The sequence below is a fragment of the Stenella coeruleoalba genome (assembly GCF_951394435.1).
Source record: "Stenella coeruleoalba genome assembly, chromosome: 7".
In the NCBI taxonomy this organism is placed as follows: Eukaryota; Metazoa; Chordata; class Mammalia; order Artiodactyla; family Delphinidae; genus Stenella; species Stenella coeruleoalba.
In genome coordinates, this window is record NC_137153.1 from 39,001,426 (window position 1) to 39,236,022 (window position 234,597).

Here is a 234,597-nt window from a genome sequence, read left to right on the forward strand (position 1 = left end):
TCAGGGGATCAATCCAACAAGATATAACGATTATAAATATATATGCATCCAAAACATAGGAAAACCTCAATACATAAGGCAACTGGTAACAGCTATAAAAGAGGAAATCGACAGTAACACAATAATAGTGGGGGACTTTAACACCTCACATACACCAATGGACAGATCATCCAAAATGAAAGTAAATAAGGAAACAGAAGCTTTAAATGACACAATAGACCAGAGAGATTTAATTGATATTTATAGGACATTCCATCGAAAAACAAAGGATTACACTTTCTTCTCAAGTGTGCACAAAACATTCTCCAGGATAGATCACATCTTGGGTCACAAATCAAGCCACAGTAAATTTAAGAAAACTGAAATCATATCAAGTATCTTTTCTGACCACAAAGCTATGAGATTAGAAATGAATCACAGGAAATAAAAAACACAAACACATGGAGGCTAAATAATACATTATTAAAAAAACAAGAGATCACTGAAGAAATCAAAGAGGAAATCAAAAAATATCTAGAGACAAATGACAATGAAAACATGACGATCCAAAACCTATGGGATGCAGCAAAAGCAGTTCTAAGAGGGAAGTTTATAGCTATACAAGCCTACCTCAAGAAACAAGAAAAATCTCAAATAAACAATCTAACCTTACACCTAAAGGAACTAGAGAAAGAAGAACAAACAAATTCCAAAGTTAGCAGAAGGAAAGAAATCATAAAGATCTTAGCAGAAATCAGTGAAATAGAAACAAAGAAAACAATAGCAAGGATCAATAAAACTAAAAGCTGGTTCTTTGAGAAGATAAACAAAATTAATAAACCATTAACCAGACTCATCAAGAAAAAGAGGGAGAGGACTCAAATCAATAAAATTAGAAATGAAAAAGGAGAAGTTACAACAGACACCACAGAAATACAAAGTATCCTAAGACACTGCTATAGGCAACTCTATGCCAATAAAATGGACAACCTGGAAGAAATAGACAAATCCTTAGAAAGCTATAACCTTCCAAGACTGAACCATGAAGAAACAGAAAATATGAACAGACCAATCACAAGTAATGAAATTGAAACTGTGATTAAAAATCTTCCAATAAACAAAAGTCCAGGACCAGACGGCTTCACAGGTGAATTCTATCAAATATTTAGAGAAGAGCTAACACCCATCCTTCTCAAACTCTTCCAAAAAATTGCAGAGGAAGGAACACTCCCAAACTCATTCTATGAGGCCACCATCAGCCTGATACTAAAACCAGACAAAGATACTACAAAAAAAGAAAATTACAGACCAATATCACTGATGAATATAGATGCAAAAATACTCAACAAAATACTAGCAAACTGAAGCCAACGACATACTAAAAGGATCATACACCATGATCAAGTGGGATTAATCCCAGGGATGCAAGGATTCTTCAATATTCGCAAATCAATCAATGTGATACACCATATTAACAAACTGAAGAATAAAAACCATATGATCATCTCAATAGATACAAAAAAAGCTTTTGACAAAATTCAACACCCATTTATGATAAAAACTCTCCAGAAAGTGGGCATAGAAGGAACCTACCTCAATATAATAAAGGCCATATATGACAAACCCACAGCAAACATCATTCTCAATGGTGAAAAACTGAAAGCATTTCCTCTAAGATCAGGAACAAGGATGTTGTTGAACTCTCACCAGTATTATTCAACATACTTTTGGAAGTCCTAGCCATGGCAATCAGAAAAGAAAAAGAAATAAAAGGAATATAAATTGGAAAAGAAGAAGTAAAACTGTCACTGTTTGCAGATGACATGATACTATACATAGAGAATCCTAAAGATGCCACCAGAAAACGTCTAGAGCTAATCAATGAATTTGGTAAAGTTGCAGGATACAAAATTAATGCACAGAAATCTCTTCCATTCCTATACACTAATGATGAAAAACCTGAAAGAGAAATTAAGGAAACACTCCCATTTACTACTGCAACAAAAAGAATAAAATACCTAAGGATAGACCTACCTAGGGAGACAAAAGACCTGTATGCAAAAAACTATAAGACACTGATGAAAGAAATTAAAGATTATATCAACAGATGTAGAGATATACCATGTTCTTGGATTGGAAGAATATATATTGTGAAAATGACTATACTACCCAAAGCAATCTACAGATTCAATGCAATCCTTATCAAATTACCAATGGCATTTTTTACAGAACTAGAACAAAAAGTCTTAAAATTTGTATGGAGTCACAAAAGACCCCGAATAGCCAAAGCAGTGTTGAGGGAAAAAAACGGAGCTGGAGGATTCAGACTCCCTGACTTCAGATTATACTACAAAGCTTCATTAATCAAGACAATATGGTATTGGCACAGAAACAGAAACACAGATCAATGGAACAAGATAGAAAGCCCAGAGATAAACCCACACACCTAGGGTCAACTAATCTATGACAAAGGAGGCAAGGGTATGCAACGGAGAAAAGACAGCCTCTTCAATAAGTGGTTCTGGGAAAACTGGACAGCTACATGTAAAAGAATGAAATTAGAACACTCCATAACACCATACACAAAAATAAACTCAAAATGCATTAGAGACCTAAATGTAAGACCGGACACTATAAAACTCTTAGAGGAAAACATAGGAAGAACACTCTTTGACATAAATCACAGCAAGATCTTTTTTGATCCACCTCCTAGAGTAATGGAAACAAAAATAAACAAATGGGACCCAATGAAACTTCAAAACTTTTGCACAGCAAAGGAAACCATAAACAAGACGAAAAGACAACCCTCAGAATGGGAGAAAATATTTGCAAACAAATCAATGGACAAAGGATTAATCTCCCAAATATATAAACAGCTCATGCAGCTCAATATTAAAAAAACAAACAACCCAATCCAAAAATGGGCAGAAGACCAAAATAGACATTTCTCCAACGAAGACATACAGATGGCCAAGAAGTACATGAAAAGCTGTTCAACATCACTAATTATTAGAGAAATGCAAATCAAAACTACAATGAGGTATCACCTCACACCAGTTAGAATGGGCATCATCAGAAAATCCACAAACAACAAATGCTGGAGAGGGTTGGAGAAAAGGGAATCCTCCTGCACTGTTGGTGGGAATGTAACTTGATACAGCCACTATGGAGAACAGTATGGAGGTTCCTTAAAAAACTAAAAATTGAACTACCATATGATCCAGCAATCCCACTACTGGGTATATACCCAGAAAAAAACATAATTCAAAAAGACACATGCACCCCAATGTTCATTGAAGCACTATTTACAATAGCCAGGTCATGGAAGCAACCTAAATGCCCATCGACAGACGAATGGATAAAGAAGATGTGGTACATATATACAATGGAATAATACTCAGTCATAAAAAGAAACAAAATTGGGTCATTTGTTGAGACGTGGATGGATCTAGAGACTGTCATACAGAGTAAGTCAGAAAGAGAAAAATAAATATCATATATTAACGCATATATGTGGAACCTATAAAAATGGTACAGATGAACTGCTTTGCAGGGCAGAAATTGAGACATAGATGTAGAGAACAAACATATGGACACCAAGGTGGGGGAAGCGGCGGGGGGTGGCGGTGGTGGTGTGATGAATTGGGAGATCGGAATTAACATGTGTACACTGATGTGTATAAAATTGATGACTAATAAGGACCTGCTGTATAAAAAAAAAAATTAAATTAAATTTAAAAATAAATAAATAAAATAAAATGAATAACCAGCAAGGACCTACTGTATAGCACAGGAACTCTGCTTAATATTATGTAACAACCTAAATGTGAAAAGAATTTGAAAAAGAATAGATACATGTATATGTATAACTAAATCACTTTGCTGTACACCTGAAATTATCACAGCATTGTTAATCAACTATACTCCAATATAAAATAAAAAGTTAAAGAAAAAAGAAATATACTTTTGTTGTGCTAAGCTGCTGAGATTTCAGAGTTCTTTGTTACGATAGCATAACCTATCCTCTCCTGACTAAATGTATTAATGGTCGTGGCATTCCTTCATATAACAAATACATACTGAATGCCTACTATGTGTCCAGCATGATATTTGAGGCATCCTATAATAAGCATATTACAAAACTGCCAAAAGAGAAAAAATAAAAATATATAGACTGAGGGTTGAACAGCCTCATTCCTTTGAAGGAAAAGTGCTGAAGCTGGGTGATTTTTGTCTTGGCAAGCCTAGGAGTTTCTTCAGAAGAGGCTGTCCAAAAGCAAGCTTAAATACAAAGAATGCAAATCTGCCCTAATTAACTAGTGTTTTACTTTGTCTGAATTATTCCATACTTTCCTAAAGACTAGGTGTTCTCTAAGTAAGATTGGGAAGCAGTATGTCCAGACATTTTTCTGCTGTCCTGTCATATCTGTACAGAATTCTTGGCTTTAGAAAAATAAAAAACAACTACAAATCGAAAGGGAACACTGCAAGTGGCCTAACATATCAGAAATTGTCACCAGTCCTTGTCAGTCAGCATTCCTGTGTCTTTGTCATAATTAGCCAGTGTGTCTATGAATTTTCTGGATTAGGGCTGCTTAATGTCAGGCCTCTTAAGAGCTTCATAAATCTCCAATGAAATATTCACATGAGATAAAATTCCACTGCTCTTATGTACTCTGATTCAACATCTATAACTGCCTTGCGATATGACAGCGAATCGAAGAGGAGGAAAAATGTGGGGGGACATTGAGGCAGAATGCAGAAGAGGCCTTTTAGTCCACTGTTCATCATTTTGTGTGGCAGAAAGTCCGGATAAAGGGAGCTAATCGGTGTCCACTTCTCTGAATCTCAAGCATATCTTCTTAAAGTTGAGAGTCTGCCTGCCGATGCAGGGGACAGGGGTTCGTGCCCCGGTCCGCGAAAATCCCACATGCCGTGGAGTGGCTGGGTCCGTGAACCATGGCCGGCTGAGCCTGCGCGTCCGGAGCCTGTGCTCCGCAACGGGAGAGGCCACAGCGGTGAGAGGCCCGCGTACCGCAAAAAAAAAAAAAAAAAAAAAAAAAAAAATCAGCAGGATTTCAGCAATCACAGTGATCCAAAAGAGTTTGGAATTTCAACACAGACTGTGAGACAAACCTCAAGTCATGGGAAAACAAAACTATCGTTAATTTTCTGTCTCTAACCAGCTTCACGACTTTGCATGATGGAATATCCACAGCCACTTAATGCTGCCTGTCCCTCCCTTCCTCCTGCTGCTGCTCCTCCGACTGAGGCAAAAAGCATTTTTAAATGGCTCTGAAGAACCTAGGGGCAGGACAGGAATAAAGACTCAGACGTAGAGGATGGACTTGGGTACACGGGGAGGGGGAAGGGTAAGCTGGGACGAAGTGAGAGAGTGGCATGGACATATATACACTAACAAATGTAAAATAGATAGCTAGTGGGAAGCAGCCACATAGCACAGGTAGACCAGCTCGGTGCTTTGTGACCACCCAGAGAGGTGGGATAGGGAGGGTGGGAGGGAGACGCAAGAGGGAGGGGATATGGGGATATATGTATATGTATAGCTGATTCACTTTGTAAAAAGCAGAAACTAACACACCATTGTAAAGCAATTATACTCCAATAAAGATGTTTTTTTTAATTTTTTAAAAAGTGTTTTTAAAGGATTGTTTTGGAAAGGTTGTTCCCAGGTCTCTGTGTACTGGCCAGGGCCTAACCTCGAGTTTATAGAACTCCTGGGACTCTTCATGGAAGCTATAATGACAGTCCAATTTGAAATCTGGTGTGTTGGGCAAGAAAACCACAAATGCTGTCTAGGCACTTTATCAACCAGGCCCTGCCTTTGAAAGATAAGCCCCTCCAAGGCAGAGGTCACGGTTAGAACGAGCTATTGCAGCTTAGCCTTCTGGCCAAAACTCTCAAGAATTAGGAGGGGCCCTGCCCAATGCGAGCTCTGAATACACTCATTCCCTCTTATTATTATTTTCATTTTTAGCTCACTAATAACTTATTTAATATTGAGTTAGTGCCCACTGAGGTAACTAACCAGATTCTCTTCGAACAGAATTGTAAAGTGCCTCTGAGCCGTTGATAACCAATAGCTTGCCTTGGGTTTTTTTTTTTTCTTTGAAAAAATCTCTTATTATCTTGAAATGTTTTCCTTTATTAGACATTTTTTCAAATTACAAAAATAATAAAATTTTTTTAAATAAATATTTTTTTCAACTTTCCACAAGATGCATGAAGAAAAAGCTGTCTAACACGTCCATGTGCATCTTCCATAACATTCTCTAGGCACATATACAAGCGTTACCGAGTCCAAGCTTATTCTGCTTGCCACAGGACAGGCCAATAAATAGGGAGATGAGGTTTTGGGGCAAGGAATAATGACTTTACTCAGAAAGCCAGGAGTGCAAGAAGATGGCGGCCTAATGTCCTAGAGAACCATCTTATCCAAGTTACAATTCAGGCTTTTTTTATACCAAAAGGGGAGGGGGTGTTTTTGGCTGTTGAAGACTTCTTGGTGTCAGAATCCTTTGTTCTTGCAGCTGTTACCATAGGTCAGGTCACAATGTTCCTGTAAACCTCCTACAAGACAAATATTATTCTCTGTTCTACAACATTTTATCTCTATATGAATAGAAAAATAGAAAAATATTATACCCTTAAAGTATAACAGAGCCTTGAGAATGGGCTATCCTGTACATTTCAGGCTATAGGCAACATTCTTAACTGGAAGCAAAAGCAATAGAATACAAAGGTTAAAGTAAAAGAAACAGACCCAATGTGGAGTCAGATTTGTTCTTCCCTATTACGGAAGTACATGCAAATACAAAAGTACACACACATATACATATAGATGGGTTCATTGACAATTGATTGGATAGCTTTTGTTTTACAATCTAAAATAGTGCTATCTCCATTACTTTGATATTTTCTTTTTCAATCTACAGCAGTTGTGTCTATAATTTGGTTGTTCAAACTCTAATCCTTTATTTCTACTTTTTTATACATATATGCATACACACATTAATTTTACATAAATGGAATTATATCATATTTGACAAAGATCTGCTTAGTGCAGTCTTTTTTTTCTTTTCTTTTTCTCTTGACCTCATTTTTTCCTATCCCCACAATTCCTCAGTATCCCATGTTAGTAGACTAAAGTTATTGTCTTTATTTTTCTCTATGCTCATATCATCATAAACACACACCTGGAATTTTGTTGGTCCATGTTTAATTTACAAATTGGATCACTTCATACAGATTCCTCCACATCCTTTATTTTCTCATTCCATACTACTCTCTCTACTATATCTCTAATTCTTTGTTTTCAGTACTTAAAAATATACCTTGGTGAGGTGATCCCCTTTAGCTCTTTGCTTCCAGCTTGCATTTGTTTGTTTTTGCTTTTCCTTTACTAACAATGCTTCAGTAAATGTGCTTGTAAATATAACTTTCCATATTGATGCTTTAATTTCTAAGGAATACAGTCACAACAATGGACTGCTAGGTTGGAAACCATGTGATTTTTAAAATTTTAATAGATCGTTTTAATGGCTAAATTCATTAGCAGTTGCCTGGTTATTTTCATAAACACAGTGTTAATTCACCTTGCTATTAGCCATGTGTAGGTATTACAGTCTTTTAAATTTTTGCCAGTGGTACTTCATTGTTACTTTATTTGTGTGTGTATGATTTTATTGGTGTGTGTATGATTTTTTTATTTTTTCTTGAAATATAGTTGATTTACAATATTATATTAGTTTCAGGTATGCAACAGAGTGATTCAATTTTTTATTGATTACACTTTAAAGTTATTATAACATATTGGCTATATTCCCTGTGCTGTACAATACATCCTTGTAGCTTATTTTCTTTGTTACTTTAATCTGTATTTTCCTAATTACCAGTGTGTTTGAGTACCTCTTCATAACTATTTTAATTATGTTGATTCACTCATCTATAAATTACCAATAATTGTATTGGGTTGGTTCTCTTTTCCTAGGTTGCCTCTTAAGTGACACACCTACAAGGTGAACAGAAGACAGATGGAATTCACAGCCAAGGTCTAGAATAACTGGGAGGTGACTATAGTTAATAATACTGTATTGTATATTTGAAACTTGCTGAAAGAGATCTTAAAAGTTCTCATCACAAGAAAAAAAATTTTTTTTGTAACTAAGTGTGGTGATGGATGTTAACTAAACTTATTGTGGTGATAATTTCACAATATATACATATATCACATCATTATGTATACCCAAAATTAATATAATGTTAAATGTCAATTATATTGCATTTAAAAGAAGAATAACTGGCAAGAACATGTGCAAGGAAAAGAGGGGATGGGAACTGCAGTTAATTTTGCCAAAAGGCCAGTGATAACTGGAAGGTAGCTCTACTTTGAACACAGATCTGAGGATGGGCATTAGGACACTCTCTCCTTTCTCAGTCATGAATTAAGCAGACTCTCCCAAGAGTTCAAGTGCTGAACTGGCCTAAATTGTGGAGGAGCAAGTTTGGTGGAAGGAAAGGGGACAGAAAATGAAGAGGAAAGGAGAAGGAAAGTAGCATGTGGAGAATGCCTGCCTTGGGCCAGTTACTGGAGTAAGCATTTTGCAGATATATTCCCATTTTTTCCTTGCAATGAACCTATAGATACTTAGGTTCTCTTCTCTACAGAGTCTCAGAGATACCAGGTAACTTGGTCCTTCATCATTCAGTTGATGAGGGATGGACCTAGGAGTATAAGCCAGGTCTGTCTCACTCCCACATCTATGCTCTTTCCCAGCCAAAGTGAAAATACCAGTGGAAACTTGAGTAATAACACTGTGGCCTGCATAGAAAAGTCAGGTACATACAAGGTTCAATGCCCACCATCCTGGAAGCCTTGTTCATAGCTTTGGGTTCTACTCCCCTAATACCTCCATTCCCATAGTCAACATCACCCTCATATGACCAGCCAACCCGAATTTGGCAATTTGGTTTCACAGTGTTTTTGATCTTCAACACTTATTAAGACTCTCTTGTGGGCATTTCACTAAGTGAGATAAGTCAGCTAGATGATTTCAGTCATCTAGCTGTCAGCTGTATTTCAGTCATCTAGCTGTCAGCTGTATTTCAGTCATCTAGCTGTCAGCTGTATGATGAAGTCAGCTGTATGATTTCACTTAGATATGGAATCTAAAGAAGCCAAACTCATAAAAACAGAGAATGGTGGTTACCAGGGGCTGGGGTGGGGGCGGGGGAGAGATCAGGGAGATGTTGTTTAAGGGAACAAACTGGCCACTAGTAGATAAATAAGTCCTCAAGATCTAATGGGCAGCAAGGTGATTACAGACAACAGTGCTGTATTATAAACTTCAAAGTTGCTAAAAGACTAGATCTTTTTTACTATAATCTCTTCAAATATTTTCTCGGGTCCTTTCTCTCTCTCTTCTCCATCTAGGACCTCTATAATGCGAATGTTGTTGTATTTAATGTTGTCCCAGAGGTCTCTTAGGCTGTCTTTATTTCTTTTCATTCTTTTTTCTTTATTCTGTTTTGCGGCAGTGAATTCCACCAGTCTGTCTTCCAGGTCACTTATCTGTTCTTCTGCCTCAGTTATTCTGCTATTGATTCCTTCTAGTGTAGTTTTCATTTCAGTTATTGTATTGTTCATCTTTGTTCTTTAATTCTTCTAGGTGTTTGTTAAACATTTCTTGCATCTTCTTGATCTTTGCCTCCTTCTTTCTCTGAGGTCCTGGATCATCTTCACTATCATTATTCTGAATTCTTTTTCTGGAAGGTTGCCTATCTCCACTTCATTTAGTTCTTTTTCTGGGGTTTTATCTTGTTCCTTCATCTGGTGCATAACCCTCTGCCTTTTCATCTTGTCTAACTTTCTGTGAATGTGGTTTTTGTTCCACAGGCTGCAGGATTGTAGTTCTTCTTGCTTCTGCTGTCTGCCCTCTGGTGGATGAGGCTATCTAAGAGGCTTGTGCAAGTTTCCTGATGGGAGGGACTTGTGGTGGGTAGAGCTGGGTGTTGCTCTGGAGGGCAGAGCCCAGTAAAACTCTAATCCGTTTGTCTGCTGATGGGTGGGGCTGGGTTCCCTCCCTGTTGGTTTTTTGGCCTTAGGTAACCCAACACTAGAGCCTACCCAGGTTCTTTTGGGGGGCTAATGGCGGACTCTGGGAGGGCTCAAACAAGGAGTACTTCCCAGAACTTCTGCTGCCAGTGTCCTTGTCCTCATGTTGAGCCACAGCCACAAACTGCCTCTGCAGGAGACCCTCCAACACTAGCAGGTAGGTCTGGTTCAGTCTCCCCTGGGGTCACTGCTCCTTCCCCTGGGTCCTAATGCGCACACTACTTTGTGTGTGCCCTCCAAGAGTGGAGACTCTGTTTCCCCCAGTCCTGTCAGAGTCCTGCAATCAAATCCTACTAGCCTTCAAAGTCTGATTCTCTAGGAATTCCTTCTCCTGTTGCCAGACACTCAGGTTGGGAAGCGTGATGTGGGTAGTTGAAAGCTTCCCTAACATAGGAAAGGAAATAGCCACCCAAGTCCAGGAAGCGCAGAGAGTCCCAGGCAGGATAAACCCAAGAAGAAACACGTGAAGACACATAGTAATCAACTTGACAAAAATTAAAGTAAAGAAAAATTATTGAAAGCAACAAGGGAAAAATGACAAATAACATACAAGGGAACTCCCATAAGGTTAACAGCTGATTTCTCAGCAGAAACTCTACAAGACAGAAGGGAGTGTCATGATATATTTAAAGTGATGAAAGGGAAGAACCTACAACCAGGATTACTCTACCCAGCAAGGATCTCATTCAGATTAGATGGAGAAGTCAAAAGCTTTACAGACAAAAAAAAGCTAAGAGAATTTGACACCACCAAACCACTGTACAACAAATGCTAAAGGAACTTCTCTAAGTGGGAAACACAAGAGAAGAAAAGGACCTACAAAAACAAACCCATAACAATTAAGAAAATGGTAACAGGAACATACATATTGATAACTACTTTGAACGTGAATGGATTAAATGATCCAACCAAAAGACCCAGGCTCATTGAATGGATACAAAAACAAGACCCATATATATGCTGTCTACAAGAGACCCACTTCAGACCTAGGGACACATACAGACTGAAAGTGAGGGGATGGAAAAAGATATTCCATGCAAATGGAAATCAAAAGAAAGCTGGAGTAGCAATACTCATATCAGAAAAAATAGACTTTAAAATAAAGAATGTTACAAGACACAAGGAAGGACACTACATAATGATCAAGGGATCAATCCAAGAATAGGATATAACAATTATAAATATATATGCACCCAACATAGGAGGACCTTAATACATAAGGCAACTGGTAACAGCTATAAAAGAGGAAATCGACAATAACACAATAATAGTGGGGGACTTTAACACCTCACTTATACCAATGGACAGAGCATCAAAACAGAAAATTAATAAGGAAACACAAGCTTTAAATGACACAATAGACCAGATAGATTTAATTGATATTTATAGGACATTCCATCCAAAAACAGCAGATTACGCTTTCTTCTCAACTGTGCAGAGAACATTGTCCAGGATAGATCACATCTTGGGTCACAAATCAAGCCTCAGTAAATTTAAGAAAATTGAAATCATATCAAGCATCTTTTCTGACAACAAAGCTATGAGATTAGAAAACAATTACAGGGGGAAAAAAGGTGAAAACCACAAAAACATGGAGGCTAAACAATATGTTACTAAATAACCAAGAGATCATTGAAGAAATCAAAGAGGAAATCAAAAAATACCTAGAGACAAATGACAACAAACCAAAACCTATGGAATGCAGCAAAAGCTGTTCTAAGAGGGAAGTTTATAGCTATACAAGCCTACCTCAAGAAACAAGAAAAACCCCAAAAAAACAATCTAAACTTATATTCAAAGGAATTAGAGAAAGAAGAACAAACGAAACCCAAAGTTAGTAGAAGGAAAGAAAGCATAAAGATCAGAGCAGTAAAAAATGAAATAGAAACAAAGAAAACAATAGCAAAGATCAATAAAACTAAAAACTGGTTCTTTGAGATGATAAACAAAATTGATAAACCATTAGCTAGACTCATCAAGAAAAGAAGGGAGAGGACTCAAATCAATAAAATTAGAAGTGAAAAAGGAGAAGTTACAACAGATACCGCAGAAATACAAAGCATCCTAAGAGACTACTACAAGCAATTCTATGCCAATAAAATGGACAACCTGGAAGAAATGGACAAATTCATAGAAAGGTATAAACTTCCAAGACTGAACCAGGAAGAAATAGAAAATATGAACAGACCAATCACAAGTAGTGAAATTGAAACTGTGATTAAAAATCTTCCAACAAACAAAAGTCCAGGACCAGATGGCTTCACAGGTGAATTCTATCAAACATTTAGAGAAGAGCTAACACCCATCCTTCTCAAACTCTTCCAAAAAATTGCAAAGGAAGGAACACTCCCAAACTCATTCTATGAGGCCACCATCAGCCTGATACCAAAACCAGACAAAGATACTACAAAAAAAGAAAATTACAGACCAATATCACTGATAAATATAGATGCAAAAATACTCAACAAAATACTCGCAAACAGAATCCAAAAGCACATTAAAAAGATCATACACCATGATCAAGTGGGATTTATCCCAGGGATGCAAGGAATCCTCAATATATGCAAATCAATCAATGTGATACACCATACTAACACACTGAAGAATAAAAAACATATGATCATCTCAACAGATAAAGAAAAAGCTTTTGACAAAATTCAACACCCATTTATGATAAAAACTCTCCAGAAAGTGGGCATAGAGGGAACCTACCTCAACATAATAAAGGCCATATATGACAAACCCACAGCAAACATCCTTCTCAATGGTGAAAAACTGAAAGCATTTCCTCTAAGATCAGGAACAAGACAAGGATGTCCACTCTCACCACTATTATTCAACATAGTTTTGGAAGCCCTAGGCATGGCAGTCAGAAAAGAAAAAGAAATAAAAGGAATATAAATTGGAAAAGAAGAAGTAAAACTGTCGCTGTTTGCAGATGACATGATACTATACAAATGGCCAGAGAATCCTGAAGATGACACCAGAAAACTACTAGAGCTAATCAGTGAATTTAGTAAAGTTGCAGGATACAAAATTAATGCAAAGAAATCTCTTCCATTCCTATACACTAACGATAAAATACCTGAAAGACAAATTAAGGAAACACTCCCATTTACCACTGCAACAAAAAGAATAAAATACCTAGGAATAAACCTACCTAAGGAGACAAAAAACCTGTATGCAGAAAATTATAAGACACTGATGAAAGAAATTACAGATGATACAAACAGATGGAGAGGTATACCATGTTCTCGGATTGGAAGAATTAATATTGTGAAAATGACTATACTACCCAAAGCAATCTACAGATTCAATGCAATCCTTATCAAATTACCAATGGCATTTTTTACAGAACTAGAAAAAAAAATCTTAAAATTTGTATGGAGACACAAAAGACCCTAAATAGCCAAGGCAGTCTTGAGGGAAAAAAACAGAGCTGGAGGAATCAGACTCCCTGACTTCAGACTATACTACAAAGCTACAGTAATCAAGACAATATGGTACTGGCACAAAAACTGAAATATAGATCAGTGGAACGGGATAGAAAGCCCAGAGATAAACCCACGCACCTATGGTCAACTAGTCTATGACAAAGGAGGCAAGGATATACAATGAAGAAAAGGCAGTCTCTTCAATAAATGACGCTGGGAAAACTGGACAGCTACGTGTAAAAGAATGAAATTAGAACACTCCCTAACACCATACACAAAAATAAACTCAAAATGCACTAGAGACCTAAATGTAAGACCAGACACTATAAAACTCTTAGAGGAAAACAAAGGAAGAATGCTCTTTGACATAAATCACAGCAAGATCTTTTATATCCACCTCCTAGAGTAATGGAAATAAAAACAAGAATAAACAAATGGGACCTAATGAAACTTAAAAGCTTTTGCAAAGCAAAGAAAACTACAAACAAGGCAAAAAGACAACCCTCAGAATAGGAGAAAATATTTGTAAACAAATCAACGGACAAAGGATTAATCTCCAAATATATAAACAGCTCATGCAGCTCAATATTAAAAAAAAACAAACAAATGGCCACGAGGCACATGAAAAGCTGCCCAACATCACTAATTATTAGACAAATGCAAATCAAAACTACAATGAGGTATCACCTCATACCAGTTAGAATGGGCATCATCAGAAAATCTACTAACAACAAATGCTGGAGAGGATGTGGAGAAAAGGGAACCCTCTCACACTGTTGGCGGGAATGTAAATTGATACAGTCACTAAGGAGAACAGTATGGAGGTTCCTTATAAAACTAAAAATAGAATTACCATGTGACCCAGCAAGCCCACTACTGGGCATATACCCAGTGAAAACCATAATTCAAAAAGAGTCATGTACCACAATGTTCATTGCAGCACTATTTACAATGCCAGGTCATGGAAGAAAGCTAAATGCCCATCAACAGACAAATGGATAAAGAAGATGTGGTACATATATACAATGGAATATTCCTCAGCCATAAAAAGGAACGAAATTAGGTCATTTGTAGAGATGTGGATGGATCTAGAGACTGTCATACAGAGGGAAGTAAGTCAGAAAGAGAAAAACAAATATCGTATATTAACTCATTTATGTGGAACCTAGAAAAATGGTACAGATGAACCAGTTTGCAGGGCAGAAATAGAGACACAGATGTAGAGAACAAACGTATGGACACCAATGGGGGAAAGTGGTGGGGGTGGGTGGGGGTGTGTTGAATTGGGAGATTAGGATTGACATGTATACACTAATATGTATAAAATGGATAACTAATAAGTACCTGTTGTATAAAAAAATAAATAAAATTCTAAAATTTAAAAAAAGGCTAGATCTTAAGTGTTCTCACCCCAGTAGAAAATGAAAACTATGTCATGTGATAGAGGTTTTAGCCAACATGCTCAGTCGTCATCATATTGCAATATATAAATGTATCAAGTCATCACATTGTACACCTTAAACTTACACAATATTGTATTTCAATTATATCTCAGTGTTTAAAAAGACTATCTTTTGTGTCAGTCTTCTTTAGAAAGGGTGGTTTTAAAGTCACCAAGATTAAAAGCAAATATTCATTTTGCCACAGACTGAATGAATATCTCAGTTTCTGAACAGCTGGTGATTACAACCAAATTTATCATTTACCCATTAGCATTACAATCTGTTCTTGTAATGAAAGACAGTTATATAAAAGGACAAATGTTAGGCATCTATCCAAAGGAATGTCCTTGGAGTAATAGCTTCAGATACCAATTTAGATATAACCGATCTATTAAGAGGATTTCAAAGGAATATTGGGAGGGATTTTGGGGTAGTGATTTTTATTTTCTCCATTTGCAACTTAACAGTTACCCCACTAATATGTCCTACTTGTCTTGTCTTCTTTTTAACTACTCTGACTTTTCCCATCAGAGAAATCCACAAATATCTCATTCTGGAATGAAATCCAATCATTCAAGATCAAATCTCCATTTAGGACTTGAGAAAATAACCTTAATATATAAAGCATCCTTGGATTTTTCCATGAAGTAATTGACTGTGCAAAACAGAAAATATTACTCATAACATGAAGTTATCAGCACTGTACTAGAGAAGACACAAAACAGCCGGTCCAGCTGTCTCAAAGGCTCTAAGGGGCAGACACTCAGTTGAAACATTTGCTTTGACTTCTCATTTGACTGTCAAGTCTAATTACATAAGGGTGATTTGTGGTCCACACTAATTAGCTAAGAGGTTTGGACATTAATCCACTACTCAATGAGCAGCTCTCTGCGATGAGGTGATTTTCAAAAAAGACCAGTTCTGGCTTTATTGGTCTAGGATCTATTAGGATGAGGATATATACACACATGCTCCCGAATGCCAGCTGAAGACATGCAGACTGTACACTTTTACACAGAGAGCCCTTTCTTCCTGGTTCCCTCTATATGTCTTGTGGGCACATCACCCAGGAGCAAGTAGGGTGAGTTGAAGAAAGTGGGGAATACCACAAGGAGAACTTCAGTAAAAAGGAACCTGTGTATACCTGATAAAGGACTAGTATCCAGAATATATAAAGAATCCTTACAACTCAAGAATAAAAAGACTAATAACCCAGGTAAAATAGGGTTAATTCATGTTTTTCCAAGGTAGATATACGAATAACCAAGAAGCACATAAAAATGTGCTCAACATTATTAGTCACTAAGGAAATGAGAATCAAAATCAAAATTAGCTATCACTTCACACCTACTAGGATGGCTAGAATAAAACGTCAGATAACAATAAATGTTGGCAAAGATGTGGAGAAATTGACTTTATAGATGAGGAAACTGAGACACAATGAGGATACATACCTTCCCAAAGTCTCAAAGCTAGATTCAAACAAGGTTTTTGTCTTTAGAGTCCATACCACTATGCTATTTTGCATCCTCTATGTTCTGGAGCTTTCAGAAAGCTACTATGAAAATATCATAATCAAGCTAGCTTGGACAGTAATGGGATGGGCCAGAAGAGGAAAAAAAACATGTGGAGGAATTGGAACCCTCATACACTTGTGGTGAGAATATAAAATGGTGTTTTAGAAAATAGTCTAGCAGTTCCTCTAAAACTTAAACATGGAGTTACCATATAACCCTGAAATTTCATTCCCAGGTATATACCCAAAAGAAAAAAACATACATCCACACAAAAGCATGTACATGAGTGCTTATAACATTATTCATAATGGCCAAAAGTAGAAACAACTCAAACATCCATCAACTGATAAATGGATGAATAAAATGAGGTATATCCATACAATGGAATATTATTCAGCATAGAAAGAAAAAAAGCAATGATACACACTGCAACATAGATGAGCCTTGAAAACATTATGCTAAGTGAAAGAAACCAACCACAAAAGATCACATGTGATATGACAATTCATAAAACATGTCCAGAATGGGGATATCTGTAGAGACAAAATAGAGACAGAGAATAGACTAGTGGTTTCTTAGGGCTGGGTGGATGGAAGGGGAGGAGGGATAGAGTAGAGATAGATAAAAGCTATGAACTTTCTTTTTGAGGTGATGAAAATGTTCTAAAATTGTGCTAATTGTGGCAAATATCTGTGAATATGCTAAAAACCCACAGAATCATTCACTTCAAATGGGTGAATTGTATGGTATGTGGATTATATCTCAACAAAGATTTTTTTTAAGGAAATAAAAAGGAAGCTGTGAGTATGATAAAAAAAAAAAACTCTCGCTGGCTGTCACCGGTAGAAGTGAATGGCAGGAGGACAGAAGAAGAAAAAGAAGGGCTGTGGAGAACCCATGGTCCCATCCAATGGCAAGTTAGTAAATCAGATGAGTGGCCTAAGAGTCACACAGCTGGCATGACAGCATCAGAGCCCCTTCATTCATTCAGTCATTTAACAAATGTTTATTGAGCACCTTCCATGTGCCAAGTTATGTTCTAAGAAAGTGAGATATAGCTGTAAACAATTGTTTGAAAAAGAGAGAGACAGTGAAGGATGTTTACGTAGTATTGCTGTGCTCTCAAAAACTGGGAACAACCTGACTCTCCATGAGGTATGGTTAAATAACCATGATGGAATTTTGTGCATCTATGCATTTATTTTAAATTATTATTGCAATCTATATCAACGGACCTGCTAGTATATTGAACCGTATGAAATTACCAATCTTATAGGTCAAAATGGTCAAATATTGGCAAATATTGTTATGTTAAAAAATACATTGCATGTAGGCTCATCAGTTGTAACAAAGGGACCACTCTGGTGGGGGATGTTGATAATGGAGGAGGCTATGCGTGTGTGGAGACAGGGGATATATGGTGAATCTCTGTACCTTCCAATCAATTTTGTTATGAACCTAAAACTGCTCTAAAAAATGAAGTCTATTAAACTGTAAAAAAAAAATGCACACTGTGTTTAATAATATATGTATCTATATTTGTATATGTTTTCACTAGGATAGGGGAAAATGTGAAAGATAAATACTTGGCTGTTACTATTGTGTATGCTAGGAGGGAGAGAAATGCCCGTGTGTGTGTGTGTGTGTGTGTGTGTGTGTGTGCACCTGTGTTGAGGAAGTATTAACTTTTTCTTTATATATCTTCACATTCTTTCATTTGTGACAATTATGTATTACTTTCATAATTAATAAGCATAATCAAAAATTACAAATAAAAAAGAGAACACAGGAGGTGCTTATGGAACTGAATCCACGATCCAGATTCATCGTCCTTTATCTTCAAGTTTAGTTTTAGGGGCAGACTGTCTAGACGTGAACACCCACCATATGCTGAGGAAGTTTCATAGAAATGGGAATTGGCTGTGGATCTGGACTGTCTCGATAGCTACTCGAAAGGAAACACAATAAAAATAGTTTTGTAACATTTGTGATAAGACTACAGTACAAAGATTGATCAATTGACGTCATTAAATCAATTGCCCTTTGTGAGAGTTTCTGAGGACAAAGAAGTCCAGAGGTATTTTATGTGCAACATGAAATACGAGGTAGGAAATCAGCAGAGATAAGATTTCAGTACATTGATGTGTACCTTGATGGATTCCAATTTCCCTCCCTAACTCCTAAACGAAATCACAAACATTTGCTTCAAGTCCGGAATAAACTTGGAGCAAAGAGCTTATCTCTTCTTTTTTTAATGAATTGCACTTTATATCATGCTCCTCCTGGGCACCTAAGAACATTGGCAGCATCACAACTCGAGAGGCATGGTGAGATCGTGGTTACAGGCACAATCTATGGGCACAGGATGCCTGGGTCCAAACCTCAGTTCTGCCACACTGATTTGCACAACCTCCTCCACCTTCACGTGTGTCCAGTTTCCCTATGTGGTCATTTATAAGGTGGGGATGACCATGAAGAAGCTCCTCTAGGGACTGTTATGAGGATTAAATGTGCTAATATAGGTGAAGCATTTAAAATTGTGCCTGGCATTAAACCTTATATGTTTTGTGCATTAAAAACTTCTCACACCTAAATAGACATTTCTCCGAAGAAGATCTACAGATTGCCAACAAACACATGAAATGATGCTCAACATCACTAATCATTGGAGAAATACAAATCAAAACTACAATGAGGTATCATCTCACATGGGTCAGAATGGCCATCATCAAAAAATCTACAAACAATAAATGCTGGAGAGGGTGTGAAGAAAAGGGTACCCTCTTGCACTGTTGGTGGGAATGTAAATTGATACAGCCACTGTGGAGAACAGTATGGAGGTTCCTTAAAAAACTGAAAATAGAACTACCATATGACCCAGCAATCCCACTACTGGGCATATACCCTGAGAAAACCATAAATCGAAAAGAGTCATGTACCACAATGTTCATTGCAGCTCTATTTACAATAGCCAGGACAAGGAAGCAACCTAAGTGTCCATCAACAGATGAATGGATAAAGAAGATGTGGCCCATATATACAATGGAATATTACTCAGCCATAGAAAGAAACGAAATTGAGTTATTTGTAGTGAGGTGGATGGACCTAGAGTCTGTCATACAGAGTGAAGTCAGAAAGAGAAAAACAAACAGCATATGCTAACACATATATATGGAATCTTTAAAAAAAAAATGGTTCTGAAGAACCTAGGGGCAGGACAGGAATAAAGACGCAGATGTAGAGAATGGACTTGAGGACACGGGGAGGGGAAAGGGTAAGCTGTGACAAAGTGAGAGACTGGCATGGACTTATATATACTACCAAATGTAAAATAGATAGCTAGTGGGAAGCAGCTGCATAGCACAGGGAGATCAGCTCAGTGCTTTGTGAGGGGTGGGATAGGGAGGGTGGGAGGGAGATGCAAGAGGGAGGAGATATGGGGATATATGTATATGTATAACTGATTCACTTTGTTATAAAGCAGAAACTAACACACCATTGTAAAGCAATTATACTCCAATAAAAATGTTAAAAATAAATAAATAAAAACTTCTCACAAAAGGTAACCCTCCTACACTGTTGGTGGGAATATAAATTGGTGGAGCCACTATGGAAAACAGTATGGAGGTTCCTTTAAAAACTAAAAACAAAGTTACCATATGATCCACCAAACCCACTCCTGGGCATATAGCCAGAGAGAACTCTAATTCGAAAAGATACATGCACCCCAGTGTTCGCAGCAGCACTATTTATAATAGCCAAGACATGGAAACAACCTAAATGTCCATCAACAGATGAATGCATAAGATGTGGTACACATATACAATGGAATATTACTCAGCCATAAAAAGAATGAAATAATGCCATTTGCAGCTACACGGATGGACCTAGAGATTATTATACTAAGTGAAGTAAGTCAGACCGAGAAAGACAAATATTTTATGATATCACATATATGTGGAATCTAAAAAATGATACAAATGAGCTCCTTTACAAAACAGAAACAGACTCACAGACATAGAAAACAAATTTACGGTTACCAGAGGGGAAGGAGAGAGGGAAGGGATAAATTAGGAGTTTGGGATTAGCAGATACAGACTATTATATATAAAATAGATAGCAACAAGGTCCTATTGTATATTCAATATCTTGTAATCAACTATAAAGGAAAAGAATCTGAAAAAGAATGTATATATACGCATATATATGTATATATATGCATATACATGTATATACATATATATAATCACCTTGCTGTAGAAACAGAAACTGACATTGTAAATCAACTATATTTCAATAAAAAACAAAACAAAAAAACTTCTCACAGCTTTGGCATGTCTTTCAAAAACTGGATATTACATGCTATTTTCTCTCATTCACTCACACATATGTATTGATTGACTCCTGCCTTCCAGGCACTGTGCTAGGTGTTCAGAATAGTAAATGAATGAATGAATGAGTCTCACAATTTCTCTGTTGAATGGTCCATTGCACATTTCAAAGTGTGCGTATAATAACCTATATTATAAATCACTATATTTTTTCAAAGCAGGGAACAAACAAGTTGTTGGGGTTATATAATTAGTGGTGAAAGAATACACAAGTTTGAAATAGGACAGCACACACTAGATCCTCAAGGAAGGGATGCCACTAACATGAGTGTGGCCACAGGACTTGACACCCCAACTGGGCATTTGTGGTGTGACTATAAATTACTGAGGCTAAATCTACAATCCAGAAATTTGACCTTGTTACCTCATGAGTTTGGTGAGTAACATCAATGCTTGGCCAAGTTTAGAGCACTACGTCTGCAGGTAACCATGCAAATTCACACTGGCCCACATGCACAGGCCTGAGAGAAAGCAGAGAACCAAAAAAGGGGTCTAACCAAAAAATGCTGAACTATGTGCCCCTCTTTTTAAATCTTTCTCCCTGGGTTTCATGGGACAAGAGGAGAACACTTCAGTGTACTGGTTTGTGATTTCTATGTGTTTGGATGTGTAAACAAAGGAAGAGATGACTATGGAAACACCAGTGATCACTGGAAACTTAGGTCACCAGCAGCGTTTTCGTGGCTCAATGATTTCTCCAAATCAGTGAGGCTATGGTTTTGAGGAGACTTGACAATAATGCAGCAGACCCTGTTTGATACCCACCCAGGTCCTCGGACTCTTTAATCAGTAGAAATTGATAAGAGGCCAGATGAGGAATTCAGGCAAGGCTTTACTAGGACTCATGCTGCAGCAGGGTGGGGCGGGGAGGATGATGGGGAAGCTAATCTGGTCCCTTAAATGGGGTGAGGGCAGATCGGTGGGTGGCTCAGGAGGCATGGCTTAAGTGGCCTGCCACCCCCTTGGTGGTGCTGTGTGCAGGGATCATGTGCTGGACCCTGCTTTCGCTCTTGGCGCCTCAGAAGTGGCAGCTGGGTTTTGGCCTTTTTGTATCTTGCTGTTCATAATTTGCCCCAACTGCGCATGCGTGCGGTTATTTTTTGGTCCCTTATAATTTCTTCGTACTCTGATGCTGGAGGAGACGTCTGTCCAGGTGCAAGCACTCTGGTAAAGGATCCCAGGTCCAAGCCTATCTCACATGCAAGAAAATGCTTAGTGTACCCTGAAAGCACTGGCCGCTATTCCATTCACTCATTTGTTTATTCGTTCTGCAGTTATAGCTCTTTCTATGTGCCTAATGGTATGCTAAAAACTGAAATTACAAAGAGTTTTTAAAATTCAGAGCAAAAAAACAGGTACTCTCCTCTAAAATGTATAAAGGTTCACTCAGAAAAGAGTCAAAGTTCCTAGCAAAATAAATACACAATTTGGTATTGCTTTCATGTGGGCAACCATCAGACTAATATGTCATTATATCAACTGACCACAATTCAGGTACTGATTTCTCCGGAGCTGGGACAAAGCTTAGGAAGTCTCGAGAAACTAGAAGATAAGTAAGTGATCTTTCCCAGCATTGCTCCTGAAGGAACACTAGTCAAAATCATGCTTAGAAATGTCATTCCTATTGAGGATAAAGAAACAATACCTACTTGGAAACATTGCCATAACAATAGGCATCTTTCTGTTTTTCACGAGGCAAAGTTCAGCTTTAAGTGACATTCCCCAGCAGACACCCCCCTCAGCTGGTTGGGGGTTGCCTCCCTGAGTACACCTCCTCATCTGGAGACATTCTTTAATGCCCATGCTTCTCTGCAGGCCTCAGCATCGTATTGTCACTGGGCAGCTGTAAAATCTTTATAGCAGCAGGAATCTATTGACAGGTGGGTAAACCGTACATGCAGTAAAAATTCTGTGTGTCAGAATTCAGAAGTCAGGGCAGAGTCAGGCATCTTGTTGCATGCCTGCTAATGTAGAGTTTCTTGAAAGTCAGAGAACCGTTTTATTAGGGCATTCCCACCTGTTCACTCACCTTGCCCCACCTAAAAGACTAATACACAAACAACCAAGCAATTAAATAAGGCAACCAGTTGAAAAATTTGTTCAAAAATATGGAAATTTAAAACACAGAGAAATCATATTTGTTTGAGGACCTGAAGGATCCAGATAAAACACTTGAGCTGCCCAAGAGGTCGGGGTGGGTCTCTTTTTCAACGCGGGAAAATTTCACTTTCACTGTTGCATTGTGGAAATAACTTACAATGCAAAAGGTGCCCTAATTCTGCCATTTGCACAGAGGAGTTCTCTGAGGGTTATCTGCTACCTGACCTGTCCCAGGCTCACACCCTGTCTAGACCAAGCTGGCCATTATCAGCAACCTTTAGGTATTAATCAAGAACCTACTCTGACCTGCCTAGCCTAACAAGCAGGGTGTGATAGAAGATGCAAGAGGAAGAGGGAACTCTGTTGCTCCAATGATTATAACTCTAACTAAGGAAGCTTCAGGCTTGATACTCTCCATTCCATCTGAGAGATGGCTGAGATGACAGGGTGCTTTTCAAGCCCTTGAACAAAAGAAGCCATTTTTTTCTAACTGCTTACTGAACAATCTCTCTGACCCCTGATGGAAGGGAAGAAGCATTTGAAGCCCTATCGCTCTGAGGGCTCCCATCAGTAGGTCCAGGTCCATTCATAAATTTCAGTCTGTCTAATAGAACCCTAAGATGACCTTCCACCACATCTTCTTGCCTAAGACTCCTGTGGGCATGGAAGGAGGAGGGCCGTTGGTGGTCTCCTCTTCCCAGCCCCCCATGCAGGGTGCCCCACCTACTTATAGATACGTGGTCAGCTCCAAGGAAATGACAAGTGGTTTTGGTGATTTTATTCCTCTTATTCCTCTTTTGCAGAAGGATTAGGAGCAAGTACTTCCAAAGGAATATAACATTCTTAGGAAGAAAAGGCACCCAGTTGAGAACCATGCCTAACCCTGAACTCTACCTCTGCTCTAAACATGCCCTTGTAGGGAGCTCCATGGCCATGGTGATACAATGGTACCAGGTGACCAGGCCCACATGATGGAATGCCTGACTTAATCCATTCATTGAACAAATACTCATTTACACATCTGCCATGTTCCCGGATTTTCCAATGCTAAATTTTCTGGCCAAATCACTGAAGAGTCTAATTCCCAAGTATGAAGTGGTAACAGGGACAGGAATGGCACAGAGATGTACAAGTTATGTACTGCACAAAGGTACTCAACCAAGGAGGTGAGTAGGAATTGAAATCTAGCCCATGCTCCTTTTACCAAGCCAGATACCCATGGGGCTACATCTGCCCAGGGGAGTACACCTTTCCCTAAGGTACAAGAAAAACATTTTCTAGTCAGAGGCCGTATGCTATACAACATACCACAGTATCCCATTATGAACTTTATCCCCAACAGATGAGGTAATTTCCTATTGCCTCAGTCTCCCCATCTGTAAAATGGGGACAATAGCACTTCTTTGTGTTTTATGCCTTGAGATAGTCATTATAAGAAGCAGACTGAGCTCACTAGAAAGAAGGTCTTCAAAGAATGTAAAGCTCATATTAAATATTAGACTTTATTTCCTCACTTTGTCCCAAGAAAGTACTACTTACTAGCTATTATTGGTCATCCTATGATCAGAGAGGAAAATAAAACTATTTTGTAGCCCTTGCCAAGGAAAGTTAATGAAAACTCTTATTCCACTAGCTATGTAACGGCCAGGAGAAAGACCCACCTAGGACTAGCTGCACAGCTAAATGCCTATTCAGGAACCCAACGGAAACTTCAGATCAATTCCTAATCAACTGTGCTCTCAAGTTTTATATGAAAACAAAGGTCATGAACAGGACTACTAACCAATTTTTGCAAAGAGATGGAGAAGAAGGGGACTTTCTTTCCTTGAAAGCAGATAGTGTGCCTCTCTCATCCTTGAGTTTCAGGGCCTGAATTGAACAGTGGTTGTTCAATGTTTGTTGACATTTGTGCTGAGTAGCCCAACATGTGCTTCCAAGTGGCCTATCCTTCCCTTCAGCCGAGAGATAGGGATCCAGATAAAGGATTAGGAGGGTCCTAAATAATTCATATGGAATCATCTAATTTGGTTAAACCTACAGAAAAGGGACTTAAATTTCCATGTTTAGAAACTTCCTGTATCTAATCTAAATCTTGCATGTTCTTATTCCAGCGTTAGTAGCATCAGAAAGCATGGCTTTGAAGCAATCATTCTGATTCTACTGATCCAGACTAAAAGGTTGACACTTTAAGGAGTACAAACTTAACTATATGAATACACTCCTTTCAACTTCTAAACGGATTTATCTTTCCAGGTAAAAATCTAAACGAACTCATGTTAGTGTCATTCGGTCATTCTATGACCGCTTGCTCTAAGGACAGTGCTTCTGAATTTCTTTTTGCCCAATTCATCATTCAGTTATAGACTGTATCTTCAGCCTTGAAGGCCAACAGATGGCTTGCTAATTATCTAACTTGAGGAAAACGTCACGACAATAGTAAAGAGAAAGCAAGTCCTGTGGTCCCCATCTTGGTGGCTGGCAGAACCTCACTATCTGAAGTCAGGCTGCTCTTTTCTTCCTCTGATTCACTTCTCTCCTGAGAGTTAAGGAGGCAGTTTGCAGAGGTAGATTCTCGTGAACAACACTCACCCAGGCTTTAAACGCGTTTCCTCTGGTTTCAACAGCATCAATTCCTGCAGCACACACAGTAACTACTCAGCCACTGAGTGGCTTCATTTTCCTCCCAAGCATCTGGCTACTTAGGAACGTATTGACCGCCACCTTGTGGAACCAAAGCAAACACACTTGTAAAAAGTCTGTTCTATTCAATTTTTTGTCACTCGAAATTTTTTTCTCATTTTTTATCACTTTTTCTTCTCGGGGAAGGAGTTTCCATGCTGCTCTTGTCACAGGAAGCATCTCGCACCTGGCAGGGAAAAAAACAATCCTGCTTGCTTCACGGACTGTCATTCTTGGTCAAAATGGAGCTATGACACACGGAGAGCAAAAACTGCCATTCCCTGGAAAGCTCCTAAACCTCACCGACAATGCCAGGAATTGAACCACAATCCCAGATAATTATATTTACAAGAAAGGGCCTGCCCATAATCTCTCCAAAAAATAATGTTATTCACATGTGTTTCGTATAGAGATCCACATACATTGGTGTAGCCATGTTTGGATTCTAATCTTAGGCTAGAAAATTAGCCTGACCTAACAGAAGTGTTTTAAATTGCCTGCCCTACAATATATCACATCACTTGCTTTCAATGCAAGACTTGGTCTGGTTTATTTTCCATTGCATTTTTCTGTTGCAAAGACATTTCTATAGCTGTATATATCTCTATAGATGGCTCTAAGGGAAGTAAGGCTATACCCATGTTTGGATAAACATATCTATCTGTTTTACCTCAGACTGAACTATCTCATCATGGGAAAGTTTAAGTCTGTTAAATATACACCAAAGTTTTTAAAGTGTTTGATTATAAGCAATGTGTCTGTTTTTAAAAAAATACAAAACCTTTTCACTTTGGAAGAAGCTAGTTTTGTACAGTTCTTCTTAGCAGCTACGATTTTTTTTTTTTTTTTTTTTTTTTTTTGCGGTACGTGGGCCTCTCACTGTTGCGGCCTCTCCCGCCGCGGAGCACAGGCTCTGGACGTGCAGGCTCAGCGGCCATGGCTCACAGGCCCAGCCGCTCCGCGGCATGTGGGATCCTCCCGGACCGGGGCACGAACCCGCATCCCCTGCATCGGCAGGCGGACTCTCAACCACTGCGCCACCAGGGAAGCCCAGCAGCTACGATTTTTAATATCTGAGTAGATAACTTATATTACTGCAGCTTTGGCCTGAACCAACATAATGGTTACTAAAACTATACACCATGGGCATTAAATCTGAACAGATACAATGTAGGAGGCAGCTACAACCGTCTTTCAGCAAAGCTCCTTCTTTCATGAAACATACTATTTTTACTGGAAGAGAGAACTGACTCTAACCAGGGTTGTGATTTTCTCAGCACAAATACCTTTACAAGGCCTAAGAGATTCTGGAGTTGAAAGTTCAGTAGAGGAGCGGGGGAAGAATGTGGGGCTCTCTCAGAAAAGCTCAGGAATCTCATAATACTAATGTAAGAACATCTGGGAGGGAAAAAAGTGTGACACAAGGCAGGCCCTAGAAAGGGAGCCAAGCAAATGCTTTTTCCCATGTTGGTCAGGAGCCCTGTAAGTTTCAGTCTCAGGTTTTCAGAGTATGGTCAAAGCTAGGAGGGAACATAACAGGTCGAAAGTCCCAGGAGTGGAATAAGTAATGCAAGGAAAATAAACAACAGATTGAAAAATAAAATGCATTCTTGATACTATGTGATAGGCCCTATTTTTTATCTCTAAGTCCTCAAGAAGAGAAATAAAAGAGAATCCAACTGGAAGTAAGAAAGATCCATGAGCTCTTTCTGAGGAAAGGAAGTAAATTAGTCACCAAATATTTATTCAGAATGTTGTGGTGGCCATTGGTGCTGTTCATCAGAGTGATCAGTCTCCCAGGTTCAGGGGAGAATTGTACTTCCTAGCTCCCAGGTGATTGGGTGAGGCCATGGGATTGATTTTGGTCAATGAGTAGAGAGCAGAAATGACATGGGTCACTTCCAGGACAGAATACTGACTTGCTACAAGACTCAAGTACTCTATTCCATGTGGCACAGTGGCCTGTAATTCAAGGTGGTAGCTGCTTAGCCACCCTGGGTCTCTGAGAGAATGCGCACAACCCCTTGGCTATCTGCACTGAAGTGTAATGTAAGTGAGAAACAAACCTTTGTGGTTTAAGGCATTAACATTTGGGAGATGTTTGTTACTGCAACATGATGAAGCCAATCCTGACTGATACATACCCCCAATAGAGGCAATATGCTTGTCTTTTTGAAGTGAACAAAGGTGTGTGACACATCCTTATATTCAGGCAAAGAGTACCTGAAGCTTGTAGTGGAAAGGCAGGGAGGGCATTGTTTAGTGTGAGAAAAATCTTACATTTAAAAGCAGCTTTCTGTCTTCTCAAAGGAAGACTGAATTTACCTACCAGGCTATTGTTACCTTATTTTAAGAAAAACACCAAGATGTGCCCTTTGGTTACATTAGTGCAAATCAAGAACACTCCCAATGGTTGTTAGAAAAAAAAAACAAAACTCTAATTTAATTCAGCTCTTTTAGGGAAAGGAGTTAAGCCTAGATTTGGAAATGTCAATTGTTCCACAGAGTTGAGTCAATGCTTATTACAGATAAAATACACATTCATAAAATGTCACTAAATTTGCTGTACTTTTTTGCCATTTTGTATCTTCTCAAGCAACAGATATTGAAAGTACAAACCACAGCGTGGGGGCAGGGGTCCATTAAATCCTCTGACTATAAAAGGAACTGTTGCTCTACAAGCACTGAGGAACCGCCAGTTTTAAGCAACAGATTCTTACTTCATTTCTAAGAAGGCTGGAACTGACAGTACAGTCAGTGCCCTGGATGCAAGGTGGGGATGAAATCTCCACAGAACACCATTCCTTCTTCATGCACCACTGCAGTTCTGCTACCTGGTGTATATGAGACCCACTATCTTTGAATTTCCTGCCCTCAGACTGATTAATATTGACATACACATATATGCATGTCCCTACATATAGGTTCATTCTAAAGGCAGATCTTGAGAAGGTCAGAAACGAGACAAACTTGAAAGACCATAGACAAGGTCACCCATAGACAGACCTGGCCAAGATAGTTAAGATGCCACTTCAGTCTGACTCTTTTATCTATGGAATTCAACACCAAGAGGCAAGGCTTTCAGTCCTAGCTCCAGCTGGCCACGTGTAAGTAAATGAAAGCAAGATGCTGTCTGCCACACTGCATGAATGTGTTTAGAGCTTGGCACCAGCAAATTTATGTTCTATTTTTGTAAACCTGTTTGTAAAATATACCCTCTACTTGACCAAGAGTATAATGATGTCTACAGCTAAAACTACCAACAAGAGGAAGGTCTAAGGATTTCAGAACTAAACAAACTGTTGTTCTGTTGGTTTTCTTAATCTACAGCTTATTGTATTTAGTGTCTTCCTCATAACAGGCACCATATTAAATGCTTTTTATTGTTTATTGTCTTTATTATACACAACATCACCTATATAGCATAAAGTGCCATTGTCCCCATTTTAAGGAGGAGAAAAATGAGGCTTAGAGAAGTTAATTAAACTGCCAAGGTAATTAGCACCTTAACTGAGATTCACAAACAGGTCTGTCTGTTTTCAAAGCCCGGGTATGTATTTCATAACACCATTCTACCTGACTACTTTCCAGAAACTGCAGCCATCTGGTTTGGGGCATCGTGGACACTCTTTGATCTTTTTTTTTTTTTTTTTCTTCGGTACGCGGGCCTCTCACTGCTGTGGCCTCTCCCGCTGCGGAGCACAAGCTCCAGACGCGCAGGCTCAGCGGCCATGGCTCACGGTCCCAGCCGCTCCGCGGCACGTGGGATCTTCCCGGACCGGGGCGCAAACCCACGTCCCCTGCATCAGCGGGCGGACTCCCAACCACTGCGCCATCAGGGAAGCCTACTCTTTGATCTTTTATAAACATTTCACATTTGGAAATGGTGACTATTCGTGTCACCTTCAAATAAAGGAGCATCAAGGAAGTCAGAATTATAAGATCATAGACCTGGAAAAGGCCTGAAAGCTGAACAGTGATGTGGTGGACTCCATCATGCACTAACAAAAGGTGGACAAGTCAGTGACTATAACTCAGTGTAACCATCTCAACAGCCAACTGGACTGTAGACTCCGAAATGCGTGTTATTTATCGAAGTGAACATATGCTGTAATGTATCAGTTTTCGGGTGTTTATTTTTAAAATCAACCACTTTACTGAATCATCACACCTTGTATGTGCATCGTAAACAATAAATCCAAACACCAGTTAAGGACAACACTACATTACTAATTGTATCGTAACCAAGATAAACCATTCTTCATCTGAAAAAACTTTCCCATCTTCATCATATATATTTTTTCAATGACTACAACATTAAGTCTTTCATTGTGGACCTGTATATTTATATATATTTATTTTATGTATATTTGGTAGAGTGTGTGTGTGTGTGTGTGTGTGTGTTTTTACTGGTCAAGTTATTTTAAAAATCACTAGTCAGTTCTCTGTGTTTATGATAAAGAGAAGTCATTATTTGGAAGCTTTTCAATTTTCTCATCAGTAGAAGTCATTATTTGGAAGCTTTTCAATTTTAAATAAATGTTGATATTTTCTCCCTCTTTTTAAATAATTATTTGCTTTGAATTCATCATTAATCCATTGATATTATTCTTACCCAAGTAATTTTTTAAAAACAGAATTCACTTGATATTTGTGATCAAATCTGATAATCATTGTTTCATGCAATCCCCACTGAGTAAAAAATTTAGTATATGAACAAATAATTAAAGCCAAATTATTAGTTTTTATGCATTCGAAGTATTTTTTAGGAACAAATAATCATACTAAACATAACCTTTTATCTTAAATAGATATCTTAATTTCACAGAATATTCATATATAGAAATAAATGCAAACTATATGAATATTTGTCATTTTTTATTTTCTCAAATTTCTCTCTGGAAACTTTTTAAATTTAAAAAATTTGTTAAAGTAGGTTAAAGCACGCTACTTTTCTCTTTTCTTGTAAATTGTTTTCAGAAATAACATACATGAAGAAAAGTTCAGAGACCATAACACCCAATGAATTTTCATAAAATGAAGAGACACATGTAACTTGCACCCAGATCATGAAACAGAACATGACCAGCACCCCAGGGCCTCCTCCCAGTCACAACCTTCTGAGAGTAACCACTAAGCTGACCTAACCCCATGGCTTCGTTTTGTCTCTTTTCATATTTCATATAAATGGGATAATCCAGTATGCACTCTTTGTGACTGTTGCCTTCCTTCAATATTGTGCTTCTGAAATTCATCTCCATCGTTGCATACAGTTGCAGTTTGTCTATCCTCATTGCTGTATAGTACTGTATCGTAGCATATACTACAATTTATTTCTCCATTACACTGCTGCATGGCACATGCATACACCAAAACTTTATGCCTATTTATCTAAAATTCAAATTTAACAGAACCTCCTGCATTTTGCCAGGTAACCCTAATCCTTGCCAACACTTACCATTCTCAGTAGAAGTGCCTACTTTCTTTAAAAAACAAACAACTAAAGCCACTTGCTACCGTTGTAGAATTGCACCTACAAAATAAAAGTGAACAGTTAACAGTTGTTCAGTTCATTTGAATGGACAGGGAAACTGGTTTGTTCAGGAGTATCTCTTTCTCCAGAAAAAAAAAAAGTCCATTTTCTGTAATGAAGTATGTCTTTTAGCTATCTACATTTATTAAATCAACTGGAACATGGCCAAGTCTTTATTTTTGATGTGTAAACAGCCTTAATTGTGTTAACAGTTTGCTTACAAATATAGATGTTGTAGTTATAACAACGTTTATTATTTCAATGAAGTCCTTTTATTCTTCAAAGCATTTTACAAATTACAAATTAAGCCCTACAACAGCCCTTCACCACCACCCCAGGGAAAAAGGGAATACAGTCCCAAAGTCAAGATATGAACCAACTGGTCACAGAGTAAATTTCAAACCTAAATCCAAAGATCTGGTCTCCATGTTCCAAATACCAAGCTCACATCAAGGGGGAGCATTAACATTCCACCTAACAAAAACTATTGCCATTCTGCTTTTCCATCTAAAAATGGGAAAGAGAGTTAGGGGTCAGGGAATGCTGAACTTTCAACAGTGCTTATTTTCTTTCTTAGATATAAGCCTCATCAGCAAGGTTTCAGCCTCAGTAAAGTTCCAATTTGTTTTTTGATTCTAAAAATGTGTACGTATCAAGACCACCAGGTTCAGACAAATGATAGCCACAGAAAGCCAGAATAATATAGATTTGTGAAAATTTAGGGGGTGTCCAGAGGAAATTCTAATATTAAATTCCAAATGATCATTGGCTGAGGAATTCTGAATTAGAAATATTCTGCTGTTATCTTCCAGTGTGATTACTAAACTAGTACTGAAAATTACGGAACTAGTACAATAAGACTGGTCTAAATTTCTCTCTTGACTTTCCCAGCCACAAAAATCTTGGCATGGGGGAACACTGTCCTAAAATGACTATTGTTCAATCCAGATCCTGAATGAAAGTGAGACTCTGAGGTTGTGTTAGGAACAGTTGGGATATTTCTGGGGAAAGCATCTCTAATTCCATATTTGTCTTCAAATATTAACCAATGATTTATGAAACTTTCCTTGACAACTAATATTTTAAAAAATAGAAATTGTGTATTTTCCAGAGTAGTTTTCACCCTGAATTATCCCCTTAGCTCCTCTGGAAATATCTTCATCAAATTGCTTACACTAAAGACATTTGTCTCTTTCTTTGCACTTCTTTTCTATTGAATGAAGGAAAATGGCCATTTAAAATGGAAAAATGTAAGTCTAAGTATGATTGGTGGCTATGTACTGAAAAATAAAAGCATGAGATCTAGAGGATATACAATTGGGGGTGACAAAACATAAAGTTTTGTTCACAAGTGCAGAAAGCTAGACAAAGTATATTCTTTAAATTAAATGAGCCAAAGATACACTATTGGGTAGGAAGGAAAAGTTGGCAAAGAGTCACAAAATTAAAAAGGGAGAGATTTTTTAATGACTATCTTTACACAGTCAACTATGATCCAGTATGGGCAAAGAAAAATACGTTTATTTTATTAAGTAGACAACTGTTTAGCTGAAAAGGGGATTTTTAAGAGGTGAATTAGTGATGTGCCTTCAAGTCCATGAAAGGTTTGAAAGGTTCCTATTTACCCCACAAAACTGGTCATCATCCCATGACCCCTACCCCTGCCATCTTCCTCATCTCCATAAATGACCCATCCATTTCCTCATGTCACACACCCAGGAGTCATTGTTAATTCTCTTTTCCTCATTCTTCTCCTCATTCAATCCATAGCCAAACATTGTTTTTTCTATCTCCAAATTATGTCATAAATTGGTCCACCCGTCCCCGTCCTGACCTACACCTCCCCCTGTTCAGGCCCCTGTGATAGCATCAGGGCAGCAGCCTCCTACATGCCCTCCCTGCTTCCATGCTGCCCATCAACAGACCGCTCCCCATGTAGCAGGCAGGGCACGTTTTAAACTCTTATTATTAGGTCATATGACTTCCTGACCTTTTTTTTTTTTTAATTAAAAAGAAAACTGAGGGCTTCCCTGGTGGCGCAGTGGTTGAGAGTCTGCCTGCCGATGCAGGGAACACGGGTTCGTGCCCCGGTCCGGGAGGATCCCACATGCTGCGGAGCGGCTGGGCCCGTGAGCCATGGCCGCTGAGCCTGCGCGTCCGGAGCCTGTGCTCCGCAGCGGGAGAGGCCCCAGCGGTGAGAGGCCCGCGTACCGCAAAAAAAAAAAAAAAAAAAAAACCCTACTGTTCCATCAAACTTCTTAGTACAGCCCACAAGGAACTGCACTAGCACCATCAAGATACATTTGCTGAATAAATAATACATACAATAAAGGAGGATTTTTAAGGGAGACTCCCAAGGAAAGAAGTAAGCCTCGGAGAGTAATAGCAAAAGATGGGTAGGGAGGCAGGAGAGATGATCCATAAGTGTGTATGTTCTAAGCAGTTCATTGCCTGGTCTTTGTGATCAACTCCCAGAGAGGCCCCTGAAACTCTTCTATCTTCAGATATCGTCTCTGCTTGCCCTCCCATCCCACTTCCCAGACTCCACACTCTGGTTCCATTACTTCAAGGCAGTGACTGAGGAAGCCAGAGTCTTTTGGGGGTCTTATCAGCCAGTTCTCTGGGTACCAGGGTCTCTCCCTGCTGGTTGGCACCCTGCATGGGGCTCCTTGGTCTGTGGGGATGGTGACTGCTGGGCTGGACCAGTTTCCTAGACACCAGTGATGTCACGAGCCTTCATGGGGCTTCAAGTGGCTGAGATAAGACCAGGCAGATCTCAAGAATAACAGAACATTGAGTAGAATTCCCTGCGCTATACAGTAGAGGTCCTTGTCAATTATCTATTTTGTATATAGTAGTGTGTATATGTTAATCCCAAACTATATGAGAAAAGAATCTGAAAAAGAATGGATATATGTATATGTATAACTGAATCACTTTGCTGTACATTTGAAACTAACATAACATTGTAAATCAACCATACTCCAATATAACATAAAAATTAAATGAAAAACCAAAAAAAGAAAAGAATCCAGAGATTATCGAGAAGTCTTTTCTCTTAGCCACACCTTCACTAATTCACACTGAGATGAGATTAGACACTAACCCCAGAAACATGTCATCATCTACTATCTGCCATCTGTTGTTTATAATACACTTCCCATTCCTAACATTCCTGTGTGTTCAGTTATTCTCAATTATTTGCTTACCGTTTTTGCTTACCGTTGTATAACTTGAGTTAGGGAATCCCTCCAAGTATGTCACTACAGTTGGATATCTGAATTGGGAAAACACCAATTTCAGTTAAATTTTGGTGTGTATCACGTCAACAGTAAGCCTCACAAAATGCTGCCCTGACAAGTTTAATTCCTATCTGAGTGTACTGTGCCTTTTTAATGCCATCCATCCAGCAACAGAAACTTGACATATAAATGTCAGGACTAACAAATATAATTTGTGCAGGCGTGTGTGACAATTATATGATTTATTTGTCGACAACTACAGGAAGGCCTATTTCAGTTAAAAAAACAATAGCATATCATTAGCACTAATGTAAAATTACAAAACTAAAGAAAGCAATGCAGGAAGGACTAATTAATAATCATTAGTGTCAATTTGAAAATGTGTTTTCAATTCTTGGACTGTCTCATAAGAACAACAACAACAAAGCAAACATATTTAAAGGTGACACTAATAAATTGTGACCTGGCCAGATATATTTTAAGTATTGTTAGAAAACAAGGACAATCTAAATATATTTATTTAAAATCAAAGGTTGCAACTTGAGAGAACAGTGTAAACATTACATGGAAATAAAAGAAATAAGACAGGAACTTCATTTTTATTCCCTACTGTCCTTTTAGATGTGCTCTGTGGGGCTATTTCTTCCCATGACCCTAGAAGAAAACTTGATCAGTTCCCTTTATTATTCTGGTCCCTTTTATACAACATGAACAGCTTGTACTCCAAGTCACATAGCAGTGTCAGTTTCAGATTTAAAATGCCCCATGACATGTAATAGGTAAAGCTTTCATCTTGTTTTAAATTTTAAAGAATGTTTCATGACCTCCAAATCTGGTCCACTGCAGAGAGGAAGGCTGCAGTTGGAGGAGGAGATGCTGCGGGCACATTCTCTCTTTCCCCATCTATATCTTCCATTCCTCTGCCCGCATCCGGTAGCCCTCCAGGGTCGGAGCAAGGAAAGGAGAAGAGAAAAGGAGGCAGGGAAGTTCTTGGATGCTACTGTCTGAGAACAGGACCATGGTGCTCTCTGGACTTGACATTTGTTTAAAGCTGACTTTCTTCCTCTTGAATATTTCCGTGCGTTTTTCAGATACCTTTTCCCCCTATTGGTAGGGATTTTGTACTTGCAGTTCCTTCCATCTGGGCAAATGATTCTCTAGTCCAACTGGTTGCTGGAGCCTTTTCCTGCAGCGAATAGACTTCAAGTGGCAGGCCTCTAGTGTCTTTCTGTTGAAGAAGCCATGCCCCTCCAGATGGAATCCTGGGGAGGAAGTGAGACAACCCTGCTCTGGTTTTCTGTCGTGAGAAAGCCTGGTCCATAAGAAACACTCATGGGTCCTGTGCTCCTACAAACTCTGAATGCAGGTTGATTCCAGAGATGCGGGAAGCTCTCCCGTGGTTCACCATCACAGCAGCGGGGCAGTCGGTCAGTCATCCTATAGACTTCTAAATTTGAGTCCAACACCGGCTCACTCTACCTACCAAACTGCAGGGGCCGCATATTAAGCTGTCCAAATTTTCCCATTAAAATCAATCTCCCTGGGCTTTAGGTAAGAGACAACCATAGCTCTTCCTGAAGGCTGGGGAGGACTTGCAGCACATAGACAGATGGTTTTAAAAATCCTCTCCTCTAATCTCCAAAATCTGTCTGTTTTAACCTTAATGTGGGTGAGAAGGATACAGGATTAATGAGACTGGGCTACAATGAGATATCATCTCACACCAGTCAGAATGGCCATCATCAAAAAATCTAGAAACAATAAATGCTGGAGAGGGTGTGGAGAAAAGAGAAGCCTCTTGCACTGTTGGTGGGAATGTAAATTGATACAGCCACTATGGAGAACAGTAGGGAGGTTCCTTAAAAAACTACAAATAGAACTACCATATGACCCAGCAATCCCACTACTGGGCATATACCCTGAGAAAACCGTAATTCAAAAAGAGTCATGTACCAAAATGTTCATTGCAGCTCATATCCAACCTGTTCTTCACCCTCATTTTGGAATTATATACATGGATATACATATATATGTATATGTATATCCATGTGTATATATATAAACACACACACACAGTTCTCCCTCCTCCCTAGGCATTCGAGGGGGATTGGTTCCAGAACTTCCCCTGGATAACATAGTCCACTGATGCTCAAGTCACTTTTGTAAAATGGCATAATATTTGCATATAACCTACAAACATCTTTAAATCAGCTCTAGATTACTTTTATTTTTTAAATTTAGATTACTTTTAATACCTAAATACAATGTAAATGCTATGCAAATAGTTGTAAGTACACAGTAAATGCTGTGTAATTAGTTTCCGAGTGCAGCAAGTTCAGGTTTTGCTTTTGGGAACTTTCTGGAATTTTTTTTTCCAAATATTTTTGATCCGCAATTGGTTGAATCCATGGATGGAAGGAATGCAGATATGAGGGGCTGACTGTACCTTAATTATGAGGAGTGGGCCTTAGCCAGTATTTCCATTTTAGTAACCTGCTGCACTAATTTTTTTGAAACATTCACTGCTGAGGCTGGTTAGACTCTCCAGGTGAATCAGTTGCTAAATATGCCTGGGGGGAAACCGGCTGCCATAACATACTAGAACATGCTTCCACAGGCTATCAAAATGTCAGCATAGGTCTACTGGAGGCAAAAGGAGAAATGAGATTAACTTCTTAGACCACTCCCAACTCCAGTGCTATGATCACGACCAGGTGATTCAACAGAACACCGATGGAAGAGCCTACAGGCTTTTCTGTAACTCAGCCCCACGTCCATCCCAAGACCACCACCAACTCCATCTTTACTGCTCCTCTCCTCTAACACTGGCAGGCTCCCTGTTTCCCAGGGAGCTAGGAAACATACCAGCTGACTCCAAGGACACGTTCACAAGTTGAAGACAAGACCAGGCTACCAAACACCTTGGGCAAACAAGAGGATAACACCAGCAGCAACCACAAAAACTGGGCAACAGTGAACGTTCTTATAGCCCTGGTACCCTCCTGAGGAGGCAGATGGAAGTTCTGGTATATTCAAGCCCCTACCTTATATTCCTGAGAGTAAAACTCTCTGAACCTTTGGTGGCCATATAATTTATCACCCATAATGAGGCAGTTCTGAACAACTTGTATGTGGAATCCAAAAAAAAAACCAAATGGTACAAATGAACTTATTTACAAAACAGAAATAGAGTCAGATGTAAAAAACAAACTTATGGTTACCAGGGGGAAAGGAAGGGAGAGGAATAAATTGGGAGATTGGGAATGACATATACACACTGCTATTTATAAAATAAATAATTAATAAAGACTTATTGTATAGCACAGGGAACTCTCCTCAGTACTCTGTGTAATGACCTATATGGGAAAAGAATCTTAAAAAGAGTGGGTATACATATATATATAACTGATTCACTTTGCTGTACAGCAGAAACTAACACAACATTGTAAATCAACTATACTCCAATAAATTTTTTTTTAAAAAGTCAAGTCCTTTATGAAGTGTCTTTATTGGTGAAAGTACAAATGGGTTAACAGTCTGCATAACTCACTGCCAAACCCAAGACCAGAAACTCAGGTCTGAGAATTTCAATGTGAATATACCCTCATTTGATTTTTACATGAAACCACATAATTACAGGATTCCTGCATCTTTGGAAAATACTAGCTCTTCCTAATTGATCTTTTTCTCTTAATGCAGAAAATTTGCCCTTTTAAATCTTCCACTTTCAACTGTTACAATCATTTTTAAAGGATTTAAGCCTAAGCTATTCACTATGGCTTCAGAACATCAGTCTGAAAGATGGGAAGCAGAAATATGATTTATGTATAACACATCTCAACTAGATAAGAAGAAAACATTATCAAGTGTAATACCCACCACTGTTGGCCAGTTTATTTCCTAAGCCTTACTGAACCTAATCACCTAAAGAAAATTCTGGTGTTACATTTCTTGTTATTTTCTTAAAATAAATATTATATGGATCATTTATTTCAGATGACCTTTAACATCAAGTTACTTTTCCTTTATGCAATGTGTGAATATCATCCAAATGACCTCATTAATCCTATTAAATTGGAGGGTTTTGATTGAGAGGCTTGAATAGGGAATGTTTTGTCCTTTGAAAAGGATAATGGTTTATTAATATCAGTGGCTCAGTTTCTGAATTAACATGGAGTGGTGTGAATATTTCACATATATACAGCTCATTAAATGGATAAACATAATCACCAATCCATACTAAAGTAGCAAAATGTTGCCCAAAGAATAAAAATTCACTTTCTTATTTATCATTATCTTCCTCAGCCTTTCTCCTTAAATTCTACACATACCTTCCGGTAACATTGGTTCTCCAGTTGTTAGGAAAGTTCCACTTCTCCCTCATAAATGAGGAGAAAAAGTACCTTTTTACTTTAACTAAATTTTACATGGTATTGTACAATTTTCAAAACATTGCTTATATGAGTTTGCCCATTTAAAATAGCACTTTGTGAAGGTCAGAAAACATTAATTTTCAATGGTTCAATGTAATATATCTCATTGGATCCTTACAACCATCTTGTGAGAAAGATATTATTATTGTTGTTTTACTTATTAGGCTGATTTTTTTAAAAAAAATCTTTATTGGAGTATAATTGCTTTACAATGGTGTGTTAGTTTCTGCTTTATAACAAAGTGAATCAGCTATACATATACATATATCCCCATATCTCCTCCCTCTTGCGTCTCCCTCCCACCCTCCCTATCCCACCCCTCTGGGTGGTCACAAAGCACCGAGCTGATCTCACTGTGCTATGCAGCTGCTTCCCACTAGCTATTTTACATTTGGTAGTATATATAAGTCCATGCCACTCTCTCACTTCGTCCCAGCTTACCCTTCCCCCTCCCCGTATCCTCAAGTCCATTCTCTACGTCTGCGTCTTTATTCCTGTCCTGCCCCTAGGTTCTTCAGAACCGTTTTTTTTTTGTTTTTTGTTTTAGATTCCATATAAATGTGTTCGTATATGGTATTTGTTTTTCTCTTTCTGACTTACTTCACTCTGTATGGCAGTCTCTAGGTCCATCCACCTCACTACAAATAACTCAATTTCGTTTCTCTTTATGGCTGAGTAATATTCCATTGTATATATGTGCCACATCTTCTTTATCCATTCATCTGTCGATGGACACTTAGGTTGCTTCCATATCCTGGCTACTGTAAACAGAGCTGCAATGAACATTGTGGTACATGACTCTTTTTGAATTATGGGTATATGCCATCAGCAAAAAATCTAGAAACAATAAATGCTGGAGAGGGTGTGGAGAAAAGGGAACCCTCTTGCACTGCTGGTGGGAATGTAAATTGATACAGCCACTATGGAGAACAGTATGGAGGTTCCTTAAAAAACTAAAACTAGAACTACCATACGACCCAGCAATCCCACTACTGGGCATATTAGACTGATTTAGAAAGGTTAAGAAATTGACACAAAACCATTCAGTAAAGTGCATGCCCAATATTTAGGTCCCAAATCTTCTAATTCCAAATTCTTTTTTTTTTCCTACTATGATGTGTTAAATGCAATACATAGCTCAGGGCTTTCAAGGTGTCTTGTGCAGAAAGTTCAGGGTCGAAACAAGCGCAAGAACCACTGAGATTACCTTTATTTAAGTGCTGGAAAACAAATTATAAGGACAAGGAAAAGAGAAGCAGAAGGAATATACAGAGTCCTATTGTATTCTTGATCAGCTGGGACTATCAAACCCCCCTTTATGGGTGGAATCAATGTACAGAACTACATGGCCTCTCAGACCATCCGCTTTCCCTTTAATTTGTGTTTTCCTTTTTCAAAAATGGATTTTTTTTTCCTAACTGATGTAATGATGAGGGTTACATCTAACTGCTGAGGGTCAGCTCTTCATAGAAAAAAGCCAGAATCATCTAATTCATCTTTTGAATGATCTTGATTCACACATGTCACTGGTCCTATCAACACACCAATGGTCACCAAGTAGAACCAGTGTCGATAACCTGCAAGGCAGACCTGCCAGCATTTTTAGGCTGCTTCCCAAGAATTCAGACTCACAGGTAGCAACAAGCACATAAAACCTGAGTGTTCAAGAATTGGAAAATAATAGATCTGAATCAATCTGACATCTTCAAACCTTCTCCAAATTCTCAGTCCCTTCTCTATCACATCCCCCGTAACAGAAATCCAGGGCTGCACAGGAAAAGAAATGAAAGTTCAGATGCATCTTGTCTACTCAAACAGAAGACACCCTTTGCTAACTTGTCATTGTATAAATAACATACTCTCTTCCACTAAGAGACCCCTGCTCTGAAGAAATGTTAAGAGTGACCTAGCCTTTCACATCTGGACAGCACATCTTGGCAATGCAATGTGAGAGAATGGTCTTCAGAAGATGGAAACATATTTAGAACCCGCACATTACAGGTAAGTTAAGCACGAAGGGAAGACCTAAATTCGCTTTGTAAACTAAATTGGTAAAATATGTTCTATCGGGGTGGGAGGGAGGGGTGTGGGCATAGTATATATTGATACCCACCTACTCAAGAAACCTCGAAAATTCCAGAGTTGTTAAAGTGACAGACTCAAGATGCAGAGAAAGCTGATAATTCTGAGCACAATGCATTTTACTTCCGATTTTCATTTTTAAAGATGTGCTTGCCTGACTTTTTTCAGACGTGTCTAAATTTCTCTGCTCCTGGACCCTGAGGATGAGTACCAAATGTTTATGGCAGGCTAAAGTGACTGCACCTTTGGAGGATATTTCCCTGTTTCTTATTTAAGGCACTAGTAATTAATCTGAACTGTCTTTTTTCAGACATAGAAGAACCAGATTCTCCTTTCCTTCCTGTCCCCTCCCCACCCTTGCAGGAGAAACGCGGAATGCTTTTCCTGTCATCATAACCTTCTTGGATTTTTGAATTGTATTTTCTGATGAATCTGTTAAAGCTTCAGGCAGTTTGAGATCTGAGGTATCTGAATGGCAGGAAGTGATTTACTAAGATATATCCCCAGAGAACAAAGATTGGAACCAATAGTGATTTTATTAATAATATGAACACAGATTTTCTACATATAAATCACATCAGCATATGTTTCTAGGCTCAATGCCCATAAGCTTCCAATTTAGACTAGAAAGTAAAAAAAATCACATTCAACAATCTTATATTGTAGATTTGATATGGAACTAGTGAATTTTGTTCAACAAAACCATTCACCTCTAGGGAAAAAACCTAGTACAATAAATTGACTAAACCCAGAATATTCTTATGGCAAATTGTTAAAATAGTTTCAAAGAAAAATCATGAAAAAAATAACATAAGAATGCTCCCATAAAACACAAGTCTTAGATTCATGCTAATCTGTGGTGGGTTTGACATTTAATAATACATTTCTAGTTAATTGCTTTACCGAAATCTCCCTCCGGCCAACTGTCCGGATAATGCATTCCTTGCTTTTTAGTCAAAGAAGGGAGAAAGGGGGGGGAAAAAGCCTTACATCTAGGCTTCTTCAAATTATTTACTAAAAAAATTTTAAGCAGCTCTGAGGTTAAGGATCTGAGCTCATTATTTATTTATTTAGAAACATGCATCTGGATCCTACTAGGTGTCAGAGACCAATAAAGCCCTGCCTGTCTTTAAGGAATTCACAGTCTAGTGGGAGAAAATGGCATGTAAACACTTAAGAATACGATGTGTGAGTGCTAGCTCCAGTACCAAACACTCCACAAACAACTCCGTTCAGGACGGTTCTCATCACCTCCAGAGATGAGGCAATTAATAATAGTGTCTCTGTACACAGGAAGCACAGGACTCTCTCATAAACACTTTACAGCGTCATGTTAAGGCTAGAGTTAACAATTCAGATAGATATTATTTGCTCCATTTCACAGATAAGAAACACAGCTTTACCTTGTACACTATTGGTGGGAATATAAATTGGTGCAGCCACTATGGAGAACAGTATGGAGGTTCCTCAAAAAACTAAAAAGAGCACTACCATATGATCCAGCAATCCCACTCCTGGGTGGATATCCAAAGGAAATGAAATCATTCTCTTGAAGCAATATCTGCTCCCCATGTTCACTGCAGCATTATTCACAATAGCCAAAACATGGAAACAACCTAAGTGTCCACGAACAGATGAAGGGATAAAGCAGTGCGGTTTGTAAATATAATGAAATATTATTTGGTCAGTAAAAAGAAGGAAAGCTTGCCTTTTATGACAACATGGATGGACCTTGAGGGTGATATGCTAAGTGGAATAAGTCAGAGAAAGACAAATACTATTTGGTCTCACTTATATGTGGAATTTTAAAAAGTGAAACTCACCAAAGCAGAGAGTAGAATGACGGTTGTCAGGGGCTTAGAGGTGGAGCAAATAGGGAGATGTTGACAAAAACTGCAAACTTTCGGTTATAAGATGAATATGTTCCAGAGATCTAAGATGGAAGTGTTAACTAACCTTATTGTGGTAATTATTTCACAATTGTATACATATATCAAATCATTACGTTGTACACCTTAACCTTACACAGTGTTATATGTCAGTTATACCTCAATAAAGCTGGGTGAAAAAAACTTGCATTTCAATTCAAAAGCAGCCATAAATGATACATAAATTAATGTGCATAGCTTTTTTCCAATAAAACTTTATAGACACTGGAAGAAAAAAGAAACACAAGTTTGGAATGTTTAGATCTTTGCTGTTCAATGGGTACAGTTTCAGTTATGCAAGATGAATAAGTTCAAGAGATCTGGTGTACAGCATTGTTCATATAGCTAACAATGTTGTATTGTGCACTTAAAAATTTAAGAGAGTACATATCATGCTTAACATTCTCACAATGATAAAAAAAAATTTTAAGGAAAAAGGAAAAAAAGAGATCTGCAGTACCATGGGGGGTGGACAGAAATGGAAATGAACTCAGTATCTCATGTCTCGATGACAATGAAGGGAGAAAACAAATAGCAAAGTACAATGTCAATACCCCAAATTCAGTGTATTTTCTCTACACCAACAGTGAACTATCAGAATTGACATTTTTTGACTAATGAATTTTTTATTGAAATATATTTGACATACAATACTATGTTGGTTTCAGATATTCAGAACTGAAATTTTAAAAATACCATTTACAGTAGCACACAAAAATGGAATAATTATAAATCTAGGAAAATATGTACAAATCTATGACCAGAAAACTATGAAACAGTGTGGAAAGAATTCAAATAAAATCTAAGTAAATGGAGAGATATTCTTTAAAAGAAAAAAGAAGATATTTAAATCAACTGTCTAAAGCCACATAGCTAATTGTCAGGAAAGCCAATACCTGAAGCTCCTCTGGCTTGACATTCGTGCTGACTTAACTAAGCTCTGTGCAAATGTCTCATTGTGGATAAACCAACCTTCAGTCGCCCTTTTGTTGTATTACTGCAAACTGTAAAATATTGTTTCACCAAGGGAGACTCTTACTGAATTCTCAAGACAATTTGCTTTTGGAAAATTATAACTCTATTCCACCAGAGCATAAATTATAATACATTACATAGTCTTAGGACCTAAGGCTCCATTTTAATGTGAGAGCTAGAAGTGAAGAACTTCTAAACACCTGGAAGTGCCTTTTTACCTTATTCTAGAGTCGCTCCCTTATGTATCCCAAGATATCTGAAATCTCTTGCAGCTATTTGAGCTCATGTAAAACTAACCCTGCAGAGAACCATCAGGGTTTGTAGCAGATGTTTAGAAGCAGGTTGGTTAGATATTTAACTAGTTGAATTAGATGTTCAATTAGTTAAACTGTTAATTCACAGGTTCAGATGAGACAAGGCTTCCCTCAGTGGGTCCAGCCATGACTCAGTTCCACACTAAACCAAGCTTACAGATGGGATGGAGCCCATCATGTGACCCTTGGTCTCCAGTCACAGAAAAACTTAAGAGTCCATCTGACTGGGAGGCCTCCTTTGCCCTGCCCAGGACCCCAGGGCATCCAGGATGTCTTGGAGGCCTCCCTTCAACAGACCTAGACAGCCATCAGCAAACAGATCCACCTTCTATCTTGACTGGTTTCTTGAGAGGCATTTACAGATGGGTCACCTGTTCTCTTTAAATCCTATAAAATGTTTCTGAGTATACAGTGCAGGATACAGCCACCATTTTCTAAATAATTACACATAGTGATTTCCTTACCTTGCCCTAAAGGGGAAAACGTACACACCTGCAGCAAATTCACTAAATGTGTGTTCCCCAATTATGCTTATATTTAGGACAATATATTTTTTTTCATGTCTTAAATATGGCCAAGTTAAAGCCTACATTGTTTTGGCTATTGAAGATACTAATAAGTGAGAGAAAAAGAATTTTGATTGGTTTCATCCCATAATACTTTTAAGGGAAAAGTTTTCCTCCTATTAAGACAGGAGTATTACTTCAGTGTTTCAATTATTAGAGTATTATTTTCCAGTACTTTTTTCCTAAAGAAAAAACAGGTCTCATAGACCTCACCCTTCTGTCCCTTTCCACTAATAGTAGAATTATCAGAGGTTTAGTGTTTAATTTGGTAATTGAGTTTTTGGTTGTGCAGGTGTTGGAGGATGTAAGGATGATTCTAGCACAAAAACTGGTTGGTCCATTGATGGAAACAGGGATCATAGGAGGTGAATCATTCTGAGGTGAAGAGAATCAGAAGCAGAGAAAGATCTAGACTGGAATCACAGATTTGGGAGTTATTATACAAAAGTTGCTGAAGTGGGCTCTAGAATTTCTACCTCCCCCTGCCACACACACATACAGAAAACACAGGCCTGTCCTTGCCTATGTAGGTGAGGCAGAGACCTCATTCTGATCAGTGTGTTGGACAGATCTTGCAAAACGCTACATTCCTAGTTCATATATTTGCACCCTACATGGGATGGAGTCAAATGCATGTAGTCGTGCTAATTCAATTGTTCTCACCCTAAGACTAAGGCATACCCAAGCACATCTGAGAACAGGCTATGTGCACAAGGGCCAAAGGAGTCACAGGGGAAATTACCAAGGTTAACTGATGCTAGGTCCATTTCACGATAAGAAGCCAAATAAGAGAGGAAGATTTCTGAATAAAATATGTGCCTGTTGTGCAGATTACCCTGCCAGTCTTAGGGACACATGCCTCATGTCCTAAGTTGAGACAGGTTTCTTAAAAGCAAAGAAACACCCACGGATACTCCATGGTGCTTTGAGAGCACAGATGAAGCCACACTGGGGCAATGGCTTTCTCAGAACAACCTCTGTGCAGAGGTGAGCACCATGAACAAGAGCCACCAGCAGTCTTGGCATGAGCTTTGCCAAGCCTCACCCCTGCAGTAGGCATCCCAACTGGCAGTGGTGTCTTTTCTTTTTAAGATTTATTTTATTATTTATTTTTTTATTTTATTTATTTTTGGCTGCATCAGGTCTTAGTTGCGGCACGCAGGATCTTCACTGAGGCGTACGGGATCTTTTGTTGCGGAGCGCAGGTTTCTCTCTAGTTGTGGCATACGGGTTTTCTCTCTCTAGCTGCAGCGCACAGGCTTAGTTACCCTGCGGTATGTGGGATCTTAGTCCCCTGACCAGGGATCGAATCCGCGTTCCCTACATTGTAAGGCAGATTCTTTACCACCAGACCACCAAGAAAGTCCCAGCAGTGGTGTCTTAACAGGTGAGAATTAACGATGATGCTCCCAACACAGACCCTAAAACCTTAATACCAGGTATCAGGGTCATCAGGAAAAACAATATGGCAGTCTGTTCTTTCCAGTGTGAACCACACCTGAAAAGGCGGGAAACGGCAGATGCCACGCAACACCCAGGAAGCACATGAGAAATTACTCCATGTGGACTCCTAACACTGTGTAAGAGGAATTTGGGAATCTGGAATTTTCCGAATTTGTAGAGGCAGAGCCTATTTGTTACTTATTTTCATCTTAATCTTACCCTTAAGACAGTGTGACTTCAGAAGGACAAGTCAAACTGAAAAACAGGGCTACACAAGTAAAGAAAAATAAACAAATTTTATAACTCCCACCATTTCCCCATGCATGAAGAAGTATCTATATCCAGTCACCCCTCATAATGCAGAAGTTTCTGATGTTTTTCCCTAAGAAAATATTAAAAATGACATCACAGTTTCCTTTTCACCCCCTGGCAATGAAATGCTTACAGCAATTGCTTGTCTCTTAACCTCTCTTGTAGTCATACGGGCCCCCTTTTGCTTGAAGACAAGAAAGAAGAATCTTGTAGGATCCTGCTTTCTAATATTCATGGTTATCAGAAAAGAACATGTCCTTGGAGAATTCAAGGTAAACCTGAGACACAATAGCAGGCACTGTTCTCACAGCTAATTGGGGGAATCTGGATGGTGCCCAGGTTTGAACCACACAGAAGTAATTATTCCTTGCCCTTCACAGATAACTTTAGAAAAGCATTCCCTTACATTTATGAACTTTTCCCTCTGCAGCATGAGAAATGCAGGAATGTAGCTCAGCCTGCCTTGCTTAGAGGAGATCTGTTTCCCAAAATTGAGTGCATTTGTTTAACCTCGTTTCCAAAAAAAAAGTTGAAAGTTTAGCTCAAGATTTGCTTTTGGGGAGTGGAGGGATGGAATTTTATCAGATTAGTGGGAAAGTGATGGTGAGTGTCTGCCAAAGAATCATACTGCTTTCTTTTTCTTTAAAAAAAAAAAAAATACAAAAAAACCCCATGCTGATTTTGCAGTGGGAAGTCTGCCCATATGACAAATTAGTCAAGATGAAATGCAGTGGTTTGGCCTTTCTGGAAATTTAATTCTCAGGTTTTGAAAAATCTGGGGAAAACAAGAAATCTGATTGTTAAAGGACAGTAAATTAGCATAGTGGCAGCAACCCTGGTAAGAAAAGCTCGTCTGCAAACAGGAAAGAAAGTTTGGAGACATTCTGAAGTGGAAAGGTTGCTTATAAAACAGCCATTTAAAATAACTACATGGAGATAATCTAAAACACGGAGAGAAAGAAGCACAGGAGTAAAGGGAAGAATGAGGAAATTATGTCCAAGGAACTGAAAGTCCTGTACGGTTTTTATCCTTTGCTTCATTTTGCCCAAATGTCAGGACCCAGGTGCCTTTGGCTAAGATTTTAAACAGAGTTTAGACCAGAGTTAAAAACTTAAAGGTAAAAAATCTGAACCAGGGAATTCCTTGGCGGTCAGTCCGGTGATTAGGGACTCTGTGCTCTCACTGCCTAGGGCGCAGGTCAGGGAGCTAAAATTTCATAAGCCACCCGGTGCAGCCAAAAAAAAAAAAAAAAAAACCTGAACCAGAGGAGAGAATCAGAAAAGAAGAAGCAAGGTCAAGAACATAAGAAGTGAGAGCCAGGTGGCCAAGCCAAGGTCAGGAACACTCAAAGTCAAAGGAAAGGGACAGAAAATCACCAAGTTCAAGCTCACTTACTAAAAGAGGCCAAGGCCAAAGAGGCCAAGGAGTGCTTTAACACTGCCCTTTTCAGACTTTTCCAGGGAAATCCTAATGATAGAGGAGAGTAGATTCACAACCCCTAGAGATTCTGAGACATTTAGGCAGCATTTGTAAATATTATATAGCTTAAAAATGAATGGAAAATTTGCATTTTCCCCATACAGTAGATTTGTTGTTTCCAATATAAAGTTAATATAAGATCAGTTTCTTCCACTGAGCAAAATAGAGTGCTCAGGAGGACACACCATATGCCAAAGCGCAGGAGAAACCCCACCCTCATGCACCTGGGAGATGAGAAGCCATGCTTGAGAAGCTCTGGGCTCCACCGTTATCCTTGGCTGCACTTCCACATGATGTTGGACCCTCACCATCCCTAGGACTCAGGATGAAGCCTGCTTCATCCACAGCCATCAAGGTAGCCAGGGACTGCAACTGTGTTTGCTACTTGGCACAAGGGGCGCCAAGTAGCAAGCTCAGTTGTCTCAGAGACTTGTCTCAAGGCCACAATAATGTCTATCTGTGACAAAATATTTTTCCAAATGCCATGGAAGCCATATAAATGGGTCAAACAAAGGAAAATGTGGAGACATATGCAGCTGTAGGAGCACAGGGTACCAGCTTCTAGCTGTCCATGTCCCTGACCCACATCAAGAACTCAACTTCTGAGTTCTTCGATATATGAGTGAAAAAAAAGATGTAGAATCTAAGAGCTAAATGGAAAATTTTTTAAAGGAGAAGAAACCAAGTCCAACAAAGAAATAAACAAAAATTATCATTCACATCCTGACATATCAAAGCTATTTTTCGCAGATTCTCTATTTTAATAAAGGACAGGACTTCCCTGGTGGCACAGTGGTTAAGAATCCGCCTGCCAATGCAGGGGACATGGGTTTGATCCCTCGTCCAGGAAGATCCTACGTGCTTACACAGCAGCTAAACCCGTGCACCACAACTACTGAGCCTGCACTCTAGAGCCCACAAGCCACAACTACTGAGCCCATGCGTGGCAACTACCAAAGCCCGCGCGCTCTAGGGCCCATGCTCCACAACAAGAGAAGCCACTGCAATGAGAAGCCCACGCACCGCTACAAAGAGCAGCCCCCGCTCACCGCGACTAGAGAAAGCCCCCGCGCAGCAACCAAGACCCAACGCAGCCAAAAATAAATAAAAAATAAGTTTTTTTAAAAAAGAAAAGAACAAAGACAGGCTGGGTGTGGAATTAAGTTTGGGTGTAGGTTGCCCAGAAGGTAGTAACCCAGGCAAAGTCAATGAACAAAACTTTATTGGGGCAGGGGTGGGGGTTGAGATGAAGAGTTATTATTTAATGGAAATAGGGATTTAGTTGTGTAAAATGAAGAGTTCTGAAGATGGATGGTGGCGATGATTGCATAACAATATAAATGTATTAATACTTAATACCACTGAACTGTACGCTTAAAAATGGTTTAAAATGTAATACACACACACACACACACACACACACACACACACAAAATGCAATATTATTCAGCCATAAAAAAAGAAGAAAGTCCTGCCATTTAAAATAACATGATGGATCTTGAGGGCATTATGCTAAGTGAAATAAGTCAGACAGAGGAAGACAAATAGTGTGTGATCTCACTTATATGTGAAACTAAAAAAAAAAAAACTGAACTCATAGATACAGAGAACAGATTGGTGTTGCAAGGCGGGAAGTGAGGGGTGGGGAAATGGGTGAAAGTGGTCAAAAGGTACAAACTTCCAACATGTACAATGTGGTGACTATAATTAAAAATACTGTATTATATATTTTAAAGTTGCTAAGAGAGCAGATCTTAAAAGTTCTCATTACAAGAAGAAAAATTTGTAACTACGTGAGGTGATGGATGTTAACTAGACTTACTGCTGTGATCATTTTGCAATATATACAAATATCAAATTAGTATGCTGTACACCTGAAACTAATATGAAGTTACGTGTCAATTATATCTCAATTAGGATGGTAAATTTTTTATTATGTGTAGTTTACCACAATTGAAAAAAAAATCTTTATGGGAGAGTGCAGTCCCAGGGAGCAGGAATAAGGGAAAGGGGAGGCAAAACCAGAAGGGAGAGAGAGACAGAAGAAAGAGGCCAGCGATACAGGGGGCTAGCTGCTCCATCCTGCAGGATTGTCTCAGGAACTTCATGAGGGGAAGGGAAAAGCAATTAACTCCAGGCTCCACCCTGCAGGTTGGACACAGTTTGCCTCACAAAGTAATCTCTTGTATGCATCTGGAGTACACATCAGTGAGAATCAAGTGGTTTCATTGCCTGAGGCAAGACACAGTTGAGTTGCACACGCATGTAACTGGTTGGAGCCCTATGAAATTGATTATAGCAGTGATGGCTGGAGGAAGAGACAGATGAGGCCATAGGGACGTGAAATGATGTTCAGTCCACAGATGAAATACAGAAACAAAGGGAGACAAAAATACTCTAAGTAATGCTCTGATGCAATGCTAAGCAATGCTCCAGTTTTGAAATTATCATTAAATACACTATTTTACAACTTCTGATCATTTGCCTACCACCTTTTACCATAGCTACATACCACATTTATAATTAACTGGATTTTTTTAACATCTTTATTAGAGTATAATTGCTTTACAATGGTGTGTCAGTTTCTGCTTTATAACAAAGTGAATCAGTTATACGTATACATATGTCCCCATATCTCTTCCCTCTTGCATCTCCCTCCCTCCCACCCTCCCTATTCCAACCCTCTAGCTGGTCACAAAGCACTGAGCTCATCTCCCTGTGCTATGTGGCTGCTTCGCACTAGCTATCTATTATACGTGTGGTAGTGTATATATATCAATGCCACTCTCTCACTTTGTCCCAGCTTACCCTTCCCCCTCCCCATATCCTCAAGTCCATTCTCTAGTAGGTCTGCATCTTTATTCCGGTCTTGCCCTCAGGTTCTTCTGACCATTTTCTTTTCTTTTCTTTTCTTTTTTTTTAGATTCCATATATATGTGTTAGCATACAGTATTTGTTTTTCTCTTTCTGACTTACTTCACTCGGTATGAAAGATTCTAGGTCCATCCACCTCACTACAAAAAACTCAATTTCATTTCTTTTTATGGCTGAGTAATAGTCCATTGTATATATGTGCAACATCTTTATCCATTCATCTGTCGATGGACACTTAGGTTGCTTCCACGTCCTGGCTATTGTAAATAGAACTGCAATGAACATTTTGGTACATGACTCTTTTTGAATTATGGTTTTCTCAGGGTATATGCCCAATAGTGGGATTGCTGGGTTGTATGGTAGTTCTATTTTTAGTTTTTTAAGGAACCTCCATACTGTTCTCCATAGTGGCTGTATCAAGTTACATTCCCACCAACAGTGCAAGAGTGTTCCCTTTTCTCCACAGCCTCTCCAGCATTTATTATTTGTAGATTTTTGGATGATGGCCATTCTGACCGGTGTGAGATAATATCTCATTGTAGTTTTGATTTGCATTTCTCTAATGATTAATGATGTTGAGCATTCTTTCATGTGTTTGTTGGCAATCTGTATATCTTCTTTGGAGAAATGTCTGTTTAGGTCTTCTGCACATTTTTGGATTGGGTTGTATGTTTTTGTGATACTGAGCTGCATGAGTTGCTTGTATGTTTTGGAGATTAATCCTTTGTCAGTTGCTTCTTTTGCAAATATTTTCTCCCATTCTGAGGGTTGTCTTTTCATCTTGTTCATGGTTTCCTTTGCTGTGCAAAAGCTTTTAAGTTTCATTAGGTCCCATTTGTTTATTTTTGTTTTTATCTCCATTTCTCTAGGAGGTGGGTCAAAAAGGATCTTGCTGTGATTTATGTCATAGAGTGTTCTGCCTATGTTTTCCTCTAAGAGTTTGATGGTGTCTGGCCTTACATTTAGGTCTTTAATCCATTTTGAGTTTATTTTTGTGTACGGTGTTAGGGAGTGTTCTAATTTCATTCTTTTCCATGTAGCTGTCCAGTTTACCCAGCACCACATATTGAAGAGGCTGTCTTTTCTCCACTGTATATTCTTGCCTCCTTTATCAAAGATAAGGTGACCATATGTGCGTGGGTTTACCTCTGGGCTTTCTATCCTGTTCCATTGATCTATATTTCTGTTTTTGTGCCAGTACCATACTGTCTTGATGACTGTAACTTTGTAGTATAGTCTGAAGTCAGGAAGCCTGATTCCTCCAGCTCCATTTTTCCTTCTCAAGATTGCTTTGGCTAGTCGGGGTCTTCTGTGTTTCCATACAAACTGTGAATTTTTTTGTTCTGTGAAAAATGCCAGTGGTAGTTTGATAGGGATTGCACTGAATCTGTAGATTGCTTTGGATAGTAGGGTCATTTTCACAATGTTGATTCTTCCAATCCAAGAACATGGTGTATCTCTCCATCTGTTTGTATCATCATTAATTTCTTTAATCAGTGTGTTATAATTTTCTGCATACAGGTCTTTTGTCTCCTTAGGTAGGTTTATTCCTAGATATTTTATTCTTTTTGTTGCAAAGGTAAATTTTGCAAAGGTAAAAAAGGTAATTTCACTTTCAGATTTTTCATCATTAAAACTGGATTTTTTTAAAACTAACTCATTCTTTTGATTTAATTTTTAGCAGGTTATTGAGGTATAGTCTACATACAGTAAAATTCACTCTTTTAAGGTGTGCAGTTTGATAAATTTTGATAAACACAGTTGTGTAACCACCACCACAATCAAGATACATATTTCTATCATCCCATAATTTCCCTTGGGCCCCTTTATTGTCCAAATCCACCCCTACCCCCAGGCCTTGGCAATCACAGATTTCTGTCCCTATAAATCTGCCTCTTCCAGACTGTCTTTTAAAAAAGAATCATACACTATGTTACTTATACAATGGAATATTACTCAGCTATAAAAAGAATGAAATAATGCCATTTGCAGCAACATGGATGGACCTAGAGATTATCATACTAAGTGATGTAAGCCAAAGACAAATAACATATGATATCACTTATATGTGGAACATAAAAAAATGATACAAATGAACTTATATACAGAATAGAAATAGACCCACAGACATAACAAACATGGTTACCAAAGGGGAAAGGGTGGGGGGATAAATTAGGAGTTTAGAATTATCATAAACACATTACTGTATATAAAATAGATAACCAAGAAGGACCTACTGTATAGCACAGGGAACTATGCTCAACATTTTGCAATAACATATAAAGAATCTGCATATATATATATATGTATGTGTGTGTGTGTATATATATATATATACACATATTCCTCAATCGATTTGCTGTACACCTAAACTAACACAACACTGTAAATCAACTATACTTCAATATAATAAATAAATAGAATAAAGCCAACATTACACACAAAAAAACATACAGTATGTGATCTTTCTACTTAAATTTGTTTTCTGTTTATTATAAAGCATGGGTGTGATATGAGAGTCATATTGTAATACACATCAAAGCACATATACCATTACAAAAATTAAAATATATCACCTATACCATATCTTCTACCATCATTTGAAAAACACCAAATGGATCTGACTGGGCCGGGTTGGGAGTGAGTATAAACTAGCATGAGACCAAAAGGTGCGTGTGAAGAACACAGGTAAACATCAGCTGCTAGAAGGTATACAGTGCAGACAAAGGACATTTGAGCATATAGGTGGGCAATGGGAACAGAGGATCCATGAAGAATTGACCCCTGGAATTTCAGGCAAGTGTTCCTTGATTCAGACCCAGGGTTTATGGGCTATTTACAACCTCTGTGTGAACACCGGCCAGAACAGAGGAGCACTCTGTATTCAGAGCTTCTGGAACACGAGGTTGGTGTCCAAGAGAAGGACTCAAACTTGGGAAATAAGTCTGGTCTCCAATTAGTTCATTCACTCATTCAAGAAATATTTATTGAGCGCTTACTATGTGCCAGGCACTGTTTGTGTTTCTGAGGGATACAACAGTGAAGAGAAAAAACAAGTCTTCAATGGAGTTTACATTCTAGACTTAGAGACAGATAATCAATCCATGAATATATAATATGATGTCAAACAGTGATAAATCCTAGGAAGAAAAATAAAGCTGGCTGAGGGGCTACAAGTGGTCCTCTCTTAGATAAGGTGGTCAGAGGAGACCTTTCTCAGAAAATGCTTTTAAACAGAGACCTGAATGAAGAAAAGCAGCTGCTAAGGGCCACTTCTAGGATGAGGGTCAGTCTATGAGAACTTTCCACCGAACTCCCAATTCAGACTAAAACTCATTGTAAATTAAGTGTAATTAAGACAATTCAAAACATGCACAGAGAAAAATAAATGCAGGTATTTCCCTACTCTTCATAAACCTAAATGACCATTTTGTTTAAGACAATATGACCCAGAAATTTGCCACTTTTGGCTATTGGGTTTACTGTTGCATTGTTTAATCATGATGTGACAAAACAATAAAAAATATAACTGGTTATTGGCTTAAGGACAAGACTACTTAGGCACTCATGAGGAGAAAGTCATAGGCTTTTAAGACAACCTGTATGGGATGAAACAACACAAAGACAAACCTGGTCTTCTGATAATGAGGCTCTGGGTGAGGTTGCCCTGAGAAGATTATGATGGCTTTTATCTTCCTGGTGAGTGGTGAGGGTGTGGGATAGTCTAGGACACAGGTTGGCCAATTACAACCTGAAGGCCAAATTCTGCCCTAAGCCCCTTCACTGGAGCACAGCCATAACCATTCACCCTTTCATTTATGTATCATCTGTGGCTGCTTCTGCCCTACAACCACAAAATACCACATACTGGGTGGCTTAGACAATAGAAATTTATTTTCTCACAGTTTTGGAGGCTAGAAGTCCAAGATCAAGGTACCAGCAGGGTCAGTTTCTGGCAAGAGCTCTCTTCCTTACTCATAGACAGCTGCCTGCTTGCTGTTTTTCCACATGGCCTTTGCTCACTACATGTGTGTGGGGAGAGAGAGAGAGAGAGAGAGAGAGAGAGAGAGAGAGAGAGAGAGAGAGAGAGAGAGAGACGGAGAGAGAGAGCGCGCGAGCAGTCTCTGGTATCTACTTAAAAGAGTACTAATCTCATTGGACCAAGACCCCACCCTCATGACCTCATCTAATCCTAATTATTTCCCCAAGGCCCAGTTTCCAAATACACATCACATTGGGGGTCCGAGCTTCAACATATTAATTTGAGGGGACACAAGCATTTGATATATAACAGGCCATAATTTTTTAAATGAAAACCAATGTTTTAACCAAGTCTCATTTTATCAGTTAGGATTTTTTTTTTCAATCCATCCTCTGAAGAATCACAACAAACCACTTTCCAGAGTCAGCACAGAAAGTATTGAGTATAACTTCATCTCTCAGTTAAAAGTAGGTCTTCTATTAAATGTAGGAGCAAAGGAGGTCTTTTATTGCCTCTGAAAATTCAGTAAGTACTCATTTAGATCCCACAGAGCACATGGCACTTGGGAGATTACCACTTGGAATTCTAACTAACCTTTACTTTGCTGGTTTTTCTCCTTCCATCTCACTCTAGGCCCACAGTATAGTTCTCCTTATTCTTCAACAACTGGTAAATCGCAAGAGATAGAAAACCTAATGAAAAAACACAACATAATCAAGAGCCCCGATGAAAGGTAATGTGGGGTGTTTTCCTCCTTGTGATCCAGATAGAGAAACAGCTAATCTTGCAATTGTGTTCATCTGCCTGTCTTCTAGACCTGCAAGTCCCATTCATCTCTAATAGCAATTTGGAGAAAATGGGTAAAAAATCTAAGTAGGAGGTAAGGTGGACTTGTGTTTGGACTGTATACCATTTCTTTCTTTCTTTTTTTTTTTTTTGGCTGCTTTGGGTCTTTGTTGCTGTGTGCGGACTGCAGCTAGCGGGGGCTACTCTTCATTGCAGTGCACGGGCTTCTCGTTGCAGTGGCTTCTCTTGTTGCAGAGCACGGGCTCTAAGCACGCAGGCTTCAAGAGCTGCAGCGCATGGGCTCAGTAGTTGTGGCTCGTGGGCTTTGTTGCTCCGCAGCATGTGGGATCTTCCTGGACCAGGGATCAAACCCATGCCCCCTGCACTGGCAGGCAGATTCTTAACCACTGTGCCACCAGGGAAGCCCCTGGACTGTATACCATTTCTAAATTCTCATCTCAACAGCAAATTAAGACCAGAGAGGAATAATTTAAACTATTTATTTATATCATACTTTAAAATAAGAAGCCAGCTGGAAAGATGGCAGCTTGAAGCCAGTGTGTCTCCTAATGTCCCTTTCTAAAGTAGTATAACAACCTGATCAGACAAGGCAATATGAATTGCTTTATCTCTTAGGGAAGGTAATCTGCCACTCTCTATTAAAAAGTAAAAAATGCCTACCCTCTCTAACTCAGGAAGCCCACTTTGAGTAAAGTGGCAATACATAAAGATCTATGTAGTAGTGCTTTGATTGCTGGTTATTTGTAATGGTTTAAGTATTGTGGAAGAAAATGCTAACCAAAGACACAATGCGTTGTGTTTGGGTTGACAGACAAAAATTGCTTTCTTTTAAATCTACTACAGTAAGAGATATCTAAGTGCATTGTTCATCTAACACCCCCAAGACAAAATGATTTGGAGTACAATGGACCTTAGGAAAGGTTTAATAAGCTTCCTGATGAATCATTTACATTAGCTGTTACATTTTTAAATCATCATCAATTTTCACAATAACCACTGTTTTATGACCACCTATGTAATTATCTAAACAATGTTCCTAAAATGTTTGAAAGAACTAAGCTTTATAAAGAGTCTATACATGTCTACAAAATAAAGTTTATAGGAAAATTCTTGCCTTTTTCTCCTCATGTGTCAGGAACTTAAGAACAAATCTTAAAAGCACTTACTTTTCAGCTTCTCCTTAGCCCTGAGAATGGAGCTAGCAAGAACCTGATGGTTTAGTGCTCAACTTTCATTCTTAAAAGGAAAATTCATATTTCCCTTTTAAGAATGATTTCATATTTTTGAACTTATATTTCCCCTAAGAAAGAAGTGGATATACATTTCTTGTATGATGTCTATCAATTGGCTGAATAAATTGTGAGACCTAAATAATATGAAATAATTACACAGCTTTATTTTTCAAAGTGAGTTTGCATCTACATTTATCACACCACAGGGAATTCTACATTGTGTAAAGTGAAAAAAGAAATTTGCTGAATTTCTTCAGCAAAGAAAAATGAGAGCATAGGCCAAAAAAATCCAGTTTAATACATAGAGTATATGTATGCTGTAATCCTAGTTTTAAAAAACAACCAAAAACAACCTCTATGTAGGTATATTAGGTATATGAATATATGTGTTCCATCTCTGTGTGTGTGTGTGTGTGTGTGTGTGTGTGTGTGTGTGTGTGTATCTTTGTATGAACAAAAAAAGGACTGGAAAGAAAGCATTAATTCTAGGCTATTAACATTTGGTTAAAGCAGATGCAGCTAGGGGGAGGGAATACCGTAAAATTTTTCATTTTACATCTAGGCACTGGGCACTGGGGGGGAGGCACTAGGGGGAGGGAATACCGTAAAATTTTTCATTTTACATCTAGGCACAGTGCAGCTAGGCACTGGTGGGGAAGGCTGGGGCCGCTCTTTGAATAAGTCCCAGATGGGCCCTCTGCAGGAAAGGCAGCCTTGCACGCACTCACATCCCACTTCATGCCCCTAATCTCTCCTCAGAGGCAGGGGCTGCAGAAAAATCCTGACATTTACTGAGCATCTACTATGTGCCAAGCCCTATCATAGGCGGTTAACACGTTTGGGCTCATGTAATCCTTACAAGAATCCTCTGAGTTAGATTCTATATTATTCCCTTTTGACAGACCAGGCACGAAGTGGTTCAGTAACCTGCAGCAGGTCACACATCCAGTTAGTGGCAAACCTGGATTCACACGCAGCTATTCTGGCCCTAAGTCCCGGGGTCTCAACCACTATGCCCTAAGACCTCCTCCTTTGGGACCCAGCTCCCCAAGACTCAAAGAAGGCAAGCGCCTCGTCCCCAACATGCCTTGCAGCCCAGTCCAGCTGTGACCAACCATCCTGGCTGCAACCCCCTCTGTGCGTTCAAGGCACGAGGGCCCTTCCATTTTAAAACCCGGAGCGATTGGTCATCCCAAGTCCGGGACTCCTTCCACTTCCCCAGAGTACGAATGGGACCTGAATGCATTTCCTCCTTCCATGCATATACGCCAAAGGAGAGATTCTCTACCGGTGGAAACGCAGGCATCGGCCACAGCGCGTCCCCCGCCCCACTCTCTGAGCCCCAGCCTCCTAGGTCGGACCTTGAGCCACCACCTCTCACCTCTGAGCCAGCGCCCGCCAAAGGTTTCAACCGGCCGCGAGAGCACGTGGAAGCGCCACCGCCCGCCCAGCGGAGCCGCCACCTACCTCCACAAACTCCCCCAGCAAAATTCGCTTCTGCGCCTTCCCTGCGCGCCGCGGGCTCACCTTCTGGCGGAAGTGACGCAACCGGAAGCCGGAGGCGGATCATGCTGGCCGAGGGGGCGTTGTCTGGCTGGTTCAGCCGCCGGCGAACCCAGGCGAGCGGCGCTGAAGGCGGAGGCAGCGGCAAGAGAAAAGAGGGCGGCGGCAGCGGCAAGAGAAGAGAAGGCGGCTGGGCGTGGAGCGGCCTCCTAGGGGAAGGTGAGCACCAGGCCAGGAGGCCGGCCTCTCGAGGGCGTGCGGGTTCGGCGCAGTGGGAGCACCCCGGAACCCCGGCTGGGTTCCCGAGGGCCGGGCAGGGCATGGAACCACCGCCGCCCTCACATCCCCGGGCACCACGAGGGTCAGTGGAGCTGCCAGGTCAGGCGTGTTAACCCGCGGCCGCGCGGTGCTCTGGCTCAGAGACTAAGACGGGTCTGGGGCCTCGAGCAGGGCCTTCCCCTTCGTGCAGCTCCCTCGGCATGGAAACCCCACCCGCCTCTTGCAAAGTTTTAAATGTCAATAATTTATTTCCAGTAATCTATATTGTTTCCTTGTTTTACTTAATTTTTTAACTTTAGGTAATTGCTTTAATTAATTCTTTCCACTTGGAATTCTTCCAGGATTTCCTTTTTTTTCTATTTTTTCTTTTTTTTCACATCTTTATTGGAGTATAATTGCTTTACAATGTTGTGTTAACTTCTGCTGTACAACAAAGTGAATGAGCTATATGTATACATATATCCCTATATACCCTCCCCCCTGAGCCTCCCTCCCACCCTCCCTATCCCACCCTTCTGGGTCATCACAAAGCATAGAGTTGGTCTCCCTGTGCTATGCAGCAGTTTCCCAACAGCCATCCATTTTACGCTTGGTACTGTATATATGTCAATGTTACTCTCTCACTTCGTCCCAGCTTACCCTTGCCCCCTGTGTCCTCAAGTCCGTTCTCTGCATCTGCGTCTTTATTCCTGGCCAGCTACTAGGTTCATCAGTACCAGTTTTTTTAGATTCCATATATGTGCATTAGCATATAGTATTTTTCTTTTTCTGACTTACTTCACTCTGTATGACAAACTCCAGGTCCACCCAACTCACTACAAATAACTAAATTTCACTCCTTTTTATGTTTGAGGAATATTCCATTGTATCTATGCACCACATCTTCTTTATCCATTCATCTGTCGATGGACATTTAGGTTGCTTCCATGTCCTAGCTATTGTAAATAGAGCTGCAATGAACATTGTGGAACATGTCTCTTTTTGAATTATGGTTTTCTCAGGGTATATGCCCAGTAGTGGGATTGCTGAGTCATAAGATAGTTCTATTTTTAGTTTTTTAAGGAACCTCCATACTGTTCCCCATAGTGACTGTATCAATTTACATTCCCACCAACAGTGCAGAAGGGTTACCATTTCTCCATACCCTCTCCAACATTTATTGTTTGTAGATTTTTTGATGATGGCCATTCTGACCAGTGTGAGGTGATTACTCAATGTAGTTTTGATTTGCATTTCTCTAATATTAGATTAGTGATGTTGAGCAACTTTTCACATGTTTGTTGGCCATCTGTATGTCTTCTTTGGAGAAATGTCTATTTAGGTCTTCTGCCCATTTTTGGATTGAGCTGTTTGTTCTATTGATATTAAGCTACATGAGCTGTTTCTGTATTTTGGAGATTTCTCCTTTGTCCGTTGCTTCATTTGAAAATATTTTCTCCCATTCTGAGGGTTGTCTTTTCGTCTTGTTTATGGTATCCTTTGCTGTTCAAAACCTTTTAAGTTTCATTAGGTCTCATTTGTTTATTTTTGTTTTTATTTTCATTACTCTACAAGGTGGGTCAAAAAGGATCTTGCTCTGATTCATGTCATAGAGTCTTTTGCCTATGTTTTCCTCTAAGAGTTTTATAGTGTCTGGCCTTACATTTAGTTCTATAATCCATTTTGAGTTTATTTTTGTTTACGGTGTTAGGAAGTGTTATAATCTTATTCTTCTACATGTAGCTGTCCAGTTTCTGCAGCACCATGTATTGAAGAGGCTGTCTCTTCTCCACTGTATATTCTTTCCTCTTTTGTCAAAGATAAGGTGACCATATGTGCGTGGGTTTATCTACATCTATTAAGATGATCATATGGTTTTTATCTTTCTGTTTGTTAATATGGTGTATCACATTGATTGATTTGCTTTTATTGAATAATCCTTGCATTCCTGTGATAAACCCCACCTGATCATGTGGTATGATCCCTTTAATGTGCTGTTGGATTCTGTTTGCTAGTATTTTGTTCAGGATTTTTGCATCTATGTTCATCAATGATATTGGCCTGGAATTTTCTTTATTTTGTGACATTTTTCTCTGGTTTTGGTATCAGGGTGATGGTGACCTTGTAGAATGAGTTTGAGAGTGTTCCTCTGTCTGATATATTTTGGAAGAGTTTGAGAAGGATCGGTGTTGGCTCTTCTCTAAATGTTTGATGGAATTTGCCTGTGAAGCCAACTGGCCCTGGGCTTCTGTTTGTTGGAAGATGTTTAATCACAGTTTCAACTTCAGTGCTTGTGATGGGTCTGTTAATATTTTCAATTTCTTCCTGGTTCAGTCTTGGAAGGTTGTAATTTTCTAAGAATTTGTCCATTTCTTCCAGGTTGTCCATTTTATTGGCATATAGTTGCTTGTAGTAGTCTCTCATGATCCTTTGTATTTCTGCGGTATCAGTTGTTACTTCTTTTTTATTCCTAATTCTGTTGATCTGAGTCTTCTCCCTTTTTATCCTGATGAATCTAGCTAATTGTTTATCAGTTTTGTTTATCGTCTCACAGAACCAGCTTTTAGTCTTACTGATCTTTGCTATTATTTCCTTCATTTCCTTTTCATCTATTTCTGATCTCATCTTTATGATTTCTTTCCTTCTGCTAAGTCTGGGTTTTTTGTTTTGTTGTTGTTGTTCTTCTTCTTTCTCTAATTGCTTTTGGTGTAAGGTTAGGTTGTTTATTTGAGATTTTTCTTGTTTCTTGAGGTAGGATTGTATTGCTATAAACCTCCCTCTTAGAACTGCTTTTGCTGCATCCCATAGGTTTTGGGTCATCGTGTTTTCATTGTCATTTGTTTCTAGGTATTTTTTGGTATCCTCTTTGATTTCTTCAGTGATCTCTTGGTTGTTTAGTAGTGTATAGTTTAGCCTCCATGTGTTTGTATTTTTTACAGTTTTTTTCCTGTAATTGATACCTAGTCTCATAGCATTGTGGTCAGAAAAGATGCTTGATACGATTTCACTTTTCATAAATTTTCCAAGGCTTGATTTGTGACCCAAGATGTGACATATCCTGGAGAATGTTTCATGTGTACTTGAGAAGAAAGTGTACTCTGTTGTTTTTGGATGGAATGTCCTATAAATATTGACTAAGTCCATCTGCTCTAATGTGTCATTTAAAGCTTGTGTTTCCTTATTTATTTTCTGTTTGGATGATCTCTCCTTGGGTGTAAGTGGGGTCTTAAAGTCACCTACAATTATTGTGTTACTGTTGATTTCTCCTTTCATGGTTCTTTTCATTTGCCTTACATATTGAGGTGATCCTCTCTTGGGTGCATAGATATTTACAATTGTTATATCTTCTTCCTGGATTCATCCTTTGATCATTATGTAGTTTCCCTCCTTTTCTCTTGCAATAGTCTTTATTTTAAAGTCTATTTTGTCTGATATGAGTATTGCTACCCCACTTTCGTTTGATTTCCATTTGCATGGAATATTCTTTTCCATCCCCTCACTTTCAGTCTGTATGTTTCCCTAGGTCTGAAGTGGGTCTCTTGTAGACAGCTTATGGGTCTTGTTTTGTATCCATTCAGCCAGTCTGTGTCTTTCAGCTGGAGCATTTAATCCATTTCCATTTAAGGTAATTATCGATATGTATGCTCCTGTTACCATTTTCTTAATTGTTTTGGGTTTGTTTTTGTGGGTCTTTTCCTTCTCTTGTATTTCCTGCCTAGAGAAGTTCCTTTAGCCTCTGTTGTAAAGTTGGTTTGGTGGTGCTGAATTCTCTTAGCTTTTGCTTGTCTGTAAAGCTTTTGATTTCTCCATCGAATCTGGATGAGATCCTTGCTGGGTATAGTTATCTTGGTTGTAGGTTTTTCCCTTTCATTGCTTGAAGTATAACCTGCCACTCTCTTCTGGCCTGCAGAGTTTCTGCTGAAAAATCAGCTGATAACCTTCTGGGGATTCCGTTGTATATTATTTGTTGCTTTTCCCTTGCTGCTTTTAACATTTTTTCTTTGTGTTTAATTTTTGTTAGTTTGATTAATATGTGTCTCAGTGTGTTTCTCCTTGGGTTTATCCTGTATGGGACTCTCTGCACTTCCTGGACTTGACTGACTATTTCCTTCCCCATGTTGGGGAAGTTTTTGACTATAATCTCTCCTAATATTTTCTTAGACCCTTTCTTTTTTTCTTCTTCTTCTGGGCCACATATAATTTGAATGTTGGTTCATTTAGTGTTGTCCCAGAGGTTTCTGAGATTGTATTCAATTCTTTCCATTCTTTTTTCCTTATTCTGCTCCTCTACAGTTATTTCCACCATTTTGTCTTCCAGCTCACTTATTCGTTCTTCTGCCTCAGTTATTCTGTGATTGATTCCTTCTAGAGTATTTTTAATTTCAGTTATTTTGTTGTTCATTACTGCTTGTTTGTGCTTTAGTTCTTCTAGGTCCTTGTTAAACATTTCTTGTATTTTCTCTATTCTATTTCTGAGATTTTGGATCATCTTTACTGTCATTATTCTGAACTCTTTTTCAGCTAGTTTGCCTATTTCTTCTTCATTTATTTGGTCTTGTGGATTTTACCTTGCTCCTTTGCCTGCAAGATATTTCTCTGTCTTCTCATTTTGTCTGATTTACAGTATTTGAGGTCTCCTTTCCCTAGACTGCAGGGTCACAGTTCCTCTTGCTTCTGTTCTCTGCCCCTGGTGGTAGGGTTGTTCCAGTGTCCTGCGTAGGCTTCCTAATGGGAAGCACTGGTGCCTGTATTCTGGTGGGTGAAGCTGCGTCTTTTCCCTCTGATGAGCAGGACTGTGTCAGTTGGTGTGTTTTGGAATGTCTGTGAGCTTAGCATGACTTTAGGTAGTCTGTGTGCTTATAGGTGGGTTTCTGTTCCTGTTTTGTTTGTTGTTTAGTATGAGGCATCCATTGCTGGGAGCTACATGCAGTTGGGTGGAGCTCTTGGCGATTAATCTTCCCTGGGGCCAGGAATTCTCTAGTAGTCCAGCGTCCTGGACTCAGTGCTTTCACCCCAGAGCCTCAGGCCCAACTTCCATTCGAGAAACCAAGACCCCACAAGTTGCTCGTCTCAGCAATAAAGGGGATTAAAAAAATAAAAAAGACTAACAAAACCCCAGGCAAACAGTGAAAAGTAAAATCAGACACACAAAAACAGGGCTTCCCTGGTGGTGCAGCAGTTGAGAGTCCACCTGCCGATGCAGGGGACACGGGTTCGTGCCTCAGTCCAGGAAGATCCCACATGCCGCAGAGAGGCTAGGCCCATGAGCTGTGGCCGCTGAGCCTGTGCATCTGGAGCCTGTGCTCCACAACGGGAGAGGCCACAACAGTGAGAGGGCCGCGTACCGCCAAAAAAAACCCCACAAAAACAGAAACAAGGAAACATGCACACACACAAAAGAAACAAAAACAGAACCAAATAAAACAAAAAAAGCAAGAGAACAACCAAACAACCAAAAGAAACGAAGAATGAAATAAAACTATTAAAAAGAAAACTAGGAGGTGGAGTCAAGGTGGCGGTGTGGCAAGACACGGAGTAAGTGTCTCCCCATAGTGAGGGCACATGCCGGCTGCTCGTTGGGGACTCTGACGACCAAGGAGACAGGAGGAACCCCAAAGTGAACTGGTAGGAAGTAGGGGGACTGAGGGGGGAGGAGAAGTGGAGGCCAGACACAATCGGCAGCCCTGAGGCCAGGGAGATCAGGAGAGGCAGGATGGAGGGACTCTCCAGGAAGAGCGGGAGAGGACCTGAGGGTGATCGTCTGGCCCACACGGGCAGGGGAGCCTGCTGAGCTCCCAAGCCAGTACCCCCTCTCCAAAGCCCCACCCAGGACACATGGGTCCTGGGAGGTATAGGAGAGAGGCCGGGGAGATCAGGAGAGGAAGGGTGGAGGAGCCATCTGGAAGGAGGAGAAGAGGAGTGGAGGGCGATTGCCCTGCCCACTTGGGCCCGGGGAGCCTGCTGAGCTCCCAGGCTGCTCCCCAGTCCTCCAAACACCCCTTCAGGCTGCATGGGTCTTGGGGGTATAGGAGGGAGGCTGGGGAGATCAGGAGAGGCAGGCAGGAGGGTCCCTCCCAGATCTGAGGACCAGGAGAGGAGAGAAGGGTATTTGCTCTGCCCACTCGAGGCCAGGAAGCCTGCTGGGCTCCCAGGAGAGGTCCCCTGCCGTCTGAGACAAAGGGTGGGGGCCACTCCTGGGCCCCTCCTGTTCCTTGAGCCTAAGCCCCACCCTCCACAACCCCCAGGGCCTTTTCCAACCCTGTGGGTCCTGAGCATTGGTGCCGCCCACCACCCAAACCTCGCCCTTGATTAGGTCCCACCATCCACAGCCAAGGCCCTCCCCCCTCTTTTTTTTTTTTTTGGCTGTCCCACGCAGCTTGTGGGATCTTGGTTCATGTGCCCAGCATCAGGTTGAAGCTCCTGTGGTATGATCTCTGAGTCCAAACCACTGGACTAACAGAGAACATCAGACCCCAGGGAATATTCATCGGAGTGAGGTGCCACGGAGTTCCTCATCTCGGCACCAAGATCCGGCTCTACCCAATAGCGTACAAACTCCAGTGTTGGAAGCCTCAGGCCAAACAACCAGTAAGACAGGAATATAATCCCATTCATAAAAAAAATAAAAAATGAGACAGCAAAACAATTGTCACAGATGAAGGACCAAGGTAAAAACCTACAAGACCAAATAAATGAAGAGGAAATAGGTAACCTACCTGAAAAACAATTCAGAGTAATGATAGTAAAGATGATCCAGAATCTTGGAGATAGAATGGAGGCACGGACTGGGAGAATACAAGAAATGTTTAACAAAGATCTAGAAGAACTAAAGAACAAACAAACACAGATGAACAACACAACAACTGAAATGAAAAATACACTAGAAGGAATCAATAACAGAAAAACTGAGGCAGAAGAATGAATAAGTAAGCTGTAAGACAAAATGGTGGAAATAACTGTCGAGGAGCAGAATAAAGAAAAAAGAATGAAAAGAATTGAAGACAGTCTCAGAGACCTCTGGGACAACACTAAATGCACCAATATTCAAATTATACGGGTCCCAGAAGAAGAAGAGAAAAAGAAAGGGTCTGAGAAAAAATTTGAAGAGATTATAGTTGAAAACTTCCCTAATATGGGAAAGGAAATAGTCACCCAAGCCCAGGAAGCACAGAGAGTCCCATGCAGGACAAACCCTAGGAAAAACACACCAAGACACATATTAATCAAACTAACAAAAATTAAATTCAAAGAAAAAATATTAAAAGCAGCAAGAGAAAAACAAAAAATAACATACAAAGGAATCCACAGAAGATTATCAGCTGATTTTTCAGCAGAAACTCCTCAGGCCAAAAGGGAGTGGTAGGATATACTTAAAGTGATGAAAGAGAAAAGGCTACAGTCAAGATTACCCTACCCAGCAAGGATCTCATTCAGATTCAATGAGAAGTCGAAAGCTTTTCAGACAAGCAAAAGCTAAGAGAATTCAGCACCATCAAACCAGCTTCACAACAAATGCTAAAGAAACTTCTCTAAGCGGGAAACACAACAGTAGATAAAGACCCACAAAAACAAACCCAAAACAATTAAGAAAATGGTAATAGGAACATACATATTGATAATAACCTCAAATGGAAATGGATTAAAGGCCCCAACCAAAAGACACAGACTGGCTGAATGGATAAAAAACAAGACCCCTATATATATGCTGTCTACAAGAGACCCACTTCAGACCTAGGGAAACACACAGACTGAAAGTGAGGGGATGGATAAAGATATTCCATGCAAATGGAAATCAAAAGAAAGTTGGAGTAGTAATATTCATCACAGGTAAAATAGACGTTAAAATAAAGACCGTAACAAGAGATAAGGAGGGACACTACATAATGATCAAAGGATCAATCCAAGAAGAAGATATAAGAATTATAAATGTTTATGCACCCAACATAGGAGCACCTCAATAGTAAGGCAAATGCTAACAGACATGAAAGGAGAAATTGACATTAACACAATAATAGTATTTACTATTTACACCAATGGACAGATCATCCACACAGAAAATAAATAAGGAAATACAAGCTTTAAATGACACAATAGACCAGATAGATCTAATTGATATTTATGGAATATTCCACTCAAAGTGGCAGAATACACTTTCTTCTCAAGTGCACTCAGAGCATTCTCCAGGCTACATCACATCTTGGGTCACATATCAAGCCTCAGTAAATTTAAGAAAATTGAAATCATATCAGGCATCTTTTCTGACCACAAATCTATGAGATCAGAAATCAATTACAGGGAAAAAACGTAAAAAACACAAACACATGGAGGCTAGACAATACATTACTAAATAACCAAGAGATCACTGAAGAAATCAAAGAGGAAATCAAAAAATACCTAGAGTCAAATGACAATGAACACACGATGATCCAAAACCTGTGGGATGCGGCAAAAGCATCCCCCAAGAAACAAGAAAAATCCCAAATAAAGAAGCTAACCTTACACCTAAAGGAACTAGAGGAAGAAGACCAAACAAAGCCCAAAGTTAGCAGAAGGAAAGAAATCATAAAGATCAGAGCAGAAATAAATGAAACAGAAACAAAGAAAACAATAGCAAAGTTCAATAAAACTAAAAGCTTGTTCTTTGAGAAGATAAATAAAATTGATAACCATTTAGCCAGACTCATCAAGAATAAAAGGGAAAGACTCAAATCAATAGAACTAGAAATGAAAAATGAGAAGTAACAACTGACACTGCAGAAATACAAAGGATCATGAGAGATTACTACAAGCAACTATATGACAATAAAATGGACAACATGGAAGGAATGGACAAATTCTTAGAAAAGCACAACCTTCCATGACTGAACCAGGAAGAAATAGAAAATATAAACAGACCAAACACAAGCACTGAAATTGAGACTGCAATTAAAAATCTTCCAACAGGGCTTCCCTGGTGGCACAGTGGTTGAGAGTCCACCTGCCGATGCAAGGGACGTGGGTTCGTGCCCCGGTCCGGGAAGATCCCACATGCCATGGAGCAGCTGGGTCCAGGAGCCATGGCGGCTGAGCCTGCGTGTCCAGAGCCTGTGCTCCGCAATGGGAGAGGCCACAACAGTGAGAGGCCCGCGTACCGCAAAAAATAAATAAATAAAACTTCCAACAAACAAAAGTCCAGGACCAGATAGTTTCACAGGTGAATTCTATCAAATATTTAGAGAAGAGCTAACACCTATCCTCTCAAACTCTTCCCAAATTTGGCAGAGGGAGGAACACTCCCAAACTCATTCTATGAGGCCACCATCACCCTGATACCAAAACCAGAAAAAGATGTCACAAAGAAAGAAAACTATAGACCAATAGCACTGATGAACATAGATGCAAAAATCCTCAGCAAAACACTAGCAAACAGAATCCATCAGCACTTTAAAATGATCATACACCATGATCAAGGGGGATTTATCCCAGGGATGCAAGGATTCTTCAATATACACAAATCAATCAATGTGATACACCATATTAACAAATTGAAGAATAAAGACCTTATGATCATCTCAATAGATGCAGAAAAAGCTTTTGACAAAATTCAACACCCATTTATGATGAAAACTCTCCAGAAAGTGGGCATAGAGGGAACCTACCTCAATATAATAAAGGCCATATATGACAAACCCACAGCAAACATCATTCTCAATGGTGAAAAACTGAAAGCATTTCCTCTAAGATAGGAACAAGACAAGGATGTCCACTCCCACCACTATTATTCAACATAGTTTTGGAAGTCCTAGCCACAGCAAAGAGAGAAGAAAAAGAAATGGAATACAAATTGGAAAAGAAGAAGTAAAACTGTCACTGTTTGCAGATAACATGATACTATAAATTGAAAATCCTAAAGATGCCACCAGAAAACGTCTAGAGCTAATCAATGAATTTGGTAAAGTTGCAGGATACAAAATTAATGCACAGAAATCTCTTCTATTCCTATACACTAATGATGAAAAATCTGAAAGAGAAATTAAGGAAACACTCCCATTTACCACTGCAGCAAAAAGAATAAAATACCTAGGAATAAACCTACCTAGGGAGACAAAAGATTTGTATGCAGAAACCTATAAGATACTGATGAAAGAAATTAAAGATGATACCAACAGATGTAGAGATATACCATGTTCTTGGATTGGAAGAATCAATATTGTGAAAATGACTATACTACACAAAGCAATCTACAGATTCAATGCAATCCCCATCAAATTACCAATGGCATTACAGAACTACAACAAAAAATCTTAAAATTTGTATGGGTACACAAAAGACCCCGAATAGCCAAAGCAGTCTTGAGGGAAAAAAATGTAGCTGGAGGTACCAGACTCCCTTCAGTCTATACTACAAAGCTACAGTAATCAACACAACATGGTACTGGCACATAACCAGAAATATAGATCAATGGAACAGGATAGAAAGCCCAGTGATAAATCCACACACCTATGGTCAACTAATCTATGACAAAGGAGGCAAGGATATACAGTGGAGAAAAGACAGTCTTTTCAGTACGTGGTGCTGGAAAACTGGACAGCTACCTGTAAAAGAATGAAATTAGAACACTACCTAACATCATACACAAAAATAAACTCAAAATGGATTAGAGACCTAAGTGTAAGACTGGACACTACAAAACTCTTAGAGGAAAACATAGCAAAAACACTCTTGAGTAATGGAGATACAAACAAAAATAAACAACTGCGACCTAATTAAACTTAAAAGTTTTGCAAAGCAAAGGAAACTACAAACAAGACAAAAAGACAACCCTCAGAATAGGAGAAAATATTTGCAAACGAATCAATGGACAAAGGATTAATCTCCCAAATATGTAAACAGCTCATGCAGCTCAATATTAAAAAAACAAACAACCCAATCCAAAAACGGGCAGAAGACCAAAATAGACATTTCTCCAAAGAAGACATATAGATGGCCAACAAGCCATCTGTGAAAGCTGCTCAACATCACTAATTATTAGAGAAATGCAAATCAAAACTACAGTGAGGTATCACCTCACGCCAGTTAGAATGGGCATCATCAGAAAATCTACAAACAGCAAATGCTGGAGATGGTGTGGAGAAAAGGGAACCCTCTTACACTGTTGGTGGGAATGTAAATTGATACAATCACTATGGAGAACAGAATGGAGGTTTCTTAAAAAACTAAAAATAGAATTACCATATGATCCAACAATCCCACTACTGGGCATATACCCTGAGAAAACCATAATTCAAAAAGACACATGCACCCCAATGTTCATTGAAGCACTATTAACAATAGCCAGATCATGGAAGCAACCTAAATGCCCATCGACAGACGAATGGATAAAGAAGATGTGGTACATATGTACAATGGAATATTACTCAGCCATAAAAAGGAACGAAATTGGGTCATTTGTAGAGACATGGATGAATCTAGAGACTGTCATACAGAGTGAAGTAAGTCAGAAAGAGAAAAACAAATATATTAACGCATATATGTGGAACCTAGAAAATTGGTACAGATGAACCAGTTTGCAGGGCATAAATTGAGTCACAGATGTAGAGAACAAATGTGTGGACACCAAGGGGGAAATGTGGTGGTGGGGTGGAGGTGGGGGGTGTGATGAATTGAGAGATTGGGATTGACATGTATACACTAATAGGTATAAAATGGATAACTAATAAGAACCTGCTGTGTAAAAAAATAAAATAAAAATCTAGAAACAATAAATGCTGGAAAGGATGTGGTGAAAAGGGAACCCTCTTGCACTGTTGGTGGGAATGTAAATTGATACAACAACTATGGAAAGCAGCATGGAGGTTCCTTTAAAAACTAAAAATAGAACTACCGTATGACCCAGAAATCCCACTACTAGGAATATACCCTGAGAAAACCATAATTCAAAAACAAACATGTACCACAATGTTCATTGCAGTACTATTTACAATAGCCAGGACATGGAACCAACCTAAATGTCCATCAACAGATGAATTAATAAAGAAGATGCAGCACATATATACAATGGAATATTACTTAGCCATAAAAAAATAATGAAATTGAGTTTTTTGTAGTGAAGTGGATGGGCCTGGAGTCTGTTATACAGAGTGAGATAAGTCAGAAAGAGAAAAACAAATACTGTACGCTAACTCATATATGTGGACTCTAAAAAAAAAAAAAATGTTACTGATGAACCTAGTTGCAGGGCAGGAATAAAGAGGTAGACACAGAGAATGGACTTGAGGACATGGGGTGGGAGGGCGAAGCGGGGGCAAAGTGAGAGTAGCATCAACATATATACACTACCGAATGCAAAATAGTTGGCTGGTGGGAAGCAGCAGCTTAGCGCAGGGAGATCGGCTTGGTGCTTTGCGATGACCTGGAGGAGTGGGATAGGGAGGATGGAAGGAAGGGTCAAGAGGGAGGCAATATCGGGACATGTGTTTTCATAGGGCTGATTCGCTTTCTTGTGCAACAGAAACTAACACAGTATTGTGAAGCAATTATACTCCAATAAAGATCTGCCAAAAAATAAATAAATAAGAAATAAAATAGAATATCATTTTAAAAATTGTTTTAAAAATAAAAAATTTTAACATTTTAAAAAAGGAACAAAAACACAAAACCAAAAAATAAAAGCAAAGCCAGCTGAAGAATGAAGCAAAGAAACAAAACAAACCAAAAAAAAAGATTTAAAAAAAAAGAAAAAAGTGAAAGGGGAAAGAAGACAACAACAGAAAAGCAACATAGAAATATAAAAAAAATAAATAATTTATTAAGGAAAAGAAAGACAAAACCCCAGAGAAATGGTAAAAACAAAATCAAACAAAAACAGAAACACATGCAAAAGAAACAAAAACAGACCAAATAAAACACAAAGCAAGAGAACAACCAGACAAAGAGAAGAACCCCAAAACGAAATCAGACAATTAGAATCAGAACTAAGAAAAACACAAAACCTAAAATCAAAACCAAAATAGTGTTCCTACTGAAGAATAAAGCAAGGAAACTGAACAAACTGATAAAAATGATTTTTAAAATAATAATAAAAAGGGAAAAAACACAGAACAACAGAAAAGCAAAGTAGAAATGGAAATATAAAAAAAATTAAGATATATTAAAGAAGAAAAAATAAAAGAACACAGAACAACAGAAAAGCAAAGTAAAAATAGAAATATATTAAAAAAATAAAAAATATGTTATAAAACACGAAGTTCCTAAAAGACTAAATTAAAAAAAAAACCTAAAACAACAACAGGACTTCCCTGGTGGTGCAGTGGTTGAGAGTCCGCCTGCCGATGCAGGGGACACAGGTTCATGCCCCGGTCCAGGAGGTTCCCACATGCTGCAGAACAGCTGGGCCCGTGGGCCACGGCCGCTGAGCCTGCGTGTCCGGAGCCTGTGCTCTGTGATGAGAGAGGCCACAGCAGTGAGAGGCCTGCGTACCGCAAAAAAAAAAAAAAAAAAAAAAAAAACAGACAAAAAAACACCAGAAGAAATCCAGAACCAATTATGTTCCCTGGGGTCTCAGCTGTCAGTGTACTTGCACACGCTGTGAGCCACAGCCCATCTCTGCCTCCCCAAGAGGCCCTCCTCTGCCTCTGGGCTGGTCTCTGGACCTGTCGTGGGCCCTGTGAGGACCACTCAGACTCTGATCTGCCCCAATTCCTGCGTGTGCTTCCCCAACATCTACAGCTGCCAGAGCTAGACCGTTTTCATTTGTGGGAACACTCATTGTCTACTCAGATATTCCACAGACGCAGGGTCTACCTAGGTGATTGTGGGGATATAATCTGCAGCTTGTGCAGCTGATGGGAAGATTTTCAGTACTCTTCCTTAGTCGCCCCATCCCTGGTGTTCAGCTTTGGTTTTGTCCCCACCTCTGCGTGTGGTCCACCCATAGTAGTCTGTTCCTGAGGCTGCCTTGGAGCTCTTGGGTCTGCCCCAGTGAGGGTAGGGCACAGAGATAGTATGAGCTCTTGGATCGTGGGAGCCCTGGCAGCACAAAATGTGCAGGGAAGCCGGTGGCCGGTGGCGCAAGAGATATGGCCCTAGTGAGGGCCAGCCCTGGCTGGGCTTTTTCTGGTGCCCGGCAGCCGGTGTGTAAGGGCCAGCCCTGAGAGGGCTTCTTTTATTGTTCATTGGCAGGTGCCGGCATGTGAGGGGAGAGAGGCTACAACAGTGGCTCCTCCCACTGCGTGTCACTCAGCAGTAGCACCTGCTTCCATGGCAGTCCAGTCTTCCTCCATAAGCATTCCCTGCTGTGGATTTCCTCCCTCCCATCCCCTCAGTCTGTCTCCCCACAGCCAACAGCAGTTCTTGCCCCAGGCCAGTTCCCTAATCCCCACACTCCAGCTTCCAGCCCCTTGCACACCTGTGAACACACGTCCCAGTCTGGGGCACACAGGGCCGCCGTACAGACCATCTATTTCTCACTTTGTCCCATCTGCCACAGATCGGCTGCTTCACCCTCTTCCGACAGCTTCAAATGCTTCCCTTCTGTCCCAGTTGATTTCCCCGTCAGAGAGGGGATTTCCCTGAATTCAGGAATCTCTCTTCTGCTTCAGCTCCCCCACCCTGGGGTGCAGGTCCCATCCTGCTTCCTCTTCTCCTCCTTCTCACTTCTTTTTTTTTTTGTCCTACCCAGTTAGGCAAGGATCTTTATAGTCCCTTCCGGTGTCCAAGGTCTTCTGGCTAGTGTTCAGCCAGTGTTCTATGAGAATTGTTGCATCTTATAGATGTATTCCTGATGCATCTATGGAGAGAGGTGAACTCCACGTCTTCCTACTCCTCCGCCATCTTAACTCCACTGTCAGGATTATTTTTGATAAATTAGATTTATCTAATTTAACTAGCAGTTACCAATTTTATTAATAGGATTTATACATATTCAGGAATAATCTAGCATTAAACAATGCTGTGTAGAAACGAAGAACTAAGTTGTAAACAATCAAAGTTTAAATGTTTCTAATGTGAAAGAAAAAACTGGAAAAATCAATAAGGGACCATAGGCCTTTGATTTGAATAAGTTCATCTATAATTTGCCAATGCCTTCAGACCAACTTTATAGGTATATATCAAGCTGCTGAGATTTACCAAGTAAAATCACTCTCCAGGTTTCAAGTAAGTATGTATAAATGTGTCCACTAGTGAAAATATCAAATAACATTTTGATAGGACTGTAGAAAAAGATGACTACTGTCTTAAGTACCCTAGCTTAAAAGAGTGCTGTTTGGGGGCTTCCCTGGTGGCGCAGTGGTTGAGAGTCCGCCTGCCGATGCAGGGGACGCAGGTTTGTGCCCTGGTCCGGGAAGATCCCACATGCCGCGGAGAGGCTGGGCCCGTGAGCCATGGCTGCTGAGCCTGCGCATCTGGAGCCTGTGCTCCGCAACAGGAGAGGCCACGTACCACAAAAAAGTGAGAGGCCCGCGTACCACAAAAAAAAAAAAAAAAAAGTGCTGTTTGGGAGACTGACCTTGACTACTGGAATGAGATGACATAAGAGAGGATAAAGATGCCCCACAACCTTCAGCACCCTACCATTTATACACCCCCGTTGTCTTTAGGCAGGATCAAGCATAATTCTGACACCATGTCTGCTCTGGAAGCCCGAGGCTGGGGGGTGCTGGGAAGGGCAGGGAGAACAATCTTAGTCACAGGTTGTCTGATGACAATGACCTTGGGCGAAAGTACTCAGGACACCTGAGAGGAAATGTCTGCATCTTCCTAGGCCTAAATTCCTTCCTACTGAGGAGAACATGCAAGAAAATGTGAATATGTAACTACATGATTTGACCACAACTACATGACTTGATCAAAGGTGAAGGAGCAATGACAGATCAGCATCCTCAGGAGCTCTGTTGAGCCTACAGCCTCAAGTTGACTCTTTTTATAACTCAAATACATGCCCTTCATGGCCTCCCTCTGCAAGGAACAAATCTTCCCAAACTCCTCCCAAGAACTTTCTTCAAGGTAAGCTAACTAAATCACATGTGATTCTGCCTTTAATTACTGCTTATGACATTTGCATATGGTTTTATGCATTAGAACCCTGTTGCCAAAAAGAATCAAGACAATCGGGGACAGAGAAAGCACAGACAGATCTTTAACTCTACTTGGTCAGATATCTACCAGGTAAATAATTCCAGAGCTCTGCCTAGTTTCTCAATACAATATTAATAGAATAATGATATACCCTTTATTATAGTTCCTTACTCTGATTTATGTAAGATATAATTTACCCCAACCCATCTTCCTAAGGTGACAGACAGCCTCTTAATCAGGCCCAATTGCTGTGTCCAAAAGCATAGTTTTGATTACTGATGATAACTCTGAGATAACTCAAATTGTTCCATTGCTCTGTGTTCCCCACTTTGTAAGGTTTCCATCATCCCCTTACAGAACTGTATGTATTTGTTAACCCCACTCCAACTCCCAGTTGGGGTAGAAGGAGACTTCTCATACTCCCAAAAAGAGACCAAATCACAATCGCACATCTCTGATCGTTGGGTTTCATCTTGCCCTAATACCACTTCAAGACCAGTCCCTTTAAAGTGTTCAGTTCCGGACAACTCAGGACATGTCTCAGGAGATCCAGGAAACATCCCACAGCCCCATCAACCTCCGTTCTATGTAAGTCAACATTAGTTACCTAAGAAGTGCATGATGAGGCGCACCCTGAACCCCCATAGCTGGGTTATAGAAAACATAGAAATAGTTATCACACCACTCAACACATAACTATTATGAAAGGTGATTTGGGATAAATGGTGGCCGGTCCTAGGCTCCATTTACTCATTAAAATAAGCTCTTCCATCTGATGAGCAAGGCTTACATTCTTAACTCACTCTCCCACTCTAATGCCACGAACTGAAATGTGATTGCTAATTTAGTACTTTTTCCCTTTGGTGAGGAGACGCTGGCTTGAGTTTTTGCTTCAACTTTCCATGCTCAGCAAACATCTTGAGCTTTTCTCTGCTGGGAAAAGGGTGATGTTGGCTTTGATTTCCTGCCCCATAATTTGTGTCGTTTTCCAAGAAAATGTGTGAATATTCACAACCGACAAACAAATTCAGGCGTATATAAAATCCTTACTCATGTGTGGTTCATACTTTCCTCTCCTCTGCAAATGGGATCTGTCAAAAACAAATTAAGTAATTACAGAGTGTTGCTGCAGCTGTGTGTATCCTTCATTACATTATGACTGTGGTTAAGGGATGACTCTCTCCTGCCTGGTTTTTAAAATATTTATAATGGAAGGCGGGTTGTCAGGGCATGTTCTACTGTTGCCAGAAAAAACAAAAAGTAAATGAAAATGATGTTGATGGCATGGCATGGCTGTGTGTGTGTGTGTGTGTGCCCATGTGCATGTACAGTAAATGTTCTACTATGTTGTAAAAGTTATTCTAGTTACCTGTTTTTTCTAATTTATTTTCAAAAGCCCATAAAAATAGAACAGTGTCTGTCAATTCTCAAAAGACTCAATAAATAAAATATCCTTAGTACAAACAGTGGGATTTACTAATCCCAATTTATCATTTCTTTTAAAAATCAGCAGTCTCCACTGAAAAATAATATATAATTAAATAACAAGTATTTATCCAAGAAGATAACATCTTTAAGACCTAATGATCCTGCAAGGTGAGTGGTTGGTTACTTTTTGTTGTTTGAAATCTGTAAAAGGAAAAGAATAAAAAGTAAAGAGGAATGAAAACTGGTTGATTATTCTAGAATGTCTTGCTTTAAAAATCCTACATTAGCCTTTGGACACTGATAACCTCAAAATCCTTAATTTCAGCATTCTAAATTAATAAGGATGAGAGAAGCAAACTTATCATTGAAAAGTTTGTGCCTACTTTCTTAGGGAAAGTCCTCCATCTTGAGGTAGGTAACTTTAAACAAACTGGATTTTCACAACTGTAAGAATACATGCATTTAATGTAAATACCAAGCAAAAGGCATCTGGATAAGAGAGGAGTTGTTGCACATGTATTATGGATTAAATTTATATCAACTTTTTTAAGATAATACAGTTTACTTTAAAATATAACACTCAACGTTAGCGCTTCAACTGGAAGAAACAAAAAAAGTTAAAATAGAATTAAAAGACACCAAAGAAACATAAACATAAACCAAGAAACAGGCCATAACTAAATGAATAAAATGTAGAAAAAACAAAAACAAAAAAATTAACACATACCCAAGTTAGAAAAAATTAGAAAATCCCCATTGTGCCAGATAAAGAGAGAAATCAAGGCCAGAGGAAAGTGAGGACCAACAGCAGCTTCAACCTCAATCACAGACCATAGAGGCTCAGGATTAGTGCCTCTATGAGGACAGGAGATAAAATGTCTACACAGAGGGAAGACCTGTAGTTGGACATCCCATGTAAAGCATGGAGCCTTGAAGAACTACCTCCTCCATGAAAAGACTAAAGTCACTCCTCCCACCTAACTGTAAAAGCAGTTCAAAAGCTTACCATCTCTCCAGGGACTTGGGTGAAAAACAAATCAACTGTGAGAAATCAAAACCCCAGGTACCCATTACACACAGATGTAGGGTTTAAATCATGTAGCTGCTACAACAAACCATGCAGTTGATACTGACATAAAAATTGTTGATATATGGGCTTCCCTGGTGGCGCAGTGGTTGAGTCCGCCTGCCAATGCAGGGGACGCGGGTTCATGCCCCGGTCCGGGAAGATCCCACATGCCACGGAGCAGCTGGGCCTGTGAGCCATGGCCGCTGACCCTGCGTGTCCGGAGCCTGTGCTCTGCAATGGAAGAGGCCACAACAGTGAGAGAATGGAGGATAGGAATAAAGAAGCTCAGTCTTTCCAAGACAAGTTAGGAAGGCAGAAAGCAAAAGCAAAAAAAAAAGAAAAAAAGAAAAGGCACGTGAAATAGAAACACAAAATAAGATAATTAAAATAAGTCCAATATGCTAGTAATCAAAGTGACTGTAAATGAAACAAATGTGCCTGTAAAAGCAAAGATTCTCAGACAAGATTTTAAAAAACAAAAAGAATCCAGCTATGTGCTTTCTATAAACATATCTACAATGGCTCAAAAAGGTCAAATGTAAACTAATGAAAGGATGAAAGAGAATATACCAGGCAAATACTAAGAAAGAAGAGGAGACGGAAGGAGGACGAGGAGGAAGGGGAAGAAAGGGAAGGAGGGAGGGAGAGAGGGAAGAAAGGAGAGAGTGAAAGAGGGCAGGAAGAAACCAGTATAGCAATATTAGACCAAGAGATCTTAAGACCAAAAAAAACACTATTTCAAATTAAGAGGGTCATTATTTAATGATAAAAAGAACAATATACCAGGAAAATATACTTGCTTTAAATCTGTATGCACCTAACCCGGTAGCCACAAAACACATTAAATAAATAGTTTTGAAGAAATATTGACTGAAATTAAGACTACATTTGATTTCTTCTGTTTACTAAAATATTTTCCACTATTAATTACTTCCTAATTAAACATTAACTTGTTCATTGTAAAAGATTTTGGTGACAATTATGTCTTAAACTACAAATTAATGGTAAATAAAGCAAAGTCCCTGTCCTCATGGAACTTGTATTCCAGTAGGCAGATACATTTATTTCAAAATAAAATTTGAAAACACACGGCTCATATGTGAGAAATAATACTAATATCTAAAATAATATGCAGCACTCATATGATTCAGTTATATTGTCCAATGTCTAAATGGTTCTCTGATAATAAATTACATATTATTAAGAGATGTGCTACTGTTTTAAGAGCTCCACTTTGTCCGATGGGTTTCATATGTTTGTTCACACATATACTTGTTTCTCACTTTTATTGAACATGATTACAAAGTTGACACCCCACAAGATGAAATAATGAAAGACAATAAGAATGATCTAATGTTAAATATACAAAGCATCAAAAGAATAAGAGGTTACTGCCAAGTGTGCTTGTGGCCAACTAATAATGGTTATAAAAATAATGATTTCATAATCATTGGCTTGTTACATGAGAAATGTAGCTAAAAATCCACCACAGTTCCATGATTTAGGAAGTATAAATAGCAACACAGCACTTTAGGACACTCTTTCATCATTTGCTTTACTCTCCTAATGTAAAAAGCATAGATTCACTTACAATTCTTCTTTGAACATATGTGTGTATTTCCACTGAATCATATATTAAGATGATATAATGATGTAAATACTTAAATCTTCATGAAATGCATCTCTTTTCATTAACTGCCAAAGTACACATAATATACACCAGAAGAACAAACTGCAACATAACTTTTTTAGATATGGTCAAAACACAGTTGGCACAAACTACCAAAAGAAATGTAGTCAAGTAGCAAGTGATATTTAGTTTACAGCCTGAAATATTTACAGAAACTATCAAGCATTGATGATGAATGATAAGACTGTACTTACAAATAATTTCTGCTATAAATAACATGCATAGTTTTAGCCAGTATAAACACAATTCTAACAATTAGAATGAAAAAAAAAGTCCTGAGATTACATCTGGTCCCCCCAAAAAAGTCAACTTGATACCAAAAGAAAAAAAAAAGTTTCTAAATGCTTAGAAAGCTTACCTAGAATGAAAACAAAAGTTTCAAATTAACCTTATATTTATGGAGCCCCATTTTGCTGTATGGATGATTTGTCATCTCTGGATTAGTGAGAACTTCTAAAAGTTATGTCTTCCCCATAAATGGGTCAGGTAACTGAGAGTTTTATCTGGGAATCTATGTACCCAGATGGTCCAGCATTTGCTTGGAAGAAGCTTTCCTTGGATTTAATTTTCTGATTATCATGCATTGAAATGACTCATGGTGCTTTTGCCCATTTTATCCAGCCAGGTCTACCCAGCATCTCTATGTGTGTGTTACTTAACTTGCACCAACTCTGAGGAAGAGGGAAATTAACCTAAAGTTTTTGTGCATTCCTAGAGTCAATGAGTTTCCACTTTCATGTCTTCAAGGAGGAGGGCGGTGCAGGGAGAGACAGGCAGTGAGAATGTGACAGACTATCCCTGCATAAAGGTGAGACCCCACAGGGTAACACCTGCCCAGTGAGAGTGAAAAAGAGCTAAACTCCACCACACAGGAAGAGGACTGCATGGAAACTTGCTTACCCCATCCTTGAAGCTAAAGGGAAAGGAGAGAAGGGGAAATATCTCCTGGGGGTTAGTACTCATTCAGTGGCCCTCACTAGGGTTTTGGTACCAATTCTGAGTGCTTAGCTAACCCAAAGAATCTGAAGTGGAGAAGTCAGCTTAAAGTAGCTGCAGATGGAATTATTAAGGAGAATAAAGAAGATATTATATTTAAAGGGATAATGGATGAGATTTTTCAGAATTGCTGAAAGATACCAGTCTTCGGAGCATGGCACTCAATGAAACCCAAGCAAACATATGCTAGATGTATCACAGTGAAACTGAAGAATGTCAGAGATGAAAAGAATTTTTAAAAACAGCCAGAGAGAGAAGATAGATTACAGAGAAATGACAAAAAGACCAATGTCTGACTTCTTGATATACATCCACCAGAAGCCAGAAGATAACACATTGAAAGAAAGAAAATAACAAGCAATCTGGAGCTCTAGTTCCAGCAAATATTCTTTTCAAATAATAATGGTAGAATCCAGGTGGTGAGTATATGGGTATTCACTATAACATTCTTTCAACTTTGCTATATGTTTGATAATCTTCATAATAAAATATTGGAAAAATACTTTTCAAGAATGAGGTACAATAAGGACATTTTCAGATAAACGGAAACATTGTAAGGACTGTACTTTAGGCAAGAGTATTGTCTAAGAGCGAAAGGATTTGATGTAAAAAAAAAGGTGAGCAGAGATACTATAGTAGTAAATAGACAAGTAAATCTTTAAAAGTCTCTGTCTAAAACAATGATAATACCCTGGTTTGTGGCAGAAAATATTCTAGAGATAAAATACAACTGCAAAAAAAAAAAAATACAACTGCAATAGTGTATAAGGGGGAAGGAGAGTGAATAGAGTTTAAGCTTTCTGAGGTCTATTTTATCAAAGAACAATAAGGATACTGATTAACTTAAACTTTGACAAGCATATACCTTAAATTAGCTTTCATAGTGACTTAAAGATAGAGAGGACATAAATTCCAAACAAAAACAGCATTAGAAAAAAACTTAAAAACAAACATACATGTTGCTGCAAATGGAATTATTTCCTTCTTTTTTATAGCTGAGAATTATTCCATTATAGTTATGTACCACATGTTCTTGATCCATTTATTTGTTTATAGACATTTAAGATGCATCCATGTCTTGGATATTGTAAATAGTGCTGCTATGAACATTGGGGTGCATGTATCTTTCTTTTTTAAAAAAAATAAATTTATTTATTTATTTTTGGCTGCATTGGGTCTTCGTTGCTACACACAGGCTTTCTCTAGTTGCGGCGAGCAGGAACTACTCTTCGTTGTGGCATGCAGGCTTCTCATTGCAGTGGCTTCTCTTGTTGCAGAGCATGGGCTCTAGGCACATGGTCTTCAGTAGTTGTAGCACACAGGCTCAGTAGTTGTGGCTCACGGGCTTAGCTGCTCCGTGGCATGTGGGATCTTCCCAGACCAGGGCTCGAACCCATGTCACCTGAATTGGCAGGAAAATTCTTAACCACTGCGCCACCAGGAAAGTCCCTGCATGTATCTTTCAAATTATGGTTTTCTCCAGATATATGCCCAGGAGTGGGATTGCTGGATCATATGGTAGCTCTATTTTTAGTCTTTTAAGGAACCTCCATACTGTTCTCCATAGTGGCTGTACCAATTTACTTTCCCACCAACAGTGTAGGAGAGTTCCTTTTTCTCCATACCCTCTCCAGCATTTATTATTTGTAGACCTTTTGATGATGGCCATTTTGAACAGTGTGAGATGATACCTCATTGTAGTTTTGATTTGCATTTTTCTAGTAATTAGTGATATCTAGCATATTTTCATGTGCCTTTTGGTCATCTGTATGTCTTCTTTGGAGAAATGTCCATTTAGATCTTCTGACCGTTTTCTGATTGGGTTGTTTGTTTTTTGGACCTAGAGATTATCATACTAAGAGAAGCAAGCCAAAGACAAATATCATATGATAACGCTTATATGTGGAATCTAAAAAAAATGATACAAATAAACTTATACACAAAACAGAAATAGACCCACAGACATAGAAAATAAACTTATGGTTACTCTAGGGGAAAGGGACAGGGAGAGGGATAAATTAGGAGTTTGGGATTAATGTATACACACTACTATATGTAAAACAGATAACCAACAAGGACCTACTATATAGCACAGAGAACTATACTCAATATTTTGTAATAACGTATAAGAGAAAAGAATCTGAAAAAGAATCTATACATATATTTATAACTGAAACACTTTGCTGTATACCTGAAACTAACACAACATTGTAAATCAACTATATTTCAATTAAAAAAAACAAAGTTAAAAAATTAAAATAAAATAATAAATTCAAAGGATGTGAATAATTTTTTTTAAAAAAAGGAAAGGAGGGAGGACTAGAAAAAAGTGAGACAAAAGGAAAGTCCATAATAAAGCTAAATGGACTAAATGAAAACAAACTTGAGTTTTTTAAAAAAATTCAGAAGGCAGGTTATGCAGTTTGTAAGTGATGCGCCTAAAATCAAAGGACATATAATGGTTGATAAACATGGGAAATATATATACTAAGTATACATACAGCAATCAAAAGCTAAAGTAGCTATATTAGCATCAGACAAAATAGTCACTAAGGCAGTAAGATTTCTATTTCTCAGAGTAGAATGCTGAACTGAACATCCTTCACCAAACTTTGAAACTCCCAAGTCAAGAGTAATGACTCTTAAGACATGGTAACTTTGCTTTTTATCCTCAGTCTCTATAACCCTCTACCTTCATTTCCCTTTGACATAAGACATACCTGGAATCCTCACAAAATCCGGTCCCTCATTCTGAGTTCTCTGTCCCAGTTCTTCCACCTTTATTATAATAGACTTACCCTCTGGGTTTCTGCCTTTCTCCAAACTTATTCCACTTCCCCCAACCCTCAAAACTCAACTTTTCCAGCAATTCCCTGGCAGTCCATTTGTTAGGACTCAGCTTTCACTGCCGGGGCCTAGGTTCAATCCCTGGTCAGGGAACTAAGATCCTGCAAGCCACACAGTGCGGCCAAAACAACAACAACTACAACTCGATTTTTCCATCTCAATCCTGGTGTTGAGGATTAGAGAGATCCAGGTCCCTTCTTGACCTCTGAACCAATTGCAAAATTGGGTAAAACAGATGAGATGCTTTATCTTTAAAAGATAAAGCTGCCTTTCCCAAATTCTTATATTTAAGATCTTTTCTGAATACAGTGGCCAAAGACATTTGTAATGATTTTGTCACCATAGCTATACTTTGAGAATGGCCAACAGTTAGTCTGTCTCACAAAGCATGTCACATGAGAGTGATTAGTGAGTAACCAAGCAATAGACTGGAATTCTCCTTCCAAGCATACTGACCTGAAACAAGCACAGGGCAGATTGTGACTTGTTAGGGAAAAAGTGAGGGAGGGGGCAGTGGCTAAAGGTGACAACGAGAAAGGGCCAAAGAGAACAAGAACAAAACAGAGTTTACTTACTTTTTAACCTGGATTGACACTGAAAATGTTAACATATTATTGGAATTGGACATTTACCAAAACCTGTCAAGAGGAAAGGAGAAAATAAGTTGATCCCATAAAGTACAAATCCGTTTTTCTTTTTACTAAAGGGTGGAGGGCAGAATTATGATTAGTATTGAATTTCTATATTTTTTTCTCTAAAACACTTTTAGCCAAATGAGAAAGGCCTTGACTCATGTAGAAGACCAGGATCTAGGTGAAAAGAGCTTATTTTCAGCCATAAATATCAATATTAATTCACCTTCTAGCTGGAAAGAGAAGGTATAAACAAGAAAAAAGGCTAAACTAAAAGGAGAGATTTAAACACTTGCTCAAGAAGTACAAGAGATATCACAAGACCAAAAGTGAATGTCAAAAGAATTGTATCCCAAAGAAATGCTAAAAAAGATGGGCTGATAATATTACTATAGCATTCATTTCCATGCTGAAAGATAAGCAAAGGCAAAGAAAATAGCCCCACATAAGCCTCTCTGAATAAGTACCTGGAAACACAGGGAGAATCTGAGAGAAAAAGAATGAGCAAAATGTTGCATAAACAGTAGCAGAAGGGGGTGAGAGCTGGTGAGGAGGGGTTGCTGCCTCATTTGCTCAGCCCACCGCCCTGTTGCTAGGGGAGAGTAACACTGTGGGAGTGAGTCAGGCAAGACAGAAGAGAACAGGAGGCGTCCTATCTCTGCTAAGTCAGCTGTGGAGATAATGTAGCGCAGACATTGGAGACCCGCGGAATGGGAGCTGATGAGACAGGGAGGAAGAATGCATCCCAGCTCCCACTCTGCAGCCACATCAAAGATTTCAAGGATCAGCGAAAATGCCCAACCCATTACGCAAGCAATCCTGGATACCCAGAATCTAATCTGGTTGATGAGTTTATTCAGGCCACTTTTTTGTGGACTTGGTACAAAAATGCTCCAATGACTTTTCACCAGGGAAGCAAAACAGAAAAAAACAATCTTCATACACCACCCTCATCAACATTCTCCAATGGTAATAAAACAATTCTATAACTCTGATAATTCCTTAACATAAAATCATGATCCCCAAAGACCAAATCATAGTCTCAGACTCCTTTCTCTCTCTTTTTGAGCCTAGATAACCAGCCTATGCACTTATTTTCAATCCCAGAAATCAAAGGATAGGTACACTGCTCCCTCTACTGGCTTTGCAAGTGCAGTTAAAGATGAATTTAACCTCAGAACTCTTAGCCTTTTAGCAAGATTCCTTTCTCCAGTGACCAAGAAATAGAGGGATGATGCAAGTTTCTTTTTTTTTTTTTTTTAACATCCTTATTGGAGTATAATTGCTTCTCGATGCTGTGCTAGTTTCTGCTGCACAACAAAGCAAATCAGCCATACACATACACATGTCCCCATATCTTCTCCCTCTTGCGTCTCCCTCCCACCCTCCCTATCCCACCCCTCTAGGTGGTCACAAAGCACCGAGCTGATCTCCCTGTGCTATGTGGCTGCTTCCCACTAGCTATCTATTTTACATTTGGTAGTGTATATATAAGTCCATGCCACTCTCTCACCTCATCCCAGCTTACCCTTCTGACTCCCCGTGTCCTCAAGTCCATTCTCTACGTCTGTGTCTTTATTCCTGTCCTGCTCCTAGGTTCTTTAGAACCTTTTTTTTTTTTTTTTTTAGATTCCATATATGTGTGTTAGCATACAGTATTTGTTTTTCTCTTTCTGACTTACTTCACTCTGTATTACAGACTCTAGGTCCATCGACCTCACTACAAATAACTCAATTTCGTTTCTTTTTATGGCTGAGTAATATTCCATTGTATATATGTGCCACACCTTCTTTATACATTCATCTGTCGATGGACACTTAGGTTGCTTAAAGTTAACCTTAACCAAAGATTTACAGAACCTTTACCAAACATCACATTAACAAGTTAATGTAAACGTGTACTCCAATAAAGATGTTAAAAAAATGTTCAAACCCTTAAAGATAAATTCTATTCAGTTATTTTTACTGATATTTGCTGGAACTATTGAAATTTTCTGATGTTGATGACCCTGGAGAGTCAAAGACCAGAAAACGAATTTAAGAAAGGAAAATAATAATACAGCCATTTCAGATGTTTCAAAGCAATGTTCCCACACATTTCCTATTATCTCTCTTCTCAATACTTGCAAAACTTTTGCCACCCCGTTCTTCCATCACTGAAATGTACAAACATATACAGTGTCCACCTTCAATTTTTTCTGAGTTCCCAGAAAAGTGTGTAGATGTACAGATTTTTTTAAGTAAAAGTGAAAATCTTGCAGTGTCCCTGGTAATTGAAAACTAATAGGCATAATGGCAATGGTCTAAAGATGCCAGCAATTGAATTCCCCTTACAGGATGGCTTAATGGCTATTTCCCCCTTATCGATTACGTAGCAAGTAGTCCAAAGTTGATGTTTCAGAATGTATCGTCTCTCTTCCAAGGTTGCAGTTACACCCCTAACTGATGTATTCAACCAAATTCATTTATTTGGTCATCTGGTAAATATTTACTGAGCACCTATAATGTGTTAGGCAATGTTCTAGGTGCTGCGGACTTAAGAGTGAACAAGTGACCTCATCCCCTGTTTCTCATTGAAAAGACAGAAGCCAGCTTAGTGAGTTCCCATTCATTCTCCTTACCTTTCAATGAGTTTGTACACCTCCACATATACTTGGTCAAATTCTAACTCTGTGAAGTCTTCTTTGACCAGCCTGGGCCATGAGTCTCACACCAACTCTGATTTTTCTGAAATGTCCTGTTATTAAGCCACTACACATTTCCTATCTAGACATGGGTTGGTATACAGCTGTATGCCAACAAATTAGATGTCTGTTATTGCCTTGAATTAGTATTTAAAGATTTCATTGCCATCTGACTTTTCACACATATCTGTGGTTTTTCCTCAACTAAACTAAAAGTTCTTTGAAGCAAGAAATACATGACCTGACATAGAATTATATAAGAAATCTTAAAAAGGATACAAAAATAAAATCATATTAACAACCCATCTGTTTTGAAAAGAATAATATTACATTAAATACAGTTCATCAGCAAAGTTTTATATACTGTAAAAATTAAGATGGTTATTCATAAAAATTAGATATTTTTCATGTTAAGACGTTAATTTTAGGGGCTTCTCTGGTGGTCCAGTGGTAAAGAATCCAACTTCAATGCAGGGGACACAGGTTCAATCCCTGGTTGGGGAACTACGAACCCACATGCCACGAGGCAACTAAGCCCGCGCACCACAACTACTGAGCCTACACGCCTCAACTAGAGAGACTGCGTGCCACAAACTACAGAGCCCGTGCGCCTGGAGCCCACATGCCACAACTAGAGAGAGAAAATCCACACGCCACAACTAGAGAGAAGCCTGCATGCCACAACGAAGAGCCCACATGCTGCAACGAAAGATCCTGCATGCCGCAACAAAGAACCCACGTGCTGCAACTAAGACCCGATGCAGCCAAAAAATTAAAAATAAATAAAAATTTTAAAAAGATGTTAATTGTAATCCTCAGGGCAATTTCTAAGAAAATAATTCATAAAACATAGTGAAAGAAACAACAGCAAGAGAATTTAAGTGTCATACTAGAATATATCTAACACGAGAAAAAAGGCAATAAAGAAATTAGAGGAACAAAAAGGATATAAGATATATAGAAAACAAATGACAAGCAAAATCCTAGCTTATCAGTAATTATATTAAATGTAAATGGACTAAACATTCTAATCAAAAGGCAGATATTGGCAGATTAGATTTTTTTAATGATCCGACTATATGGTGTCTATAAGAGAGATTGTTTTGATTCAAAGACACAAATAGATGAAAAGTTTAAAAATGGAAAAATGATATAGCATGCAACCAGTAACCAAAAGAGAGCTGGGGTCCTATATTAATATCAGGTAAAACAGACTTTAGGAAGAAGATTTTATGATGATGAAAGAGTCAATACATCAAGAAGATATAACAGTTATAACATATATGAATCTAATAACAGAGTCACAAAATACATGAAGCAAAAATTTACATAAATGAAGGAAGAAATAGACAATTCAGCAATAATATTTGGAGTTTTCAGTAATCCACTTGCAATAATGGGTAGAACAATTAGGCAGAAGTTCAAAAAGGAAACAGAAGACTTGAAAAATATTATAAACCAACTAGACCTAACAAATGTTGATAGAACACTCCACCCAGCTACAGCACAATACACATTCTTTTTTTTTTCCTTTTTTTTTTTTTTGCGGTACGTAGGCCTCTCACTGTTGTGGCCTCTCCCGTTGCGGAGCACAGGCTCCGGACGTGCAGGCTCAGCGGCCGTGACTCACGGGCCCAGCCGCTCCACGGCACATGGGATCTTCCCGGACCGGGGCACGAACCCGTGTCCCCTTCATCGGCAGGCAGACTCTCAACCACTGTGCCACCAGGGAAGCCCAATACACATTCTTTTTAAGCATGCATGAAACATTCTCCAGAATAGACTGTGTGTTAGGGGAATAAAGGAAGCCTTAATAAGTTTAAAATGATTGAAATCATACAAAGTATGTTCCTTGATCATAATGAAATGAAATTAGAAATCAATAATAGAAGTAAATTTGGGATTTTCACAAACATGAGAAAATTAAACAACACACTTTTAATAACCAGTGTATCAAAGAAGAAATCACAAAGAAAATTAGAAGAAAGTTTGAGATGAATGAAAATTAAGACACAACGTGGCAAATTTGTGGAATGCAGACAAAGCAGTGCTTAGAGGAAAATTTAAAGCTTTAAATGTCTACATTTAAAAGGAAGATCTAAAATCAATAACCAAATCTTCCACCTTAGACTAGAAAAAAGAAGAGCAAACTAAAACCAAAGCAAAAATAAGAAAGGAAACAATAAAGATTAGAGTGGAAATAGATGAAATAGAAACTAGAAAAATAACAAAACAAAAATAAACTAGAAAAATAACAAAATAGATGAAATAGAAACTAGAAAAATAACAAAGTAACAAAAATAACAAAATAGAAACTAGAAAAATAACAAAACTAGAAATAGATGAAATAGAAACTAGAAAAATAACGAAAGAAATACAAAATTGACATGTCTTTAGCTAGACTGTTCAATAAAAAAAAGAGAGAAGATTCAAATTACTAAAACCAGGAATGAAAGAGGGGAACATCACTATCAGCCTTATAGAAATAAAAAGGATCATAAGAAAATACTATGAACAATTATATGCCAACAAATTAGATAACCTAGATGAAATGGAAAAATTCCTAGAAAGACAGAAACTACCAACACTGACTCAAAAAGAAATACAAAATCTGAATACAGATTCTGCTATAAAATTAGTAATTGAAACACTTCCTACAAAGAAAAGACAAGACCCAAATGGCCTTACTAGTAAATTCTACCAAAGAGTTAAAGAGGAATTAACAATGCTTCTCAAATTCTTCCCCCCCAAAAAATAGAAAATATGAAACACTTTTAAATTATACTATAAGGCGAGTATTACCCTGATACCAAAACCAAGGACATCATGAGAAGAAAACTACAGACCAATATACTTCACGAATATAGGCACAAAACCCCTCACCTGATACTAATGAACCAAACCCAGCCATTTATAAAAAGAATTATACACCGCCACTAAGAGTGATTTATCTTAGGAATGCAAGATTGGTTCAAGATATGAAAGTCAACCAGTGTAGTACACCACATTAATAGAATGAAGAGCAAAAACTACATGATCATCTTGAAAGAGATTGACAAGATAACATCTTTTATGATAAAAACACTCAGAAAACTAATACAAGGAAGTGTCATCAATCTGATGAAGGTCCTCTACTAAAATCCCACAGCTAACGTCATATTTAATGAAGAAAAACTAAATACTTTCCCACCAAGATCAAGAACAAGACAAAAATGTCTGCTCTCATCACCTCTGGTGATCATTGTACTAGAGGCTCTAACCAGAGCAATTAAGCAAGGAAAAGAAATAAAAGCATCCAGATTGGAAAGGAAGTGAAATTATCTCTATTCACAGGTGACATGATCTTGTATATAGAAAATCCTAAAGAATCCAAACAAAAAAAAATATTGGAACTACTAACTGAATCAGCAATGTTGCAGAATAGAACATTAATATACAAAAATCAATTGTATTTCTATATACTATCAATGAACAATACAAAAATGAAATTTAAAGAACAATTCAATTTATAATAGCATAAAAGATAATAAAAATACTCAAGAATGAATTTAGTAAAAGAAGAGTAAGAATATACCCTGAAAACTACAAAGCATCATTTAAAAAACTTAAAGAACACCTACATTAATTGAAACACATCCTGCATTCATGAATCAGAAGACTTAATATTATAAGATGGCAATACTCCCCAGATTTATCTACAGATTCAACATAATCCCTTTCATAATCCTAGCTACCTTGTTTTGCAGAAATTTATAAGCTGATGATCCTAAGAGTCAAACGGAAATGCAAAGGACCCAGAACAGCCGAAATAACATTGAAAAAGAAAAAATTAGAAAACTCATGTTTTCCAATTTCAAAACTTACTACAGGGAATTCCCTGGTGGTCCAGTGGTTAGGACTCTGCGCTTCCACTGCAGGGGGCACGGTTCAATCCATGGTTGGGGAACTAAGATCCTGCAAGCCATGCAGCAAGGCCAAAAAAAAAAAAAAAAACTTACTACAAAGATACAGTAATCAAAACAATGTGAGGGCTTCCGTGGTGGCTCAGTGGCTGAGAACCTGCCTGCCAATGCAGGAAACATGGGTTCGAGCCCTGGTCCAGGAAGATCCCACATGCCGCGGGGCAACTAAGCCCGTGTGCCACAACTACTGAGCCTGCACTCTAGAACCCACAAGCCACAACTACCGAAGCCCAGATCCCATGCTCCGCAACAAGAGAAGCCACTGCAATGAGAAGCCCGCACACTGCAAAGAAGAGTAGCCCCTGCTCTCCACAGCTAGAGAAAAGCCCGCACACAGCAACGAAGACCCAACACAGCCAAAAATTAAATAATTAATTAATTTTTTTAGAACCCAACAATGTGAGATTGGCATAAAGCTAAACATATAGATCAATGGGATAAATAGACCCATACATCTATGGCCTGGTTTATATACCAGAAATAAATCCATATATCTATAGCCATTTGATTTTCGACAAGAATGCCAAGGCCATTCATTAGGGAAAGAATAGTCTCTTCAACAATGATCCTGGAACACCGGATATCCATGGGCAAAAGAATAAAGTTGGATCCCTACCACACACAATACACAGAAATCAACTGAAAGAAGATCAATGTCCTAAAGAGCTAAAACCATAAATCTCGTAGAAGAAAATCTTCCAAGAGGGGAACTCTTCATGACCTCAGATTTGACGATGCATTCTCAGATATGACACCAAAAGCATAAGCAACAAAAGAAAAAGTAGATAAGTTGGACTTCATCAAAATTAAAAGCATTTGTGCATAAAGGACATTATTAAGAAAGTAAAAGACAACATGCAGAATGGGAGAAAAAAGTATACATATACACATCAGATAAAGGTTTAGTATGTGGACTAAATGAACTCCTACAACTCAACAGTAAAACAACAAACAACCCAATTATAAATGGGCAAAGGACTTGAATAAACAGATTCCTAAAGAAGCCATATGGCCAAAAGGCACATGAGAAAATGTCAACATCATTAGGCATCAGGGAAACGCAAACTGAAACCACAAAGAGATACCACTTCACACGCACTAGGATCACTATAATCAAAAAGATAGATAATAAGAAGTGTTGGCAAGGATGTGGAGAGATTTGAACTGTCATACATTGCTGGAGGGAATATAACATGGTGTAGCCATTTTGAAAAACAACTTGGAAGTTTCTCAAAAATAAAACACAGGGTTGCCATATGACCCAGGGTTTTCACTCCTAGGTATAAACTTAAGAGAAATCAAAATATATTTCCACACTAAATAAAACTTGTACACAGATGTTCATAGCAACCAAAAAGTAGAAGCAATCCAGTTGTCCTCAACAGATAAATGAATCAACAAAATGTGTATACTATTCATGCAATGGAATATTTTTCAGTCATTAAAAGGAATGTAGTATTGATATATACTACAACACGGATGAAAACATTATGCCAAGTGAAAGAAACCAGACATGAAAGATCACATATTGTTCTTTTTAAAGATATTTTGGCTGTCCTGGGTCCCTTGCATTTCCATGACTCTTAGGATCATCAGCTCGGCCATTTCCACAAATAGAATCGATTTCATAGAAATGAAATCTATTTTGCAAATAGGCAAATCTATAGAGATAGAAAGTAGATTAGTGGTTGTCAGGGGCTCAATGAGTTGTCAGGGGGAAGAGAAAATGACCACTAATGGGTGCAGGATTTCCTTTCGGGGTGATGAAAATGTTCTAAAATTAGCTACTGGTAACGGTTGCAGAACTCTGTAAATCTGCTTAAAACTACTGAATTGCAGACTTTCAGAGTTAATTTTATGGTATATGGATGTATGGTATATTTCAATAAAGCCGTCATTTTAAAAAATCCAGTCCATCCTAGAAAATTGGGATGGCATAGTTATTATATTCATTTTTCTTTCTAGCCCTCACAATTTATAGCAAGATGCCTTGTACATAGAAGTGCCAAAAATACATACATGTATGAATGCATATTATTGTTCACAAAATGCCCCAAATATTAGTTGGAGTTTCTCAAGGGATTCAAACTCCTGAGGCAAAGCCCATGTTTTAAATTTCATGAACATTCACCACTATTAGACCTTGCATAATGATTACACTTAGCCTGGAAATAGTTACAGTGGGTAAAAATGCTCAGCATCTTAATCCACCTGTAACTCATGATTGTTAAGGAGGCCATGCTGTCATGGGAGGACTCTGAAGTCAGACTATCTAGGTTTAAATCCACCTTCTATGATTTAATAATGGTATGACCTTGGATGAATAACTTAACCTCTGTGAGCCTTATTTTCCTCATCAGTAAGGACAGGATTAATGATAATATTGATAGTAACCACGTTCCAGGGCTGTGTGAGGCTTAAATGAGGCAAGGGGTGTAAAGTACTAATATGGCCTTATTATTCATTCATAGAGTTGCTCGACATTCACTGAGCACTGATTTTAATGCTCTGCCCTCAGAAGACAGAAGTAGAAGACAAATCAATGCAGTGAAGTGCTCTCGCTTGGAAAGACATCCAAAGAACATAAGAGGGGTTCCCAAGGGGTGAGAGGCTCTGTGTGTATGTGGATGGTCAGAGGCACAGGGTATGAAGAAAAGTTTTATGGAAGAAGTACCACTCGAACAGAACGTTTATTTAACTTAAAAAAAAAGTATTCATTCCCCAGGTTGAGAGAAACAGGGAAATAGGACATTCCAAATGGATGGAGTGATAAAAGGAAATCATCATTTTTTCAGGGGGCTGTGATTAACTCAACACAAGAACAGATCCAAGGTGAGAGCAGTCACAGAAAAGGCTAGGGAAGCAGGAGCGGGATCGTAGAAGTCCTTGTTTTCCCCCTCACTAGGGCAGACTGAATTTCCTGACAAGCGGGAATCACCCCTCCCCCACTCCAGCAGAGTCATTTTCTTTGGTTGGTTTTCTTTCCAAAGGTCATAGAGCAAAACAGAGGAAAGACTGAACCTTTGAGGCAGCTTGAGTATTTCCAGAGTGTTCTGGTGATGTCAATGCTGACAAAGCCAGTCATTCGTTGGCTGATCATCACTGAGCACCCAGAGGCTGCAGGACAATTATCAGGAGTGACAGTTTTCCTTGATAAATGCATCTGTACTTTGCACAATTCCCAGTTTCCCTTGCGTGCTCCCAGCATGCACTACTCCCACATTGGGCACCGGAGGTTGAAACAAGATGGCAGCTCCCAGAGGAGTGCCTTCAATTACCCACAACAAGCATCTGGGCATAAGCCCCCATCATAGGTGATTATGGCCACAGGTTAATCCAGCAGTTCCTCCTAATTGATAGCTTGGAGTATTGAAGAAGCCAGAAGTGACCACAACTCTCCAAGTTTTTGGAAAAGCCCAGCTGGCTGAGTGTCAGCTTTCCGTTAGACCAAACCTTGGTGTGTTGTTTAACCACATCACCCTTTCCTGGAATCTGGCCCTTTGGCTGACACTCCTCTGTGGAGACAGAGTGTCCCTTTTGTGGTTCAGAAATACCATGTAGGCTTTTCTTCTGCCTCAGCATTCCCAATTCTCATTCTTTCGACTTCTTCCAATCTGTTCTTCGCTTCTCTCAGAAATACGCTCAGTCTTTCCTCCCTCGTTTTTTCAGTTTATTTTCTTCAGACTTGTTTTATTTTTTTCTTTTCCTTCAAAAGACCTGATGTCCCTTTCTTTTCCTGCTCCTTGATTTCTCCATTTCTCTCTCTTTCCCTCTGCCCTCCTCCCTCCTTCTCTCACTTCCTGTCTTTCTATTTTTTTCTAAACTGACCTCAGATGAAAACAATAGATTAATCATATTGTATATTTCATAACACTCTCAGCAGTTTCCATGCATGGCCCTCTTTTATTTGGTTCATGTTTTTTCTAATTTCTTGTTTTTAATAATGTAATAAGCACCAATGAATCTAACAACTATTGAAACAAAAAGGGGGATCTCACAATATCCTACAGCAAAACATTTGGTAGCCTTCTATCGTAAGCCCTGGCTCCCCCACACAGGGTATCCACCATGCCGAATCCTGGCCATCATTCCTTCCTTTATTTTAATACAGTTTTATTGTTTCTACATGTAGTTCTAAAAAATGTCTTACTCTAGTTTTTTAAGTTTATGAAAGGTATGGTGCTTTTATCTACTTCTTTGTTTTAGCCTTACTTTATAGATTTCTTTTTACTTTTTATTTTGAAATAAGTTCAAAGTTACAAAAAAGTTTCAAGGATAGTACATAAACTGCCATAGAGCCTTACTGATATATATTATTTATATTTTACTTATGTATTTGTTTGTTTGTAGAGAGAGAGTTATTACTCTCCAACTCATTTGAAAATAAGTTGCATATATCTTCCTTCTTTAGCCCCTAACACAGGGGTCCCCAACCCCTGGACCATGGACCAGTACCAGTCTGTGGCCTGTTAGGAACCGGGCTGCACAGCAGAAGGTGAGTTGCAGGCAAGTGAACGAAGCTTCATCTGTATTTACAGCCGCTCCCCATCACTCACATTACCACCTGAGCTCCACCTCCTGTCAGATCAGCAGCGGCATTAGATTCTCATAGGAGCACGAACCCTACTGTGAACTGCCCATGTGAGGGATCTAGGTAGCGCACTCCTTATGAGAATCTGATGCCTGATGATCTGCGGTGGAGCTGAGGTGGTGATGCTAGCACTGGGGAGTGGTTGCAAATACAGATTATCATTAGCAGAGAGGTTGAACTGCACAGAGGCCGTGATAAATCAATTGCTTGCAGACTCATATCAAAACCCTATTAGCGAGTGGCAAGTGAAAACAAGCTCAGGGCTCCCACTGATTCTGCATTATGGTGAGTTGTATGATTATTTCATTATATATTACAATGTAATAATAATAGAAATAAAGTGCACAATAAATGTAATGTGCTTGAATCATCCCGAAACCATCTCCCCCCACACACCCCTGACTGATCCATGGAAAATTTGTCTTCCATGAAACCGGTCTCTGGTGTCAAAAAGGTTGGGGATCACTGCCCTAACACATCAGTGTGTATTTCCTGAGAATAAGGAAAATCTCTTACATAACCACAAATGAGGAAATTTAACATTGATACTATGCTTATACTTTAGCAACAGTCCATTTTTAACTATCTCAATACAGTAAGTCCCCCACATGTGAACCTTCAAGTTGCGAACGTTCAAAGATGTGAATGTGCATTTTCATGTCCAATCATGTAACTTACTTCAAGTGTCTGGCATTATCTGTAAAAATTGGGTACCTAGACTAACTTTATTGGACTTACAAACAAACTGGACTTGCGAACGCACTCTCGGAATGGAACTCGATCATATGTAGGGGACTTACTATAACAGCATTTACAGCAGTTTTTTCAAGTACAAAAATCTGATTCAGATTTGCACATGACATTCAGTTGTGTGTCTCTAGTCTTCTTTAACCTCAAACATTTCCTCCACAATTCTTTACTCTTCATGACATTTAATATTTGTCTGGTATCTTGTTAACATCACTCAATTTGGGTTCTCCTGATGTTTCCTTTCTATTGCATTCAGGATACACTTTTTTGGCAGGAATACCACAGAAGTGATGCTATGTGCTATGTAAATCACATCCAAAGGCCCCTCATTAGTGACTTCAGATTTGATTCCTTGATTATGGTGCTACCCTGTTTCTCTAGATGACATATTTGCATATAGTCTTTGGAAAATTACTATTTCACTTAATAGCACACTGTTAAGACTCACCCACATTGATGCATGTCACTTTTCTCTCTCTCTCCCACACCCACCCACAGACACACACACCAACCTACACACACACACACACACACACACACACATTTTCTTATTTTCTTTCTTCCTGTCTTCAATTTTCCAGCCACATTCTTACTCAAAATCAATTTGGAAGTATACAACTCTTAGCTGAAGTATGTACCATCTCTTGTTCAATTACTACAGACTAAATCTCCAAAGATTGGTGTATAACGTGCCAAAGATATGTGTTGTTATGAAAATAGGTGGCTTAGCAAAGAAGCAGATACCAAAGAGATCATAAAGGGACCCTTCGCCTTTTACTCACTCACCCAACTAACCTGTCGACATTCATTAACTGAGTAACTATTATGTTCCCAGCACCAGGCTTGACTAGAAAGGGGCATAAAAGTGCAAAACCACAAAGGGCTTAGAAGCCCAATATATACACACACACCCCACCAGCAGTTCACCGTGGACACCTCTCTCACACTTCAAGGCTCAGCTCAAAAGTCACCTTCTCCTGCCAATGCAGGGGACACGGGTTCGAGCCCTGGTCCGGGAAGATCCCACATGCTGCGGAACAACTAAGCCCGTGCGCCACAACTACTGAGCCTGCTTTCTAGAGCCCGCGAGCCACAATTACTGAGCCTGTGCTCTAGAGCCCGCAAGCCACAACACTGAAGCCCGTGTGCCGCAACTACTGAAGCCCATGAGCCTAGAGCCCGTGCTACGCAGCAGGAGAAGCCACTGCAGTGAGAAGCCCACGCACCGCAATGAAGAGTAGCCCCCACTGGCGCAGCTGGAGGAAGCCCACGTGCAGCAACGATGACCCAACGCAGCCAATAAATTAAAAAAAAAAAAGTTACCTTCTCTGTAAAGCTACCCATCCCTGCACCAACCCTACGTACCTGAGAACCTACTACTTGCCAAGCACAGTATTACATGCTTTCCTCAGAGCAGTTCAAGAAGGCTCTGCCTTCTTATTTCAGCTCTCCTAATACAAACTATGTCCTTTCCGTGGTCTATTTAGTGCCACATTTTTCACAACTTTGTGCTTTTTATTGATGATTTCACTGTTTAAAATGACCCCCAAGCGTAGTGCTGAAGTGCTGTCCAGTATTCCTAAGTGAAAGAAGGCTGTGATGTGCCTTACTGAGAAAGTATGTGTATCAGATAAGCTTCCTTCAGGCATGAGTTTTAGTGCTGTTGGCTGTGAGTTCAATGTTAATAAGTCAACTATATATTAAATAAAGTCTCCTTAAACAAAAACATACATAAAACAAGTTTATGTATTGACCAATTTACAGAAATGTGACCAGAGACTGTTAGGACCCTAATTCTGTATTTTCCCTAAGAGTAATGCTTTAGTATCGGTAGTGACTGGTGACTGTAGAAAATAATAATACTGTGAGTAATAAGAATCAACTGTAGTAGGTGACAAATAAATATATGATGAAAAGATGAAGGAAAGAAGCCATCTGTTGGAAAAATGACATTAACAGAGGAAAAGTTGCTTTATGAACCCACATGAAGCCAAATATACATAAATAGATTTTATATTAATATGATAAAGAAGTGACAGAAAGTAGATTATCCTATAATAAGGAGAACATGCAAAGGGGAAGGGATAATACATGTACATTTCCTACTCAATGGGAAGAAAATGTTCTGTGACAATTTCTTTCCAAAAGAATGAATATTTATTATGCAAATTCAAGCACATCTGGCTGCCGTGAATTTAACACTCCATAATTAATAACTTTATCTCACTGAGCACATTAAAAATCTGTATGTTTTACATTTGCAAAAATATAATAGCACCACATTTTTTAACCACAAAAGTTTTCAAGGGCCCACTGTAACTCTTTTCCAAATTTTTATTAATACTTTTTCCTTACTAAAAAACACAATGTGATTATCTCCATTTTTTAAAAATGCACTAGAATATTTATCTTTGACCTCTTCATAAAGCAAGGAGAAGAGAGCTTTCAATTGACTTTGTAAAGCACATTCTACACTGTTGCATGATGGGAGAGGACCTGACCTGACAGTTCCTTATCCACATGATTGTGGTAAAAGTAGACATAACATTATGGCTCAAACAGAACAAAGATGAGCTTACAAAGTACATGGTTTAAATAATTCCAGAGCTTTGGAACACAGATCTCTTTTTTCAAGACATGAATCTCATGTAACCATAATCATGATTGGTGGTGGGGAAGTTTAAAAACAGAGTGTCCCCCAAACCCTCCAGACTTAGTTATACCACAGCTAAATCAGGTGATTCCAACACATGATTCACATCCCACAAAAAATGAAATGTTTACAAAAACAAGGCTCCCAAAGGATAAAGTAGCCTTTTCTCAAAATCCATTCAAAATTTTAAGCCAATCTTTCTATGTTTTGCTTGCCATAACTACCAGGTTTCCTATTCTAAAATAAAAGGTTCATACAAACACACACACAATTTTCACATCTAAGTTTTAGCATTCTGACATATTTTAAAAGCAACTTTGCCTTAGCAGATTCAGGTCACAAGTCAAGGCTATTACTGTAGTGATTTGTATATACATACATTTTTTATTACGGAAATTTTTAACCATACACAAAATGGTAGAAGAAATAGTACAGCAAACTCCCGTATACCAATCACCCAGCTTCAGAAATTATTAGAGATATTAGAGATATTTTTAAATGCAAAGAAAAAATTACACAGCATCATACCTTTTCCTGCCTACAACTACAGAAACAATAATATGACCACCAACACTGAATGCGTTATAGAATATGAGCTGTTTGACCTGCAAACACATTAAATTTTGACCCTAAAGTGCCCAGGGGAGTAGCTGCATAGAGCAATTTTCCTAAATCCCTTGTATAATAAAATTGATGGTAAAAATTCACGTTGACTGTAACATATGATGTTTTTAAATTTTTTTATTGTTATAAAGCTATGCATTTTCATTTTGTAAAGTTTGCAAACACAGTCACACAAATTTGCATATGGGTGGGTATTTTATGGTATTATGAAATAACTGTTCATTTTTTTGGTGAGATAACAGTATTATGTTTAAGTAAGAGTATTATTTTTAGGAGATGCATTAATGAAGTAATTGAAGGAGAAATGTTATAATGTCTGCAACTTGCTTTTCAAATGATTCAGCAAAAACTGTATATGTGTCTCTGTGTGTGTGTGTGTGTGTGTGTGTGTGTGTGTGTAGATCCAGGGTTGGCAAAATATTTCTGTAAAGGGCCAGACAGTAACAGTTTTAGGCTTTATAGACCAAAAGACAAAATCAAGGATATTTTGTAGATAACTGTATAACTAGTTAAAATGTTGCTGCTTAAAAATGTAAAAACTCTTCTTTAATCTATCAGTGTTGTACAAAGACAGGTGATAAGCAAGATTTGGCCTTGGCCTTAGTTTGCCAACTCCAAATGTAGATAGACAGATACATAGATACATATAGATAGATATAGATAGGGTAAATATGAGAAAACTAACAACTGTTGAGTCTAAGTAGAGGGCACGTGGATGTTCATTGTATTAGTCTTTCAAATTTTCTGAACGTTTGAAGAATTTCATAATAAAAACTTGGGGAAAATACAAACACATAAAAACACAATGAAAATAAATATCATCCACGATACAAGTACCTAGATAGAGATTAACATCTTGGTAAAGTAGATTTTATTTTTAGTTCTTGGAAGGTGTGTTTTTTCTGACTATAATGAGATGCTACTCCGTATCAAGTTTTATAGCCCGCCATTTTCATTCACCATTGATTCATAAGCATTTTCACATGTCATCATCATATGATGGACATATATATTCCACTGAACAAATGTTTTAAGATGTCTTAACTATTTCCCAAGCATTGAACATTCAATGTGTTTCCAGTTCTTCACCCACACAAATAAGAATTTTTTAGCTTTTTTTCCATTTTCTACTTTTTATTTTGAAATTTAAAGCTCTGGAAAAGTTACAAGGGCAATACCATAAACACCACATACCTTCCACCTAGGTTCACCAATTGCTAACAGTTTAACACATTTGTTTTATCTCCCCTCTGTATATTTATTTTTTATTGTTATTTTGAGAATCTTGAGTATATTACTCTTAAATTTCTTACTAAAATATTTGAAGACCACTGAAGAGCTGATTTCCTCAGGGTTTCCAGTTTTCACAGTAAATGTCCTCTGAGACCTAACTGATCTTGAGTGGCAGAAAAAAGACTCAGAAATATACATATATATTAACAAACCTAGTAGCTATTTTTAAGGACAAACTCAAATGAAAATCTTCACTTTGCCAACAGAAAGTTACATCATGTATTAGTAAGAGTTAGATCTCTAATGCTTTACTTACTCTGTAAAGAGACACAGCCCCAAACACATTTTTCCAAAATGAGAATGTGACGTGTTAGTGTCATATCACACCTCTGTTGTAATTTAATTTTCTCTTTATACAGATTTTGCTCTGTCTCCGTCCTCATCCAGCTTTGTGGGAAAACTCACCAAAGCTGCTTTGAATGTTTTTCTTTGACTCCACTGCCACCTAGTGTGGAGAAAAAAGAATTCTGGGCTCTGTAAAAAAAACTTGAATGTGTACTATCAATATTTGCTTACTTATCTGGATTCAAAGCCTGTTTTATTGCAGAATAAACTCTTGGGAACTACACCCACCATGGTCTTCTTGCTTTGCATTAAGTAACAATTCTACGAAAAACAATCATACTTCAAAAATTAGACTGTATTTCACGTTATTGTGAAACAAGGTAGGAGATAAGGCTTGGTTTTCCCAACGTCCCTGTGGCCCACGTGGCCCTTTCACTCCAATCACACACTTAGGTCGTTAAGGTGGTATTTTCCTTCTTTCCAGTGTGATAGGTTGGAAAGAGGGTGGAGAAAAGAGGGAAAGAAGGAGAAATTCAAAGGAAAGAGGAGGAGAATGAGAGAGGGTCATAGATGATGGGAAACATAATAATAAAGACGCTAAAAAGACTAAAGATGGGGTACAGATACAAGAAAGAAAATGGAGAGGGAAAGCAGTGCAATGTTAGAATAAGAGACACAGAGCCTAGAAAGACAGGGAAATATAGGGGAAGATGCAAGGAACCAAGGCAGAAAGAGGAAAGAAAAGAAAAGGGGAAGGTGAGGGGGTGCCAGGGTTAGGTGGTCGTTCATTGATCAGCCTTGGGAGGGACCACTAGGCCAGGACCGCACACCTTGGGCAGTTTAGAGATCTCAGTCCCCCCTGACCCCACATCCCACCCCATTGCACACACACTTCTGCTCCCCAGCCCTGCTTCGTCCTTTCCCTGATGCCCACCGCCTCCTTTCCCACAGGACAACTAGGGTATTTGTTACACAAGCTGTCCACCAGCAGTGGAACGTAAGTTCAAGGAGGGCAGAGATCTTGGCCTTTTTTTTCTTCCTGTTTTGTTCTCTGATGGATCCCGTGTCTAGAGCAATGTCTGGTACATTATGACATGCATTTAATAAACATTTATTGAATAAATGAAGGCATGGGGGGCACTCTAGAAATGGACAAGAAGATGTATTTGTAACGTTTGTTTTGCTTTATGACAGTGATACCTTTTCTCCTGGGCAGATCACATTTTTATTCGCAGGTTACCAGCTGGTTTTCAACACATCCTGCTACAGACTGAATGTTGTGTCCCCCTCAAATTTATATATTGAAACCTAACGCCCAATGTGATGGATGGTATTAGGAGGTGGGGCCTTTGGGAGGTGCTTAGGTCATGAGGGTAGAGGCCTCATGAATGGGATTAGTGCCCATATAAGAGACCCCACAGAGCTCCCTCGGGCCTTCTACCATGTGAGGACACAGGGAGAAGTCTGCGACCCAGAAGAGAGCCCTCGCCCAACCACACTGGCACCCTGATCTTGGACTTCCAGCTCCAGAACAGTGAGAAATAAACTTCTATTTTTCATAAGCCATGCAGTATTTCATTACAGCAGTCTGAATGGACTAGGACACTTCCCTTCCGAGGAGACAAGCACTTGTTAAAAATTACTGGCACTCCACTCAACAGTGGTTCTGAAAGTCAAATTCTGATATCAGAAACAGAGGTACCGATAGGAAACATGTAATAGAATCAAATCACGTTTTAGAGACGACAAAGCAAACTAGAGAAGAGATAGGTCCTCACCTCAGGCTAAATCTTAGAAAGAATGTTCTAGAGCAAGAAAAGCAAGTTATAAAAGGTTGTTTTGTTTCTTGCTATTTAATATGTTTAAAATTTCTCCTTTTCCTACATTTTCCTCCTTGTAAATTATACTAGATGTCTTATCTTTCCAATACCAGGCTCAAACAGATAAAATGATAACTGAATTACTGAACCTTATCAGTATAATAAAAGATTCTGAAAACTCATTTAAAAAATTACTTAGGAGTTAGAAGATGACATGAAAAGATAGCAAAATCTTTAAGAAGGGCTATAGAAAGGGAAAGCGTCTTAAAGAAGACGTTTCTGTATCTGAAATTTGAAAAATTTGTGTGACAATGGCACACTTCATTACATAATTGGAAACATTAGTGGCAGCTGAATTCAGTACTCAAAAATCAATGAAAAGGAATGTTTTCAAGTATCTCACGGATGGGTCTTCACTAGATGGAGATACAAAGGTTGATTTGAAAATCTGGTGCTTGAAGGACGTTTGTAAAATGCTGCTGATTCTACAAGTGTTCACACAAATAGGTCTTGCCAGCCAGACACTAACATTGCTTTCAGATCACACATCAAACTTTTCCAAGCATTCACACATACGTTATCTTAAATTTGGTCCTCCCAATATGTCTGTGGTATAGATAGGACCAGGTATTATCTTCAGCTGCACCGTTTTGTGGCTTTAAAGGAGGGAAGCTGGATTTACCCTATTTTCCCATCTCAGCCTCCCATGTCATGGACGTGATAGTCATGGCAGCCCAGGACCAGAGGTCTCTCCCACCTTCCACCAGACCACTGTGTGTCCTGGAGCAGATATCATGGCGCTGTGCATCCTAGTGGGTGAATGCACAAGGGGTTCTACATCTCAGATGGGACTTCTAAATAGTTTGGAGGAAAGAGCTGGCACAGCTTGGTCACTGTCTGTGACCGCAGGCAAGTAAACTCTTCAGGCTTTGGATTCCTCATTTATAAAGTGATCATGTAGTTCTGTGTGGTCTTTAAGGTAGTGGATTCCAGACAATGAGTCCATGGGTCAGTTTGAAAACAAAATTTTTTTTTAATTTTAAGGATTAACATAGGCTTGCCAACCCTTTATGTGCAAAATAAATTCAAGACGTCGACAACTACAACCATCTACTCACCCCACCCCTCCTCTCACCCTTACTACAATCAGTGAAGAATTGACACAGAGATCCAAATGAGGACCCAAAACCACTTTGTCACGGGGTTGGTCAAGTGCCAAGTGCTCCACAGAGTAATAGGGTGCCTCAGAAAGCTGAATAAGGGGATGCTAGCTGGCATCTCTGGAGGAGTCGGGTTTAGCAACCACGCCTGACGCCAGTCATGCAGCGCAGCCTGTCCGGGAAGGTGACTCCTCTGCCTAGAAGAGCTGGGCCTGTGCTCCCCACACCTGTCCTGGTGGCTGCTTCTGGGGGCTGAGAAGTGGGCAGCTCAGCTACTGCCCCAGAAGACTCTGAAGCAGGTCAAAACAGAATGTTAAGATAACTTTAAGGCCATATACACTATAGGCCAAAAGTCATTGCTTTTTCTGTTTTCCATTCCAAATGATATTCCATTCAATACTCAACATCGCTCACCAGAGACCTTGCAATGCACACCAGACAAAAGTCTAAAACACTCTAAATAACACAAAGCCAGCAACACATAAATGCCCAAATTTTAACCTAAACCTACATCAACGATTCTGTTTCCAAAGAGAGGTTGAATTCCAAACAGGAAATCCTTTGATCTGGGTCAATTAAAGTCCAAAGACATTAAGGTTCAACATTTTCTCTCTCTCAGATTGCTGTATGGTACAAATCTTCTCAAGAACACAATCCTGACAGCAGAACTGTCTCTTTCATGAGTGTTACAGACAGAAGCTCATGGATCCCAGTGGCACAAAAGGCACTTTTAGGAGCAAGCCAGAGGTTAGAGGTACCATCCACAAGCAGGCTTCCAATGGGATGGATCCTGAGAGAGGAGCCATGGAAATTGTGGCACTCCTGTATCTCCTTGATTGCCCTATCTGTGCTTCTCAGCTGAGGTGAAGAATGTATCCCACATCTTCTTCCACTCCCCAGCTCTATGCTCAGGAAGATGCTAGGACTCTCTGTGCATTTTTAGGCCATTCCCAGAACTATTGGTACAACGGATACCAGCTGTCACGTTGAGGGTCTGGCTCAAGTTCCCATAGAGAACAGTTATATACATACAGTGGAATTATTAGCCAAGCTTAAAAAAGAAGGAAATTCTGACACATGATACAACGTGAATCAGCCTTAAAGACATTATGCTAAAAGTGAAAGAAGCTAGTCACTAAAGGATAAGTAAGATTCTTCTTATATGTGGTACTTAGAATAGTCAAATGCATAGAGACAGGAAGTAGAATGGTGGTTGTCAGGATCTGGAGGTAGGAGGGAGTTATTGTTTCATTGGTACACAGTGTCAATTTGAGAAGATGAAGAAGTTCTGGAGATGAATGGTGGTCATGGTAACCCAGCAATGTGAATGTACTTAATATCACTGAGCTGTACACTTAAAAATGGTTAAGATTGCAAATTTTATATGTATTTTACTACAATTTTAAAACTTTTAATCATAAAAAATCTCTTAGCCTGCTTGTAGAACTACAAACACCGTTGTACGATTCTCTTCCATGATTCTTTCCAGCCCTTAGCTATGCAGTGATGCCAGAAACAATGAGACCGTCAAAGCATCGAGGCTCTTTTACTAATTCTATAGCCAACCCAGCCCTTCTGAACTCTCCATTTTGATTCATAGAGGAAGGCTCTTCCTCCAATATTTCCACGTCTAGGTCTATGCTGGGAAGAGAGCTTCCACTCCATGCTCTTGCCATCCAAAAGGAAGAGAAGCACCTAATCTAATCGATCAGCTGACATTCACAGGGTGTAGTTCACTGGTGGGCAAGATCTGGGTGAGAGTTCACTGCACCTGGATGTCTCTTTGTGCAGTTAAGCAGGCTAAGCCCAGCCCAGTCTAGCAATCCAGAATTCTGTCTCTGCTCCACCTTCTCTGCCTGTGACTGGGTGTGAGTCAGATCAGCCTTGTGGAGTGGACCCGGTTGAATTTGTTTGGAAGGGAGGGAGAAGACTGTCCTCTGGACTGGATTTAGAGTGTTGCTGAGCCCTTGCCCAGCCCAGGACCAAAGTGATAGTTTGATCCCCATCTGGGTCTCAGTTTCTTGAGCCTCTTCTCCTCCAACAGGGGCAAGAGAAGCAAAACTTTACCTTTACCTGTCTTAGGCTTTCAGCTGGGGCTCTTAACAACAACAACAAATTAACAAGAGAAAAACAAAGCATGCAGCTCACATCAGTCAGGAGAAATCTAAATGAAGAATAACTCAAAGCGGTGGCTTAGAACTCTAGCTTATATAGCATCTTCAACCAAGAACAATAAATCTCTAGAGAAATGATAGGACAAAGGAAAGCAGTTTTAGACTTCCAAGAGCAGCAAACTGTGTGGGGAGGTAACCATATGGGAGGACACTAGTGGAGTAAGATTTGTTTGCAGATTCTTCTGGTGTCTCTGGGCTGATAAGAGTCTATCTCCAGTAAAAGGAGAATTTATAGGGAGTTCCCTGGTGGCCTAGGGGTTAGGATTCTGGGCTTTTACTGCTGTGGCCAAGTTCAATCCCTGATCAGGGAACGAAGATCCTGCAAGCTGTGCCAAAAAAGTAAAAAAATTTGAAAATTAAAAAAAAAAGAATTTATACCCTGGCTTTAGGTGGAAAGCAGGGAGCTTTTCCTACATTTGCTGCTTCTTAATTGCTTTCAGCTCAAAACAACTTTTTCTGTCAAAGAGACATATTTTGGGGTGACATATTCTGGTTTTCTTCACAAGAAAGGGGGCAGCAAAGAAAAGGTAGAGAATGAAGGTTTCATTCCCCTCCAAATCAGAAAAGTAGAACAGATATTCTTCTTTAAAATCTCATTTTAAATTGAATACATTTTGCTTTATGCAAAAATCACTTTCTTGTTTCTTTGTTTTTCATTCTGTTCGTATGCTGAAGTGCCCTAATTATCATCAGTCCATGAATATACATTTGAGGAACACACATTTGAGGAACACTTGAGGAGTATTCCTCTGAAGTACATTTTGCTCTAAAATTCTGTGATACTATTACTGTTGTCTCTGATTCCACCACGCCTCCCAGAATCCCAGGAAATGAAGGGGTAATAAAATATGAGTGTGGAAACCAGGTTTTAATGCCTTACAAAATGCTTTATGCAGATAAATATTTGACAGATAAAAAAAATAAGGTCTTTTCTCCTGTGCCAGGGCAATACAGGACCTCATCTAAACAGACCATCTGTTTATCTAAATCCAGGGTCTGCTTGGACTGGGACACTCTCATGTAGATGGAAAAAAAAAAAAAAATACCAGCAGTGACACAGCTCTGGGGCACACTGCATCAAAAATGATTTCAAAATAGGTACTCAGTTTATTTTTACTTTATTTTTACTTTATTTTATTTTTACTTCATGAGGCTGCCCGAAAATTCAGGTTTCTCTGGTTCATCTCCTTTGTGTTAGTATTTATTTATTAAAGTGAAATGATCATGTCTTTGTCATTTTATACACACCAGGAGTAAAGTTAAAAGTTACTTTAAACTGCCTTCATTCCATGAAGTTCTCCAGGTATCTGGGTTTGTGAGAACTCATCTATTTCTCTGACAATGATTAGCTCATTCTCTCCACCACGTTCCCATGTAGAGAGGGAAAAAGAGAACTCTCTGTCCCCACCCCCACATAAAAAGCCATTCTCTCTTTGCAAGTAATTTTCTTTTCAGCTGACATGTCCTAGATTGTTCTAAAAAGAACAGCGGCATGAGAAAATACAAGAACAGATGATTCAAAGACTCCCTGGGAACTGCCGAGCCAGCTCCTAATTGCAAATGCAAGGGTAGGCGAAACATCTGTATTCTGAGTCACTCCATTTTTCTAGAAGGGAGGATGTCGTTAGCCCTCCCGCTGCATGAACCTCTGTGGTCTGTAAGTGGGCCCCAGAGCTGGTTCACGGTGTGCTAGATCTAGATCTAGAGACCGCAACTGAGCTCCCAACCCCCGACACACACACACAAACTCAACATATTTTGAAGTCATCTTAATTAATTGACCACCTGCCTCTGAGAGTTTTTAAGTCTGTATTTTTAATAATGAGTATGCAAAGCAACATGTGTGTGTCTGTGTGTGTTTGGGGAGGAGAAGGAAGTAAATAATCTTAAAAACCTACACAGGTTTCTGACCTTGATTCTCTAATGCCTGGAATGATACAAATTCAGGGATACAGCCTTTTGTGGAAAGAGATCCTAGGAAAAAGTGAAAAGGGAAGCAGATTTTTTTCTAGAAAACTATAAAAAGAGTTATTCCAAAAGAGAGCTGGTTAAGGCTTTTTGATTAATGAATAACAAGAAGATGATGGCAAGAGAAAAGTAAGACATTGATGAGTGAAAACAAGAACTAACAGCAGTGAAGGCAGAGTCAAGTTCACCAATGTGTTTTTTAGGCGTTACTGTCTCTTCTGATGTGACTCCTATGGGGAAATTTCACTGTTTATACAGAGAGTGTAAACAAATCTGTTGACCTAACAAAACACTGGTTTTCATTCCTCACACCTTCCTCCCCCAGCCATGGTAAATAGCTTGACATTTAGGCTCAGGGGTTTTGGTGTGAGTCAGAGGTTCAAATCCTGGCTCTGCTATTCATAGCTGGGTGTCTTAGGACAAGCTTACTACCCCCTCTAAGTCCCAGTTTCCACACTTACGTGATGAGGATGATGGTCAGGTCTGTCTTGAAGGGCAGCTGTACGAATATAAGGAGATAATGCAGGTAACCGCCACAGTGCAGCTCCTGGCACACAAAAAGGGCTCCAGAACTGTTGGGGTGGAGTGGGATGGCCGTTTGTCGTTGATTTATCTAGATAAAGGCTCACACTTATGAACACCTGTTCTCCAGGGTAGGCACCAAAACCTCAGACCCTAAAGTGACAACATCACGAGAAATGCTTGTACAAAATAGCTCTGGGTAAGGAAATGCAACAAAACCTGAAAGAAGAACTGAGGATGCCAGAAATACCCACTTTGAAAACTCTGACAGGCTCAAGTGATTGCAAGAGGAAGATGGCACATTACGATACGGACTCCCTGAATTGGCCACGGGCGCTACCTGGTGATTCCAGATACTAAAATGGTCTGTCCTCAATCTGATTTTGCCCAAATGTCCTCAGAGGAACACTTGAGAATGTGATCTTTTCTATCTGATGGAAGAAATAGGGAGACAGATGGTGGCTGGAAGTAATTGTAGGAAGGACCTGAGATAGGACAGCAGTAGGAAGAACACACCTTAGGAAGTGTGAGAAAGTTATTCATTACCCTCCTTTCCTCTCATCCTCCCTTTCACCAATCTCTCCCCCAATGCCATGGCCTAGAGCACTGGGCAGTCTTCAAACTTGACCAGAAATGATACCATTGTAATGTAACATAATGATGTATTATTTTGTTATTACTTATAGTAGCTAGTACTAGACCTCATCTTCCACGAGGTCTATCTTTGTTGGGAAAAGGCCTGGGTCAGTCCACTCAGAGAAGGGGAATACCTACAGGGTCACAGATGTTGGCTGGTACCATGGCTTCTTCAAAATTATCCTGCATGGGGTAAGATGCCTGTGACACTCCTGGAGTGGAAGAGGAAGAAGAGTCAGGAGAGAAGAGGAAATTGGAAGAGAGAGAGAAGAAAGAAGAGTCAGTGAAATGATGGGAGGCTGGGTAGCAATGGAGGAGACAGCTCCTCAGATTCTCACGAATACCACTAAACCCATGAAAACTTACTGAGTTCAGAGGTTACAAAACAGAATACACATGTAGAATCAGGAGCTAGAAAGGCAATGTGATTAAACATACAGGTACCTACTAAAGGCTCAAAATGTCATGAGCAGGTATGGAAAGGTCAAAAAGACCTAGAGAAAATGAGAATGTATGAAAGTGGCATGCCAAGCTGAGGGAACTGCCTGGGTTCATGCATACCTGCAACCATGCACACCATCACTCATGCATCATTATTGGTTGAACTCCTATTGTGTGCCAGGCACCGCACTAGGCTGTGGAACACCATGGTGACAAAACCAGAGTTCTGGCTCTCCTGGTGTTTGCACACTAGTGGGAGAGGCAGACACTGATCAAGTAATTGCACAAGGGACTTCCTTGGTGGTCCAATGGTTAAGGATCCACCTTCCAATGCAGGGGATGTAGGTTCAATCCCTGGTCAGGGAAGTAACATGCCACATGCCACAGGGCAACTAAGTCCACACGCCACACTACTAAGCCCATGCACTGCAACTACTGAGCCCATGCACCACAACTAGAGATTCTGCATGCCGCAACTACAGAACCCAGTGCTCTGGAGCCCGCATGCCACAACCAGAGAGAAGCCTGTGCGCCACCCACGTGCCACAGCTAGAGAGAAGCCCACGCGCCACAACAAAGATCCTGCATGCTGCAACTAAGACCCGACACAGCCACAAATGAATAAATATTTTTAAAAAAGAATCCTCATAACAAGCTTTTAAAAAAAATTGCACAAACATTGGTAAAATTATGATCGTGAGGAGTGCTATATAGGAGAAGCACATGATACTATGAGAGAATATAACAGAGAGATTGGCCCAGCCAGAGAGATCAGAGAAGCTTCCCTGAATAAGTGATCTTATTGATCTTACTGATCTGAGCACTGAGTGATGAGATGTTAACTGGGTGAAGAAAGGGGCGGAAAGCAGCCCAGGAAGAAGAATATGTGTACAGGCCCTGGGGTGGCAGGTTTGAAGACTGAGAGAAGGCAAAGTGTGGCTAGGGAAAAGAGACCCCGGAGAGAATCGGCAGCATGACGCTGGGAGGCGGGGAAGGTACAGGCTCCTCGGAGACTGCGGACCATGTGATGGTGTCAGTCCTTATCTTAAGGGCAGGAGGAAGTCATCATAGGGAAGTTGACAGGAACCCCCAAGAAGGTCTGAAAATGGCAAATGAGACCCCTGTTTACACTTTATTTCCACTTTCCTCAGCATCTCTACTGACTACCAATCAATGACAGCTTGTGTAATAGCATGCCCCAAATCAGAAAAGTAAACATTTAATTAACTTTGTTAACCTAGTGATTTCATTTAAATAATTAGTATTTTTAAATGAATTTTCCATCAACATACAAAAAAACTCTCAATTCTGAACCACCATCAAAACACAAATGCCCAGTATGTAAATTCATATTTCAGTATTTAGTCTTCCATTACTTAAAGAATACTGAATTAGGAATCAAACAGCCTGAGGGTTTGTTTTTTTTTTTTTTTTTGTGCGCGTTATGCGGGCCTCTCATGTTGTGGCCTCTCACGTTGTGGCCTCTCTCGTTGTGGAGCACAGGCTCCGGACGCGCAGGCCTAGCAGCCATGGCTCACGGGCCCAGCCGCTCTGCGGCATGTGGGATCTTCCCGGACCGGGGCACGAACCCGTGTCCCCTGCATCGGCAGGCGGACTCTCAACCACTGCGCCACCAGGGAAGCCCCCAGCCTGAGTTTTAATTCTGACTCTGGCACTTATTAGTCGCAGGGCTTTGGGTTATTCCCCAAACCTCTCTGTCTCAACTTTCCTCATCTATAAAATAGAGTAATAACCCTTGCCCAACGTACCTCACAGGTTAAAGTGAGAGCCTTTTGTAACACCAAATAAAGAGATTATTATTAACCTTTCTCCAAATTGCAAAGGCAAATACACGACTTATTCAAATCAGATAACTTTTTTTTTAACCTCACATATCAAACTGTTTTGCAATATTGTTACAAAATAATGCTTTAAGGTCATTGCCTTCTAACACATTACAAAACTACTTGTGTACATAAAACCACCAAAATTCTTTCAAAAGTTTTTCCCTTATAGGTTATTACAAAGTATTGAGTATAGTTCCCAATGCTATATAGTAGGTCCTTGTTGGTTATTTATTTTATATATAGTAGTGTGTATATGTTAATCCCAAACTCTTGATTTATCCCTCCCCCGTTTCCCCTTTGGTAACCGTAAGTTTGTTTTCCATGTCTGTGAGTCTATTTCTTTTTTTTATAAATTTATTTATTTATCTTTGGCTGCATTGGGTCTTCGTTGCTGTGCACGGGCTTTCTACAGTTGCAGTGAGGGGGGGTAACTCTTCGTTGAGGTGCACGGGCTTCTTGTTGCAATGGCTTCTCTTCTTGCAGAGCATGGGCTCTAGGCACACGGGCTTCAGTAGTTGTGGTGCACGGGCTTAGTTGCTCTGTGGCATGTGGGATCTTCCCGGACCAGGGCTCGAACTCATGTCCCCTGCACTGGCAGGCGGATTCTTAACCACTGTGCCACCAGGGAAGTCCCTGTGAGTCTATTTCTGATTCATTAGTATGATGATCTCTAGGTCCATCCACATTACTGTAAATGGCATTATTTCATTCTTTTCTTCGGCTGAGTAATATTCCATTATATATATATATATACCACATATTCTTTTTTTTTGGCTGCATTGGGTCTTTGTTGCTGCATGTGGGCTTTCTCTAGTTGCAGCGAGTGGGGGCTACTCTTTGCTGTGGTGCATGGGCTTCTCACTGCAGTGGCTTCTCTTGTTGAGGAGCACGGGCTCTAGGCGTGCAGGCTTCAGTAGTTGTGGCATGTGGGCTCAGTAGTTGTGGTGCATAGGCTCAGTAGTTTTGGCGCATGGGCTTAGTTGCTCCGTGGCACATGGGATCTTCCCAGACCAGCGCTCGAACCTGTGTCCCCTGCGTTGGCAGGCAGATTCTTAATTACTGCACCACCAGGGAAGTCCCAATGTACCACATATTCTTTATCCATTCATCTGTCGGTGGACATTTAGTTTGCTTCCATGTTTGCCTATTGTAAATAGTGCTGCATGTATCATTTATATTCACAAAAAAGAAAAAAAAGATAAACAAGAAACAAATAAATTTGCTTATCTATGGGGGTTGGGGGAAATTGAAGAGATGGAAAGGGGACAGGACCTGTCTGAATATAACTTTTATATAGTTTCATATTTTGAACCATGTTAAGCATTTCACATATTAAAAAAAATAAATTAAATCAACAAGAATGGGTGGGTAGGAGGCCCTGAAAGTGAAAAAAATGAATTACCTTGATTATAACCAAGTTAATAATACAATTACAAAGAAAAAAGAATTAATCCAAAAAATATCTGAACATAATAACAAATTATTCTGACTATACACTTTCAGTGGGCTATATTCCAAGGACAAAAAAAATCTCAAACGTTACTTGGTAAGCTTGTTTTGGATAATGTTGGTGAAGTAATTCTGAAACTGTTTTGTGTATGTTATAGAAATGAGCAAATGAGTAAATATATTGATGTTTTGAGGAAGCAGGGAGTTCACTGTGGGAAAACAAAGAGACAAATATGGAATGGAGGTAGAATTCTATACTACTGGATGGGATATCAATTAGAGTATCATTATGAACTCATGGATTTTAAAAAGTGTTTCTAGTACTGTCCATTGAGAGGACCTAAAAGCAATTTCACCCCAGAGCAATGAGCACACATGGCACCCAGGGCTTGTTTTCTAAACACCATTCCCCAAACCCTTTGGGAAAATGCATAATTTCAAGGTGAGCCTGGAGCATTTTCTAGTGCCAGAAATTAAGGAAGTACTCAATACTGAGGAAGATATGTCAAAGAGATATAAGAACCCATTTAAGGGGCTGCCACTTGCCAAATTTGGGACAATATGAGCATCAAAATGAATAATGACAGGAATGGATTATAACACACTGAATAAAATAGAATCCATGAGTCTACACTGATTTTTTTTTAATTTTAAAGCAATTAGGAGGAGAAAGGAAAGCCTTCCTTTACAGAAGAATGCTAACTAATAAACATAAAGGAGATGATAGAAATAAAAAGTCACTATTTCACAACTACCGTATTATTTGATTTCAGGAGAGAATCATCAATGGACACTAAAACTATTGGGAGAAATATGGGGAAACAGGATCTTCACACAGTCCAAAATATCCCATCACAAGTCACTTATTAACTACAAAGGGAAAAAATGAATCTCTATAATGGAGAAATACAGTAGATAACACCTTAATCAAATAATCCAACTGATCATCATTAAAAGGACATATTCACGTCATATATCCTCTGTTGTGACACACTCAGATGTGTGATATACCACCTATTAGTATTCCTGCCAAAAATGTTTACCCTAAGTCTAACCATGAGAAAACAATCAGACATCTGCAAAAGAATGCACTTGGACTCTTCAAAAATGTCAATATTATGAATAATAAAAAAAAAGACTGTCAACCTGTGCTACATTAAAGAACAGAGACATGAAAATAAATACAATACGATGCATGATCCTTGCTCAAATCTAGAATACCAAAAAAAAAAAAAATGTTAAAGGACATTACTGGGACAATTGCAGAAACTTAAATATGGACTGCATATTAGAAAGTAGTATTATGTCAATATTAAATGTCCTGAGTGCGATAATTGCACTGTGGTTACAGAGGAAAATATCCTCAGTTTTAAAAGATACATGCTGAGAGTTTGGGGGCCTAGGTGTCTAGATATCTGCAACTAACGCTCAAATGGTTCAGCTAAACAACACACATATGCACAAAGGGAGGAAAAGAGGGAGGAGGGAAAGGAAGAAAATGTGACAAAATGTTAAAATTGCTGAATTACGTAAATGGTATATAGATATCCATTGTACATTTCTTGCAAATTTTCTATAGGTTTTCTATTTTTCAAAATACAATGTGGTTGGGGGAGAAAGGGAGCTTTTTATATGGTCACTGCAAGAAGACAGCATAGTTAGAGATACTTAGATAACCTGAGAACCAGTAAGTATTCTTTAGTTGGGTAAATCCTTGCCAAGAGTTCGAGCTCCAGCAGAAAGCCTCCGGAAGATATTGGAGACAGCCAAAGTTAGCAACAACAAAATTAACTAGTTAATACAGGACACCCAGTTAAATCTGAACTTCAGATAAACGAGCAATTTCTTTTTTAGTACAAGTATGTCCCAAGCATTTTATCTGGCAGCCCCACTCAGAGAAGCACTGTGGTCTGTTCCATGCCCAGGGGATAAAGTACAACAGTTCAAGAATACTAGAACCGTTCAAGATTAGAGCCATTGATATTTTTTATTTACTATTTTTATTTAATCAAAGTCTACTCCATTTTCTGTAATGAAGACTACTCTTCAACCTATATTTTCTCCTTACATATGGTTGGTACAGCCCTAATTTAGGCTTCATTTTCTCTCTCTGCATTGCAAAGCTTTCCCCCACTTCCACCACCTTTGACTTCTAAATACTACTTTCCCATCCTCTTCACTACCTTTCTCCCTTCTCAATTTCTACCTGTTTGGCTCAGGAGAGAATAGTTTCAAAGCAATAGATGATACTTAGCTGAGACTGCTTCTGGAAATTTGAGTCACTGTGTTAACCCCACCCAATGTCATTAGTTAAATGCCTTGACCTAGGCTGGTTGGGGATCCTCCCCTCCCAACGGAACCCCTGGATGTCTTGACATAGCATTTTTGGTACATTTGGCATCCATCAGGCCAGAGCAGCTCAGAGAAAAGTTTTATATACTACACTCTCTGAAATTCTCTTTTATCAGAAATGCAAATCAAAACGGCAATGAGGTATCACCTCACACTGGTCAGAATGGCCATCATCAAAAAATCTACAAACAACAAATGCTGGAGAGGGTGTGGAGAAAAGGGAACCCCCTTGCACTGTTGGTGGGAATGTAAATTCGTACAGCCACTATGGAGAACAGTATGGAGGTTCCTTAAAAAACTACAAATAGAACTACCATATGACCCAGCAATCCCAATACTGGGCATATACCCTGAGAAAACCATAATTCAAAGAGTCATGTACCACAATGTTCATTGCAGCTCTATTTACAATAGCCAGGACATGGAAGCAACCTAAGTGGCCACTGACAGATGAATGGATAAAGAAGATGTGGCACATATATACAATGGAATATTACTCAGCCATAAAACGAAATGAAATTGAGTTATTTGTAGTGAGGTGGATGGACCTAGAGTCTATCATACAGAGTGAAGTAAGTCAGAAAGAGAAAAACAAATACCGTATGCTAACACATACACATGGAATCTTAAAAAAATGGTTCTGATAAACCTATGGGCAGGACAGGAATAAAGATGCAGACATAGAGAATGGACTTGAGGACACAGGGACAGGGAAGGGTAAACTGGGACAAAGTGAGAGAGTGGCACTGACATATATACACTACTAAATGTAAAACAGATAGTTAGTGGGAAGCTAGTGCATTGCACAGGGAGATCAGCTCGGTGCTTTTTGACCACCTAGATGGGTGGGATAGGGAGGGTGGGAGGGAGGCGCAAGAGGGAGGGGATATGGGAATATATGTATATACATATAGCTGATTCACAATGAAACTAACACAACACTGTAAAGCAATTATACTCCAATAAAGATGTTAAAAAAAAAATTCCCTCTTATCACTGAAGCTCCTCCTTTTTTGGTCTTAGCAGCTTCTCTTATTTTTCTTAATGTCTAAATGCTGGACAGCCTCAGTGTTTAATTCTGGGCATTATCTCTTCTCTCCCTTGGGTCCAGTGCTTCCTGAAGTTCAATCATATGTATATCGTCTTCATGATTTTTGACATCTCTCAATAATTATTACTAGTTTTCTTTAAATGGATATGGGGCTTTTTTGCAGTACGCAGGCCTCTCACTGTTGTGGCCTCTCCTGTTGTGGAGCACAGGCTCCGGACGCGCAGGCTCAGCTGCCATGGCTCACAGGCCCAGCCGCTCCGCGGCATGTGGGATCTTCCTGGACCGGGGCACGAACCCGTGTCCCCTGCATCGGCAGGTGGTCTCTCAACCACTGCGCCACCAGGGAAGCCCGGATATGTTTTAATTTATATCTTTTTAATTAATTTTTATTGGAGTACAGTTGCTTTACAATGTTGTGTTAGCTTCTACTGCACAGCAAAATGAATCAGCCATACATATACATATATCCCCTCCATTTAGGACACTACAGTGCATTAAGTAGAGTTCCCTGTGTTATCCTAATTTATATATTTTAAAAGAAGATTTTATACCACAACTATAAAGAGGAATTTAATATCATAAATAGAAGATAAATCTAAAAATAAAACCTCAAAATATATAAAATGTAATTTTTTACTTAGATTTAAAATAATCAATAAAACAAATTATTAACATATAAACAAATTATTTAAATGCACACCCCAAAATAAATTACTCACGAGAATAACTGAGCTTTTCAGGATCAGTCAGGAATAGTGACTGGATGTTTGGCATCACGTTCCCTGTCTTGGGCTTACAGTTAGAAACTGAATATCAGGAGGGAAGGTAATTTGCTGAAGATCAAAACAAAGTAGAGGCAGAGCTGGATCTATAGCCTGAGACTAATGAATCGCAGTTGCAGAGAGTGGTCTCAAAAATAGAATTCAGAAAGGAACACCAGCTCCTGACGGTGTGAGGGCTCAGTCAGGGGACAGGAGCTTGGTGCATGGTAGAGTAAAAAGAATATAAACACTGAAGTCTACAAGGCTGTGGTGACGTTGTGAATAGGCCAGTAAAGCCATGTTACCATAAGCCTAGGACTACTCAGTTTTCTAACTAACTCACAAATTGCAGAACTGCGAGAAGACAATCAGACACAAGTACTGAGTGCTCAGCCCAGTGGTTACACAATCAGTAGAAGTTTCCTTCCTTCCTCTCCCATCTTTGTATCACCAACACTGCCACAGACCTACCCACCACTAGCTATAGCTCCTTTTGAAGGAGATATGGATTTTTTTTCTTCTGAATAATCCAGTCCTGATTTCTCTCCATCACTGTCCTGTGTCCAGTGCTGGGAGAAAGGACTTCATCTGTGCTGGGCTGCTTGGCAAGGAGAGAGGCAGCAGCTTCCTGGTGTCTTTTGGGGGTTGGGTCTGTAAAGATGAAGATGGCCTAGAGATGACTTCTAAAAGCCTCAGGTAACCCTCAGCTTTCAGTTGCAATGGGAGGGCTGCAGGTTTTAGGGGGTAGCACATGAGCCCAGGGATATTCTCAGGTTCCTGGTCCAGTGGATACTCAAAGGCCTCTTGGGAAGTTCGACCCCAGGAAAGCCGTGGGGGGCAGGGCTGTGGGGAACCTAAAAAAGTCTAGAGTGCAGCATTTGATAATTGTGAAGATGAGAAGCAGGCAACGAGACCTAAGAAATAGCTGGGAGTTGGGTGTTCAGTTTCCATGGGAAAAGGGGCAGCTGAAACTTGGAACTAGGGAGAGGAAGGAAAGATGGGGCTGCTAGTCTCCATGGCAACAGGGAGGGGAGCAGAACTTTCCATCACTCAGAGAGTAAGATTAGTTGAGGGAAAAGTTTGAAACATGTGGCCCATCCCCAGACTGGAACATGGGGAAAGTAGACTACCGAAGAAAAACATGGGATGATTTCAGGAGTGTGAAAATAACAGCAGGACAGTCAAGCAGAGAACTGAAATTGGCACTTTCAGGTATACTTGAGATTCCTTGTGTTCTTGAAAAGAATCCAGATGTTTCTGGATTCTTTTTTTTTTTTTGCGGTACGCAGGCCTCGCACTGTTGTGGCCTCTCCCATTGTGGAGCACAGGTTCCGGACGCGCAGGCTCAGCGGCCATGGCTCACGGGCCCAGCCGCTCCACGGCATGTGGGATCTTCCCGGACTGGGGCACGAACCCGTGTCCCCTGCATCGGCAGGTGGTCTCTCAACCACTGCGCCACCAGGGAAGCCCCTCTGGATTCTTTTTGATGCCAAGGAAGACAGACAGCAAAGTAGCCAGGAGATTGCCAACGGGAGGGAAGTAGTGGACCACCCACAATGAAAATCTCCTGGGAGTTGCAGCTAGATCCCAAGAGGGATGCATGATGCCATCACGTGTAGTAGGATGGGTCCAAGCTGGCAACAGCGAACCACTGGAGATGGACTACGCTGACAGAACTAACCACGAGTCCATGAGTCTCAGACCTCAGCATCAGATATCCAGCAACAAGGCAAAGAACAGAGCCTAGAAAGACCAAAGAAGCAAGAGGACCCCCTCAAAGAGCCTGTGGATGTGTATCTAGGCACACTTCTTTCCAATCATATGACTCCAGATCATCACATCTCCAGATAGCATGCAAAGGAAGTGGAGAAGGAAATCTGAACAATAGGGTGTTTACCCAAGAGACCAAACCATCAAAGATATGATTTAAATTAGCAAAGACTTGAGATATGTTAACTGGCAAGTTAAATTTTTTTTCCCATAGTTCCCAGAGGGAAGTAGAGCCCCAGAGTAACATTAGCTCAAATTTAGGAGGAAAAAAAGTACATTCATCTAAGTGAAGTCTTAAATTTTCAATTTCAGGACATTTTTTACCTTTACCATATTTTTCAACACTTTGAAAACAGGGACTGTGACTATTTCTCTCATATATCAGGCACATATCAGGAATTCAACATCTGTTGAAAAAAATGAAACGGATGAATGACCCTAAATAAATGGCTGACTCTGGAACAGCACAGTCTAGGTTTTAGTTCATAGCGTATACTAGCTCACTGATTTTCCTAAGGTTTGAAAACAAGCACTGGAAATAAAATTCCTTTACTTTACACAACTTCTTAGGTCATAAATATAAGGTTCTGAAACAATTTAAACTAAGAGACTTTGCGGCGGGCAGAAACGGGATCCTGTTAGCCCTCTGTAATTTGTTAATGACCTCTAAGGCAGATAGCCCCCATATTTCGGCTCCAAATTGTTCGAAATATGTCTGGACCATGACACAATCACTGCAAAGATTCTGAGAAAATCAGTATTCCCTCCAGTGACATCCAAAAAAGAATCAAACCAAACTTTTCAACTGGATTTTATGAACTCCATGACCAATTTAAATTCCCATTACAGTACAATATTGACAGAAAGAGGTATCTTACCTGTCAATATCTGTTGATTAGTATTGCATCTTGTTTTAGAGAGCCTCATTTATCCTCAAGATGAATCTTAAAAGTACAGTTTGAATAGAAGTTAGGCTTTGGGAAACACACTGAAGAAAATGCAAATAAAAAATATTTTAAACTCTTAAAAAGATGTGTCCTCTACTGCTCCTCTAGAACTCTAGACAGTCAAGAGTGACTTTTCCTAAACCGGTTGTTCCATACAGAGTTACTCGGCTGGGTGTGGTGGTGCTGCTCTTCCATATAATAAATGTAATAATGTTATCATCACACTCCCTTTGGACTCCATAAAAGGCCATTTTCTGCCTGTCAGATTACTGGCTTGATTGTCATGTATTTTCAGAACCAAAGTATCTAGATAAAGCATTGTACAAAAGTTGTACCTACCTGTTTTAAATCACCTTTAGTATAGACATTGGTTAAAAACAGACTGCCTCATTAGGGTTTGGATTCCAGCGGTTCCATTTACTTCACAATAAACGCTATTTCGCCCACCATCTTTAAAAGGGGGATAATGCTATTCTCCTAGTGGGACTGTTGTGAGGATTAAATGAGTAATTATTTGCAAAGCCCTCAGAACAGTGCCTGGCAACAGCCAGTACTAATGTGTTCATTTTAAGACCATTATCCCCACAGAATCTCATGGCTTTAAATTTAAATACCCTTAAAGAGAAATCAAAAACTGTTGCATTTTCTCAAAGCTCCCTAATTTTATTAGTTGCTCGAGGCTTTCCAAGCGTTTAGAACACTGCAGATAGCATGGAAGGTAAAGTCAATGGAAAAGAAGAGAGAGAGAAAAAAGGAACCCAGTTGTTTGCTAGTTGCGTTAAAACAGTCTCCGTTTGAAAATTCGAGTATGAATGCCCTCCTTGGTCATCCTTTGCATTTACACATTTTCTGCGAAACCAGATTTTGTTTTTAAGAGAAACAAATCCGTACACAATCCAAGAAAAAAGCACAGCATTTCTTTCTCTGAGCCATACTGTGATCCGGATGAACAGCGGAGGCTTAAAAGCTAGGGTCGGCCATTAAGACCTCACTGAGACGTTCAATCACTCGAATTATCAGTAAAACAGCACGAGCGCCACGAGGCCTCAGACCCACGCTGAACTTGCCCTGGAGTGGAGCATCCAGGGGCAAAGCGAGTCTCCGACCCGACCCGGGCACACGGCTACGCCTCACCGCGGGCTTCGCTTCTCTCGCAGAGAACCAGAGGCTTCCTCCGCACACCTCCCCAGTGCTTTTAAAGCCCAGGAGAGAGAGGAGCCCAGGCGAGGACAGCTCCGAGCGAGCAAGAGCGGAGAGCCTACACTCCGACGCCGACGCAACTCCCGACTCCCGACTGCCGGAAAATGCGCCCGCGCGGCGGCGGCGGCGGCGGCGGCGGAAGCGGGAGCGGCGGGGTGGTGGAGTTTCCGGCGTGCGCGGCGGAGCGCTCGGACTGGGGCACGGCCGGCTTCTAATAGCGCACAATGAGACAGCGCTGAGCGCCGGAAGTGGGGCTGGAGGAAAACACGGAGAGGGAGCCCGGCCGGGACAGGAAGAGGCGGGGGGCCGCGGCGGAGGTGGTGAGTGCTCACGGGCACCGTTTCCCCCCGTGTCCCTGTCAGACTCGCGTCCGGGGAGGGTCTTGGGTGGGTTCTCCGGTCTGCACAGTCGAGGGTGGGCCGGGCCCAGGAGATACGTTGGCTGCATCCTCCGCCGGCCTCCTCTCCCCAGTTGCGAGGTCCAGGGAACCCCCGAGCCGGTGGGGACTGAGCTGTCGGGCTCGAGTCCGCGTCTTCACTTTGTGTCAGACCCTGCGGGGGCTGGAGAAGAAGGGATCTGGGTGGAGGCACTCGGCCCCAGCCCCCTGTCCGGCCGGGGAGACCCCGGAACCCTATCGAGGAGGCAGGTCACTTCCTGCTTCCTGGTCCCCGCGGTGGCTTCTTGGCCAGGACTGCGGAGACGCCTCCTGTTTCTCCGCCTCCGACCCAAAGGGTGGAAAACGAGGCAGATCGGGGGTGGGGCGGTCCCATGGGGATCGAAGAGGGAGAATTGCTGTTCGTGACAAAACCAAACTTGTTTGGGGTGGGAGGATGAGGACTGGGGGGATTAGCTTGAGTTGTCCCTTGGTCAGAAAGCCAGCCCCACTGACCGGAGCGGAGCCTTGGTCGGGAGCCCTCCGTAGCCCAAGAGATCGAAGCCTGTCGTTCTGAATAGTCTCAAGCGGAGCCGAGGTGCCGGGGTACGTAGAAGGGACTGAAAAGTGGAGTTGAGAGATGTACTGCGTTTACAAAGTTTCGGTTACTTTGTAGTAACACTTAAAAGTAATTGCCAGCTTGTTTTTAAAAGACTGGGGAGTTCTCTAAAGTATAGGCTTGGGGTGAGGTATTTGGTTTTGGGGGGCTTTGGGGGGTTCTGAAGAAAAGAGCTTTTGTTATATCTATATAATATCTATGAAGATATTACTAACTATTATATTACTATCTATGAAGATACTATAGAATTAAGCCTCCTAACTTCTAGCATAACGCACTAATTATTGGAACGTGATGGAAATTAGGAAAAGAAGGGTTTCTTACAAGCTTTTGAGCATCTGTGCAATAAATGTGTGGTACTTTGTGAACTTAGTATGATACCTTGTTATAGTTGGTCTCCAAAATGCCTTCTTCCAGGTGAAGAGTAAGAAAATTGAAGTCAAAGATCATGGGAGATGCCACAAAACCTTATTTTGTGAGGCGTGCTAAAGAGCGAGGGACTACAGATGATGAGGATTTCAGAAGGGGTCACCCCCAACAAGATTATTTAATAATGGATGATTATGCTAAAGGCCATAGCAGTAAAATGGAAAAAGGCCTTCCAAAAAAAAAAGGAACACCAGGGAACTATGGGAATACCCCCAGGAAAGGACCATATGCTGTTTCTAGCAATCCATATGCATTTAAGAACCCAATTTACAGTCAACCCGCTTGGATAAATGACAACCACAAAGATCAGAGTAAAAGATGGCTATCTGATGAACTTGCTGGTAATTCAGACAGTTGGAGAGAATTCAAACCTGGACCTAGAATTCCTGTTACAAACCGACCAAGAAGAGACTCTTTTCAAGAAAGTGAAGGTGGGTATAGGTGGCAAGATGGAAGAGGGTGCAGAACTGTAAGACGACTATTTCATAAAGACCTGACAAGCCTCGAAACTATGTCAGAAATGGAAGCAGGAAGCCCTGGTAATGTTTCCAACTTGTCAAGTTACAACCCTGACGTCAGCAATGTCTTTTATTTTTCATTCAAATGAGTTTTATTATTTTCAGCAACGCAGTTCCAGTTTTTCATAGTTTCTGCTTATTTAATGTGATTATTTTAAGGATTGTAATCATGTTTTTTGGGCAACTTCAATATGTTGCATGTATTTCCCTTTAAAAGTTTACTTTGCCACAAGGCTTATTTTACTTTAGTAAAACTATATTTCCCACTGGTACTTTTTACAGAAGAGGGTGATGATATCCCCCTGGGGAGATATCGTAATTTCTGAGGGGTATGTATGTGTTTTCTAAATTATGTATTTTAATTTTGTACTTGAATAATGAATGTATCTGTAATATAAACGACAGAATATAAAGCTTAAAAAAAAACTTATTCTATGTAAAAACACGATGTAGACTGCATATATCTCCTGCTACAGAGGGATATGTGTCTTTTGTGTGGATCTCAATCTCTAGAGAAGGATAGTTTAAGATTTTTTTTCTCAAAAGTGAACATGGTAAACAGGTTGAAAAACATTGTTTAGAAAGTCAGAAATTCAGATAAGATAAAAGCTTGTCCTTTTAGTTTCAGTAAAACCAAAAGCCTTCTAAGCACCCTATGTGCTTGATAATAATTGCCCCAGAGTTATTATTTATACCTTTTTCTAAAAGGTGAATAGATTTTGTCCATGTAACAGAAGAACAGAAGAATCAACCAGCCTCGTAAATCTTTAAGCTAAAAAGAACTTGAAGGAATTGCAGTGCTCTGTCATGGTGTATCAAAGGTAGAATCACAATTTTATTCAATACAAAGCAGATAGCTGTGTCTCTGGAGAGGTTAAATTTATCCAGACTTGTGTATGCAGAGTGGTAGATGAGGAAGTGGAACTGAAATCAAGTACTGTGCTGCTCTGGCCATGAACTCGGCCTGGAATCTGACAGAGGGAACTGAACACGTATTCATAGTTTCTGGCGTTTCGATTCTAAAAGTTTGTGTGTATTTAAGTAGTTCTTTATTACTGTGTCCAGGCGAGACATGGACATTCTAATTTAGTTACCAATTGTTGGTCTTTCAGAAAAGAAAAAGTTGATCTTAAGCAGCATTACCAAAAGAAAGATTTATAGGTCAAAAGTTTGCAACCAGATAGATATTAAAAGAGACTGTTTACAGACCAAAAACCTCTTATTCTGTATTCTATATTCTATATTCTTATTCTATATTCTGCCTAGTCTTAAAAGCAAAGCTTAAGTGATTTTGAATAGGACCTGCATTTTTACTATCTTTTTGTTGAAGTCAATCCAAAAGTCCTGTGTTTGCGATATATGAAATTATATGTGTGTGCTTTCAGTTTCCAAATGAAGGACTGTTCAGTTTCTATTCCTTGAAAAATCTTCATGAAGAAATATTAAGCTTTGGCATAACATTGCTTACTGTAGTGAGAAATTCAGTTTAAAGTATAAACTTTACACTGTACTCAGAGGATCCTAAAAAGGATCTCACTAAAGGGACTGAAATTTTTCTTAAATCAAACTTATATCTTAATAAGGAAGGAAGATATTAAGTTTGATTCCTTAAATCAAACTTAATATCTTAATATTCCTTAAATCAAACTTATATCTTAATCATCTTATTAAATGATGCAAGAAGATATAATGAAAATTATCTTAGAGTTGCTTTGTTTTTTAATGCTAACTTTCTATTTTTCAGTTCTACTTGACTGCCCCTACTTCATTCCTCATATATCCTAGATTGCCAATTTAATATATTTGGGACAATGCCATTAATGATCTTAGCTGGAAAATATCTGCTCAAATGCACTTGTCCTTTGTGAATGGAGTAATGGACCATATGCAAATGAAATATGAGAAACTTGGAGTACTGTATATAGAGAATTCATATTACTACAAAAAGCCTGGGATGAGCCAGGTAGTCTTCCTCTAAGTAATTATGAGAATTTTTTTTAGCAATACCCAGCTTTGCCTTTCTAGATTCCCTTCAATGAGATTTTAACTGTTTTTACCATGCAGGCCTATGAAACTCAGTTCAGAAGTTTGTATTGCCTTGTCAGTTCCTGCCTTTTTTTTTTTTTTAACAAACTAAGTGGTAGGGAGTTCTGATCTATTTTAGATGTGAATGGGTTTGCTACAAGAAGGGATTTTTCTTATACTGTTAGATAGAAAGATGAATTTCAGAATTCCATCCATGCTCTAATCTCTGTTTTAAATCCGTTTATTGGATTTAGTCATGTGTCCCTGGACAAGTTACTTATTTTCTTGGACCAGCATGTTCCCTATCTGTATAATGGGGATAATATTAGCATCCATGACAGGATCACTGTAGGGATTAATCTGAGGCAGTGCACATAAAGTGCTTAAATTGCATCTGTCACATGATAAAATACTCAGTATTGGTAGCTGCAGTTATTGTCATCATCAGACTATTTGTGCAGCCATCCACTTCTGTGTATAAAATAAGGAGTTAACTGTGCTCTTTGGAGGGAAATTAAAGTCACTCTTTCTAGAAAAATGATAGCAAATATAGTAAGAAGCCTTTGTGATCAAGAGAGAGGAGATGAAAAAAGGAATTTGGTTTCATATCAGTTTTTGTTTTGTGAACTAACAATGGACTTCTCTGATGATGTTGCACATAATGAGTGTTTGCCTAAGAAACTTTGCCCTGAAAACTGAAGTCAGATGCAGTTATTTAGAGTTTGTAATGATAAGCAAATTAAATGAGAATAGACACACCTCTGAGTTAAAAGAATTGCTTATCTCAAAGGTTTATGCGGACCAGGAGTACTGTCCTTAAAAGACTGTGATAATTTAATTGGGCGTAGGGGGAGTGTTAAAAAGCAATAGACCATTTTTGACTACTTACCTTTTAGTATTCTATTTGTCCCATTTTGATTGCTTTAAAAAAAAAAAAGACAACTGTATTTGTCCTAATACTTGTTTAATTTTTTTTAATTGCTGCTGTATTTGCAGAATTTCATTATATTCATCTTAGGGTAGTTTGAGTACAGTGCTTGCTGCTTTTCCTTTAGAGCTGTTGGCGATAGCTGTTTTTAAAATTAGAGGTCCTATACGTCCCTTTCCTGACATAATTTCTTTTCAGTCGACTGATTCATCATACTTGCTATACAAATAATGAGTTCCACTGAAAACTTGACATGGCAGTTGCCTCAGGCAGAGCATTTCAGTAGGTTTATATTTTCAGAGAGTAATTTTTGGTAAGCCATTTAAAAACTATTCAGTCCACTTATCACAATTTTAATTGCGTAAATGAATTTCATTTTACTCTTATGTGGTACTAGTAGCTTCATTTTCAGAACTTGATAGAAATTACCAAAGCTATTAAAAACAATTTTTTGTAGATCAGTCCCACAAGCATCTTCAGTTTTACTGAAGTTGAAAAGTTATAAGTTTAAAAAAGGAATAGATTCATTTATTAGTTATAAGGACTGTAGAACTAACAGCAGGGTTTATAAACAAATGAATTAGTCTGTACTTGTAGAAAACTTTTATTTCAACTGCTAATTGTTTTTTTCCTTTGAAATATGCTCAGTGTGCAGGCCGTTCAAAGAAGCTAAAATGAAAGTAAAGATAAAATGGGTAATAGTTATCCTCGGTAAATACAGTTTTGGCTTGGACTTCTTGATATTAATGTGGGGGAGGGCCCAATAATATGAATGCTAAATTTACAATTTAGTGATGGACTTTCACTCCAGATAAGAATGTAGTTGATTTCTGAGTTCTTTGGAGATAGACTGTCCATCTTTGCTCCGTTGAGACTGTTCATTTATAAAAAATGAAAACAGATGTGGATAGTTTTCATTAGAATACCAGGTGTACTAGGAAGCGTTAGATACATGTACATTATATATTATGATATATTAATTACATTAGAATTACAGGTGTACTTCAAAGGATAATTTTTACTATTGCTTGAGTATGCTCAGCAGTATACCAGGAAGAGATGATAAAATCAAATTTTATGGTTCAAGTAGAATTCTTTTAAGTTTTCCAAAAAGGTGGTTTCTGTGGATTGGTGTGTCCAAATGTGAGGAGCTTAAGAGTATTTAAGCATTTTATCCACGGGAGAGGTATACCTTTCCTTTTGCTCTGTGTTCAGATGTCATTCAGATATCACATGATTTCATTAATAAATATGTAAGTTCTGCTTTTTACTCAGAGTGGTGTTATTCAGTATTGCCAATAATATTTTCCCACTAACTTAAGAAAACAAGAAGCAGAGGTCCAGACCTAGGAAGCCACGGAGGACTAGAAATGAGGAAAATGAACAGGATGGAGACTTGGAAGGCCCTGTGATTGATGAGTCTGTGCTTTCAACTAAGGAGCTACTGGGCTTACAGCAGGCTGAGGAGCGATTGAAAAGAGACTGCATTGACAGGCTGAAACGGGTAACAGCCTTTTGTTAGTTAAAATTTGTTAGTTAAAATCCTTGTTTTGGTTTAATCTGTTAGTAATTGGGAACATGTGCTTTGATGAATTATATATCCTACTTTGGTATTTAAGCACTACAAGTCAAAAGTGATACTGTTTGATTTAATAGAATTACTTTTTTTTTAAGAATTACTTTTGAAAAATGATTATTAGCATAGTGATAAAGAGTGATAGTACTATATTAACAGTTTTTAAAGTGAATGAGAAATCATCTCCTGGCCAGTTTTTGTTTACCTGTATTTTGTCTCTGTACATCTTTCTCTCTATATGTCTCTATAAATATGTGCTTATGTGTATGTCTCTATAAATCTATTCAAATTGTAGCGACCGAGAAACTACCCTACAGCAAAGTACACCTGCAAACTCTGTGATGTTTTAATTGAATCCATTGCATTTGCTCATAAGCATATCAAAGAGAAGAGACACAAGAAAAACATTAAGGTAAGTTTACTATAACCCAAACAAATATGTTTACTTGTCAGTTATTACTTGTCATCTTTATGACTTTCCTTAAGATTATGGTATTAGTAATTTTGCTACTTATATTGCTGAATTTATTTTGACCAAAATATTTTATACTGGTCAGATATGTTTGCTGGGCAGTCTTGTGAATTTCCTTAGGACAGTATCAGGATGAATGAAGCCAATGGTAGGACCTAGATATATGTCCTTAGGTCAGTAATAATAAAGTAAATAATTTGCCATTGCTATTTCTAAAGTTCTTTCTTTACACTTTTTCCTTATTCCTGTCTTCCCTCTATTATCATTTTATGTGCATAAAGAAGTGTGTGCATGTTTGATAAGATGAAGACTAAAACAGCTAAAGTGGGAAGGAGGGCTAAGAAAAATATTCCAGAATACTGTACAGGGTGTTGTCTCTGTGAATGGTAGAAGGTAAAAACTGTGTGAATCATTTTTAATCTCAACATTGATATTAAAAGGAGAAGCAGGAGGAAGAGTTGCTCACCACGTTACCCCCGCCTACACCCTCCCAGATAAATGCGATTGGTATTGCCATTGACAGAGTGGTACAGGAGTTTGGCTTACACAATGAGAACTTGGAACAGAGACTAGAAATTAAACGTATCATGGAAAATGTGTTCCAACACAAGTTACCAGGTATTTTCTAGATTTGTTTTTCTTTTTAGCTACCTAAAAGTACCCCATTCATTTTTCCTACCAGTAGTAATTTTTGCCTAATAGAAATTGATTTGCCATGTCCTGAAGCTCTCAATTTTATTGTATGTTTTTGTTTCTCCTGGCTTACCCTAAGGTAACAAAGACTTTTACATATGTTGTCATTAACCTGTCTTCATTGTGAGTTTCATTGTGTCTGTCCATTTACATGCCCTGTATTATTAGAGCACCATGGGACTCTTGTATATCTGTTTACCTTTCTATTTATTTATTTACTTTCTATCTCTAAGTTCAGTTTCTTTTTTTAATTGAAGTATAATTGACGTACAATATATTAGTTTCAGGTGTACAACATAGTGATACAGTATTTTTTATACATTACAAAATGATCACCACACCTTTCTACCTATTTACATTGACACAATATTTTGAGTTAAAATAAAGAAAAGTATCCTGGAGTCATTTTCAGGTTATCTGTGTCCATAAAACGTTCTATTTAACCGCACTTAAAAGAATTGCACCATCTAAAATGAGCTTTCAAAACTAATTTGTAAGAGATTTTGTGCAGCGTTGAATTGATTTTTCCAAGTTATGTCTGTGGAGCCATGGAAAACTATTTTTTTTGAAAGCTCCACAAGTGATTCTGATCCACAGCCAGGGTTGAAATCACTATTTGAATTTATCGCCATACCACCCATAAAACTGTTCTACTGAAAGATCATTCATATAGTATATGATTCATATTAATATATATCTGTTAAAAAAAATAAAGGGCAAGATTCTGCTCATCCCCCTGTATAGGTGTCTCATCCTTTATGTTGTAGACAAGCTCCTGAGAAGTCATTTGTAATTTTGATTTTTGCCATAGATTTTCATTGTAAAATTGAATGTGCTTTGTCATGGAAAACCTGTTAAAACCCAAAGAAGTTGTTTGACTTAACAAACCTGGAAAAAAAAAAAATACAAAGTCCCCTGCTGAGAAGGGGTAATTTTTTGGCACAACAATAGTAAAACATTGGGAAAAATGCTGTAAAATAAATATAGGTGGTACACATACACACGTCTTCCTCTGAACTGTGAATCTCTTGCTGCCTAACATTTTAAGTTATATCAGTGATACTATAATTATTTTCTAAACTTTTCCTAAAGGGATTATATTATGTTAAATTAAGCTTTTTGTTCATAATACAATGAGTATTCATATTGAAAAGTAACTTTATGCTGATTTTTGTGATTATTGTTTTACTGAAACATGATCTTTATAGTAAATTATACCTATGTACGCTTTCAAAAAGGTGAAGTGTTTGTATTAACTCTTCAGTATATACATACTATCAGGTTTACAAACGTGTGACAAAGTTAGGCATCCCTTTTCGACTTCCACATTTAAAAAATCATTTCAAATAGTATTTTCTGCACAAAACATGAAATAGTAAAGTAAGTTTTAACATGTTTTACAACTGATATGAAAAGAGTGGCTGTTAAACTAAACTGCAGTCAATACAGTCTTCCCTTTTAAATAAAATAAAATGAAGACAAGAGCAAGAGTCACCCATTCTTGTCCTTTGCTTATGCCAGACTTGAACACTGTTTTTCTTTTGTGTGTAGTTCTAATTGATGGTTGCATTTCTGAAATAGCAGTGTCTTGTAATAACTTTTGAGAAATTTTACTTTATTTATGACTTGTATTTATTCAATTTTTTTTGTTTTAGATTGTTCTCTGAGATTATATGGGTCATCCTGTAGCAGATTGGGTTTCAAAAATTCAGATATAAACATTGACATTCAATTTCCAGCCATTGTAAGTACAAAGTGAAACGTTAGAATTTTCACAGAGTGGTACAGAAATTCATTTTTTTCCCAAATGTGAGCTATATATAGATATATTTTAGATACTTGAAGACAGTTTAAGTGTGATGTTTTTTTCCTAAAACTGCATTGTTTTTAAAAGTATAATTTTTTTTCCTAAAATTGCTGTTTTATGTTCTTCTGCATGCCTTCAATTTTAGAACATTTCTTTTTATTCTACAGATCTTTCATACTTTCTTCAGACACTGGTCTTCTAACCATGTGAATCTGATCGGGTAATTTAGGTCTGTTAACTTGAAAGGATTAAATTGTCTTGATAAGTCAACTTTCCAATGGCAGGAAAGGGTTTCAGATTTCAAATTGTGTATCTATATAAACATTTATGACCTGCAAGCTTAATCTGTTCCTGAGTTTCCTTATATACACCCACCTTGTAAAAATAATTATGCTTTTGAAGAACTACACCTAGCCTAGATTTCTGGTTTAAACATGGTTCAAAAAGATGTTGATAAGTCAGAACTTTAAAACTGGAAGGCACTTTGGTAGATTATCCATTTACTTACTGGTGGTTCCTGCAGGCCAGTTTGCAAATGGTTTATGCCCATTTACTTGTGTTGCTACTTAAAAATAAAAATGATTCCTAGTCTCCTCCCCCAGATGTTCTGTTTCACAACTTCTCATTCCTTGCCATCCCTGACTGCTATAGCTACCTGGTCAGCTGACCAATAGATTTTACTGTTCTTTTAACCTTAAATTCTGCTTAATAATTTACCAGCATAGCAGTTATTTTGATTTCATGTCATTCATTCATTTAGCAAATATTCAGTGAGTTTGAGTATATGTCAAGCACCATACTAGGTTCTAGAGGACAAAACAGATACCATTCCTCCCTCCTGGAATTCATACTAGGGAAGGAGATAAGTAATTATGTATGTATAATTAATTATAATGAGAGCTATGCAGGGAAACAAGGTTCTGTGAGAGAAAATAAAAGAGTGTAGATATAGCTGTCCTGAAGGCACCTTTGAAGGGATTACATTTAAACTGAACTCTAAAAGATGAAAATGGGTGGGGACAGTGAAAGGGTAAAAGAGTGTTTCAGCCTGAGGGCACATCATTTGCAAACAGTGAGTTTGGCCTATTCAAGGCACGCTAAAGGGAAAAATTGTAAGGGCTGTGGTGAAGGCACCTTGAGAAAGAATAGTTTAAGATTAGGATAGAGGAGTAGTCTGGGGGCCCAACGTACAGGAAGCCAGAATTTCATTTTGACCTAAGGGCATTAAGAAGCCAGACTGAGAGTTTTAAGGAGGGTCACAACTAGATCTAATGTATGATTTTAAGTGGTTTTGGTTCCTGTGTGGAGCAAAGATTAATAGAGAAAGGCAAGACTAAAGTGGAGACCCGGGTAAGCAATCTGTTGAAGTAGTCTCACAGAGTGAGAAGTAATATTGTTAACAGTTTGACAACCTCTAGCCGCAACTTTGAGATTTGCTGAGAGTCTAACTACCTCGGGAATTAGTGAATCAGGAGTTAACTGCGTAGTAGGTCTCTTTTTGCCCACACTCATCCTCTTTTTGCTCATCTCTCTGTGTCTGACTGATGTGTGCACACAGCACAATGATTAATTCCTTTACTCTGGTCGCAAGGTGCTTTCTAATTTGGAAAAGAATTTGGGTAATTTCAAACGACTGTGTATTATCTCAGTGAAGCAGAAGTACTTATGGATTATTTGATATATTCACTGATTTATTTCCTAGATGTCTCAGCCAGATGTTCTCTTACTTGTCCAAGAATGTTTAAAGAACAGTGGTAAGGCCAAATTCTTTCCACATTTTGCTCTTAAATTTTTCTTTTGTCTATAGTTTGAATATCTTATTTCTCAAACTTTGAAAATAAGAAGTCATGTTTTTTGATTTACTTATATGGGTAATATACAAACAAAAAACTAAAGCAAATGCCCATGAATTATTAGCAAGTTAATTAGAGTCTTGTTAGTTGTCCTACTATGCAGAATAATTATTTTGTAAGTAAAGCTTTTAGCTTGGTGATAATGTCACATAATTTAGAAAGATTATATTAGCCCTAGGCTGAGAGTAAAAGGAATCAAAATATGTAAAATTTACTCTTGAGGGTAAAAAACTAAAGGATAATCTTTTTAATTCTATGGTTTAAATTAATACTTTACAAATAATAAATAGTGTGGCCCAGCCCAGATGAATGAATCAACAAATCGTTGTTCCCAGTTAGGTTTATCAGTTGTCCAGAGTAATGTCCAACTGGGGCTTGACGGCTTATGTGCTTTCCATAGGCCTCATTCAATTGTTTCATCCCTTGAATTAGTCTTTCCCATCCTTTTTGTTTTGATTGAATGAAACATTTAAACATTTCTTCTTACTTCAGTCAATATGTATTTTGACCCCATGTATTTTAGTAGCTTTTGCAGCAATTTTTTTTTAATGTCCTATTCATATTTCTAATTATGTTACCCACGTAACATTTAAATGTTCTAATTCAATAATGTAGTCATTTCTAATCAGACATTAGTTTTTCAAAATAAGGATTTTAAATTAATTTGATTCTTGAATATAATACTTTTTTCCTTTTCAAGTCACTTTTATTTCATAATCATCTCTTGAGAACCTTATTTTGTAATGGTCTTTCAAAAGGTCAAACAGATAATTCACAACTGGTACTTGTACTTTATCTAGTTGTGCTTTTAAACAAAGGCTTAGTTAACTAACCTATCTGATATTCTTTTCTTTTTCCAGACTCTTTTATTGATGTTGACGCAGATTTCCACGCTAGGGTGCCAGTGGTGGTGTGCAGAGAAAAACAAAGGTCTCTGCTTCTTTAAGCTGTTTATTAAGTACCAACTTGCCAAAAGCACTTGTACTTTACTCCATCTTAATGTCCAGTTTCTAGAATTGTAAGCTCCTACGTGGTTAATTTCACAAGCTTCCTGTTAGCATTCTCCCTCTGTTGGTGTTTAACACAAGAGGAAAAAGTGGTTTGTTTTTAAAAGTAAAATTACTTAAAAAGAAAAAATATAGGAAGGAAGCATTTTGACCCATTTCAGTAAAAAACACCTCTGTCAAATACTTACTTGCTCTAATCACCTTTATTTGCCATCCTTTTTAGAAGCATTTTAAACAGTGCTGAGTAACAGTTCACCCGGCTCTCTCTCCATCTGGAGCATTACCATTACCACTGTAAATGGGTAGTTTGTAGGCTGTAATGATTTGCCATTAGGCAGATTCCTCCAACTAGGGAAAACACTCTTGCCCTTATAAAGATGAATTCATACTCCCATTCGAAAGATTTTACAGTATTCTCCTTACTTGCATTTTCCCCCCAAAATAATTTTGATATATGAAAACATGAAGTTTTAGTTCTTGAAAAATAAAGTTTACTCAGAAGACAGCTGCCCTATCTTTTTTAATACAATATTGAGATGACCCATAAAGGTTTAGTGAGTTAGAAGTATTTATTATCAGTGTAAATTAGTTGGTGGTGGTGTAAAAGACACCTGATACCTGTATAATACTTTCTCTTTTTCCTTCCCATTCTCACCCTCTACCCCCACCAGTGGTCTTCTTTGTAAAGTGAGTGCAGGAAATGAAAATGCTTGTCTGACAACAAATCATTTAACTGCCCTTGGAAAACTGGAATCAAAGCTGGTTCCTTTGGTGATTGCATTTAGGTACTGGGCAAAGGTAGGTTTGAGTTCTTTAAATGAATGCACATTCTGTGTGTGCATAAGCAGTATGCTTTGATTTTTACATGGTTCATTTAATCTTAAATGTTTGGATGCATATTTATAAACATCAAGGGAGTTGGCATCTGAGTATTAGAACAGAAATTTTAATGTGTACAGAAAGGAAAACTCAGTTTCTATTTCACTATGACATATTGCTCAAAAGATCAAAATGCTTTATGATGCTTATTAAAAATTAGATTTGTGGGGGCTTCCCTGGTGGCACAGTGGTTGAGAGTCTGCCTGCAGATGCAGGGGACACGGCTTTGTGACCCGGTCCGGGAAGATCCCACATGCCAAGGAGCGGCTGGGCCCGTGAGCCATGGCTGCTGAGCCTGCGCATCCGGAGCCTGTGCTCCACAATGGGAGAGGCCACAACAGTGAGAGGCCCTCGTACCGCAAAAAAAAAAAAAAAAAAAAAAAAAAAAATTAGATTTGTAAGTCAAATCCCAGAGTTATGGCCCAAGTGTTTACATTTTTTTTCTTTTCTTTGTAGTTCTGATCCCTCACCAAACGAAAGTAAAATTTTGATGCTTTAAAAAAGACCTCGAAAGCTATTTCCATATATTTGTTAGTGGAAGCAGCCAGCTGGCATTTCAGTGATGTGTCCTAAATCTAACATTACTCTCATCAGCTGGAGGCAAATTCAAAAACACATAGTTTGAATAACAGCAGAAGAGAATTCTGTCAGTCCCTCTCCCGTTTCCCCCTTTCTAGTGGTAGAATGGCACAGCTATTACCCTCAGAAAAATGCAACTCTCCGAGAATCATATTTTTTTGTACAAGTCTATCTCAAACCATAATTCTTTCCATGTTAATTGTGTAGCAGGGATTTTTATGGATTTCTCAGCTGACATCCTTAGAAGCAAGTTCACTTTATTTCATGAATTTATAAGGTTGTCTGTGCTTGATCAGCTTCACTAGCTAAAACCCCCCATCCCTTAGTCTCAGTTTGGGGCTGGATCTTGTTCACGTTGTCCTGCTCAATTAAGAGAGACAAAATTACGCTGCTTAAAGATTCTTGATGTAGGTTGTCAGGAAAAGCTGATAAAAACATGTGTGTGGATTAAGGCGAATTATGGCCATCAGTGAAAAGTCAGTTCAAAGTGCAGGACTCCCACAAGTGGGTTAAGAAGTCATTTTCTGCAGATCAAGAAAATATACTCATCACAATATTCCTACCTTTGTACCATATGAATCAAATACACTGTAAATAAACCAGGTCTTTGCTGAGGAAAAGACAATGTCTAAAAGCATTTATAAATGAAGCTGCAGCTTCATAAGATGAATCTCATCAATAGTATGTGACCCACCAACTGTTTACTTTTTAACTAGTTTCCAGAAGTGATTCTCAGGCACAGGAAAGTTTGAAATGAAGCTTCTCATACCATTTCCAATAATACACCCAGAGACTCCCAAAAAATGAAAGCCACTATCTGATCTTGCTTTATATTTCTACAGTGTTTTAAATATGGTATCCTATTGAAATGCTCAAATAATCATGAGAGCATTAACATTTCCCCAAAATGTAAGGTCTTATCATGATTATAAAATTGAGATTCTGTGTAGAGAAAAGCCAAAGCTTTACCGATTAAGACATGGCAGTAACAATACGTAGTTCCTGTTGCTTGGGTCCAGGACCCAACAGGGACAGAGGATGTCCCACTCTTAACTGGGTGAATTGATAATCACAATGTGCTGTCTTTTGAAAGCAGCCTCCTACTTCATCACTAAGTAGGCCATGCTTTCTAAGTTGTTATTTCTGCTAGCGCTAATGAGTTTGCCTACATTCTAGCCTAATCACCTTTCTGACCAAAGCATGCATTTTCAAGGTAGTAGCTAAGGGTGAGGGGACCATTAAACTGAGCAAAGCCAATTGTCGTACAGTTGGACTTGAACCATCATTTTGACTCCATTAACAAGTTTTTGAACCAAGTGAATGGAGTTACCATGGATATCAAAAAAATAAAACAGCAAATATTATTTTTAGGGCCCTTCACAAATGAATTTAGTTAAAATGAAAAATTTGAAATTGAAACTGTCACTCAAAACCACAATCTGTGGTTACTCCAAAAGTACAAGGAAGTATTTTGTCACTGTGGAGTTTTATTTGGAGGGGTAAATCATGTGACACACGGAAATGAAGTAACGGGTTTTAGACCAAATTGCATAAATGACAAGTTTACAAAAGAATGTACTTTTTGACAAGTACAAAAGAATGCTTATCCTCTTTTTGACAAGTACAAAAGAATGCTTATCGTCTTTTCTCTCATTTGTAGCTTTGCAGTATAGATCGCCCTGAAGAAGGAGGTTTGCCACCTTATGTGTTTGCCCTGATGGCCATTTTCTTTCTTCAACAGAGGAAAGAACCCCTTCTGCCTGTTTATCTAGGATCATGGGTATAAAACTTTTTTGCTTATGTATCTGATACTGATTTTATTACAGGGCCACAATCCCTTGTGTATAATTTCAGAGTGTAAAAACCTAACCAGAACTGACATGAATTTATTTATCCTACTATTGTGAATATTCATACCTTTCACTGCTGAAGTATTAATGTATTTGACTCAGGATGCTGCCCTGTACTCTGCTTAGGGACACTGTTACTTTTCTAAACTGAAAAAACTCTTGACTTATGGAACACATGATCTTGAGGTTTTCAGACAAGAGAATGTGAATATATTATCATTCGGTACACACTTTCTTTGGGTACAGTTTTATAATTTGATACTTGAATTTATATATCACCTCCAGACAGACTGTAGGAAGCTTTTGGTTCGCTATCACTTACTTTCTATTTCTAGTCTTTTGATTCTCTTTATGCCCCGTTCCCTGTGAAACAAAAGAAAATATAAGTGCTGAAATTGCTACCTATAGCACAAGATGCAGAACTTAGCAGTCAGTCACCTCTTGAATAATATATTGCTATAATCTTTAAGATGAATTAGACTTCAGTGATGTGACTGTTCTTTCTTTCTGGATAAATTAAAGTTGAGCTGATGTATTCAAATAGTAAGATTTAAGAAGAAGCCACCTCAAAGTCAAAATGAGGTTATTCTCATTCTCTTGGAAACCTCACTGTTAATCCCTAGGTGTTTATCTTGATAAAAATCTTACGTGTACACTTACTTTATAAAAAGGGTCACTGGGTGAGAGCTTACTTTGGTACATCAGTATTTTAACTAGTCTTCTTACCATATGCAGGATTCTTGTCATTTAAGGAGGAGATGTTCTAGAGCAGTAGCCCTTAATTATGGGTCTATAAAAAATATATGATTTTAAGGAATTTTTTTATACTTAATAAGTTGAGAATTAAGCAGGGACCTTTGTCTGCCAGGCCCTGAGAATAAAGACTAAAGCAGAATAAGTCCTATATAAACTCTGTCCTGGCATTAGGGATTGCAGTCTGCTGTGCTGTGACCCAGTTGCCTAAAGGGAGCTCTCTTTGTGCTTGTGGTACTGAAATGAACAAATTCAGGGTATCCTTGCTAGTCTGCTCTCCTGGTAGAAAAAAGGGTGAGAGAACAAAATCAACCCTTAGTTGATAAATAACCCTTTTCATCAGACCCAAACAGGATTCTGTGAAAGTCTTTGAAGTTTTCTTTTCACTTTGATCCAAGAGAAACAGGAGTTTAAGATGGAACCAAACCAGTTGGACTGCTATGCCAAACAAAAAGCCTTAGAAGAGGTTGATGCATTGCCATGCTCACTAATGTCTTAGTGAAATCTGCCTTTTCTTGTGTCCTCGTCATCTCTAAAGTAGGCATCTGTCACTGATGTGAGGATGCAGTAAAAAAAAAAAAAAAAAGTGCTTCTATTCTGCTGCTGGGATTCTCCTCAGGATTTGCTTAAGAGAAGCATGAATACCCTTTCCTGTGGCCAGTGTATTATTTCCTCGGGAGTAGTATTGGAAGTCCTCTAAGGTGACACAGAATTTGCTTTTGATTATACCATTTATTTATTTCAGATTTTTTTTCTTCTCTTATTTATTTATTTATTTTAACATCTTTATTGGGGTATAATTGCTTTACAATGGTGTGTTAGTTTCTGCTTTATAACAAAGTGAATCAGTTATACATATACACATGTTCCCATATCTCTTCCCTCTTGCGTCTCCCTCCCTCCCACCCTCCCTATTCCACCCCTCCAGGCGGTCACAGAGCACCGAGCTGATATCCCTGTGCTATGCGGCTGCTTCCCACTAGCTATCTACCTTATGTTTGGTAGTGTATATATGTCCATGCCTCTCTCTGGCTTTGTCACAGCTCACCCTTCCCCCTCCCCATATCCTCAAGTCCGTTCTCCAGTAGGTCTGTGTCTTTATTCCTGTCTTACCTCTAGGTTCTTCATGATATTTTTTTTTCTTAAATTCCATATATATGTGTTAGCATACAGTATTTGTCTTTCTCTTTCTGACTTACTTCACTCTGTATGACAGACTCTGGGTCTATCCACCTCATTACAAATAGCTCAATTTCGTTTCTCTTTATGGCTGAGTAATATTCCATTGTATATATGAGCCACATCTTCTTTATACATTCATCCGATGATGGGCACTTAGGTGGTCTCCATCTCCGGGCTATCGTAAATAGAGCTGCAATGAACATTTTGGTACATGACTCTTTTTGAATTATGGTTTTCTCAGGGTATATGCCCAGTAGTGGGATTGCTGGGTCATATGGTAGTTCTATTTGTAGTTTTTTAAGGAACCTCCGTACTGTTCTCCATAGTGGCTGTACCAATTCACATTCCCACCAGCAGTGCAGGAGTGTTCCCTTTTCTCCACACCCTCTCCAGCATTTATTGTTTCTAGATTTTTTGATGATGGCCATTCTGACTGGTGTGAGATGATATCTCATTGTAGTTTTGATTTGCATTTCTCTAATGATTAATGATGTTGAGCATTCTTTCATGTGTTTGTTGGCAGTCTGTATATCTTCTTTGGAGAAGTGTCTGTTTAGGTCTTCTGCCCATTTTTGGATTGGGTTGTGTGTGTTTTTGTTATTGAGCTGCATGAGCTGCTTGTAAATTTTGGAAATAAATCCTTTGTCAGTTGCTTCATTTGCAAATATTTTTTCCCATTCTGAGGGTTGTCTTTTGGTCTTGTTTATGGTTTCCTTTGCTGTGCAAAAGCTTTGAAGTTTCATTAGGTCCCATTTGTTTATTTTTGTTTTTATTTCCATTTCTCTAGGAGGTGGGTCAAAAAGGATCTTGCTGTGATTTATGTCATAGAGTGTTCTGCCTATGTTTTCCTCTAAGAGTTTGATAGTTTCTGGCCTTACATTTAGGTCTTTAATCCATTTTGAGCATATTTTTGTGTGTGGTGTTAGGGAGTGATCTACTCTCATACTTTTACATGTACCTGTACAGTCTTCCCAGCACCACTTATTGAAGAGGCTGTCCTTTCTCCACTGTACATTCCTGCCTCCTTTATCAAAGATAAGGTGACCATATGTGTGTGGGTTTATCTCTGGGCTTTCTATCCTGTTCCATTGATCTATATTTCTGTTTTTGTGCCAGTACCATACTGTCTTGATTACTGTAGCTTTGTAGTATACTCTGAAGTCAGGGAGCCTGATTCCTCCAGCTCCGTTTTTAGTTCTCAAGATTACTTTGGCTATTCGGGGTCTTTTGTGTTTCCATACAAATTATGAAATTTTTTGTTCTAGTTCTGTGAAAAATGCCAGTGGTAGTTTGATAGGGATTGCATTGAATCTGTAGATTGCTTTGGGTAGTAGAGTCATTTTGACAATGTTGATTCTTCCAATCCAAGAACATGGTATATCTCTCCATCTATTTATATCATCATTAATTTCTTTAATCAGTGTGTTATAATTTTCTGCATACAAGTCTTTTGTCTCCTTAGGTAGGTTTATTCCTAGATATTTTATTCTTTTTGTTCCAATGGTAAATGGGAGTGTTTTCTTGATTTCACTTTCAGATTTTTCATCATTAGTGTACAGGAATGCCAGAGATTTCTGTGCATTAATTTTGTATCCTGCAACTTTAACAAATTCATTGATTATCTCTAGTAGTTTTCTGGTAGCATCTTTAGGATTCTCTATGTAGAGTATCATGTCATCTGCAAACAGTGACAGCTTTACTTCTTCTTTTCCGATTTGGATTCCTTTTATTTCCTTTTCTTCTCTGATTGCTGTGGCGAAAACTTCCGAAACTGTATTGAATAAGAGTGGTGAGAGTAGGCAACCTTGTCTTGTTCCTGATCTTAGTGGAAATGCTTTCTGTCTTTCACCATTGAGGATGATGTTGGCTGTGGGTTTGTCATATATGGCCTTTACTATGTTGAGGAAAGTTCCCTCTATGCCTACTTTCTGCAGGGTTTTTATCACAAATGGTGTTGAATTTTGTCAAAAGCTTTCTCTGCATCTATTGAGATGATCATATGGTTTTTCTCCTTCAATTTGTTAATATGGTTTATCACATTGATTGATTTGCGTATATTGAAGAATCCTTGCATTCCTGGAATAAGCCCCACTTGATCATGGTGTATGATCCTTTTAATGTGCTGTTGGATTCTGTTTGCTAGTATTTTGTTGAGGATTTTTGCATCTATGTTCATCAGTGATATTGGCCTGTACTTTTCTTTCTTTGTGACATCCTTGTCTGGTTTTGGTATCAAGGTGATGGTGACCTCGTACAATGAATTTGGGAGTGTTCCTCCTTCTGCTATATTTTGGAATGGTTTGAGAAGGATAGGTGTCAGCTCTTCTCTAAATGTTTGATAGAATTCGCCTATGAAGCCATCTGGTCCTGGGCTTTTGTTTGTTGTAAGATTTTTAATCACAGTTTCAATTTCAGTGCTTGTGATTGGTCTGTTCATATTTTCTATTTCTTCCTGATTCAGCCTTGGCAGGTTGTGCATTTCTAAGAATTTGTCCATTTCTTCCAGGTTGTCCATTTTATTGGCATAGAGTTGCTTGTAGCAATCTCACATGATCTTTTGTATTTCTGCAGTTGTTACTTCTCCTTTTTCATTTCTAATTCTATTGATTTGAGTATTCTCCCTTTTTTTCTTGAAGTGTCTGGCTAATGGTTTATCTACTTTGTCTTCTCAAGGAACCAGCTTTTAGTTTTATTCATCTTTGCTATTGTTTCCTTCATTTCTTTTTCATTTATTTCTGATCTGATTTTTATGATTTCCTTCCTTCTGCTAACTTTGGGTTTTTTTTGTTCTTCTTTCTCTCATTGCTTCAGGTGCAAGGTTAGGTTGTTTATTCGAGATGGTTCCTCTTTCTTAAGGTGGACTTGTATTTCTATAAACTTCCCTCTTAGAACTGCTTTTGCTGCATCCCATAGGTTTTGGGTCGTTGTGTCTCCATTGTCATTTGTTTCTAGGTATTTTTTTATTTCCTCTTTGATTTCTTCAGTGATCACTTCGTTATTAAGTAGTGTATTGTTTAGCCTCCATGTGTTTGTATTTTTTACAGATCTTTTCCTGTAATTGATATCTAGTCTCATGGCGTTGTGGTTGGAAAAGATACTTGATACAATTTCAATATTCTTAAATTTACCAAGGCTTGATTTGTGACCCAAGATATGATCTATCCTAGAGAATGTTCCATGAGCACTTGAGAAAAATGTGTATTCTGTTGTTTTTGGATGGAATGTCCTATAAATATCAATTAAGTCCATCTTGTTTAATGTATCATTTAAAGCTTGTGTTTCCTTATTTATTTTCATTTTGGATGATCTGTCCATTGGTGAAAGTGGGGTGTTAAAGTCCCCTACTATGAATGTGTTACTGTCGATTTCCCCTTTTATGGCTGTTAGTATTTGCCTTATGTATTGAGGTGCTCCTATGTTTGGTGCATAAATATTTACAATTGTTATATCTTCTTCTTGGATCGATCCCTTGATCACTATGTAGTGTCCTTCTTTGTCTCTTCTAATAGTCTTTATTTTAAAGTCGATTTTGTCTGATATGAGAATTGCTGCTTCGGCTTTCTTTTGGTTTCCGTTTGCATGGAATATCTTTTTCCATCCCCTTACTTTCAGTCTGTATGTGTCTCTAGGTCTGAAGTGGGTCTCTTGTAGACAGCATATATATGGGTCTTGTTTTTGTATCCATTCAGCCAATCTGTGTCTTTTGGTGGGAGCATTTAGTCCATTTACATTTAAGGTAATTATCAATATGTATGTTCCTATTCCCATTTTCTAAATTGTTTTGGGTTCACTATTGTAGGTCTTTTTCTTCTCTTGTGTTTCTTGCCTAGAGAAGTTCCTTTAGCAGTTGTTGTAGAGCTGTTTTGGTGGTGTTGAACTCTCTCAGCTTTTGCTTGTCTGTAAAGTTTTAATTTCTCCATCAAATCTGAATGAGATCCTTGCTGGGTAGAGTAATCTTTGTTGCAGGTTTTTCTCCTTCATCACTTTAAATATGTCCTGTCAGTCCCTTCTGGCTTGCAGAGTTTCTGCTGAAAGATCAGCTGTTATCCTTATGGGGATTCCCTTGTGTGTTATTTGTTGTTTTTCCCTTGCTGCTTTTAATATGCTTTCTTTGTATTTAATTTCTGACATTTTGATTAATATGTGTCTTGGCGTATTTCTCCTTGGATTTATCCTTTATGGGATTTTCTGTCCTTCCTGGACTTGATTAACTATTTCCTTTCCCATATTAGGGAAGTTTTCAACTATAATCTCTTCAAATATTTTCTCAGTCCCTTTCTTTTTCTCTTCTTCTTCTGGAACCCCTATAATTCGAATGTTGGTGTGTTTAATGTTGTCCCAGAGGTCTCTGAGACTGTCCTCAATTGTTCTCATTCTTTTTTCTTTATTCTGCTCTGCAGTAGTTATTTCCACTATTTTATCTTCCAGGTCACTTATCCGTTCTTCTGCCTCAGTTATTCTGCTATTGATCCCATCTAGAGTATTTTTCATTTCATTTATTGTGTTGTTCATCATTGTTTGTTTCATCTTTAGTTCTTCTAGCTCCTTGTTAAATGTTTCTTGCATTTTGTCTATTCTATTTCCAAGATTTTGGATCATCTTTACTATCATTATTCTGAATTCTTTTTCAGGTAGACTGCCTATTTCCTCTTCATTTGTTAGGTCTGGTGGGTTTTTATCTTGCTCCTTCATCTGCTGTGTGTTTTTCTGTCTTCTCATTTTGCTTATCTTACTGTTTGGGGTCTCCTTTTTGCAGGCTGCAGGTTAGTAGTTCCCATTGTTTTTGATGTCTGTCCCCAGTGGCTAAGGTTGGTTCAGTGGGTTGTGTAGTGTAGGCTTCCTGGTAGAGGGGACTAGTGCCTGTGTTGTGGTGGATGAGGCTGGATCTTGTCTCTCTAGTGGGCAGGTTCACGTCTGGTGGTGTGTTTTGGGGTGTCTGTGGACTTATTATGATTTTAGGCAGCCTGTCTGCTAATGGGTGGGGTTGTGTTCCTGTCTTGCTAGTTGTTTGGCATAGGATGTCTAGCACTGTAGCTTGGTGGTCGTTGAGTGAAGCTGGGTGCTGAGATGGAGATCTCTGGGAGATTTTTGCCATTTGATATTATGTGGAGATGGGAGGTCTCTTGTTGACCAGTGTCCTGAAGTTGGCTCTCCCTCCTCAGAGGCACAGCACTGACTCCTGGCTGCGGCACCAAGAGCCTTTCATCCACACGGCTCAGAATAAAAGGGAGAAAAAGTAGAGAGAAAGAATTAGTAGAAGTAGGAAGAAAGAAAGAAAGAAATGAGGGAAGGAAGGAAGAAAGAAAGAAGGAAGAAAAGGAAAGAAGGAAAGAAAGGAGGGAGGGAGGGACAGTGGGAGGAAGGAGGGAAGGAAGGAACAAAGAAAGAAGATAAAGTAAAATATAATAAAGTTATTAAATTAAAAAATATTAAGAAAAAAAAATTTTTAAACAACAAAAAAAAAAAACAAGGATAGAACCCTAGGACAAATGGTGGAAGCAAAGCTATACAGACAAAATCTCACACAGAAGCATACACATACGGACTCACAAAAAGAGGAAAAGGGGAAAAAATCATAAATCTTGCTCTCAAAATCCACCTCCTCAATTTGGGGTGAATCGTTGTCTATTCATGTGTTCCACAGATGCAGGGTACTTCAAGTTGATTGTGGAGCTTTAATCCGCTGCTCCTGAGGCTGCTGGGAGAGATTTCCCTTTCTCTTCTTTGTTCTCACAGCTCCCAGGGGCTCAGCTTTGGATTTGGCCCCGCCTCTGCGTGTAGGTCGCTGGAGGGCGTCTGCTCTTCGCTCAGACAGGACGGGGTTAAAGGAGCCGCTGATTCGGGGGCTCTGGCTCACTCGGTTCCGGGGGGAGGGAGGGGCGCGGAGTGCAAGGCAAGCCTGCGGCGGCAGAGTTCAGCATGACATTGCACCAGCCTGAGGTACGCCGTGCATTCTCCCAGGGAAGTTGTCCCTGGATTCAGGGACCCTGGCAGTGGCGGGCTGCACAGGCTCCCCGGAAGAGGAGTGTGGATAGTGACCTGTGCTCGCACACAGGCCCCTTGGTGGCGGCAGCAGCAGCCTTAGCGTCTCCCGCCCGTCTCTGGGGTCCGCGCTTTTAGCCGCGGCTCGCGCCCGTCTCGGGTCCACGCTTTTAGTCGCGGCTTGCGCCCATCTCTGGGTTCCGCGCTTTTAGCCGCGGCTCGAGCCCGTCTCTGGCTTTCGCGCTCTTAGCCGCGGCTCGCGCCCGTCTCTGGAGCTCCTTTAAGCAGCGCTCTTAATCCCCTCTCCTCGCGCACCAGGAAACACAGAGGGAAGAAAAAGTCTCTTGCCTCTTCACAGCTCCAGATCTTTTCCCAGACTCCCTCCCGGCTAGCCGTGGTGCACTAACCTCTTCAGGCTGTGTTCCCGCAGCCAACCCCAGTCCTCTCCCTGTGCTCCAACCGAAGCCCGAGCCTCCGCTCGCAACCCTGCCTGCCCCGGCGGGTGAGCAGAGAAGCCTTTCGGGCTGGTGAGTGCCGGTCGGCCCTGATTCTCTGTGCGGGAATCTCTCCGTTTTGCCCTCCGCACCCCTGTGGCTGCACTCTCCTCAGCGGCTCCGAAGCGTCCCCCTCCGCCACCCTCAGTCTCCGCCCGCAAAGGGGCTTCCTAGTGTGTGGAAACCTTTCCTCCTCCACAGCTCCCTCCCACTGGTGCAGGTCCCGTCCCTATCCTTTTGCCTCTGTTTATTTTTTTCTTTTGCCCTACCGAGGTACGTGGGGGGGTTTCTTGCCTTTTGGGAGGTCTGAGGTCTTCTGCCAGCGTTCAGTAGGTGTTCTGTAGGAGTTGTTCCACATGTAGATGTATTTCTGGTGTATCTGTGGGGAGGAAGGTGATCTCTGCCTCTTACTCTTCCGCCATCTTCCCCTCCCGCCTATTCAAGATTTAATAACAAAAACAAGTATGCGGTGGCCAAATACTAGATTGAATTCTGTGTGTCAAATACGGCAAACTCTGCTGCCTGAACCAAAGTGATCTGTAGCTTTCAGCATTTTAAACTAGTCAAGTATCAGTGTGCTGGCTTCTGCTAGGGTCTTTTGGTCAAAAATGTGAAGCAAGTGAGAGAAAAGAAATTCAGTGCCTTGTTCATGCCAGATATTTTATATCACTCTTTCTGCAGAAAATCTATTGAGAACCTCAAAATTAGGTGCATGAAAGTATCTAAACTGTTAACTCCTTCAAAATTTTTAAAGCACTCTGTATTTTAGTCATTGTACTAGGCCCTGAAGGTAATACACAGATGAGTAAGACTAAATTCTCTGTCAAGAAGTTTAGAGTATTGTATCTCTGTGCTCAGATCTGTGTTTTCGAAAATCTTTCAGCCATTCTCTCCCAACCTACTCAGATTTCTTCCATGTTGGAGATTATCTCTCTGACGTTTTACTCCCAATTAAAATTCCCATTTATCATCATTAGATATTGATATGTGAGTTGTGAATGATGAATAGGCTTAACCCTGTGTTCTTGGCATCTTTTATCCCCTACAACAATATTTTACTAGTCTCCTAGTAGATATTATTTGGAATCTTCCTTATTTTAGATTATGTAAAGGTAACCCTTAGGAAATAGTTATTTACACTTTAAGAATGCCAGATAATATAGTAGAAAGAAGAGTAGTGTTAAAGTTTGGCAGCCCTGAGATTCACCCAGGATTTGCCACTTAAATCCTTGTGACCTTGAACAAGTTATTTAATCTCTGAGCCTTGGTGAAAGACTCATCTGCAAATTTTTGAAATGAGATCAGGAATGTAGAGTTCCTGGAACTCTACAGGTAGAACAGATGTAGTCCTTTCCCCCTTCAATAGAAAGGCAAGTTCCACTTACAGTATGTAGGTGTGAACTCCTAAAACAAGTGATCCTTCTGGAAATAAACAGCTATAAATTCTCAACAAAATACATAAAACAACAACGTGAAGGCTCTGGAGACTGAACAAATGCAAACAGACTTTGGAGAGAAGTCAAAACCTGTAACAAGTGACCAACACAGAGTGAGTTTCTGTTTTTCAGTGGCTTTACCCCTGAAGGCAACCCTGGTAGAAAAACCAGTACTCTTTCTGGCCAGAGGAACTAAGGCCACCAGATAATAAGGGGAAGAAAAACCAGAAAGGGAAGATATAGAGAAGTGGAACCCTTAATTCTGTGTGGGAACTCAGTACATCACTGACTGACTTCTGAACCAGTCCAGCGTGCCATATAAGGAGATTGGAAGTCAATACTCTATCCTCACAAAAAGAAAAAGACTGAACATGCTGAAAATCAACAACTCTTTTTAGATCCATTAGAGAATTGAGGTCATGAGGAAAACCACTGCCCCCAAAATTGGAGAGACAGGCAAATATATAAGTTGTCAGAGCATAAGCCCAGAATCCTGCCCATGGAACGGCCACCAGGGTAGGAACACATGGTCTCTGATTCTGGAGGCTCAGTTTGGATAAGCTTGAAAGTGAGAAACAAATAGGGGGCCAGTCTTAGGGGGCTGATTTCATGAGTTTTATCTGCAAAAATGCCCACCAGGTTGTCAGGGTAAAGATCTAAGAAAAATCCCCTTTGAGGGAAAGGCTAGCCATTTTGAAATTGCCTGGAGCATTCTGCTGTTAGAAACAGAAACCTGCCCTCAAGGGAAACTGTTTTACCAGAGCCTGACCACCTTGAGTTTTATCAGGGCCTAACTGACCCGGGTAAAGGAAAAATACCAACTCCAACCCTCTGTAGTTTCCTGTCTCCCCTCAGGTGCGCAGGACTGAGAAGCACTTTGTGAAGGTCACAGTCTCACTAAAAGACTGAGATCTGAACATAGGACTGTAGAATGCTTCCCCTCCCCTCACACCTTACTACAGCATCATTAGGCCTCCGGTGTAATAATGGGATTACAACAGACAGACCTCATATAAGAAGAAATCTCTTAGGAAACCCAAAAGCAATACAGGAGACAAAAACAAGGATACCAGCATAAGTTATAGCCCCTTGACATGTACAGCTACAACAAACAGTACATAGCCTGACTCCTAGCCAGGTAAAAGAAAATCTCACACCCCAGGCCTATACTTTACCCAGCGTTCCACAAAAAAATAACAAGGTATACTAAAAGGCAAATAACATAGTGTGAAGAAACAGAGCAAACATTGGAATTATCAGACCAGGAGTTTAAAAAACAAGAATATGCTAAGGGCTCTAAAGGAAAAAATGGTCAACATGCAAAAACAAATAGATAATATAAGCTGAGAGATGAAAACTCGAGGAAGGAATCAAACGGAAATACTAAAAATCAAAACTAACAAAAATGAAGAATGCCTTTGATGGATTCATCAGGAAACTGGACAAAGCTGCGGAAAAAATCAGTGAGCTTTATTCAATGGAAACGTCTCAAACTGCAAAGCAAAAAGGAACAAAAGAATGAAAAAGAAATGGAACAGAATAGCTAAGAACTGTAGGACAATTACTAAGGGTTGTAATGCATGTATAATGGGAATACCTGGAAAAGAAGAAAGAGAAACAGAAGAAAAGTTGAAGTAATAATGACTGAGAATTTTTAAAATAAATTACAGACTTATAAACCATACATTTGAAGCAGACTGAAAACAGTTAAGAGCCAAGGCTTACTAAACTGAGCTGAGGTCGGAGCTGCTGTCTACCAGAGAGGTGACAATCTGCATTTTGTCTAAGCAGTTAATTACCTATAAAACAAAAGTAAGCCGCATGGCACAGGGATATTGGCTCGGTGCTTTGTGACAGCCTGGAGGGGTGGGATGGGGAGGGTGGGAGGGAGGGAGACACAACAGGGAAGACATATGGGAACATATGTCTATGTATGACTGATTCACTTTGTTATAAAGCAGAAACTAACACACCATTGTAAAGCAATTATACCCCAATAAAGATGTTAAAAAAAAAAACAAAAAACAAAAGTAGCTACACGTATTGGAGTAACATAAAGAATCCAGAATTTTCACAATACATTATAGTATCACAATATCCAGAATGCAATCCAAAAATACTCAACAATACAAAGAGCCAAGAAAATGGGACACACTCTCAGGGAAAAGAAATCAACAGATGCCAAGCCCAAGATAAGATACCAAAGACTTTAAAAGCAGTTATTATAACTGCTCCATGAGACAAAGGAAGCACACTTGCGATAACTTGAAGAGATAGAGAATATCAGCCAGAGAATTAGGAAGTGTAAAGAGAAGCAAATGGAAATTTTAGAAGTGAAAGATACATTATTTTAAATTAAAAAAATTTACTGGATGGGCATCATAGCAGAGTGGAGGTGACATAGGAAAGAGTCAATAGATATGAAAATAGATAAGTAGAAACTAATCTAAAGAAGAAAAAGAAAAAAAGTTTTAAAATAAATAAATAAACCTCAGGGACTTGTGGAACAATTTCAGAAAAATCTAACCTATGGGTAGTTTGAGCCCCAGAAGGAGAGGAGCAAGAGAAGGGGATAGAAAAACATAAAGTTTCACAAATTTGACAAAAAGACAAACTTACAGTCTCAATAAGCCAAGTAAACCTCAAGTAAGATAAATTCAAAGAGAAGCATGCTTAGCACATCATAGTCAGGCTGCTGTAAACCAAAACTAAAGAGCAAAACTCAAAAGCAGCCAGAGAAACACCTTACATAAGGTGAGAAAGGGAAATAGGTACATATCAAGTGGTGGTCATTCTCTGAGGAAAAATAAACCAGGGTAGGAAGGACAGAGTGAAAGAGGAGGAGTTATTTAGAGTCAAAGATATTTGAGCAGAGCCTGAATGTGTTCCTCACTGCATGGGTTAGCTGATTTAGGGAGAAGAGCCTTCCAAGCAGAGGGAATAGCAGATGTCAGCTCCAAGCCAGGAGGACAGATCGAGAAAATGGGTCAGAGTAATAGCAAAGGACCAGATTACCTAGGCCCTAGAAAAGACTGAATTTCATCCTCAGTAAGAAGGAAACTGTCATGAGCAGGACATGATGTCTTCTGTTTTAGGATTGCTCTGTCTGCTAAACCAAAGAAGTAGTCCATTTGATGTGGAAATACATTGGGGAACTGGGGCTACCACAGACACACCCCACCCCACAATTCACTATGTACATTAACCTGTCTAAAAGGCTGTGATACATCCCTTTGTACCTGCAGTAAAGAAACCTGTTCACATTTGTTCCACATTTCTTAGACCTTTTGAGCCTAGACTTTTCTTTAGCATCTTAACAATGTCAAAAGAAACACTTTATATTTTTTAAACACTTACTATGTGCCATACCCTGTATCTGAATGCTTTGTGTCCATTATTTTATTCCATAACTATCCCATGAAGGAGATTCTGGTGTTATCCCTTTTTACAGGAGCCTGAAACCTAAAGAAAATGAGGACCTTACTGAAGGTCTCACAGCTAGTACATGAGGGAGTGAGATTTGGGCCCAGGTGGTTTTATTCCAGAACCATGACCTTAGGCCTAGCCATGTTGCCTTCTCTTAGAGTATTTACTAAAGAATTATTTCCAAAAATCACCAATTCTTTTGCAAATCAAAACCTTGATTTTTCCTTTAAATTTACAGATGTCTCAAAGATACTCCTTTTATAAAAAATACCTTTTATATTTTCAGTGAACTAAAGTATGTTACTTTTCATTTCTTCCAGGATTAATATGCTCTGATTGATATAAAATCGTTTCTGCCTTATAATAGTATGTGTCTAATTTTTCCCAGATTGAAGGATTCTCATTAAACAAACTAGGGAATTTCAACCTTAAAGAAATTCAGAAAGACTCTGTGGCCTGGGAGTACACTGATAATGCTGCAGGGGACGCAGACTCAGCAAAAGAAGAGGCACCAAAAGAAATGCCCGTTAAAAGGGGACAGGTCTGTTCTCCCTTGTTTCTAGTTTTACTGTCTATTTTTAATTTGTTGCTAATTGTGCAGTTTATGAGTTACTCAGTTCTTCCTCTCTTCTTTCCTCAACTATCTTAACTATTTCGTGGCTGTTTGGTTTCCTAGTCTATTCAGTCCTTTGAATAGACAAGTAATGAGAAAAGGTAAAATTCAAATCATTGAATCCACAGTTACTTATGTGGTTTCTTCTGTGTGCAAGGTGCTGTGAAAGAGGCTGAGAATTCAGAGATAAATTCCCATCTGTCCTCTAAGAGCTTAGGTCTTAGACAGTATTATGAGGTTTAAATATATGAAAAGTTAACTAACCTCAAATTACTAAAATAACAGTGAATAAGTCTGTGGTCTAGTGTACTTGTCCGTATCCATACTATTAGGGGTGGGCAGGAGAATTTATGCAAAAGGAAAGAATTGCCATTAGAATTTCAAACAAAAATCTGAACAATGTAATTATACTAGTAATAACAGTAGGATTCTGACCCAAATTGGTAAATGGTCCTTGACTCCATGAGCTTCCCCATAACCCTTTGGGGTAAAATGACAGTAATACCCACAAAATACTTCTGAGACCTGGATTCTTATCCTAGCTCTTCGCAAACAGGTCATGTCACTCTTTTAGTCCTTATTTACTCATGCCTAAAATGAGGAGATAATGGTGAATCATATGTTCTCCAGGTGTGTTTTCTGGAATCCTTGAGTTGAGGGGAAGAGGGTGGGGGTGGCACTCTACCCCTGCTGCCGCCGGAGCACGCTGCTGGTATCAGTTTTCTATTTGGGGTTCCAGGAGTGGCTAAAAGCACAGGCTGTGGAGCCAGAATATTTGAATTTACAAACACAAATGCAGCTCTCCCACTTCCTAGCTGTGTGTCTTTGGGCAGGTGACTTAATCTTTCTGTGCCCCAGTTTCCTCACCTGTGAATGGGGATGATATTGGTACCCTCTCATAGTCACTAATTTATAGAATGCTTCACTCAGTGCCGAGCATGTGGTAAGCACTTTGTAAATGCTAGTTGCTAGTCTTATTTTATTTGAGAAAGAAAGTGTTCTCTACGTTAAAAAAGCAGAAACAATAACAACAACAACAACAAAAAGTGTAAGTACCACTAGTCTAGATATATCAAAGGTCTCTTAAGTTCCATGTTATGATATAATCAAGTCATTTCAGTGAGATGCTTAAAAATCCTTAGTAATGCTGAATATATGGATAAAGAGGTGAGATCTAATGAAGCTTTCCATTTCTGGGGTTTTCTTTGTGTCCTCGACTATAGTGTGTGGGACCTAGACAACTTCCATTTTTAATCAGTTTTGCTTTGTAAGCCCACCTAATAACTTTATCTTATTTCACAGAACCTTTGTGGTTAAGATTTAGTGAATAAGTATGTGGCATTAATAAAATACCATACCACTTGTTTTGAAGCTTGATATAGTAAAGTGTGATTGGAAACAAATTTGTATACCCTAGGAGGAAAAGCTATTGCTGAAAGTCCAATTAAATACTTTATCTTTTCATTTGAATGCTAATTGGAGAGATAAATCATGCTGCCACTTCTGAAATTGAGACCTCGACAGTGTCGAAATTGCATGGTGTGGTGAAAGAACACTGGACTGGGATCAGGAGACATTGTCCTCATTTTGCTCCTGACAAGCATTGAGACCTTTGACAAGTCACTCTTTGGACTTCAGTTCCTTCTCTTGTAGCATATGGGAGTTGAACTAGATTACCTCTTAAGAGCATCTTACAGTTGTGACATTGTTTCAGTGGTATATGGATTTCTTGTATTTAAAAAGACTATACCTAAATGAAAAAATACAGAGAGCAACCAGTCTGCCAGATGCTTTCCCTTGTTTTCTGATTTAATCCTCATAACTATCCTGTGTTATAGGTGGTATCATCCCTACTCTGCAGATAATGGTAGCGACCATTTTTTGAACATGTGTGCCAGGCACTGTGCTAAGCTCTTAACAGACACTCTCTCACTCAGTCCTCCCAACAACCCTATGAGGTGGGTACTGTGATCCCCATTGTTCAGATGAGGAAACTGAGGCTTAGACAGCTTGTATACCTTCACCAGGATCAGACACAGCCAGTAAATGGCAGAGCTGGATTTGAAAGCTAAGCATGTCCCACTCCAAAGCCAGTTCTCTTAGCCTCTGTGCTATACTGCCAATCCAAGAAAGAAGAAGCTAAGTCACAGAGCAGTTAAGATCTGTGAAGTGGCAAAATTGTATTTGGACCCATTTTTTTCTTTTCTAAGTCCTTTGTACTTTCCACTATATTCCATCACAGTATGTCCCAACTTGTCATGAGTCTGTGAGTGGAAAACTTAGTATTAATTTCTGATATCAAGAGTTATTTATTTGACTTTAAAATCAGTTGCTACCGGCAGATTCAATGAACTTAATGTAGCTTCTCAGAGCAAGTGAGAGGAGTGTTTTTCCTTTTGCTCTGTGCCTCTAGCTGTAGCCCATTTCTGTGTGTAACTGTGTAAAGGCACCCTCCAGAGGCAGGAACAGGGAGAGCTCAGTGCTGAGGGTAGTAGCAATCAGGGCACAGTTCTCTCCACCTGCCCTTAAGACTTCAAAATAAGGAGTGCTGCCTGGTTACATAAAACTGCCTGTCTATTCCTATGATAATGACTAGATTTTAACATACTTTAATCCTGGGAATTCAGTGAAGGAATGCTGTTTTCCCACAATCGAAATAGAACCTAGAATGTGGTTATCTAGATAGGCTGTCAAATTCATATCTTTGCTAAGGTTTTTCAGATTTTTTTTATTTGATGCTTGAATGATCTCTTATTTTTCAGATTCTACTGACATCTGAAATAACCTGTATATTTTCTCTTTGCTGTTAATAGGTATCATTAATATTTGATTTAAAACACCAGCCTTCAGTACCGGTTGGGCAGCTCTGGGTGGAATTGCTTCGATTCTATGCTTTAGAATTTAATTTGGCTGATTTAGTGATAAGTATCCGTGTCAAAGAATCGGTATCTCGTGAATCAAAGGATTGGCCCAAAAAGCGCATTGCCATTGAAGGTACCTCAAAACGTTTATCTTTAATTTCCCCACCCCACCTTTTTTTTAAGGTGTCAGTCTAACAGCATGCTTTTTATTTCAGTCTTTTTTCAGCTCCTACATGTAAGGTAGGCCTGACCCCAAAAGTGAAATAGATAGCTAGAATCTTGCATGTGTTACAGTGAGTCATCCCAAGGGAACAAATTGTTCATCCTGGGTTTTTTAAGTGCTGCAATAAAACATCTTAATCACTTAAGCAACTAAAAGAATGGCTGGCTGTGTCCTTATTTTCTTTGTAAATTGCTTTAACAACTTGAAATGCTTAAAAAGTCTTTTCCAAGCGATGTGTAAATCCCACTTTCCTCTTTGCTGTTCTCATTTCTGGATTTTTAGATTCACTCCTTTCATGGATTGTTGTTGATGTTGTTTAGTTTTACAGAGGTTGAGGAAAATACCTTTTCTCATGAAAAATAACATTCTTCATTGGATTCCTCTCCATAGAGAAAAAGGATAGTTATTTTTGGAATATTTGCAATAACATTTAGAACTTATTCATGAAAACACCTTTTCTCTTAAAAAAAACACTTAAACTCTTAAATGAGTTAAGGTTCATTTAACTGAAACCATTGTATAAAAGACATACTGATGTGCCCTGTAGATTTCATTAAATGTATGAGATCTCAGCTTTACAAAGTCAGGAGGTGGAAACCCCACTAGAAATCTTAATTCTCCTCCTTCAGATAATTTAAAGAACCTCCTAAATGGAATTTTCTTATTTTTGCTTGATTTTTTTCAAGCCTTATATTGCATAAGAGGGTTTTTTGCATTTTGCATAAATTCTGTGTGCAGTCATGGGGATCTCACATTTTTAAACCCTCCCCTGCAGTTTCTCTGGCTCAGCTCTTCTGGCCAATTGCCTAACCTGCTGGAGTTCTAGGGGAGGAGAAAAGATTGAGAGAAGTGGTGTCTCCTCCTGGTGCCTCCCTCTCGCCCCTGAATTCAGTCCAGCCAGTTCAGTGATGGGGCTTCCCAGGGCAGAAGAGTGGAGGTAAGCTCTACAAACCGCAGGGCCTGGCTGAGTGGGGAGGCTGAGCACTCAGCAGAGCCTGGCGGGAAGACCTCGCTTCCTGAGGGCACAAGAGCCACACTGATGACATCTTTTTTTTTTTTTTTTTTTTTAACCTCCGCAGTCACAGAACAGAATAGGGAAGGGGTACTGGTTCTGAACAGAATGGGTTCTCTTCAGAGAGCAGATGTTTAAGAAAGCATTTCTTTTCGTTTTTAAACTGTATCTTCTTACTCCCCATCCCCAGTTTTTTAAAAAGCATATGATACATGATAAATTTTACTGTTGCTTACTTGTTGTCTTTATCTATAGCAGGCTAATTTTTAAAACATGAAATAGAAGTGTATGAAGTAGCAGATTTTTTTTTTCATTACAGATCCCTACTCTGTTAAAAGAAATGTGGCAAGGACCCTAAATAATCAACCTGTGTTTGAATATATACTTCATTGTTTAAGGACAACGTATAAATATTTTGCTCTTCCACACAAAATTACAAAATCCAGCCTTCCAAAGCCTCTGAGTACTGATACCTGTACTTCCAAACATTCTAAAGAAGTAGCAAAACGTGATCCAGATGTACAAGCGAAAGATGATAAACTCAAAACCTCAGTTTTGACTCAAGGTCCTGGTGCTGCCACTTTAACTGCGAGCACCTGCAAGGTACCATCACTTACTCTTAAAGAGACTGCTGAAAGCTTTGAAAGCCCATCAACAGAGGAAATGGGAAACACACACATCAGTGTCCACCTGGAAAACTCAGACTATATCAAGGCAGAGGTCACTTGCGATGACTCTGAGGATGTTAAAGTACATCATCAAGAAACAGGAAGTAAAGATGAGAAAGAAAAATGTGAAATGGAGGGCAAGCATCCTTTGACTGCTGATGATCAAGCTTTAAGTAGTAGCAAACGTGGAGAGCTTGTCATCTGTGGCAGCCCAGGAAGTGACGAGACTCATGGCACTTTGCATTTAAAAGGCTTCGAAAATCCTACAGCTAAAGGGTGTGACGAATTTGCTACTTTAGATGACAAGGCTGATGTTGATGAAGAAAGCATTGAAGGTACAGATGAACTTGGAGATGCTCTAAGCCATTTTACCCCTTCAAGACAGGGCCAGACATCAGGAATCATTCACTCTGATGAAGAAGAGGAGGAGGAAGAGGAGGAGGAGGAAGAACCCAGGCTCTCCATTTCCCGAAGGGAAGATGAGGATGATGTTGCTAACGAAGATGAGTTAGACAACACCTACACTGGATCAGGGGATGAGGATGCCCTGTCTGAAGAGGATGAGGAATTAGGTGGATCTGCTAAGTATGAAGACTTGAAAGAATGTGGAAAACACCAGGTGGATGGAAATCTACTAATGGAACTTAATAAAATCAGTCTTAAAGAAGAAAATGTATGCGAGGAAAATTCAACTGCGGATCAGTCTGATTTCTTCTATGAATTTAGTAAACTCATCTTCACCAAAGGCAAGGTAATCAGTGCCACTCCTAGACATGGCACTAGGAGACTTGAAAGAGTTTTAATGCATGTACTTTCGATTTTTGTGTACTAAAACAGGGCTCTCCCCTCTCGGTAGTGGTTAACAAGTTGCTCTTTCACTCCAGTGCACCCACTAGGTCCACTTCCCTCCTTAATCTCTTAGGAATTTGCAGAGGAGAAAAGTAATGCTGTTGGTAGTAAAAATAACTGCCTTTTGCTCCTGCGTGTACCAAAAGGGGGTCCCCATGTCAGATACTTTGGAGTGGCCACACCATTATATTTTCATTCCTTTGGAATGTGAGAAGTAGAATGTGTACTTTGGAAAAAAGATTCAAGACCCCTTTATTTGGTAAATAAAGTTTTATCTTAAATCTTTTATTATTTGCTTTGCCATCTTCCTGCAGTCTCCTACAGTAGTATGCAGTTTATGCAAACGAGAGGGTCATCTAAAGAAGGACTGTCCCGAAGACTTCAAAAGAATCCAGCTGGAACCTTTGCCACCATTAACACCCAAATTTTCAAATATCTTAGATCAAGTTTGCATTCAGTGTTATAGTAAGTTATTAACATTTCTTTTGATTTGTCAAAATATTAAATTGGCATTTTCTCAAGAGTTATCTGAATCACTAACCTGTTAGCTTCATTATAGGGGCTAAGTCTGTTCCATTCTCCATTGTATCCACAGTGCTCTGTGTATCCTGTTCCATTTGGGACATGCAATAAAAAATTGTTAAAGAAAGACACGGAGGGAGAATTTTTAAGTCTTAAGACTGGAGTACTATCATTTCCTAACTGGTATTCCTTGAAATGTTTTTCTAGGTGCCTGCCATTAATGGTATTTCGTCACAAGGAGTATTCCATAGGTCAAGTAGGGAATAACTCTATATCCTGCCCCCTCCCGTAGAGGTTTTTAGGGCACATTAGCATAATAAAGCCTTCTGAGAAATGCTATGGTAAAGAACTTATTTAACTCTTTAGTCTTATGTAACCCTTTTCCAAAATTTGAGCGTAGAGTACTTTTTAATTAATGCTAATTAATAACCTTTATAACAGCCCTTTAAGGAACACCAGTTTGGGGAAGTGTTGGTATACTGAGGTATAAAGCTCTACAAGGAAAAACATTACATGGAGAGGCATGGCAGCTGCTTAGAGTGAAAGATCCATCACATTGCTGTACCTTGAGATGTCTGTCTGTGCCAGAAGACACTTATCCTGAATCAGGGATTTCTTTTTTAAACCTCTTCAGAGGGTATAAGTGAGGAAAGAAAACTATTGGTTCTCTTTAGAAAAAATACGTACATATGCACATGCTCACAAACTATTGTGTTCACCCTGGCGGGGGGGGGGGGGGGGGGGGGGGGGGGGGGGGGGCGGGAGTTTGTGTAGTTCCCTGAAGGCTGCCTTCATAGGGCTCTGGGTCTCTCTGAAACCCAGGAGCAGAACCCTTGTTCAGACTGCTTTACATCTCAGGAGCAGTTCTTGGTGATAGACTCTTTCAAAAGGCGTCTTTATTTTACATTGCTTAATGCTGTCTACTGAGAAGACACACAAAATTTAGAGTTTTGTTTATTTTTTTTTAAGCCAGTTAGATTTTATTTAAAAATATAGTTTTTCAGAGAGTGTGAACAATCTTTGTTTCTGAATGTATCTGTTTATTTTAAACAGAGGATTTTTCTCCAACAATTTTAGAAGATCAGGCACGTGAACATATTCGGCAAAACCTAGAAAGTTTCATAAGACAAGAGTTTCCAGGTAAATAAGTTTTTACCTTTAAGTAAAGAACGATAGTGTGACTTTCCTTCAGAATGAGTACATGTGTTACAACAACATTAATTTTGAGACTAAGAAAGCAGTGTTACAGTGATGGGGGGGACAGGGCTTCAGTTGTTCTGTGATATACCTAGGGTGGCTTTTGGTCTTCCCAATCCTAGTTTGCCAATAGAAAAGACAGACGCAGTGTAGTATTTTGCTTAGCAGATACCACAAGTGAACTTCATTTAGTATTAGGTTTAGAGTCAAAATTCAGACCTGTAAAAAGTGAATTTATTTAGAAAGTAGTAAGCTTACATTATTAAATGTTCTGAGGTGATCCACATTTTCCTTGAAATGTCCTTGCATTTAAGAAGAAAGTGGCATTTGATAATCTTGCATGTCTTCTATAACTTGTATTTATTTATTTATAGTAAATTTTGAGAGAAAATAATTTATAATAAATGACTAGTTAATAAAAGAACATAATTATAATGAGATTGTTATAGGACAGTTAACAACTGGGTATTTTTGATTCATGAGAGAGTTGTTTCGATCAGAAGATTAAATGTACTCAGGTAATTAGGTATGACTTTTCATATATCCCTAACAGGAACTAAACTGAGCTTGTTTGGCTCCTCCAAAAATGGATTTGGGTTCAAACAGAGTGACCTTGACGTCTGTATGACAATTAATGGACTTGAAACTGCTGAGGTACAGTGACCACGTAAAACTTCCATTTGCTGTGGAGTATGATTTGACAATCTTGACTGACAATACAGCATGGTATTTTCCAGATTTATCAGGGTGTATCATATGGAGTATGCCATTTGGCACAATCTGTCTGGTCAGATAACTTAGAAGTTGAGAAGTGAATGTGAGGAGTAGAAAGGCTTCTGCTTGCAACTTGTAGTGCAAACTAGATTTGAAAGCAACATCTGGGAATTCTAGAAAGCTAAACCAGCCTCTCCCGTGTCCCAGTGGCGTAGCCGCTAGGCTGACTCAGGTACATAAATATACCAACGTGAGGTTTTCTGAGAAGTTTTTTAGTAGGCAGGCAATGTGATGCAGTGATAGGAGAGTGCTAAACTGAATTCAAGACAGACTTGGTTCATCAGTCCTTAAACATGTGGTCTTTGGTTGATAATCTCTAATATGGAAGTGAGATCCTCTTGCCTCAGGAGATGGTTGTGCTCATCAGCTTGGATCATGTATGTCAGGAGTCAGGGAACTATGGCTCACTGCCTGTGTTGTAAATATCAGTTTTTATTGGCATACAGCCACACCCCTTCATTTATGTATTGTCTACATCTGCTTTCACTCTGTAACTTCACCGGTTGAGTCCTTGCAACAGGCCACATGGTCCACAAAGCAGAAAAGGTTTGCCAGCCCTCATGGATATGAAGGCATTTATAAAATGTAAAATACTTTTGAAAAGGTGTAAAGTCTGAGAAGTACTGAATTTTTTATTTGTAACAGTCCAAATGCTGTATATCCAAAGGAGTGATTGCTGCTGTTGCTCAGGATCTTTTTATGCCTTTTTTGAGTTTCAGGTTTTTATCCTTTGAGGATGTATCTGACTTGGGAAAATAGTCAAAAGTTATCTAGCATGACTATGGTGAATAGGTGGCTAAGCAAGATTGGGTCCAATATATGGAATGACCTGATTATATCGGGTGGCCAAAAAGTTCGTTCGGGTTTTCCTGTAATGTGGAAAAACCCAAACGAACTTTTTGGCCAACCCAATACATCATCAAGATTGAATTTTTACATGATTAATAAACTAGTCTTGAGGGCATTTTTAAATTAAATTCCAAATATATTCTGGGAAGTATATAGCCATCAGAAGGACTTAATGTTTCGGCCCAAATGTTTTTAAATATTTGAAATATTATTCATATTTCCTGTATGACTTTCTTTTTGTGCATTATATTTTTTACTAGTTCTGTGGAGAAATAATCTGAGCTTAATTACTCTCCACAGCATTTCATCAGCTCTTAATTAAAGTATAATGAAGGTCTACCCAGAATGAATAAGACGGGCCACAGAAGCTCCCTCTTATTAATTCTGTCACATAGAGAGTACTTCTGAGTGACATGATTACATAGCGGGGAAAAATGGAGATCCTCGCTGGTTGAGAGACTTTTCTGGAGACACTGATTTCAGCCTTTCTTGTGCCTCCAAGAGCAACCCAATGAGGGTTTCCACATCCTTAGGATATTCCTATGAATGAGGATTAACGCTCACCTAAAAGGGAAAAATGTATGTAGAATAATTTGAAGTTAATTTTGTTATTTCTGGAGGAAATGGAAACTATAACAAGGTTAGGAACCTGTCTTCCATTTCTGATTCAGTAGTTTGTGCCTTTTTGTTTGTTTGTTTGTGCCATTTTTCTTGCAGGGGTTGGACTGTGTAAGAACTATTGAAGAATTGGCAAGAGTCCTCAAAAAACATTCAGGTACCTCTGTAAGCTTTTTCTAAAAAATATTTTTGTCTTTTTTATTAGTGTTTTGCATACTTAGAATTTATGAATGCCAACGAAACAGTGTAGTGGTTCATATAACATTTGTGGTATTGGTGTCTTTAAAAAAATCTTATGTGATTAAGTATGAAAAGCTGAGGAATTGGTTATAATATGTGTGTGCATGTTTTTGCCTCAGTCAGTTTTATTTCAAGACAAAGTATATACCACGCAGGAAATTTTGGGAATGGCTTTGCCTTATCAGCATTGTGTAAATCAAAGTGTAGGGGCTGCTCGCAGTGATGTGAAGTATAGTGGGAAGCACCATGGACTAGGGTGATGGATTGTACTCACAGCTGTTTAGCTGTGTGTGACCCTGAACAAGTATTTACAGCTGTAAAATGTGCAGATTCTGTAAATTGTGCACAGAGCTGAAATGCCATTAGCATATTCTCCTGCCTCTCTTTGTCAGAGGCAGCTATGGATGCTGTTAACAGTGAGAGTCTTCTTTTAAACTGTGGTTCATCCAACTTCTGTGCTAAGAGTTGAAAATGAAAGTGAGCAAGATATTGTCGTTGCCTTTGTGGAACTTAAAATCCATGCACCATCCATGGAAAGCTTTCTTATATCTTAGTCAAGAGTAGACCTAGGGCTTCCCTGGTGGCGCAGTGGTTGAGAGTCCATCTGCCGATGCAGGGGACACGGGTTTGTGCCCCGGTCTGGGAAGATCCCACGTGCCGCGGAGCGGCTGGGCCTGTGAGCCATGGCCACTGAGCCTGCGCGTCCGGAACCTGTGCTCAGCAACGGGAGAGGCCACAACAGTGAGAGGCCCGCGTACCGCAAAAAAAAAAAAGAGTAGACCTAAATTCACAGCATGGGCATGCACACATACATACATACATACATACAGATAAATATGCACCTGGAATGCCCCTTTTTGTTGCATTCTTTTTTTAAATAAATTTATTTATATTTTATTTATTTTTGGCTGCGTTGGGTCTTCGTAGCTGCACACGGGGGCTACTCTTTGTTGCGGTGCACGTGCTTCTCATTGTGGTGGCTTCTCATTGCAGAGCACGGGCTGTAGGTGCGTGGGCTCCAGTAGTTGTGGCACGCAGGCTCAGTAGTTGCGGCTCATGGGCTTAGCTGCTCCGCGGCATTTGGGATCTTCCCAGACCAGGGCTTGAACCCGTGTACCCTGCATTGGCAGGCAGATACTTAACCACTGCGCCACCAGGGAAGTCCCTGTTGCATTTTTTATTTACAGGAGTTTAAAGAGGATACTGTGTTATTTAAGTAATGGGGGAAAAAAACTTAATTTTGATTTACTCCTAATGAAAACCTAGCGCATCAGTATTTTTTTAATATGTTTTGATATGATTTTTTTGGTCATTGAAGCAAGCATTTTGGGAATTTTACCTCTAAAGATCATATGCTTTTTTATTTTTATTTTTGAAGATTATGCAAAGAAACTAAATTGCTAAGCTTCCGTGACTATTAGTTATTTAGTACTGAGCTAGGTTTTGACTTTTGATTTTGAAATAATTTCAAAGTTAAAGGAAAGCAGCAAAAATTGTATAAAGAACTCTGTCTATCCTTCATTCAGATCCACCAGTTGTTAACATTTTACCACATTTGATTGATCATCCTATCTCTTGCTTGCTCACGATTTTTTTCTGTACCATATGAGATTAAGCTGCAAACATCACGTCCCTTTCCCCTAGATACCTGTGTGTATTTCCTAAGAATGAACCATGTTAAAAATAGGTCATTTTTAGACTAGAAATGACTTTTACATACAGATTACAATGTAATGCAGATTGCATGGAACAAAAATGGAATAATAGCTACAGGACTATGATTAAGAAAGCAGTCTCCCCATGTATTTTATTGGGTACCTGTTATGTGCTCAGCACTGTGTTGGGCACTTAGGGATGGTAGAAAAATAAGTCTGTATAGGTCTTTGACAGCTTTCAGATCTCAAACGTAAGATAATCTCACAGGCTGTGTAACAATGTGTGGTAGTATTCATTTATTAAAATGAGTTGTAGAAACTACAGCAAGTATTAAATAACTTCTGAAGAGAGAGATTCTGGGAAAAGAGTTGGGTAGGGGAGGTTCATGGAAGAGATGGGCTTTTTCTGATCTCAGATGATGATGAACATGATTTGAAGAGGATAGGAAGAGAAGTCATTTCTAAGATGCATGGATGTGAGTGCGAGAATCACTGTAATATATTTTTTAGGACAGTGAGAAGATTGGTACATTTTGAGAGGAATTTCAAGTGGGAACTATTAGGAGATAAGGTAAAGTCTGTAGATATTTGGAAGCCACTGAAGTTTCTTCAGAGGGGAGAAACCCCATAAAAGCAAAACTTAAACTTTTTAGGGAGCTGATATACTCTTAGGGAAGATATAATCTAAGTGACAGGGCAGAAGGACCTTAACCAGTTGCCAGTGATCCTAAAAGGAAAAGAATACGAGAGATTCCAAAGGGAAATTTCCTAGAATTGGAACCTACAAGTAGGAAATAAGGGTTCAGGCTGATGTCTGGGTATTTGAGAAATGAGAATGTTTGCAGAGAACACCAGCGTGCCATGAAGCTATAATCTCCGAGAGTTAACAGTACAGCAAGCAGTTAGAAATATGGAGTTGTCAGTTAGGATTGAAGAACAAAATGAAACAGTTTTGTATTGAAATGCTTGAAGGAAGAAAGAGAGACAGAAGCCAAGAATAAAACAGAATTCCATGGGATCATTTGAGAGAAGTTGAGGACCAAGCTTTAATTCTTGAGTGTAGAAATTAGGGAAGGACACTGAAAAAAGAGCTATTGGAATGGTAAAATAGGAACCAGGATGATGTGCTATGAATAAATCCTAGAGAACAGGCTTAGAAGTGGTTAGCAGGGTCAAATTCTAGAATGGGAAGGAGATTGAGAAAAAGGATATCTAATTTAGAGCCAGTATAGCAAAGTAATTAATGGGGCTTCTAGAATCAGTCTCTTTAGTTTTAAATCTTGGGTTCCTGCTTTCTGGCTGTGTGATCCCCAAAAGTCACTCAGCTTCATTATGAGCACTCAGTTTCTCATCTATAAAGCAGGAACAACAGAAATAGCATTTAAGATTAAGCAAGGCAATACATTAAACTACAGGGCCTGACATAACACAAAGTGTTCAGTAAGTACGAGCTTCCTTGCCTCTCCTCCCTATCAGTGTGTTAGACTTCTATCTCCCACACAGACCTTTTTTGCTGAAATTTCTTTCATCTGTGTACTTTTTTTTCTATACTCCAGACCGCTAGGTTTCTGCCCTCTAGCCATCACCACTTAACTCTCTCAGAAGGAGCTCAAACCCCAACATCTCAGGCTGAGCTCATCTTTCTCTTTACTGCCTCCCTTCTGCTACAGCCACCACTACCGGCTCGTCCTTCTGAATCCTCTTTCTTGCTTATTGACATTGGCTTCCTTGGAATCACCAAAATGAATGAAGTGATAATTAGCCTGTGCTAGACTAGGTTCAGTAGATTCAGTCATACCTAGATTTGAATCCCAGCTCCACAGTTCACCAACTGCACATTCCTAAGCACGTTCATTTCTCGGGGTCTCTGTTTCCTCATCTTTTGGGTAAGGGTGAATGGTCTTAGGAGGTAATGTTTGTAAAGGAATCTAGATGCTCAGGAAATGGTCTTACTGTTACAGCCCTCCTTCTTCCTTATCACCCCTACTTCTACTTCCCCAACCCATCCAGTTACGGATGCTCTCACACATGTCTTACTGCTTCTCTGCCAGGTCAGTTTTTTTGGTTTTTGTTTTTTTTTTGCAGTACGCGGGCCTCTCACTGTTGTGGCCTCTCCCGTTGTGGAGCACAGGCTCCGGACGCGCAGGCTCAGCGGCCATGGCTCACGGGCCCAGCCGCTCCGCGGCATGTGGGATCTTCCCGGACCGGGGCACGAACCCGTGTCCCCTGCATAGGCAGGCGGACTCTCAACCACTGCGCCACCAGGGAAGCCCTGGGTCAGTTTTTATAATGGTCACTTAGTCTCTCTTCTGGGTGCCTCCAGTCTATCCATTGCCAGGGACCTTGTTTAAATAGATGTGGTCAGTGATTCTCCCCAACTTACACCAGTGCATTGGCATTTCTTTGCCTCTAAGGATGTATATGTTCCCTATTTGGACTCCTCCCAGTTTTTACCACATCTCCTATTACTCATTATTTCTTTCCCTCAAGTCCACTCTGTAGCCTGAACGATTCCATGGAAGTTCCCTGAACATGCCGTTCTGCTTCAGGCATCTACCCTTCCCCTGTGCAGTTTTCCTTGCCTGGTAAATCCCGTCAGCCTTCTCTTTTTTTGCCTGTTCTTTTTCAAAGCCTAGCTCAAGCAATTTACTTCTCTGTTGAAGTCGATTCCTTTCTTTTACTGACATAGCTTCTAGCTCCAGGATGAGTAATTTTTGTTTTGAGGATTCTGATGATTACCCCTATGGGCTTTTCTCCATATTATATGTGTAGTCATATGGAGAGAATAGGTAGGGCCCACATAGTCCAGATTCTGTAGTAGTTTCCTCTTTTGTGATGTTTATCAGACTGACAGCCCTATACACATGCACATGATCCATTGAGTTCCTGAAGAGCAGTGGCTGCCTTGTTCATTCTTGTACTTCAGATATTGATGTGTTTAACAAATGTAAACTTTGCCAGAAGAGTCTTCCCAGATGTTTGTTAATAACAGAGAATTCTTTGACTAGTCTTAGTGACTCACATTAACATAAGAGCAACTTATATCCCCTGCTGCTGTATTTAATGACACTATCTTATTTCCCAACCTAGGGCTGAGAAACATCTTGCCTATTACAACAGCAAAGGTGCCAATTGTAAAGTTCTTCCATTTGAGAAGTGGTCTGGAAGTGGACATCAGTTTGTATAACACATTGGTAAGATTTTCTTTAGACTTTTTCTTTATGGAGATGAAGGGGAACAAGTATCTCTTAATTTACACAATCTTTCAGTAAAATTAAACCATTCATTTCATCCAGTTCATTCTTTCAGTAGTTATTTATGAGTGCTTGCTAAGTGCCTGGCAGTGTTCTGAGGCTGGGGATATAACATAGAATTGAGTTAATATTAGTATTCATTTAAAATGAGGTCAGAGTGGCAAGTGCTTTTTGTTTGGCTTGAACTTTGTTTTAATTTTGGAGCGTGTATGTGTGTGTGTGTGTTTGTGTGTGTGTGTGTGTTTGTGTGTGTGTGTGTCTTTGGTCTCATACCTGGTTTATTTCAGGGCTTTATGGGACCTCTCTGGCCCCTAAGGACATTTAATTTGAATAATGGGCAGGAAGTGGGGGGTGCAGATCTTACATTGACTTAAATGGAACTGATTATTTTAATAGCCTATATTTTCTAGGAATGTTTAGACTAAGGAGGCCTGAGATCAGATGTCACTTATAATTCTTATCTAGTAAGTTAATGAAGTTTGTCTTCAGGGGAAAAATATTAGTTTCAGCCTAAATGTCTTCATCCTAAAATGAATTACAGTGTAAACCTTTTCAGAATATTCCGTCTTAAAACTTTTTCTTCTAACTGGTAGACTTATAGTGTAATTTCCCTTTTAACAGGCCCTTCATAACACAAGGCTCTTATCTGCTTATTCAGCCATTGATCCCAGAGTGAAATATTTGTGCTATACCATGAAAGTATTTACAAAGGTGAGTATGCTTCCTCTTGTGATTTATCAGGAAATTTCATTACATCTTCAACCTTGTTGAAAACATAAGTCCATAACAGAAACAGACTCAGTGATATAGAAAACAAACTAGTCGTTACCAGTGGGAAGAGGAAGTGGAGCGATAGGGGTATTATGGGATTAAGAGACACAAAGTACTATGTATAAAGTAAATAAGCAACAAGGATATATTGTACAGCACAGAGAATATGGCCATTATTTTGCAAAAACTTTTTTTGGCCTCACCGCACGTCTTGTGGGATTTTAGTTCCCTGACCAGGGATTGAACCCGGGCCCTCGTCAATGAGAGTGCAGAGTCCTGACCACTGGACCTCCAAGGAATTCCCTACTTTGTTATAACTTTAAACGGACTATAGTCTATAAAAATATTGTATCACTATGTTGTACACCTGGAACTAATATAATATTGTAAATCAACTATACTTCAATTAAAAAAAGAAAAAGAAAAGATGTGTGTATTTTTAAAGAACCATAGCCATGTCAAATGCTTCTTTTAACTATTTGAGAAGCCCTACTCAGCAAGCTAAAATTTTGTTGCTTAAATTTTACGTGGTAACCTAATATTGCTTCTGGCTGATAGTTCCACAGCTTTGTTGGGGTTTGTTTTGCTTTGATTTTTATTTATTTATTTATTTATTTGGTTGGTCTTATTTGGTTTTGTTGGCATATTTTAGCATTTGAAAATGTAATTTTTATATTAGTGCCCTGTAGAAGCACCTTATTCTTAGTGACAACAGAATAGATGCAAGTGTAGCAGAAGACATTGGTGGTCTTTCCTTTGTTCCTCCTTTTCCTTCCCCCCAGATGTGCGATATTGGCGATGCTTCTAGAGGCAGCTTATCGTCATATGCATACACGCTTATGGTGCTATATTTTCTCCAGCAGAGGAACCCACCAGTCATTCCTGTCCTTCAAGAGGTATTAGTAAAAGAAATTGTATTTCTCATCTGTAGAGCTGGGTGATCTTTGAGCCCTCTTCCTTCTCTAAAATTCTGTGGTTCTGTAGTTAAAATTTTTACTATTTTCCTACAAGTTTTTGTATCAATGCATTAAGTTTGTAATCCATACTAATAGTTTAAAAATTAATTTCAGATATACAAAGGTGAAAAGAAACCTGAAATATTTGTTGATGGCTGGAATATTTATTTTTTTGATCAAATAGATGAACTGGTACGTATTTTAATAGTAAAGAATTTTTACATCCTTGACTGAAAGTTACCTATCCTATGCTGTAGTGTAGATGGTCAACAACTATATTATCACTTGTAATATTTATTTATATTATGACAGTAAAAAAAAAATAGCACATACAGATGATTCCTTTGAAGTTGAAAACATTTTTTTTAAGCCAGGTGAGTTTCTAGGGACTATATTCAGGATTTCTTTAATGCCCAATAATTCCAAATGGTCAAGTAACTTTATTCCAAATGAACAAATATTTGCTCTATGGTTTCCTACAGAGAATTTGGAAAGACTCTCAGTTACAGAGATATAATAACCAGGTGTCACCAAGGCTCTTAAAATTTATTTCCAGATTCTTCCACAAACATGCATTCTGAGGTTTGGCATTTAAAACCCTGAGCTCTTTCTGTCTCCAAGTCATAGGGTAGAGATTAATAAACTCATGTAAATGATATTTTAAAATATAAAAGAAAAGTTATATAATTATATTTTCATGTATTTAAACTCTAGTTAATTAAAATAAACCCAGATTTACTCCCTAAGATACAAATGACTATTGATATTAACACTTTACTATAGAGCATGATATCTCTTGTTCCTTCTATTTCTAGCCCACCTATTGGCCAGAATATGGAAAAAATACAGAATCTGTTGGGCAGCTATGGTTGGGACTTCTTCGTTTCTACACAGAGGAATTTGATTTTAAAGAACATGTTATTAGCATCAGGAGAAAAAGTCTGCTTACAACTTTTAAGAAACAGTGGACATCAAAATACATTGTTATTGAAGGTACAAATAAAATCAAACTTAAAACTGAATAGAATATAGAGATTGAACTGTGAGGGTGTTCTTCATCCTTGCAGAGCTCTCCCAGAGCAGCCATGAGCCACTGATCGGGGTGCGCCTTGCAGCCATCCCGTTACTGTCCACATCAGGCAGACTTGTCTGTTTCCAACTTAAAGATTTATTTTTAAATGGCTGATGCCCTCCCATGGGGTCTCTCACAAATCCAAAAGTCTTTGTTCACCATGACAAGCCCTTTACCTGTGTTTAACAGGTACTGGAGAGTAAGGTTGCTATAGAGGTAAGCCAGCTTCAAAATAGTGGGACTTTTAAAACCTTCCTAAGTGAGGGTTTGAAGAGTACCTCCGAAAGTCAGTTTTCAAGGTCCTTATTTGCTGTTTATTGATGGAGAAGTTTACCTATAAGTAGTTAGATATAAAATTTGCCATTTATTTCGCCTGTGCTGAAGACTTCCTTGAATGCTAAGATCCGTGGGCCATTGTGTTTGTATTGATATTTGATTGTTTATTTCCACTTTGGGAGATTTTTGTTTCTATCTTTGTAGATTTTTTATTAACTATATATATATTTATATATTCACCAAATTATTTTCAGTGGTTGCTCAGTACTGGGTTTTTTTTATTGTTGTGTACTTGTTTTACAATATTATATTAGCTTCCTGTGTATAAAATAGTGATTTGATATTTTTATAGATTATTCTCCATTTAAAGTTATTATAAAATATTGGCTATATTCCCTGTGCTGTACAGTATATTCTTGTTGCTTATCTATTTGATATATAGTAGTTTGTGTCTCTTAATCCCATACCCCTATCTCGCCCCTCCCCATTTCCCTTTCCCTACTGGTAACCACTAGTTTGTTCTCTATATCTGTGAGTCTGTTTCTGTTTCATTACATTCATTTGTTTGTTTTATTTTTTAGATTCCACATATGATAAATGTGGAATTCCACACATTCCACAAATGATAAATTTGTGGGATTTTTAATTTTAAAGACAAAATGGAGTTTAAATGTTTAAAAATGAATTGAGAAATGGCTTAAATATTTTGTTGATTTGGGTCTTTTTAAATTTATTTTTAATATAATCATATCACCTAAATAATGTATTACTTTAGGTTATGCTTTTATCATTACTTCTGCTTATTGACAGTATTAAAATACTGTGAACATTTGTAAAATTAAATTCAGATGACAATGAGTTATAGATACAGTTTTAACTTTTTGGTATCTGATATGTCAAAAACATAGAACTTTGTCTTAAACCTTTCCGCTATCAGAGTGGGTTCTTATGGTCTGCCAATTATGAATATTTTTTTCTTAATTTTTTGAAGCCTCATTATCTTTTGCTTTTAACTTTACATTATTTACAAACGAGCCATTGGTAATAGGCTATATTAGAAGGAAGACTTTTAACTAGTTATTCTAGAACTGAGAAATTTCAGTGGTGGTAGTTTGTAGTGTCTGTATGATAGCTAATATCGTAGTATCTCTGCTACACCAAGCAAACAACCAAAAATACTTCCACATAGCACACACATAAAAATCACCAGAAGAAAGCATGACCAAACCTACTAGAAAGGTAACCTTCTCATAGCAGTTATTAGTACAGGGTTATACTGAGTAAAGGGTCCTATACGCCAGTAAACTCTTAGTGGGTCTAAATCCCAAATGGTATACCCCAGTTATTATACATTAGAAGCATAACGGACAACCAGAAGGAATGCCTCTTTTTACTTCGTTACTCTTTTTTTTTCTTTTTTTTTTGCGGTACGCGGGCCTCTCACTGTTGTGGCCTCTCCCGTTGCGGAGCACAGGCTCCGGACGCGCAGGCTCAGCGGCCATGGCTCACGGGCCCAGCCGCTCCGTGGCATGTGGGATCCTCCCTGACCGGGGCACAAACCCGTATCCCCTGCATCGGCAGGCGGACTCTCAACCACTGTGCCACCAGGGAAGCCCCCTTTACTCCTTTTGTATGTACCATATACATCCTCCATTTTCTTAATGAGATGATCCCCAAAAAAGGTTTTGGGTTTATTTTTTCCTTTGCTTTCTTGAATATGTTTCTGGACATTTATTGGAAATAATTAAATATCTATACATAATGTTTAAATTGTGAATTATTCTGTATATTTTTATTTTAAATCCAATATAAAATAGTATTTTGACTTAGAAATAGTGCTTTACCTGAATTTATTTCATGAACCAGTTTATTCAGATCTCACATACATCTTTGACATCAGCATTTTTTTCATCATTTCTACCACTTTTTGGATCATCTAACAAATAATATTTCAGATACATCATGTTTATATACCTATCTAAGATATTTGAGATGCAGACATTTCAGATCACGTGGGAGGGACTTCCCTGGTGGCGCAGTTGTTAAGAATCCACCTGCCAATGCAGGGGACACGGTTTTGAGCCCTGGTCAGGGAAGATCCCACATGCCGCGGAGCAACTAAGCCCATGCGCCACAGCTACTGAAGCCCACACACCTAGAGCCCATGCTCCGCAACAAAGAGAAGCCACCGCAAAGAGAAGTCCGTGCACTGAAACGAAGAGTAGCCTCCGCTCGCCACAACTAGAGAAAGTCTGCGCACAGCAACAAAGACCCAACACAGCCAATAAATAAATAAATAAATGAATAAATAAAATTCTAACACAAGCCATTTGATTAAAAAAAAGATCATACAGGAGTCTTTTTTTTGGCTGCATTGGGTCTTCGTTGCGCATGCAGGCTTTAATTGTGGCGAGCGGGGGCTACTCTTCGTTGAGGTGTACGGGCTTTTCATTGCAGTGGCTTCTCTTATTGCGGAGCATAGGCTATAGGCACGTGGGCTTCAGTAGTTGTGGCTCTCGGGCTGTAGAGCACAGGCTTAGTAGTTGTGGTGCACGGGCTTAGTTGCTCCTCAGCATGTGGGATCTTCCCGGACCAGGGATTGAACCCGTGTCCCCTGCATTGGCAGGCAGATTCCTAACCACTGCACCACCAGGGAAGTCCCAGGAGTCTTTATATAAAGCTTTTACTGGAAATGGAGATCCAGATAGCCATTGGTATGCTACTGGGACAGGTGTGTGTGTCTGTGTGTGTTTTCATTTATCTTACGTTTTATGAGCTTCATGATAAATTATTTTCTAAAATGATGTTTTAAAGGCTGTTAATTAGCAGGAGCATTCAGTACTAAAATGTTTTAAATATATTTGTGACTTCTATATGCCTCTAAAACTAGCATGATTAGGTAATATCAGACTAATACGTCTTCTCCAAACAGTATTTTGTTGTTCAAAATGAAGCACCTTCTCATAATATGAAGGACTCTTTAAGGATTCAAATATAAAGCAATACCCTCTTTTCTGATGGATACTTTTGTGGGAAAACTTGCCTTATATTTAGGAATATATATATATATATATTACTTAGTTGTATTATAGACTTAAAACTCATTAAAAAGGCAGTCATTTAATACTTTTATTAATGATAAAGTATGTAACACTTTCTTCTTGTTATATAGACCTCACTTAATGTATGAATACTGGTATTTCCTATTTGATTATCTTTTTATGTTTTCATTAATTTTCTTTACTTAGATCCATTTGATTTGAATCATAATCTTGGAGCTGGATTATCAAGGAAAAGTAAGTTATTACTTCGTTTATAAATATTAATGCCATCTCTTTTACTTTTAATCCCTCCAATTGAGCCTTTACTCTTTTCTCCTTAGTGACAAATTTTATAATGAAAGCATTTATAAATGGGAGAAGAGTATTTGGTATTCCAGTCAAAGGATTTCCAAAGGACTACCCCTCAAAAATGGTAAGTTTTGGAAATACAAAAAACCAATTCTAAAAGCCATTTAAGCACCTAATTTGTATACATTACTTCAATAGTAATCTAAATACTCTGGAAGTTTGGTGAGTCTAGCCAAGATAAAAACCTTTTAATAAACATCCCTGTTTTGAAGCCATTTATCAGGAGAACAGGAAGAGATAGCCGGAAGTGGAGTTTGGGTGGGAAAATTAATAATTTTGTTGCTGCTGCTTTTCGTCGGTAACACACATTGGTGGCACTGCTGTTCCACCAAGCATTCAGCTCCATACCAGCCTCTGCAAACCCAGTTTGCACATATCTAAGGACATCCCCCACCCCCTCATATGACGTCTAGATTTTTCCAGTCTGCTTGCAAAGAGTAATAAATCCCTTAATGGGACAAGAGAGAGTCAGTGCTGCCTGTGCTAAAGATCTGTCTGTTCTCATATAACCTAATAATCAGGTTTTTATGGAACCACACTCATTAAAAACAAAACAAAACTGCATTATAAAAATTCATTTCAGTGAGAGAAAACGGGAAGGGGTTAGGAACTAGAGAGTTTTATGTTAAAAACAAAGGGTTTTTTTTCCTGCATTAATTTTCTTAATAAAGACTTTTTAAATGAACCTTAAGTTATTGGGTGTATAAGCATGTTCAGCATTTGATTACATCTCTACATCTATTTTTTGCTAGATACTGCTGTGGTGGTCTTCTACACCAGTGCTTTTGAAACTTGTTCAAACAAATCACCTGGGGATTTTGTTAAAATGTAGGTTCTGATTCAGGAGGTCTGGAGTGGGGCCCAAGACTGTATGTCCTACAAGCTCCCAGGTGATGCCACTTCTGCTGGTACCCACCTTAATTTTGGTGGCAAAGAGGCTAGAGTCCAGACCATTGTCTTTCCTTTCCTCTGATATTTTCCTTCAGAAGCCACAACAAAGCAACAGCACATAGCTTCTTTCTTTTTAGGTTTTAGCCTTTTCATTTTATGAGAAAATGAAGTCTTTGTACCTGGCCTCAGCTTCTCCCAAGTCCTAGGAAGCTGACTCACAGGGATGTGTAATGCTTTTGTTCAGAAGTGTGGAAGGGAACAAGCTACCTTTATGGTTAAACAGTGTCCTGCATGACGAATAGTAATAAACAAAAATGAATTTAGGTAAGCCTATCCTGAATTAGACCTCTTAATGGTTTTGATTTTGGAATTAAGCAATATAATAATAACTATTAAAATTAATATATCGATGTTGGTATGTCAGTGAGATTCCTGATTGATATTGGTTAGTTTTTGTGTTTGGATCTCATATTAATAGTTCAGATTTTTATGTATTTATATTCTGCTAGGAGTACTTTTTTGATCCAGATGTGCTAACTGAAGGCGAGCTGGCCCCAAATGATAGATGTTGCCGAATTTGTGGGAAAATTGGACACTTCATGAAGGACTGTCCTATGAGGAGAAGGTAAGCAGATATTCAAAAGGGGTGGTTTTGTTTTTGTTTTCTTGCTGTACCAGTTTTTAAATGAGGTTCTCTTGTAACAAAATAAACTTGTATTAAATCCAGCAGTTCTCAGATAAATTTGAGCTTTTTTTTACCATGAAAATGAAGTGATTTAAAACATGGCTTTAAGTGCAGATGACTAGGATTAACTAGGGTGTACAGGAGACAGTCTTCCAGGCCCCGTCACCTTTCCTAATTTGGGGCACAGCCCTAATCATCACTTGATCATTTGGTTATCACACTCTCCAACAGGGATATAAGAACAAAAGAGGAAACTGAAATTCTTCCCTTTTACAGCAGTGAGGAGTTCAGAATCATTTCAGTCAATGAAAAGTAAAATGGGTTTTTTTTTTTTTTTTAGGATCTCAATTACACTTCTGTGTACAATAACTGGGGTGTACTTAATAATTGCTATGGTGACCTACTCAGTTTGGGCCCCATGCTTTCTTATGATAATGATTGCAGGAGCGCAGAGCGGGTTAGGTTAGGTTAGGTTGCTTGCTTGGGACACATTCTTATTTTGGGGTGGTGGTGGTATTTTTAACTGGACGATAATATTCTCATTTAAAAACTTGCCACTTAGAATAAGTCACCATCTGGAAGTCAAGGCTCTTATTTAGTACTTTATTTTTATTCAGATAATAGTCACTGATCATGTAGGTCAAGGAAGAAATAATTTTGACAGTTTAAGAACATAAATCTCCTTATAACCATTGTTTCCTTGTGAACCTAAAGTTTCATGTCTCAAGTTTCCAGTGCTGGTAAAGAATGCTCATGGGCCAGAAAGGTTTAAGAAATCACTCCAAGGATAATTTGAGTTTCATTGCATCAGTATCAGAGTAGGTATTATATTAAGGAGTTCCACTAGTTGCAAAAACTGGTTTTACAGCACTAGAGTACTTGTGAAAATGAAAAAAACTACACCCTTAAGCCCTGAGGTTGCTTCTTAATAGAGAAGATGAACTTAAATTGTTAAATTCTTGTTTTTCCCTCTGATGCCGCCTATATCTGGTTGTCTCCTAAACCTGAAGTGGTCTTAGGAATTTATTTAGGTTTTTGTTCAGATTTTTCCTACTAATATTATATCTTCTACAGAGTGAGGCGACGGCGAGATCAGGAAGATACACTGAACCAAAGATACCCCGAGAACAAAGAGAAAAGAAGCAAAGAAGACAAAGAAATTCAAAACAAGTACACAGAGAGGGAGGTATCAACAAAAGAAGATAAGCCCATGCAGTGCACACTTCAGAAAGCCAAGCCAGTGAGAGCAGCTGTTGACCTGGGGAGAGAGAAAATTCTCAGGCCACCAGTGGAAAAATGGAAGAGACAAGACGACAAAGACTTAAGAGAAAAACGTTGTTTTATTTGTGGAAGAGAAGGGCATATTAAAAAGGAATGCCCACAGTTTAAAGGCTCTTCAGGTATGCACACCCATCACACCTTGATGTTCGCACTCACATCTCAAGGGAAATCTCTTTTTTAGAGTTCTTAACTATTTTATTTATATTTATTTCTTTAACAGATCTATTTACTGGAAAAGATTTTGTTTTTAAGAAGGTGAACCCACCTCTCCTGCCTTTACTTCTGATCCTCTCTATGTCTTGAACACTTATTGCTGGTTTTTTGAGAGGCTTATCAGAGTCATTTGGTTGACTTTTCTGATAAGATTATCAGTGAATCGAAGACCTGGTAATCCCCAGTACCTAAAAAATGTAGCCTAAGTGACCAGAAAACAAGCTACCACTTGAGCTTTGCTACTCAGTGTGTGCACTTTTGAAATGGAAGCGCTGCAGGGCCATGGGGGAGTGATCTCAGGACACCATACAGTTCGTGCAGGAGCCGCTTGTATTGTTGTTTAAATACATGTGCGCACAGGCCTAGAAAGGGGACTAGAAGTAGAAGGGTTACACAGTTAATGGTGCCTCTACCTGCAGCGGATTGTCTTTGCATTTCATCATTTTAATAATTTTCTGCAGTGAGCATGATTATTCTTATGATGAGGAAAAATATATTGATACTATCAGTCCATAGTTGAAAATCATCCACAGATCTTGCCCCTTTGAGTTGTCAGATCTTAATCCACTTTTTCTATTAAATGGGTGAAGTGTCCGTTATGGGCATCTTTTTAACAGACTGTTAAGAGTAAGCGTTCTTTGTGTGTGGGGGGATAAGTTATGGTTTACAAAGCAGTTTATACGCTCTCACTTTCTTTTCTCAGAACAAACCTGTGAAAGTGGATGAAATTTGATTAGCATGGAAATGAAACCCTGAGAAATAATGTTTTTGATTAAAGTGGTAACCCTGTTCTTGTCCTCGATTGTAAATGATGTTTATGTGCAGCATAAAAAAATGTCAGCACTGACAATTTCCTTAAAATACTCACTCTAGTCCTTGTTGTTCCTGGAACACTAATACCTCTCTTCCATTCTATGATATCATATCAGCAATATAGTATCTCTTTTTCTTAAGGTAGAAACTTTTTAGATCAGCTCTCCTTATTTTTTTTAAATGAGCTTTATATGAAAAGAAGTATATTTTTAAATTGTTTTCATTATTGATTTTAAAATAGGACTTAAATGTTTATGAAAGTTACAGCTTCAGCTTGTCCTACTTCTAAGGAATTCAAATTCAAACTTTTTTGCCCTAACAAGGGATGTATACCAGAATAAAATGATCTTCTTTTATAATTATAAGAGGTAAAATGTTTAAAAGGAATTAAAAGCAATAGCTAACATTCATTGAGCACTTATGACGGGTAATTTCATCTCATTTTCACCACAGCCCCATTAAATGTGGTATTATTGATATCTCCAGTTTACAGATGAGGAAACTATAAACGGTATAGATAAGATGTAATATAGTCTCACCAAAATTCCTTTTGTAGGCTACCCTTCAGAAAACTCAGGTGTTGTGTTTACTCAGAGCAGGAGCATTGCGTTCCTCTGCGGTACAAGAGTGGTGAAGGAATGCCCCTGTCCTCCCGCAGCTTGGATGATCTCTTCTTTCTAGCTAGTAGCAAGTTTTAAGTTGCCTGCTAGTGAATCTCTCAAAATAGTTAGAGCAGGGAATTCCCTGGCCATCCAGTGGTTAGGACTCGGGGCACTTTCACTGCTGTGGGCCAGTCTGTGGTCGGGGAACTAAGATCTGACCAAAATTAAAAAAAAAAAAAAGTAGTTAGAGTGGTGATTCTGGCTGCCTAGGGGGCAGTAGCAAATCAAAGAGAGATGGGATATCCTGGGGCAGGGATGGGGTATTATCAAAGCTACGGAAAGCACTAGAATCTTGGTTTCTTCAGACTGCAGTGTTTTCACATTAAATCAAGTAGTCATAATATAAAAGTAAAATAAAAAGGGGAGGAGTGGGGCTAGAGTATGGTGAATTTCCTCCAAGAGCAATTAAAAATAATCAGCTTCTTTCTGTCTAAAAGTTATGTGGCTCCCTCTCATTTCTTCCAATATGTTATTATTTTGTCCACACAGTATACTGAGTAGAGTTTCTGTCATATCAACAGAAAATCATTCTGTGAAAGTTTGAAACAGGGCTACTACTTTGGATTTAAAGTAGGAACAAAAAGTGCTGATTTCTTTCTCAGGTCTGTCTAAATCTGATTGTGTATTTGGATCCCCTTCTTCACCTAGCCCTTTGAGACCAACTGGCACATTTGTTCAGGTAAACCTAGCTCAGGCCTGAGCAGGAAACCCTCCCATCCTCTGTCTCTCCTGCAAACACGTACTGAGTGCTAGCAGCTCTGTGCCAGGTGCTCGGAGGTGCTGGGCTGCCCCAGGCCCTCCCTGTCTCCATCCTCGTGGCTCCTCTGCTCTGCCCGAGGCACAGGTTGTGATGAGCTTGCTGTGCACCAGCTCACCGGGTGTGCTTTAAGGGGTCCTGCAGATGTGTCTTGCTTGTTGATTAACTTGCAAAGTTCTGCCACCCACATGCCTAATTTCAGCTCTCCTTGGATTTAGTTACAGTTTTCAGGCTGTTTCGGATGCTGTTCCTTTCGACTTTGTAAACCAGTCTATTTCGTTTTTTAGGCAGTGCTTTTACATGAAGACCAAAAGAAACAAAAAACATCTATATTTTTGAGTCCCCAGTCAGGTATGTGGGTTTGAAAAAAAAAAAATGTGTGTTATTTTATTTACTGCATAGTGTACCACATGCCTTTTGAGGCACTTCCTTTGAATAAGTGGTTTTAACAGGGATTGGACATCAGAATCACTTGGGGAACTTTTAAAAATACAGCTACCCTGACCCCACCTTCATTTCTTTTTTTTTTCCTTTTTGCGGTACGTGGGCCTCTCACTGTTGTGGCCTCTCCCGTTGCGGAGTACAGGCTCCAGACGCGCAGGCTCAGCAGCCATGGCTCACGGGCCCAGCCGCTCCGCGGCATGTGGGATCCTCCCGGACCGGGGCACGAACCCGTGTCCCCTGCATCGGCAGGCGGACTCTCAACCACTGCGCCACCAGGGAAGCCCAACCTTCATTTCTTAAATCAGATGCTTCAGGGGCTAGGCTTAGGCCTGTGTATTTTTTAAATGTTCTAGGTGATTCTTATACCATCCTTGAGTAGGAACCATAGTCTAGTTATTTGTTCCTCTTCTATACTTTTTGTTTCTGCTTTGAAATTGCCACTGTCTTGTCAGCAGTGTATTCTCATGGAGATTATTTACCATGCACCAAAGTAAGGAAAGAAAGTAATCATTGACCTGAACACTCTCTCTCTCAGCTGCGTCGTTTATTCATTCCTTCAACAAATATTTATTAAGCCACACCTCCCACCCACCCGCCCCCTCTAAGTTCAGGGTGTGGGCCTAAACACTGAAGATACAGCAGTGCATCAGCAAAGCCCCTTCTCTCATTTACTCTGCATTCTTGTCAGAAGAGAGACAAATATTTCACGTGGGACAGATGCTAAGAAATATAAAGCAGGAAAAGGGAAAGAGAATGTTGGGAGGGAGGAGGCCTCTCTGATAGAGTAACATTTAAGCAGAGAATCAAGTGAAAGAAAGAGGCAAGCCAAGAGGAAATTGGAGTTAGACTCTTACAACAGAGCTGAGAACAGTTTTGTCCTAAGTGGGTGACACTAAGTGGGATGAGGGTGAGGAGGGTTGGTTGGAGGGGAGGTCAAGGGTATACAAGTGTGGGTCATGCAGCTCCTTCAGCAATGGTAGGGATGGGATTTTTATCTCTACATGAGATGGGCAACTGTTGGAAGGTTTTGAGCAAAGGAGTGGTATTATCTGAATTGTTTTAAAAGGTTCATTATGCCGTGAGGAGGCAAGGGTGAAAATTCAAACCAACAGGGAGTCTCCTGCTACAGTTCAGGGGAGAGTGGAGGACGGCTTAGATGTAGGTAGAAGGGGTGGAGGAAGTGAGGACTGCTAATGTTCTGGAGACTTTAAAGGTAGCGCCAACATGATCTGTTGATGGGTTAGATGATAAAGCATGACAGAAAATCATGAGATTTTGAGAATCAGAGCAGACATTGTGATTTTTGCTCTGAGCAGCTAGAAGAATGGAGTTTGAATCTCCTGTGCCGGGGAACCGTCAGGGAGAACAGATTATGGGGAGAAATAGAGTTCGGTTTTAGACGTGTAAGTTTTAAGAGACCTGCTAGATATTGGGTAGAGATGTTGAGTAGCCAAGTAGATATAGGAGCCTGGCATTTAGAGCAAAATCCAGGCTGCAGATACAAATTTGAGCATGCTCAATGTATAATAGACGGTAGTTATGTCCTGGGTCTGACTGCGATCACTTAGAAAAGAGAAAAAGCATGTAGAGGCTCAGGCAAAATAAACCAAGGAGACACAGGAAAAATGGTTCATGGGGAAGGAGAAGCAGCAAGTTGGGTCCCGGAGTCCAAATGGAGAAAGTGCCTCAAAGAGGGAGAATTGACTTCATGCAAATTGCTGCTCATAGGTCTGTGCACCGAAGACTGAGAATTCAGCATTTTATTTGGCAACACAGAAGTCACTCACTGTGACTTTGAAAAGAGCCATTTCTTTGGAGTGGAGGGCAGAAAAACCTGATTGTAGAGAGTTGTGGTGAGAAGTGCTAGAAGAACTGTAGGCTGCTTAACTTCAGCTGTGGGTTAGTGCCAGGTGGGGTTAGTGCCCCATCCCCACCCAGGCCCCAGGCCTAAGGAAAGATGCTAAAAGGGAGGGGGAAATGGGAGGCTGTGAAGGCCTTCTCTTTCTCTTTCTTTCTCTCTAATCTTCAATAAAGTAGAGTTAAAGGAGGAACATTCTATAAGCAAATAGAGCATGTGTACTCTTTTTAACTTGATTGTATAGTTGATGAGAAAAGTTAAGTTTTTGAAATTTTAAAGCTTCATTGATATAACCTGACATTTTTATATATAATGTAAAACAAGCCACGTATTTTATGCTCAGCTTTTACATATTGTGTCTTATTGCTAATGTGCAAAGAATGTTTGCTTTTAGATTGGAGAGGTGCCTGTGTTAGTTTACAGAGTGTGAAGAGGCTAATCTGTATCTACCATCAGGTGTCGGTTTCTGAGAGATAGCGCTCTCAGAGCCTCAGCAGCCTCCAGAGTCCCACCGTAGGGAGAACTCTTCCCAGCTTTCACCAAACCAGGCTGAAATAAGCCAGGGCACAGTGATCTCACCCTGGGAAAGCTGAGAGCTCCAGGCAGAGAGTATTTGGTTGTTTCTACTTTGAATGTTAACAAGAGAAAAATTAATTGAATTATTAAATTATTTAAGTACTTCCGTTTCTGTCAGTACCACGATGATTTATCTCCAGTATATAAAATGATCTACATAGAAGTAGGCATTTATTTTTATGATATGCTAATTTTACAGTTGGGTTTTTTTTTTTAATGATTGGAAAAAACATTTGAAATGGCATCAAATCTCTTTACAATCAAAATTTAAAAGGCCTGAGTATTGAGGTTGGTGTGCACAGTGAGGTAGAACAACTCAAAGAGAAACAGAAATCTTCAGAGAATTGCCACCCTTACCCAATAGGGGAATATGGTGTCCATGAAAGGTAAAGACATAGGAGACTCTGTAAGAACAGGCGAGAGCAGCTCTTTCCTGGGAAGGTCTTGTAATTGCTGTCAGTGGAATGCATGGACTTAAAAATAAGAAAAGTTCTACGGGAAAACACTCAAAATGAAATTGTGTGAAAAAAGAATGGGGCCTATCGTGAGAGGATTTGATTGACAATGGCAGCAGCCATGAAAGATGGATGAGATTGACAGGCTGCCTCTGAAAGCTACTTCAACAGATGAAAGTGTTTGGGAAACAGACTCCACTGCAGTTTGTGGGATTGTTTCCCGTAGATCCTCTGAGAGTTTGAGGATCACAAGGTTACCAGATGTAAGCAAGGCAAAAGAGCGTTGTTTTTACAAGCTTCAGCCTTGAACAGGCATTTCCAGAACATTTTACATAAGAAAATACTGATCCTTGCTTAGTTGAGATATTTGTTTTGCCAAGGATAAGGTGTTTCTGAATATCGGCTTTGCCATCAGATCGCATGGTGTGATTTCTAGCTTTGTGATCTTATCCTCCACTTCCTTCAGTTTCCTCATCTGTTACAAGGGGATAATAGCACTACTATCACTTGCCTGGTATGGCTGTTGAGAAACCCTCATAAAAGCACTTAGAACAGTAGCTGCATGCAGCGAGGGCGGAGGTTGACAGGGGGTGCTGATGGGGTTGATATTCCCGCAGGGCATCTGTCGGCATTGCTTCTGCTAAAGGCTTTACACATCTTGAGAGTAAAACTTTATAATTGTATAATTTTTTAAGTGGGGGAGAAATACAGATATTAGACATATGCCTAGAAATGGCATTACCAATTGACAGTAAGTTAGGATTTCAATAAATTTTCTTCTGAGTAAAAGACTTACATATTTATAAATCTTTTGAATAACTGTAAAACTTTATTTTTTTCCTGTAGTAAGTTTATTACAATAAATAGGTTTACTTTATACCAGAAAAGAAAACATAGGTGGTTAAAATTTATCCTTTCCAATAAATTAAACTTCAAGTTTAATTTATTGACAACTGTTAATACTGTCAAATTTACCCATGGTAAATTTATACAAGTTATCTATGTTGTTATAGATGTGAAATATGTCTCAACTGTAAGTAGTATTAGGTTTCCAAAAAGCTCTTCCTTTTCACAGGCTTATTTATCTGTGATGCACGGGTAGTTTCCTAACAAGAGCCTGCTGGTGTGGACAGCCCCTGCTCTCACACATCAGTTATATTGACCTTAGAAGAAATTAGCTGCTCTGAGCTCCAGATGTCACATTTATAAAATTGGCAGTAGCACCATCTGTGTCATCGGGTGCTGAGAAGATTAAAGCACCCATTCAGTAGTAAGCACTCAACCAAGTTCTCTTTTCCTCTCCTGATACCTCCCTCCATTCCTTTCCACTAAGCTACGTATAGTTCTTAACTCTCAAATGTGATAGTAGTAGATAGAAAATTCCATGAATTTCCTTGATCTTCATTGTTTCCTCCCTCCTGCACATACACACAGCCAACACAGTGCCTTAGATATTCAGTAAGTTTGGAAGAATAATCAAGAATACGAGTGTTAAAATCAGACTTACTTGAGTCTGAAATCCAGCTCAGTCATTTACTAGCTGCATTACCTCTGTCGAGTTATCGAACCTCTCAGTGCCTCAGTTTCCTTGTCGATAAATTGGGGCTGATATCTCACAGGGCAATTGTAAGGATTAATTTCATATATGTAAAGCCCTTAACACAGCATCTGGCACACATCACTCAATAAATTATTACTACTCTTATTACTGTGGTTAACGCAAAGTCTCCAACCATGCTGTACTTCTCTCTAACTTCTAGGACGAATATATAATGGAAATTTTTAACAAAACAGGAGTATGTGGAGATTGGAGAACCATAGTCATAAACTGTTCAGTATGAGAATCTCAGAAAACTAACATTTTTCTATTTCTTAATCCTCTGCCGTTTTTGCAAAGAAAATTACTTTTCCAAAGAAACTACCTCTGTCTCTTCGTTTATTCCATTTTAATCCCAGGATTTGAAATCTTAAAAATTGGAGATACTGTAAGAGATTGGTGGATATCTTTTCTCCTTCATGATGATGTATACTTTTTTCCTTAACCAGAATGTTAAAGCCTACTTATTAAAAACAAAAACACAGTTCTCTTTATGATAGTAAATTTAAAATAATAGAAGCACTTTTTAGAAACCATATGGGGAGATCTTAGTATCAGTGAATATAGATCATTCTTTTTCATACCCTTCTTGATATTCCAGTATATGAATATACATTATTTATTTAACCATTCCTTATTAATGAGCTAGCTCTTTTCAAACATTTGTTATGTCAGTGTCTTCAAAACTTTTTTGCTCGCATACTCTCCCCCAAAATGTTGAACCACCAGTATATCTCGTGTATGTGTTTAAGTTTATATCTCCATTTTTCATCATAATTGCAAAACATGTAATTTCTGGAGGTTTTTTGTAAATATTGGCATTTTAAAAACAAAACTTTTAAATCAAGCTTAAATGTATCAAATGAAATGTAAATATTATTGCAGAAATTTTACATCTTTTTTTTTTCCGCCTTGAATTCTTTTGTTTCACTTCCATGGAATTTTATCTTAAGATGGTACCTTTTAATCATATATATTTCAAGCATTTTATTGACCAGCCTATCATACTTACCTGCAACAGAAGTGTTTATATAGATTGAATTTTTTTATATAAATTGAATTTTTAAGCTTTTTATTAAATCTCAAAGTGTAAACATTTCTTCTAAATTATTTTTATAGTTATAAGAATAATATAATTAGCCAAAACAAATGTTACAAATTTTGATTAAAAATTGCTTTTTATGTTTACTTACTGAAAATGACTGTCCTTTATTTAGATGGGATTTTTTCCCCCATGCATTCATTCAACTTTGGATCAGTACTACTTACTGCAGGACTGAAACAGTGAATCATTTCTGTTCCTAATCTTTTTGTTTTTATACTTGGTAAACATTGAGAAAACTCATTAGTCTTTATGATAGCAAATTAAAAGTAATAAGAAATACCTTTAGGAGTCTGGGAAGGGAAGATGTATTACAACAGTGCCACTCAGTTATTTTCATTCCTTTTTAATTAACTGACCAAAAATCACATAATAACGCATCATCAGAAATTATTTTGATGGTCATCAGCTATCAGTGTAATTTTATGAAAGCTAAAAATTTGGGTTTTTATTAGAGGCATTGACATTTTATCACAGATACCAGCATTCTGTGTGCCTCCCTGCCTCCCAAAGTTTTTTTTTCACCCTGGGGCAATGTACCACATTAAGAGGTGGATGGTTAGAAGGTATGCCTCTCTGTCTTGTGAAAGGGGAAAGAAAAAGTGGTGTGATTCCTGAGAACCAGCCCAAAGCCTGGGCCACAAAGGCATTCTCAGAAAGAACTCAGAAATTGAAGCACTGTGGTCAGCTCTCTGATTGCCCAACGAATACGTTAAGCACTTGTCCTGTTAAGCTATTCAGGAATACAAGTACCCAAGGTTGAAGACCACTGTTTAAACATTATAATGTATATTTGCATGTTTGTCTAGTTATTTCCTCAGGATAAATACCCATTTAGGAGGATAATAGGTTTAAAGGTATGCATGTTTCGACAGAGATACAATTAATGCCGTGTTGTGATTGTTGACAGTCTCAGAGAGTCATTCACAAACTTGCCATACCCTCACTCCATTAGGGTAGTCCTTTTTTGCCAGTCTGCTTGAAGTTCTACTATTACCATTAAACACTAACATTTCCCATGTTCTCATTTGTATTTCTTCATGTTATATCTTTGTATTTTCGTTGAGGATTCATTTTTGTCTTTAGTTCTTTCTACTTAGAAATTCATTCATGCTTTGTCAAATGAGTTACAGTAGGCTTCGCCACTACCACCAGTTTATTATTCTTTCAGCCTCATTTATGATTTATTTTGCCATACATAACATTTGTTTGTTTGTTTTAGTAGTTTGATCTAGCCAGCTTTAGGGTAGTTTCAAGTCATGCTTACACAATTTTAAGAATTTCATGTTCTTCCCCCAGATTACATAAAAATTCATATTTTATTTCTAGCAGTTTTATCTTTTTTTGTGGCCGCACCATGCGGTATGTGGGTTCTTAGTTCCCAACCAGGGATCGAATATGTGCCCCCTGCACTGGAAGTGTGGAGACTTAACCACTGGACTGCCAGGGAAGTCCCATAGTTTTATCTTTTTACATGTGAATTTTTTATATGAAGTTTCTTCAGGTATGATGAGATTTTGTGTGTGTATATATATATATATATATATATATATATATATATATATATATATAGGACTACATGTTTAAGTGATGCAGTAATAAAACTATAAGTACTATTCTTAGAAAAGAATGGTTTCTTAACATTTTGGGGAAAAAATTTTTAAAGGTACAGATAATATAACAACTACCCATCTACTAGAGAATTGGCGTTATTTTTTCACATTTTCTTTTCAATCATTTGTTAATAAAAGGTTAAGATGGTGACTACCCCAGGCCCATTCTGTCTGTCATGTCCCCCTCCATCCCAGAGGATCCATTATTATGACTTCAGGTACCAGTTCTTTTTAAGCCCTTACTTATGTATCCTTTAATATACGTATCCTTGGTGAATATTTAAATTTAAATGACATATCACACTGTATAATAAGAATGTTCTACAACCTGCTTTTTTATATCTATTTAACGAAATTACTTTGAAATTTATATATGTTGTTGTATATAGATTTAGCCTCTTTCTTTACAGTATTGCATCATACAAATACAGAATATTTTATGTAGCCATTACCTAGTACGTGAACATTTAGATTACCTCTGATTTTTTCCTATTATAAACAGTGTTGTAATGATCATTCTTGTGTGAGTCTTCTTGAGCATGTTTTAGAGATTCTATAGGGTTTGAGTACCTAGAAGTCAAATTGTTGGGTCATAGCGCATTTTCATATGTGCATATGTGCCTTTTCGGTTTAGTTAGATATTGTCGTATACCCTCTCATTGGTTGAAACAATTATCACTCCCATCAGCAGTTTTTATTCTTACAAATCTGATGAGTGAGAAATACTTTGGTGTTGTTCTAATGGGTATTTTTTTGACTCTGGTGATGCTAAGCACCTTTTTCTATGTTAACTGGCCAGTTGGAGTTCCTCGTCTATAAATGGTCTGTTCAGATCATTTGCCCGTTTTCCTGTTGCATTATCATTTCCTTAATAATTTACAAGCGTTCTTCATTCTGAATACTGAGCATTTATTATTATATACTTCCTTAATATCTTCCTCCAGTATGTCTTGTCTTTCACCTTGTATCTATTGCCACTTCAGTTTTTAATTTTGAGATAATCAGATGATTGGTTTTCCCTGATTAGTTTTCATGGACATGTGATTCATGATTTTAGGGTTATCTTTCAGAAATTCTTCCCTAGCCTGAGGTTATAAAGATATACAACTGTATTTTTTTCTATTAGCTTTAAAACCTTATTTTTCCTATTTAGATCTTTAATCCATCCGAAGTGTGTGTAGAATATGAGGTGCAGTGATCTAAATTTTTGTCCTTCAAGTGAAAAGCCTGTCCTCAATACTTTGTGCAGTTCAGAATATCAAAGATGTGTATTTTTGACCAGTAGACACTCCGTGGTATAAATATGGTATTTATATACAAGCAGAGTACTTTGAATCTTCCTGACATAGCACTCATTTTTCACTGTGAGTTGACTATCTAGATGTCCTGCTTCGAAAAGTTTGCCTTTGGGGGGCATAAGTTTATATTTGCATACTTAATATTTTGGCTTTGGACATTTTAGAAAGTATAGTTTAAGCAAAATGAAAATAAAAGCCATTTATACTTGTCCCGTTCTAGAGCATTAACTATTGTTTAGGTTTTGGAGGTAAAATCTTCCCAGCTTTTTACATCAGTGTAATGATAATAGTTAGCATTTATTGAGTACTTTCTATGTGCCAGTTTCAGTTGCTTTACATGTATTAATTAATTTAATCGTCACAATAACTCCAAGGGGGTAGGTGTTATTGCCCTTATTTTACAGATAAGGAAAATGAAGCGCCAAATAGCTGATTGGTAGGGTTTTTCCTTTTTTAATTTTTAGTTTTAATGGAAATATTATTCATGTGGTTTTATAAACTGCTTTTTTCATGTTACTAATTATCCTCTGCATACCTAATAATCCTATTTTGTTCATGATATACTTAGTCATATCACAAGTTCTGGACATTTGAGTTGTTTGCATACTTAAGTTATTGTAAGGTTTGTATGAATATTCCTTTACCAAAATTTCTACCCACTTCCCTGTCCTGCTTTTCCTTCAAACAATTTGGTGGTTAGGAATTGGTATCTTGTTTGCATTTCTTTGATTACCCATTGATATTGAATATTTTTTTGTGCTGTCTTTTTCTCTTTCATATATTGCTTTTTCCTTCACCAGCTATCTATTGGTGTTCATCTTTTCTCTATTGATTTGTAACTTCTTTAGTACTAAGCATAGAAAGCCTTTTTCATAAATAAAATATAATGTGATGTACTTAGGAAACTGTTTCCCCACCCCAAGATTGTATAAGTAGCCACTACTTCTTATACTTTGACTCTCTTATATTTAATTCTATAATTCATTTGGAATTAGGTGGGGAGGAAAAGTATGATGTGAGGGAGGAAACTTATCTAACCCTTTTCTTCCAAAATTACTTATTTGACACAATACCAGTTATTGAACAATCCATACTTTCCCCCATTGATTTGAAATGTATATAATCAATGTGTATAACCTTTGTTATATACTACTTTCTTACAAGTAATCACTTAAGAATTTCTCAGTTTTCTTGCTTCATTGATCTATTTGTTTAGACTCCAGAACAGAACTTATTAACTGTTCTGTGGTATGCATTTAATTAGCAGTCTTTATTTCTGTCCTTCACCTGTAAATATAATAAATTTCCTTTTTTTCTTTTAAATCAATGACTTATGGCTACAATATCACCATTCACAGCTTCGTGTCGTCAGAGTAATGACGCAAGATATACATTTCTGACCAAAGTATTCTTTGCAATCTATTCTGTTTGGTTGCAGATGCAGAGCAGAGCCTTTAAAAGTTCACCTGGCCTTCTGTACCAATATGTAAATAGTGAGCATGCAAATGTATTAAAATGATGTCACTCTAGCAACTCGTCTGCATTTAGAAAGAATGTGACGAGGCTTATGTTTAATAGATAATGTTCTATATATACCTTTTTACAATATATCTAGCCAAATTACTTGATTGAAAACAAGTGACCAGTATGAAAAGTTTCTGTGAATAATTAACAATAAGAAGTAACTGTATGGCGTTTACGATAAAGTGAGGCTTGTTTCATTTATGTTGGGTTTTGTTTTTTCCCCTCCTCTAGGTAGCCTTTCCAGTAAATATATGACTCAGGGAAAAGCCTCAGCGAAGAGGACCCAGCAGGAATCATGAGGGAAGGAAAATGCCGCACTCTAAATGGCCACTCAGGCGTTCCTATTCACTTTGAAAATTAGGTTCATTTCACAGGACACAGCAGCATAGATCAGGCTTCAACTTAACATTTAAGGGAAATGTCCGATTTTTTTTTTTAACTTAATGAAATTGTTAATGAGGAAAAAAAATTTTTATATAGTCTTACCTACTACAAATCCCTGTAGATTTAAGGATTTTAATAGAAAGCCATGATGTATGTATTGAAGACAGGTTTAAAAAAAAATGTAATTATGGGCCAGTATTCAGGAATACAATTTCATGCTTTTTAATTCTTTCAAAGCACACTAAAATTGGTGTGCTGATGAACTCCAAGTAAATTAATCCTTTTTTTCCCTTATAAATCCTTTTTGTTTGTTTGTTTTGAAGAGGGGAAATTATATTTATTGTTGTTGACTGAATCCTTGTGTGAAAGCGTGTCAAATATTTGTGAACTGCCACTACTGTATTTACGATTTACAAACCTTACTTTATTGATATTTGTAGAAGAAGTGATAACGTGAACATGAGTACCTATTTATGTGAGCCTTCCGTGGATGAGCAGTGCCACTGAGGGGCTTTTAGTTTTCTTCCCTCTCTAATTTTAAGTAAGTTGACATATAACTACTATGGTCATAAAAATGAAGTAAGGAAAACAAGAGTCCTGTTTGCTGCTAAAAACATTTTCAAAGGAAAAATGACAAAAGTAATTTTTACTTTTTATGATATTCAGAAATTAGGGTGGAGGACTTTTAAAATCCCTGATTATTAAAGAGGCTATCTCTGCCAATCATGAGTTTGATTGGTCTGACTGGAGCCCTCCTGGAACTGTTTCTCTAATTCACAAGCCCTTCAGAAGTAGTACATGGTCTAAACTATGCCTCGGTTTATTTATCATTTTGAAATAAAATCACATTTTCAACCTGTAACTTTATCCATATTACTTTCCACTGAGAGTCCTACATTTCCTGAGGAAACTAGGTCAAGGATTAAGGGCAGTACAGATCTGCTCCTCTTTATCCCGTGTTCCCTTTACATGTGCTCATTCGATCTGGTGTTTATTGACACCCGACGCCTGCCAAGTCCTGAGAGTGTGCCAGTAAGAGGCACAGATTTATGGGGGGTGAATGCATAGGAAGGGCTGCAGGGGGTGCTTGCTGGGCAAACGTTCCCAGATAGAAGAGGGCTCAGAAAGTAGCACACCTTGTGTGCCCTTCTTTTAAACAAATTACTTGGAGGCGTTTTCCAGCTAAAAAAGAACCATATCAAAATTAACTTTAGAGGGGAGTTCCCTTTGGCTTAGTGGTTAGGATTCGGGGCTTTCACTGCTGTAGCCCAGGTTCAGTCCCTGGCCAGGGAACTGAGATACTGCAAGCCACGCGGGGCAGCGAAAAAAAGAAAAAAAAAATGAACTTTAGAGTAGGGAAGTTGTGGTAGAAAGAATTAGGCATTATTCCTTACTCAGTTTTGAATGAACAGAAACTCATGAATTAACAAGTAAATTAAGCACCCTGGGCTAAAACTGCTCTACCTGACTTTCCTCCGCTGCTCCTCTTTTCTTCTCTTGCCTTCGTACATGACAGTCGACTGGACACGTAATTCTTGTCACTTTCTTTGGAAAGACTGTTGATGGCATTCTGTTGTCTTCTGGCATAGTAACGAGATTGGGGCCAACCTGATTTTTGTTCCCTTATAGGTTTTATTTTTCTGCTTGGATGCTTCTGTGTTTATTTCTCCCTGTAACTTTTGTATCAGTGACATTTGTCTGAAACAAAAGTGAATCCAATGTCTCTCCCCACCTAAGGTTTTTTTTTTTTTAATTTGAGAGAATATCTATATTCATAATTTTAGTTCTCAAAAATACTTTTGTCTATTCTCAAATGCCTCTCCCTATCATCTCTTTTCTTTCCGGTTAGGAAAGCTTGTCAAGTTTAACCTCCACGTGACTGGCTTGATTTTTAGTGTCATCCTCCTGTTTGCTCTTTCTAACATGAGGTTTGTTATTGCACTTGTAACTTTCTTGAACTTACCTAACCCACCACCTTCCTTTTCCTCTCATTCTTTTAGTTTGTTCTTATTATCTTCCTTTTCATAGAAACCATATTTTCATATATCCTTTGAAGAATGTTGAAAGTTTCCTACATTTTATTCTGATTTCTAAAGTAGATTCTGCCTAATGTATTTGATAGCTTTTTGATTTTCAGTTCGTCACACTGAATCAGTGGGACAGTGACTAGTATTTGCCAGCAGACCTGGATAATGTATTGCCCTTGGTTCTCTTCACTCCCTTTACTTGGATGCTGGTCACAGCCCCTTCTCAGCACCCCAGCTGGGGGACAGGAACATCTGCTCCATGCTGAGTCCAGTTTCCAGGGTGTGGCTATCTTGCAGATGCAGCTGGTCTGTCTCTTACAAGCTGCAAAAATGCCCCACCACCAGGGTTCTCCCTTCCTCTTTCTCTCAAGAACAAAAATATGAAATCCATTTTTTATACCCCCAATCTACACTTTTTAATCTCTTGCTCAGTGTGTACAGTAGCAGGAATGTGCACACTTAGAGATGTTATTAAATGTTCTCAGATAACTTCAGTTTATTCAAATACATATATATATTACCCTAGTGGAAAAAATCCTGGGTAGATAAGTCAGTAGGGTTCAGTATTACGGCAAAAAAAAATGTTGAAAAGCAAACAGAATTTAACAAACCTCCCTAAAATTGCAAAGATGTGCTCGGTACTTCTTTTTCTTTGAAAGCAGGCTTGTTTGGACAGCAGCAGTCAAGAATTTAGCACACTTTCCACTGAGTGGAATTCTAGGCTTAATTAGATTCTGGCTCTGCCATTATTCCAGCTGAGAGTTTGGCAAATCCCTCTGACCTTTTAGCAGTTCATTTTCCTTGCCTGTAAAATGGAAACCATACCTGCCCTTGCACAGTAGTGAGGATCAAGTGCGGTCTTACTAAGAAAACACTTTTTTAAATGTCTAGAACCCTGAAATTAAATCCTGAAGTGCAGTGCTGAACATTTCCCTATTGTAAGTTTTTAACCTATTAGTGGAAATCTAGAAGTGGTTACAGCTTGGGACCACTTCAACAGTCTCCACACCCGCCTAACTTCAATACCACACAACAGCTGCTGCTCTGAGATAAAGGAGCACACATTTTTTATATAGTCATGAAGACACTTTCTTCTAACATGCCAGTTTCTTTCAGGGATCTGCACCATTTTCAAGTAACATTAGGTATGCCTGATCCACTGACAAGCAGATTATGTGGCTGAGCACATACATGCAAAACAGCCAACAAGTTAAAAACTGAGTAGTGTGTATTAAATAGAGGAAAGAAAGCTATTAGTCATACACAGGATCCTCAATCAGAAAATTCAGGACTGGATTTTTTAAATAGTGTCTAAGGCACTATACTAAAGGGCTTGAGTTTAAGCATCATTTATAAAATAGCCATGCCAACGCTCCTCTGTGTGGCTCAAAGTAGTGAGGCTCCAATGAGATAATGTGCTCAAGGGTTCTTCTGAAACCTGAACAGTGCTACGCAACTGTATAACATTTTTCAATAATTGATAAAAATACATGGCATCTTTTTTTTACATTTTTATTAATAAACTTTATTTTTTAGAGCAGGTTTAGGTTCACAGCAAAATTGAGCAGAAAGTAGAGAGTTCCCTTATGGCCCCTGCAGCACACCAACCTCCACCACTGTCCACATCCTGTACCGGAGTGGGACATTTGTTACAATCCATGAACCTACATGGGCACATCATTGTCACCTGGAGTCCACTGTTTACATTAAGATTCATTCTTGGTGTAGCACATTCTGTGGCTTTGGACAAATGTATAATGACATTGTATCATATGAAGTATTTTCAAAATTCATGGCATCTTTGAATATCTATTACCAATTAGCACCGTTTATGGAGTGCTGCTGTGTGCTGTGCAGTCTTCCAAGAGCTTTTCATTTAATCTTCATATCTTTAGGAGACAAGGCATGAGAAAGAACGTGATCACCCACCTAGTCACAGATCACCACCTAGTCAAATCACCCACCTAGTTAAAGATGAAACCAAGAGACGATTCCACACTACCTCGCCTAATCCCACAGTTTCTTCTGTGCACAGCGGGGCTTGGAAAACAACTATTCTCTTACTGTCAATGCGATCGCGTCTAAGTAGCAGAGACAAGATTACTTAACTAATTCTGAACTATCCAATCCTGTAGGCTCTAGAGGATGAAAGATAAACTGGGTTCTAATAAACACTTCACACTCCGCGCGTGGCGGGGAGCGAGAGGAAGCCCTCGCCCAGCCCAGCCCAGCATTTTAAAATAAAAATAAAAAACACTTCACTGATTAGTTCTTTCCACATCAAAACACTGAGCAAGAATCCATCCTCCCCAGCAAGACTCCACACAACCTCCTCCTTCCTTTCTCCCTTTAGCATTTAGAAATGCCGCCTTTCTTTTTTTTTTTTTTTTTGGTACGCGGGCCTCTCACTGTTGTGGCCTCTCCCGTTGCGGAGCACAGGGTCCGGACGCGCAGGCTCAGCGACCATGGCTCACGGGCCCAGCCGCTCCACGGCATGTGGGATCTTCCCAGACCGGGGCACGAACCCGTGTTCCCTGCATCGGCAGGCGGACTCTCAACCACTGCGCCACCAGGGAAGCCCGATATGCCGCCTTTCTTGATGTTCTCCTCCCATCTGCTGCCCCTACTGCACTTTTCTCCTACCAGGATCTCCAATTCTTCCTTGGACCTTCCGTTTACCAGGCTTCCTGTGTACGCCTTGGGTATAGTGCTGGCTGCACAATGCCTGGGGCTCAGGAATGTTTGCCGAATTAAAGGACAGAAGTCCCTGAGCAGCCACAAGATCTGACAAGCAACAGGTATTCCATCAAGCTATCGACTGGTACTTGCTATAAAAGTATTCCCCGAGCTGCCCAGTCACATCTTACAGTAAAGCTGGATTCCAACCTAAAGCAAACATTGTGTTAGTACCATATTTCAACATCCCAACATCCTAAGCAGCTTGGGGAAAGGCAGGGGAGAGAAGGAGGATGTTTATTGAGAATCTGCGGTAATTCTACGCTCTTAAGAACTGCCAAGCTGGACCAAAAAGGAAGACGGAAACGTATGTAGCTGTCCGGGCCTCGAATCCATTCTGCCCTTGTGAACCGCACCTACGGCCGCACCTTGTGAACCGCACCTACGGCCGGTAGACTCCTCTGAGTTCTTAAGCGGCGGGGCAGCACCTTGCCCAGAAGTCAGGGCGTGGAACGGCGCGCCTCCAGAGTCCACAAGTCCGAGTTCATTCCATGTGCCCCACTCCGGCTTGAGTCAGCGCGCGTGGATCTGCCGCAGAGCTACGACCTTGCGCTCGACCCCTGTGTCCCGCGTCACATGACCACGGCCCGGGCGCCAAGCCACGCTCTCCGCCTGTCACTCATACGGCCCGCCCCACGCCCGTCACTCATACGGCCCGCCCAATGGCGACGGCGTGGGCGGGCCCACGAGGGGCGGGGCCTAGGGCGCCGTGCGCCGGAGCTTGTGGCGTCAATGCGTCCGCCGTGTCCATGGAGAGAGGCTGAGGTGGCCGAGTTCCGGCCCGAGGTATCGGGGCGCCGGGAGGGCGAGGATGTCGGCTTCGTTAGTCCGGGCCACTGTCCGGGCTGTGAGCAAGAGGAAGTTGCAGCCCACCCGGGCCGCCCTCACCCTGGTGAGTGGCTGGGGCGCGCGACCGGGCCCGTTATATTGGTTCACCTTCGCCCCCGCGAGGGGGGGCACGGTGGCAGGGCACAGCACGGCCGGGCGGCAGCACCCCTGACCCGCTCCGCAGCCGCCGCATCGTCCCCACCCCCAACTCGCCTCTGCTGTGGAGATAAACAAGCACGGGCGGGGCTGCTCCTCGGGAGCCGGGCGCCCGGGAACTACGTTTCCCAGCAGGCGGCGCGCCGCCGCGTGCGGAGGGGGGGAGGGGCGGCGCGAGCACGGCCCCTTGGGGGTCAGGCGCGGCTTTTCCGGAGCTTGGGGTTGCGGAGGGTCTTGCTGCGGCAGCAGTGCTTGAGGTCGCGGGTTACTTAGAGGTCGAAGTGCCAGGTGCCGGGCGCAGCTGGGTGAATGAACCAGGGTTCCTACCCTTGTGGCGCTTGGGGAGAGCCGAGCCTAGCCTCGCCCGGCCGCAGGACCACAGTGTGATGCGGGAGCGCCGGTGAGAGTGCGGAGACAACAAAGCCCACCCGCTTGCAGAGATCAAGGCTGCAGTGCACAAAGGGTTACTTCCTGGTGTCTGGGGTTGAAGAGGCTTTGAAACGCACTCTGTGCCTCCAGGGGCCCTAGGCCGTGGTGGCTCTAACAAAGGACAAAGAAGGATAAATTACCACCCTGAGTGAGTTTACAGCGTTCTCTGGGTGAAAGGTCAAACACACTCAAAGGAAACTTGCTGCAGATACTTACAGAACTTACTGTGCATGCTGGATCCCCGACGTACTGCACAGTTTTGTTTTGTGTTTTAAATTCACATAAAATTAACCACTTGTAAGCGTTCGATTCGGTGGCATTTAGTACATTCACAGTATTGTAAAACTGTCACTTCTATGTAGCTCCAAAACACCTGGCCCCAAAAGAAAACCCCCTGTCCATTAAGCAGTTACTATTTGCAGTTTTGAAAGATTAATTTCATAGGAAATCTTATGATCAGTTCAGCATTCTTCTCACACACACCCCACTCTTGGTAAAGAAGCCTTTGTGCAAACATTCAATTCCTGAAGACTGGGGAAAACAGATTAAATTGAATCATGGATTCCGTTCAATTTAATGCCATGAGAAGGCCTGTTGCCGGAAAATTCGTTTCAGCAAAACAGGAGAAAGTCATGATCAGGTGGAAGAATATATTTTTATAATGAGTCACTGTTTTAGGTGCATAAGGAGGTTATTCTGTTTTTATGTGATACTGTATTCTACATTCCTTTTTTCTGTACCATCAAGCCCATTTTCCTGTCTGAAAGATACACTGTCAAATCTTAGAATTCTCCAAGATTTGAAATCATAAGAACTAGAAAGCACTACTCATACTTTGCGTCTCCTTTCAATCTCAGTAAAAATTATTCAGAAATCAAAAGAATTCTACCACTGGTACTGATAGAGCCAGGAAGAGTCAGAAAGTGTGGAGACACTTTTTTGCCTTTTCTTTCTCCACCATTTGGCATGGGTCATACCCTTTCTCTCCATTCCTACTTAGTCATCAGACATTTAAGACCTACGTTTCCCACCCTCTTGGGACACAGTCATGGGCCAGGCCTTTGGCACCTCTAGAAATTACTAGGAACAATAACCCAGCCCACTTTCTCAGACCTGCTCTCAATCCGTGCTTGCTCCTTTATGCTTCATTACCTGTCCCGGCTTACCAGGCCAATTCTGCTACCAGCACTGCTTTGTCATGTCAGTTCTCAGTTCACAAGGGCTCTGTGTTGCCTTTGATCAACATTTCCAATTAGCATGCAGGAGTCCATTGTCTGAATTTATCCTCCTTAACTGTCTAGCGGACTTTAGTCCCTTTCCCTGTGATCTTAGCTGGTGCCAACGCACATCCCTGTTTCTTTCCACCAAAGGTCTGTGGTAGCAGGCTTGCAGTTATTTTAATCCTGGCATGTGTTCCTAGTCTTAACACACTGGCATGCATGTATGGATATCTGTGCTTAATTTTCAAGTGTTTTTGCAAACGTTTAACACCATATTCATTTAAGTGCAAAAGCAGTGAAATCATCAAAGGACTAATGAGTGAAGACAGATGAGAGCAAATGAAATGAGATAGTTCAATGAAATGGGTAAGAAGAGATGATGAATGTTAGCTAAGTATATAAATTTTGACATCAGGAATTCAACATGTTGCAACCTTTGAGAAGTGCTGTACCTGTGCAGTCTAGTCAGTGAGAGGTTAGGAAAAGGTATTGATGAAATAAAAGCATGATTCCATGTTTTCAGAGCCAAATTACCTGTGTTAACTGTTGTTAATCCAGGAGAGGATTGATGGTTTGCTGGAGAGAAAGACTTTAAAGACTGGTCACAGGCACTTTTATGCAACCAGGGGTGGGTCCTTGATAGAATAAGGTTTCAACCCACCACATCAAAGTCAGTACCCTTCATCCAAGGAGGATGACATCCCCCTTCCCTACTTCCCTGCAGGCCCAGGAATTGCGAATGAATTGTATGTATAGGAGCCAGAGTAAAATATGACTGAAGAACTTGAAGATTTAACACTACACTGCAGGCAGAGGCCTTTATTTCCATTGTTGTACAAAGCAGAATCATTGCAGCCCTAATTAGGGTTAGGGATATACCCACAACTGTCCTAAAGCTCAACCAAAGATGTGAAGATTAATGGTACATAGCCAGCATCATTCTTGATGCACAAGAGAGAAGTTAATTCATTACATACAGTGGGTACCTTAGGGCTTAATTTCTAGCAGCTCCTGGTTGAGAAGGGTCTGGAAACAATATGATGTTAAATACATGGGGGCTCAAGGAGGTGTTTATTCATTGAAGGAGTAGCCCCAGAAGTCCTTTGGAACAGTGACCAAGCTGTAAGATTGGTATATGGAGGCAATTTAAGGGGCATTACACAGGAAACAATTGGAAGTAGCCTGAATGAAAGGCCAAGTTAAATAAGTAAGAGTAAATCCTGTTGGCAAGATATGTAGTCATTGCAAGTAATGATTTTTTTTTAAAGGTTTGGGAGTCATAACTCTTAATTCTTTGACTTACTAGCCCTGTGCAAATTATTTAATCTTTAATACCTAAATCACAGAACTGAAAGAATAAAAAGATGATGCATATAAACCATTAAGCACCTAGAAAGTACTCAAGAAACAGTGAATATATATGTACGTTACTATGTATCAAATGAGTAGCATGTTAAACTTTCAGCAGTAGGCTACAAAATTGTGAATATGTACTATGATTACCTGCATGTACAGGAATAGGCAAAGACAAAAGGGAAACAGCATCATAATGCCATAGCTGTTAAAGAATGACTCAAACAAAATATACTGAAATTTATTCATTGGCTGCCCTTTATCTACCATCTTTTAAACCTTAAAATACCAGATTTACAATGAAACGAAACTAGGTTGTAGTTGTTGGCTCATGTTTAGTATACATAATCGTGGAGTTAACTTCGGGTTTTAATCTTGTTTCCTTAAACAGCAAAAAATGAAAATTGCCTGGGGGAATGACTAAGGAAATGCAGTATTGAGGATGGAAAGTTTCTGCTACAAGGAATAGAAACGCTATGGCATTGGATAAAGTAAAAGTATGTTGCTATGAAGTAGTCAAAAGATTCGTTTATCTGCAGTGCCTTCTCCCATAATTTCAGCCACAAAAACAGACTAGAAGTCGTTTTTTTTTTTTAAGGCCAAAATATCTCACTCAAAGATACTCTTTCACTTGAAAGAATGTCTTGTTCTGTGATATACATATGAGAGAAATAATATTTCATTGAGTTTCTTGAATTTTATTTCACTGGCCAAATCTCAGGTGAATTAGACTCATTGATTATACATAACTTTCTTGGGTAGGTATGGGTAACTTAGTTGTTTGGGGGAGTATGTTGAAACTGGAGGGCCGCTAGGCTTGCAGCATGTTGTTTTGCTGAAGTTTTTATACTATTTCCCAGAATGATCTTAAGTCCCAAACGTTCCCCTGTTTAGTCATTCTGACTTGTTCTGAAATTCAGATCCATTGCTTGGAAAGTTCTAATAACCATATCTTTACCCTGAAGTGGACTCTCAGCAGGGTTATACATCATCAGTAACACTCCTCCCAGTGGGGTATATTGGATTATTGCCTGACACTAGGAAATTAAGACATGTTTTGGTTCCTGTAAAGACATGTTTTGGTTCCCAGGCACGCAGGTAATTTTTCTCTTAAGCCCCTTTCTGTATGAAATGTTGAACATCAACCACTTTGTAGTAAGTGGACCACTCTCCATGAATTGCTTTTGTTTGCTGTTTAAGTGTTTTCTACTAAGAGTTGAGAAAAGAAGGAAATATATTGCTTTTGTAAAAACCAAATTAGATAATTTAGAAAGTCACATGAGACTCAGGAGTTCCCTGGTGGTCCAGTGGATAGGATTTGGCGCTTTCACTGCCATGGCCCAGGTTCAATCCCTGGTCAGGATGAAAAGAAACACGTGGGGCAGCATGGTATGTGTGCCCTGAGCTTACACCTCCCATCTGCTGGCAATAAACCAAGGCTCCGCATCAGGTTGGACTTCCAGTGAGTATTTTCCCACGACTGTGCCTTTTTTTTTTTAATTTACTGGAAATCTTTTGATTGTAATTTGACAGTAATTAGATTAATTTCTTCAGGACTCACATGGGAAATATCACCATGAAAATTAGGAAAGCTAGTTTCTACTGGCAATCATTTAGAAGTGTAACTAAGCATTTTTTAAAAATTTTTTCCATTAATATCTCTCTATTTGAGGTTAATATACTGTGATCTTAAAAAATAAATAAAAATAATTCTCTGCAGAATTTCCTCCTTCCCCCCACCCCCCCATCCTATTCCCTGTCGTTGATCTGCTTGGTTCCTGTTCTGAAAGAACCACTGGTAGTGATTTATTCAACTTTTTTTTTTTAAGTGACACACAATAAGAAATACATACACACCGTATGTTAATAACTGAATCAAAGTTTCACTGTTTATCAAGTGCAGTGCACTGTTCTGTGATTTTTGTTTTTGTTTTTTGGCTGTGTTGGGTCTTCGTTGCTACGCACGGACTTTCTTTGGTTGCGGCGAGCGGGGACTACTCTTCGTTGCGGTGCGCGGGCTTCTCATTGTGGTGGCTTCTCGTTGCGGGGCACAGGCTCTAGGTGTGCGGGCTTCATTAGTTGTGGCACCCGGGCTTCAGTAGTTGTGGTACCTGGGCTTAGTTGCTCCGTGGCATGTGAGATCTTCCCAGACCAGGGATCGAACCCATGTCCCCTGTGTTAGCAGGTGGATTCTTAACCACTGCGCCATCAGGGAAGTCCCTGTTTTTGTTTTTGTTTTTTTAATGATAGTCTCAACCTTCTACATTGGTTTCATGACTTTTCTAAATTTGTCCAGACTCTGCTTCAGCATCTGCATCTGGCCAAGCCCCAACCAGACAGGGTGAAAGAGCACACTCGGGCCATCCATCAGGTCTGTACCCCCAGCACAGGCTTGAGTTCTGGCTACGATTACTACCTAGTTGTAGATCATAATGTCCACTCTGAGATTTCACAAACCAGGAAAATGCCTGTATAGAAAACTGGAGGACCGGCTCAGCATTGCCAGCTAGAGGAGCTAGTAAAACGAAACGTAGGAAGGACATGATCTCTTCATGATAATATATTCTCATTGTTATAATAATAGCTGGCTTATGTTGAGCTCTCTGTTCCTGGCGCTATTCTAAATGCTTTTCATGAATTCGTTCATTTAATCCTCACAAGAATCCTGAGGAGGAGGGACTTTTACCCCTGTTTAAGCCAAGTAATGGGCTGGGACACAGCTAGGAAGTGGGCCAGGAATGCCCTGGGACAGGCTTTCTCCCTAACAGCCTCCTCAGGAAATTGGGGTTTGTAATGCTGATCTACGCATGAAGTACATTGAGACGTTTTCTTATTTTTGAGGACAACTGGGCTTGGTTAAACAGCATTTCTCCTGAAAACTCTTCCATGTTCTTGTTTCTATTATTGACTAGCTTAGTTCTGAGCATCATCTAGATGCTCAGATGCTGATGGAATAATCTCTGTGGATAGGGACTTCCCTGGAGGCCCAGTGGTCAAGACTTCGTGCTTCCAATGCAAGGGGCGCAGGTTCGATCCCTGGTTGGGGAACTAAGATCCCACATGCCGCGCAGCCGAAATCAATCAATTAATCAATCTCTGTGAACATTTGGTGGGACTGGCACGAGAGGCACACTGCGTTATTTGATGCTGGTAACATTTTTTCCTCTAGGTGTACATTTTGATGGATCTGAAATAGATTTGGGGTAAACAGAATGAGCAATAGAGTTAATAATGATCAATAGGAAAAATGCCTGAAGGTTGGCTTTCCCAATGTGGTACTTGATATCATTCATTGACTGTCGAGTGCCTTCTGTGTGTCAGGCAATGTGCTTGTTGCTGGGCATAAAGTAGGAATTTGAAATAGATGCTGACTAGAAAAATTATATTTGTGATGTGAGTAGATAGTACCACAGAGATTATGACAGGGAGCTGACCTTGACTGAGGGGGTGGGGGCAGGGGATGAAGAGGATGTTGCTAGTGGATATTTTTAAAAATGCTATTAATTGAGTAGAGTTCATATGCTTGTGTATGAAATCCACAAGGTACTCTGGTGAGAATGGAACATAAATTCACCACATGAATTTGCTAAAGATAGACTTGAGTTGTCTTAAATACTAGGAAATATAAGGCTGAAGAAGGCAAAGTTTGTAACTAACAACTTAATAACCTTCCCTTTTTTCAGACACCTTCAGCAGTAAACAAGATAAAACAGCTTCTTAAAGATAAGCCTGAACACGTAAGTAAAACCAATCAGACAAATATTTAGTAAAAAATTGAAGTTGTATTTTCACAATGAATTTATCTTGTGATAAACAGTGTGCTTTCATTAATTAGGGGTTTTTATTTAAAAAGTAAAAAATGCTCATGATTTTTAAATGCAAGTAACACAACAGGGTATTATGAAAAATATGAAAAGGAAGTCACTCTCTCGCCCCACATTCTTTATTCATTCTCCCTTCCAGGAGGCTGCCTCTTCGTGTCCTTGCACAGATCATCTGTGCATTTTATTACCTAGACCAAGGTTTCTCAGCCTCAGCACTGTTGATGTTTTGGACTGGATAGTCCTTGTTGGGAGTGGATTGCAGGATGTTTAGCAGAATCTCTGGCCTGTGCCGGAGTTGTGACAACCAAAACTAATTCCCTGAGGGGAACCGCTGGCCTAGACTTTGCTTGTTACATTTGCGTGTGTGTCTCTTTTCCTACTTAGGTGAGAACATACCACACACACTGTGGTTGCACTTTGCTTTGCCCCTAATAGTATAGCTTGAAGATCTTTCCATATCCTTACATAAAGATCCTTACTCTCTTTATGGCTGCATATACTAATGTATTCCGTTGAACAAGTTTATCTAGCCACGCTCTCATATTAAAGGTCTTTTGGGTTGTTCTCATTCAGTGCTTCCACAAACATTATTCAACAAATATTTAGCATCTGTAGTGTGCCAGGCCCGTTGTTCTGGACCTGTAGGCATAGCTTATTTCATCTACATAAGCTGTATTCTTAGATGTAGAATTGCTGGGCAAGGGGTGTGCGAACCATCTTAATCTTAGCACATTGTTCACTGCCTAAGGGATACTGTAAATGACTTCCAAGACTATTAATATTCAATAATTAGACTACAGAGTAGTTTCTAAGTTCCATTGTACAACCTGTATTACAGTGTAACAGGAGTTCGATCATCTTCCCCCTAAGAATTATTAAATCTAAGTATATCAGTGTTCCAACTCAATTCCAACTAAATTTGGGTAGACTAATGACTAGAGTATAAATTGACCAGTTGACACAATTTCACTTTTGTAGAGTTGAGGGATGTTTGTTCGTTTTGACATGAAAAGCGTTGAGCAAACACTTCTTCAGGTGTCATTTGTGGCATAAGCAATCCCTTTTCCAAACTCCAGGTACCTAAAGCTGTATTTTCACATACTCTTTAATAAAATGTCTCTCTATTCCTAATAGTTGGACTTCCTGCTTGTTTGAGTCTTCCTATTTGCAAAGATAAAAACTAAGTTAAACAAGTATTTATGACGTGTGCTCCAGAATTTCAGCCAGGCACTTTATTATTTATCATGTTGAATATGTGAAATTCCCTCACACATTCTCTAAGCTGTCACTGTGAAGGTGAGACAGCTATAGTTCCGTCTCCTTGTTTGAAGACAGAAGAGAATACTCTGAATGCTTCAACTCATCAAAACCACCAAACATCTTAACATCTAACGCATGCTCTTCATCAGGTGTCTTCCCACTTTATGTTTGCTTTCCTGGAGCAAGCACATGTTACTGCTGTTCAGGGAATCAGAATCTGCTTGCTAAAATGATACTTCTTAGGATAATGCTGTATACGCACATGAAAGAGCAGATAGGACTCAAGAATAGATAGAAATTGGGTAGATATTGTTAGAAAACTACATTGAGGTAGACATTGGTATTTTAAAAGTGCTGTTTGGTCACTTTTTAAACTTCTTAACGTCTGTGTTGACTGCAGTCTTTTGCTTTCTGGTACTTGAGAATGTTTACAGAATTAAGGCCCCATGTCACATAGAGGCAATGTGATTGCCAGGTGATGACCTATGAACCTTGGTGAACCTAACCATAGGGAAATATCCTGGGAACATCTCACATGGTGAGGTGGAGCAAAAACATTTTTGAGCAAGTCCAGTTTTCTTATGTAGTCATCTCTGCCATCAGATATTTTTTTCCTTTTTTTTTTAAAAAAAAAAGGTGATTATTCATTTTTGGAATTAAAACTCTTCCCTTAAAAATGTTATTCCCAGAAAAAATGGTTAATAGTAATGGTTAAGTAATAAACATGCTTTAGGTGTAGTGGAATATTATGTAGGCATTAGTTGCAAATGATAATTACAAAAGCTAATTGCATGGGAAAATGATGTCTTAAGTGGGAAAAAAAGCAGAGAATAAATTTTTTATTTCTGCTCTAATAAAAACTATATTTAGGGAATTCCCTGGCAGTCCAGTGGTTAGGACTCTGAGCTTTCATGGGCAAGGGCATGGGTTCAATCCCTGGTTAGGGAACTAAGATCCCACAAGCCGCGTGGCACGGCCAAAAAAAAAAAAAAAAAAACCATGTTTAGATTATATATGAGACAAAGACTGAAAGAAAATAGGAAAAAACACACAAGCTCATTTTTAGGGTACTGGTGACTGTAGTTTTAGGGTGCAGTGTTCCCTCTGTATTTCTTTCTTCGTATATAATTGGTTTTTATTCTTTTTGGATCCCTGCCAATGTTGTAATGATATTTGTACAGTAGTTAAATTTTTTAAATGCTAGTTTCCCATTCTGCTTATACTTCCTAAAGGGACTATTTATAGCCAGAAATCTAATATTTATCTTTTAGCTTTTGAAGAAAATATTATCAAATAGGGCTTTTATTACTGTAACTGTTTAATCTGTACTACATTAAAACTAAGTTTATTTTTACAATGCCTTTTCAGGTTGGTGTGAAAGTTGGTGTCCGAACCAGGGGTTGTAATGGCCTTTCCTACACTCTGGAATATACAAAGACAAAAGGAGACTCTGATGAAGAAGTTGTTCAAGATGGTGAGTTTTATGCAAACTTTTTCTGGACACTTTGTTCTCCCTAAAATGTTTGGCCTTGTGTAGCATGGAGAGTAATGATGATAATAGTAAGAATGGTGTATTTAGTGCTCACTGTAAGGGAGGCATGGTTCGACGGGCTCTCATATATTAACTAATTTATACACAGCAACTAAATGAGAATGGTACTGTATTGTCCCCATTTTGCAGATGAAGAAACTGAGGCACTGAGAGATTAAATATGTTTGCCTAAGGTCACACAGCCAGTAAGTGGCCTTATGAACATTTGAACCCAATCAAGTTCACTCCAGAGGCTGTGCTCTTAGTAACTAAGTGATAGATTATTGGATAAACTTGTTTATTTGTTTCAGTTATGAAAGGTTATCATTGTGTGCAGAAAGATTTTAAGATGATAAAACTTCAGAATGAACCAGCCACTTTGGTGTGAAGCATCTATGTCAAATAAGTAATGTCATTTCCTCCTTTAGAAGAGTCTATTTCCAATTTTTATTAAAAATTTCAGTGCTGGGCTTCCCTGGTGGCACAGTGGTTGAGAGTCCGCCTGCCGATGCAGGGGACGCGGGTTCGTGCCCCGGTCCGGGAAGATCCCACATGCCGCGGAGCGACTGGGCCCGTGAGCCATGACCACTGAGCCTGTGCGTCCGGAGCCTGTGCTCCACAACGGCAGAGGCCACAACAGTGACAGGCCCGCGTACAGCAAAAAAAAAAAAAAAAATTGCAGTGCTTTAATTATATTTTGCCCCTCCCCCCCAGTCCCTGCCCCTACCCAATAATCTGATAAAATCTATTTAAAACAAAATAAATACTGCTACAACCTCAGGGGAGTTTCAGCGTGCATGGGTTCTGCAGCACTGGCTTTGTGTGCGCCATTAGCCAGTTTTCATGGGTTCTTGATGTGTATTCTTTTTATTGCACTTAAGTTACTGATCAATAAAGACATTTGTTAATATATTATTTTTAAAATCAATATGTAAAAGTATCTTAAACCTGAAAGTTTTCATCTTAAAGAAGAGATCTAATAAAGATAGTTCATATTTAAGTAATGATGCAGTTTTTTATAAGGAAGAAAGCTTTCTTAATCCATTAGTATTTACGAAGGTTCCCACCTCTACCAACTAGTTAGGTAGAGATAACTAGGGAGTTATGTTATTGTCAGTTTTCTGGTCCATAAGCAGAAAAACAGAACTGCTTGTACTGATTCATGATTTAGTCTTATTAAACTAGCCCATTATATCATAGTCCTTTGTGTTTCTCTAGGCTTGGCAGTGTGTTGTGTATACAAATGTCATTTCAGGATTTTCATTAATCTCATTGACTCCATCTTTACAGAACTCTTACTGAGAATATACACATTTTCTTCATGTAGCAAATTGAAGTATAGCGAAGAAAGGCAAATTCTAGTTTTACACAGAATTGTCATGGAATTTGCTGTACACAACTGTCAAGCCTAATACAATTGTTTTTGACATAGATTATTGTGTAGGAAAGGGGACAGAAAACTGAGCACTGCATCCCTTAAAGGAAATAATGAGACAGATTCAAAAGCCTCTTGTTTGACGTTTGTTAGTGGTTACTATTTAAAGTTCAGTTGTGCTTTGAATCAGCAGGTTCCATGGGATGGCAGGCTTTATATGACTCATGTTTTCTTCTCCCCCAGGAGTCAGAGTGTTCATCGAGAAGAAAGCACAGCTAACACTTTTAGGAACAGAAATGGACTATGTTGAAGACAAATTATCCAGTGAGTTTGTGTTCAATAACCCAAACATCAAAGGAACATGTGGCTGTGGAGAAAGCTTTAATATTTGACTCCTCAGGACTGCTCAGGCTGTAGGCCCCAGGAGAGCTATGGAAGCTCTATGGCTTATTGCAGAAGTCATAGGACTGTCGCATGCTTAAGGTTTGTAACATATGGCTGCCTTACAAGGAAAATAAAGTGATGCATTTGAAAATGAAGCCAGTGTGTTAGATTCCAGAAGAATTGATACTTGTGTCCTTTATAGGGGACAGAAAATGAGAATCTGTTGCTCTCTTTGTGTCGTTTTTCTGATCTGTAAAGAAAAAAAGTTTTACCCTGCAATTAAATTCTCCTTCCTGCATCCTTTCTGTTAGAGCTAGTTTCATGGAAGTTGCCTTCCTGGGGGGGATTTCAGAAAACATATTCTTAATAGGTGTAGATTGGTAGATCTTTTGAAAGGATTGAACGTACTTCTCCCAACAAGATGGATTTTAAAATTCAGAGGCAGGAAGTCTTGACTCCTGGTGTGGTGTGGTGGTGCATTGTTTTTCTACCCAAACTGGGCACAGCGTTTCTACATTTTTATCTAAAACTTCATTGTCTGATACCTCATTTGCTTACCCTGCAGCATCCCCAGCCATTAAAGTATTGGACAGAGATTTCCTTAACTGTAGTGCAGAATAGTTCTGAGTGATGGGATCAAAAGGTAAATACTTCACCCACCTGTTTTTAAGTCCAGTTCTTTTGCCCACCCTAAGCGTCTGCTCGGATATGGGATCTCAAGCGGACTTAGATCCTTTTAATCAGAAGTTTTCTTAAAAGCCATCTAGCCCATCCCCTCAGTTCTATACCCTGGGAAGCTGAAGGGCTTTTGTCCCCCCTCACACTGCAGGCTGGGTAGGGGCACAGCCGGGACCACCCACATCTCCCCATCTTGTAGGTGACACGCCAGCCCTGCGCTCCGAGGCAGTCAGTGAAGGTAAACGGGTGGTCTGGCTTCTTCATCTGGTGAACATTTGGATGAGATTTCTCTGTAATTTGGAGAGTATATTTAGTTTTATTTTATTTGGGGTGAGAAGAATCTTATTTTAAATCCCATTTATGTGAATTACCATCTTGTTTCACCAGGACTGTGGAACAGTCGTTTATACTAGCAGGGAAGAAGACATTGTAGCCACCCAGAACTGTTCTTTTGGAAGGTAGTAGTAATTGTGAAGCAGAACATGGGGATCTTTTCTTATAATTCCCAATACGGTGTGTACACTCTGGGTCCTAAGTCCAATTGCTAAAATTTTTAAGCCTAGTATTTTAAATTTATTTATTTTATTTACATTTATTTTTGGCTGCATTGGGTCTTCATTGCTGCACGCGGGCTTTCTCTAGTTGCGGCGAGCAGGGGCTACTCTTCCTTGCGGTGCGAGGGCTTGTAAGCCTAATATTTTAACCTGACTTTTTTTTTTTTTTTTTTTTTTTTTTGCGGTATGCGGGCCTCTCATTACTGTGGCCTCTCCCGTTGCGGAGCACAGGCTCCGGACGTGCAGGCTCAGCGGCCATGGCTCACGGGCACAGCCGCTCCGCGGCATGTGGGATCTTCCCGGACCGGGACACGAACCAGTGTCCCCTGCATTGGCAGGGGGACTCTCAACCACTGTGCCACCAGGGACGCCCTTTAACCTGACATTTTATCACCAACTTTTCTTTAACAGTGTTCCTTTTGTCATTTAGTTATTGATTTTCCTGGGTTTGACGTATTAAGTGTTCTGTGAGGTGACATATTTGCTTTTTTTGAAAGCCAATTCTTATGAATTGCAGTAGCTGAGTTCCTTTATGTTTGTCATATTTACTAAAATACCAGGCACAAAATGCACCAAAACCTAGAGCAGTAGCTTTATGTAAATGCTCATGAATTTGTATTAATATAACTGTCAACCCACTTATAATTTGTGCAATACTGTATATATGTAGATTGAGTTGCCAATAAAAAGAAAATGTAGCCTCTTTGTGATCATAAAATTGCCTTTTCTTTTAAGAGAGCAGGGTTTGTGAATAGCAGCCATTGTTGCTACTAATAAGTAATGTTCTATTTTCCTAACCAGTCTCCCTGCTGCCAGGATTTTCCCCACCTGATTCTGTTGCATCCACTCTTTTAGTTGTTGGGGTCCCCTTGCAGCCCACTGACAGACCATTTCAGATTGCTCTGGGCTCCAGAGTCCTCATTCCCTTTCTCCTTCTGTATCGCCTTTCTCCCTTTTTCACTATAAGGGTCATTCACCTCATCCAAGCTGCTTCTACAGTGTCCCACGCAAATTTCATCCTTACTTTCTCACATGTTGTTATTCACGGTAGGGAATGCTTTTTCCAACTCTGTTGTCTGAGCTTTATGTTCATCTCCCTGCGGTAGTTACCTTCAGGCATATTTGTGAGCACCTGCTCTCCACCATCCCTTAGGCTTCACAGATAACCAGAGACCGTCTCTGAAAGATCTTAGCGTTGACAAATGAGACAGACACCAATGAAAAGAATAGGGTAAGTGTTGCTAATAGCATTTATTCCATACTTGCTACATGCCAGGAACTGTTCTAATTAACAGTCTTCACTACAACCCAGTGAAGTAGGTCTGATGACTGTCGTTTTCGTAGATGAGAAACTGAAGTATGGCATGGACAAAATAGTTGACCTAAGGCAAAGTGATAAGTGGCCAAGTCAGGATGACACCCCACACCATCTGGCTCCAGCCCTGTGCCCCTCGCAGTTAGGCTGCACTGCACGTCACGATAAGAGCCGAGATTGCAGGTGCCCTTCTAAAAAGGTATCTAAGAGGGCTTCGCTGGTGGCGCAGTGGTTGAGAGTCCGCCTGCCGATGCAGGGAACACGGGTTCGTGCCCCGGTCCGGAAAGATCCCACATGCCGCGGAGCGGCTGGGCCCGTGAGCCATGGCCGCTGAGCCTGCGCGTCCGGAGCCTGTGCTCCGCAACGGGAGAGGCCACAACAGTGAGAGGTCCGCGTACCGCAAAAAAACAAAAAAAAACAGCGTGCTTGATTTTGGCATACATCCAGTCAATCCTTATTATTTGAAGATTCCCTACTTGTGAGTCTGCCTGCTTGTTAAAATTGATTTGTAACTTCTAAATTATGTGTTGATCCGTTGGTGAAAATGTGGTGATCAAAGGCTCCCAGGAACCCAACCCTGTATTTCCTCTAGGAGCAATGGTTCAGTATTCTAGAATTCAGTGTTGGTGGTTACTTTGTAGAACATAACTACTGGGAATAATAAGAATCAGCTGAACAGTACATCCACTGAAATGAATTTTATATGATGTATGCATATACACAAATGCATGGAAAACTATGAAAGATTATGCACAGGCATACAAACAGTTATACAAACAGGTAATGAATAGAATTATGGTATCTTAAATTTTCTTATTTTTGCCAACCTGCATTTTCTAGTTTTTTTCATAATAACTATGTATTACGTGAATTGTAATTATTAAAGTGGATTTGGTGCATCTTCAAACAGAAAATGAATTCATCATATTCAGGTATTTGATCATTTTCATTGTATAATAAAGATGAAAGAATACGGGAATAAGAAGGGCTTTTTTGGTTTTGGCATTTTTTCTTTTTTAAAGTCAGAATAGTAATTTCAAAGGTAATAGGCTGTTTCCAACCTTTAATCCACTTCGTTGTTGCTTCCCTTTACTTTCACCCCGGATCTTCATTGTACAAGCATACCTGGAGGTTTATCATTAACCACTTAAAGTTGATTAAAACTGAACCTATGATTAAAAACCAAACCCACATTCTTAACAGATGAGTGGATAAACAAACTGGTACTTCCAGATAATAAAGCCATGAAAAGACCTGGAAGACACATAAATGCATATTACTAAGTTTTAAGCCTACCTGAAAAGGCTACATCCTGTATGATTCCAACTTGATGACGTTCTGGAAGACAAAACTATAGAGACAGTAAAAAGATCCATGATGGCCAGGGGCTTGGGAGGAGGAAAGGATGAATAAACAGAGCACGGAGGATTTTTAGGGCAGTGAAACTACTCTGAATGATACTATAATGGTGGATATGTGTCGTTACATGTTTGTCAAAACTCAAGGAATATAGAACAACAGGGATGAACTCTAATGAAACTATGGACTTTAGCTGATAATACCATATCAACATTGTCACATCAATTACAACAAAGGTACCACATTAACACAAGATGTTAATGATAGGGAACTGGGAGTGGGGAGGGTTATAGGAACTCTCTGTAGTTTACACTCAATTTTCCTATAAATCTAAAACTCCTACAAAAACAAACAAAAAAAAAAACCAGTCTATTAAGACCAGAACAAAACAACTCATTCAGTTTCTTTTGGAAATTGTAAAGAAATGTGTTGCCTTGTACAGGACAAAAAGCCTTGGCTACTAAGTTTGACAGTTGAGGGCTTCCCTGTTGGCGCAGTGGTTGAGAATCCGCCTGCCAGTGCAGGGGACACGGGTTCGATCCCTGGTCCAGGAAGATCCCACATGCCACGGAGCAACTAAGCCTGTGCCACAACTACTGAGCCTGCGGTCTAGAGCCGATGGGCCACAACTACTAAAGCCTTCGTGCCACAACTACTGAAGCCCATGCACGCCTAGAGCCCGTGCTCCACCACAAGAGAAGCCACCACAGTGAGACGCCCACACACAGCAACGAAGAGTAGCCCCTGCTTGCCACAACTAAAGAAAGCCCGAGCCAAGCAACGAAGACCCAATGCAGCCAAAAATAAATAAATTTATTTATTTAAAAAAAGTTGCCAGTTAAGGACAGCAATATAAACTTCACCATATTGTTTCTCTATCTCTGTGGCCAATTCCTTTTCTAGATTGAATACTGGCAGTGACAACTTTGTTTATTCCACATTTATGAGATTTTAAAAAATATTTTGTGTTTTTTTAAATTTTTTGCGGTACGTGGGCCTCTCACTGTTGTGCTCTCTCCCGTTGCGGAGCACAGGCTCCGGACGCGCAGGTTCAGCGGCCATGGCTCACGGGCCTAGCCGCTCCTCAGCATGTGGGATCTTCCCTGATCGGGGCACGAACCCGTATCCCCTGCATCGGCAGGCGGACTCTCAACCACTGCGCCACCAGGGAAGCCCTATTTTGTGTTTTTATTTTGTTCTTAAAATCAATGTGATTTTCTTTGCCTCAAGTAGCACTACCATGTCATTTTTTTCTAAACTAAGATCTCATTGTGCTTTTTTTTTGAATTTTATTTTATTTTATTTTTTATACAGCAGGTTTTTATTAGTTATCTGTTTTATACATACTAGTGTATAATGTCAATCCCAATCTCCCGGTTCATCCCACCCCCACCCTCCCCCCCCAATTTCCACCCTTGGTGTCCATACGTTTGTTCTCTACATCTGTGTCTCTATTTCTGCCTTGCAAAACGGTTCACCTGTACCATTTTTCTAGATTCCACATATATGCATTAATATATGATACTTGTTTTACTCTTTCTGACTTACTTCTCTCTGTATGACAGTCTCTAGGTCCATCCACATCTTTACAAATGACCCAATTTTGTTCCTTTTTATGGCTGAGTAATATTCCATTGTATATATGTACCACATCTTCTCCATCCATTTGTCTGTCGATGGGCATTAAGGTTGCTTCCATGACCTGCTACTGTAAATAATGCTGCAATGAACATTGGGGTGCATGTGTCTTTTTTTGGTTTTTTTAACATCTTTATTGGAGTATAATTGCTTTATGTTGTGGCGTTAGTCTCTGCTGTATAACAAAGTGAATCAGTTATATGTATAAACATATCCCCATATCCCCCCCTTCTTGCATCTCCCTCCCACCCTCCCTATCCCACCCGTCTATGTGGTCAAAAAGCACCAAGCTGGGCTCCCTGTGCTTTGCAGTTGCTTCCCACTAGCTAGCTATTTTACATTTGGTAGTGTATGTATGTCAATGCCACTCTCTCACTTCATCCCAGCTTACCCTTCCCCCTCCCCATGTCCTCAAGTCCATTCCCTACATCTGCATCTTTATTCCTGTCCTGTCCCTAGTTTCTTCAGAACCACTTTTTCTTTTTTTAGATTCCATATATATGTTAGCATACAGTATTTGTTTTGCTCTTTCTGACTTACTTCACTCTATGACAGACTCTGTGTGCATCCACCTCACTACAAATAACTCAATTTCGTTTCTTTTTATGGCTGAGTAATATTCCATTGTATATATGTGCCACATATTCTTCATTCATCTGTTGATGAACACTTAGGTTGCTTCCATGTCCTGGCTATTGTAAATAGTGCTGCAGTAAACATTGGGGTACATGTCTCTTTTTGAATTATGGTTTTCTCAGGGTATATGCACAGTAGTGGGATTACTGGGGCATATGGTAGTTCTGTTTTTAGTTTTTTTAAGGAACCTCCATACTGTTCTCCATAGTGGCTGTATCAATTTACCTTCCCACCAACAGTGCAGGAGGGTTCCCTTTTCTCCAACCCTCTCCAGCGTTTGTTGTTTGGAGATTTTCTGATGATGTCCATTCTAACCAGTGTGAGGTGATACCTCATTGTAGTTTTGATTTGCATTTCTCTAATAATTAGTGATGTTGAGCAGCTTATCATGTGCCTCTTGGCCATCTGTATGTCTTCTTTGGAGAAATGTCTCTTTAAGTCTTCTGCCCATTTTTTGATTGGGTTGTTTCTTTTTTTAATATTGAGCTGCATGAGCTGTTTATATGTTTTGGAGATTAATCCTTTGTCCGTTGATTCGTTTGCAAATATTTTCTCCCATTCTGAGGGTTGTTTTTTTGTCTTGTTTACAGTTTCCTTTGCTGTGGAAAAGCTTTTGAGTTTAATTAGGTCCCATTTGTTTATTTTTGTTTTTATTTCCATTACTCTAGGAGGTGGATCAGAAAAGATCTTGCTGTGATTTATGTCAAAGAGAGTTCTTCCTATGTTTTCCTCTAAGAGTTTTATAGTGTCTGGTCTTACATTTAGGTCTTTAATCCATTTTGAGTTTATTTTTGTGTATGGTGCCAAGGAGTGTTCTAATTTCATCTTTTACATGTAGCTGTCCAGTTTTCCCAGCACCACTTATTGAAGAGACTGTTTTCTCTCCATTGTATATCCTTGCCTCCTTTGTCATAGATTAGTTGACTATAGGTGCATGGGTTTATCTCTGGGTTTTCTATACTGTTCCATTGATCTATATTTCTGTTTTTGGGCCAGTACCATATTGTCTTGATTACTGTAGCTTTGTAGTATAGTCTGAAGTCAGGGAGTCTGTCCTCCAGCTCCTTTTTTTTTCCCTCAAGATTGCTTTGGCTATTCATGGTCTTTTGTGTTTCTATACAAATTTTAAGATTTTTTGGTCTAATTCTGTAAAAAATGCCATTGGTAATTTGATAGGGATTGCATTGAATCTGATCTGTAGATTGCTTTGGGTAGTATAGTCATTTTCACAATATTGATTCTTCCAATGCAAGAACATGTTCTATCTCTCCATCTGTTTGTGTCATCTTTGATTTCTTTCATCAGTGTCTCATAGATTTCTGAGTACAGGTCTTTTACCTGTGTAGGTAGGTTTATTCCTAGGTATTTTATTCTCTTTGTTGCGGTGGTGAATGGGATTGTTTCCTTAATTTCTCCTTCAGATCTTTCATTGTTAGTGTATAGGAATGCAAGAGATTTCTGCTCATTAATTTTGTATCCGGCAACTTTACCAAATTCACTTATTATTTCTAGTAGTTTTCTGGTGGCATCTTTAGGATTATCTATGTATAGTATCATGTCATCTGCAAACAGTGACAGTTTTACTTCTTCTTTTCCAATTTTATTCCTTTTATTTCTTTTAATTCTCTGATTGCCGTGGCTAGGACTTCCAAAACTATGTTGGATAATAGTGGAGAGTTGACATCCTTGTCTGGTTCCTGATCTTAGAGGAAATACTTTCAGTTTTTCACCATTGAGAATGATGTTTGCTGTGGGTTTGTCATATATGGCCTTTATTATATTGAGGTAGCTTCCCTCTGTGCCCACTTTCTGAGATTTTTTATCATAACTCGGTGTTGAATTTTGTCAAAAGATTTTTCTGCATCTATTGAGATGGTCATATGGTTTTTATTCTTTAATTTGTTAATATGGCATATCACATTGTTTGATTTGCGTATATTGAATAATCCTTGCATCCCAGGGATTAATCCCACTTGATTATGGTGTATGATCCTTTAATGTGTTGTTGGATTCTGTTTGCTAGTATTTTGTTGAGGATATTTTCATCTATATTCATCAATGATACTGGTCTGTAGTTTTCTTTTTTTGTAGTATCTTTGGCTGGTTTTGGTATCAGGGTGATTTTGGCCACGTAGAATGAGTTTGGGAGTGTTCCCTCCTCTGAAATTTTTTGGAAGAGTTTGAGATGGATACATGTTAGCGCTTCTCTAAATGTTTGATGGAATTCACCTGTGAAGCCATCTGATCCTGGGCTTTTATTTGTTGAAATATTTTTAATCACAGTTTCAATTTCAAAACTTGTGTTTGGTCTGTTCATATTTTCTATTTCTTCCTGGTTCAGTCTTGGAAGGTTATACCTTTCTAAGAATTTGTCCATTTCTTCCAGGTTGTCCATTTTGTTGGCATAGAGTTGCTTGTAGTAGTCTCTTAGGATACTTTGTATTTCTGTGGTGTCTGTTGTAACTTCTCCTTTTTCATTTCTAATTTTAATGATTTGAGTTCTCTCCCTCGTTTTCTTGATGAGTCTGGCTAATGGTTTATCAATTCTGTTTATCTTCTCAAAGAACCAGCTTTTAGTTTTATTGATATTTGCTATGGTTTTCTTTGTTTCTATTTCATTTATTTCTGCTCTGATCTTTATGATTTCTTTCCTTCTACTAACTTTGGGTTTTGTTTGTTCTTCTCTAGTTCCTTTAGGTGTAAGGTTAGATTGTTGTTTTGAGATTTTTCTTGTTTCTTGAGGTAGGCTTGTGTTGCTATAAACTTCACTCTAAGAACTGCTTTTGCTGCATCCCATAGGTTTTGGATTGTCATGTTTTCATTGTAGTTTGTCTCTAGGTGCTTTTTAATTTCCTCTTTGATTTCTTCAGTGATCTCTTGGTTATTTAGTAATGTATTGTTTAGCCTCCATATGTTTGTGTTTTTTACATTTTTTCCCTGTAATTTGTTTCTAATCTCATAGCGTTGTGGTGGAAAAAGATGTTTGATATGATTTCAATTTCTTAAATTTACCAAGGCTTGATTTGTGACCCAGGATGTGATCTATCCTGTAGAATGTTCCATGTGCACTTGAGAAGAAAGTATAATCTGCTGTTTTGGGATGGAACATCCTATAAATATCAATTAAATTTATACAGTCTGTTGTGTCATTTAAAGCTTGTGTTTCTTTATGAATTTTATGTCTGAATGATCTGTCCATTGGTGTATGTGAGGGGTTAAAGACCCTCACTATTATTGTGTTATTGTCAGTTTCCTCTTTTATATCTGTGAGCATTTGCCTTATGTATTGAGGTGATCCTATGTTGGGTGCATATATATTTATAATTGTTATATCTTCTTCTTGGATTGATCCCTTGATCATTAGGTACTGTCCTTCCTTGTCTCTTTTTGCATTCTTTATTTTAAAGTCTATTTTATCTGATATGAGTGTTGTTACTCCAGCTTTCTTTTGATTTCCATTTGCATGGAATATCTTTTTCCTTCCCCTCACTTTCAGTCTGTATGTTTCCCTAGGTCTGTAGTGGGTCTCTTGTAGACAGCACCTATATGGGTCTTGCTTTTGTATCTGTTCAACGAGCCTGTGTCTTTTGGTTGGAGCATTCAGTCCATTCACATTTAAGATAATTATCAATATATATGTTCCTGTTACCATTTTCTTAATTGTTATGGGTTTGTTTTCATTGGTCTTTTTCTTCTTTTGTGTTTCCCACTTAGAGAAGTTCCTTTAGCATTTGTTGTAGAGCTGGTTTTGTGGTGCTGAATTCTCTTAGCTTTTGCTTATCTGTAAGGCTTTTTATTTCTCCACCAAATCTAAATGAGATATTTGCCAGGTAGAGTAATCTTGGTTGTAGGTTCTTCCCTTTCATCACTTTAAATATATAGTGCCACTCCCTTCTGGCTTGTAGAGTTTCTGCTGAGAAATCAGCTGTTAACCTTATGGGAATTTCCTTGTATGTTATTGGTTGTTTTTCCCTTGTTGCTTTTAATAACTTTTCTTTGTCTTTAATTTTTGTCAGTTTGATTACTATGTGTCTCAGTGTGTTTCTCCTTGAGTTTATCCTGCCTGGGCCTCTCTGCATTTCCTGGACTTGGGTGGCTCTTTACTTGCCCATGTTAGGGAAGTTTTTGACTATAACCTCTTCAAATATTTGCTCGGGTCTTTTCTCTCTCTCCTCCTTCTGGGACCCCTATAATGTGAATATTGGTGCATTTAATGTTGTCCCAGAGCTCTCTTAAGCTGTCTTCATTTCTTTTCATTCTATTTTCTTTATTCTGTTCTGCGGCAGTGAATTCCACCATTCTGTCTTCCAGGTCACTTATCCATTCTTCTGCCTCAGTTATTCTGCTATTGAGCTCTTCCAGTGTATTTTTCATTTCAGTTATTGTATTGTTCATCTCTGTTTGTTTGTTCTTTAATTCTTCTAGGTGTTTGTTCTTTAACTCTTCTAGGACTTTGTTAAACACTTCTTGCATCTTCTAGATCTTTGCCTCCATTCTTTTTCCAAGGTCCTATATCATCTTCGCTATTATTATTCTGAATTCTTTTTCTGGGAGGTTGCCTATCTCCACTTCATTTATTTGTTTTTCTGGGATTTTATCTTGCTCCTTCATCTGGTACATAACCCTGTGCCTTTTCATTTTGTCTGTCTTTCTGCGAATGTGGTTTTCGTTCCACAAGCTGCAGGATTGTAGCTCTTCTTGCTTCTCTCATTGTGGTTACTCTTTTCTCAGTCGCCTAAAAGGCATTTTTAACTTTTCATTCAGTTATGATTTACAGATATTTATAATATTATAAATATGGGATTTAAAAAAAACTATTGCATCAATAAACATTGTAACAATAATGCAAATCAAAAACAGGAAAAAAACCCTCAGACTTTCAGAGTGAACCCTGTCCATTTTCATTTTTCCCTCATATAAAGGCACTATATATTGAAATCATTGGATAAATACAATGTTGTATTTTCTTTACAATAATGTATATGTATTTTTCATATTTTTATATAGTTTGACAATTAAAATTTTAAAGGAAACATATTTCAAGTTAAAATAACACAATTATTATTAAACATGGTTTGTTTTTAATTTTTTATATTGTAAATAAAATGTATAGAAAAGTGTTCATGCATATAACTTTTTTTTTTTTTTTTTGCGGTACGCGGACCTCTCACCGCTGTGGCCTCTCCCATTGCGGAGCACAGGCTCCAGACGCGCAGGCTCAGCGGCCATGGCTCACAGGCCCAGCCGCTCTGCGGCATGTGGGATCCTCCCGGACCGGGGCACAAACCCGCATCCCCTATATCGGCAGGCGGACTCTCAACCACTGCGCCAGCAGGGAAGCCCCATGCATATAACTTTTTATTTTTTAAAAAAGATATTACTTTAGAATAAATTTTCAAGAAATAGATCACTGATTTTTTAATTTTTTGACACTGCAGGTTAGAAATTAATTTATACCAAGACAGTGTTATCTTGAGGCACATTTTTCTTTAATACAGTTTGGACTTTATGCATCTCATTAGGTAAAATTATAGAGTGCCTCATATCAAAATAATACTGAGATATATCAGTGATTCAAGTGTAAAAACTAAAACACATAAAGGAATAGAAGTAAACATTAAGAATATGTTTACAGTCTTGGAGAGAAGACCTATTTAAGCCTGCAGCAAATAAATAAGTAAAACAATTGACAGATTTGATTAAGTGAAAATTAAAATCCTTTGCAGAGCTAAGGAAAAAAATGCAAGTTGAAAAAATATGTTTGCAACACATGACAGCCTAATTTCCTTAGTATAAAGAGTGCTCATAAATGAATAAACAAGGACAAACAGCCCCATAGGAAAATGGGCAAAGGACCAGAAAAAGTAAGAATAAAAGTGACCAAGGGGCTTCCCTGGTGGCGCAGTGGTTGAGAGTCCGCCTGCCAACGCAGGGGACATGGGTTTGTGCCCCGGTCCGGGAGGATCCCACATGCCGCGGAGCTGGGCCCGTGAGCCATGGCCGCTGAGCCTGCGCGTCCGGAGCCTGTGGTCCGCAACGGGAGAGGCCACAACAGTGAGAGGCCCGCGTACCGCAAAAAAAAAAAAAAAAAAAGTGACCAAAAAGTATATATGAAGTTACTCAATTTCTTTCATCACTGAAGAAATGCAAATTAAATCAATGAGATTATTTGTATTTATCTGATTGACAGAGATAAGGTTCGGTCATGCTCAGGGTTCCTATGTAAAATGGCACCGTTTCTTAGAATACACATTCTCTGACAAATATCATAGCTTGAATTCCCCAGAAAGCAAAGCCCAGAGGCAAAGGCTTACATGCTGCCAATTAATCCCAGGAAGCAGGAGAGGAGCTCAATGAACAGGGAAGGAGGGAGACCAGGAAGGAGAGTGAATTAAAGAAATTAGGTGAAAACTGTAACATATTTTTAAACTTTTTTCACATATCATATAGTTGGTAGTGTTTCTATTTTGAAACTTTTCTCTGTGGGTAAAACAAATAGGCAATTTTGTGGTATTCCAAATTCCACATCTTCAGTGTTCTCAAGAACCAGGATTCTCAGGGTCAAAGAGAAGGGATAGGGCTTCCCTGGTGGCGCAGTGGTTGAGAGTCCGCCTGCCGATGCAGGGGACACGAGTTCGTGGCCCGGTCCGGGAGGATCCCACATGCCGCCAAGCGGCTGTGCCCGTGAGCCATGGCCGCTGAGCCTGCGCGTCCGGAGCCTGTGCTCCACAACGGGAGAGGCCACAGCAGTAAGAGGCCCGCGTACCGCAAAAATAATAATAATAATAAAAAGAGAAGGGATAGAGATGTAAAATAAGAGAGATTAAGTAAAACTCTGTAGCCCTACATTTGAATTGGAAACATCACTTTGAGACTATGATATACTTTTTATAAAACAAAATAAACCACTTTTTTCCATGTCTTTCTGCTGAAAAAACTTTGAAAAAAATGACAACCCCAGTAGCAGGACCTCCAGCACCTTGGTTACTCTCCAAATCATCTTCCATTGAAAGGAACCAGGGCTCCTTGGAAAAATCACTGATACCAAGTCTGAGACAGGAAATGTACGAGATGAGCCTGAACATCATATCATATTAGGAAGCAAGGAAGTTATCAAAGCTACAGGAGTCGTATCTGAAAGACCAGAAGCCAACTTGAAGGGTTCCCATTAACCAAAAATAGCTTAATTTAACCTCCATACCCCGCCTCCCAGCCCTCAGTACAGGATCCCCTCTAGTCATGAACCATGAAAACTGAATCCTGTCTCAATAGAAACCTCCCATCTCCTGTGCTGAATATGTGGAATGCCAAGTTTGAATCTTCTTTAGGCTATACCTGGGGGAAGGGGGCACTAACCAAAAAGGCTTCAGATTGACCCAGATCTATTTGATTTTTCTATTCCCCACCACCTCAACCTCACCCCATCCCCTCTCACTCACCCTTAACACACGCAGCCATCTACTCAGTCCTTCCCTCATCAAAAAGGCCTTCCCTATTCTTGCCAGGTGAGAATGGCTTTACATGATATTCTTTCCATATCATCTCAATGGTTAAGGTGATCTGAGTCAACCAGGTCTTGGCTCTTGCCATTTCAAGAGAGGGCTTTTGAAATTCGTAAAGACCTTTATCTCTCAGTCAAGCCTTTCAAACAACCATTGATTCAATGCTCAGGAAGTCAGAGGGAAACCCAAAACTTAAGTGTCAGAGAAGAACAAAGTGTTTATGTCTTCAAACCTGTTATCCTTCAGCTACTGGGCCTGTCAGTCAATCTCAGCATCACTAAAAGTGGAACACACAGACATTATGTGTTCCTGAGGGGATGCAATTATGATTTGCACAGCACAGCACCAACTGTGAACTAGTCATACCTTAAACACTGAACCTGAATCTAATCAAGTTTTAAATATAGCTTTCAATGCAGAGGAAATACGAAGGTGCAATAAAAGTTAAATAACACCCTGAAAAAACAGATAAGTCATAGAACATTCTGTGGGACAAAAGCATGTATAAAGAAGGGGAGGGGGTATATGCTGCAGAATCAGAAACTAAAGAAACAGAACAATGAAATGAAACATGTGGACCTTGCTTGGGTCCTGACTCAAACAAACATTATAAAAATACATTTTTAATGCAATCCCTGATTTTTTATGCAATTAGGAAAATTTGAATATAGACTAGGTATTACCCGATATCAAGGAATTACCACTTATTTTGTTAGACGTGCTTTTTAATAGAAAAATGTTCTAATGTTTTAAAGATGCATATTGAAATATGTTGGGGTAAAATAACATGATATTATGGATTTATTTTAAAGTAGTTTATACTTTACTTTTTCAAAATATTTATTTATTTATTTAGCTACACCGGGTCTGAGTTGCAGCACACTGGCTCTTTAGTTGCGGCATGTAGGATCTAGTTCCCTGATCAGGAACCGAACGGGGGGCCCCTGCATTGGGAGAGTGGAGTCTTAGCCACTGGACCACCAGGGAAGTCCCTATTAAAGTAGTTTAAAAAAAAAAAGAAGAATTCAATCTAAATGTACCAACCTGAGAAAATGTCTGTAATACATTTTCTCAGGTTGGTACATGCAAAATGCAAGTTGAAGATAAAAATATATAACATAATTATATTTCATCAATATAAAATTTTGTAGTTAGATGATAGATATAGAAATTTGACCCTATACATATGGATAAAATAGGAATAAAATGCACAGAATTTAAATAACAGTTACCTTGGGGGAAAAGTGTTGCTTGGAAAGAAAGAGGACTTTGAAATATAACTTTTAATAATTGTTTACAGTTGTACTGTAATTGATGAACATTTACTTTTTGTTCTTTAATTATTTGTCAAATAAAAAATTAAACACCATAAAACCACAAACTTAAAATTTAAACCTATTCTACCTATTACATATACAGAAAAATGAAGAGAGAACATCTGGAAGGACAAGAGTTAATGGTGATTTCCTCTGAGAACAGGCATTTGGAGGAGCTGGCAAGACAACTAGAAATTTCATCCTGCAGACCTCAGTACTGATTGAACGTTTTATAACAAGCATGAGGTAAATTCACCATTGAAAGAAAAAGGAAAAAAGTTAATACACAAACTCAAAGCCTAGAAAAAACAATTAAATCAAACATCTTTTTATATACAACCTATCAACTTCTTGAGGATGCATATTTCATCAAATATCTGCTCTTAATAAAAAAGAGAAGAAACAGTAAAATGTTACCAACTGGTTAAAAACAAACACCAAGTTGTTGCGATCAGCTTTGGGTTTAAAATCCTGGATTCAAATCCCAGAGTTGTCACTACGACTATATGACATTGGCCAAATTACAACATCTCTCTTAGCCACATGACAACTATGAAAGGGGTTAAATAACAGGAGAAGCCCAAACCCAAATCCTTGTTCGGCCATTTACCATCTGTTGTGCCCTTGGTTGAGTGACAATTTCCCTGTGCCTCGGTTTTCTCATCTGCAAAATGGAGGTAACAACCTCCTAGGATTGTGGTGAAGATTAAAGGAGTTACATACAAAACATTTAGAACAATGCCAACCCCAAATAAACCCTTCAGTAAGTGGGGTTATTATCACCTCCTATGCAGGAACTACAAAAACTTAAATGAGATTCTGCACATTGAGCACTTTGCACAGTACCTTGGTAGCCGTTACACTCATCAATCCAGGATTAAGTGTATTTTTTTATTGTGGTTAAAAAATATATATACATAAAATGTGCCATCTTAACCATTTTTAACTGTACAATTCAGTAGTGTTAAGTATATTCACACTGTTGTAAAATAGATCGCCAGAACTTTTTCATCCTGCATAACTGAAACCTTGTACCCATTAAACAACAACTCCCTTTTACCCCTTCTCCCCAGCCCCACCATTATACTTTCTTTTCTATGAATTTGACTACTTTAGGTACCCCAAACTAGTGGAACCATACAGTATTTGTCTTTTTGTGACTCACTTATTTCACTTAGCATAATGTCCTAAAAGTTCATCTGTGTTGTAGCATGTGCAAGGATTTCTTCCTTTTTGAGGCTGAATAATATCCCATTGCTTGTATATACCACATTTTGTCTATTTGTCCATCCGTTGATGGACACTTGGGTTGCTTCCATGTCTTGGCTATCATGAATAGTGCTGCTATGAATATGGGTATGCAAATATCTCTTCAGCACTCTGCTTTCAGTTCTTTTGGATATATACCCAGAAGTAGGATTGCTGGATCATATGGTAGTGCTATTTTTAATTTTGTGAGGAACTTCCATACTACTTTCCCTAGCAGCTGTACCATTTTACCTTCCCACCAACAGTGTGCAAGAGTTCCAATTTTATCACATCCTCTCTAACACCTGTTATTTTCTGTTTTGTTTTCTTTTAATAGTAGCCATCCTACTATCAAGTATCAGGTGACATCTCAGTGGTTTTGATTTGCATTTCTCTTATGATTAGTGAGGTTGAGCATATTTTCATGCAGTTGTTAGCCATTTGTATTTCTTCTTTGGACATATGTCTATTCAAGTCCTATTTCTCTTAAAAAAGAAAGAAAAGAAACAGTAAAATGTTACCAGCTGGCTAAAAACAAACACCAGTATGGTTATGATCAGGTTTGTGTTCTCTCTCTCCCTCTTCTACTGTATCCCCCCATGGCAGACAGAGAGAGAGTTCTTTGGCATCCCTTCTTATAAGGAAAGGACACTAATCCTATCAAATCAGGGCCCCACCCTTAGGTTCTCATTTAACTTTAATTCATAAAGCCCCCATCTCCAAATACAAGCACACTGGGGGTTAGAGCTTCATGAAGTTGGAGGGGGACTCAACTCAGCCCATACCACCAAGTAAGTGCATACAGGTTCCATAAATCTGCTGTGGCTTGTCACCCTTGCCATGAGCTTCTTCAAGCTACGGCCATCTCACGACGCCTATATCACTGTAATCATCACACTCACCTTCATCCTTATCATCAACAAATTGTAGTTTTCTTTCCAGGGAGATTCTCTCAGGCCCCCTTGACGGAGCTTTATCAAGACAAATGTCTAGCATATCAAGGAAACAAAGTCTTGTGGACTTTTACAGTAACCGAGACGAGGCGGATCCACTAAGGCCTAAACTGAAATTCTTCAGTAACCTGAGTCCTCAGCTAGAGCAAAATCTTCTACTGCAAAGCTGCTCTCCTCTTTGAGCAGGGGGCTGAATGCTGAAGGTCATAAAAAATTCAACAGGTGCAAGTACTGCTCATGAACTCTAATAATTTATTTTGCATTCATGGTGCATTTAGGTTTATAGGACATTGTCAATAAATTAATGCAATGTGCATTTATGTTTATGATTTATAAATATTGTAAATACTATGATGATTATTGAAAGGCATACTGACAAATCTTACTGATTACCAATGTTTAAATATGTCAGTTTTGTTTGAAGGGTAAAAACTGTCCGTACTTTTTAATTCTCAAGGCTCTTATCTCTAAAGTGGACACATTTTTTTTTTTTTTTAGTTTTTTTATTATTCACTTTATTTTCCAGTTTGGGTCACATATAATGATTTTTTTCTTTTTTTTTTAACATCTTTATTGGAGTATAATTGCTTTACAATGGTGTGTTAGTTTCTGCTTTATAACAAAGTGAATCAGCTATACATATACTTATATCCCCATATCTCCTCCCTCTTGTGTCTCCCTCCCACCCTCCCTACCCCTCTAGGTGGTCACAAAGCACCGAGCTGATTTCCCTGTGCTACGCGGCTGCTTCCTACTAGTTGGCTATTTTACATTTGGTAGTGTATATATGTCCATGCCACTCTCTCACTTCGTCCCAGCTTACCCTTCCCCCTCCCTGTGTCCTCAAGTCCATTCTCTATGTCTGGGTCTTTATTCCTGTCCTGCCCCTAGGACACATATCTAGAGGTATCAAGTAAAACAAGATTCCAAATATGGAGGAAATGGTCCACGTTCTTGTGACAGCTACTTAATAAAGTAATAAAACAAAGGTAAAAGCTAGACAACATGTAAAGCTGGCCACTAAGAGAGTAAGTCACAAACTGAACACAGCACTTTCCTCCAGGCTAGATCTTACAGACACACACACCATCGGTTTCAAAATCATTTTAGAAGAGACTCAGAAAACCGCCCTGCCTCATCCATAGGTTCCTTAACTTCAAGGGTCCCAACTCTAGTGGGGAGCTGACCCAGGTCATGCCTATTTCACGGTCCTGCAAACACTCAAGGGACCCAATTAAAAGCCACAGGCATGATGGCAGCCAGGCCAGGAGACCCAGTGGCCACTCAGACATCTCAACGGAGTCAAGTTAACATTGATTGTTATGGAGACGGCCAGTTTTCTTCATGAATGAACAGCTGTTCCATCACTCTGTCCAAAGGAACACTGCCAAAGTCTGGGGGCCCAGCTGGCTCCCAACAAAGGCACACACTGCCAGAGAGGGGGCTCAGCGGGAGAAGTGACCCAGCCTTCTTTGACAGGTCAATTGAGCTCTGCTGTGGAAAATGCTTCACACAGGCCTGTTTTCTCTCCCCCTCACCCGCAGGGCAAACATGGCTTGATTGTTAAAATGACCATGAATAACCGTGGCTGGCTTTTTTCCCTGTTAGTGGCTGCACATACTGATTTTTCCACTACTTTCAAAATCCTTTCTAAAGGGTGTTGGGAGGAAGTTCTAGAAGACAAACACTCCGTATAAATGAACACCCAAACAGAGGGGTGTTATCACCGACCTCAGAGCAGCCTTTCAAGTATGCAGACTCTGTCCGTAAGACACCACCTTCTCACTAATTGAAAGGATGCTAATTCTTGCTGAGTCCCTCTTGCTTGCTCTACAAAGTTGAAGCTGGTTGGATCTAAACTTTGTGCTGTGTTCTCTCTTTGTATCTGCTCTTTGTAGAACATTACCTGTGGTGGAGGATATAACTATGGAGACTGGAGTCCCTGCCCTCAGTAAACTCACGGTCGCTTGGACCCTCAAGTGCACAAGAAGATGGGGTGGAATGGAAAAGTGGCACTGAGCTGATACCCAGCTTGCCAAAGTCAAGCCTGTGTCCTCACAAACTCCAGAGCTAAGCAAAGGGAGGATGAATCACAGAAATACATGGCTTTAAAGCACTGAGGTCAGGACTGTGCACCCATTAAAAAGAACAAGGCAGAGCCATATGTGCTGACAGGGAGCAAGCCCAGAACACACTGGACACTGACAAAAGTAAGAGCAGAACAGTGCGTATGATGTGTTCCCATTCATGCCGAAAGCAGGGAATGGGGAGGAAGAGGATATACATATGCAGAGAATAAACACAGAAACATTCCCAAGAAACTGGTAACAGAGATTTCCTTTAGGGACAAAAACTGCATGACTAGGAGTTGGAGAGGGGGGTGAGTGGGATGGGACATACGTTTCACTATTTTTGAATTTGTTATAGTATGAACGTACTATCTTTCAGTATCTTTTGAATTTAACTTAAAATAATTTCTAAGACACCTATGAGTAGCGTTCTTCATTTGCGGTATAGAGAAGCAAAAATGTGTGTGTGTGTCTGTGTGTCTGTCTGTTTATTCAATGCAATCTCAATCCAAATCTCAGCATGCTTTTTTTCTGATTCTAAACTGATTCTAGAATTCAAATGGAAGTGCAAAGATCCTGGAAGAGCCAAAACAAGTCTGGAAAAGAACAGAGTTGAAGAACTAACGGTACATGATTTCAAGAACTATTATATAGCTACACTATTTAAAACACCACGGTATTGGCGTGATGGTAGACAAAACGATCAGTGGTATAGAGTAGAGTGCGCATGCGTAAAAAACTCTAGAAGGATATACAAAAAACTAATGGCATTTACTATCTTCTTGCAGGCTGGGAGTTGGTTGGATGAAGAGCAGGAGGGGGAGCTTTATGCGTATTTAATGTGTGAATCATGTGAATGTATTACCTATTCAAAAAATGAACTTCAAAAGCACTTACGCCGCTTCTTAAGGCACAGTTTATGCTAAATTTCGAGAGCAAATTATCAGGAAGTATTGCAAATCTTCCATTTTGGTAAGAAAAAAAGTCAAATTGTCCATCAGATCAATTTAAGCCAAGGTTTGGATCCTGGGGCTATTGTTGTTTACAAAGACACTAAGTTATTTCTGAGAACATTAGGAAATGTTGTGTCTGAGCAAGGTATTTTTTAACCCTATGCCGTGGTCACATCTGGTCCCAAAGCAAAGAAACTCTTTATCAAGAAAGAAGGTGAATTCTGGTTCCCTCCTCCATCTGAGATCTCAACCAACAAGACTTTTTCCTTTTCCTTCCTTTTCTTTTTCTTAATTGAAATATAGTTAATTTACAATGCTGTGTTTTCTTTTTTAAGTCAGTTTTATCGAAGTATGATTGGCAGACAATAAACTGTACACATTTAAAGTGTATAATTTGATGTTTGACATATGTATTGAAAATTGCAAAATCTCTCAACACGAAGACTCCATCCAATCCCCAACACTAAGAGACTTGACCAGACTCTAACTTGGCTCCTAGTAGCCTAACGCTGTGTCCCTGGGTTGACCCAGCCCCCCTAAGTTCCTGCCTGGGAAAACCCAGGCTGCCAAAAGAATTTACTGTTTGTTCCAGCCAAGACCTGATAAGCCCCCATCTCCCTTTTCTTAGAGCATTTATGTTAGAAAACTTGCAATTGTAAGTCCTTTGTCCTGTCTCTTTGAGAAGTATATGTATCTTCTACAACCCAGGAATGTCTTTCTCAAACGGAGCCTTTCCTTTGAAATGTGACCATCAAGAAGGATAAGGCCCCTGTCTTGCAGTCTTTGTGAGAGGGTAGGAACCAACTTCAATAAGCACCAGTTAGCAGACACAGGTGGCAGAATCATATCTCTCTCTCTCTTTTTTTGAGAGCTATTTAAAGTATTTGAATATTAAAAATTCTAATTTTTCATAAAGATGCATTATAATTGCAAGGAGCTTACAAGAATTATCTTCCTATTAAACATCTCCTAAAAAATACATATTCCACTAAAGCAAAGATTACTAGCTACCCTCCAAAATATGCATTACCACATTAATAATGCAGAATTTTATTTTAGGAAGAAGCACATGAGGGAGAAACTTCATTTCCCATTCCCTTCTTTTGTTTTGCCCACAAACCGTCTGCTTGTAGAAAATACACCCATAATTATCATTAATATAATTGTCTCAGCTTTTAGCATCCTCTTTAATAAACACATCAGGATGAGGAAATGCTAAGAAAGGCAAACCTTTGCCTGGAATGGGCATTACCTCTAATCACATCTGTTAATGTCCTCTAGGACTTCTCCTTAGTTCACTCTGGCGTTTACTTTTTAATTTAATTTAATTTAATTTAATTTAATTTTCACCTCAATGTTTAAAAGGCCCTCCCTACCCTCCCCATCCATTCCTCAACCCCAGGCAACCACCGATGTGCTTTCTGTCCATATAAATTGCATTTCCGAGACTCCCTCCCCCGGTTTTATTGAGATAGAGTTGACCCACATCACAGTATAAATTTAAGGTTGTTGAAGAAAATTCAATTGACTATGAAGTTAAGAGGAAAAAAAGGGAATTTTATTAGAACCAAACTGAGAATTATAACCGCGGAAGCAGATTCTCAGAAAGCTCTGAGAACTCTTCCACCTGTTGGAAGTCGAATACACTTTTTGAGACAAAGGGTCATACATCAAAATGACATACTGATATGTTACATAAAGTTCACCAAGGATACATAGTCCAGGTAAGCACGTACAAAGCAAGCAGCAAGTCACCATGACCCCCCACAGAGCTGCGAAAGAACGCTATTCTTTAAGTTATATTACTGGTATCAGAAGAAAGAAGAGAAAAAGATCTTTACGGTGGAGCAGGCTCTCCCATCTCTGAGGAGCCCTGGTTAATGTGTAATGCAGATGCACACTGCACATCAGGGAGGGAGGAGGCCCAAACAGACACACAAAGAGAATTTTATATTTAATTTGTTCTTGTCCAGTCTTAAAATATAAATTTTATTTCATCAAGGTGCACAGCATAGTGGTTTCATTTACATATATTGTGAAATGATCACCACAATAAGTTTAGTTAACATCCATCATTTCACACAGATACAACAAAAAGAGAAATCAAAAAGGAAAAACGTGTTTTCCTTGTGATGAGACATCTTAGGATGCACTTTCTTAACAACTTTCCTACATATCACACAGCAGTGTTAACTACAGTCATCATGCTGTACCTTACAGCCCTGGTAATTATGTATCTTGTAACTGAAAGTTTGTACCTTTTGATCACCTTTCAACAATTCCAATTCTAAAAAATGTAGACTTTTAAAATATATATGGAATCATACAAATATTTATTCTCTTTTTGTCTGGTTTCTTCACTCAGAAAAATTGAGAGCCATCCATGCTGTTGTGTGTGTCAATAGTTCATTCCTTTTTATTGCTGGGGAGTACTCTATTCTGTAGATATATTACATTCTTTCTTATCCATTTACCCATGGATGGGGGTAGTTTCCTGGTTGGGGCTCTTGCAAATAAAGTGGCTATGAACATTTGTGTACAAGTCTTTGCATGGATGAATATTTCCTTTTCTTTTGTTTAAATATCTAGTAGTGGAATGGCTAGATCATATGGTAGATATATGTTTAACTTTTTAAGAAATGGCCAAATTCTTGGTTCTACTGTTTTTTTTGTTTATTTCTTTTTTCAAATTCCATCTGATATTTTGATGGAATGTTCTGATAGATGCACTTGTGTGCACATAAAGACAGTTTTACTTGTTCTTTTCCAATCTGGATGCCTTTTATTTATTTTTCTTGTCCAACTGTACCCCTAGTACAATGTTAAATAAAAGTGGTGAGAGAAAACATCCCTGTCCTATTCCCGGTCTTAGGGGGAAAATATTCAGTCTTTCACCATTAAGTATGACGTCAGACAGGTTTTTTGCAGGTGCGCTCTATCTGATTGAAGAAGTTCCCTTTTACTATTAGTTTGCTGCAAGTTTTTGTAAGAAATGAATGTTGGATTTTGTCAAACACTTTTTCTCCATCTATTAAGATGATCATATGATTTGTTTGTTCTTGTTTTTTTAGCTAATATAGTGAATTATAATAACTGATTTTCAAATGTTAAAATGACTCTGCATTCCTGGATAACCCCCACTTGGTCATGTTGTATTATTCTTTTAATATATTGTTGGATTCAACTTGTTAAAATGTTAGAATTTTTGCGCCCATATTCATGAAGGATATTGGTCTGCAGTTTTTTTTTTCTTGTGTTACCTTTGACTGGTGTCAGGATCAGGGTGATGCTGGCCTTACACTGTAGAATGAGTTAGAAAGTATTGCTTATTCTTCCTTTTCAATTTTGAAGGAAGAGTTTGTGTAGAATTTTTATTATTTTTTCCTTAAATCCTTTTTAAAATTCACCAGTAAGGCCACTGGGGCTTGTGTCTTAGTCCATTCAGGCTGCCATAACAAAATAACAGACTGGATGATTTATAAACAACAGAAATTTCTCTCTCACAGTTCTGGAGTCTGGAAGTCAGAGATTAAGGTGCCCTCATGGTCAAGTTCTGGTGAGAGCCCTCGTCCTAGTGCAGAGAGCTGACTTCTCATTTTATCCTCACATGGTGGAAGGAGCAAGGGAGCTTTCTCCGGCCACTTTTAAAAGGGCACTAATCCCATCCACGAGGGCTCCATGCTCATGAGCTAATAACCCCAAAGGCCCCCACCTCTTAATATCATCACCTCGGGGGCTAGGTTTCAACATATAAATTTTGGAGGGACACAAAGATTCAGACTGTAGCAGCTTGGAGTTTTCTTTATGAGATGGTTTTTAATTACAATTTCTTCAGTAAATATAGGGTTACTCTGGTTATGTATGCTTTTCTTCAGTGAGCTAGGGTTTATGTCTAGTGTTTATATCTCTCAGGAATTTGCCCATTTCATCTAAGTTGTTGAACTTATTGGCATTAAATTGTTTATGTTATTCCCTTGTTATCTTTTTAACATCTGTAGCTGTCGCCCATCTCATTCCTGATATTAGTAATATGTGTCTTTTCTTCTTTACTTGATCAGTCTGTCTAGAAGTTTATCAATGTTATCAATCTTCTCAAAAACCAGATTTTCATTAATTTTGTCTATTGTTTTCTATATCACTGATTTCCACTTTGATATTTATTTCCTTTCTTCTGCTTCATTTGGATGGAAGAAAGAGAAAAGAAAGTGTACATCCCCTCCTTTTGAGGCTATGTCCCAGAAACTATTATACATACACCACTTCCCCTTACATCCCACTGGCTGTAAGTAACTTAGCCACATGGGCAGGCTTTGCTTCCAGGGAAGCTGGGAAAATGGAAAGTATATTCAGGGTGGTCACATGTCCCACTGAAACTCAAGATTGCTACTGCTGAAAAGAAGAGAACAGATAATGGGGGACAAGGATTAGTCTCTGCCATCTGTAAAACTAAGTACAGAGCAAATTCTCAAAAGAATCTATTGTTGTGGGGTTAAAGAGATGATTCCAACTGGATAAATGGAATATAGCTGGGAATTCCAGGGAACACAAACCCTTATTTCCCAGAGTTAGGTGTGAAAAGAACATTTGTCCCTTTTTACTTCGAACTATTTGGACCTGTAACACAGTACTTCTCAAACTTTAATATGCAGATTAATCACACAGGCATCTTGTTAAAAATGCAGTTTCTGATTCAGTAAGTCTGGGATACACCCCAAGACTCTGCATTCCTAACAGCTCCTAAGTGAGGCCAGTACTGCTGGTATGAGCATCATATTTTGAGTAGCAGAGTATAGAACCTGTAATGGGTTGAATTGTATCCCCCAAAAAGATATGTTCACATCCTAACCTAACCTCCAGTACTTGCGACTGTGACCTTATTTGGAAATAGGGTCTTGGCAGATATAACTAAGATGTAAATTAAGATGAGGTCATACTGGATTAGGGTGGGCCCTAGATCCAACCACTGGTGTCCTTGTAAGAGGAGAGGATACACAGAGATCCACACAGGGAAGAAAGCCACGTGAAGATCGGAAGAAGAAACCGGACGTGGTGTAGCTACAAGCCAAGGAATACCAAGGATTGCCAGTAGCCACCGGAAGCTAGAAGAGGCGAGGAAGCATCCTCCTTTATACTCGCATCCTTCAGAGCGAGCGTGGCCCTGCCTGTGACTTGAATTCAGACTTCTAGCCTCCAGAACTGTGAGAAAACATGTTTCTGTTTTTTTATGCCACCCAGTTTGTGGTAATTTGTAACGGCAGCCCCAACACACTAATACACACCCCTTGATTTGGTGTGGGGGGGGGCTGGAAGAGTCTCTCAGAATCGTACATTGTCAAAATTGTGTCATACTTCATTTCCTTCACTCCCAAGGCAACATTTCTCAAAGCATAGAGTAATGAGTTAGGATCTTCTCTTAAAATCCACATTTATGGGCCCCACCCTAGCCATGGAATCAATATTCCTAAAGATTGGGCCCAACATTAGCTTTTCAAACAGGCACCCCAGGTGACAGACTCTGTAGCTGTTTCCTTAAGGTCCTGCGATGTACACAGCTTCGTTATGTGATGTGGATTCAAGGCCAAGATGCCGACAGCTGCCTCTCCATTTAAGGTCCACCCTGAAATCTCACTGTGAAGACCTCAGTCCTTCAGCTAAATGGGTAAAGGATTAAAAAGCAGATGCCTCATTGTTACCGACCTGGGTTCTTGGACTCTTTAATCGGTAGAAATTGATAAGAGGCTGGACAAGTATTCAGGCAGGTTTTGTGGTTACGCAGGTAAATCCATTTGTCAACCCAGCGCGTGTCTGTGCATTTCACTGTATCTAAATATTCCATTCAAGAAAATACCAAAGAGTTTCATTTCTACCTCATGAAAACACCACTTTTGGGCATATAGGAAAAGAATAACATGCTACCAAATGGTGGCCCAGGCTTGTATTAGGACACAGAGCCAGACCTGAATTCATGTTTTCTGGTCACCAAGAGGCCTTGGTCAGAAAGGCTCTTGCTGCTGTCTGTGAACTTGGAGGACCATCAGAGTATGAACTACGTCCAGTACAGTAAGTCCCCTACATATGAACGAGTTCCATTCCAAGAGCGTGTCTTTAAGTCCAGTTTGTTCGTAAGTCCAAAGAAGTTAGCCTAGGTACCCCACTAACACAGTCAGCTATATAGTACTGTACTGTATAATAGGTTTATAATACTTTTCACACAAATAATACATAAAAAATAAACACAAAAAATAAAGAAAACATTTTTAATCTTACAGTACAGTACCTTTAAAAGTACAGTAGTACAGTATAGCAGCTGGCATACAGGGGCTGGCATCCAGTGAACAGGCAAGAAGAGTTACTGACTGGAGGAGGGAGAGGAGGTGGGAGCTGGAGAATCGTCAGCAATAGGAGACTTAGCAGTATCAGCTATAAAAACCGCTGCTTTTACGCTTGCTTCCAGACATACTAGGCTTGAAATAAAGATACTGTACTACTGTACTCTATACAGTACTGTACAGTAAAGTACACAAAAGCACAACCACTTGTAGAGGACGCATGCATGTGGCAATGTACGCCAGACATGTGAACTAACCTATGTGATTGGACTTGTGAACACATGTTCACACCTTTGAAAGTTCGCAACTTGAAGGTTCGTATGTAGGGGACTTACTGTAGAGCAAAGCAGCCACTAGTCTGGCTTCTGGAGCCTGAGGCACCTGGTGTTCAGCCCTACTTCTCCTACTTCCTGTGATTGGAGCAAGTCACTTACCTTCCAAGCCTATCTTTATTTGTAAAATAATATTAATAATTGTATCTATTTCATGGAGTTGTTGCAGGGAGTAAATAAGAATTTAACACCATGTATGACAGATGGTGATCACTGGGAACTGTTGGCTATTGTCACAGATGTTTGTACTAGTACTTATCAGACTTCCAGGTCTGTGTTCTTTTTGAATCTTTACTGCATATTTATATTTTTTAATAAGAGCGGAGCTAGCGACTCCTTGTTTTAGCATAAAGTGAAGGAATTATTTCTATTTAATTCTATGTTACCACAACCATTTTTAGAAAACTGCTTACAAGTAACAAAACAGCTTTATTTTACAAACATGTTATGGGCTGAGTTGTGTCCCCTCAAAATTCATAAGTTGAAGCCATAAGCCCTAGCACTTCAGAATGTGACTGTATTAAGAGATAGTCTTTAAAGAGGTAATTAAGGTCATTAGGGTGAGCCCTAATCCAATATGACTGATGTCCTTATAAGAAGAGGAGATTAGAACACAGGTACAGAGGGGAGACCATGTGAGGACACAGGGAGAAGACAGCCATTTATAAGCCAACGAGAGAAGCTTCAAGGGAAACCAACCCTGCTGACATCTTGAGCTCAGACTTCTAGCCTCCAAAACTATGAGAAGGAAATTTCTGTTGTTTAAGCCACCTCATCTATAGTACTTTGTTATGGCAGCCCTCGCAAACTAATACAAATGTGTATTAATACATAATTTATACCAAGATGAAGCATGATTAAGTAACATTTTAATTATAAGAGTACAGCCTACCATTTTTTTTATCATTATTTTATTTTATTTTAAAGAGCAGTTTTAGGTTCACAGTAAAATTGAGAGGAAGGTCGAGTTTCCCATATACTTCCCCCTACTTCCACCCCATGCGTTAACATCCCCATCAGTGTGATACATCTGGTACAACAGGTGCACCTACACTGATATATCATGCCAGAAGTCCATAGTTTACCTTGGGATTCACTCTTGGTGTTATACATTCCATGGGTTTTTAAAAAATGTATAATGACATGTGTCCATCATTACAGAGTCCCTAAAATTCCTCTGTGCTTCACCTACTCATCCTACCCCCATCCCAACCCCAGGCAACCACTGATTTTTTCCTGTCTCCATAGCTGCCTTTTCCAGAATGTCATACAGTTAGAATCATACAGTATGTAACCTTTTTCAGACTGGCTTCTTTCACTTAGTGATTGGCATTTAGGGTTCCTCCATGTCTTTTTCATGGCTTGACAGCTCAGTGCTTTTTAGTGCTGAATAATATTCTATTGTCTTGGATGGACCAATGTTTATCTATCCATTCACTACTGAAGGACACCTTGGCTGCTGCCGACTTTCGGCAATTATGAACAAAGTTTCTATAAACATCCATGTGCAAGTTTTTGTGCGGTCATAAGTTTTAAACTTCTTTCGGTAAATACCAAGGAGCATGATGGCTGGATCCTATGGGAAGGGTATATTAAGTTTTGTAAGAAACCGCCACACTGTCCTCCAGAGAGGTGGTTCCATTTTGTGTTCCCTCCAGCAATGAATGAGAGTTCCTGTTGCTCCACTTCCTTGTGAGCATTTGGTGTTGTCAGTGTTCTAAGTGATTTTTTTCCTTATCACTAGTCCTGGAATCTTAGGCAATTCACAAGCCCATCTTCAGCAACCCTCTCTCCGTTCTCTCCTCATTCTTCTTTGCCACATGTGCCCCTTTCTAGCTGCTCCATCCATATGTGAATGGTGCTCTATTCTGATAGGGGAAAAGGAAAAGATCTTTTTTAAAATTTAATTTAATTTAATTTTGCCTTGTTGGGTCTTCGTTTCTGTGCGAGGGCTTTCTCTAGTTGCGGCGAGCGGGGGCCACTCTTCATCGCGGTGCGCGGGCCTCTCACTATCTTTTTTAAAATTTAATTTAATTTAATTTTCTTTTGCCTTGTTGGGTCTTCGTTTCTGTGCGAGGGCTTTCTCTAGTTGCGGCGAGCGGGGGCCACTCTTCATCGCGGTGCGCGGGCCTCTCACTATCGCGGCCTCTCTTGTTGCAGAGCACAGGCTCCAGACGCGCAGGCTCAGTAGTTGTGGCTCATGGGTCTAGTTGCTCCGCGGCATGTGGGACCTTCCCAGACCAGGGCTCAAACCCGTGTCCCCTGCATTAGCAGGCAGATTCTCGACCACTGCACCACAAGGGAAGCCCAGAAAAGATCTTTTTAAAATGTCTTTTTAAAATTTTTAAATCAAATGTCTTACTGTCTTGATATATGTATATTTCATCTCTGGAGGGTTTGCTTAAATATACACATATATAGGTAAACACACAAGGAGATACAGTACAAACGGTGCAAAATCAGAAGTCTGGAACAGTTAGGCTTTTCAGGGAGATAGTTGGGGTAGGACAAGCTACTTCTGAGCCTCCCAAAACGTGCCCCTTCTCCTGCCCCTTCTCCTCCCCTGGGGTAAGCTGGCCGCACTGTTGTATTTCTTCCATCAATAATTCAAACTTTCATGTCTCTCTACTCTGACTCCTTTCAAATGTCAAACTGTAGCCCTGATTGATCCTCCCTTTTATGCAGGTTGCTCTTCCTGGCCAGCTTGAAAAGCTTTCATGGCTCATTACCATAGCAATAGGAGCACAGTGCTGAAATCAGCACCAACGAAGGGCAGGGGGGTACCTGCTCCCACACACAGCCATTTCAGGCCTGCTAAAGGGGCAACTCTGCATTTCCGAGCTCACAGACATTAAAAATAGGGAGAGATTATCTCTTGGGCAAACTACTACACACCTCCAGACCTCTTTCCTCTCCTGTATATATCTGATAGAGTTTTTCTTTAACCCGGTGCTGAGGAAAACCTCAAGATGGTTCTGTTTAATCTCACCCAATATAAGGGTGACCCAATATATAGGCCAGGGGACCTTCTGTTCCACAAGGCACCATCCCTCTAAGGGCTTAGAGCCACCCTACAACTCACGAGGCTTGCATCCTGGGCTATGGAATGGGGGAGAAGTGAGTTGCTTGGGACTGAACACATTTTGGTGACTGACACAGGTACAGCATGGGGGCTTCTGGCTGTGGAGGAAGGGGGCATCACCAGTCTCTGAGAAGGTAGACTGAGGTGAGGCAGTTCTGTGGCTCACTCAGATGGAGAGCAGGTGGGCCGCAGGCTGGAGAAGCCCCCATGAGGCCTCCTGGATGTCAAGGGGAGGCTGATGGCCTCTAGAAGTGAGATCCACCCTTCAGATTCTGTACCCCCATCCAGACTTCATCAGTCTCACCCCTGTGTCCAATCCCCTCCCCCGAGTCCAGGGACTCCTTTCCAGATTCAGGT

General features: G+C 39.2%; 2 protein-coding genes and 1 long non-coding RNA gene across 13 annotated transcripts; all 3 read left to right on the forward strand.

The window, feature by feature from the left end:
* Positions 1-58,483: 58,483 nt before the first annotated feature.
* Positions 58,484-94,729, forward strand: LOC307189156. Its single transcript, XR_013829110.1, has 3 exons — positions 58,484-58,602; positions 74,384-74,625; positions 92,477-94,729. It is a non-coding gene; the product is annotated as an uncharacterized lncRNA (long non-coding RNA).
* Positions 94,730-120,500: 25,771 nt separating this feature from the next.
* Positions 120,501-189,086, forward strand: TUT7 (terminal uridylyl transferase 7; the record flags this gene model as incomplete). Of its 11 annotated transcripts, none has more annotated exons than XM_079926070.1 (30): positions 120,565-120,619; positions 121,171-121,278; positions 121,709-122,259; positions 126,514-126,695; positions 127,063-127,179; positions 127,680-127,857; positions 129,588-129,676; positions 131,442-131,493; positions 132,453-132,522; positions 133,271-133,397; positions 135,718-135,837; positions 149,569-149,721; positions 152,607-152,787; positions 154,209-155,308; positions 155,721-155,871; positions 156,982-157,068; positions 157,679-157,779; positions 159,466-159,523; positions 164,352-164,455; positions 165,137-165,226; positions 166,069-166,182; positions 166,357-166,434; positions 167,058-167,235; positions 170,839-170,886; positions 170,973-171,064; positions 172,401-172,516; positions 173,651-173,976; positions 176,148-176,224; positions 176,590-176,653; positions 187,001-189,086. In XM_079926070.1, exons 3-30 carry the CDS (start codon positions 121,740-121,742, stop codon positions 187,066-187,068), a joined length of 4,641 nt encoding a protein of 1,546 aa, XP_079782196.1. In that variant the 5' UTR covers positions 120,565-120,619; positions 121,171-121,278; positions 121,709-121,739. The 11 variants fall into 11 exon arrangements, with proteins under 11 accessions (XP_079782202.1, XP_079782204.1, XP_079782203.1 ...); XM_079926073.1 differs by having other exon boundaries at positions 120,591-120,619; positions 121,175-121,278; XM_079926076.1 differs by having other exon boundaries at positions 120,501-121,278; positions 166,147-166,182.
* A 3,527-nt stretch (positions 189,087-192,613) lies between these two features.
* ISCA1 (iron-sulfur cluster assembly 1) lies at positions 192,614-207,126 on the forward strand. Its single transcript, XM_079927329.1, has 4 exons — positions 192,614-192,808; positions 199,586-199,639; positions 202,355-202,460; positions 204,136-207,126. Exons 1-4 carry the CDS (start codon positions 192,728-192,730, stop codon positions 204,282-204,284), a joined length of 390 nt encoding a protein of 129 aa, XP_079783455.1. The 5' UTR covers positions 192,614-192,727; the 3' UTR covers positions 204,285-207,126.
* The last annotated feature ends 27,471 nt before the right edge of the window (positions 207,127-234,597 follow it).

Bases quoted from the DNA above. Each gene is read 5' to 3' on its own strand.
- ISCA1 (XM_079927329.1), top strand. From the start codon at position 192,728: ATGTCGGCTTCGTTAGTCCGGGCCACTGTCCGGGCTGTGAGCAAGAGG. The intron at 192,809-199,585 runs GTGAGTGGCTGG...CCCTTTTTTCAG, and splicing joins CCCGGGCCGCCCTCACCCTG to ACACCTTCAGCAGTAAACAA. The intron at 199,640-202,354 runs GTAAGTAAAACC...ATGCCTTTTCAG, and splicing joins TTAAAGATAAGCCTGAACAC to GTTGGTGTGAAAGTTGGTGT.